The following is a 259,029-nucleotide window of genomic DNA, read 5'->3' as shown; positions in this document are numbered from 1 at the left end:
GTGAAGCATCCTTCCTTAAGAGGTTTACAACCATATGGGCCACTGTTCTCCAGGGATCTATGGGAGAAACTGGAGGGATTTAGGCCTTCAGCGGCTGTCCTTAAGTCTTTTACAATCCTCACCCTCACCCAAGGGGAAGTTCTAAAAACTGAAAGAAGAGCATTTTCCTCAAGTTGATGCTGCTTTAAAATTGCAGTATATGAATCAATTGCATATAAAAAGACTTCCAATTGGACAGTGGCCCCCAAGCTCCGTCCACCCAGAACCCACAATACACCACTGCCCAATGACACTGTGCGGAAAGGAAAACCCACATGCAAAGCTGGCTGCAGCCCAGTGGTTGAGCACACAGCGAACTCATGCAAGGCGCTGGGTTTGAGGTCTAGCACCACAGAGGGGGAAGGGCATGATCATGCCACCGTTCCCCAAATGGAAGCACAACACCGCTAAAAACAAACCAACAGAATACATAAATTAAAAAAAAATCAAATAAAAAGCAATGGCACTAAACTATTATAATTGTGCAAGCTAATCTGTATATTTCATGCTCATACTAAAAGTTTACCCTGAATTTAGAAATTCAGGGTAAGAGATTTAGCCACCAGCCTTGAGAATATAGGGTACCATGTGGGGTCAGGCACGTTGCTAAAACATCTGGCCTGGGGAATGCACAGCTCCCAGCCTCCGGAAATAGGTCTTCTGGCATGACAAAGGGCCTGAGCTTAAGTCCAGAGCCTCCACTGTCCCCACAGCCAAGGCTCTGCTCCCCACCCCAGCCGTACTTAAGCAGCACTTCTTGGTGACATTTTCCCCACACCAAAGATGTGCAAGGCTGAGTCTCACAGCTGTTGCATCTGAGAGGAGCCTTGTTTGGTTCTTTGTTGCTTGCATACCACAAAACTACCCCCCGTGCTATATAATAAGTTGGAGACTTGCTGCAGTATTTCGTTGGTGTTTCTCCTTCAACAGCCTGCAGGATTTAAGCCGTAGAAGGTGGACACCAGGAGCTAGGCACCAGGCCTCCTTGGCATTCCAAATAGTCTTTTTCCTTCCTTGCCTCACAGATGTGTTCACTTGGGCCTTCCTCAGCAAGGTTGTCCCATGCCGTACACCCCTTGTAGGATGTAGGCTAGTGTCATGTCATAGCCCTGCAAGGGTGTTCCATGCTGTACGCCCTTGTAGGACCTAGGCCAGTGTCATGTCATGTTTTGTGAACAAAGACTCGGAAGCCCCTTATCTGTCACAACATGGAAACGGTGGCTATAAAGCAGGGGCCGAGGCACTGAGCTCCTTGACCGTGTCTGACATAAGGACTGTGGAGTTTTAGAGACTCGTCCACCACAGTCTAAGGCTGAGTAGCTGCTCTCTCATTTGTTTGACTTATGCAAAAAGACTGAAGATGAAAATCTTAAAAGGAATCTTCCAAATGGCATCAGAATGAAAGCCCACTGTGTCCACAAACAATTCCTAGTAGTGTCCTCTGTCCCCGTGTCTGCATTTTAAAAGCTGGAGAGAGATGGAGTGAGAGAGAGGGGTTGAATATGATTTTTCCTTTTCTCTGTAGGGCAGCCACAGTGAAGGAAGCCAACACATGTAGAACTAATGTCACGTGGCAGCTTATATGTTGATAACTACAAAAGAAATGGGGGTAGATGAGGCCAGGAAACTACCTGTCTCTGATGTCTACTGCCCAATGGATGAAAGTGGCCAAGGCTCCCAAGACTCCATGTGTCCCATCCCACAGTACTTACAGATGTCCTTGTCATTATAAGAGCAAAAGTACGTTCTTACTTACAAATCAACCCCAGGCTGACTCTCTGGGGTTGACACACCTCACGCTTAGGTGCAAACCATCGTCTGAAACAGCATATTAGAGATTCTTCGTTCTGGAACCACTCCACGAGGGGGATCCTGGTGACTAGCACTTCGGTCTGAGACACCTGCTGCACTCACTCAGGAAGCAGCAGGTCGTGTCTGCAGGGTTAGCAACCGCTGGCCTGTGGGCAGGGTATGCTGTTTTCTGCTACTGTGACCCTATAAGACTGGTAATAGGTAGTGTGCACTATGTATCCTTTCTATTAAAAAAGCATATTACATTTTGTCTCTTCTGCCCTGGAGCATCGGTTGTACTTCCAACACACATTGCTGTACTGTCTAATTTAAGGTATCGCATTGCTGATTTTGCTAACTTACCTCAAAACTGAACTCATCAAAGGGACGACTTAAAGAGTATGCAAATAGGCTTCTTCTTCTTAGAAAATGGCTAGGCTAAAAATGCTTTGTTGACACTCGAGAACAGAGAAGTACACGCTCTTCCTTAGAAACTTATGGAACTTGCTGCAAGGTGACAGTCATTTAAGATGTATAATTAGAACGAGCTGGGTGTGTGAAAGAGCATTTTGAATGTGCTATGTACGGCGTATCCTGTGCCCTGCTCCGAGGTCAAAGGTTTGATATTTTTGTATAATTCCATCTTATCTTGTGCTTCAGTTGTGTCATTTACGTCAAGGTAAACGAGCATCCTGTTTTATGTCTTAAATTAAAAAAAAAAATGACTCAGAGAAGAATAGGATTGCTGTGATTTTAAATACATATTTTCTCCAAAGTGAATGTGACTTCTTCCAAAATACCAATTATTTTTTTAACGTTTCAGAGCAGCCTTTACTTTGGTACTCTACAAGGAAGACACAAAAAAGCAAATTAGGCTTGTCTGCGGTGTTTCCTGTACGAGATGCAATGTGCTTGTCTTGCAAACTTGAGACGAAAGCCACAGAATCTATACGACTGCATGATTTCTTCTCATGGGATGTTTTAATAGTGAATTGTTCGCTGTGTAATAGCTTAGACCACTGAGGATATAGAGTGATACACACCGCGTCCGTGACCTTGAAACGTAGGGATGTATCTTCACCAAGAGGCAGGCAATTCTGGGGTGGACACCAACAGCCACTGGGCATCTTCTGATTCAATGCAGGGACATCCATGATCGACCCGGAGGTAATGTCAGGTCACTAATCCAAGGCTGTCCCTGTGTTAGCTGCTGGTCACACCACCAGAGTTTTTAACCTTTGTTTCTAACCAACAAGCTTTGAGTCAGGACTCCCACAGTCCTCTCCTTGAATTCAGTATTGTATATAACATGGAGAGGCATTTATATTCGCTGGCTTGTTATGACGGGTATTACTAAAGACATAGCTGAAGACATGTCCAGGGTGGCAGAAGATATACACAGCTTCTGAGCCTCTCTGGGCACCACATCCTCCAGGGACCTCCATTGGTCTAGCAGTGTGGAGCGCTCTGGACCTTGTCCTTTGGGAAATTACAGACACCTCTCTGCATAGCACAATTACCGAGAGGGTAGACTGGGAAACACAAGAGGCCTGTCCAGACGTGTTAGCATTCTTTCCTCCTCGTTGTGAAGTATGAATTCTCTGGAGAGAGGCTGATGGAAATGACTTCTAGAAATATATTTAAATATTTAAGAATAGGCATACGGTTTTAACTTTAATTCATTCTCTCTCTCTCTCTCTCTCTCTCTCTCTCTCTCTCTCTCTCTCTCTCTCTCGTGTGTGTGTGTGTCTGAATTTATGGGTGTAGGTATGTATATGCACAGACATATGTGTGAGACCAGACATCATATGGGTTATCTTTTATCACTCCCCACTATATAATTTTTTAACTTTTTCCCACAATATTTTTTTTGAGACATAGTCTCTTTGTAACCTAGAGCTGACCAATTTGTCAACACTAGCTGGCCAGCGAGCTCCAAGAATCTTCCTGTCTTTGCCGGCACAGGCAGAGTCTAACAAGCTCAAGGCCACCATTACCCACTCTATCTGTGGGTACTGGGACCCAACATCAGCGTTTCATGTTTACACCACAGGGACTTTACCAAGTGGGCACTCTTCCCAGCAAAGTGGAAAAACCACTTAGGGTAGAAATTTTTAAAGCACAATAAATAGTTTATAAACAACCACATGGAACCATCAGAGTCGCGTACTTCAAGTCTTTATTTTTAAAGTATAAATATGTTAAAATTTTCTTTAGTATAAATACATAATAGTCAAGCACTTTCCCTAGATATGGAGATGGCAGTAATGTAATTGGCCCCCTCTGTGTGGGCCAGTAACTACTCTACACGTACACGCATGCGATTCTAGAGCTCTCCACAACCAACATCGTGGATACTTACTCATTCGCCTACTTCCTCAAGAAGTGGAGCAAGGCAGAGAGCAAACAGTGAGAGACAAAACACAGCCCCGCTTATTATCCAAAATCAACTGTTGTCTTACTGGCAATCATAATGAAAGATTTTTTTTTTTGCCATAAAGCAAAGGTTGGAATCATTGTACTGTAAGCAAGAAAAAGAAGGCAATGGAAAAAAAAAGAAAGAAAGAAAAAAGAAAGGAAACAGGAGACACATGGTGAACAGCCAGTAACATGACAAATGTACTTCTGACCATATTAATAGTTATAAAATGACGACGAGTGGTCTAAACACCCAGTACAAAATGGCAGACATTTTCAGAATGATGAAACAAGAGTTCAGGAACACACTTTCTACAGGAGTTGGAGTTCAGACACACAGACTCACGTAATCTGAATGGAGAAGGTGGGCAAAGAACCAGGCGCAGAAACCGTGAGAATTGGAGTGGACCTATTGATACCAAATAAAGTAAATTTTTAAAATGTGTTCGGCGCCACAGGGACTTCTGGATAAATCCTAATCTCATAAAAATCTTAGATACTTGCTTGTGTTGACATTGATGTCCTACTGGCCCGATTAGTACTAGGAAATGAAACTTGCGTTAGGGCAGAGTCCATGGGACTAAACAATTCTGAACCGTGTGTAGACGGACATGGAATCTTCACACAGGTTGCACTTAGAATGGTCCAGGTATTTTCCTAATTACAAAAAAATAAAAAATATAAAAATAAAAATGGGGCTAGTAGGCAGGACAGACTGTAGGTCGAAGGTTTTGCGGCCGGGTTGGTGTCCAATCCCTCTATTTGAAGTTTTGTCCGGTTACAGAAGATAGTCAGGTCAGGCTCCATAGCCCCCATTGCTAGGCGTCTCAGCTATAAGATTGCCCTCCTAGATTCTGGAAGTTTCCATTGCCCTACGTTTCTAGCTCAACAGAGTTGCTCCCCACTCACCCCAACCTCTGACTCCACTGGTTCCATCCTAGGCTGATAGGTACTCACAGAGACTGAACCAACAACCAGGGAGCCTGCATGGGACTGAGCTAAGCGCTCCACACATATGTTACAGTTGTGCCGCTTGGTCTTCATGTGGGACTGCTAACAGTGGGGGCAGGGCTGTCTCTGGCTGCCTTTGGAGCTCTTTTCCATTACTGGGTGACTTTGTCCAGCCTCAAATGGAGAGGATGCACCGAGTCTTACTGTGACTCAGTTGATAGCCATGGGAGCCTCTTCCCCTTTTCTGAGAGAAATGAAAGAGGAGTGGAGGAGGGGACGGGAGGGGAGCGAAGGCTGGGAGGAGAGGAGTGAGAAAAAAACCTGCAGTTGGGATGTAAAATTAATTAATTTTTTCAAAAACGGGTCTAGTGTTGACTAGAAAGCACTGGCTTGAATTAGTAAGACTAGTCAAGGAGCCAAAGGTTTGATTTTGTGTTTACACTTTGACCTACTACCTTTTCTTCTTTGTGGCAGTATCTTTCGGCCGAGTATGTATGAAATCATTTACGTGCCATAGCCTAGAATCACATTCTTAAGAGTAGAAATGCCTCAATGTCATAGACAAAGAATAACATCTGAATTGACCATCATACTGTTAAAAACAGAGCCAAGGCTGCCGTGCCAGGGGCTTCAACCATCCCAGGCAAAAGCCACAATGCTCGTTGTCAGTGTTACTTACTGAGTCTCTCCAGACATGTGACTGTGTCTCTCTGACCACGTGACTGTGTCTCTCTGGCCATGTGACTGTGTCTCTCTGGCCATGTGACTGTGTCTCTCTGACCACGTGACTGTGTCTCTCTGACCACGTGACTGTGTCTTGCCTTGAAGCCAAGGGCAGGATACACTGCAGCTCTGCCTCGTGCTCACTCGGCCTTTGTGAAGTAGTCACAGCAAGCGTCCACAGATACGCTGTAGTCACAGCAAGCGTCCACAGATACGCTGTAGTCACAGCAAGCGTCCACAGATACGCTGTAGTCACAGCAAGCGTCCACAGATACGCTGTAGTCACAGCAAGGGTCCACAGATACGCTGTAGTCACAGCAAGCGTCCACAGATACACTGTAGTCACAGCAAGCGTCCACAGATACGCTGTAGTCACAGCAAGCGTCCACAGATACGCTGTAGTCACAGCAAGCGTCCACAGATACGCTGTAGGTTGGATGCAGTGGGAAGTGTGAACGTAAAGGGCTCTTTCTCGCTGCACAGAGTCCTCCTGGCTCTCTCTGTCCTGAAGTTGCCATTATCAAAAACGAGAGCGAATGCCAGATCTACCCAGGAAATATTGATTGACTTGCCTTTGACGGTACCGTCGTGCAGGCATCTTTGGACAGAAATAATGCAGGAAGCGGGTGTGGCTTCAGCCCTCCAGAGGTTACTTTAGCTCTCCAGACAAGCATTTGTTTTATGCTTCAATATTGTTTCCAGTGTATAAAAAAAAAAAAAGAGCATCCATTCTCTTTTATCAGTTTCTACTCAAAGCAGGAAAATATGCTTAGATTGAAAATGCCTTTTAAGTCAGTGATTAAATATGAAGTGAGTCTCTCTTTCTTCTCTTCCTAGACACTGTGGCATTAAAATATTGGCATTTTGTTTCCTTAAATGGCTCCTAACATCCACCACAGCTCCCTACCCAGATGGCTTTGATGCAACCCAGACTTGACTCCACTTACCTTCTTTTCCGTACATTTGTATTTTCACCTTAAATTGAATTTTTCAAATTTGGAAACTGTGAATACATACTAAAATTTGTTCTTTTCAGTTCCAAAGTGCTACGTGTTTAGAAAATGTGCATAGCTGTGATGATTAAAGGTTTTCAGTTGCTTAACCCCTCAGCCTTAGCCTGCTTAATTAGTATGAGTTCTGTGTCTTCAACTTTGTTCCCTAAAATATGCCATGCCAATGAGTTCGTGATGTTTGTAACTTTTGGTGACTGCCATTTTCATTTGGCCCAGTGTTTGCAATTCATCCCATGCCTATAATTATCAGTTCCTCATTTATTTTTGTTGCTAAGCAGTATTTCATTTTACAGATATATTTTGTTTATTTTCTTATCTTCCATACTTGTGGGTGAAAAGAGACTTGTTATAGGTTAGAAACATTGTGGACTTCCCATTTTGTATTTCCTATGATACAATACATTTCCTGGAGAGAGTCGAGCCTGGGACTGAACATCTTTGCAGGCTTTTAGCTTCCCAGGCACATATTCCCTCAAATGTTTTATTCTACATAATAGCTTGCTGCGTCAACATGGGTCTTTTCAGAATGACGAAGTTTTGAGAAGTATAGTAGGGATTTTGTATCTCAAAATATAATTTAGCCCCATAATGTAATGGAAGGTGAGTGGGACTTGGGGACTTGGCCCGGAGTCTTAGCTCCTCCCACTTATTGTTCGCTCTTGCTTGGGCCTATTGGTGGATTCCCCTAGACTGAGCTTTCTCATTCATGCAACGAAAATCATAATGCTTGGCATTATAAATAAGTTGACTTTAAAAATAGTAACAGACAGATACGTCAGTCTCCAAGTCAAGTAGGTCTCTCACTTACCTATCCTCAACTCCCTACAGATTGGATTGTTCAGTGTATATAGATTTTTTTAAAGTTTTATTTATTTTGTACATGGGGGACATACACATTCCTTATGTAAATGTCACAGGACAACTAATTGGAGTTGCTTCTCTCCTTCATTATGTGGGCCCCAGGGATCAATCTTGGATTATCAGCACTGGCAACAGACATTTTTATCTCTTGAACCATCTTGCTTGGCCAGTACGTGCAGTTCTCTTTTAATCCTACGATAATTTCAGGCAAATCAACAGTTATTTTTCTGTTGGATTTTCATAATTTATGTCATAGAAACCAAATTTAACCAGCTTGGTATCGCTATCACTGTATTAAGAATTAATAAGTATTAACAGTTTTTGTCAAAAAATAGGTACATTTTTCACAATTTCTGGTAAACACACCTATATTCATAACTGCATAGAAGTGTCAAGCTATCGTTTTTGGTTCAAACTAAATTGCACATCAGCACATAGATAGAATTAGATGGTATGACTCTTCTAATTGCCATTGTACTAGTCACCTGCCTTTACTTTCAGCAACATGTTCTTGTCTCCAACTCGCAACTGAATATGGTGTATTACACAATCTGCAACCATCCACAAGAGAGCCAGTGGACTCGGGGAAGCCCTGGAGTCTCAGCTGCAGGCATGCTGTAGGTGCAGGGTAGTACTAGAACAAGACTTCTGTGGCTCAGCTGCTATCCAAGACCTGGGCAAACTTTGCCTCGTGAGCCTCTGCTGCCTGTTACCGTGTGTGCATCACACCTATACACTGGCTGCAACGCTGTCCTCCCTTTATATCTCTCAATACCGTGACGGTCTAAATGGCCAAGCAAGACTGAGTGCAATGGGGCTCGTGTCACGGCTTTCTCCTCCTGCTCTTTTCACTGACCATTTGAACATGCTTGTGATTTGTCACCGACAGTTGGACCTTCCTCTGATTCATGACCTGGTAGTGTATGTGAGTCAGCGAGGTGGAAGGCACCTACCAGCCAACATATGTCATATCCTGGCCAACCTGGAGCTTACTGTCAGTCACTGGATGATTCCACCACTGCTACCAAATTCCTTCCCCCCCCCCACCCCAACCCCCAGTATTTACTCTGTGATGTGGCTCTTTTTCTCTCTTATGACTTAGAGCTTATATTTTGTTTACTCAAATTAGTCCTGCTCCTTGGGAATTTCTTGTTCCTGGAATCATTATTTCATACCTTAGCCCTTCCCTGGGTGATTCATAACTCAGACACATGGTATCCTAGGCTCACCCCATAGACATGCAGACTGTCTGAACCCTCTAAATGCCTTGCTTCCTGTGTGTGCCTCTGCTATTACACATGCTAATACACATGGACACACATGCCACCCACCCCAATACTGTCCAGTTATGTGTGCTTCATAAAATATTTAATACTTTTTACTTTATTCAAATAATGTAATACCAAAATACACAATACCAAAATGATGGTGTGCAACTTAAGCATGAACAATTTATTATGTGTTTATTATAGCTCAATGCATGCTAAATTAAAAAATATATATTAAGTTACTTATTCAAAACAAGAGTCTGTGTTAGTCCCAGAGCTGGCATTTAGTCATATGAATCATGTGGAACTAGGCAGTAAGAAAAAGGAAGATTACGAGTGGAAAAGAACAGGGGGCAAATTGCAAATAAACACAGGAAAAACTTCTGAGCTAGAAAAACAGGCAAGGGTCAAGAGAACATTGTGCTTCCATTCATAATTTGCTAACAGTTTGTAAGTGTTCTCTTAGGTGTATGTAGATGCCTGCATACGTGCATGAACCTGGGGTAGGGAACGGCAAGAGGCAGATCTCACTGGGCAGTGTGCACACATCCAGGTAGGGCAAGCCTTCTGCGAACTTCCTTAAGAGGTCAGTCTAAAGGGAAGCTTCACTGTAAGGCAGATTTGCAAGTAGACCTAGCGTTATGAAGTCTGGCGCCATCACAGGCCATGGGCATGGATAGAGAGCTTCACCTTCTAATGACGGAGACCTCTGGGCCTCAAGCAGCAAAACCCAACAGCAGAGGCATGAGGACTCGTGTTCAGACCTCCAAACCCCACATAAAAAGCAAGCACAACGGCATGTGCAGTTGTGGTGATGGTGAGAGGAGAGGTGGGAGGCAAAGATAGCTGGATCCCTGGAAACTCATGCATCAGCTCTCTCCATCTACATAGAAAAGGTCCAGGTCAACGAGAGGCCCTGTCTCAAACAAAAGTTGCAAGGTGCCTGAGGACTACAAGCAAGGTTGTCTTCTGACCTCCCCCTCACACACAGAATGCACACACACATGTACCCACACACAAATTCACACACACATATACACACACAAAAGTAAATGAGAAAAAAAATACCAAAAGTAGAAACAAATCAACATATAGGAGCCTTGTATGCAGAAGTGAAAATATTCCTAAGAAGACACTTGGGCATTTTTATGAATGGGACCTCATTTACTCTCGGAGATAGGTTTGTCAACTGTGACGGTCATTATTTCCAGGGTACTTCATACGCCATCAGAAGAAATCTACAACCCATGTGAAGACTTATGCCTTTAAGGGCCATAATACTGCCAGTTTTTCCCCCGTCATGTAAACTTCAAATAAAAGCAACTCAGCTTCTAAACGTTGGGGTAATACAGTCATCTATAAAGTTCCTACTTGATAAGCATGCAATCAAGTGACAAAAAAGGACGGAGACAGAATCTCATAAAAAAAAAAAAAAGTTTACAGTTTCTAGCCGGGCCACATGCATTGCTCTCCTGACTGAAGTATGTGCCTTCTTTACCTACAGCTCTAGAGCATTGACGTCACATACGGCAGGCTAAGACACTGAGTCAGTAGGTAAACCACTTGCTACCAAGGCATGAGGTGCTGAAGTCGGGTCCCCAGAGCCCACATAAAGCCAGACACGGACGGCTACATCTGCAACCTCAGTGCCTCTCAGGCAAACTGGGAGGCAGAGATTCCTCGGACCTTGTAGGTCTGAGAACCGGGCGTGCACATCGGAGGGGCAGTAACACAAACCGCCCTGCCTCAAGAGAAGTAGAAGACACCCAAGGCTGCTCTGAGACCTCCACGTGTCATACACACACTCACAAAATCGTACAAGATGCCTTCCACACAATTGTTTTCTTATAAAGATCCCAAACGAGTCTAAAGAAACTGTGTCTGGATGCCATTCAACTCATTGAGTATCACAAAGAGAGCATTCCTATATTCTTTCTCATATGCAGTGTCGTTTCAGCTGCAACCATCCCGCAGAGGTAGGATTTGGCGAGGAGATCCTAAGGGCATTGCCCATGGCTCTTGGGGGTAGCCAATATGGGTTCTGACTACAGTGCTTAGCCCGTTAGTTAGCACGTGGTGGATACTAATAAATACACTTATGAACAAGTAAACTGAGCATTCATTACTCCTCCCTTCCTGAATCCAAGTGAGTCACCGTAGAAAGAAGTGCAGGAAATAATAGCCTAGAAGCAAATTATGAAGGAAACCTGGAGAAAAGTGTGCGTCAGGCAGAGGAGCAGCTGCCTTGAGGCCCAGAAGCAGAAAAGACTCTGAAGGTGGTTAAGACTGAGGTTCTGACTCCAGCATCTCAAATTCCTTTTCATGCATAAACAAATCTCACTAGTCTGTCAATCAAATAAATGCTAACGCAATTATTGGCTCTGTTTGTTTTTTTAATATTAAACATTTAAAATGTGATTCCATCAGAAAGGACAGACTCGGATCTGAAAGGTAAAATCACAATTACTTCAAACAAAATAGGAGTCAATGTCACTCATGAAATGTACTTAAAGTTAAATGCCTAAGATGGCTGAGAAAGGGTTCTTGGCCTCAGAGGGGGTGGATTAAAGCTCCCTAGGCAGATAAAAGATTATTTATTCTCCACACAAGCCTTAAAAGACACACACACACACACACACACACACACACACACACACACACACACACACACAAAGTCTTGAGTGTTTTTGGGAGGGTGCTAAACCAAAAAGGATACTTTATGAATGAAAATAGATCTTACTGAATTTAGAGCAGAGAGAAGCCCTGAAGAGCTTTTTTTTTTTTTTAACAAATTAAAGTTAGAAGACAGAGAGAATGATTGAAAAAGAAGACGCCATTCTACAGAACACGGAACAGATCACAATTCTTAGAAGTTGCACAGGGTAAGTTACGTCCGTGTCTTTCTATCTCAAGCAGGGCTGCCGTTGACACCTTTGGTTCTGAAATCTCTTTATATACTTTCACTTAACTATACTTTGGCCAACAGTAATTTTAAGTTTGACAAACTTTCCCCCCTCTTGAATAGCAACTGACCTCTCATTGTGATCAAATTTTCCAGAAAGAGCAAAACAGCAGATAGGCATAAGCTGCCTTGATCATATAGCAAATGTTCTGGGGGGGGAAAAAACAAATACTATAAAGTGTGTATGAGCAATGCTTCTATTTTCTTGGGCCTTTTCATCCTTTGAGACATCAGCTTCTTTTTCTTTGTTTTTGTTTTTGTTTTCTTAAGTAAGCAAAGTCATTAGTCATTAGTTGAGCAGGTGTATTTATTCATTAACTAAAGCAGTGTTTATTGAGCATCAGTTCAGTGTCAGGCCCTGTCTTCAGGACTGTGAAGGAAAGAAGTTAAGGACACATGTTCAGCATCTCTGGGGACCTCCCCTGGGAGGGAGACATTTGTTCCTGATAGTCCAACATGATGAATAGCTCATCGCTGCTCAAACCAGTTCCTGAGGAAGCTTGAGAGGGCACAGATGCATTTCATGAACCGAAAGGCACGAAGGGCAATTAGATCTCCCAAGTGGCCGAGAAAGGGAAATAGAAGACACATAGAGGCCAGATTCATTCGTTACCTTTCTGTCAGAAGAGCCTAGGAGAGCCAAGAGTCAGGAAAAAACTGGGGGAGGGAAAGTGCAGTGGGGGTGGGGTGGCTGACGTAATATAGTATACATTTGTAAAATTTTAAATAAACTTAATTTTTTAAAAGCTTCTATGATGAAGGTTGAGAGATGCAGTAATCTATAGGTATAAAGTAAAGAACTCAGGGGGCAGCTGATTTCTATGTCTGTTTAACAAATGTTGGTTGATAGGTTCTTCCCCAGAGCCTAAGATCAATCCAGCTCCGGGTTTTTTTTTTTCTCCAGTTAACAGTACCAGATATGGGTTGCGTCTTGTGGTAGATGTAGTTCTAACTTTCTAAGGAGCTTCCACACTGATTTTCACTGTGGATATACCAGGTTCTAGTCCCACCATCAGTATAAGTAGTATTCTTTTTTCCATGCCAGAATTTGTTGTCATTGGTGGGTTTTTGTTTTGTTTTGTTTTGCTTTGCTTTGTTTTGTTTTGTTTTATCTTTGCTATTTTGACTTGAGTAAGATGAAATCTCAAAGTAGTTTTAATTTTAATTTTCCTGATGACTAAGGATGTTTAATATATATATAATTTCTCAGCCAGGCACACTGGTGCACACCTGTAATCCCAGCACTCGGGTAGTCAGAGGTAGGAGGAGCTATGTGAGTTCAAGACCAGCCTGGTCTATAAAGAGTGTCCAGGACAGCCAAGGCTACACAGAGAAACCCTGTCTCAAAAAAACAAAACAAAAGACCAACAAAAACAGAACAAAATATTTCTCAACCATTTGTGCTTGTCCTGATGTTTAGGGTCCCTCTGTTTAGGGTCCATGCCCCAGTTTTTATTTTATTTTTAGGCTGTTAATTTTCTTGGTGTTTATTTCCTGATTTCTTTATCTATTCTACACACCAACTATCCACCAGCTTTAGAGCTAGTGAAGATTTTTTTCCAGTTATGCAGATTCTCTACTCACATGTTGCTGTCCTTTGCTATACTGAAGGCATTTTGTTTTTAATTCTACAAGGTCCCATCTGTCACATCTTAGCGCCTGTGCTACCCAAGTCTTGTTCAGAAATTTCTTTCCTGTGCTTAAAAGTTGAAACCAATTTTCTAGTCTGTCCTCTATCAGACTCAGTCCTTGATCCGTTTGGAGTCAAGCTTTGTGCAGGATGATAGGTAGAATCTTGTTTCATTCTTCTGCATGTATCTATCCAGTGTGCACAGCAACACGTGTTTAAAATCCTGTATTTTACTGACACTAAAGGCTTTTTAAAAAGCCATATGGAAACCTACTATGGTAGAGGTTTCGTAGAATATATACACATACGAAATAAATCTCATTGGGTTCACCATATAAAGGGAGGGACAATGCCCCAACTAAACATCTTATGCTACCAAGTAAAACTTCAAGTGCCATGAATGGGATTCACCTGGCTGAATCATTAGTCAAAGGGCCATATACCCTACCAAGCATGACGAACTACAGCCAAGGCTAATAGTTCCTCTCCACAACCTGAAATGACAAAGATACCCCTTCCTCACATCATTGACGGTGAAGAGATGGAGTTGGTGCACAACTGGAAGCTTCACGCCTACTGACTAGAGTTCATGGTGCTAGAAGATATTTCTCGCAATGCCAGAAGAGTAAACACTGATATCACCCATCTACAAACCCTACAATCTACAACAGCAACCGGCGTGGAAGATACACTGGTTTGACCATGGCGTAGATACTAAGGGAATAACCAACTGCTTTTTTTTTTTTTGGACTTAATGCCTATTCTATGAGATGTAACACATATCAGACATTCTAAAGTGGCCAAGAACTCAAGACAAGACAAGTCATGGACCCTAGAGGGAAACCTACTATTACTATTCTGCTAAAAGAACATAGAAATAAAATAACTCCTAATGATACCAATAGATCAGCACATCTTTCAACCCTCCTTAGGGAAGCTTCTTCTTGCAGTACATGGTAATTAACACAGAGACTCCTAACTGAAAGAGGTGCAGAGGGTGAGAGACTTTGGAGCACTCGCCTCTAAGTATTATATGTCTCTGTTATGAGCTCCCTTCAAAAGTCGGAGTTCTATGCAAAAGAGTAGGTAGAACGGTTGTAAGAGCCTGCAGTGGTGGATGATTGTAATAAACAGTGTCTTCCTGTAGGCAGAAGGTTATGGTGTAATTCAAATGCTGATTTCTTTACCCCCTCCCAATCTGATTGCAATCCGTGTTCTGAGAATTTCCTGGCTCAGTGTTGTATAAACACTGCTCCCCAATTGTCCCCTGATGTGCCAATAAAGTGGCTCAGTTAGTCATTGAGCAGGAGAAAGAATGGGGCTGGACTTCCTGCCAGCCAGGGGAGGAGGGGCTAGAGGAGGAAGTAGGAGGTTCTTTATGGGAGAGGTCCAAGAGACATCAGGAGAAGGAGCTGGATCAGGAAATCTACAAAGCACAACTGTCTCTGGCATGTACACTGAGAGGAAATCACATCGTCCTTGGCGGGCAGTGGTGGCGCACACCTTTAATACCAGCATTCAGGAGGCAGAGGCAAATGGATCACTGTGAGTTTCAGGCCAGCCTTGTCTACAAAGCTAGTCCAGGACAGTCTAGGCTACACAGAGAGACCCTGTCTCAATAATCCACAAAACAAAACAAAACAAAACAAAACAAAAAACAGAATAGAGTAATAACTGCTCAGTTCTTGTGCTGTGAAGCTTGTTATAATAATATTCTAGAGTCTCAGTTATTTGTGTGATAGCCAGGTTAAGAGAGAAACAGAGAAATAAGCCCAGTTTTATAAAAAAAAAAAAACCAATATTAACATCTTCCCAACACAGCAGGGCTGATAGACACATGAGTTTATGGAGAGTGGCAGCATGCACAAACCAGACAAACGCCAGAACACAGAAATGGAAGTATACACAAAGTCCCACTCCTAACCAAGATGTTATTTGCAATTGGTAACTGCATGGAAATGGAAAAATTCTTTTCTCCACCTAAATATCTCTAGCAATCATGCTCTAGGAAAAGCCCCAAGGCCACAAGTAATCAACCCAGAGGAACTCCACGGTGTGTGTGTGTGTGTGTGTGTGTGTGTGTGTGTGTGTGTGTGTGTGTGATTTGTTGTTTTGCTTTAGTTTTTTTTTTTTTTTTGGTCTCATTGAATTTTGGTTGCGTTTGTTTGTTGAGAGATGGGAGGGATGGAAAAGAGAGAGAATGAAGGTGGGCGGGGAGTGAGGGAGACAGAATATGAGAAAAGATGGGGGAGTGGGAAGAATATTATTAGAATATATGTGTGTAGGGAAAAGTAAGATAAATTCTGTGCAAACACCATAAACAACAGAATTTGATCCAAGTGAGGACAGAAGGAAATCCAGTTCAACATGACACAGTAAGGAGCAACGACTGGTTCAAACTTCTACAGTCTGACCCCAGGCAGTTTATGTCAGGCATTTTTAAGCACAGCACAATTTTGGGAAAAAAAGTTTCCTGATGACAATCAACCCAATTCTGCATGTACAACAAAACTTATGATTCAACTCTTTTCAAAGTACATATAACCATTTCCATAAAGAAGGGTTCTATTGACTGAAAAACAATGCTCAAAGTAAGGGTCTAGGGAAAATGATTGAGATACACGTGAAGTCTAAGGCGAGCCAGGTTTGACCCGGACATACAGAGAGAGCAGAGGTCACCGGGTTGTCAACCACCTCTGCTCCATTTTTAAAGTACATGTGACATCTACCATAAGGATGGGCCCCATTGGCTGAGAAACAATGTTCAAAATAAAGGTGTAGGGAGAAAGAGTTTGGAGGGAACCATGCATGGCCTGGCCCTACAGATTGCACAGGTCACCAAGCTATTAACCACATATACATTGCTAGACTTCTGGGTGGAAAGCAGGTTATACACATCTTTCTTTAAGGAGACAACCCTGCATGTTTCACATTCCACTTCTCCCGATGCTTGTCTCTGAGCACCAGGACCTTGTGCCATCTACAGTTAGCTTTTCTGTAAATTAGTGGTTGAAGACTCTCTTTCAGTAACATGACTTCGTTAGCGCTAAGTAATTGCCTGCATTTACAGTACTAGGAATGCTATTTCTCTTCTTGAGTAGGTCTTAAGTCCAATTAGAAAGCTATTGCTTAGTGCCGAGGTATGCCACTACCACAACCTTGTCATTGTTGTGCCATGTGGCTCATTGAGGAAGTTCATAGGTGTCCTAGCTGGGGATGACAGTGGTTGCCTCCTTCTTGTAGGAGCTTGCATGGCAAGTTAGTCCTTAGGGAAGGGGCTTTCAAGTCAGTTCCAGCTAGTATATCTCCCAAACAACCTATGAATGATTGCCCTGAAACCTACACATAACTACAGTCCTCACCTCTCAGCAAGGAAACATCATCTTTGTCACAGACGGAGACCATTACAGAGAAGCACAGCAACCAGATTGCACAGCTGTGGAGCCCAGTCCCAAGGGACACGTCTACAAAACACTCCGGGAACCTAAGGCTCAGAGAAGACTGTAGAAGAAAAAGACTGTAAAGGCCCGAGGCAGGGGGTGGGGGTGGGGGTAGGTTGCTGTGAGACTGTGTCGGCTAGAGACACATCTAAAGCAGTAGCCATGATATCTCACCAGTGTGACTGCTGAAACATGCGCTAAACGAGGACAACAATGACAAACATGACAAAGTGGATGGCAAAAGCCCACAGGCCTCCACCCCGCAGAAGGAACTGTGAGCAGCTGAGGAAAGCTGGGCACAGGGGAGGTGGCCTTCCCCAAGGAAGATCACACCAACTGCTTGTCCAGTGCCAGAAGGTCACTCCTGAAAACATACATTTAGGCAGCATTATACAGACTTAATAAGTTACATTTATCTATATCTATCTATCTATCTATATGCATGTGTGTGTGTGTGTGTGTGTGTGTGTGTGTGTGTGTGTGTGTGTGTGTGTGTGCATGCATGCCAAAGCAGTTAGTGAAGAAAGAACCTATGAATTTAAGGAGAGCAGGGAGGGGCATATGGGAGGGTTTGGAAGGAGGAAAGGGGAGGAAGAAATGTAATTAAATTATACTTTCAAAAATAAAATAGAAAAATGCTATCTTTTCTCCAATGTGTGTTTTTGGCCACTTTGTCAAAACTCAGGTGGCTGTAAGACTCTGGGCTTATGTGTGGACCCTCAGTTCCATCCCAAGTTGGTCTCATGTTGTTTTACTACTATAATATAGTAATAAACTTGCAATCAAGAAGAAGGAAACCTTAAGCAGTGTTCTTATTGTTCAGGATAGTTCTGGGTCTCTTGTATTTTCACATGAATTTTGAGGTTATTTTCTCAATTTCTGTGAATAATTTCTTTGGAATTCTGGTCAGAGTTGCATTGAATCTATATATTTCTTTTGGTAAGATGGTCAATTTTACAATATTACTACTACCAATCCATGAGTATAGTAGGACTTTCTGTCTTCTGGTGTCATTTTCAGTCTCTTTCTTCAGTGTCTTGAAGTTTTCACTGTACAAGTCTTTCATTTTCTCGGTTAAATTTATTGCAAGACTCTTTCCTCCTGAGACCATTTGAACGGAGTTGCTTCCCTGACTTATTTCTCGGTATGTGTGTCGTTTGTGTACAGGAAAGCTACTAATTTTGTTTCCTGCTACTTTGCTGAATATGTTTGTCAGTGTGTATGAGACTTCCAGTTGATTCCGTAGGGTCTTTCATCATGTCATCTATTAAATAATGATATTTTGGCTTCTTCCTCTCCCATTTATACCCCTTTTACCTCCTTCTGTTCCTTGATTGCTTTAGGTAATAATTCAAGCAATGATTGAACAGGAGTAGCGAGAATGTTCCTGATTTGGGTGGAAACGTTTTGAGGTTTGGTTTTGTTTTTTCACTTTGCATGATTTTTGCTGTGGAGTTTTGTATATTGCCTTCCCTACGTTGAGATATGTCCACTGTGCCCCTAGATTCTCCTGGACTTTTATCATTTAGGCATTTTGTATTTTTGTCTAAGGTACTTTCTGACGCTAATAAGATGACCCTGTGGTTTCTGTACTTGAGTCTGTTTATGTCCCACTTTAATTTTTGAGAAAGGAACCCTCGATAATTTTGAAGCTCAGCATTTTGACTAGAATGGCTGCCCACCAAGCCATGGCGATCTGCCTGGCTCTACCTTCCAACACTGGACTTACAGATTCGTGGTGCCACTCTCCATCTGTGTGTGGGTGCTGAAGATCCGGTTTCGTGTCCTTGAGTTTGCCTGCTGAGCTATATCCCCAGTTCAGTATCCAAGGATTTATAGCACTCAACCTCACATCTCAGAAAGAAGATTGTGATGGGAAATATAAAGTGCACACAGAAGACGGGGGAGGAAGAAGCTCAGAGAGACTCTGAGGAAGACTGTTGTCTTAGGTACTGCCCTGTTGCTGTGAGCAGACACTGTGACCAAGGCAAAATTTAAAAGAAAACATTGAGTTGTGGACCTACTTATAGCTCAGAGGCATTGTTGTCATGGTGGGGAGCATGGCGCCAGGCAGGCAGGCATGGCACCAGAGAAGGATCTGAGAGGGGCATCCTGAGAACCTAAGTCGGCTCTAGCTCTGAGAGAAAGAAAAAAATATATATAGGAAAGCCCCTCCCATCTCAGGATAGCACAAAGACTGTCAAGTGCTCAGTGACGCCAGAACTACTTCCACAGAGATACTGAGGCATCAGCTGCCTTTGCCACAAATTCTAGTGCTGTAGAGTAGGGAGAGTTCCTGATAGGTTTTTCAGAATTCTTAACTCGTTTGTAAGAGGCAGGTTTCCCTTTTTCCTGATCTTCCATCTGCCTGGATCCTCTCTGCCAAGATGAGAGTTTCCATAAAGACCTTCACTCTGTGGCATTATGGAATACGGAAGGCCAAGATGCAGGACGAGGGAGGAATCTCCCCACCCCCCACCCCCCGCCCTATCAGCAAAGGCTAGTCTTTGCTGACAAGCTGCTGGAGGGTGGGTAGACTTCTGACTACAGGCAAGAGGAACCCACCTTCCCCATTGCGCTGAGACTTCCTGAGTCATACGCCGCTCCCGTGAAGATGAGGCAGAGGTTAAAGAAGGAATGTCCTGAAATGCTGTGGACTGGGTGGAAATGACAGACCTAGTTACCTTCATCAGGAGCATCCTTCGATGAATGCCATGCTGGGGTTTTTATAGCCATTCAAGTTGACAGACTTTATGGAAGCCAAGTGCTCTCTGGCTAACTGCTCCAACCAACCAGGAAGCAAGCGATAGTGTATGAGTTAATAAAAAAAGACAAGAACCAAGATGGGAGGAGGGGGCCAGAAAATACTGTCTATTGAATTTTTTTACAATATTATAGTATTATCTAAAATTTTTACAGGCTTGGAGACTACAGGTCAGCGTGACAATGCATTAATCCCCATGATTTAACTCAAAGGACATGAAACATCAGGCTCGCATGCTGAGTCGGGTATGAGAACTGACATGCCTATTTTTAAAGCCAGATATTAGAATAATTAACAAAAATATAGAGCAATGGAACTCTTGTCGCATTATTTTCTTAAGCATATGACATTTGTGTAAACATGTAATAATTACTGGCATCAAAAATCAATATACAAATACCTAAAAATGCTCTGCTTTAATCTTTGATATGGTAAGTGTAATTTTAAAAGAGGTCTTTAATAGTTTGGATGGCATAAAAAAGATCCTGAGGCTACAGTGGGAAAACCCAGTTTTCCCTATTGCCCTATTGCCCTATTTCCTGATGGGAATATGGTTTCCAAACTAACCCAGACAAGGTATATGTGAGGTAAGACTACCAAAATTATTTTGTCTCAGCCTTTCATGCTTGTTGAATGTTGTAATCCACAAATTTCCTCTCACTTTTCTTTTTTTTTTGGCCTGCTCTGAAAAACATATACAGCCCCTCGCCTGTTCTGCCTCTGTTAGCAGTGTAGGGCTAATTTGTCCTATTCTAAGAGCAACAATGCCTCCCCCGAAAAGATGCACTTTCCTCTCCCCCAACTCAGACAAAGCACCATTAAAAGAGTCATCCTGCCTCCCAAACAAGCATCTGCCCCAAACAGAACTCACATTTGAGTGAGTCAGAAGGGAGCAGGCCGATAGTCATCTTCCTGAAACCTGGCAGGCTTCCCACCAGGAGGCTGTGAGCTGCCCAGCTGTGTGTCAGGGCTAGGTAGCAGCCACCTCAGTGTTCCTGGGGGCTTACTAAGCAGTCAGAGCACCACACCGAAGGAAGGTCAGAACTGCCTGTTACGTGAGTGAAGTAGAAAAAGTGGCGAGTGGGAGGGCAGGAAGCTGCCTGGGCTATGAGGTTCAAGGGTGCTGAGTGTATGGTATTAATCATAAGCTCCAGCGAGTGTCAACTTGGTACTGTCTAGCTGGTCAGCCAGTCTAGCCTATTGGGCAAGATCCAGGCCAATGGGAGATTCTTTCTCAACGCGAAAGGTGCATGGCTCCCGAGGAGCAACAGTTAGGCTTCTCCCCTGGCCTCCATACCTATGGACTCAAACATGCATCTGTACACAGAAACCTGTACACACACACACACACACACACACACACACATACACACACACACGGATTCAAAGTTTCAGCTCTACCCACCACTTTATAAACAGACTTGAAGCTTTTACCAAGTGGTTACATCGGCCCCACCTGCAAGTGTCTTGCTCACTCGGCACACTCGGGAACTCCTTTCCTACTCAAAGGCTTGCTCCCCAGAGGTTTTGAGCGGAGCGAGTAACAGCAGTTAGGCAAACAATCCTCTCGCTTATGAGACCTTTTCATTGCTTCATAGGAAGCAGTCACTGGAACGAGTCTCAGGAAATCTGTGGCTGAGTTTTTGGAGGGACCTTGGTTTTAGATACGATTAAAAGCGGATATTCTATTTCCTGGATGTATAAATGATAGAAAGACTCAGACAAATGCTATCTTTCCAGAATCTGAAAGACTGGAAAATGTTGATGCACGAGGCCTAGGCCAGGCCAGTGCTTCTCAACTTGTGGGTCGCGACTCCCTTGTGGGGCGGTTCTAAGGGACCTTTTCACAGGGCCGCCTAAGACCATTGGAAAACATGGACATTTACATTATGATTCAAACAGTTGGCAAATTACAGTTATAAGGTAGCAACCAAATGATTTTATAGTTGTGGGTCACCACAACCTGCAGAACTGTCTCAGCGTTAGGAAGGTTGAGAACCGTTGCTCTGTAGGAAGCGGTTTTTCTTTGTCTGTCTGTTTGTTTGTTCTTTGCTTTATTTTATTTTATTTTTATTTTTATTTTTATTTTTAGTCTTTATTGGATTCTTCCCTCTTCTCACCTGTCCTGAAATAAATCAAGTAAACTCGGTGGGTGATCCAACTCCTCATCACCTGGGATATAGACAGTCTCCTCCCCTCTCACAGGCACCCCTGTGCTGTAAAAATAGTGCCTCAGGAGTAATCATAGCTTGAGGGCAGCTCTTTCTGATGACTTAGAGTTGAACCTGGTCATTCTGAGCTTATTTCTGTCCCTTTCTCCACCCACTCAGGAAAAGCAGAGAGAAAGAAGGGCCAGCATTTCCAGTCTAGGAGCTACAATTCAGGTGTCATGGCTCCCCTGTTGAGCTCTTCAGGGTTAAGGCTGATACCACCGCACTGGGTGTTGGCTAGGAGTTTCCTGTGGACAGCGGAGGAATTGGTCAAAGGGGCAGTCCTGTGGGTGTGCTAGGGCAGTTTGGTATAGAGTTAGAAAGGCCACAGGGCCGGTGTCCCATCTGCACTGTCTCCAGGATGCAGGGCTGGGTGGGCGTCGCGGGGCTCATGGCTCTTGTGTGATGCTCTCAGGAGGAGCTGCAGCCACTGGGCGGGGGCTGGGTTCCGTGGGGCGTGGCACGGCAGATCCGGAGTTTACCGAGGCTGGAGGGGCGGGCAGAGGCGGGTCCTAGCTCAGGAGCTGCAAGCAACTTTTCCTTGCTCTCTCTCATTCAGGCCGGAGAGAAGTCCACTGTCTGGTCAGCTTCTGGAAAGCCTAACTTCTGGAAGCCTCGGCGGCAGCGACTAGGTTTCTGTGCGCACCCACAGAGCAGCGCCTTAGATTCTCCAGCGCAGACCCAGGATGGGACCAGGACAAGCAGGGGGCGCGCTTTTGCCGCAGCTGCTGGTGTTCACTCAAGGTAAGTCTGAACTCCACAGTGCGTCTAGGCTGGGGGGACCCGCAGTGGTCCCGGGACAGCAAGGAGGGATGGAGTTGGGGAGCCGGCGGCGGAACCTGCTCTGCTGAGATCTCGACTGCTTGGAGCAGAGTCAGGACAGATAGAGTCTTGACTGACAGGACAGACGGAAAGACGGACACACACACACACACACACACACACACACACACACACACACACACACACATTCCGCGCTCGCATCAAGACGCGGTTCACTCAATCAAGCGCCCTTTAAAGTCTTCTTTCAAAGCACTTTGGCTTTCGATACTCTCATACCCTCAAGTTTGGAGCGTTTGTGGGTGGTCCCTGCGACCTGCCGCCATCCGACTCCCCCACAGATCTGGCAGGTGCTGTGCTAGCCCTGAAGCAGGAATCCCTGATGTAGCTAGCGCAAGGTTGCAACTTGCAGCTCCCAATAAGTGGCTTTGCAGGAAACTTCGATGTGTATTTTTTTTTCACGCCACAGTGCCCCCTATTCTTAAGTCAGGAAGGAGCGCTAGTGTTTCTTTCCATAAGAGGCAGAAAAGCCAACTACCTACCTCTTAAATACTAGGCAGAGGGGAGCTCTTGCTTCCCTCCAGCCTTCCTCTTATTGTTGTAATGCCTTCCTTCAGGGAAAGTAAACTCAGGCCAGTTTTCCCGCTTTCTTGATCTTAGACATGGATCAGTGGAGGCCTGAGCTAGGCTGCTTGGCTTGGCTTCCTTTGCCTAACTGAGGAAGCAAGGTGGGGAGCTGGGCTGCTGGTAGACTCAGGAGAACTTTCCACCTTTATTTTATCCACGGCCTGGCCACGCCTAAAATGTAAGATATTAAGGTACTCAGGTGAGATCCGGCCACTTGTATCTGGACTCTAAACAGCTAACGAAACAACATTGTGGCCATTGGTTCCAATTGGGTTTACAAAGAAAAAAAAGCATTCCCTAAACTTCGCTTCTCTGAGCCTGATCTTTCTGTAAGATGGAGAAAATCTAGTCCAGGTTAGCCTTGTGGAATTTTCTGTATGTTGGAGAGAAGTGAGAAGCACGCCGCTGTCCCAACTCTCTAGCAGATGTAGGGCACGGTCAAGTGTTGGGATGCTAACCTGTTCTGTCCTAGGGACTCATGGTTGATTTGAGGGGCCATCAGCTCTAAGCTAGGGGTTTAAGAGCGTTGGATCGGATTCTGAAATTCAGACTCTGGAACTCTCCTAAGAGGCACTAGAAACACAAACCCAGGCTTTCCGTCTCTTTTTAATTGCTGGTATTATTAAAAGGAGCCATGGAAGCACAACGTAATTTTCCAGTCTTTGAAATGTTGAGGCTTGTTCTGGGAGGAAACCTAAGAAGAGCCTCGGAGGAATGTGTTGCCAGAAGGCATAGAGTCAGGTACCCAGGTTTTCTTATGTAGTTAATAAGGATGACTCAACATCAGCAAGTAGACAGGATTCATATGGCATCTGTAAAGATTACTCCGGGTTATTTATTTCTCTGCTCCTGGTTTAATTATCTGTATGTTCAAGGAGCACATTTTCTCTTGCTTTTTTTAATCATCTAACTAAATAAAATAATACAGTAAAGTTTTGCCATTTGAGAGAGCGATGAAGATTCTTAGGCACGTAGCATAATTGCCAATGCCTTGAGTGGCTGAGGTTGACATTCAGCTGAAAGCCCTTGGTCAATAGAACTTTGAATTTTTATTTTACCCTACCTGTATGAAGCTTTTGAACTTAGCACTAAACAGACAAATATATTATTCTTTAAATCACAGGCATGCACAACTGTAATGCAAATACATATGAATGTTAAGAACATAAAAGCATGCATGGACGCGTGTTTCTACCTCCTACATTCTCTGCAGCACACAGGCCGACTGCATCAGAAGCAAATTCACCCTGGATCTCATTTTATCACTTAGATTCAAATTTGTTTTCCGCAACCCTCCTCACAAGTGGATAAAAGGATCAAGTACTCAATTTTGTTCCATATTTACCGCTTTGCATTATTCATGGGCAGGATGAGGGTGGAAAAGAGACACCAGGAGACACCTACATAACCTGTAAAGTAAGTGTGCATGCAGAGAAGAGACCAACAGCAACCGTAACATGAATGAAGTCACACGTTCTCTAGTGGCCTCATGGGCCAAGGAAGTCCCTGTGCGGATTCCAAATCACATCACTTCTTAACTGCTCTCTGAGGTGTCAGCCTTCTCCCTCGTATTACTGTCCTGCAGCTGAAATTTTTTCAGTGGATTCCTCTCATGGTAAGACGTCTTCTTTTCAATCTTTGATTGCCTCCTAAAACACCCTCTACCCCTGGTTTTTGTTTTCTCATTTTCCTCTCTTCTCCTTCCCCTCCCTTCCCCGCCCCTCCCCTCCCCTCCCTTCCCCTCCCCTCCCCTCTCCTCTCCTTTACTCTCTTTTCCTTCCTCTCCCTTCCTCTTCCCTCCCCTCTCCTCTCCTCTCTCCCCCTTCCCCTCCCCTCCCTTCCTCTCCCCTCCCCTCCCCTCCCCTTCCCTCTCCTCTCCTTTACTCTCCTCTCCTTTACTCTACTCTCTTTTCCTTTCTCTCCCTTCCCCTCCCCTCCCCTCCCCTCCCCTCCCCTCCCCTCCCCTCCTGTCTCCTCTCTTCTTCTACTTTATCTCTCCCTCAGAGCTTCATCTTCTACTTATTGCTACATGGTGTTTGCGGAACTCTGTCCTGGCCTGCCTCTTCACTCTAAACTCTGGAATGGAAAGGTTCTCCTGGGCCCCGCCCCTTCTCCACGGCAGGATGTCTAGGCCTGCTTACCTCTTGAGTCCCAATGACCAAATCCCCAGCCCTATGTGTCCTATTAATATGCCACAGCCAACATTTTTCTAAGCTGAATTCACCACCTGCCTTCCAGGATTTCCCCTTTACAGTCCACTGTGCCTTGAAGGCAGTGTGCTGCGCAAGCAGGGAGGCTGGGGATGTGTCCTCCACCTGTCCAGTTTCACAACCACACTCTAAGGCTCTGCTGGGTGTTTTATTTCCCCCTACCAATCTATGCAACTTCCACCACCACTCAGTTCAAGCCCTCGTGTTCTTGCGCCCAAGCACCTGTGACTTTTGAAACTGCCTTTCCCCGTTTTGTTTCTTGTCCTTGCAGTTTTACTGTTCTCATCGATACCTTTATGAAACACTTATCTGTGCCCATCAGTGCACACCCTGACTTCAAACACTCGGCGTTTCCCGCCACATCCAACATAGGGTAAAGTCCAAATTTCTTGGCGTTCATAAAGATCCTCTACCATCTGACTGCAATTTCCCTACCCAACCATTTTTTCTTTACTTTCTAATTCTATATATAAGTACACAGAGACACTCTACCCAATGTACACATCTCAGACCTTACAAATACACCTTCATGTGCCATTCTATGTGCGAATACAACGGGCCATACCAAACACGTATTGCCCAGACTATCTATATTCCCTTGACCTTCACTACACTGTCGCTTTTCTCCTTTCCCTCTCCTCTGTTTGCATCCAACCCTTCTCCGACCTTGGAAGAGACAACCCCAAACACAATTATAAAGTAGGGTAGTTTTCTTCTGTAACACACACACACACACACACACACACACACACACACACACACCAAAAAAAAAAAAAGAAAAGAAAAGAAAAGAAAAAAAAGGAAAGAAAAAGAAAAAGAAAAGAAAGGAAGGAAGAAAGCACGGGGTAATCTCTAATCCAGACTGCTCTCTACTTCAATCTCTCGATGGCTCTGAGTCGCCCTTCCCCTCAATTTCTTTAAAAATATTTTTTTAAATAAAAATGTTAAACTGAGTTAGGCTTTATATAGCTGAGAATTGTAGTGTGCTCCAGGGGCATAATAAACGTCACATTTGCATCCAGTTAGCAAGCAGTACTAAACAAAATGCTGATCTTAAAGAAGGAAATACCACCATGATGCTAAAAGTCCCCAGAGAAAAAAGGAGTCATCAGCGTTCTGAGCCTCCATGGAGGACTGTGGAGGCCACTGGGGTCCAGTCCGTCAGTGTCCCTGGATGGATGCAGCATTGCGGCAAGATAAGACAGACAGAAAGTGTCCTAAAAGGAGGACCTGAGTTTATTTCCTAAGTCAGAGAGGAACGCACACAAAAATAAATGTGAGTCACCACACAGAGAAGAGAAGCTCATGGTGTTAACAGAGACTGAAAGGTCAGTGGTCACCCAGCCTGAAGGCTTCCAACTTGGGCAGATCCAGAGTGTTATCCGGAGGATGAAGGAAGGCTCAGAGGTACTGAGCAAGGAAGTGATATGCTCTGAATGTCTCACTGCCATGTCACTGTAGTGGCCAGGAAGACAGAGGGATAGAGAGCAGGGAGAAGGTACCAAACACATCTGGGGGAGAACCAGTGTCAGTGTTCATTTTCCACACTGGGAGAGAGATAATGGTAAAAACTTAAGAGAGTAGCAACAGGGGAAAAAAAGTAAAGTAAAAATTAAATGCCATGAAGAAGACGAGATAGAATTTGGCAATAAACTTAACTTTGCCACGGGGCGGGGGGGGGGAGTTAAAGATGATGTTTAGATTTATGATATATGAGACACAATGTATAGCAATTCCTTGAGGCAAGGGGTGCTAGAAGAGGTGATCATTTTGGAGAGGTTGACTTAGAGGCTCCGGGGTACCCTCTGGTTAAGCAGACAGTGTGGTACAGCGGCCTGAGGGTCAGCCAAGTGTCTGACATATGGAGAGAGACGGGAGGAATCCTATCTGGGGACACCTGAACACATGGCGTTGATGAGTCTGTCAAAGCGACAGGAGGACATCTCGAGTCACAAGTTGGGCGCTACCTTAGAGGGTCAGAACAGGAGCCCGCGTGGTGTGGGGAGACGGAGAGGATGACAGTTGGGAATGTCGCAAGAAGTCTGGAGGAAGTGAGGCGTTGTAGAAGCACTTGGAGACGGCGAAGGAAAAACCGTGCAGAAGTCAAGTGAGGGTGCTGCGTGGTTAGCGGAAGTCCCCGTGGAGTGAGCAAGTGAAGCGGGGCCACGCAGACAGCGAGGGGCTCGTGGTAGGAAAAGTGGGGAGAGAGCACAGAGAGGCGATGACCAGAGAAGTTGCTTTAAGCATCTAAACCAGAGGTTCCCAACCTTCCTAATGCTGTGGCCCTTTAATACAGTGCCTCATAAAATGATCTTCATTGCAAACTTACTAGGGCCTCTCTGTGTAGCCTTGGCTGTCCTTTGTACACCAGGCTGGCCTCGAATTCACATCAATCCACCTGTCTCTGCCTCCCGAGGGCTGGGATTACAGGCCTGCGTCACAACCGCCCCCCCCCCCCCCCCCGGGCCATTGCTACTTCTTAACTGTAACTTTGCTACAGTAGTGAGCAGTGATGTAAATACTTTTGTGAATAGGAGTTTGCCAAAAGGGCTGAGAACTACTCATCTAAACAAAGATGAAACATTTCCATGTAACTTATGATAGTTAGTTCTCTAAACTTTCTATTGATAATCCTGTATGGTGCATATATAATTTTTTTTCCAAAATTGTGCTGTGGCATCTGTGGGTATCAGACACCCATAACCCAAGAGAGAAATGGGAAAACAGCTTTAGTATCTGTGTAAAGGATCCTGGGGGGGGGGGAGCAATATTCTTCTTAATTGTGTGTGTGTTGTGTGTGTGTACATGCACAAGTGTGTGTATGCTTGCTTATGTGGCTATGTGTGGAGGCAGGATGTCTATGTTGAGCGACTTCTGCTGTTGAGCTCCACCTTATTTATTTATTTTGAAACAAGGTGTTTTCCTGAATCTGGAGCTTGCTCTTACATCTAGACTGGCTAGCCAGCAACCTTCCAGAAGCCACCTGTCTCTGTTCCCCCCATCCACCCAAGGGCTAGCCTTATAGATGCTCAACTTTCTTTACTCAGGCCTTGGGTTCCCAAAGTTAGGTCGTCGAGCTTATGAAACAGGCTGAGCCCCATTTACCCTGCCCTGGTCTTCATATTGTGAGAGTTACAGCTACTGCAAATTGCATATATTTAAGGTTTTTCTGCAGTCTGTGCCTGCTGACTCATGTACAGAAAAGTTGTATTTACTCTGCTGGACGCACTTAAACTGCAGATATGGCCAACCTTTTCAGCTCACAAGCTACTGTGGCAGACAATCACTTAAAATGTATTTGTAGTGTCTCCTGGACATTGGCCTGGTTTCATTGTCCAAAGAGTTAAAAGAAGACTGTAGCGTTGTGGGCAAAGGCTCCTGCCTCACCACTCTGTGCTCTCAACCTACAACTGAACTTTTTGCTTTTATTAGTTAAAAATGAACAGAGGCAGGTTTTTTTGTTTTTTGGTTTTGTTTTTTTAACTACAGATTTCTGTATAAAACTGAGGCTGGTTTTGAAACACAGCAAGGCGAATAAGAGCACGTTAGGCCTGAACTGCCAGAGGCTGAGATGATTTCATTGTTTGTTAGAAAGCAAGAGGAAAGCCACTGCCCCAATGGCCACTGTGGACACTGGCAGCTGTCAGTCATGGAAAGGTGGCCTTTGTCTGTCTTTGTGTGGGGCCTGAGCTCATTTCCGTGGGTACCATGTCGCTGTGCAGACGGAACACAGGCTAGAGTCTGGCCAGGGAGGCCACACAGCTCTGCTCTGATGGTTTTCGAGTCACATTCAGTTCCTTTAGCCCATAATTTCTTGGAAATTTGGTGGAGTGATGTTTTGAATTTTTATAGCCCTTTCTAAATCTCATTGTGAAGGCCGGGTGCATGAAGCAGACAAGCACTGATTTGGTTTTCTAGGTATTAATTAATGTAGTTCCCTGGCAGAGAGGGAGGCAAAAGAAAAGCTTCAGAAGTTATAAGCAATTAGTAACAATTCCATAATAATGAAAATTATAAGACTTATGTGATTTTTTCCTTTCTGTTTTTAAGTTTATTTTATTTTTATTGGTTGTTTTTTTCCCGGTATGTCTGTGTGAGGGTGTTGGATTCTGGAGTTACCGACAGCTGTGAGCTGCCGTGTGGGTGCTGGGAACTGAACTCGGGTCCACTGAACAAGCAGTTAGTACTCTTAACCATCTGTCCAGCCCCAATATTCTTTTCTATTGGAATAAAAATGTAATATATAGTCCTAATGAAAATGTAACACAGGATTGAAAACTATCTATGAAAATACCATAGTAAGTAAGAAATCCCTTCATTGCTACAATGCTTAATATTTGCCCCCAAATAATCAGGTTGTAATAGTATCATTGTAATATTATTATTTCTGGTTATTATTTGAAAGAGGGTTGAGGATTTGTCATGCTATTAGTGTGATAAAGTCTCAATGCAAAACCCTATAATTTGGTTGTTGTTGTTGTTGTTGGTTTGTGGCCTTGTGTTCAGATGTCCTCACGCTCTAAAATCCTGTTTTGCAAATCATTATATTGTGTTTCGCTGAAGTACCTGCTTCTCAGGAAGCAAACCCATCCCTTGTGCAATCTAGTGTCACTTCTCACTTGGACCCTCTAGAGGCTGTCACCTACTGTTTCCCTGTTTGCTCTGATAGACCTCTACTCCTTCCTCATCTGCATCAAGGATGCTTTGTTAATATCTTTAAAATTGCATTTACATTTATTCATTTACTGGAGGTGGGTGCCATGGCACACAGGGCGGACACCCACACACCATGTGGGTTCTGAATGTGGAACTCAGGTGGCCAGGCTTGGCACCCAGTGTCTTAACCTGCTGAGTACTCCCGCAGGAGTATTGAAGACTGTCTTCTACTCAGTGGATTTCTGTCTCTTAATGATGTGTACTGATGACAATCTTAATGTGAAGTGTAGTGGAACTTAGATTTCTGTGCTTGGCTGCTTGTGCTCACTTTAAATATAACGTCAAGGAAGGTTTCCTAATTCAATGTGGTAGAGATATCATCCTACATTCCCTAAAGCACCATTCATCTGGTGTTCTCACCTAGGCCTACATTTTCCTGTAGCGGATATTTGTGTGGATGGTGAGTTGGAAGTTAAAAACCATAGGAACAGCCAGTGATCTTGCAGCCTTTGTTCATCCTACAGTCCCTCCTTTATCTCAGGTCCTGTGGATACCTTCTTCTAGCCCTGGCTTCTCCACGGTGTTCCAAGAGCACTCTGTCTTAGTTAGAGCAGAGCCTTAACTCCAACAGGACACGGTCCCTATCTGATGCTTCTTCAGGAGTCTTGGACTGTTACAATAAATTGTATTTGTTCCGCCTAGAGATCAATAACTGACACAAAGAGACTGAAATGTAATTCGAAGCTGCAAGCTCTATGCCGGGCAGAATCTAAACTGCTACTTTGTAAACATCCACTCAAGACACTCCTCCACATTGGACTTGGCCTTTTAGTATATACTTTGGAATTAGTTGGTTAATACCAGTGCGGGTTTTTTTTTTAATTTTAAGATGTCTTGAATATGTAACTGCATTGAGTCCATAAATTAATTTTGGGATAACTGACGTAAACCCAATAATGAGTTCTCCAGCCCACCATTCTGGCAAATTCCTCACTCACTTGGATCTGTCACTCTTTCAGTAAGGGTTTCTAGTTTTATGTACAGACTACTCATGTAGCATATGTTAGACTTTTATGAAGAATGTGATTCTTGTCATGTTATTATAAGCAGTAATTTATTAAAATAGTTTTATACGTGAAATCAGGGTTTTGATATACTAAAATGCAATTTCTGTATCATTATTTCATGGGTCTGAAAAAACGGGTTCTATCCCAAGGTTTGACTGGTTTGGAGGAGAACTTACTCCTGAGAGAGTTGTTTCCTAACCTCCAAACATATGCCATGATGTGTGAGACACACAGACACACAGACACACACACACACACACACATACACACACACACACACACACACACCACGGTTATTAGTTATTTTATTCCTTAGTTCTAATGTCTCTTAATCCTCTTTAGTTTTAGTTGTTAATTATCATATCTGATATGCATTATTTCTTTCCCAAAGGTTTTGGTTGGTTGATTGCTTGATTTGATATTTTGGGGTTTTTGCCTTGTTTTATTTTTTATCCTTTATAATCCTCTCTTACCATACTGAGCTAAACAGGACCGCTAGTATAGTAATAAATACTGTATTGAATATTGAAAAGAAAAGCCAAGAGGAGACTCCTTCTCATGAACAGATTTCAGCATCAGTGTTCAGTGTGATGTTTACTGTGGGCCACTCAAAAACATTCTCTCATCATATGATTTTCCTTCCCTGTTACTTTTCCAAGACAGTTTTTAATATTGAAAACTGATTTAACTTTTATAAGTATTTTTCTGCATCTTGATGATAATGTAAATTTTCTTCTATAATCCATTAATATGGCAAATTACCTTGATTGCTTTTCAAATATGATGAAAGCATTGTATGAGTGGACTATCCCCAGCCTGATTAACATTTGTAATGCGTTGCTGGATTATTTGATTTTTATGCACTCTTCCTTTGGATTTTGATGTCAAGACTGAGCTATTGCCATAAAATGGAAACCATTTCCTCGTTTTTGAATCTCTCAAAAAATTCTGTTAGGGCTGGAGATAACTCAGAGGTTAAGAGCACTGGCTGCACTTCAAGAGGCCCCGAGTTCAATTCCCAGCAACCACACAGTGACTCCTAACCATCTATAATGAGGTCTAGTGTCCTTTTCTGGAGTTCAGGCATAACATTGTATATGTAATAACTAAATACATCTTTTTTAAAAAAAAAATCTGATCTCACAAGCTGACTCACATACACGCTACACAAGTTCCATCCCCAGCACACATGGGAAACCAGATATAGCGGCTTGCATCTGTAATTTCAGCACTCCTATTGAGAAACTGTAGGTAGAAATAAGAGAACTTCCTCGAAGCTTTCAAGCCAGCTAGCCTGAAGTACCGAGAGCAACAGAAGCAGCAAGGTAAATCTTGCCTGGGCGGGGGTGGGGGGGGTGCAGAGAAAACCAACTCGTAAATATTGTCCTCTAACTATGATGCTCTCACCCTCACATGTGCATGCAGACACACATGGGCATGTGCACATGCTCAACAGTTTTTTAAAGCTTGTGTAAAATTAGCTCTCATTTTATCATACTGTTTTACAAGTATTTCTCTGTTTCTGTCTCTGTGTCTCTGTGACTCTGTGTCTCTGTGTGTCTATGTGTCTATGTGTCTGTCTGTCTGTCTGTCTGTCTGTCTGTCTCTCTATGTGTGTATGTGTGTATATGTGTATGTGTGTATGTGTATGTGTGCATATGTGTGTATATGTATATATGTGTATGTGTGTTTGTGTGTGTATGTATATGTATATGTGTGTATATGTATGCGTATGTGTGTGTATGTGTGTGTTTGTGTGTGTTTGTGTGTGTGTGTGTGTGTGTGTGTGTGTGTGTGTGTGTGTGTACTGAGGCCAGAGAGTGTTGTATCCCCTTGGGCTAGGGCTGTGATCCACCCTATATGCTGGGAACTGAGCTCAGGTCCTCTGGAAGAGCCTCGATGTTCCTTACTGCTGAGCCATGCCGCAAGCTTCTGTTAAATATTCTTGATAGAAAGCTCTGGGGAAAGTAGTTTCTCTTTACATTTTTTTACTATGAAAGTTTCAATAATAGCTGAGATATCTGAATTAGTTCTAGAATGTTTAATATTTATCTTTTTGTCCTATAATATTTTTGTCTTTCCATTATGTCAGACTTTATTAAGTAACAAATTCACAAATTGTGTCAGTTTTGTTGGCTGTAGTTTGCCAAATAGTCTGTCTGGATAGTCAGATATTGCCAGAGAGGATTTTTAAAAAATTACTATTCCAATCTTAATTATTGGCTTGAATGCGCAAATAAATCTATTAGTTACTTTTCTTTTGCTGCGACAAACACCATGACCCAAGCATCTTACAGAAGAAAGTTTGTTGCAGGATTACAGTTTCAGACAGCAAGTCTATGACCATCACAGCAGCAGGCAGGCAGGCATGGTAAGACAGCAGTAGCTGAGAGCCTACACCTTCTTCCACAAACACAAAGTGGAGAGAGAGAGAGAGAGAGAGAGAGAGAGAGAGAGAGAGAGAGAGAGAGGGAGAGGGAGAGGGAGAGGGAGAGGGAGAGGGAGAGGGAGAGGGAGGAGGGAGGGAGGGAGAGAGAGAGAGAGAGAGAGAGAGAGAGAGAGAGAGAGAGAGAGAGAGAGAGAATTGGGAATGACATGGGCGTTTGAAACTTTGAAGCCCACCACCAGTGACACACCGCCTTCAACAAGAGCACACCTGTGATCCTTCCCAAACAGTGCCACCAACTGGGGGCCAATCACTCAAATATATGAGCCTATGGGGGCCATTTGCATTCAAACCACCACAACATCTCATACTACACAGTGAGTGTGTGTGTGTGTGTGTGTGTGTGTGTGTGTGTGTGTGTGTGTAAGTTACAGGGTTTAGATAAGATGCTTCATCAGAATTCAAGGCTGCCTTACAGGAGTCAGAGACAAAACACTGGTGGGCATGCCAACAGGATCTTCGCGGGAGGCTGGGTAGTGAACCCTTTGGAGAGATGCTGGCAGTGCTGCTGCAGACCCAACATGCAGGGTCACAGGGCTGAGTCAAGCGTTAGGACTGAGCTGAGCTGCAGAAGCAAGGCACAGGTCACAAAGTGAGTTGTAGGGCCAAATCCAAACAGCTCGGCATCTTGTCTTAAATTTATAAGTTGTCCTTGTCTATAAACTTGTTCATTTAAAATTTCAATGGACTTGAAATGATTTTCATAAATAACCTCAGCTTTCATTCATGTAAGATCCATAGTGACAACTTATTGTCACTCCTGTTCTGGATGATTCTCACTGTAAGGCTATGAGATTCATAAATGCTGTTGAGGAAGAAACTTTCAGTTTCACCTATTATTTACCTGTCACATTTATGTCCATTTAAGTAACTTGGGGGTCTTATTTTCATAGTTTTCCTTATTTTCCTCATGAAATTTCTCAACCAGCATGCCTTACCATTTTTCATTTCTCATTTTCTTTTCTTTCAGTCACATGTAAAATTGATGTTCCATTTCTCACAATTTTTATTTACAAATTTACCTAGTCACTAGGGTGTGTTTAAAGTGACCTCTGTCATCCTCAGGGGGTTACATGTCAATACTCCCAAGGGATGCCTGAAACTATAGATATTATAACATTTTTGTGTACTGTTCTCACCTATACATACATGTATATGGTAGTTTTTATTTATAAATTAAACACAATTATGGTAGTATACACCTGCAGTCCCCAACACAGAAAGATAGAGAATTCTTAGTCACCCTAGTCTACATGATGTATTGAGACCATAATATCTTCTTTCAAGCAAAGAAGAAAATAGGCACAGAAAAATACTAATAATTTACGAACAGTATCTAATAATAATAATAATAATAATAATAATAATAATAATAATAACAATTATAAAAGTTCTATAACAAAGTTGTGCGAATACGGTCTCCCTCAAAAGCATACAGCATCCCTATACCTTTTCCTTTGCCATGATGCAATGCCCATGTGCTAAGTTGATGTGAGGTAGCTAACACAGACACTGTGATGTGGCATCAGCCTGCTGCATAAGGAAGACCTGAGCACAATCTCTGTAAGACCGTGATAGACACAAGATGGCCAGTGAGTGGCTAACAGGCAAGTAGCTTGGATGTGGTTGAGAGAGGCGTAGTTAATACTCCTGGAGCATGGAGGAGGAGAGCTCACCATCGGGCTGCTTAGGCTGGCATGCAAACTAGGAATTATAAGTTGTTTCTAAAAATCCCCATTTTACTATTTGGATCATGGCTCATTGTGAGAATCTGAAACTGTGAAAGAGAAACTACAGAAGAGGGTGAGCTGCTATATTTAGAACCCCAAAATCAATGGTGGAGGTGCGTCTGTGGTAGGACAGGAACACGGCAGCAGAACACGGGGTTTTCCCAATGCACATTTCCTCAACTGAGGTCAGCAGGGAAGTGAGCTGCTGCCTTGGTGTCTCAGCTTTGCTGGCCTAACCAAGTGTACATATTCTAGTCACTGTTTCATGTGTGTGTGTGTGTGTGTGTGTGTGTGTGTGTGTTTAGTTGTTGACTTTGTTGTTTTAGAGCTGCTCTCAGACACAGTGGTGAAGATTTAGTGAATACTTCTAAATCTGAAAGAGTCAATGCTATGACTGAGGAGGAAAATCTGTGCATTAAGCACTCTTCCTTCAGGCATGAGTCAATGTATCCTGCCTTCTCCTGGCCAGCTATTGTCCCATTGTTGGATATTTAGGTTACTTCCTGTGGGGTTTCCCTCACTCCTGCTGTATATAATATAGCTATAAAGTCATGGCACAAGAATCTTTTCTCCTGTTTCCTTTTGGATGATTTCTTAAAGCACCATTGCAATAACAGACATGGTGTGCGTGTGTGCGTGCGCGCGCGCGTGCGTGTGTGTGTGTGTGTGTGTGTGTGTGTGTGTGTGTGCGTGCACGCACATGTATGTGTCTATGTGGTGTGCGTGCATGTACGTGTGTCTATGTGTATGTATGTGGTATATGTGTGGTGGGTTGTGGTTGTGTGCATGCTGTGTCTATATGTGTCTATGTGGTGTGTGTGTATAGCTATGGGGGTGTGTCTGTGGTGTGTCTATGGTGGGGGGTGGAGGGGACGGGGTGTATCTGTGGGTGTGCTTGACTGTCTATATGGTAGTTTGTGTCAAAATTTTCATTGACTTTTTGGAATTATTCACAAGGAATCGCTGCTTCCAAGTTATACTTTTGGAAGTATATTTTGTGAAAAGTATATGCAGACTCAGGTTAAAGAATTTAGGGCTAGGGCCATCTGATGTAGGCCCAAAAGAAATCTCAAAAGGTCACAGGGTTCACTCCCCACCCCCTGTTTTTACACCTGGAATTTGAAGTGACTAAAAGCCCAGGAGTCTAACGCACAGTGTTCTGAATGTGTTTTCAAGATGTCTTCTGAAAATTTCCTGGACAAAACCTCCTTTTTGTCTTTTTTTTTTCTTTTGTCACATACAGTCCCAACAGCTGTCACTTGAACAGGATGCTCAGCACTTTAATACGTTAGAACCCTTACGCAGGGAGGGAAGACATTCTGTTTGTCACAGCAGTTCACTATGGCCGAGTCTGCAGGCTGCACTGTTTACTTATCACCATGCAAAGAGTCACCCAAAGCCAGTGTCTTAACAGGTCAACCACCAATTACTATGTCTCATAGTTTATTAGGTTGGGACTTTAAGGGGCTGGGGACACTGCCATTTGCTTCTGTCAGAAAGCAGCCGGCTATCTCTTTCTGTGGGGCGTCCTTTACTGCCCATAGCGCTGCACCTACTGGGTAACCTGACTTCATGTGTGGTGACTTGTCTCAAAAAGGTTCTGTGAAAGAAGCTGGGAGGCACGGCTTGGCGGGGCAGCGCACATTCTGCCCATGGAGAGGGCCTGAGGTTCAGCTCCCAGCCACCACGGAGGGTGGCTCGCTGGCTCACAGCCACATCGGTCTCCAGATCCAAGGAGACCCAACGCCTCTGACCTCCAAGGACACCTGCATTAATTTGCTTATACCTACACAGAGACACATTTATACACATGATTAAAAATAATGGAAAGTTTAAAGAGATGCTGCAGGCAATCCGGGACCTTCTGTCTTTGGCTTGGTAATCACATCACTGCACCTATTCATCCAAGCAACGAGCAAACTCCATTTCCCATCAGGGGAGGAGAATGAGACGTGTGTCCCAGTGGAAGAGTATCAGAATAGTCCACCACGGAAACTTAAACAACTTAACGCTGCTTATGAACCCCCGCTCACTGTTTAGACTACAGTTCAGACACCAGCAAAACCGACATCTGAGGCTTGGTAACTCTTCTAAGAGAGGGGGTGGACTGGGAGGTACAGGATGCGTGCCTGGCCTCCACCCACCAGATAGAGCAGCCCCGGGGTGACAATCAAAAGTATGTCAGACATTCCCAAATGTCCCTTGAAGGGGAGCCACTGGGGAAAACAAGCCCGCACCGAGAGCATTTCCTGCTGGTGGCTACATAGAAGAGTAATTGTGAAGAGCAGGTTACATGCCATCGCTTTTCTAGATGCCTTTATGTAAATCGCGAGCAAATTGTTTTCTATTTTGTTGGTTCCCAGGGAGGATCAAGTGTAATTGTTACAAACGGGAGGGAGTCTCGCGTATTGTAAATCCATAGGCTGGTATTCATTCATTTTTCCTATCGATCAGTTACTTATGGCATCACGTTCCACATGAGAGTGAAATACTGGGGAGCTGGAAGAGCCTGGGCAGGAGCTCCCTCTCGGATGCTAAGACTACGCATGCGACACTCTCCCAGTGCATTGTTTCTTCTCCATGAAAGCCAAGCTCAGGCTTTGCCGCTACAGTCACAAGAAGTTGAAGGAGTCCTTTTCCGCATTTGGCTTGCATGCTTTTTAGTGTGCATCGTGCGTGCAAGCCAAGCATTACAGAGCTTCTCTGTACGTGGCATTGACCTCATCCCCAGAGGCCTGCAGCTCAGCCTAGCAGCTTCTGGAGGAAGAAGGCACCTTCTATCTGCATCTGTAATCCTTTTCATCCTGAAGACAATGCTACTGAAAACCGGATTTCCTGTGGCTGTGTGTGTGTGTGTGTGTGTGTGTGTGTGTGTGTGTGTGTGTGTGTGTAGCAGATTCTATGTGACCTGTGACCATTTCCCGTAGCCATGTGTATTCTGGGTAATGATTTGCTGCAGTTAGAGTTGATACCTGTTTGCTTCATTTCATAGCAGGGTCTGCATGACCCACTTCCTGTCACTGTGGCTTCCTGGGAGGGCCCATGGGCTGATTCTATTTTCTTGGGTTTTATGGTATGCTTTTTCTGTGTGTCAGCAAAATGCAGCCACACTGTCATCCAGCTACTCATGATGCAGCAGATTTGGAAAAGTAAACGGGAATTTGTTGTGGATATGCTGTTCTGTGGTCAGAGTGGCTGTGTTCTATTAAGTGGTATGCTTTATGAAATTCCCCCCAAGAAGTGTGTGCTACCCTCAGTCGTGCGCAATGATCCTAAGAGCAAACACAGAGAGAAACTAGCTTTTCCTATGTGTCCATCACACGTCAGGCACTTGGTTGAGAGTTTCCCTCATGCGTTGTGTGATGTTCGGGAAGCGCATGTATTGACCCATTTCAGGGTGAGAAGGCAGCAGCTGCCATAGACTGAGAAGCTTGACCATAAGCGCGCTCAAACCCCACAGGCCAAGCTTTTGGACACCATGGCATAATATTTCCTTTGCTCTATTACTGGATAATTTTTTTCACATGAAAAAAATAAATAACTTTTATCTTTGGCATAATTCTGCCATCCTACTTTCAAATGTGAACAATCTTCTTTTTAGGGTTCTCCTGCAACTACATAAGAAGAAAAGTTAGCTGTTCCATAGCAAGGGTTTTCTCTCTTTCTTCTTTATTTTTCTTAAATTTTAATTTATTCACTTTACATCCCAATTGTACCCCACCCTGGTCCCACCCACCATCCTTCATCCCCCCTCCCCCTAATCCTCAGAAAAGGGGAGCCCTCCTTCCCTATTATCTTCCCAAGCCTATAAAAATCTCATCAGCACTGCCTGCATCCTCTTCCTCTGTGGCCTGGCAAGGCCACCCCACCAGGGGGAAGTGATCCACGAGTGGACCCCAGAGTCCATGTCAGAAGCAGCCCCTACTCCCCATATTACGGGACCCACAAGGAGACTGCGCTGCCTACCAATAACATCTGAGTAGGGGATCCAGATCCTCACCATGCACAGTCCTTGGTTGGTGCATCGGGCCAAGATCTGTTGGCTCCGTAGGCCTCCTTGTGGAGCTCCTGTCCCCTCCAGGTCCTTCTATCCCCCAACTCTTCCATACGACTCCCTGCACTCCACCCCATAGTTTGGCTGTGAGTTTCAGCATGTTTAGCAGTGGTTTTCAACCTGTGGGTTGCTACCCCTTTGGGGGGGGGTCACAGATCAGGCATTTACATTAGGACTCATAGCAGTAGCAAGATTACAGTTATGAAGAAGCAACAATATAATTTTATGGTTGAGGGTCAGCGCAGCATGAGGAACTGTATTAAAGAGTCACAGCATTAGGAAGGTTGAGGACCACTGTTCTATAGATATCTAAATAGGAAATAAATATACTATGTATGTGCAGTATATACTTTTAATGCATGCTTTTATGAATTGAATTTATACAGAATAATGCATAACGCGTAGCCATTCATGTGTCTGCTAATCTGCCTCTATAAGCCACCCTGCGTACCAGCCCTGGCTTTGAACCAGACAGAACACTGAGTCATTTCTTGGTTAAACATGTCTTTGTTGCTCACCCACTATTACATAAGCAACTTATTGATCAGAGAAAAGGCAAAGTAATTGGTTTTTGTTCATTCAACAGTTACTGCTGATAGCCACTGCTCTAAGTACGGGACTGTATGGCAGCTAGTAATTAAGCATGGTCCTTACTCTTAGAGACACGGAAGGCTAAGTGTGAATGAAGCTCGTGATCTTGTTTTAGGGACAGGCCCTGTCCCACACACTCACACAGGCTAATATTTTTATTAAATATGGAAATGTTAAACTACTGTCTCTCTTCAAACATATTTCAACAGCAAAAACATCAAACACAAGCTAATGATTAAGTTTTGGAATGCAGAATTCTGGAGTAATTCCTATAAAAGAAAACTTAAGATGCTTTGAAATGCCCTAACTACTATACAGTTGGGAAACAATTCCAGACCTTTACATGACATTAAAAACAAAATTTGCTGAGGAATGGGGCATACTTGAATGGTATAATTTTACCATGCTAAAAAAAAAAAAGAAATGAATCATGATGTTGCCTTTAGAAAATTATTTTATAAAACTGTCATTTGAAGAGGTGATAAAAAATGTACAGCCACAAACTGCAGGGAAAAGATTACTGTAGACCTGTTTGGGAAATTATGATTTTATTGACGGTTTTTAAAAGAGATTCCTAGGGTTGCTTTTGTCATTCCAAATAAATATTTTATCTATGCATTTTCTAGAAAAATTATATTGTTTCACTGAAGAACTTTCCTAAAATTTTAGAAGCTTTAACCCCTGCAAAACATTGTGTCTCCCCTTACACCTTCTAATGGATTAGGCAGACGCTAAAGGCATATGGCACAGACATTCTACTAGATTATGAATAAAAATAAATAAACCATAAAGAGGAAGATGGAGAATGCTGGGTGAGGATGGGGCATTATGTTGTGGATATTTTACGGCATGAGCATTGCCATCCGCTGTACCGACGTGAAAGCGTGTGCACTTTTCTGAGTTTCTGAGGCACCAGAGTCTGGACATGGCTCCACTAGGGCCTTTTCAGACTCTTGTAGAAGGCTGTGATTGTGCTGTTGGGTAGGCAGGTTTGACTGCCCACCTGACGAAATCCTTTCAGTTCCTCACATGACATCTGCGTCTGTTTTCTTTATTAATCTTCACACGTATAAAGCTGAGGGTCCTACCTTCACTTAAAGGCATGTGTGTCAGGAGGTGGGGACACTATAGTTTGTCCACCATGGTGCTAGGGGAAGAGTCTTTGAGAGGCTGATGTGTGAGAGTAGCCGAGGGGCAGTGCAAGTGAATACATGGCTTTTTTGGGGGAGGGGGTAGTGAAGCTTACAGAAAACAAAGGGACAGATTAGATCGGATGTGTGGTGGGGGAGGGAGTGTCAGGCTGTCAGCTGTGTGAGCTATAGGTGGGGGGGGGGGAGAGAGGTCCTAGAGCAGTGGTCCTCAACCCGTGGGCTGCAATGCCCTTGCAATCAAATGACCCTTTCACAGTGGCCACCTAAAACCATTGGAAAGTACAGATATTTACAATTCTATTCATAACAGCAGCAAAATTAGTTATGAAGTATCAACAAAAATAAAATGTTATGGTTTGGGGCTCATCACAACCAGCATGAGGAATTGTTTAAAGTGCCGTGGCCTTAGGAACGCTGAGGACCACCGTCCTAGTGGTGGAGTATGTCTGAACATGAAGCTGAGGACCGAACCCCTTCCCGAGATGCGGCTGGAGAGGACTGGGGGCTTATCAGGGACACACTAAAAAGACGTGTGAAGGTCGGCTCAGGTGACCAGGGAAGACTGCATGCAAAGTGTGATCTCAACAAGGATCACACCAACAGGCATGTGAGGGTGGATTGAGAGAGTGGACCGAGAGATCTATAAGCAGCAGAAACTGGGAGAGGAAGAGCTGGCCTCCCAGGGAAGAGCGCACCAACCAATGCCCAGTGCCAGAGTCACGCCTGAGAGCATATACACGAGTAACATTATACAGACTGAAAGGATATAATTAGGAACAAGTATGCACACACACACACACACACACACACACACATACATACACACATACGCACACACACATACACACACACATATACACACACACACACACACACATACACACATATACACACATACGCACATACACATACACACACATATACACACATACACACACACACACACACACACACACACGTGTGTGTCTCTCTCTTTCTCTCTCTGAAAACACCACCATAACAATTAGTGGAAAACAGAGGCCATGAATTTGGGAGGGATATATAGGAGGGCTTGCAGGAAAGAGGGGAGATGCAATTCTAGTATAATCGTAAAAACAAAATTAAAGATTGTGGAGAAAGAAAGTGTGTGGAGTTGGATAGGAGGGGAAGTGGGGAGCATCCAGGAAGAGGTGTGATAAGAATGTATTATATAACTAAGGCACCAGCCAAGGACAATACAGGCGGTAAACCTTAAACCCCTACCCAGATCTAGCCAATGGTCAGAACACTCTACACAGTAGAGTGGAGAGTGGGATATGACTTTCTCACGTATTCTGGTGCATCACATTTGACCATGTCCCCTGGAGGGGGAGACCTGGTGGCACTCAGAGGAAGGACTGCAGGTTACCAAGAAGAGACTTGATACCCTATGAGCATATACAGGGGGAGGTAATCCCCCTCAGGAACAGTCATAGGGGAGGGGAATAAGGGGAAAATGGGAGGGAGGGAGGAATGGGAGGATACAAGGGATGGGATAACCATTGAGATGTAACAAGAATAAATTAATAAAAAATAAAAATTAAAAAAAGAATGTATTATATAACAAAATCATTTTTTAAAAGGCTTTAGAGAAGTTCCCTATGGTCAGAGACGGAACAAGCAATGCTCACTTTCATTATGATGGTTTCCACCACACACTATCTGAAGATGTGTGAAACTCACTTGGTAGTGAGCAAGGTAGAGAACAGGCCCTGGCTTGCCAACTACAGAAAGAGGTAGCGGGAGGCCAGACAGGAAATGGGTTTCTTTTTCCCACAGAAGACATTTAGGGAGAAGTCAAAGACAGGCTTCAATGGAGGAGTTTTGAGGAGTTCTCCCAGCAGCCTCTGGGCCAGCAAGCTTATTTCACTGTCTCCAGTTCAGTTGTCAGGAGACAGAGCGTCTGCCAAACGCAGTTCGCCCTCCTGCACCCCTTTTGAAAATGAAGAAAATCTATTCCTAGGAGTTCCTAGGATGGCACCAAGTCACAGTAAATGGATGCAAGAAACAATTACAGTAGGACTTTTGCAATGTTTCTTGCCTTCAAGATTGAACTGCTGAAATGTGAAAAGGCTTTGAAATGCCCTGGGCATATGCAGCCCTTCCCCAGGACTTGATACAGTTTCTCTTCTCTTTCTTCCTCCTCCTTCCTGGCTACCCCTCTAACCCCTGTAAACACACACACACACACACACACACACACACACACACACACACACGCACGCACACACGCACGCACACACACACGCACACATGCACGCACGCGTGTGCACACACACACATCTTTAAAATTTTCACAAGAATATGAACATTATGTGAAACATCTGGAACATATTTATATCTTTCTTCATATTTATATGTGTGCCAATATGGACAGGATCTTCAAAACCTAGAGCAATAAATTGAAATTTTCTGAGCGAACTAGACTTCACCCTCATTAGTCTCCTAGCACTGCATCACAAGTACTGCAGACAAAGTGGCTTAACTAACAGAAATTTGTTTTCTAATAGTTACAGAGGCCAGCAGTCTAAATGCTCTGGGGACAGCTACTGCAATGGGTGGGGCTCTTGCAGATGGCTATCCTCTCATTTTGTCTATGCATGATCCTGTGTGTGTGTGTGTGTGTGTGTGTGTGTGTGTGTGTGTTATGTGCAGTATGTATGTATGGGGTGTGAGTGATGTGGTGTTTATGTGTGTGCAGTGTGTGTGTGCTGTGTGTAGAGTGTGTGATATGGATGTGTTTGTATGGTGTGTGTAGTTTGTATATATGGTGTGTTCATAGTGTGGTGTGGTCTGTGTGGTGTACGTTTGTGTGCGTGGTATGTGCAATATGTATGTATGGTATGTGTGGTGTGGTGTGTGTGTGTGGTATATATGTATGTATAGTGTGTGCATGGTGTGTTACAGGTGTGTGTATGGTATGTGCATGGTGTGGTATGGGTGTGTTTTATGGTGTGTGTGGGGTGTGTGTGTGTGTGTGTGTGTGTGTGTGTGTGTGTGTTTATGTGTGCTGCGAGAGATAGCCCTGGTGTCTCTCCTCATCTTGGAAGGAAATTGGTCATGTTGGACTAGAGTTCCACTGTAATGGCTTCATTTAATTTGAGTCGCTCCCTGTCAGTCTCTAATTGCACGCTCGGGAGAAACTAGGGCTTCTTTGCAGGACTTTTGAGTGGAGCCCATGGCATTCTCTCAGCCTGGGTAATGTATTTAGATGTTTATTTCTGACCAGGCAAGTGATGATATTTCCCTGATGTAAACATAGATTAATTGGCTAATACATGATGTATGCACTCACTGTAAAGATATTTGCGAACAAGAGAAAAAAAGATATTACCACTCACAGCTTAGCAAGCAGGATGAGCTGGCCGACACCAGCTCCCTTTGATTCACTGTGGCTAGTTTCACAGCCGCTGTGTGGAAAGGCTAAGTGAACATCTATGTGTATAATACATTGTCCACAGAAAGAGGCAATGAAGTTGAGAAGTTGCTTTTTACTGCAAGGGGTTTGCAAGCCCATTCTTTGTCCTGCATAGATGTATTTATTTACCAGTGTCATTCAATGTAAGCCAAACCCTGGGGAGGGGGGGTAATGTTATTCTCCATCCTTACCTTACCAACTTTATTGTGTTGAATGATATCCCCTCAAAAATAAGTCACCACTTAGTCCCTAAAACCTATGGCTGTTGCTGTTCTGGCTAGTTTTATATCAATCTGGCACATGCTGGAGTCACTTGAAAGGAGGAAAGGTCAGTTGTGAAAATGGCTGCATGAGACTGGGTGTAGGCAGGCCCGTGGGGCTCAGCCCAGTGCGCCTGGTGTAACCCCTGAGCTGATGGTCTTGGATGCCATAAGAACACAGACTGAGCAAGTCCTAACAGAGGAGCGAGAGGTAAGCTACATTCCTTCATGGCCTCTGCATCAAGTCCAGCTTCCAGATTCCTGCCCTGTTTGACTTCCCTTTGAATATGAACTGTGATATGAAATATATGCAAAATGAACCCTTTCCTCCCCAAGTTGCTTTTGGCCATCACAGCATTAAAAACCCTAAGACAGTCGCTTTATTTGTCAAGAACCTTTTTATATGGTACCTTGAGGAAAATGTGGAATGCCTTTTCCTTGGTAACCATAGCAACTGTGGAAAGAAGAGGTATGTTGAAGAAGAACCACCATCCCTGATAATCCAGAGAACCCTCAGCCTATCCAGACTTCAAAGCGAAACACAGTACAGAACATTCAGGCTGGTTGTGCCCATCCACATTTTGTGTATTGAAATCCCCAGTGATAGAATTTAAAGGTGAGCCTATGGGTGATAATTAGGTTATCATATGGGAGGCCTCATGCAAGGAACTGGTGTCCTGTCTGTCTGCCTAGTGAAGGAGAAATAACAAGAACTCACCCATCTACAAGCTGGAAGAGGGCTCTTACTGCAGCCCAGCCATGCCAGCACCCTGATGCACACCTATGAGCAATAAGCTCCCAGGCTAATCCCAGTGCAAGCAAAGCAGCAGTGTGACTTTCACCATTACAAAGGCATGCCTGGCAGGGAGGCCAATGCTTGGCTAGACAAAGTCTTGCGAAGCTGACTAGGATGTAATTCACGAGCCTTCAGCCGTCTTGGCACAGCCAGGTTACCCAGCACAGAGGATGTTACCCAGGAAAGATCCCTTAATGGCTGTTTATCTGTTGGCACAGGTCTCTCTGACATGTACTACAAGGTTGTTAAGGACACGGTGCCGGTAGAAATGCTACCATTTTAAACGGGATGAGCAAGACCTCAAAGTCCATGGCTGTGGGTAGCCAGGCCTGTAATGCCTATAGTTCATGGGACAGAGTCATGAATAGCAGTTACTCGCGGGGCTGAGATCTAAGAAAACCCCCCTTCTAAGATCAAACTTCTTTGAGACTGGCGACTCCTTCATTCTGCCTTTTGGGAAGGAATCGAATTTCCCTGTGTCTACCCCATTTATTATATGTTGGAAATAGATAACTTATTTGGAAGCAGAGAGATGAAAAGAAATCTTGTTCTAGGATACAATACTGACGCATCACTCATATGTGATTTAGGTGGTGAATTGGGCTGCGGGGTGGTGGTCGAGGAGACTGGGGGCCTACAGTTGGTATAGAATGGGTTAAACTTTTGCAGAAACATTAGGTATTTTGCATGAAGCACGGATGCAACCCGGTAGGGAGGCAGATAACAGACCATCATAGACTTTAGTGGTCATTTCTGGGGGGGAAAAAGTGTGTGAATGTCCTAACCACTAGAACCAGTGACTGCTACTTTATTTGGTAAAAGACTTCTGCATATGCAGGTAGGTTATGGCTCTTGACATAAAGCATCCTTTTTTTTTTTTAACCTAGAAGGCACTAAGTCCAACAACAGGTGACCATATAAAGTGATGCAGAGGCAGATACAATACAAAGAAGGAGCTGACGTGACAGCGTGACAGATTAGAGCAATGCGGGTAAAGGTTGACACGCTCCGGGAGTCCCCAGAAGCTAGGAGAGTCTTTCCTGGACTTTCAGGAAGGCTCACAGACTACTGACTACGCTGACTGTCAGCATCTCACAGAAGAAGTTTCTGTTGTGTTAAGCCATTGGCTTTCTAGTCATCCTCTGCAGTGGCCACAGGAAGCTCACACACTGCACTTAGGACAAGAGAGCCAGAGAGACTGTCTCCTTCAACACCAACACTCTTCTAGTTGCTCGACCTTGACTAAAACCTTGAGTCACTTCATCTCCACCACAGAGTCCCTCATCCAGATTTTTGTGTGTAGCTAGAAGGCAGGCCGGTGGCCCCGCCCCAGACTAAGCTGCAGTGTGTGACTCCGCTCTTCCTATAAAATTCCACCCGTATCACCCTCTTGTTGCCGGTTGTTGCCTTTTCTTTGCTTTTCTTTTACATCCTTCTCACCAGCTCCACAGTCCGTGTGTCTGTCTCTTCACACTCACCCTGCTGCTACTGTCACCGTCCTACAACTTGTGTCTTCTCAGCAGTTAATCAAGAAGTTTCTTAAGCAAGGGTAGCTCTTCCGTAAGGTATATAAGCATTCTTCCATTAAATAGCAATTGGATATAGCGTTGATATGTTACACAATTTTTATTTGTGTATATGTGTTTGTCCACGTGATCCTGTGTACACTGCATGCAATGCAGGCATCCCCAGATTCCTGGGAACTGTACATGCAGTTATTTGTGCGCTGTTATCATGGATTCTGGGAACTAAACTTGTGTCCCTGTGCAAGAATATCTCTTTATCAGAGATAAATCTCTTTAATTCCCCAGCATTGACATTTCAAAACCTATAAGACATCTGACACCATTTAAAATCGCTTCAGAACTGAACACAGTGATGGTGCACTCATTCGGGGGAGATGAGCAAGGGATGGCAATGGAGAAGGAGAAGCTGAGACCGAGAAAGGCAGGAGATGGAAGGGTCCTGGAAGAAGACTGACTCAGATCTAGAAGGCAGGGTGCCCCACGGGGATTCCTGCTCAGTGCGCGGCCCCACCCCCACACTCGAGATGAGACTCCCACGTTAACTAATCCACTCCCCATATTAACCTAGTCATGGCAGCCCCTCACAGGCAGGCCCAGAGAGTAAATAACCCTTCACCTTTCTCCTAGGTGACTCCAGACCCTGTCATGCAAACAACACTAACCACCTAGATATCCAAAGTTCTGTAAAGGCTTTCAAAAAATTGCCTCAAAAATTTTAGCTTTGAAATAAATTGAATCATTTAAATAAGGAGACACTTATCGAAGAGTCGCAAAACATAAACGAGAAATTCATATATAATCGGCATCTCCAATTACGTTGTATTATGAGAAAGTATATTAATTAGTAGATTCTCTATACATAGAAGAAGCCTTAGAGGAAGTCTCCGTTTTCAGAGACTAACAATGAGAGTCTTTCAGAAGGATCCCGCCCCTGCGCAGCACGGCAGGTGTTAAGTCTCTGTCTTCCTTACTCCCAGCGCTGTCTTTTTTCATGTGATTTGTCTACGGTTCTCACAGTTAGGAATGTCACTCAGATGAGCCAGCTGGGATGACGACTGTTACTCAGATTCACTCTAGTCCATTCTCGCAGAGGTATGCTGGAACGTGAGGAGGAGGGGAAAAGTCTCTTTTAAAGAAGGACCAACAAGATGCAGGCAGCAAGACCAGGACCTTGACCTTCAGATCTCTGGGTGCAGAGTACCACTGTTTTAGGGTGGTGGAGCCCAGCTCTGCACTCCTGGGAGCCCTGGCTGGTAGAAGCTGCAGATGCTTTCCAGGTGCAGAGAGAGAAGTCACTTGTGCATTGGGACATTCTGTCCAGGCCACACCCCGCTCTACGAGTTAACTTAGAAAAGAGGTCGTAATGTCACTATCCCCATCTGTGGCTGTCTAAGTGAGAACAGCCTAGTCGGTGGAACTGCTCGGGGAGGGATTAAGAGGTGTGGACTTGACGGATCAGATGTAAAGCTCTTAGCTACTGCTCCAGGACCACGCGTGCCCGTCTGCCATCATGTGCCCACGATGATGGTCATGGACTCGACCCCTTGAGACGGTGCGCAAACCCACAACCAAATGCTTCCTGTTAGAAGCTGCTTTAGTCACACTGAACCGTCACAGGAACAGAGAAGTAGCTAAGACACCACCTTATCCTAAGAGTCGTACGGACCTGTGTAGTAAACACTTGGTAAGTGTTTGCTGACTAAATAAAAAGTTTATTCTGTAGGCTCAATTTTCTTCGCAAATAAATGTTATTATGAACTTATCAACTGAGAGTACCCCACTTACAATCCTACTAACCTAAACAATAGGAGAAGAGGATTAACAAACACAGTAACAAAACGGTAAGGATATCGGTTCCAAGGAGCGAGTCTCCTGGCGTAGTCAGCAGGATTTCTTCTGCTGGAACCTGGAGTAACCAGAATCCGCAACCTCAGCTGGATCCCAGAGCCCCGAAGCCTTTCCTAGAGCGGTTCTCTCTAGGAATGTCTGGAAGTGGAGCAATGAACTGTCTCCCAAGTCTCCCGAGGCCCCGCCTCCAGTTCTGGGCTCATTTATATATCTCCTCCCAGGGGCTGTTCATGAGATCTTTTCAGCAGGCAACAATCAAGCTCCCACACGAGGTGGTTTGCCTTCTAGTGGATTAACCTCACCTGATCTCGCACAAGACCATTCCCCATCCCACACTTGCAATCTAAACAAAAAACATGTTTATCTCTTCTCATTATTCAAATGAGATAATGAAGTCTGCCTATTAAGTACAGGTGTGAGTAAATCCATCAGTTTTCTGTTGTGGACAGCTGTGACTAGAGTAAACTGCAGGTCTTATGGATAAGACTAAGTTTTCACAGAACAATATTCCATAGGCTCCCTAAGAACAGAAGAGTTGTCATCTAGGCCTTTAAGATATGAAAAGCAGGCTGGAGAGATGGCTCAGAGGTTAAGAATGCTGACTGCTCTTCCAAAGGTCATGAGTTCAATTCCCAGCAACCACATGTTGGCTCACAACCATCTATAATGAGATGTGTATACATAATAAATAAATAAATATTTTTGAAAAAGATATGAAAAGCACTTGCAACTGTTGTCTTTTAATATGAAGACATTTATTTAAAGAAATCTGAACCTTAGATCATACCTAGGATTAAGAATTAAAGTCACTCTAGTGGGGTAGAATTGGCCTTTACCTTTTATCCATGGTGTGTACAAAGGTGAGAAGATCAGACGAGACACCAGAGGTTGAAGAGAACTGTCCGTGTATGCCATTCTGTTAGTGTACAGCAGGAAGGAAGGAAGTGTCTTGTCTTAACCTTTTATTTAATTATTTCAAGAACATTATAATGTACTGCAGGAAACATAGAAGACAGGCAACTTCATTCACAGTTCTATTTCCTGCTCTGTTAATATTTTGTAGACTTTTACAACATTTTTCTTCTATACTGAAAATCATTTTACTATATTTTTCATTGAGCATTTCCATTCTGTTTTATAGCATTCATGATTACTGTTTTTAAATAGCAGTGTCAAATTCCATCTAGTTAATGTACTACAATTTGCATTCGCAAACTTTTATTTTGGAAATTTTAGTTTTTATGATCTCTAAAAAATTTTTAATAGTGTGCACATGTCTAAGCATGTGCATATGTGTGTACGTTGTGCATGAGTGTATGTTGTATGAGAGTGTATTTGTGTGTGTGTGTGCATGTGTGCGTGTGTGTGTGTGTGTGTGTGTGTGTGTGTGTGTGTGTGTGTGTGTGTGTGCAGAGGACAGAGGATGCCAGATCCCCTGGAACTGGAGTTACAGATGGTTGTGAACCATTATGGAAGTGTTGGAAACTTAACCCAGGTCCTCTCTCTCTCTCTCTCTCTCTCTCTCTCTCTCTCTCTCTCTCTCTCTCTCTCTAGGCAGAAACTGGGTGTTCTCAGTGCTACAACAAGACCTTTGGGTGTTTTAAACAGGAACATGAAATGTTTTCTTCCATTTTAGAAAATGTTGTCCATAAATGTTAATATACATACATGTATAATACAATTAGACTGCTAAGGTGAACCCCAGATTCCTTATTTGTAAATAAATCATGATTTAAGTCTATATGCATATAAAATAATACACATATGCTGTATGTGTATATACTGTATACATATGCTATATGTACAACAGCATTTTAGTAAAAACAATGGATGACATAGAGTAGGATGAATTTTTAAGAGAGAGAGGAAAACAAATAAAGTCAGATGGGTGAGGAGACAGGAAGGAGTTGAGGAGGGGAAAGAATATAACTAAAATATATAAAAAATGTTAATAACTTTTAAAAAACATTATGTTTCCCAAGAGTGGAATAGTGATCTTGCATGTCTTTTTGCATTTTGTGATTGCAATAGGAGCAAAGGCGCATAAGGCACGTAACAAAGCCTTCCTTAAAGCATATACTTGTCATGAAGAGAAATAACCCCGAGTATACACACCATGTGTCATAAAAGTTAACACTAGGTAATAAACTGATCTCCATCCTCCTCATTTCCTATTGCATGCTTTTTTAACAGTGGGACAGAGTTGCATCATTGTATGTCCAGCTGCATACTCTTCCCCAGTGTCAGACATGTTTAAAGTGATGGTGTTTGACAACAATTCCTCAGGCTCTAACTAATCTATTCAAAGTCTGATCGATATTTAAGTAGTATTGGCTAGGCTGTGCACAGTGGGGCAAGGATGGAGCATTGACTGGAAACACCAGCATTTTGAGTGCCAATCTTGTTGCTTCCTCAGGAAAAAGGAACAGTGGTCCCTATGAAGAGATAGAAATTTGCAAACTTGCAATTGTTGGGCTGTGCAGATTATGTCACAGAGTATTTCAGAATTAGTATTTGCCCTTTTCTTCTTGGCAAGCTTATATTTCTAAGAAAAAAATGAGCTGGGCTTTTTTTTTCTTTTTTTTGAGTGAGCAAACGCCCAGTAGAGTATTTTTGGCACTTAAAAAGGCACATTGACAACTTCAAGTCCCCAAAGCTTCATGGCTGACCTCACTTTTCCTTTGGAGCTGTCTATAGAATCTCCTCCCATAAGTTCAGAAGCACAGTGGTAAAACAAAACAAAACAAGGAACAAAACCAAACCACTTCATGCAGGCTTCCTGTGCATGGAATAACATGCTTCTAATGCAGCATGCGGCCTCAGGCTGCCCCCAAAGTAAAAATCTTCCTTTCTGGAGACACAGGGTACAGGAGCTGTGAGGTACACTTAATGAGACCAGTCTTTTTTTTTTTTTTTTTTTTTTTTTTTTTTTTTTTTTTTTTGGCTCTGCAAAGATAAATGCTGATGCTCACAGAATCCACACAGCTCCCTTCTATGGAGAGGAAGACTCCCGGCATTGACGCTTTCAGTGCCAGATGGATTTAACCCTGCTCTTCTCTCCCTTGCCATCAGAAAGAAAAAAAAAGTCTATCACATGTTTTCTTCTTTGGTCTTTGTTCTATTTTTCATGATTGTCATTGATTGATTGATCATTGAGAAAGAAAAATCAATTGACAACAGTGCTTTTGGCAGTTTCCACTGGAACAAAACATAGTGTACCATTGCCTTAACCTTTATCCTACAAAGCATCATTTTTTTTTCTGAAAGAAAAGTTATACTGATTTCCTGGGCTAAGACTTTCCTCCCTCCCCAGCACTGTTTTAACACACATTTCATATGGAAACCATGTCTAAGAACAGGGCACCCTTCAGACCCTGTGTGTGAGTAGCTTAGAGCCTTGCTCTGTAAGAAAGACAAATAGGATTTAAATCATGTCATAAGTCTAAGAAATAGTAGCGCAGTTTAAGAGTCCAGTGTTTTGATCAAATCCTGACCTCCTCTTACCACACGAGAGACACACCTGGAACCTTAAAAATCTCTGTGGAGTCAAGGTGACTGTCTCCTGAGCTGCTTCGAGGATCTCGAAGGCAAGGGATTCTGTAAACAACTGTGTAGTCTGGTGCTGGGGCCCATGTAAGGACTTTAGATTAAGGAGTTGTTATTTCTTATCAGCACCGATAAGGAGCCTAATTATCATGGCATGTAGGGGTGGGTTTTATTTTTTTAACATGCTCTTTGAGAAATATATTATATGTTTACATTAGAAATTGTAAATATGGACTATGTTTTCAATTTTAAATAGGTATTTTAAGTTGTCTGGCATACAATGTTGGCCTCCCAGGAGCAAAAATATTCTCCGGCCCTTCAAGTGAACAGTTCGGCTATGCCCTGCAGCAGCTTACAAACCCACAAGGCAACTGGTAAGACTACTCTCTTCCTTATTGTTTCACTAAAACCATTGTACAGATGTAATATTTGAGTCAATTTGTTTATATAAACAGATGAGTGGATTTACTGTTAGTGGAAAGTGCTTTAAAAGTGTTCTTAGGCAGTCTCATTGTGTAACTCAGGATGGCTCAGAACCCACAGAAATATGTTTCTCTCTCTCTCTCTCCAAGCTCTGTTGGTTGGAGTTAAAGGAATACTCAGTTCTTTCGTTTGCCTTTTTTTTTTTTAAATAAAATATTTTTAAGTGAGGGGTTTTTCTTTGAGAGTTGATTACTGATAATTAATGGAATACTATAATGGTAGTTTTTAGTGGGGAGAAAGCCCAAATAAAAATGTATCTAAAAATTCTATTGATAAGACCAATGTTAATGATTAGTGTGATAAATAAATAATAGACTCATGGATATTGCCTTCAGTCTTTAACCTTTGAACCAATCTTCCTTTAAAAGTAACCCTTTAGCTATTATTATTTTGCTGAATATAATAATATTATATATCATTGCTAATATTTCCTGTGAAAGTAATAAAAACTTATATATGAAATATATACATGTGCATATATCCTCGTGTGTGTATATATATAAATATATATATATATATAATCCATTGCTAATTTAAAGGTTCTTGTGAATGTAAGTTTTAAAAAATTCAAGGACATCAAATGATGCTGAAAATTATGTTGAAGAAAGCAAGTTTCTCTCCCGTTCAGTTTGATGCCTACTTGTGGACAGGTCTTAGGAACCGGCCTCTCGTTGTGACACAAGGACTTAAGCTTTGCAAATGCAGCCTGGAGCTTTAGAGCCAGTTCTTCACCTTCTAGATGCTTTCAAACAACACCGTGGACTCCAGGTGACGTTCACAGGAGAACTGTTTTAAGTTCATGTTCTTTGTGCATTGGAGTATGCTTATCTGTGTGATGAGAAAGGAAAACGCAGCTACCATGGTTCACCTTAGAAGAAGCAACTATTGAGCTGGGATGAAAGTGACAGAGACAGGTGGCCTGGAGAAGAGCCTGGGCCACTTTCTGTGAGGCTATCCAGGAAGCCATGACTGCTGGAAATGAATAGCTTGTGAGTCTGAGAGAGAAAACAGTCAGGCCTAGCACTCCCTGCAGTCGCTTGGAGTACAGGTGGGAGCCCAGGCCTGCTGATGATCTTTTTCTTTGATTATTGTAGAGAAGAAAGCAAGCTACCATGGTGACACAAGCCAGTTTCTGACCTTAGAATACAGTCATTACATTGCTAATGAACACCAAGATTGGATCTGCCCCCAATGGGATGCATATCTATTTTGGGGGGGATGGAGAGATGCCTCCAAAGTTAAGAATGCATCCCGCTCTTGCAGAAGACCCTGGTTTTGTTTCCAGCACCCATGTAGGGTGACTATCAACAACATATGATTCCAACTCCAGGTGTATCTGACACTTCCACTCGCATGCACACATTTGCACACATAATTAATAGAACAAACACATTATTAAAATACATCTTTAAAAATTTTTTAAATGACTTAAGAAAAGGCCTACTTCCAAATGATTGACCACAGATAGCCTATGAGGTGAACTATTTGAGACCACCTTAAGATGTATGGGGTGAAAAAGAAAAGCTCACGTGAACTCCACGGGGCGACTGGAAAGGCACAGCCTAGCTAAGGACAACCTGACACTGACTTTGAGGTGGCTTTTTTTTTTTCCTCCCCAGTTTTCTGGGGCTGGATAAGTCTAAGAGAGAAAAAAGCCACCGTCTGTAGTCGATGTCCTTAGAGATGTTATGTCTGTTTGCCTGGAGAGAACTCAACCGCTGGCTCCGTGACAGTTGGCACATGAATGACACTAAAACGACAAAGAGCTGTGACAGGTAGAGTCCTGGGGAAGCGAGACTCACCGCCGTGGTTTCTCTTTCTGTAAGAACTCAAGACGTTGTTTAAAAAGGCGTGAGCAGATAAAAGGCCCTAGCAGATCATACTGAAATTCCAGCACTGCTGATGCACTAATGTCAAAACCAGGGACATCAGATAAATCTAAATCCTGCCTTAGCCTTCCCAGAACTTTCCTTGTAATGGCTATGGGTAAACAAGGCTCTGCTCTGTGATTGGCTGGGTCAGTGCCTTGAATACCTGTATGGAGCTCTCCGATAAGGCGAAACTTTTAGCGAAGGCTCACCACCTTCTTTCCCTTTAACCAGTATCTAACCATGAGCCTGCACAGACATACTGCACCACACAGAGGAGAAGGGAGAATCCGTGTCAGTCTAAAGGACTGAATCCTATGAAGGTACAAAGCAGAAAGGAAGAGAGCAGAGCTGGCAGGCCAGCCTGTCTGCCCTCCTCTCACTGTCTTCAGTCCTTCCAAGAAAAGAAATAAACCAAGCCAAGCCGTGGACAAAATGATTTAATCCACTGTGGACTGGACACTGGACCTATGAGGGGCTGAAAAAAAATATAGACCATGGGGCTGGCCCTCCGGAGTGTGGCACAGTCTAGGAGGAAGATTTATATGCAGACTAGGAATGTGTGAACAAGAGAGAAGGGATAATCGGGTGCCTTGCAATTGCTGGTGGCTCTCTTGCTTTTGTGCCTTCACTTCCACTAACTCAACAGCAAGGGAGCATTTTTTCCTTTCCAGTGATAAAAGATTTGATCAAGGCCTGTGTCATTAGCCTGGCCCAGTCCATGGGCCTTCCCAGGGAACAACGCGCCAATGCTATGTAGTCCTCAGTCAGGTCAGGAGGACTTCAGAGCGAGGAGGAAAAGTAATGCGAAGCCTGGGCTCCAGAATCGCCTGTGTGTTTTGACAATTGGCCTTGCGCCCGCCCTTCCCCACTCCTAATTTATGACAATTGCCCAGACCTTATGGAAGTAGCAGAGGTAGGGAAAACTTTCTGATACTAATGAAGTTAACTTTTGCTAGGAATTCTTTCAACAAACTGCCTTTGCTCTTAAGTCAATACATCACACACACACACACACACACACACACACACACACACACACACACACACACGTGCTTTTAGCTCATTGCTCTTTTACTGCTTGTTCTGAAGCAGGTTTTTCCACCTTTCCCCTCCAATCCCTTTAACTTCCTTATGATGTTTTATCCTTGATGAGCTCTCTCAGCCCTTTTCGCCTAACACACTCAAGGCTCTAGTTGGAGTGTTCCTAAATCACACTGTTATTTTAGAGTACAGCTTGGGCTGTCCTACATGTCCTGTGTCTCCCAGAATATAGGCATGTTTTCCTTCAAGATCTACCAGATTTCAAGGAAGCTAATGTGGCTATCTTAGTAGTTTTATTATTATTAGGTTTTTATTACACGCTAGGCTACTTGAATAATATTGGTGACAGCTCTTTATTACTTCTTGAGCGTTTTCTGCCATTTCCTGTGAACTGCATAGTTTCCGAAGCCAGGTGACCTCCAAGCAGAGCTGCTAGGCAAGCCTCCGGCTCACAGTAAAGCCTCTTCCTTCAGCGTAGGCAGAGGAGGAGGGCGGGCATGCCTCCAGCCTGAATCTCTCACACCGGATGTTCAACGTGGATGATGCAATCCTTATCACAAACAAATCTTCAAGGGCCTGAGACATATTTAAGATCATTTCCTGGAACTGGTTGTGATGTGCACTGTTTCTTTGTGTAGTCTGAAGGGTTCGTCCAAAGAATAAGCTGACTTCATTCCGTGACTCAAAATCATTGTAACTGAAATCACTTGTGAGACGGAGAGTGAGTGAGTAAGAAGGAGGGGCATTTCCACTCATGGAAATGTATTTTCTTGTTGGGTCAAGGACCGGTGCATTCTACTTCCTTATAAAGAGAGAACTATGAATGAATATAGCAGCAAAAAGAGAGCCACTGCGTCTGTATACGGGCACATATTACTGTTCTAGTTCTTTGGTTAAGAGAAATTTTAGTATACTTCTATATTTACTATAAGTGTGTTAGCCACCCCTCCCCCCAACAAATGTCTCTGTAGTAGAATTTTAAATGAATAAAAAGTTTGATTGAAATGAAAAATATTCAGTTTTGTAGCAGACATCAAAGGATCAAAAGGTGCGTGTGTTAAATATTCCTTGCTCTAACTTGCTTCTCCCATCATCCATTCTAGACATGAGTTTGTGGTGTGCGCACACACGTGCACACACACACACACACACACACACACACACACACACACACACCCCACATATCTGTGACGCCCACTTGGAAGATGCCTGCTGTTCTAGGATGCTTGGGGCATACCAATGACCTATGGGAAAATCCTCCATGCTCTCAAGACATCATGTCAGACAGTCCACCACGATAATATTGAGTGTTAGGCCCAGAACAAAGTCTATTTACAAGAGTAAAGAGCTTCGACACACGTACCTTTCTAGCACTCAGCCATCCCTAGCATTTCCCTCTCTCAGAACATGGATGTGGGAAATGGCAAGTGGCACAGAGAGGAGGTAGTTGATAATGTTTTCAGGGTCTCTATGATGAGCAGGTACTGAGTTCTTGTCTAGAAGAGATCAAAATAGACCCAGTATGATAGAACTGGGGACTTGGGAGGGAAGAAAGTGCCACTGAGACACTGTAGTGGCTATTTTTCAGTTACTGTGGTAAAAATGCCATGACCAAGGCAACCTAACGAAAAGAGAGTTGGCCTGGGCTATAGTTTGAAGATGTGGTGGCAAGCAACAGGAACAGAAATCTAAGAGGTCATATCAATCAAAATCAGAGAGAAGAGAGAGCAAACTGGAGGTTTACACCCAGTGGCATACTTTGTCCAGCAAAGCCACACTTCCCAAACTTCCCACAGAGAGTACCACTAACCGGGGTCCAAGTGTTCAAACGCCTGTGTGTGTGGGGAGTGTGTGCATCTCAGTCAAACCAGCACAGACACTAGGAACCAGGGCCCTTACACAAAAGCAGAAATGGGCAAAACGCCTCATGATGATAGCAACCAAAGAGGTAATGCACGCCAAGTCCTTTATAAAGCATAATGCCATTTCATAATGCTGTTACTATTCCCATGTGTGTCTCAAGTACCCAGCAGAGAGCTGGGCTTTGACGTCTGAAACACGGCAGTCCTAAAAAAACCATACTTGTTTCCAGATGATGGGTGAAACGGAGGAGGAGTTGCAACAACAATCAGAGTCTATTGGCTCCTTTACTTCCAGTGAGAAAGCCAATTTCTAGGGATTTCATGAAACAGGACTTAAGATTCTTCAGCCCTAACGGGGTTGGTGGACTCCATTGTGACACTGAAAGACCTTGAGGGTTTTGCCATCTCACTGCTTCAGGAAACCGTCAGGAAGCTGGAGAGTCTGTGGTCACATAATGAGGCTGACATGCTAAGTAAGGTTGCCTTTAATTTATGCCAAAGCGATTGACTATTGAGCCCCGAATAGCAATGTTACCACCTAAAAGATGAAGTCTGCCTGCCGCGCCTTCCCCTGAGGGGCGACATTTCACGGGTGACTTCCTTCACTCACAGATGTCTATTCCATTCACTCACAAGAAGCAAGGGTCTATTTAGAAATTTCCAGGTGCCCTGTATTGTCAATAACCTAGAATGTTAGAAAGATGACATTCTTATCCACACACTGTGGGCTTTGAAATTCCTAATGTTAATATAAATGCTACATAGAGCAGATGTCTAGTCACAAGTAAGCTGTCCCCTTCCGGGTTACTGGGCTTTTTCATCTCAAAACCTTCCTCTGTTGACAGAAGCCTTCTTGATGGCAGTGCTTATTCTGCTTAACTTCTCAGCTCTTAGGGATTTTTCTTGACCTTAGGGGTCACCCCTTGACCCCCTCCTTCCTCCTGTCCCCCTGTTCCTCTTTCTTCCTTTTTCTGTTTAATTTTCTTTGAGAGAGAATCTAAAGAAGTCCTGTTGGCCCTACTTTGACAAACTAGTTTAAATAAGACAAGTGCTCACTCAGCACTTGCAGTTTTCTGAGCCTTTCTGAGACTCCACCACCTTTTAGCCAAGAAGACTGCAAGGACCTTCCAAACACTCAATCTGCTTCCATAAGGCCCCAAGGCAATTGTTTCTTTTTTATTATTTAATTATTTTTTAAATTTATTCAGATTACAACTCAATTGTTATCCTATCACTTGTATCCTCCCATTCCTCCCTCCCTCCTGCTTTCACCCTATTCCCCTCCCCTAGGTCTATGACTGAGGGGGATCTCCTCCCCCACTATATGGTCATAGGCTATCAAGTCTCTTCTTGGTAGCCTGCTTGTTCTTTCTCTGAGTGCTACCAGGCCTCCCCAGCAAGGGGAGGTGGTCAAATATGGGGCACCAGAGTTCATGTCCAATGCAATTGTCTCAATGAAACATCTGTCACAGCTCCCAAAATATATCATGTTATGATTACTCTACTTAACCCCCTGAAGGCTTTCTTACTGAGAAAAAACAAAACAAAACAAGAAACACACACACACACACACACACACACACACACACACACACACCCCAAAACAAAAAACAGGAACTTTCTAATTACACATAATTCTGTATATGATCTGGCCCCTGGAGAGTTAATTCCACTCCCTGCCATTTTCCCCAGACACTGGACTTTTACACTTGCTTCATCCTTAGGCACTTTTTCCACCAAAGTCTCATGACTTTTTTTATTCTCTAAACATTCAAATAAAGACTGCCCCGCTCTCTGCCTCTCACTCCTGACTCTGTTCCACTTATCTTCCTTCTGAAGCACCGACTCCTGCCCCCATATGGCTCTCTTCCTAGATTGATTATCTTTCTCCCCAGAATGTAAAGTATGAGGCCAGAGTCTCTTTAGGAACTTATAACCTAATGTATCCTTAGTATCCACGATTGAATATGGTCCGTAGTAGGCCTTCACCTTTTATGCCAACTTGACACACGTTTAAGTCATCAGTGGAGGAAGCCTCAATTAAGAAAATGCCTTTATAGATCAGGTTGTAGGCAAGCCTGTAGCATGTTTTCTTAGTTATTGATGGGATGGGGGAGGACCCGGCCCATTGAGGATGGTGCCATTCCTTGACTGATGGTCCTGAGTTCTATAAGAAAGCAGGCTGAGCAGGCCATACGGACCAAAGCAGTAAGCAGCACCCCTCCATGGCCTCTGCAGCACTTCCTGTCCCCAGGTTTCTGCCCTGTTTGAGTTCCTTTCCTGACTTCCTCCAGTGAGGAACAGCAAAGTGAAAGTGTCAGCCAAATAAACCCTTCCCTCCTCAGTTTGCGTTTGGTCTCCTCACCATACACAGCCTCACAGGGGGTCTACCATACAAGGCTAGCCCGCAAGTTTACATAAGAAAGGAGCCTCCTGGGTTGGGTAGCACGTCCCTGCCATAGGCACCCATTAAACACTTCTCAATGACGCTGTATTGGTCTAACTGCACGTCCAGCAGCAATCTCTCTCTAAGTCCTTACTGTTGAAGAAAGCCTGGACAGCTTAGAGACTTAGAAACCAACGGAAGGTATTTTTAGCAGCTTCTGGATTGTGGGTCTAAAATTGTCCGACCTACACCACCGTAAACATTGTTTACTACCTAAACAAAGCACTTTGAATTCCACTGGAGGTGGGCAAATTGGCTACGTTTTGGAAGTCTACATAATCACTATTTTCCCACAAGATAATTGAACAGTGAGTGTTAGTTAAGACAGTCTTGGAAGAATTCCCAGTTTCACTGTAGGGCAGGAGAAGTTTGTATCTTAGGCTTTTGTTTAATTTGGGGAATCACCGCTCACGGTTATCCCCACAGCTCTGGTTTTGCTTTGTTTTGTTTTGTTTTTCTGGCTGAGAGTCAATGAAATCTATAACTACAAAGAACTCCTGTCGTGTTTTCCCACTGTGGGTGCCATACCTCCCTTTATAACGTTTGTCCTGGTGTACCTCTCCCTGTTACAGCCACAGGTCCGTGAAATTTTATGGTTGCCAGTAGCGGCCCCCTTAACTTCCTGTCTGGTTAATATAAGAATGTCTTGATTCCCTGGGAGTGGCCTGTGGTGATGTCATAGCCTCCTCTCATGAGGGTGAGCTGTCAGGAACAGGATCCCATGTAAACCCGTGGGTTTCCGGAGATGTCTGCTGCAGAGTCGGGAAACATCAGCAGTAAAGGCTGTGGCAGTGGTCTAGAACTTTCCATGGAATTGTTGGCCTGAAGGTTACCCAATATGCTATAATATGAACAGAATGGGTCACGTGCAAACTAGGGACCAGGACTCCCTTGTTTCTCAGGTGCCCCTCAAAAGGCATACTTAGCATTGTTTTCTCCCGTCTTACGTTAAGAATCTGAGTGAGAAGGTGAAGAAAATAAGCCAGTGCTTTTTAACAGAGCAGAGGTATACCTCTCCCTCATCTTCATGTCTGCTTGCCTCAGGAGAGCCACAACATCCCCAGCAGCAGTGGTGATGGTGACATCATAAGCCTTCTCTGTTTCAAGGGAAATAGCCCAGAGTTCTTAGAAGATGTGAAAGGAGGTGCTCCATGGGACAGGAAGCAGCAAGCATCTCCTGCTTCTTCTCAGGGAGACTAGCAAAGATCTGGTGCTGTGACTTTGCTGCTGGAGACTCTGGGAAACAGGACATTTTAGTTCAGAAACATTTAACTTTAATTTGGGAAGGAGATGTGGAAATGAACATAACAAAAATCACCCATATGATCAAATCTGGTATGTATTGACCATACCCTGTCCTTGACAATCATTGTAAAGAGCATGGCCTGTGCCTTGTGTGTGCCTGTGCTCTCCCAAGGATGACCATGTCAGGTGTCTGAATTGAGGCTCCCTTTAATGCAACACAGCCGTACACCTGTTCCTAGTAAGTGTGACCTGGCCCTCTGCTTCCAATTTCTATTCCATACCATAATTTCTGGAGCTTATCTCATCTGTTCAGATAGTTTTCTGAGGCTTATGCTAAGGTGTCGTGCATTGCAGAAGAAAGAGAGCTGCCTGGAAATTAAAAACTGGACCGTCAAAAAGGGGCACAGTTGCCCCTGACCAACCACTCGATAAGGAACAAGTTACTCGTGTCTCTGTCTCAGTGCTTCCATTGCAAAGTGCTGAGAATATATTCTCAGATTTTTCCTTGCATATTAAAGAAGATAATTTTTGAACTTACACCTACTCCCAAACATTGTAAGATTTACTAGAATCAACTAACAGGAGTTCCCGGAACGCCAAAGTCCAGAGCCACACTCTCTGTAACTTCCGGTCTTAAGGTACTTCCATTAGCTACTTTTCTTAGTGCTGTGACAAAAAATAAAAAAATAAAAAAATAAAAAAAAATCTGGCAATGTATCTTACAGAACAATAGGTCATTTCAGCTCACAGTTTGAGGGGACGGGGTGGGGGTGGGGGGGACAGGCAACACGGTGAGAAAGGTGCGAGGCCAGGAGCATGAGGCAGCTGGTCACAGTTCATGTCTGGTCAAGAAGCAGGGAGTAGAGACTTCCAGAGCTCACGTAAATGTCTCCTTTCTACTGGTTCAGTGCCCCTAGCCATGGGTCAGTGCTGCCCACATTTAGGTCGGTCTTCCCTTCTCAGTCTAGCCTTCTGGGAAATCACCTGCACAGACAGACACAGCCAGAGCTGTGGTTTCCGTGGCGACGCTACACCCAATCAAGTCTGACTATGAAGATTAACTATCACGGCATTGTTTCCTTCCTAAACAGACTATGCAGGCTACTTCCCTTTATGCTTTAAACCCTGACCAGAGAAGCTTCTTCTTGCACTGAGACTCATAGCTGGTCGAGGTGCCAACTGTCAATAACACCAAGTGCCGAGTTTTGCCCGGGTCACATCTCCATCAACTTCTCACCTTCTAAGGCTCAAGAAACTACGCAGACTAGGGAGGAGGAGAAGGAACGTAGCTGCCAGCAGACGGGGAGTTAGGCTGGGAAATGACAACTCCTAAGTTTGCGTATTGAACAAATCAACCCCCACCCCACCCCCCGCCCACCCCCACCCCCGCCCAGCAGCTGCGTTCCATCTCCACATGATCTGCACAAGATCAAGCCAATCAACACCCATCACGGTGGGGACGGACACATAGGGACCCACTCCTAGCTGAGGAGCTATTGGTAATTGATGGCTGCTGGGAAGGAAAAGCCCATTTTTTTCAGGGGTGTGGGCTCCACACCCATGTGCTTATGGGTAGCACTCACTGGACTCAGTGGGTTGGTTTGAAAAGGACATTGGGAGGATTTACTGGGGCATAAGGGAGTTGGCTTGGGAGTGGAAGGTGGTTAAGATCAAGACACGTTATAAAAAACACATTGTACACATGTGTGAAGTCTCCAAAGACTATAAAAACATTATTTATATACTTTAGAAGGGTAACTTTGATGCATAATAAGATGTAGATGCTGAGTCTAAAATGGGTGACAGAGTAGTCATAGTGTATTGCTTTCTCTTGGTTCTGTGTATTATGTATATATAATATGTATTTATTAGATCTTTAATTTCGCCTTTACTTGGACAGGAAAAAAATACGTCCTTTGGCTAAAAGATAATTATAGATTATTACTTAACTTTCCCACTACCAAGACAGTTCTTTCTACCAATAATTGAAATGCTTATTTTTAAAATTCATTTGTTCAACAAATAGTTCGACCTACGGGCACAGAATCTTCGGCCCTCAACGGCCTTCATGTCCACTAGAGGATCTAGTCCTCGGAGTTTGGAAAGCCCAGTGGCTTTCTGGAGGGAGGGTTATGTGACAGGAGACGGAGCTGATGGGTAGGACGTGGCGGGGGTGGAACGGCGTCGCATGAATGAGTGGCGGGAAGAAGTCGAGACCCTGGTGTGGAGAATGGAGTTCCACAAGACTGGACTCTTCAATCCAAGGAGAACATAAGGATAGGACAGGGCTGGACAGGAAATTAGGAACTGTAGTCCCTGCTTCTTTAAGATGTGTCTGTGCACAGAAATAGAGAAAACGCTATGGTCTTACCCTGTAAGTACCTGAATACCAGAGACTACTAAAGATGGAGATGCCTGAGCCACTGTGAGACACTTATCAGAGGACAAAGGAGCCCCCTGTTTCCTCTGAGTGCTCGTGAGGGACACCAGATCTGCTCAGGCACACATGCCAAACCCTCCCGGCAGCGCCCCGCCGTTGAGGTGGACATGGTAACAATGTTATACCCGTCCCCCAGATTTCTGGCTGTTCAGGAATCTATGTGCCTAAATGGGACTGAGAGAATGAGTACAGGTGACGTTTAAGGAGGTGATGCTTAATTATCTGCTTCTAAGGGGGCAAAGCCTTTCAGTGGGGACAGTAATAAAACGTAACGTAGTTAAAATATCTCAGAACGCTAAGAGTAATTTTATACAATGAAAAAGGTAATTTGATAGTTGGACTGTAAGCTGTCTTTTGGTCTTCATGACTGTTTTTGCATCCTTTGACCATTTTCACATTTGTCTCACGGAAGACCTTACTTCATGCCCTTCGCCTCTCTTGCGCGACTGCTTTATTGGTTATGTACACCAAACAGTTTGGATCTGGCAGACAGGGGTGTGTCTTAGATTTCTACATGTCTGCTGTGCAACATTCAGCATGGAGCACAGGTGTGACTGACGGTGGCAAACCATGAGCAGAGAAGGCACGGGGGAAAATTTCCACACATCATCTTCTCAACTAACTGTAAAGTGAACGTGCTGCTTCTTTAGCAACTGCGTGGAACAAAATAAACAGCCTGCTATGGCCTCCAAAGATCTAGCTGAGGTGGGCTGACTGGGCGGCAGCTCGGTTGGCGAAGCGTTTGTCTCTGAGAATAACCTTGAGCCCCAGACCCCATGTAAAACTGCTGGGCGTGGTGGCCGTTTGTGTTACCAGTGCTGGGAAGGGGTGGGGAGCCAATGTAGCCTAACTGAGCATCTTCTAGCCAATGAGAGAGCCTGTTTCAAAGCAGATCAATAGTGTTTCAGGCTACCCTCCGGCCTCCATATGCACACATGTGCACAGTCACTTGCACAAGTGCACCCGTCTTCACATATATGAACACACATGCGTAAGAGAAAAAATGATTAAAATTTACATTGTCTCTTTTTACTTCATACCCTATGGGCATACAAATCCGGTGTGTATTTTTATGGGGAGGAGAAGTCTCTAGAAGGAAATGAAAGTTACTATAGGAAGGATATCAACCCCAGACTCACCCTGTACTGGAGATATGCAGCCAGCATTGCACTCAGGAAGGGGGTCTCCAAATGCCTATAGTCATTATTTCTGCTAAGTATCCTCTTTATAAAGGCAGCAACCGTAAAGCCAGTAGATAAATCACCTGCTGCCTAAGTGTCATATAGCCTATTACAGCACTAACGGCATAGGAAGAACTCTAAAAATGTCAGTTGTCATTCTTGGGTAGGAACGAATATGACGTGGCTCTTCAGCACTATGCCAACACACGTAGCAGTCTCCAGCCACATGTCGCCTTTACTTAACACGTTGCTTGCATATAGATATATGTTCCCAGATAAAGTATGCACTGGATTGTAGGGGAAATTAAAAGTAGTTTATTGAAATTTTTTTATGTTCACTGCACACTAGTTTGTATCATGTAAAGTTAAAAATACATTACTAGAATTAATTTTCCTGTCACTTTTATTGTATTGATGCGACTGACTAGTAGAAAACTTGAAATTTCTTGTGTGGCTCATACTGTGACATGCCATGTGCTTCTCCAGCCGCCGTGGAGAAACATCTTGGGTGGTTTGTAAAGTAGCCATGCTACAGACATTCGTTAAGTGTCCTTATCAGCTATGAGGACAGGAAACAAGTCAAATTACAAACGCATGCATATTAACTGTGAATTTATATAAGACTGAAATTAAAGTTGCTGATTCTGCCAACCTACAGTCAGTTTCCCCTTTAATAAATTGTCCATATGCTATGACTAACAAGAACATCCTCTTTCTAGGCTACTGGTTGGTTCACCATGGAGTGGATTTCCTGAGAACCGCATGGGCGACGTGTACAAGTGCCCTGTGGACCTACCCACTGCCACATGTGAAAAGCTGAATCTGCAAAGTGAGTTGTACTTACTGTGGCACTGTTTATATAGCCAAGGGGGGGGGGACAGTGTTGATGTGTAACTGGATATTAAGCAAAACAATCATCGAATATTTTGAGTAAAACGTGGGAAGTTAAGAAAATGCATACACATATTTGATTTTAAGCTGACACATGTCCTGGAACATTGCCTTATTAATGATGTGTTTACATAAAAATAAATTTAAAAATAAGAACATATACATAGGAGTTCCATTATTTTCTTTCTGTACTCTTTCAAATCATATGTAACTGACATAGTTATAAGTCCAATGGGCTATGAGGGAGGAAAAGAGGGAGGAGGACAAGGAGGAGGAGGGGGAGGAAGAGGAAGAGGAGGAAGAGGAGGAGGAGAAAGAAGAAGAGGAGGAAAAGGAGGAAGAGGAGGAGAAGTGGAAGAGGAGGATGAGGAAGAGGACAAGGAGGAGGAGGAGGAGAAGGAGAAGAAGAAGAATGAAAAGAAGAAGAAGAAGAAGAAGAAGAAGAAGAAGAAGAAGAAGAAGAAGAAGAAGAAGAAGAAAATTGAAGAATTTAGGGAGGAAAGTACAGGGATTGATAGCCAGCCTCCATTTCTAGAAGTTAGGTAATACAGGACAGGTGGAAGACCGCTATACTGGGCAGCAAGATTACGAACTCTTTCCAGAAAAAGAGTGCCAAGGGTGACAAGAAGGAGATGGGTATTGGCCAATGACAGTGCAGCATTAATCTAACAGAAGGAGTGTCAGTGGTGCCTGGGGGAATCTGGGGAGAATGTCTCCTCTGCTAAGACAGACAGGAAGGAGGAAGGGTGAGTTCAGTGCTGGGGAGCCAAGGTGTCTGGAGAGTGTGATCCATCCCCACAGCACGTGACTTCTCACTAAGACTGACAGAGAGAGCAGAACTGAAGTCTTGAGGCACTTCCCTGGGAAATGAGGGGAGCAACCCTGCTAGGGATTAGTGAAGGTGGGGGTGATGGCGTGCTTGAACCTACAGAACATGGGTGAAACATGTTTCCAAGGAGAAATGTGGGGTTTAATGCCTCAGGAGAGGAAATAGTCAGGCAGTGGGTGGTGTCTTGGCTTGGAGGGACAGATTCATGTATTATTTTTACCTGGCTAGTCCTGCCCCTTTCTTTTAATTTCTTATAATTCTTCTATTGCTTTGAGTCAGAGACTATCAAATGGTGTTTATTAAGAATATTTTAAATAATCATGATTTTAAAAAAAAAAGCGTGAGGCAAGGTGACAAAGAGAAAGACATAGTGTTCCACATGTGTTTTGTTTGACCAGAACATTGTTCTTTTAAAAATACATATTTAAATGGCCTGGCAGGGCAGCCACCTAGCAATCTCATGCACAGGCTCATTCTTCATTATATAATGATTGTTCTGGGATATGTTATGCTATAGTCCAACCTACGTAAAAAAAATGAGTCTGCCTGTTTGCTTTATTATGACCTTGAGTAAATGGTAAGTATTTAATACTTTAAACATCCCTCTCTCTCTCTCTCTCTCTCTCTCTCTCTCTCTCTCTCTCTCTCTCTCTCTCTCTCTCTCCAAAAGATTCAGCAAGCATCTCAAACGTTACTGAGATAAAAACCAACATGAGCCTGGGTTTGACCCTCAGCAGGAACTCGGAGACTGGCGGCTTTCTAGTGAGTGTTGTCCCCTCAGACCCTCACTCCTCTGGAGAAAGATTGTGGTCCAGTGCTTTCCTCACATTCCCTCTAGTCAAGTACACTCTAGAGATGTAATCACTGAAGTTTGTTTTTGGACCAACAATGCCGTTTGGACATCCAAGGGAAAACTAGAGCCCTCTTGAGTGCTCATCAAAACAGTAATATGGGCGGGCATGGTGGCACATGGCTTTAATCTCAGCAGTTGGGAAGCAGAGGCAGATGACCCGCTGTGAGATCGAGGCCAGCCTGGTCTACAAAGCGAGTCCAGGATAGTCAAGATAACATAGAGAAACCTTGTCTCAAAAAACAAAAAACAAACAACAAAAACAAAAACAACACCACACACACACACACACACACACACACACACACACACACACACACACCAGTAGAATGTTTTGAATGAAGTGGGAGAAGGCAGAAGAAGCCTTTTGCCCCCGGAAGGCCTTCTGAGTGGCTGTGTAAAGCATCAAAGTCCCCAGTCCTGCTTAAGTTTCTTCAAGGAGCATGTGCAAGGACCTTCCATTCACCGGGCGGGCAGGGTTCAAAGCCAAGGTCTGGCTAAAAGGAACCTGTGTAAAGTGAGAAACTGTCACTTGTGCCATATATCTGCTTGTCCTCTAATTTATTTCCTAATGTGTCACGAAAGGAAAATTCCTGAAGGAAAGAATAATTTCTGGGCTTAGGTTTAATATAGGAAATTGTTGGAAATATTTGACTACATGAACAGTGAAAAAAAAATCACACAACCCTCCTCCTCCCAAAAGTCAGAAGACAAGTAAAAACGAAATTGTATTTTAAATTTCCTATGGCTCATATAAGAATAGTCTAGTTCAGAGGTTCTCAACCTGTGGGTCACGACCCCTTTAAAGGTTGAAAGACCTTTTGTAGGGGTCACATCAGATCTCTTGCATATCAGCTGCTGTGTTACAATTCATAACAGTAGCAAAAATTATAGTTATGAAGTAGCAACAAAAATAATTTATGGTTGGGAGGGGAGGGTCACCACAACACCAGGAACTGTGTTAATGTTGCAACAGTAGGAAGGCTGAGAACCATTAGTCTGGTTAGACAGCTCTGCAAAAAATTTGTCTTCCTAATGACATACTTACCTAAAATCTTGCTTTAAAATAAACTGGATTTTTAAAAGTAGCCAATATTATCATTTTACTTAGAATATCAGATATTTATATTCAAACAGCCTTATTACCAATAAATATATTAAATATTGATTATCATATGTGTCATATAACTATATAAATTACTATTGCGAGGTGTCTTGCACTTTTTATATTCTGCAGTCTTTATAATAGGGCTGATTTCGTGTTTTTTTATTTATTTTTGCAGCTGGCTAAGTCAGAAAAATATCTTGAGATTCATGCATTGTAGGTGTACTTTAAAAATTGTAATCCTTGATTCTAGATTTAAAAAAACACACAAGAAAATTAGTAGTCACTGTAAAGGAGCTGAGGGAGAGACCAAACTTTCTTTATAAATTTCAAAGGTCAGTGTCTTGAGCTCCTCTTAAGAATTCTGTGGAAAACACTGACAATCAACACATATTTCTGAACCTTCTTAAGTTCTGGGCTTAAAGCAAGAATGTTTTGGCATTGACTCTTGGCATACGGTAACGTCAGCTTCTTCATGATCTTTTCCATTGCTTATGAAAAAAAAAATAACTTCTAGTCTTACATACTTGATGAGCTATTTTCCAAGGTGATAAAACAACTGCGGATGCAGACATGGACGTCACTGATTGTCATCATCGTGTGTGTGTGTGTGTGTGTGTGTGTGTGTGTGTGTGTGTGTGTGTGTGTGTGGTGTGATTGCACATACTAGCCAGAAGCAACAATGACTTTTTCCTGGTTGGCAAAATGTTCCGTTTTTATGGGAGGAAAAGCAGTGCTCGCTCACTGAGCATGAAACAGGAGCACAGCTGCTGGGATTAAGCCACTAACAGTTAAAATGGGTCAAATGAATTTCAATTGCTTGCTATAAGTTCACACTTTATTCAGTTTTAATAACTGATCTGTCCATAAGTCCAACGCTCTGTGCATGGATCACAGCTTTACACAATGTGAAATTTTGTTTTGTTTTGTTTTTTGGGGGTTTTGGTTTTTTGAGACAGGGTCTCTCTGTGTAGCCTTAGCTGTCCGGGACTCACTCTGTAGACCAGGCTGGCCTCGAACTCACTGAGATCCACCTGCCTCTGCCTCCCAAGTGCTGGGATTAAAGGCATGCGCCACCATGCCCCACAATGTGAAATTTTAAAGACTTGACCTCTCTTTCCCACTCTCCCTCTTTTCGTCTAGAAAATTGAGTATTATGGTCTAGTGCCTCCTGCGTGTTTTAATCATAACTGTATGAGCAGGTCTCAGCACTCCTCAAAGGGCTGAGGAGGAGAGAGTTGGTACTGCATATACGGAGATGTTAAAAGTTAGACTATATGTATGCTTTGAGCAAGGGACTAAATGCCAGCCAGCCTCTCTGGCTTAATAACTAGAAAGTGGAAATAAGGGACCTTGAGAGCAGTTTATAGCAAGGTCAGGAGGCAGAAGTTCACTTCGCTTGTGTTGTTTGGTGTGTTAATGGCTTTACAGCAGTCTGGCCCGGGATGTAAGAAGTGTGTTCTTTGTTTACTGTGGTGAGTATGCACAACTCAGGAGCTCCTGAGGATGCCTGCCTGCTTGCCCTTAGAGGTAGCTGGGATTTTAGTTCCTGTTAAAGAGCCCTGCAGAGGAGGAACAAGAGGAGACCTGATGCTCAAACACCCACAATGACATGCGGGTGCAGCACTGGCTCTTCCCCTGACTTCCCTGTTTATGTCTGTGGGTCGTCGAACCCTCACAGCACTCTTACAAGCAAAAAGCCATGGCTGCCTTCATTTTACAGATGAGCCGTGTGAAACTCACACATCTGACAGACACAAAGCCAACTTTGCATTCAGTTTTTTTGGGGGGGGGGCATTTTCTAGAACACATTATTGTCTTTCCTTGTCCTCTCAGCCTTCCCATAGGACGGTCACTCAAAAGCATTTGAAGAAAATTTTTGATGGTTTATTCTTATTTCAACCACATAAATGTATGTCTGCACAGCAGGTGCCTATGGAAACCAAAAGAAGGGCCAGACGTCCCGGACAGGAGTTATAGAAGGTTGTTGGCTGCCATGCGGGGACGAGGCCGGGAAGTAAACCCAGGTCCTCTGGAAAAGCAGCCAGTGCTCTTAACCACTGAGCGCCCTCTCCAGTCCTTCCGATGCAGTTTTGACTTGCTGGTTTTGAAAGCTGGCAGAGATGGCTCAGCGATAGAGATCACTAACTGCTCTCCCAGAGGACCTGAGTTCAATTCTCAGCAACCAACATCTCTTTTGGCCTCCAAGGGCACTGGGCACAAAAGCAGTACACAAACATGCATAAAGGTCAAACACACACACACACACACACACACACACACACACACACACAACTCACTCACTCACTCACTCATATTTGGTGACTCTTGGGTAAGAGTGGATATGGTGTTTTAATTCCATAAAAGGCAAGGTAGAAAGTTGCGTTTTCTATGTGTGTGTATGTATGTGTATATATATATATATATATATATATATATATATATATGTATTATTTTTCCTTTCTTTGAAGACCTGTGGTCCTCTGTGGGCACATCAGTGTGGAAATCAGTACTACGCAACTGGAATTTGTTCTGATGTTAGTCCAGACTTTCGGACGCTGACCAGCTTTTCACCGGCAGTTCAGGGTAAGTCACCAATGTAAAGGAAGTCTGAGCACAGCCTTACCACTAAACGGGGCAGGGCATCAAGGTCTACCCAACCTCTCTGCAGCTATCAAGTTTCACTTATCCTTGAAAAATGTGTTCTTTTTTTCATCTCTTCCCATGCAGCTTGCCCTTCCCTCATAGATGTTGTAGTTGTGTGTGATGAATCAAACAGTATTTATCCCTGGGAAGCAGTAAAGAATTTTTTGGAAAAGTTTGTACAAGGCCTGGACATAGGACCCAAAAAGACACAGGTGAGCTCACCAATAATAAATAAATAAATAAATAAATAAATAAGCAAGCCAATGGCTCACTTTTGGGGAAAATAATGTTAGATATGAAGTTTAAAATTTTTCATTTGTCAAATATTTATTTTAAGTGAATTTAATGGTAGCCTGGGAAATTAATTGAAATGTATAGTTCTAAGGTCATTATTCTGCCTGTGACTGTTTTCAGTGTTGTTAATTTTATAGTTTTATTTTTGACATGGGCATCAAAAAATGGTGTCTAGCATTGAAGTCTCCTTTAAAAGTTGCTTATTTTAATTCTTTTACCTGTAAGTTTGTTAATGATATATTTTAAGGAACTAGAGTGATGGCTTGGTGGTTAAGAACACTTACTGCTTTTGCAGAGGACCCAGTTCAGTTCCCAGTCTATAATCCAATTCCAGGACATCCAAAGTGCTCTGGCCTCCACAGGAACCCTTACACACATAAAGTGCACATAAACTCACACAGGCATGTACATATACACCCAAATAAAATAATAAATTTTAAAATTGGACACATGTTTTTTTTATATCTATTTTGGCTAATAATGCATTCTTGTTTACATCTTTCTGGTAAAATAATTACCTAAATTCTGTGAAATCTAAAAATAACCCAGTAAGCATAATTCTAACATTAGTTTATAGCCTTTGGTTTATAATCTAGCCCAATCTGCCTTGTATTTTTGCATAGGAGCAAGAATTTTCAAAACCTTGAAATCATTTCCTATGTTTTCAGAAGTCTCTAATTAGATGCTATTCTATCTTCTCTGTGTAGACACCTAAAACTCGGGCACAAAAGCTTCATAACTCCCCAAAACTAAGTAGCATGTACTTTAAAACATAACTGCTGTTTGCTAAGCAAAGGCAGGAGCATTTCTGGACCCCAGGACTCTGAGACTGGCCTGGACCATACTGCAAAAACCTGGAAGGAAGGAGAGAGTAGGGGAGCGAGGGAAAGGGTAGAAATTCCAAATATTTTGAGTTGCTTTTTTTTTTTTAAATCATCATAACCCTCTTTTCTTTTTCCAATTTCTGATTGGATCTTATATGCTGGCCTCAGAGAGTCTGTGTATTTCAGAGAGCCTCTTCTCACCCAACCCCTTACTTCCTACTCACACAGTGCCAGCTCCTGGGCTGGCAGAGTTCTTCTCTCAAGGCTTGGGAGCAGACCTACTGATAGAAAGATGTAAGCTCCCTAATCTAAAGGATTAGAAAATGTCGCCCCATGTACCTTGTTCATAAGTTTATCTTTCTGTTAGCTCTCTCAAGAAAGTTCCTTTCAGATGGTGTGCCATCTGGAGGTCAGGAGCTCCCTGCTCCACGTGGACATCCAGCTCCCTTCTCCAGCAATGCTTAGGCCCACCGCAGGGGAAATCCAACAGCCCCTCACGCTGGGTCCATAGCTCAGAAGGGTGTGAGGGTTTCCTCAGTTCAGCTCTGACTATGATCACTTATAGCTGTTTTCAAGCTAGTATCCACTGACAACTAGAAAGCTGGTTTATTTTTATCTGTTTTAGTCTCTGTGTTGGAAGCCTGAACCTAATGCCCACTTGCATTAAACACACTAAGGAAGTGCTTCAAAAATCTATAGTTATCTCTGAACTGAGAGTGTAAGCTGTAACAGGTTGTCCTGCTTGGGAGTCATGCCCCTGTCACACTCTGATGGCCACGAACAGAGATCATTCCGCAGAAGGAGTAACTGTCAAGCACAGAATCGAAATTAGTCCCTTTAAGCTATCAGCCCACATCTAAACGTACCTCGAATTCTTGTTATATTGGTTAAATACAAGTTGTTCATGAGCTAACGATGCATAGCTAATAAACTTCTGCTCTTCTGAAGGTGGCGTTAATTCAATACGCCAATAACCCAAGAGTTGTGTTTAACTTGAACACTTTCAAAACCAAGGAGGAGATGGTTACCGCCACGTCTCAGACCTACCAATATGGTGGGGACCTCACGAACACCTTCAAAGCAATTCAGTTTGCAAGGTAAGTTTTGACGATATCGGTCAAAAACCTGACAGTATGGGAGTGCAAAACGTTTTTTTTTTTTAAGTGAAACAAAATGAATAAGGGCAGAGACGATAAGACGATAATTCCCGTGGCTTGTGCACCTTGACAAGGCACAGAGGAGATGGAGTTACACCCAGTGGTTCTGGGACTATCAGACATATGAAATGGGTTTACGTGCCTTTTCATAAATTATATACAATGCAAAGACCTCGGGTTAAAATACTACGAAATGAAACAACCTGTCACTGTTAATATTAGCTCTGGACAAATTAAGCTAGTAGGGTATTGTGTACATATTAGTGAAGATTGCGGACCATTGCACACAAGAACCCGGATGTTGAGGCTACTGTGTCTGCCGCAGCCCATGGGGAGTGTGGATTTTGCAGGTGCATAGCACCCACCCCCTTCTTATCTCAGTGTCTATTTTTCAACTCCATAAGCTTTACCAGAAAAAAAAAAAAAGAAAGAAAAAAAGAAAGAACAAATGTCCCTGCCCGTACACCTCTCCTGGCCTTTTCCATCTTCTGGTGTTATTCTCTCAAAAGCCATTAAAGCACGCTGTCTGCACGTTCTCACTTCTTCCCTGAAGCCTGTAGCTCTGCCACTAGGTGACCATGGCCCCTGTGTCAGCTAGCCTAATGCTCCTGCCTCAAGCCTCACTGTCCTTAGCACCTCTTGGCGGCGGATAAGGACACACACACACACACACACACACACACACACACACACACACACACACACACACACACTGCTATGAATTCAGTCTTTACTAAGCACCAGAAACTCTTCATCAATGTTTGGTCAGCAACTCTGGCTTCTTCCCTGGTTTCTTCTCCTGGTTTGTCTTCACTGACCAAAGCCCTCTCTCCTCTCCTCCACAGTCCTCTCTGTTAGGGATACTGTTGCTACCCTTGCTGTGAGCGCCATGCCTGTGTGGGCTGCTCACGGCTCTTGTATCATCTCTTAACTCTCTGCCAGATGTCATGAGGCATCCCACTGGAGCTGAGCATCTTTACTGGGAGAGTACCATCTCACTTAGCAAACTCCTACACCAGCCCCGTTCCTTTCCCACGCTGCTCAAGATGCTGCCGTCTCTTCACCCAGTTGTCAGACAAAAGCCTCAGTGTTATCTCTCCTCTTCCCCCTCACATACATATCCGGCCACCGTCACACTGGCCACTTCTAGATTTCCATTCCCTGTTTTATCTGTCCCTCCATTTTCTCTCTCTGTATACTGGAGTCACTGCTTTCATCAACCAGTGAGATTTTTTAAAAAATCTGTATCAAAAGAGAAGATATGGTTGGCTTCATCTTTCCTGTCTCTAGCTCTTTGGGGGTTTGACCATCTCATAAACTGCAGGCCATAAAAAATGAGTCACCTGTCATTAAGTAGAGAGACATTTCCAGTCGAGCAACTCAGACTAAAGAAAAGAATGTTATCAAGATAACCTTGGAAAGCTCCTGCCTTCAGTAGAGAATGTGGTTGGGGCTTATCCCCAAGGAAGGAACCTGGGCTCCTGGCAAGCTTTCCTCTCCAAAAAAGGGCATGATCAGTTTGGTTTAGGTGTGGCTGGTCTGGTTTTTACCATCTTTTTAAGGCCTTGGAATTTCCCCTACCATCATAATTTCCCACAGAATAGGAATCAGGACTCACCCAAATTCTAATCACCTCCCAGAGCATGCAGACAAACAGACACACAGACACACGCACACACAGAGAGAGAGAGAGGAATGAAATTATTGAAATTACTGCTAAACATGAATTATATTTTATATTTGTATGAAGAAGCCACAAATGGAGTAAAGCTCTTAACTACAGCCCTGGCATTGACACAGAAGGAAACTGACATGGGAAGTACACCATAGCTCACGATTGATGTGCTTAAAGATGCTCATTTCCTGTTTCTGTTTCAGAGCAGGGGTCTACACGTTGGCGTCTGTTACTAACGAGTAATTGTGTCTGCCACAGAGACGTAGCTTTTCTGCCAGCTTCTGGTGGGCGCCCAGGTGCTACTAAAGTCATGGTAGTCGTGACCGACGGCGAATCCCACGATGGGGCGAAGCTGAAAGCTGTGATCCAGCAGTGCAATGACGATGAGATCCTGAGGTTCGGCATAGCAGTGAGTGGCCTCTGTTTGGCTTTGCCTGGGTTGGCGGGGCGCATGTCCCTGTGATGCGGTCGCTTTCCAGGGCTACAGTTTCGACCGTCTCCCCGCTTCCTGCTGATGTTCAGTCCTGCCCACTAGATAAATGGCTGCGGAAATGTCCGCAAGAAGGTTTATGGCGATCAGAAAGGTGCTGAAATGAACAGACGGGGAAATAGAAACAGAAGAGAAATGACTCTCCGCCCCTCCCCACGTCTCTCTTTTTCTCCCCCCAGGTTCTTGGGTATTTAAACAGAAACGCCCTTGATACTAAAAATCTAATCAAAGAAATTAAAGCAATTGCTAGTACTCCGACAGAGAGATACTTTTTCAACGTGGCCGACGAAGCGGCACTTCTGGAGAAGGCTGGGACGCTCGGGGAACACATCTTCAGCATTGAAGGTAAAAAGGCCTTTCTAGAACTGTCTTTCAAACACTGTTTTTATTTTTGTAGAATTTGCTATTCATATAATATACTTGCTATACGGATATTAACTCATAGACCAGCTGAAAAACTAACTCAGATATGTCAGCAAGAAATAATAAAAAAAAAATGAGAGTGATTAGCAAACAGAAGAAAAATGTGAATCCAAGTACTTTTGTGTTTTGCCTAAATTATGACACATCAATATTGTTTAATTTTCCAGAAATTTCTGAGGTGCAAAGAATCTCACACATGGTTGATAAGATTTATTTTTCAGTTTTTGAGAGAACGATCTAGCAATACCTCTCATAATGATAGTTTTCATATTGCATAATATCAGAAAGTCTTGAATCTGTTTATAATTACCACATGTGCCTTTAAAATAATGAAAACGCAGTGATGACCTCCAGCACTTTCTTAGTTGGGGGAAAGGCTTTCCTTATTGCAGTTTCTACAGGCTTGGAACGCCCTCAAGGAGCACAGTCACCCAGGCAGACTCTCAGACCTGGAGAACTAAAACACTCTTTACAGTTGGTTGACGAAAGAAAGAAAGAAAGAAAGAAAGAAAGAAAGAAAGAAAGAAAGCTAACCCAATAACTCTCAACAGTAAAGCTGGTGTCGAGTTGTGCACCTACATATGAGGTACAGCCTTAGAAACTGGGTTCAAAGGTACTGCATAGGCATCTGACGCTGTAGTCTGACCTCGATCTTCTGACAATGCACTAGAAATTTCTATCCCACCACAAATTTAATTGTGGAAGTGTATTGTTTCTGAGTTATTTGAATCACCACTGAAAACTAAGGCCTCCTGCAATAATTTGAAACTACTAAGGCATCTGTACCAGCACATTTGCTAGAAGTTCATGAGTAAGAATAATTACAAACTAGGCATAGTGGCACATGCCTGCAATCCCAGCCCTTGGGAGGCAGAGACAGGCAAGTCTCTGTGAGTTCGAGGCCAGCCTGGTCTACAAAGAGAGTCCAGGACAGTCAAGGCTACACAGAGAACCCCTTTCCCGAAAAACAAAAAAACAATAAACAAAGGAGGAGGAGGAAGACAAGGAGGAGGAGGAGGAGGAAGAGGAGGAGGAGGGAGAAGAGGAGGAGGAGGAGGAAGAAGAAGAAGAAAATTTAAGGATAACTTGAAATGATTTTGGACATTTTCTGATGTTGAAGACATTCAAGCAGCATAACCACGTTTCTCCCCAAAATTATCTCTCTGCAATCTATGTAAAGTATGAGATCTCCCAGGGAAGAGTGCATCTCACAGCAGCACAGTTTGCTATTCTACTGAAGGGTCTATGCAGGCATTTGCCTTGCGTCTTAGGAACATCACTGAAACACAGCCATTCTGACCAAACTGAAAAGAACCTGCCTCGCAACTGCGCCCTGTGGTGTTAGACAGGGACAGATACTTTAGCAGGGTTAAAGCAAACTCCCAGGCAGTCACTCTAGTCTTGGGTCCTGGTTTCCACTGGCTAACACAGCTTCCTCTGTCCAGCCTGTGTGCAGAGCTGTCACCCACTGCTCTAATGCATCTGAACCATTTGTTTACTAGGAACCCCAGTATTTAAAAGTAAAACCCAAGTTGTTTTTTTTTTGCTAGTAATGATAAATTTGGAAGAATATCCTGATCTCAATTTTCACCTTAACTAATGCTTTTCCTTTGCTGGGGCTAATTTGGTATTAGGCACAGCATAAATATTACATTAAATTAATTAACGCTTAATGGAGATCAAAGCCAACTTTGAACACGACTTTGCAAACTGTCTTCCTGATTTGTTCTTTCTGAAATTATCCAGGCTATAGTTGTGCATTGACATTAAAAACGTGTGTGTGTGTGTGTGTGTGTGTGTGTGTGTGTGTGTGTGTGTGTGTGTGATCTGTATGTATGTTTGTGTACTACTTTTGTGCCCAGCGCCCTTGGACACCACAAAAGGATGTTGAATGCTAAGAATTGAACTGAGGTCCTCTGCGTGTGTGAATGCACACACAAGCATGTGTGTGTCTGTGTCTGAAATTTTGATTTTTAAATTGATGACAATAAGGTGATTTTTGAAAATGATATTTTACAGGCACTGTTCAAGGAGGGGACAACTTCCAGATGGAAATGGCACAAGTAGGATTCAGCGCAGATTACTCTCCTCAAAATGTGTGTACATCAGATAAGTTTAAGCCAATGCTGTCACTTTCCAGAACACCCACATACACAATCACTTAGACATAAAGTAGGAAAAATGGCCATCTTGTGAGCAATGATTCAGATTCCTGAGCCTAGTCACTAAGCTGTAAAAAAAAAAAAAAAAAAAAAAAGCAATGAAATTGTCCCTTCCCTATATCAAAGAAAAATATAAAAACATCAATTACAGCAAAGGCTTTGAGTTCCCTAAGGCAATGACAATATACTAATTCCAGGCATCAGCCTTATAAAAATTTGTGGCCATCAATTAACTACCTGAAAAATTTGTCAGAGAAACAAGCCCTTTCTACTCTTGACACAGTCACAGTGTACATTAACATAGTATTGGTTTTTTTTCAAAGAGCCTTTTTTTTTTTCAAAGACACTGAATTTTTGAAAACAGGGGATTTGTGAAATCTGAGGGGGTGCCAGAATCCAGTCTTTGTAACTTTGGAAGTCAGTCCATTGCGGGGTCCTCAGAAACAACCTCTAGGTCTGAACCCTGACTTTGCCCAGAACATGGGAGGACAAAGGACAAAACAATACCAGATTCTGAGACATACTTAGGAACTGATTTGAAATCAGAGGGTCTATGATAAACAGATCAAAGGGTCAAGAGCAGCTCACATTCTATCTAGAGCAGTGGTTCTCAACCTCCCTAACACTGTGGCCTTTTAACACGGCTCCTCTTGACGCTATGACCACCACCATAAAACCATTCCTGCTGCTACTTCATAACTGTAATGTTGCTACTGTTACGAATCGTAACATAAACGTCTGATATGCAGGGTATCTGATAAGCCATCCCTGGGCAAGAGTCGTTCTACCAACAAGGGGCTTGCGACCCACAGGTTGAGAAGCACTGGTCTAGAATGAAGCCTCTGTGTTTACTGATTCGACAACCCTTAGAGCTGTTGACAAGGTAGAAACCCTTCCCATAGGAAAAAGGTAAATAAGCACAATATTACTGAAATATTCTCGCACAGTTCCATGAGTCTACTGTCCATTCCCTGGAATCCATTCATATCCCCAGCTTAGAATCTGTGCTTGTATTATGCTTAAATTCTCAAATGTTTTGTTTTGTTTTTGTTTTCTCATCAGAGTGGACTGTTTTTTCCTTATTTGTATTTTTAACCCCATATCATACCCTTGTTTCCTTATCCCTGAGGGAAAAAAAAACTTTAAATGGTATCTCTCATTCTGCCCAAGCCTGTGTTTCTAAGGACTTGCAGCCTTTGATACTTAGATTGAGTTTGAACAATGCTGAAAGCCCTGCACTGCTTGGCCCTCCCCTCCCCCACTGAGGCTTATGCCAGAAGGTTTGAAAGGGACCAAAGAAAACAATGAGGGGCTGTGGGGCTAGAACAGTAACCCAGTGGGTAAGAGAGCTTGCTGCACAGGCATAAGAGCCGGAGTTCAGATCCCAGCACCCATAGTGCGCAAAGGGGCCCATGGTTACCCATGTACCTTTGTCCCAGCACTGCGGGGAATGGAGACAGGAGGGCCACTGGAGTTTGCAGATTCCCACCTCTGCTTCAGTGAGAGACTCCCGTGTCAAGGAACTAAGGCGGAGAAGCGTGACAGAGCAGTGCACCTGATGTCTTCCTTTAGCTCCTGTGTGCACACGCATGCACATCCAAACATACAACACATATACAAACATACAAAGAAGAGAGGTGAACACGCCCCTGGTCAGAAGAAGGTCTCCCATGACAGGCTAGGGAACAGCAGCACCCCTCCCTCCTGAGGCCAGAACTTTCTATTGACTCAGTGTATCTTGTATTCATCGCGAGCCTTTCCTAGAAGTAGCTGGGAGGAGAAGCTCTCACTGGATTCCTCTATAAGCTCTGAGAGGCGCAGCACCTGCAAAGGCGTGCCTTTGAGCTAAAGATGACTACACACCAACCCTGCACTATTGCTAAGGGTTCTACATGACACATTAGAATAAGTTCTTCAAAGACAGCACGGCTCAGTGGCTCTCAACCTTGCCAGTGCTGCGGCCCTTTCTTTAAATACAGTTCCTCATGTTGTGGTGACTCCCCACCCATAAAACTGCTTATGTTGCTACTTCATAGCTGTAATTATGCTATTGATATGGATCGTAATGCAAATATCTGATTTGCAGGGTGGTCTTAGATGACCCCTGTGGAAGGGATGTTAGACCCCACAAGGAGTCATGACCTACAGGACGTGTGTGTGTGTGTGTGTGTGTGTGTGTGTGTGTGTGTGTGTGTGTCTGTGTGTCTGTGTGTCTGTGTGTACTTAGTTTACTATGGAAATTTCCTTATTTTTTGATACTTTATTTCAATGTTTTGACTGATCCAATTTCGTTTGCATTAAAGGTGACTTGTCTTAATCTTCACTTTTTTCAATTGTTTCAGGGTATTCTGATGCTAGGTGCAGTGGGAGCTTTTGACTGGAGCGGAACTGTTGTCCAGGAGACGGCTCATGAGCAGCACGTGATATTTCCCAAACAAGCCTTTGACCAGGTTCTGCAGGATAGAAATCACAGTTCGTTTTTAGGTGAGGCACAGCAAAGGTTGGCACAGACCACTAGGGTTCTTTTCCTTTAATCTCTCAGGTCAGCTCAGCTTGTAAACTGCCCTCTAGTTAACGTGTTTGTAAGGCACAGCTGTTACCTCTGCCAGTCAGGCCTCAGCCCATAAGTGAGGAAAGCTGGGTTCTACACACAGATCACTGTAGGTGTCTGTTAAGCTCATGTGGTCTAAAAGGCAATTCAATGAGTAGTGGACTTCTATTGTTTTAAAGTCCTTAGGGGTTTCTGTTTGTATGGTAAGTACCTGCTATGGGGTGCTTGTATTCTAGCTATGCTCCTTCCAAATTCCGTTGAGAGCCAGTTCCCTTAGTAATGTTTATCAACTTCAACAACTTAGCAAGCAGCAAAACCAGAACTCTCATGTAGACCTCCGTAACTCCAGGGCCCATGTCCTTTCCATGAGACAGAATTCCTATTTCATTTCATTTGTTCACTCATTAAACAATTGCTGAGGGTCAGCCAGTGTCTTTGTTCTGTTTCCTGTCACTGCGATAAGTTACACTGACAAAGGCAACCTAAAGGAGAAAGGGTTTATTGGGCTCACAATTCTGGATCACGGTCCATCACTGTGAGGAAATCACACAGGGACTCAGAGGAACTTGACACAGCTGTTCACATTATATGCACACAGCCAGGAGCAGAGAGAAATGATTTCATGGATGCATGCTTCCTCCAGGCTCACTCTCTCTACACTTATATAGTTTAGGACCCCCTGACTAAGGAATGGTGCCACCCACAGTGGGAAAGGCTTCTCACTTTAATTACTAAATTAATATAATCAACCTAATTCCTCACAGGTATATGTCAGGGGGAATACTTAATCTAGACAACTCCTCACTGAGACTCTGTTCCCAAGTAATGATATGTTGTATCAAGTTGACAATTAAAATTAACAAATAGCAAGGCTTGTAAGTAGCCAAAAAGAACAACCCAGAACCAAGAGATAGCTTTGGTTTTTGTTTGTTTGTTTGTTTTAGTTTTTAGAATTTTATATTTTAATCCAGATCCCACACTTAGCTTTTCCTCCATTGAGAAGGTTAATAACCACATCAGTTGATTTCAATAACTGCAATAAGTCATAAGTAATTACTCTCACTAGGCACCTATAGGGCCTCCTACTTCCAGCCCTGTTTAACTAAAGAAAGAAAACCGAGCAACAAAACCCCTCCACCACTGGTAGACACATAACACTGGCTGAAAAGTAGCCCAATGGTGAGACAGATCTCTACATAAAGGTCAAACACAAGAGGGCAGGTACTGAGCGATCCACTGTGAGGACCAGGATGTTCTTCATTGGCTTTCGGGGGCAGCTTCTTGTTCACTGTTTCCCATAGCACCTGATCTGTCTCTGAGGTGTCAAGAGACGGCTTTGTAAGCTGAAGTCCTGTCTATGCTACCTAGAGCTACAAAGGACAGTTCATCTCAGGAGCACGAGGAGTCATGGCGGCTAACACCAAGACTTCTGAGCGTCTCTGCTCCCTCCGAACGCCCTCTCTGGCTGAGAGAGTTAGTGATGTCTAATGTAGTGATGCTCAAAGTGCTTCTCTCCTAGGTTATTCTGTGGCTACAATTTCTACGGAAAGGGGTGTCCACTTTGTTGCTGGTGCGCCTCGGGCAAATTATACTGGCCAGATAGTGCTGTTCAGTGTTAACAAGGATGGCGAAGTGACAGTGATTCAGTCTCACAGAGGGGACCAGGTAAATATCATTACTAAGCAATCAGTTCGATTTTATGGATAACTTAATTAATTTTATGGGTAACTGGGTTAAGGGGAGAGCGCAGTGGGTAAAGTGGAGACTGGTATTTACTGAGTGACTCCTCAGTGTTTGAGCCTGTCATCTGAATTTCCTCATGTCTGTTTTAAACCCTAACAACAGAAGTTTCTTTGGACTTAAGTCTGATCCTGCTACTGGCATTGGTTTTCTAAGAGAAAGGAGACCACACACTAGCTGCAATCTAGCTATCAAATCACACTTTTGCCTCATTTTTTTGGTAGTTTAAAAGAATAGTATTTCTATTTTGAGAGAAAAACGAGTGTTGTGGAGGAAATCACTTATTAAATTTTAAATCCTTAAGAGATGTTCACACAGGCACTCACTGAGCATTGCTGGATGGGATGCCATTCAGGTGCCAGCCCTTACAATTTTGCTTTATTATCTACCTAATGCTCTCATCTTTCTTACCTGGAACATCACCTGTGCTGGACCATGACTCTGGTATTACAGCACTCATGTCTCTCTTCGCCTAGAAATCTCCTTTTGTCCTCCATAAGATGCTATTCGGCTGATGCTTTTCTCTAGGCCCTCCCTACATGCTAATGAGGTGCCTTTATTATTACATTTTGTTTTGTTTTGGTTTAGTTTTCATGGTAACGTGACTATTTGCTTTCCTTGGCCGGCCCTATTCCCTTCTGTCTTCCTCTAAGTCACAGCTCACATAGCTATGAAGGGTTCTTCTTCTGAATGTGGCCTTTGGCTCACTGGCATCAGAAATACCTAGAGCCGTACGTGCTAGGATATGCATGTGATTATATAACTCCTAAGATGACTTTGCTTTGATACTCCAGCTTGGCTCCTATTTTGGGAGCGTGCTGTGCGCAGTTGATGTGGATAAAGACACCATTACAGACGTGCTCTTGGTAGGTGCTCCCACATACATGAATGACCTCAAGAAAGAAGAGGGAAAAGTCTACCTGTTCACAATCACAAAGGTAAAACTACACATTAAGCAAGCAGCTTAAGTGACTCTGGCACTGATAAAGAAGTTAATATGAGATTTGAAGGACACTTATTTTTTCTGGAGTAATAGCCAATTTTCGCGCATAGTGTGTCATATGTTTAATCAAATTCAAGGTGTCACCATCATTATATTTTTTTAAAAGTACATTAAAAGGCATGGAGCTTAATATATAGAGTGTTCTGTTTTCCACAAGAGGTCTTTGGATATCGGTCCCTATGCAAATGAAGCCATTATAAGCACAAATGATTTTTTGGCATACACGTACAGACAAATATTAGTTCATTTGTGACATTTCTGTGAAGTGATAATAGTCACTGGGCGGTCTGACCTCTTCACTTCGCAGTGAAAACAGTTGTCGCAGCAACTGCAACAACCCCCAGATGACCCACAGTGCTTTCTCCACCGGTTTGCCAGAAAATTCCAGTGTTTAGTGTCACACGGAGGTGCCCATCCAACTCTTGGAATTTCAGACGCTTCCCATAAAACTGAGCTGACTCAAAGAGAGACAGCACAGCCTTTCCAACTTGTAGCCAGTCAGAACCCTAAATCCATTTCAGCAGGAATCTGGCGCTCAGTGAGGACAGGAAGAAAAGCAAATGAAAGACAGCGGTTGTCAGGGAAAAGCAGACAGGTGTAGGGTGAAGAGAAGTCAAGGCAGGGAAAGTTCCATTTAGTTCTTAGGACAGTTTGTGTTTGGTGCTTACTATATATTAATGTAAAAACTGACACACGCAGTTAAAATATTTTTAATTCTATGTGAACAATGTAAAATCATAGGCAAAGAAAGGGAATAGCCCTTTCTTGAATGATTTTTTTAAAATCTCCTCTTTCTTTAGTATTTCTTGTTTGCAAAATAGTCTGAAATATCATTAATTATTGATTATGAAAATGGCTTTTTACATTTTGTTCTGGTTGACTTGTTTTTTGCATGTATGACTGCTTTGCCTGCATGCATGTTTATTTACCACATGATCAAAGAGACCAGAAGAGGGTGTTGGATCCCCTGTAACTGGAGGTGGCAATGCTTGTAAGCCACCATGTGAGCGCTGGGAAGTGAACCCAAGTCCACTGCTAGAGTGAAAGTGCTCTTAACCTCTGGGCCAACTCTCCAGGCCCAGCAACCTTCTTAATGCTTTCTCTAACTCACTAAAAAGTAATCTTCATGCAATTACAATGAACTAGAAAGAAGAATCAACACTGACTCGTTTCCTGCTTGAGGCACTTTGCTTTCTTGCAGAGTCGTTAAATATTTCCATACTTGAGCACAAAACCTGAAGGAAAACTGTGTTTTATGAGAAAACGTCTTTTCTCTTGCACAGAGTCATTTAGTGTTGCTTGTTATGAGAATGCTAGCGACTTCGTTTTCTGCCTCTTACCCAGTTATTGTTTACGTCATCACTCCTCAGCAATTTTTAAGGAAGTTCTAGATTATCGTGTTACATTGTATTTTGTTATCTATCTTCACTTCAGTCATGATATTAGATTCCCACCAAAAAGTTTTTAATTTACAGGTTTGGAAAGAGGTGACGATCCTAATAGTGAGGAAAGTGGAGAGAGAGAGAGAGAGAGAGAGAGAGAGAGAGAGAGAGAGAGAGAGAGAGAGAGGTTGGCCATTTCATGTAGGTTTTTCAGGTACAGCAAAGAGAATTATGGACTCATTTACTCTTGCCTTAGGAGCAGATATCGTGTGACTTTGCTTTATGAAATTCTAACTTATACCTCTCAACACACAGAGAGAGTCAATGATTCTAAGATTAAAACCCTATCTACTTTTTCCACTTTGAAATCCTGTCTGGACATAGATGGTTTGTATATCAATGGCACACATCACATTGAGACTCCTTTCCCATTTGCAAGGGCATCCTGGATCAGCACCAGTTTCTTGAAGGACCCAAAGGCACTGGAAATGCTCGCTTTGGCTCAGCAATTGCGAGCCTTTCCGACGTCAACATGGATGGCTTTAATGACGTCATCGTTGGCTCACCTGTGGAGAACGAGAACTCTGGAGCTGTGTACATCTACAACGGCCACCAGAGTACCATTCGCACCAAGTATTCCCAGGTAACCCATGAACAGTGTGATGGTGTGCTGTGCACATGAATGCCAGAGCTAGACAGCATCATCCCTATCCATGCCATGTTCTTTCCATCAGAAAGCATTGAGCGAAGCTTGACTACATGTCAAACACTCCTCTAGCTCTGGGAATGCTGCACAAAACATTCTGTACGGAACAGGCAAAGCTCTGCTTTTTGTTGACTTTATATTCCAATAGAGAGAGAGTATGAAAAGAGAAAAGTTGCAGTGTTACAGATTATCATCTATACAAATGCCAAGGGTCAAACATAAGAACATAAAACTCAACTAAGAGGGTATCGGATGACTGGAGGATGGTTAAGGATGGTTGAAGGATGGTGAAAGATTTCTCACTAATAGGCAACTTTACGTCAGTCCTGAGGAAAGCTGACTATAAGAATCAAGATCTGAACTTGTCCCAGCTCAGTCTCTGCCCACAGATTTCTCAGCACTTTGTCATGGTTTGTGATACAGAGGCATGTAATAAAAAAAAAAATACCCACATAGATAGATGTGCTGGCAGAAAACAGTACACAATTCCTGAACCAGACAACCTGAAAAAAAGACCACATAGAGAATACAGGGCAAGATAAAGACTGTCATTCTGCGACTCTGCTGGGTGGACTACAACTTTATTTTAAATCTGCTCTTTCAGAAAATCCTTGGCTCCGATGGGGCCTTCAGGAGCCATCTCCAGTTCTTTGGCCGGTCCCTGGATGGCCATGGAGACTTAAATGGGGATTCCATCACTGATGTGTCCATTGGTGCTTTGGGGCAAGTGGTTCAACTCTGGTGAGTCAGTAAGTACAGGACTCAGACTAGCAACTTAAAATGGCTTTATTGTGTAATACGTGTCATGCCAATGTATTATATAAGACCTTAGGAAATGTATTTATCATCATTTGCACAAAGGAAGAACTATTCACGGTTTTCCTGACATGTATATGGGAGGGGGATTTCCTTGTCATTAGAGTCATGGGTTCTTTTTTTTCTCCTTATGTGAAAAGATTCAGTGTGAAGAAAAGACAAAGAGCTTGGAATGACACCTCACACATTTCTGACTGTTATCTTCTTATATCTTCATTTCATCTTCCAGTCAGGAAACCTTACAAGAACACACACTCATAGGACATAAAGTGAAACTTCTTATGTGCATAAAACACATATTTTAAAATCGTTAAGTCATGAACAAAAAAAACCCCATTATTCTGGCTTCTCTGACCTCTTCACTCCCCTGCACAGATGTAAAAGAGGAGGGAACTAGAAAGAATTCAAAGGCAATGTGGTTCAAGCATTTAAAAACGAGGAATGTAAAGGGCCTGGAAAGATAGATCAGTTGGGTAATGAGTCTGGTGTGCAAGCGTGAGGACCTGGGTTCAATCCCCAGAGCCCATGTTCAAAGCCAGACATAGGCAAGTGAGGTAGCTCCTGCTTTCAATCCCAGCACTTGGGAAGCCAACAGAGGTGGGTCTCTGAGATAGAGGCCAGGCTGATTTACACAGAGTGCTTCAGGTCAGCCATAGCTGTATAGTGAGGCCACTTAAATAAACAAACAAGCAAACAAAAAGCCAGGCATGGTGGCATGGGCAAAGAACCCCAGTGGTGGTGAGGCAGAGAGAACGCCTGTAGCTTCCTAGCCAGCCAGCCTGTACTAGGTATCAAGTTCCAGTAGAGGAAGGACCATGTCTCAATCAACAGGGAATCTGAAGAATACCACGCAAGGTTGACCACTGGCATCAGGATGCAGGGGAACACATAAATGTGCAGCTACACACACACACACACACACACACACACACACACACGCACACGCACACGCACACGCACACACACACACTCACAGGTGTATGATCTAGTGAGATCCTGGAGTTGAAAAGAACTTGATTGTTCCCTCAGGAATACTGATGCATTCAGTGTTCTCTGTTGAAAATATACATCTTAACTGTCCAGACATAGCAGGAACAGAAACAGAGTCCACCGACGTCTCGTGACTTCTAAGTTTGATGCTACTCTGTACACATCTGAATCATGTGGGAAACTAGCAAATACATTTACTGAGTAAAGTTAGTTAAAACAATTCAAGAAAGGCAAGCTTGGAGTGTTTTCATAGTTAGATGGCTTCATCTAAAATAAAGTATGAAAACAGAGACCTGGCAGTAAGCTGCACTGAGTGAGCCTCGCCACAGGTTTCCCATGCTGTGCGTCTGCTCTTACAACACTATGACATCTTTAGTCAGTGATGTGACCAAGCTTCTGTTTTAAAAAGGAGGATTTGATTCTTTAGAAAACTCAGCACATATGGGATCAAGTAAATGTGCTGAGCTGAACACTCAAGCTAAGCTAATATTCCGTGCGCATTCCTACAAAGTGCTGAACTGTCCTTTCTGGATAAATCTGAGAATAATGTGTAATAAATTTACAAAACATGCAAGTCAGTGTCACCTACATTAGAACGGATGCTCAATCTCTCAAATAGTTGTCCTAAAATTCACATAGCATATTAGGTTATAAACCTGGAAGTGCATTACATTTCTTATTAGGCGTGTCATGGTTGCCTATTAAGAGAAACCACAGATCCATAGTAACTGTTGAGGTAGTCTTCCTAGTGATGCCTGAGGAAAAAAAGAAATGGTTTCTGAACATATTTGTGTTACTTTTCAAAATGGTGGAACCAGTTATCAATCATAGCTTGCTGCCTTATAAATAGAGGGTGGTTACACAGGAGTCGCTGTGGAGAAGTTCAAATCCTACTAAAGGAAGAACTGATAGTGCAGGTTCCAGTTCCTCACTGACAAGCTCCCAGGGAAGTGGTAAGCCTCCAAGTATCTGGGTCTCAGGTATTTTCATTAATAAAATGGAACTAGTATCTGTTCTATTTACAACAGTGTTTGAGGGAACAAATAAGACTGTGGCTCAGGTATACAAAGGGCCGCACCAGAATAGAAAATGCTGGTACCCTATGATGGACTCCTCAGCCATATTCTGCCATCATGCTAGTTGCCACCATCATGGGCAATTGATGCCAATCATGGAGGGGTCTCCTCTCTCTCTCTCTCTCTCTCTCTCTCTCTCTCTCTCTCTCTCTCTCTCTCTCTCTCTCTCTCTCTCTCTCCCTCCCTCCATTTCAAGAAGTGAAAGTAAGACTGAACCCAGTTGGGAAGACATGACTTAACATTGGGGACACGACTTAACATTTCATTTGCAAAGAGGTTTCAGGCTTCTAGTCTATGTCAGTTAAAGTGCTATTAAAGTGGGGATAGAGATAGATAGATAGATAGATAGATAGATAGATAGATAGATGATAGACAGACAGATGATAGACAGATTAAATGGATGGACAGATAGACAGACAGACAGACAGGATCATTCTGTGGGCTACACAGTTACCAACCAAAATCTATTGACCCCTGCTGCCATCTTTTGCTTTCAAATAGGAAATACTGCTCTCAAGATCTAAGACAATGGAGAGGAAAATTCAACAACACCGTCCCTGGGTCATCAATGTAAAGTTCGTATGTATGCTGAACAATAACGTGCATATGTTTCCACTTATGTTTTTTCAGGTCACAAAGTATTGCTGATGTGGCCATAGAAGCTTCATTCACTCCGGAAAAAATCACTTTGCTCAACAAGGATGCTAAGATAATCCTCAAACTCTGCTTCAGAGCAAAGTTTAGACCCACGGGACAAAACAATCAAGTGGGTAGGTAGAGCTGAAATAGCCTGGGCAGCGTTGGGTTTGCCTCCATAGCTTTAGCTAGGGGGTTTGGTCTGCAGACCGGAAGAAGTGAGGACCTTTACTGGAGACACATTCAGTACCTAGGAGTAGCCCATTGGGCGTGAGAGGTGTGTTTAGAGCATCCTTGCTCAGGTCTAGGTGGTGGCGTTTGCTAGAGAACATTATACTCACTGGGCTATGATCATGGGCTCTGCCTTTGAGCCTCTCTTACCCACAGGGACCTTCTGTAGATCCTCAGCACACAGAGAGTAAGAGCTGTGGAGAGTTCTTAAGTGAGTGTGTCGCCTACTGTCCATGCCATTGCCTACATGGGTGTGCTCAGCGAAAGCACCAAGGATTATTCCTGTTCTAAAGGAAGAAGAAAAATAGAAAGGAATACACAGTTTGTACCCATTGTTTTACCATTTCTATAGTACAAGCCTGAGTGTGTTCCATCAGATGGGAGAGAGCACAGGTGCCTAGGACCTAGCGTTACTTAATTGCAAGCAAATTAACTTAAAGGCTGAAAACAGTCAGTTCAGTGTTTGTCATGATTCATACCAAGAAAGGCAGAGGCATGGAGACAAAACTACAGTGAGGTTCACAGCTGACACAGTTTCCAGGTTTTCCTACCTTCAGGTGTTCAAATATAGACCCACCTTTGAATGTCATGCCTCAAAGGCCTGGCTTGGTGCACACCTCCACCCCACCGCCATATAAACATTTTTAGTCTGCTTAAAAGATTAAAATGGAAAATGTGTTCTCTAGCAGACGTGGCTGGCTGCACAGCTATCTTGGCCCTAAAGCATGAATATGCCTTGCGCATCTTTCACATTTTGAATGTCCATATAGTCTGTTGGCACACACGGGAAACCCTGTACTTGCAGAGAATCCTCTTCACACTGATTGGATGGTGAGGATTTGGGGCCTTTCTTGCCATCTGGAATATTTCCCTTTGACTCTCTCCCACCGTGCTCAGGTCTATGCTGATGAGCTGGCTGGTCATAATTTTTCACTTCTTTGCTTGACAATGACAGCACTTAAGCAATAGATCCCAGGGGAAGAAGTCCCCCTCAGTCATGGTCATAGGGGAAGGGAGTAAGGGGAAAAATGGGAGGGAGGGAGGAATGGGAGGATACAAGGGATGGGATAACAACTGAGATGTAATATGAATAAATTAATAAAATATATTTAAAAAAAGAAATAGACCCCATCTTTAAAAGTGTACAATCTATGAAACTTTCTATTTCACCAAGCTACTTGAAAAAAAAAAACCCATGAGATGTGCACTAACTTCATCCAGCTCACGGCTACCGAGGCCCTGCTATTCATCGTCTCTTTGTGTGTTTCTATCATTTATTTTTAGTCTGGCTATTCAATTTTTTCATGCTTTCGACATGTTTATTGGTCTCATTAAGTCGCTGAGGCACGGAAATTCTAGTTTCTTTAATAGATACATTAAAGATTCCAATATATTGTCCTCAGAAGTATACTCAACTTTGTAATACTGAATAAATCTGACAAAGTAATTGCCAATAAGGCAGCTGCTGCAAACAGCAGGGAGTACTCTGACGTTCTGTGTGGCCAGTGGACTTTTGTAAAGGCAGCCAGTCTGATTAGTTAGACTTTAGTTGCTGTCATCATTTTTAATCACATGGTAGTTTTTCATCCACTCCCGAGTTGATAGTAATAACTTCTGCCTGCTAAAAAGAACATAGGTTCAAAGAAGGCAGGTAAAGTGCTCCAAGTCAAGGGGGACACAAACTGTGGGATTACTGCTCAGCCTACTGATGTCTGACTCAAATGCTGGTGCTGCAATGTTGCCTGTCCTTCCCCACGTACACATCCAGCGTATGTCAGGCACAGGACGTGCTATCTTAGATGATCACACGCAATCGTTATAATAACAGTTAGTCCTTGTAATAGAGTCGGGGGTAGAAAGAACATAACCTCTCATTTCAAAATGACTCAGATTTTATTTCCGACCTTGTCCCAGCTGGGTGAGCTCATGCCAAGTATGCGGTCTCATGTAATCTAGTTTTGTTATCTCAAAAATAGCATCCGAGTGTCCAGTGGTCCAGGCTTATGGTAGAGTTGGTAGCATATGAGGGTGTGTTCACCTGGAAGTATTCCATACGACAACTCTTCCCTGTGTGCTCCCCAAGTATGTGCCCACCATTATAGAGGGGCTAACATGCAGGAATGGATCCGTTTGTCCAAGTTTATCTAGTAGATTTCTGGGGGCAAGCCCAATAGCTGTTGTTTTTCACAGCTACAAGCCATGTTCCTCTGTCTGTCTGTCTGTCTGTCTGTCTGTCTGTCTGTCTGTCTCTCTCTCACCCCCTCCTTCTCCTTCCCTCCTCCTTCTTTTTTCTTTGTATTCACAGTTACTTAGACCAAATACCATGAAACTACAAACACCACACCCTTCTCCTCTGCACATAAACCACCAATGTAAAGATAGTTTCTGTGTCTCTTTGATATCAGGTGCTTTGTCCAGTAAGACACAGTGGAGCCAGGCTGCTTTCTTCCGTCAGAGCTCACCTGACATATTTCTCTGCGATTTTTATCACAGCCATCCTGTTTAACATGACACTTGATGCAGATGGATATTCGTCTAGAGTAACCTCCAGGGGGACATTTAGAGAAAACGGTGAACGGTTCCTGCAGAAGACTATGGTTGTAAACAAAGTGCAGAAGTGTTCTGAGCACCACATCAACATACAGGTGAGGCCTCGCGGTCTCCACCCCCTTTCTTTTAAAAGACTAAAGAGGGCAGGACGAAGTCTAAGATCAAAGTCATGTTAGAAAATGTTTGTCTTTCTTTCTTTCCTATGTTTTTTTTTCCTTCTTTTTGGTTTTTCAAGACAGGGTTTCTCTCTGTTAGCCTTAGCTGTCTTGGACTCACTTTGTAGACCAGGCTGGTCTTGAATGCACAGAGATCCACCTGCCTCTGCCTCCTGAGTACTGGGATTAAAGGTGTGCACCACCACACCTGGCTTAGAAAATGTTTGTCTTTTTAATGACTGCATTTCTTGTCTAGCTGTGAAAAAGAAGCTCATTTCTTCTATGCTAACACTTACAGTCCCATTCTGATTCTATATGTGTTAGTGACACTACATTTTACCAAGAGGCTAAAAGGTTGTTAAAGAAGACAAAGACTAGGGGCTAGAGGGATGGCTGAGCAGGCGAGAGCACCTGCTGTGTAAGCATTAGGGCCTGAGTTCAAATCTCCAGCATCTATAGGAGTGAACCAAGTGTGGCTGTGTGTGTGCCTGTAACCCAGCGCTGTGAACATAGGGAACAAGGTGGTGTCTGGGCATTGCTGGCTGCCAGCCTAACTCCAGGATCATCTAGAGACTCTGCCTCAAGGGGGAAAAATATATATATATATTAATATACATATTAATATATAATATGATACATATAATATGATGAAGCAGAAAACCTGATTTTCTCCTCTGGCCTCCACACACATGTGCACACACATGCATGTGCATGGACAAATATTACACACACACACACACACACACACACACACACACACACACACACGGGGTGGGGAGTGGATGCAGGCAAAGGATTGAGAAATTGGAGAGGAGACAGGAAGGGAGGGAAAGCAGGAGAAGACAGGGAAGAAACTTGGCTTCCATCTCTCCTGACTGTAGTCAGGGATCCGATTACCCACGGAATTACCGATTTCCATGGGATGGAGGGGGGCACGATACTAGGACTGAGGAGCCAGGCCACCCAAGAGCTGGGCAATGACATGGGACTCTGTTGAGTATGAGAATTGGACATATCGTCTAAATATTTATAATTATGTGCATGTAAACAATGAGATTATTCACCGTCCCAGTAGGAATTGCTGCTTCAGATCTCTACTGTAGTTGAGTCACCTTACGTTTCTGAACTTTGGGGCTAACAGCAGAACTGGGACAAGAGTCTCTGTGACTGATGGCCCTAGTGATCACAAGCACATGTGTGGGCTTTGTTTTCAAGTTACTATGGCTAAGTAATAGCAATCACCCCACCCTGCGCCTCCTCCCATATTTAGAAGCCCTCTGACGTTGTCAACCCTCTGGATCTGCGTGTGGACATCAGCTTGGAGAACCCTGGCACTAGCCCTGCCCTCGAAGCCTACTCCGACACTGTCAGAGTCTTCAGCGTGAGTGTGGCTTGCCCTTCCCAAATGGGGCCTGGCTAAGAGCTTGTGCCATTGCTGTGGCATTAAAGGTGTTAAGGAAGCAGCACCTCAGTGCAATGACGCTCACAGCACACTGGCAGATTAATCCCACAAAGCAGAGAAGTCTTTGTCACCACTCAGTTTCTGGCCCCAAGAGTGGTACCAAGCCACCACAGGTGTCCAACAAATGCGTCTGAAGACATAAACAACAAAAAGAAAACCTGCCAAATTGCTTGTGCTCACTACCCACTTTAAAAAAAAAAATCAAGTGCTTCAGAAGTTGTCTCTCTTCATTATGTCTAATTTATGTTTAATTTAGCTCCCCATAAACAAACTGTTACCTTGAGTTTTGTATTTTTCAGTATTTTTTTATGATTATATTAAGCATGGACAAGCTTTGGACACTTGGCTTGGCTTCCCATAGCTTCGGCCTTTATGTAGAGGGGATAATACTGTATGTAAAGTCTCACCCTTTGTTTTCACCTAAGAGCGCCCAGGATGATGATGGTGCTTTGTCCTCTGTTGTAGGTCCCTTTCCACAAGGAGTGTGGCAGCGATGGAATTTGCATCTCTGACCTGACCCTTGATGTCCAACAGCTGCCGGAAACTCGGTATGTTCAACTTTACATTTCTGTGTAAACTGTAGAGACAGAGGGCACATGGCAGCTCTCCATTGGAAACAGCAATTTAACTTTCTTTTCTAAAGAGGAGGTATCCAGAATATAGTTTAAGACGTTTTAAAACTGAATTTCAACTTCTGCCATTCACCTAAGCCAAGCAGCGAGGACGACAAAGCTGCTGGAGGCGGGGCGTTTTCCCCCTGCAGTGCCAGTAGAAGCTACAAGGGATAAGATCCAACAGCAGCTGCTTCCTTGCCAGCATCATTTTACTGTGAAGAAAGTCTTTTGTTATTAAGTCATCTTCGAGCAAAGGCAAAGAATTTCTTGAATCAATGAAGTCTTTGAATAGTGGGGTAGCTTTAACATCAGTGAGTTTATCTTTCTCTCTTTTCTTGTCTTTTTTTTTTTTTTTTTTAACAGAAACCAACCTTTTATTGTCAGCAACCAAAACAAAAGGTTAACATTCTCAGTTATGCTGAAAAACAAAGGGGAAAGTGCATACAACACTGCTATCCAGGCTGAGTTTTCTGAGAACCTGTTTTTTGCTTCTTTCTCCATGCCGGTATGTAAGGACATGCCCCCCCAACACACACACACACACACACACACACACACACACACACACACACACACACCCCAACCCCTCTCACACATCCCCTCATCCTCAGCCCCCGCCGACCCACCACCCACCCTTGACAATTGCTTTCTCTGGTACTCAGGCGTCCGTGTCCTCCAAGTTGTCTGAAAAACCGGAGTTGACCCCAGGCATGCTCAGTCCTACCCCGAGGCTTCCAGTTAGTTAAGCCTCCTGAGAACACAGCCTGGCTCCAAATCTAGGGCGGCTGTGCTTGCAGCAAGGGTCACTTTTTCCTTTACTCCAGGCCTTGGCTGAGGCAGCTCATAACTTTTCCAGGCATCTGTGTGAGGAGGCCGCCTGTCCTGGTGCTAGACAGATGTGGTGCACTTGCTCAGTGGCATTCTGGGCCCCAGATCTGCAGATGCTATTGCTGCCACAGCCAGGATGATACATTCCTGCAAAGCCTTTCTATCAAGTGGATCTGATCACTAAACCAGAGATCACTAAACACTTTAACCGAGAGCCCTAATTCCTCTCCTCTCAAGGTATGAAGAGAAAGGGAAAAAAAAAGAAAGAAAAAGAAAATCAGGAAAAGCTATTTTCCAAGTAGACTGCTTCATTAAAACACATAAAAATTTTCTTCCTATTTCAAATTAATATGAACTTTATAGATTTAGAATTCCAAACTTATACTGACCTCATGTTTAAATGGCTCAAGCCACAAAACACCTCCCACATTAAAGACAAAATGAACTGAGAAGAACTGGCAAAATCTGTTAGATATTTTAAATACAAATGCTGCTGTGCAGTGGTGGCACTCACCTTTAATGCTAGCACTTGGGAGACAGAGGCAGGCAGATCTCTGAGTTCTAGGCCAGCCTGGTTTTCAGAGTGAGTTCCAGGATAGCCAGGGCTACATAGGGAAACCCTGTCTCAGATAGATAGATGACAGATGATAGATGATAGATAGATAGATAGATAGATAGATAGATAGGTGATAGATGATTGATTGATAGATAGATATAAATATTGCAAACACCAACATGTATCTTTCTTCTTTTGAAAATATGCATTTCAAAAATATTAAGGAGAATGTATTATTAAGATGAGGCTTCTGAATATTACGTTAAAGAGATTTGTGCTTTTGAAATATGAAAGTTGATTTCCATCTTAGTGCACATTTCCAATCCTTTGGCTTCTGGAGTGTGTCTTTAGGGTTGGCAGTAAGAACAGTGTGCTAACCATTTGGATACTACTACAAACTACTCAAGTCTTTGAGAGCAATAAAATATTTAAATCAAAAGCAATATCACTGTTAAGATGTCCCTGTACACCTTTCAGTGTGGGTACACACACACACAGACACACACAGACACAGACACACACACACACACACACACACACACACACACCCCTAATTGCTGTTTCTTTGGTTTGGCCTGTTCAGGTCGATGGAACTGAAGTGACATGCCAGCTTGGTTCATCGCAGAAATCTGTTACCTGCGACGTGGGATACCCTGCCTTAAAGAGTGAGCAGCAGGTACAGTGTGCATCCTCCTGCCCAAACCCTTCATACGTGGTGAAAGCACTGTTCTCCCTGGACATCGTTTTTTTAACAGACATCTCAAACAACCAGCCACATAGTGGGCTGGGTTACCTCACTGGGCGGGGTCGCCTCACTGGGCGGGACTACCTCACTGGGCGGAGTTGCCTCACTGGGTGGGGTTACACACTGGGCGGAGTTGCCTCACTGGGTGGGGTTACACACTGGGCGGGGCTACCTCACTGGGCGGGGTTACCTCACTGGGTAGGACTAGCTCACTGGGTGGGGTTACTTCACTGAGGTTACTTGCTTTAAATTGTTGGCAGAGGTGGGATTCCCTCCAAGTTCACTTTTCCAAGTGCACATACAATCTGGTACGTGTGTGAGTAGGTTGACTGATAATGGTCAAAGTGCCGTAAGTAATTTCACATCAGCTCAAAGCTTGACAATTCTGACAACTCTAGCTGGATGGCATTATGCGTCCAGCAGAAGTTAAACTCTGGCTCTCAGTCAAGCCAGCCAAAGCGAGGTGGACAGATATAGTCTGCAAACAAAATTTAGAGACGTACAATTCAGAATTACATGAGAACGGGTCACCTTGCTGGGGAACATTTTTTTTTCCTGGTACAGTGCATCACGTATTGATGGATTTTTAATGTTGTGTGTAGGTGACATTTACCATTAGCTTCGACTTTAATCTTCAAAACCTCCAGAATCAGGCATCCATCAACTTCCAAGCCTTCAGGTAAAATGCATTGAAATCATAAGCTGGTGGCCGGTAGCGTTTTATGAGAGTCCTCTTTAAGTAATGCGTAATATTTGTTTCAATAGTGAGAGCCAAGAAACAAACAAAGCAGACAATTCAGTCAGTCTCAAGGTCCCTCTCCTGTACGATGCTGAGCTGCACCTAACCAGGTAGGTGAAGCCTGCTACGTGGCTGGGTAGCTTTTTTACCACTGACAGCACCCTAGTACATACACCACTTAGCTCATGACTACAGTGTTCTATCTGCTCAGTCTTAGCATATGGATTTATTTCCCACTAGTCAACTAGACAAGTTGATGCCGAGCAACACTTTGACCCAGAATGGCAGAGGGAAAAAGTGTTTTTGTCACATGTCATAGGTTAGCTCCCCTGAAGCTGGTAAGGGGCTTGTGATCTATCAAATAAAATAAAATAAAATCTATCCTAAGTCATTGAAACTTACCCTTGGGGGCCTTGAGAGCTGCCAGCACTTCTCATGGCTCCCTTATAGTATGAATCGTGGATGCCAAGCAATATACCTGTGCTTGGAATGGAAGTCCCTAGCACTGTGTCTTGGACATAGAAGGGGCACAGATACAAAATGGAGGCATGGGCAGAATACACTGACACGGAAACTAGACTAAGTCTAACTCCTTAACGGAAAACCCCAGAAATGACCGGTGATAATTTTCTTCCGACCAGGAGGAAATGAGGGATTTTCCAAAGGAAGCCATCCATGAAAAAAGGCTTTACTCCTTTTTCTTGCCTTCCAAACACAGGTCAACCAGAGGACAGTGGTTAAAATGTTACTAGTAAACACCAATTAGCTTGAATTCTTCCAAAGAGCAGGTTTCTTGGGCAGCGAGTAGCATACAAATCCTACAGGTGCTGTAGGCAGATGCCCCCTAAGCTCACTCTCAGAACTGAGCCAGAGACCCCTACAACACCATAGGTCATGCAGCTCATGCAATAAATCATAAAACAAAAATGCAAAGGGACGCATGCCATCCTGTTTGAAGCTTGAGACACATGAACGAACATAAAAACAGCATGTCTGCATCAAGTGAGTCAGAAAGGCACAAGTAGAAACAAAGCATAGCCCACGTTGTCCAGCTCTGAGAAGTGTATCAGTAACTGCAGTTTCCAAAAATACTGCCTGGCTAAACTAAGTCATTGATGACAAAGCTACTGTGATGTGTAGAGCCACATTACCTAATCCTTTTCCTTCCAATATATACAACCCGGTGTTCTCTTAAACACATTTGATGAAAGTCTATGTGTTTTTAAATATGTTAACATGGAATACATTGAGGATTAAAATGCGACTTTACTTTTCCTGACATCTTATCTATGTATTTTTGTGATTGTAATTTTATTCTAATGCATTCTAGTATTCAAGTCTACAGTATGCATTTAAAGTGTTAAGCCATTTAATCAAAGCTTCATTATGGAGAGTTTTTAAAGTAGTGACATCTGAACCTACACCCAGATAGTTTCCCACAGGCTTAAAAAAACAAAAGCATTAGCTGTATGTATTTGGGGAATACAAACATTACAGTAAGACATGAAATGAAAAGTGAGGTTAGCATTTTCTACTACCTTGGTGACAGCCCCAACAGATGACTAACAAGACTATTTTAAGATATCTTCTGTACAACCAGTTCACATTCATTTATCCACAAGGTTATAGACACACACACACACACACACACACACACACACACACAGACACACACACACACACACACACACACACACACACACGCTCACACAGTTTCCTTGCTCCAAGGGAATGCTAAAACACTCTTTCCTACAGTTATGTGGTTTTCATATCAGCATATACTTGTCATTCTATCTCTGGATAACTGATAACTCACGCAGACCCTCCAGTATTAATTAGATATTTGGTTCTGTTTCACATCTTGTTTGTGTAACCATCAAACACAATACTCGAAAAAGCTTGGCCTTTTGTAAACCTTTGAGGAAAGTACTACCTAACCAGCATGTCCTTAGCAACCACTGTAATACTGGATAAATGCGCAGCTATGCTCTCTGCATATAATAAATACAGAATTATGTTAACTGGATCTTCCTAAATTTACATGGCTATTACTGTAACTTTTAAGAAATGTATGGAAAACTAATGTAAAAAGTGGAAAAGTGTCACATCTCCTTAAGATACAAAAAGCAGACTGTATCAACCAGTTTAGGAGTTGGCTGTGTGTAGGGGCTTATATAAACATCTGGAAAGCAAAGAGAATATCTCCTGCGCACATAGCTGGGTTCTATATTTTAAACCTTAGTCAGTTTTCCCATTTTCCACACAAGGCTGACACATCACTGCTTCCTCGCGTACACATAAAACCTTGACAAATACCACTTATACTCAGCTCTCCTTGTGACAGATTTCCCTCTTGAAAAGTTGGAAGAGCGTTCTATAAAAATGGGAGAAAGGTAAGGGCAGAAAGAGAGAGATGGAGAGGGGCTGCCTAGAAGATAGAAACGATTGTCTCACTAAATTGTCTAGTCCATTCCTTAGGAAATGAACCAAACATCCTATAATTTAGACAAATTGCCCCCTGGGAATATATGGCGTGGGGGGGGGAAGAATGCATAATGCTTTTCAGAACCCTGCTCTGGTTATCAGTGCCTGAGTACTCCACACAGCGCAACGGTCCCCTGAGGACTCCTCTGGTCTGGGTGTTACTATGCTTGCAGGCATTGATCAGGAATCCTAAATCATGTGGTCAGGATCTCACAATAAAATCTGTGGATGTTGAAAGTGGTTCTGCAATGGTGGTAACAACTCGGATCAAATCTCAACTCACTGCCAACTGTTAGAATGGGTCTAAAGCAGAGAAAGATTAATGCAATGAATCCACGCCCTGTTTCCTAGGCATTTAGTAATGAACACTGTAGGAGCTGGGGCAGCTGGGACCCTTCACTGGATGACAGTGACAGCAACAGAAACACCTTGGCTTACAGAGCCAATCCAGCCACCAAAGCTGGGGCGTGTCTACCTGTTCACCACACTTGTCAATATAGCCATGGACTGGAGCCTAGTGCAACCGTTAGTCCTAAGATAATACTGTTACACCTATGCTAGACACTTGACAACTGATCAACACACAGACTTTCCTCAGAAAGACAGTGGAGGGGTGTGATTTGGAAGAAAGTTATTCAAGTAATTTTCATGCTTTTAAAAACTTTTGTATTATGATTATTTATATAGTATTTAATATTTTTAGCTTTCAGTATTTTTACTTTTTATATTATGATAACAATTAATAATTCAATATTTTATGGGCTCAAGGTGTATCTATACTGCATGCATACCACTAACGCCAGGGCTAAGTGGCGTTGCCATGTCTACCCTCCCCAGATACCAGTCAGGCAGAAAGACAGCTTCTCATATTCACTCAGATAGAATCTTAAAACGCTGATGTGGAGGTAGAATAACCATTTGGTGTTTTCATATGTTAAAAAAGAGCTGTTCTGATGGTAACCCAAGCTATAAGACACGTAAGTGAAATAAATATGATGCTTCAAGAAAAACATCAAAACCAAATAATTGGCCTCACTGATATCACCCAACAGATCCACTAACATCAATTTCTATGAAATCTCTTCGGATGAGAATGCTCCTTCTGTCGTAAACAGTGTTGAAGATGTTGGTCCTAAATTCATCTTCTCCCTCAAGGTTGGTAAGCTTGTCATAAGCATGGCAAACCCGGAAGAGGGGAAAAGCCATAAAGGAGTCCAGGATGAGAAGAAAGTCAACCACACCTGCAGTGCCCCAGTGGTTGTCAGCCTTGAGTGTGCAGTCCCTTGGGGAGGGCGTATTAACACACACACTCCGCTGAGCCTCAAGCCCCAGTTTCTTACTCAGCAGCTCTGTGGTGAGCCTGAAGTGTGCACCTCTGACAAGCACACAAGGCAGCGCTGCAGATGGTGCTCGCTTCGGTGCCTCACTTTGAGAAGTCTGAGGTAGATGGCAGATAAGTAGAGGGGTTTATCTTTAGCTGTGTGTCCTAGGTAACAGGGAAATGATACATTTTTCAAAGCAAATACAAGTAACCAACAAGGTGTCACCACAAAGCCATTCCTGTGGGTGGGTGTCCATTTCACTACCATATGCTTGGAGACCAGTCCTGTTTGAAAAGCTCACTAACATGCTACAAATAGGGCTTTTGTGCCCTTATACTAAGCAGTATCTAAAAATGCTTTGAGTCAGTTCAATACAGCATGGCTGTATCTATAAGTAAGTCACTATTAATCTAAAGATTGGAATCAGTTATTCAGAGAAATTCACAGAGAGACACCTGTAATCCAGGAGCTTGGGAAGCTGGGGGTGAGATTGCTATAAATTTAGAGCCAGTCTGGGCCATAGAGTATAACTAAGGGAGTGGGCGGGTTAGGTGATGAAAGAGCAGCTAATTTAGAAAAGAATGACTTTGCAAAGAAAATAGGAATTCCCCTGCCTCCTGGGCATTGTCTGAGCATTTCCACTCATCTACAGACAGGGTCAGCTCTGCAGTTTAGTTTCATGTCTTTAATGACAAAACCAAACCAAACCAAACCAAAAAAAACAAAAACAAAAACAAAAACAAAAAACAAAAAAAAACCCCACACACTTTATGGGACTTTTAATCAATTCACAATAAAAGAAAAGTAACACTGTTGACAGTGTAAGTATCAACCATGGTAACAAGTGTTTTCCACACTGTTAACTTAATTCCCACCAGTGGGAACAGATAGCATGGAAGGGCACGGCCACTCAGTGTTTGACGACCTTTAATCTTTAGGTGAAAAGCTGATCTTTAGTGAAGTTCGGCTCCTCCCCGAAGGCACAAGGATACCCTTGATTCCTCGCATCACCGATGGCATCACCAATGGCATTTTTGGTGGCAGCATTGGTGTCACGTGTTATTCTCTACACAGGTAACAACCGGAAGTGCTCCAGTGAGCATGGCACTGGTAACCATCCACATTCCTCAGTACACCAAGGCAAAGAACCCGCTCCTGTATCTGACCGGGATACAGACAGACCAGGTAAGGTCAGTGCAGCTGGCTGCACAGATGGAAACGACGAAGGACTTAAGGGTGATGGTGCCTGCACCTGGAAGTTGAGAAATAAGAGAGCAAGCAGCACATCTACATCCCAGATCCCAGCACACGAGCATCAAACCTCCTATGGCCTAAGAAAACCACCAACCCGGCTAGGGTAGTCAAAGGTGGCTGAAGTTATTCTACAGTCTCTGTCTGGAGGAGGAGGAGGGCATTTGACTTGGTCAGATCCCTGCTAGGAGAGGAAAACCAAGAAGCGAGAGGTTCAGTCTACTATGGCCACACAGTAGGTCTAGAGAGCTGCAATTAGTAGGTGGTCTTCAAATGGCTGGCTCGGACTTTCAGTCCATAGTTCTCATCCCAAGTCAGTCATTTTAATCACCCCCAGTTGCTTTTAAAGGCGAGACATGAAGGCAGTGAAGTTAGTCTGAAGAGAAGGGCAGAATGCTGGCATTTTCTTATGAAAGCTACAGGGCTTCGTCCATGCAGCCTGGACCAAGAGGCAGTGCCTGTCACAGCCGACCCTCTTAACACTAGCTCTCCTTTAATTGAGCGCCTAGCTGCTCTTATAGTAATCTTATTTCTTCTACATGCACAGTAGACTGAAAGAAATTAAAGCCCTAAGGTGCTTCAGAGAAAAGAACACTAAACTGAACCATTCACGGTTTCTTGTTTCACTTATTTATGTATGTTTGTTTTTATAAAAATTTATCTCATGTCATGCGGGCAAAGTATTAGCTCAGTGTGCAGTGCTACAATAAAATGCCTGAGGTTAGATTGACTTTACAAGTAAAAAGATTTCTTTAACTCCTCCACCTCTTGAGGTTCAGCAATATGATGCCAGCATCATTTTAGCTCTGGTGAGGGTCTCGTGGTAGCTGGTTTTAGAGAGGAAGGGGAAAAGGGAAGTCCATTGCCAAGTAGGAAGCTGGAGAGGGCATCAAATCCTGCTCCCCCCCTTAGGACATCCCTTTAATTAATTAGATGTTCTACTGGGACCCAACCCTTAAAGGTCCTATTCTCTCTCTCCACACTGCTACCTCAGGGACCACGCCTCCTCCTCCTTCTCCTCCTCTTCCTCCTCTTCCTCCTTGTCCTCCCTCTCACCTTCTCCTCCTACTCCTTCTTCATCTTTATTCCTTTCTCATATATTACACCACAGCTGCAGTTTCCCCTCCCTTCTCTCCCCCTCCAGTCTCCCCCCCCCAGTCTCTCACCTCCCATAGGTCCACACACCCCCACCTCCCCTCAGAAAAGAGCAATTCTCCCAGGAACACCAAACAAACATGGCATGCCAAGCTACAATAAGACCAGGCACGAACCATCACATCAGGTCTGGACAAGTAGGAGCAAAATGGCCCCACCATAGGCCAAAGGGTCAGGGACAGTGCCCACCCCCACTGTTAGGATTCTCACGAGGACACCAAGCCACTCAGCCATAACATACACCACGCAGAGGACCGAGGCCAGCCACCTACAGCTTCCCTGATCTCTACAAGAGTCCCTGTCAGTTGAGTGTGTCGGCCATGTTCTTACAGTGTCCGTGAGACTCCTCCCCCTCTCCAGCAGGACTCCCAGAGCTCCTTAATGTTGGGTTGTGGTACCCAGCCTGCATCTGCTCCCATCCGTTGCTGGAGGAAGTCTCTCTGGTCTCTTTGATGATGATTCTGCTAGGCTCCGGGGAGACCACTCTTCTAATGTGTGAGCCACGAGGAACAAACCATATTGCAAGCATGACAAGCTGTGAGAAGCTGGCCGGCCTCACCAGGTCACGCCAGCTCACTGCAGCACTTCAGGCTTTACTGCAGAACAAAAGATTTGGCCACTGAGCCCCTGAGAAAAGAGCCTAAGGGCCCCTCCTGTACCCCACAGGACAATAGGATTTTTCTGGCAGGCTGAAAGGAATGATGCATATCATTTTGGCTTCCAAGTCTGATGTGGTGTTCTTCTCTGTAGGCTGGTGACATCAGCTGCACAGCAGAAGTAAATCCACTGAAGCTAGGACACGCGCCCTTTCCTGTATCTTTCAAGAGCGAAAACTTCCGGCACACAAAAGAATTGGTGAGGAGAGGTCAATGTTACCTTTGCCTGCTGTTTGTTGCATCTGGATTCGGGGTTCTTGTTTTATCCCAACAACCTAGAGCAGGGGTTCTCAACAGGTGGGTTGCGACTCATTTGAGGGTCAAATGACCCTTTCACGGGGGTCAACCTAAGACCATCAGAAATATCAGATATTTGCATTGTGATTCATAACAGTAGCAAAATTACAGTTATGACGTAGCAACACAATTTTAGGGTGGGGGCCACCACATCACAAGGAGCTGTACTAAAGGGCCACAATGTTAGGAAGGTTGAGAACCACTGCCCTTTTGCCTTTGATGGTGTGTGCAAACTACGATACAGCGATCATGTTTTCAAGCTTAGGTCAACAGCTCACAGCATCAACAGGACACGTGTGATGTGACATGGAAGTGAAATGGAGGCCGCTGGAAGTGGAGGGGGCAGACAAGTCAGGGGAGGGTGAGTGGAGGGGGCAGACAGGTCAGGGAAGGGTGAGTGGAGGGGGCAGACAAGTCAGGGGAGGGTGAGTGGAGGGGGCAGACAGGTCAGGGGAGGGTGAGTGGAGGGGGCAGACAGGTCAGGGGAGGGTGAGTGGAGGGGGCAGACAGGTCAGGGGAGGGTGAGTGGAGGGGGCAGACAGGTCAGGGGAGGGTGAGTGGAGGGGGCAGACAGGTCAGGGGAGGGTGAGTGGAGGGACAGAGACAATCAACAGAGCCAGTGCTTCCCCTACTAAGTTTGAAAAGGAACTCCATGCTCACTTTCCTCCTTCCCAGCTCTTCCCTGTTCTCTGGGGAGAGAGCAGTGTAACAGCGAGCAAAGGTTCTTGGCACAGACTCAGTCACTGAGTAAGCACACAGTAAACTCCAAGCAAGCTACGGCTCGTCCCCATCCGCGGTGCTCAAGTTCTCCTGGCTTGCTTTCTTTATTTGCAGTTGTCTTATTTTGCGATGGATGGAATAAGTAGGGGGAAAAGGATGAAAACTCTTTTTTATTTGTGTTAATATGCATGTAGGTAGATATGTATGTTGTTACATGTTATTTTTTATTGGGGCCATTTATAAGCCAATGTCATAGATTAATTTTGGTTTTTCAGGGTTTTTGTATGTGTATATATATATATATAATGTGTGTGTCCCTGAGTGTGGTGTGGAGTGTGTGTGCATATGTATATGCATCTGAGTGGTGTGTGTGCCTGTGTGCCTGTGTGCATGTGTGTACATGTGTGTGTGTGTGACTGTGTGTGTGTTTGAATATGTATATGTATGTGAGTGGTGTATATGTGTGTGCCTGTGTACCTGTGTGTACATGTGTGTGTGTTGGCTGTGTGACTCTGTATGTGTGTGTGTGTGTGTGTGTGTGAGAGAGAGAGAGAGAGAGAGAGAGAGAGAGAGAGAGAGAGAGAGAGAGAGAGGGAGAATGCATGCTGTATGGTACATGCACAGGAGTATGAAGGCGTGTTCTCATGTGAGTGTTACACAGGCTGGGGCACTCTCTATTACTCCCCAACATATTGCCTTGAGACAGGGTCTCTCACTGCACTGGATGTTCATCGTTTTAACAAGGCTAGATTGCCTGAGAACTTTCAGGATCCACTTCTCCCCGAACACTGGGGCCACAGGCACACACAGCCAGGCACTGGGGCGACAGGCACACACAGCCAGGCACTGGGGCCACAGGCACACACAGCCAGGCACTGGGGCGACAGGCACACACAGCCAGGCACTGGGGCCACAGGCACACACAGCCAGGCACTGGGGCCACAGGCACACACAGCCAGGCACTGGGGCGACAGGCACACACAGCCAGGCACTGGGGCGACAGGCACACACAGCCAGGCACTGGGGCGACAGGCACACACAGCCAGGCACTGGGGTGAGAGGCACACACAGCCAGGCACTGGGGCCACAGGCACACACAGCCAGGCACTGGGGCGACAGGCTCACACAGCCAGGCACTGGGGCCACAGGCACACACAGCCAGGCACTGGGGCCACAGGCACACACAGCCAGGCTCTGGGGCCACAGGCACACACAGCCAGGCACTGGGGCCACAGGCACACACAGCCAGGCACTGGGGCCACAGGCACACACAGCCAGGCACTGGGGCCACAGGCTCACACAGCCAGGAGAAGCTTTCTGCAGGGATGCTAGGGACTTGAACTCTAGTCCTAATGCTCTTATCCTCTGCGGTATCTTCCTGGCCCTCACAGACTCTTTCTAAAGAGTCTTTATTTTTAAAAGCAACTCATAACAAAGTCATGTGAAATGTAGAAGAATTTCCCATCTACCTCCTGTTCACACATAGCCATGGCTTCACCCACCATCAAAACCCCACAGTACAGTGGTACAGATGTACCCCAATGACAGACCCACACTAACATATCACCTCCTAAAACCATAGTTTACCTTGAGGCTCATGTTTGAAATTTCAAATACTCACGCTATGGAGCTTGAGCATGTATAACAACCTGTGTCCTTGAACCTGGCAGCATAGAGAGTGGCCGAATGACCCTAAAACTCCACTGCGCTCCGTGGACTCACACCTCCCTCTTTCCCCTAGCCCCTGACAGCTACTGACGCTTTTACTCACATATTTTAATCTAAGAAACTCATTATTATCACTAAGTTTAATGACTAAATTATACTACGTGTTGTTTCTATTCAATAATTTACTCGCCTAGCACATTGCTGATAGCATGAGTTAGTTACTGTGCTTTGCTTTAACGGCCATAGACAGTATAATAAACAGGTTGGGCCCTTCTTTTCATGTATTTCCGTTATCTCTGAGGCGATCCATAGGAACAAGAAATGGCTGGGGCAAGCTGTCAACCCTTTATACTCTGAGGCATGATACCAAAATCCCTCAAAGGAAAGTTATAGGCACTTGTACAACAGCGGCTCCCAACCTGTGCGTCCCGATCTCTTTGGGGCCGAATGACCCTTTTCACGGAGGTTGTGTATCAGATATCCTACATATCAGATATCCTACATATCAGACATCCTACATATCAGACATCCTACATATCAGACATCCTACATATCAGACATCCTACATATCAGACATCCTACATATCAGATATCCTACATATCAGATATCCTACATATCAGACATCCTACATATCAGATATCCTACATATCAGATATCCTACATATCAGATATCCTACATATCAGACATCCTACATATCAGACATCCTACATATCAGACATCCTACATATCAGACATCCTACATATCAGATATCCTACATATCAGATATCCTACATATCAGATATCCTACATATCAGACATCCTACATATCAGACATCCTACATATCAGATATCCTACATATCAGACATCCTACATATCAGACATCCTACATATCAGACATCCTACATATCAGGTATCCTACATATCAGATATCCTACATATCAGACATCCTACATATCAGACATCCTACATATCAGACATCCTACATATCAGATATCCTACATATCAGACATCCTACATATCAGACATCCTACATATCAGACATCCTACATATCAGATATCCTACATATCAGATATCCTACATATCAGACATCCTACATATCAGACATCCTACATATCAGATATCCTACATATCAGATATCCTACATATCAGACATCCTACATATCAGACATCCTACATATCAGACATCCTACATATCAGATATCCTACATATCAGACATCCTACATATCAGGCATTTACATTACAATTCACAACAGCAACGAAATTACAGTCACAAATAGCAACAGAAATAATTTTGTGGCCGGGGTCATAGGGTCGCAGCACCAGGAAGGTTGAGAGCCACTGTAATAGGTTCTTCCCAGCGCTGAGTTTTACCTGATCTACTTCTAAAATTTTGGCATTTGTAACACCCATTCTCTTTCCTGTGCCTCTCCCCCTCTCTGCCTTCGCCCCCCCTCCCTCCCTCCTTCCCTCTTTCTCTCCTGTTGACTCTAATCTGAAAGGACTGCAGAACCGCCTCCTGCAGCAGTAATATCACCTGCTGGCTGAAAGATCTTCACATGAAAGCAGAGTACTTTATCAATGTCACCACCCGACTTTGGAACAGGACCTTTGCTGCTGTAAGTATCAGCTGTACCCACCGGGTTCATCAAGGGAAGGAACAGGCGGCTTCATTGCCGAAATTATTCTTCCTGCTTGAGGAGGTGGCACCCTACCTGCAGTCAACAGTGCCCAAACAAACCAGAGCCATCATACTGGAGGCTTACCTTTAATTTGACGAGTAAGCCCAAAAAGCACACACCTCTTAGGCTACTTCAGTCTCCATGAGAAAGAAAGCACCCAAAGTAATGGTCAGTGTTGCTTCTCTGCACAGCAGGCATCGGTCTACCTCAGTACCACTTGAGCAGGGATTGAGAAGCCAGGCCGCAGCATCCTTCATCCCGACCGTCCAAATGACTGACTGACTAGTCCTTCTTCCAATGCTGGCTCTGACTGTTGACAAAATATCTTAGACTGAATCTTCGTATATGTGCATGGCAGGGTATGGCTCTCGATGGGGCATTTTTAATACTCTGGTCCTTCGGTTTTCACCATTCCACAATCAGCAATAATCCACATTCTCTGGAGTTCTGTGTTAGATTAGAGAGCGCCCTCCTAACTTGGCTCTGGAGTCTAAACATAAGCAGTAAGACTGAGTAGAGACAGAATATAAAAATGGTGGTGAAAGTTTAGGGAAAGCTTACAGAGCCGGGGAAGTGGGAAGACTGAGGGCTTGGGATTCCCTTTGGAAACACTGTCTTCTTTTGTCTGTTTGTCATTCTTATTGGCTTGAAAGCACCTAGGACAATTCCGAGGCCTAAGATGTGACACCATGGTGCTGTCGGAGGCACCACCATCCTCCCCAGCTGCTGCAGTGTGGTACTCAGTCTTACCAACTGCTTCCTGGCTCCTTAGAACTGAAGAACAAATATTTTCATAACAAACTTTTCCAAGCGGGAAGAAAAACTGACTTTTGCACATCAAAACATTTTGTCGCTCTGGCTTTGTGAAAAGAATCTGGGGGTTTTCTGGAGTTGGATTGTAGCTATGTCATTTTAACCGGCAGGCTTTATGGGAGCGCCTCTTAACAGGCTCAGAGGCAGCCTTTCTTTTCTGGGAGCCAAGTTCTTTTGTTTTTGTTTGTTTGTTTACACTTTATTTATTTTCTTCTTGGGGAGGGGAATGGACAGACGTGCACAGCATGGGTTTGGAGCCATTTTGCCAAGTAGTTTGAGAGTAGTCTTATGCATTTTGAGATTTGTTTTAGTCTTAATTATGTGTATTGGCTGGGGTTGTGCACGAGCCGTGAGTACAGGCACCTACCTAGGGCAGAGGGAAAGGGCCCTGTGGAACTGGATTTCCAGGTGTCTGTGAGCTGCTTCACATGGAGCTGGGACTCTAACTCTGCCTCAGTAAAAGCGCTACAACTCTTTCGGTTTTTTCAAGACAGGATTTCTCTGTATAGTCCTGGCTGTCCTGAAACTCACTTTGTAGACCAGGCTGGCCTTGAACTCACAGAGATTCAATTGCCTCTGCTTCCCAAGTGCTGGAACTGAAGGCATGTACCACCACACCTGGCTGGGGAGCCAAATTCTTAAGCTGTAGAGAATTCATCCTTTTTTACAATAGTTACAGTTGTTAAGCTGAGAAAACACCCTTCAGAGTTATTGGGTGTCAAGCCCAGCATGTCTTTCTCCTCCTGGAGAGGGCAACTGTTTACTTCTGCCTTACTTTTTTAACAGCCAAGTGGACGCACACTAGTCTCCTTTCCAGCATGGGGCTCACTATGAGGTGCCTTCTCCTACCCACTTTGCTGATGCGGTGCACATCAGCTTAATGTCTCAAGTATCCTATCACATACTGACCGCTCAAGTTTCCCAGTAGCACTGGCTGCCTTCTGTAAGGAAAGCCTTGGTGAATGCTAACGTGTGTTACTCAGCTCTCCTGGGTACGTGACGTATGCCTTCCGCTACTAGTTAATATTGTGGGACATTGGGCAAGCTCTGTGGGCAGCTATATTAGCATTGTGAGAACAATTATTTCATCACACAATGTACAGGGCCTACAGCCTCATATTCACGTGACTGCCACCTTTTCTTTAAATTTTTACCATTATTAAAACATTTCTTTAAAAAAAAGAGATGTATTAATTTGTGTGTGCGCCTGTGTAAGTTTTTGTGTATGTAATACATGCACGCAGGTGCCCTTGGAGTTCAGAAAAGAGAACTGGATTTTCTGTAATTGGAGGTGCAGGTGAGAACTGAGCTGGTGTCCTTTACAAGAGCCAAGCCTTCTACACATACACACACGTGCGCGCACACGTGCGCGCACACACCCACACCCACACAGTGTAAATACTCTTAATATTTCACCTATGTGTTTAAAAGATCAGCGTTTAGGGTTAACATTTGATGCAATCTGCCATCTTGAGGACATTAAGAATAACCAGAGGCTGGTGTGGCAGAAAGGAAACAAATTGCTCACTTTTTGGAAATACATTCTCTCTAGCTGGCTCCCGGATAGAGTCTGCAAATTACTTCATGGAGAGGCTGTACCCTAGTAACCAGAACAACAGGGTCCTAACAGCCAGGGCCCATGAAGACGGCTCTGAAGTCTTCACGTCAGCTTCCATCTCACGTAACTATGAAGCCCACAGTTTGTCTGCATTGTACATGAAATGCTAGTGGCAAGACATTTGCATCAATCATGTTGTCACTGAGCAGACTCTTTCCATAGACACATTGATGACGGCATGTAAACCTACTTTATATCCTTACCCATAGCATCGGCATACAGATGTGTCCTTACCCATAGCATCGGCATACAGATGTGTCCTTACCCAGCATCAGCATACAGATGTGCCCTTACCCATAGCACTGGCATACAGATGTGTCCTTACCCATAGCATCGGCATACAGATGTGTCCTTACCCAGCATCAGCATACAGATGTGCCCTTACCCATAGCACCGGCATACAGATGTGCCCTTACCCATAGCACTGGCATACAGATGTGTCCTTACCCATAGCATCGGCATACAGATGTGTCCTTACCCAGCATCAGCATACAGATGTGCCCTTACCCATAGCACCGGCATACAGATGTGCCCTTACCCATAGCACTGGCATACAGATGTGTCCTTATGCATCCACCCCACAGTCAGTATCACCTGATAGAGACACTTACATTAGGACGTGAGAAATCATTCCTAATGTGGTACAACAAGTCAGAAGGCTCAAGGTTTCTGCAACCAACGTGTATTGTCAAGTTCAAGTGCATCTTTAGGTAGTGATATTTTATGCATGTGCACCCAAGAGGAAACTCAAATGCCTCTTTCTACTTCATTATGTGCCTTGACCAGGTATGGGTAAAAGTATTATGTGCAATTTTCTTTTATGTATCAAGGTTCATTAAATTTAAGGGAAAAAACCCACAAAATCTTGGTGACAAGCTTTTCCATTTAGAAACAGCTCTTGTAAGTCTTCTGGTTGAATCACTTTCAAATTTAAATAATGTAAGGATGTGCTTCCAGGGCTCCTGTCTGGGTGCCACCCTAAGACTTGGTTTAATTTGCAGAGGCAGGTGGTCAATCATCGCGCATTTCAAAGGCTGCTCAGAAACTTCTGACAGGCCCATGTAGCAAGTTCAAGCTTGCAAAGGGCTGAATCTTCAGGCCTGGCTTTTCTCCTTGTGACTTTCCGCCAGGAACTGGGTAATCTTGAGCGTGCCAGGTTTTCTGTGCTGACTGCTGTAAGGGTAAAATTTTTTTTCACTCTGTATTCCAGTCGACATTCCAGACTGTGCAGCTGACAGCGGTGGCAGAAATCGACACGCATAACCCTCAGCTGTACGTGGTTGAGGAAAACACTGTCACGGTGAGTGAGATGTGTCCTTCCCTGTCTCCCTGACAGATGTCCTATTGTATGAAGCACCAACAGTCATCGTCTCGTCTGTGTGCATGTAGAAGGTTCTGGCCAAAATGCTGGAGGCTGCCCTGAGCGTCCTTAGGTTGAGATGTGGCAAGGTGTCTTCTCTGTGACTCAGAAAGCCCAGACACTTGCCTTCCTCCTAGCTTCCCATGTTGTAAAGCTGGCTTCCTAGAAATGATGATCGTCCCGCACGCCCCCGCCCCCAAAAGGTACAAACAGAGGGGGTCTATCGTATTTGGACACCATGCCTAAAGTGGCATTACCACTGCTTCTGTGCTGTGAGAAAACACCAGCAATTGAGGAATAAGACCTAAGTTATCCTGACTAAAGACCTGAATTGGATCTAGAGCACTGCAAAAGAATATGTAAATAAGGCATTTATTAAGCTTTTTAAAAAGTACTTCTTCTAGCCAGACAGTGACATGTCCATTCATTGCCTTGCATTCTGGAGAACTACAAATGTAACCCTTCATTTAAAGGCATGGGGGGGGGGGATACCATGGAGAAGTGTCCTTTCATAGAAGACAAAGGCTGTCTGTTCTTCAGCCTGGCACAGGCAACCTTCCTCAGTAGTGAGATTCTGGTTAGCATGTGCCATTTTTAGATACAACAGGATTTCCATGCCCGGCTAGTCTGTTGGCAGAACTCCAAGCATTTTCCTCCTGAAGCTTTTGTTTAAGAACCGGGAGCCAGTTCACGACTCTGCCCCCAAGTCCAGCTGGACAGTTGGCCCCTGTCCAGTGCCTGCAGCCTACAGATTGGTTAGAAAGCCAAGGGCATCATGAACTCTGGGCCTCTCTCAATGCCTGTGTTGAGTTCATAGGACTGCTGTCCCCGCTCTTGTCCCAGGAAAAATGATCCACACAATAGAGGGCACTTTTCTGCCACTGGTTCGGGAACCTTGATGAAAGCCCACGCCCGTCTCTGCAGAGGTTGGTCATGGAAAGCCAGAAAGGGAGCCAGAGGGCGCAGTGAACTCAGTGCTGGGAGCAGAGCAATGCCGACTGTTTTAAAGGCTCCTTGTAGGAAAACGCGGCATCTGAGGGATATGTGGGCTCCACTAACATCTTTCCTTCATGAAAGCATCCCTGGGTCATGTTCACTGAAAATTCAAAGTTTTGTTTTCATGAATCCCTCAGGTTTTTCTTTGTGCAACAGTAATTAATAGCAGAGGCTGACTTCTATTGTGTGTCTGTGAAATTATTCTTCAGTCCAAACAATTTAGATAGGCTTTTTAGGAATACTTGGGATCCATGTCATATACCGGCACACCCCTACATGAAGAGACCCAGGCCCACATGTGGTATTGTGCTCAAGGGTACAGGGAGGTCCAAGCGCCAGATCGGTGACCTCTGGAATACAGCCTTGGTGCTGCACTACTGCACAGTAGTGATCTGCATGGGTTTATATCATTTCCTTCAGGACGTTTTAGCTTCTCAATACAATCAAGGAGAAACAGTCACTGAGGGTGGCTTCCTGTTTATCTCACCTCATTAAAAGCAGGTCCTCTGTCACTGCAGTTTAACGTACTATCAAGTAAATAAATTAACTATTGTCACCTTCTGCTCTGTAACCCCTGAAGAGTATTTTGGTAAAGAGCCTTTTCTCAACTAAGAAAAAGAATACGAGTGGCTGTTCAAGCCCCTGGGGCTGCCTTTGCACTCCACGGCCACAAAGACCACCATGGGACATGGACATAAAAGTCATGAATATGCTCAAGGGCTGTGTGACCTCACCCCTGAGATACCCGGTTCGACTTCCCCAGTGTTTTATATCAAACTTGACTGAGACTGCAGCCAGTATTTTAAAAGCCAGGACGAAATTAATGAATGAGGGGTTGGCGGCGGCTGTGCTCCCCCACCCCCACCGCTTCCTAGGATGTTTTGGTCTCCTTCGATCACAAAAAATGTACACCCGGAACTGAAGTGCCTAATTTAAACAAAGCATCTGATGCCTTCAGCCCAGCATAGCCACAAGACACTGATAACAGCCGAGGACGAGAGAGGAGAAAGACTGCGCATGTGTGAGTTTTCAGGTTGCGTCTACCACGTGCTCTGCATGGCGCTTGCGGAACGGCACCCCCTCTAGAACTGGGGGTCTTATTTGTAAAGTACTGGATTGCACTAGGCAGGTTCACTCTTCTGCTAAGCAGATAAACTCAGTGTGGAGCATGTGTTCCCTCACAGATTCCCCTTATGATAACGAAGCCCGGTGAGAAGGCGGAAGTGCCAACAGGGGTTATAATTGGAAGCGTAATTGCTGGGATCCTTCTGCTGTCGGCTGTGGTTGCAGGTCTGTGGAAGGTAAGAAAATGTCGTGGCTAACGTGTGGCACTGCTGAAGGTCCCCGTTTCGAATCCCCTTACAAAACAGCAACTTGAATAAGGCATGCTACCTCTTGCCGTGGAGAAAAACAAAACACAAAACAAAACAAAAAACCAAGCAAGATTCTGCTTCCTTATTCAAGTCTTTGAAAACCAGTAAGTACTTTGTTTTTGTTTTAACTTCCCTATCACCCAGCACCCTGAACATTTTGTTCCGTTTCAAATAAACAGAATGGCAGACAATAAATTTCACACAAGGAAACCTGACCCTCTAGACATAAAGTTCCTCAACACATGGGTGCTAAGGTATCAGTCAGGGCCTGTTCATGTCCCCCAAAACCCCTAGGCAGTCCAGAGGGGCTGTGGGTACGCGGGCAGCAAAGCAGGTCAAAGGCGCCTGCTGAATAAGGCAAGGGTAGGAACGTCATTCTTTCAGTTGTTGGTATTTTCTGGGCACTGTGTGATGCGGATGTGGGTGTCTGTTGGGTAATGATCAAATCAAGATAACTGTAGTCTTGGGAGGTAACTGGTTATGTCGTCATCTTACAGCTTGGCTTCTTCAAAAGACAGTATAAAAAAATGGGCCAAAATCCAGACGAGATGGATGAGACCACAGAACTCAACAGTTAAACGACGGTGGACACTACTGCACGGGGCTAGCGCCGGCCCAGCTAGGGTTTGCTAGTATGGTGGATGGATTTCTTTTAAAGTCCACTTTTAAATAGTTTAATAGGCAAACTAGCCTGATAATTTTAGCGTAACTGCTGGACAGTTGGTAATGAAAGAAACTTTGGGTGGTGGCTAGGGGTAGATCTAAAGACCAAAGATATGGTATAGAAAGTAACAAAGTAATCTTTAGCCTGGCTAGTCCAGCCTTGACACTCTACCAGGAAGGTGGGATGCTTCTAGGTGTGACAAACCTTCAAGAAAATTGTAACATTTTAAGACTTGGGGGGGGGGGAGAAGTGCATGGGGAATGCTTTTTTTAATTTGATTAACAGTAACAAAAAAGTGGAAGCACCTGCTATGTATATTATACATTATATATGTTATATATTATAATATAGCATATGAGTATGTATTACACACATATATATAACTTTGATATGTCATATTGTAGGTTATATATATGTATTTATATATGTGTGTGTGTACTAAGTACTTTCCACATACATATAACTAACGATATTATTATTTTAAAGAATATGAATGTTTGCTGACAAAAGAAAAAAAACAGCATAGATTGTTTTTCAATTTCTGCTGTGCATCCAAGGTTGATCCAAAGTAGATAACCTTTAAGTGGTAATCTTATTTATAAACCAAGTTTTAAAAAATCCTGCTGTTGCAGGGCAGTAATCTCAGCTACGCAGGAGGCTGAGTCAGGAGTTGGAGTCCGACGTTTCCCTGAGCTGTGTAGTGAGTTCAAGGCTATCCTGGAGAACCTAAGGAGACCCTGTCTAAAAGCAAAAGATAAAATGACGGCTAGGGCTTAAAGTGTTTGCTTAGCAGGATTAAAAAAAAATAGATAAAACATGTGCTTTCTTTCAGCCCCTGACTGCCTCTTCTAAGTCCATTTTACTATAAACATTCTAGAATAATCAAGAGAAATATACATATGTATTATATATAAGCACACATATATACAAGTATATATAAAATATTTGCAGATAAGTATACCATCCACTAAAGAAACTTCCACAAACATTAAGCTGTAAGATGTTTAAAAGCCAAGGCACTAAAATTTACTTGTAATCTAAATATAACAAACTTACAGTGTGATCATCTGCTGGGGCCATCCTTGCCAAATGAAAGGGAGGGGCTATCTTTCCTTTTGGGAATCACAGGAGTGCTCCTCTAATTGATCAGCTGTCGGGGAATGATCTAGTGCATTTGTCAGAGACAAACAATTTCTTTTGTAAACTGCCACCCACATCTCCTACACCATGAACACCAACTCACCTGACCCTACGCACAACCCCCAAGTGTTGAGCTCACACACCTGTGTGGATTACTCGACACACTCCTTAACTTTAGGGAGCTATTTTCATTTGCTGCTAAACAAGTAAGAAATCTAAACCTGAATTTGTAGCTGATGCAGCGATAAAAAATAAAATAATAAATTAAAAAAGGTAAATGGGACAGCTCAGGGAGTTGTTACGTCGGAGCAGTAGCACAGGCCACTAGCTTAGAAGGGGGCCCTCTCTCTGTGCTGCATGCAGGCAGGCAACACTGTTCGGGCCTGACTCTTGAAACTCTTACAGGCTATGCAAGTCCAGCAGCCTGCATCTGGCAAGCACCCAGGCCCTGTGATGTAAACAGATGGCACTCCAGGGAGGACTGGGTCCTTTCCAGCCCTTTGCACCTCATCTCTGAGCCTAGACATTCTCTAGAAGAGAGCTGTAAGAAAAAGGCTAGGAGGACAACAGGGGAACCACCTTGTTGTCCACTACGGGCAAAGAGCTTTAGCCCAGCCCTCAACCTTTTAGGAACTTCATTGTTCTCCTAATGAAAGGGGAAGTCGGCCTTAGGACTCGGCACTGACTCCATCTTAAAAGCCAACCATAAGGACTTCCTGCTATACAACCTCCAAGACTGTGACCTAGAGATGTCAGGGGTGAAGAAACAACTGTCTAGTGTGTGTGGATGGATGGTGCTCACTGCCCTCATGGCCAGGCCCCTGGGTGGCAGTCCAAAGCTACTTGGGCCAGTTACTCACTCACTTCATCCTTGATAAAGCTAAACAAACAAGGGGAGAAGAATATTAGCTGTAAATGTCAGGGAGGAAGAGCAAAAACAGCCTGGTGCTCTCCTAGTTGTGTCATCCTGAGTCCAGTTGTTTTAACAGCTGTGTGGAGTCGCTGTGTCACTCTAACCAAAATCTGGAAGAGTACAGAAACCAGGCGCTGGGCTGATAGAGAATACTACAGCATGTTACTAAACCTACTGCACGCGCGCACACACACACACACACACACACACACACACACACACACACACGGTTTTCTAGTGTGCTTTACAAGTACCTCCAGTACACCGTCTCTTTATTTTACTGCCTCCCTCTCCTTCTACAGGCAGCAAACCAGGGCTACCTACCAGACACAGAACATGACACTGTTAGCTAGCCTTGGCTTATGTCATCAGCTTTGACAAGTTCCTAAGGGGTAAGCCTGGGTTACAACTAAGACTTAGACACAGATGGTAAGCCATTTCTCACATTCCTCCAGGGTTTGTGCACTTAGCAGTATTGTCATTTTGGAGAAGTTTTAGGAGGGAGGGCTGTCTTGTGCCTTACAGGGTTTTAAGCAGCCATCCCCTCAAGGATAGTCTGCATCTCCCCCCCCACCCCACCCCCCCCCCCCCCCCGTGATCCTGACAATAACAAATGTCCCCAGTCTTAACCAAAGGGCTCCTGTAGTTTTCAAGAAATTTTAAGCAAAGATGAATGTTCTCACGAAATCATTGTGGGGCAGTAGGCGGCGTTTGCAAGCAACTTATGGTTGCCCATCCAGTCATACCTTTGCTTTAAAAGAAGTCTAGGACTCAACAGACGTCGGGTTAAAATCTCCATTTCATAGATGGCACATCACAAAATGTGATCTTAAAAACCTGACATGCTTCTTGCATGGTCACCACAGAACTCTACAAACAGCAGCAAGGTGAGATAGTGTAATAAGGAAACTGGACTCATTTAAAATTATGCACCATTCATTTGAGCAGCCACCTATGAATGCCTGACTGACAGACTTTTTTTCTAGCTAGCAGTGTTATTTTATACAACAGTGAAACTTGCCTTTTTAACTGTGAAGAATTAAAAAAAAAAAAAAACTAAAGCCAATTTTGGATAGTCACATAAATGATTATTATAAATTATTATGTTATACTGTGTCTATCCTGATACATAGCTGGACCCAACATGTGAAAATTCCAGTAAGATTTCATTACACAGAAGGTGGATGCTCAGCTGAGCCCCTCATCAGTCTCCTTGCACACACAAAGAGCAATCTCCTACACAGTCTCCTAGGACTACGGCCTTTGTGTGTTTTCAGGAAGCTCCTTTCAACACGAGAGAGTAAACATCCAGAGGTAAAAGATAAACATGGGGGTAAAGCTGGAAGTAAAATATTTACCAATCTGAATTTTAAAGTATAAAGATGTTGTCACTGTGTAAATATAGATTGTATTGTTTGTACTTGATTTTGGCAAATGAAGCTAAAATGTAAATGTATATATTGCACAACTGTATTTGGATTGTCTTTTTTTTTTTTAAGGGAGGAAGTTGTCTTACTTCCTTTACATGTGCTGAGTAATCTTAGTAAGATGTGATCTTTGCTGGTTTTAATTAAATGTGTTTTGTCATTTTTCTTTCCACCAAAAGTATATAAGATGAATGTATTTGCTTGTACTCCAACTTGGTGAGTGGATTTGAATTCTTAGAAGCAATCCAACGGTAGTGACTGGCATGAATAAAAGCTTTTTCTGATACCAGAGCACGAGAAACAGGAAAGTTTTATTTAATTGTCAATCATTCTTTTCATGCCCTGTTGTTAAAATATTATTAAAGTTGTTTTGAAAGTAAGCTACTGTTCTTGGGTGTTTATTGCAAAGTTACACACTTCAGTTTGTCTTGGGGACTCCTTTTTCCTCAGAACACATTCACGGTTCAGTTTCAGAAGGCACAGGCTGCAGCATGCGCTTCTGGTCTGGTAGAAAACCAAGCGGCTGATGTGGTGCGACATGCAAAGCACAATCAAAGCATTTGGATATTAAATATTTGGGGGAGACTTAAATGTTAAAAAAAAAAAGAAAGAAGCCCAGCACACTGACATGAGCACCCTGAAGAATTAAAGCTAGACGCCCTGGCGTTTACAGACATGGCAGACTGCGGCGGGGCTGAAGGAGAGTGTGAGAGTTTCCATCTGTATCAGTGTTAAAATAGCCCCACCCGGGCATCGGGCATTCCTCCACGTGGGTCCCCACCCCCAAAACGTACATAAATAAAACAAAAACAACTGGAACGTATGTTTAAAATACAACGCTGGAGACAAAGAACATTTTGTTGTTGTTGCCGTTTTGTTTTTAGTTTTCCGGTTTTTAAATGTTTTTCTTTACAGAAAGACCTATATTATTTCCTTGTTGAAGAATGTCTCTACAATATATTTTGAGCATATTCTTTCCCCTCACCCAACATTCCCAGATCCTCCCCACCTCTCTACACATCCAACTTTATGGTTTTGTTTCGCTGTCTGCAAAAGAAAATAAAAGGTAACATGGAACCCATCTGTGTAGCCAACATGGCATCTGCCCCCATGTTGTGTGTCTGGGATACAGGGAGTGGGGTTGATACACTGAATGACACTTTATTAACTTTCCATTTCCTAGCGGGTATCAATTACGAGCAGCCAATTGGTCAGGGTGGGACCTTATGTCCACCTCCCTCTTCTTGGTCAGTGCTGGCATTTTAGAACCTGCATTAAAGCCATCATCTTGTCCCGTACAAGTAACTGCACAATCATCCTATAGTTACTCATTTTCAACAGTAACTGATTCCTTTCACTGATTCTACATTACTATTAAAAACTACAAAGGTCCTCTAACAGTCTGCCCCCTCGCCCTATTTAACCCTTAATTTTTCAATAAGATGCCAATTAAAGATCAAACATTAGATCTCACTTAAGGGCCACTCCAGCTTTATAGGCTGGCTACACTAAACTAAACTTTTTGGTTCTAGTCAATATAAAACTACGATTTCAGTCAGTGACAGTTATAGCCCTGGATCTACTACCCTCTGCTGGGTGATTCAGGTAATTACAACACACAGTAGACTTGCTGTGCTTGCCCACTTATGTCTGTCTAACCAGATGCTTTTTCACATCTGTTCGTGGTACAGCTTACTTGTCAGGTGTGTTTAATTTGAGACACAGCATGTGACACCCACAACACAAGTATTCGTTCAACAAGTATTTGAGTGCACACTATAATAAGCTCATGCACTGCTTCGGCGCTTTAGTGACAGTCCTTGCTGTCATGAAGTTGAGACTGAAGACCGTGATAAACCACACTGGATGTAGTACTTGGGGTAGCGCTGGGCACCGAAACAAAATATGAGGCAGAGGAAATAGACAGGATTCTGTTTTTAGGCAAGGTAGCCTGTGAAGGCTCTCTGTGGAAATAACACTCAGAGACTGGAACAAAGAGGAGAAGCAGGGCACATAACTCTCAAAAGAACAATCTAGAAAAGGCAGGAATAGCCTGCCCACACCAGCCACAGCAAAGCAGCAAGCCTGGAGCGGGACGTGAGGCGGGGAGGAGGGCTCACACCCTCTGTTGGGTCGCAGAGGTGAGAGCTATGTACGGACCATGGGATCCAGCACCTGTGAGAAGGCTCTTGCTAGACACATGAAGAGTCAGGCTAGAAGTGGTGGAGGCAACATGACACTTAGGTGCAAACTGTGGTCCACAAGGCCTGGGCCATGAAGGGGAAGTAAAGAAACTGGATTCAAGACTCACCCAGGTACCCTATTAGCCAAGAAATTCACACTCACAAAGTCAAAGCCAAGACCCAAAGGACTCAATCACCGTCTCTCAAAAAACATCCTGCAGACATCTCCCGACTCTACAGACCACACCCAGAAGATACAAATCTAGAGGCTGCATCAATGGCTCAACATCTTTCATGGGCAGATAAGACTTTTCCATTCTCTACCCATACAAAGGCACTTGAAGGGTGAACACCAGCTCACAACGATCGATGTCCTTGAGGGAACTCAGCTCCTGACTGAAGCCACAGTCCAAAGCAAGCAACCCGTTAAAGGCTGCTGTTGCTTGAACTGCCAGTGGCTAGAAGTCAGAGTGACATCAGCCACTTATTCTCTCAACAACCAGTGAGCTCTGCCACCCCTGAGACAGGGGATTAACGGAGCTCCTGGTGAATGCCAGTGATGTGCACTATAAACTTTCAAGGGCGTTCCATTTCGTTTCTTCCAACAGGTCCCACATCACACTGGAGACTTGAAACCACAGTAGTCTAGGTCCCACACAGCATAAAGCCTATGTAATGAAGGCATGATTCTTTAAAACCATTTTTAACCACCGCTCTATGATCTTTAAAAACATAATTACCTTCAATAAAAGCCTGTATTCTTTCTTTCTTTCTTTCTTTCTTTCTTTCTTTTTTAAAGAATATTTGAATAGAAAATCTTTTTGTTGTTTTGTTTCTGTTTTTTTGGGAAGGAGTTTTTCTGTGTAGCCCTGGCATGTTGGGACTTCACTATGTAGACTAGGCTGGCTTCAAACTCAGAGATCCACTCTAATGCTGAGATTAAAGGCATGCACCACCACTCTCAGCTCTGGTACAGATATCTTAAAACTTGAAAGTATCTAAATTGACCTTAAATACAAAATATTAACATCATGGGTGCAAAAACCATTTTAAAAAATAGACATTGGCCTACTAACTTATTGTGTTTTCAGGTCTAGGACAACTGACTCCGACACGCAGCTCCTGGTCCCCAGAGACACAGACTAAAGCCTGGTGGAAGGGCAGAGAGGTTCTAAGGTGAGAGAAGGTTGAGACACGCAGATGACCCCAGAGCACGAGGGGATCGAGATTTTTCTCTCTTCCCAGTGGTCTTCTTACCTAACCATTAGGGGAGGACTGAGTAACCAAGTAACCGAGCGATTCCTGAAGATGCAAGAGTGTCCTGTCGCTCCCAGCCACTCAGGCTAGATGATCCTCCTGTGATAGGAAAGGCAAGGGGTTCGTCATAGGACGGGCATTCAGGAAACACTTGTTGAATATAGGAGCTAATTAGGTAAAATGTGTCTCCCTGGATATAATAGGAATACTAGGCGACTTGCCAAAAAGAAAAGAAAAAGCCTTTTTTTTTTTTTAAACGGGACATATCCTTCTTTTTATTTATTTATTTATTTTAAGAAAAAGCCTTTCAATCTAAGTGTTTCAAAGTAGTTTTAATTCTTATTATGAGCAATGCTAACTCCAAGATGATGATAATTGCCCAACTATGCATGTGTATGTATGTATGTATGTATATATATATATTATATTATATATATACACATAGATAGATAGATAGATAGATAGATAGATAGATAGATAGATAGATAGATAGGTTTCTTTGTATAAGCCCTGGCTGTCCTAGAACTCACTTTGTAGACCAGGTTATCCTTGAACTCACAAAGATCCTCCTGTCTCTGCCTCCTGAGTGCTGGGGCTAACGGCGTACATTATCAATGCCCAACTTTATGTGTAAGTGTCTGTGTGTGTGTGTGTGTGTGTGTGTGTGCATATATATTATTTATTTTCATTTTATGTTCACTGGTGTTTTGTCTGTGTGTGTGTGTGTGTGTGTGTGTGTGTGAGAACTGGAGTTATAGACAGGTGTGAGCTGCCATGTGGTTGCTGGGTATTGAGCCCAGGTCCTGTGGAAGAGCAGCCAGTGCTCCTAACCACTGAGCCACCTCTCCAGTTCTGCTGATGTTTCAACTCTTTATGAGCTCAAGTGCATCTAAGTTTCCCCAGTGAAGCCACATGAGGTGAGTGATGTGTCCGTCATCCGGGTTGTGACAGTCAGTGTACAGCACAAGCACCACAATACCACAGTATGGAACTTAAGTACACTTTACTTGTCAAATATATGTCAATAAAGCTGAGAACATTTTCAAAACATATTGTATGGGACTTGTATACTCAAACTTGCCATGATGGATTGATCAATCAAAATCTAATGTTTGGCATAAAAATCCTGCAGAAAATTTGTTTAGTAATAATTTCACACGAGCTATAAATATTACATAAACATTATGAAAACTATCCAAACTACTTTAATAAATAATTACACAATCTCCTTAAATACTTGAGGGCCAATTTCTAAACATCATACACCATTTAAACGCAAACCACGTTGCTTCTAGTTAGCTCTGTAACAATTCTATGATCATTCGTACAGTCATAAGAATATTGACAACTAGTGAAATATAAAAAGCTTTATTGTGTAATTATAGATTCTGAAGTCATAGTGGTCTCTGTAATATAAAATTCCTTAGGTGCTATCGCTGGATTACACACAGATAGGATCTGCTTTTAAGTTGTTTAGGTTTACTTTTAAGTGATGTAAAATATATAGTATCAAAACTGACAGTGCCTGTATGATTCTGCCAATTATTTGTGCTAGGTGCCTGACTGCGATGCTCCCAGCACACTGTGAGATGGGGGCGGTCTTCCTGAGACAGCTAAGAGTAAAAGGAAGGGCACAGCTCACTGTTGGGCTGGCTCCCGTCAGGACTCAATCACAGGAGGATGGGTCTACCACAGGCGCCTTGCCTCATGTTCGAATCAAGCCATTTCTCCCCATTTTTAGTTCCCAGGTAGCTCCTCGTCTTGCACACTCATGCATTTTGCTACTTCTCCATTTGTGTAACCTAAGAGATTGTTTACCTAATTTAAAGATTTAGTGCACCAAAAACTGACTAGTCACCAGCTGCCCAGAAGCATTCTTTGTTTCTTTTCCAAGATGAAGCTGATTCTTCGTATATTTCCTAAAAAAAACAGAACCACAGGAGGTATTCAAAATGCACCGCGTTAACAAGGGAGAATAAAATACTTTGACTAAGCCTGACAAGTGACTAGCACATCTCCTACTAACGGTCTGTGGACACTTTTGTGAATCCCTGAGAGCACAAACATAAATAAATACACGTTGCTTACGCACGAGCATTCTAACTCAGGCCAGAAAAGGACAGGCCGGAAGCTGTCACAAGACAAGACGAAACCACAGAAAAGGGTAAACAATTCCATTTGGGCAACCCACCCCCTTTCATCTCTTTTGAGAAAACTTACTCTTGTTGAGGGCTAAATTATGTACAAGAAAGTGGAAAGTCTTTAGCTTTGAGCCGTTCTTCTTTCCAAACTCACCTAAGGGGACATTACTAAAAAGGAATTTCCACCGGCTGTGAAGTTACATGAGGCCAGGGAAGTGTTTGAACAGGCCTGTTCTTTAGTTGGGTGTGACCTCAGTGCAGTACCCTACCCTGCCTGCCTGCTGCCACTTTTCCTGTGTCGCAGAGGATCTGCAAGTGAAGGCAAAGAACCAGCCTGGAACTCAAGCAGCTGTGAACAGGAAGAAGAGGAGCATCGCCGCTTCCCGCCCTGGCCAGATTTCATTTCCACAGTGAGAGAAATCCAAGCTCAACCGCCCTTAAGTCCATCCCTGTAGCTTCACCTCTAAGACTCATCTCTTCCCCTTTCCCGTCTTCTCTTCCTCTCCCTCCCTCCCCTGCTCTCGCTCCCTCCCCTCCCCCACCTCAGCTCTCTCTACCTAAAGGGCTGATTCCTTTGTCTAGGTTTTCTCAGTTCCCTCAAAACAGCCATTTTAAACGCTGCGTCTGCACCTAATGGGCCACATCACGTGTCTTGTCTGTTCCTGGATGAGGTCTGGGTTCCCTTCTCCTACCTGACCGCCTCTGAGCACCTGCACTTCCCCACCTCTCTACAAAGAAAAGCAACCAGAAAGTTCGCTAATCGCTGAAGCATAAAGTCAGAGTGTGGGTCTACTCCTGCCTCTTGCTCTCAGCTGCCTCGTCCGCTGTCTGGCCTGCCTGCCCTCTCCTCTCCGGTAGAGAGAGCTATCTTTGCATCTGGCTAGAACCTCATTTGGAATAATCTCAGCTCCCATCCCTTGTCCAGGCTTGCCTCACATTCTCTCAGGATCGCCAGCTCCTTACACACAGTGTATCCTGCAACCCCGAAGTAGTTCGTAAAGTCTTTAGCCCACAGAGAGGATCAGGTTTTACTCGGAGAGTATGTCCACTGAATCTCCCTGACCCTAGTTCACTGCCCCACTTGCTCATCTTTCCCACCGACTGGGGCCAGCCACCCCTTTGAGGGCAGCCCTGGCCCAGTGTGAGGCTCTTCCGGTCTTCTGAGCTATCGTTAGTTCTTCAGCTTTGGCAAAAGCCGCACTGCTGACGGCAACGCAGGGATTCTGGGCTCAGGTGCATAATTACACACTTCCAAGTGTAGCACTCTAAGCCCAACGCTGCTACACTGGGGGGCAGGGGCTGGGGGGGGGGAGCTGTCCCTTCTAAAGGCCCCATTAGCCAGAGAATCACTTGCTCTTACTTGACTTGACTTAATGGCAGAAAACACGCCATAATGTGCTATCAGTGTTTATATTTTTATATGTATTTTTGAGGTGGGGTTTACGTAGCCCACGACACACACTAGAAGGTGTGACTCTCCCACAGTGCTGGGAATGTGGATGTACAACAACACGCCTGCTGTCTATTTCTTTCCTAATCCACCTACTAAGCTTTTTCTCAGACACAAGTCTCCACCCTGGGGTGGTGGTGGCGGGGGGCGAAGAACACTGGGCAAGTGCTCTTTTGCCTTGAGGAATTTCTATTTCAGCCAGAGACTAAAGAGCCAACATTATTCTAACTTTCCAAAGAAAGACCTGGAGTTGAACAGACTCCTACCTGAAGCGGGATTACCTTATGAACCACAGAAACAGTGTGGATTAGAAACTCCACCTGCCAGCACTGTGGAGGTCTAGTCTACAGCATGCATTCCTTGGGCTAGAGATACACATAGAGATAAAGATAGAGATTGTGTGTGTGTGTGTGTGTGTGTGTGTGTGTGTGTGTGTGTGTATGTGTGTGTGTGTGTGTGTGTGTATATATATGTGTGTGTGTGTGTATATATGTGTGTGTGTGTGTGTGTGTATGTGTGTGTGTGTATATGTGTGTGTGTGTATACATATATATATGTGTGTGTGTATATATGTGTGTGTGTGTGTGTGTATATATATATATGTATATATATACATACATACATACATATGGTTAAACTCAGAAAACAGCCACTACACAAACGCACTATTTCACAGATAAGGAAAACAAGATTCTACGGTAAGCAAGGCACATGAAGCCAAATCCTGAATGTACTCCTAACTCCCATCCTTTATCTGAGAATGAAATCACGCCCATGTGGCGAGAGGTATTTCCCTCACTGACCTTCTTCCATATAGGCACCTTGGCTTTTAGAGAGTCAATGGCGTAGCTCACAGCTTCAAGGGATGCGGCTCTGTGAGGCGAGGACACAGCGATAATCGTGCTTGCCTCTGACACTGGAACCAAACTTGAACAAGATGACGGGAAAAAAAATTACCATTGCCACCCAATTCACATTTTAAAGAAACCACTAAAACAGTGAAAAAAAAATATCAATTCTAGTTTACTTAAATATCTGGGTTAACTAGAAAATGACAGCTCGTCTCAGTTACAGTCAGAGGAAGTTGCCATCTATCCATAAAAGTTCTTTGAGGGGGATGAAGAGGAAAAGCTCTCCTTCTCTAATGCAACAAAGACCTGATGCAACACGGCACAGTGTGAGATGGTGCCTCAGGACCACAGAGTGACCACGCACACTGAGCGCAGGATTAAAAAAATAATAATAAATATCAATTACACTTAAGCAACAGGAGCGGCCACACCCAGTAGCATTACCGGTTAGCAATAAAATTATAGCTAATAACAAAATGACAGATGTCTTAATTGACGGCTTCTTTTAAAATCCTGGAACGCCACTCTTTTGGGTTGTGTGAGAAACAAATTATTTCTAATGGTTTCAGATCTGTAGCCAACTTTCAACACACACTAAGCCCAGAGCCCAGAACAACTGTCTAGAAGCCTTGAAGAGTTAGTCAGATGTTCCCACGGGCACTGAGGGCCGGGACCTGAAGGTCTTGGTGGTTATATCTCATGATAGCAAAAGACGCTGTGAGGGCGTCCAAGGCCACAGGCCAAGAAGCAGCAAAGATAAAGGCCGGACGCCCTCTCCATGTGCTCTGGAGAGAAAGCACAAGCCTTCCTTTCTTTGTAGGAAAAGCCTCCGAGTCAGTACCAATACACAGAGGGAAGGCAAGCACACTCAACATTCAGAAGCTAAAGACCCTACCCGAGCCGATGGAACACCGCTATGTGTTTGATTGGCCATTTCTGTCTAATGTCACTACAAATTTTTCTGACTTCATTTTCCGCCATTGGTACATATGCTTCATATTCTAAACTGATGACTTTTTTGCCTTCAAAATTGTTTCTTGTAGTCCCTAAAAAACAAAATATTCAAACAGAAATCAGGCAATAGAAATAAGATTTTTTCCTACAGCAGAAATACTTCACTTACAGAATTGTAAAAAAAAAAAAAAAAAGGATTATTTCTAATTTCCAAAGAAGTAGTGTACATTTGTCTAAAACCTACTTTAAATTTTTTTTACAAGCAAAGTTTGATTAGGAGAACCAAAGATAATTATCTCCAAGGTGACCAAGAATGATAATAATTGTGCAAGCTCCATGTAAGTCTCAGAATGACAATCTAGCTTATTCCTCTTCTTACCAGCGGCAGTGTTTCAAACTTAAAAGGAAAATATTTGTTCCCAGTATTAGCAACAAATATATATTTCATCCCAACATTAGAGAGTACAAAATTGCAAAAAAAAAAGTACAAAAGTCAAAATTGACTTCTATCATGCCTTTATTTTCCCTGCTTGTCAATCAAAAAGCAACTAAGGTAAAACTAAAACTGGAAAGTGTCCATCCCCTTCCATGGGCAGTGTTGGTTTGCTCCTCAGTCCTGCACGTCCTTAGACTGTGACATCAACACGGGTTTCTGCTCTGCAGAAGCAGAGAAAAAAATCCCAAACTCACCTACAAAGAGGGACACTGCACCACACAGCGGGGAGATGACCAACTGTGACACTTGGTCCACTGAAAGTTTCTGGGCAGTGAACTGTATTATGTCTTTCGGTTTCTCTTCAACCTCATCCACGTCGTTCCTGGAAGTAAAGATGTCAACAACCCTTAGCGAGAAGGATGCCGGAAGTAGAGCTTTCAAATTACATGCTGTTTCTGTGTCCACATTTTCTATATTGGGTGGGAAGAAGCAAGGGGATGGGTTTGATTTAAATGATTAAAAAAAAAAAACTATGTCCAAAGTTTTAACAAATTAATACAACTATTACCACCCGCCACGAATCTACAGGAGTTCTACATGAGCGTGAGCACTGACACGTGTCCACGTCATGTGCCAATATACCCCAAGAATGCAACTGCTGTGCATCTCTCTCATCAGGACACAGCTGAGGTCTCACCACTTTCATCCGTATGTCAACCACTACATGATCCAGACCCACACCCAGAACACCACTAACCACTGCGCCACCCAGCCGCACATCTAGAATGGCCTTCCCTTTTACTCAAGCAGGAGACAGGAAGAGAGAAAAAGATGCTTCCATAGGAACGTGGAGCCTTCATAACCTGGCTGAAGCCCAGCAGGTCATGGAGGAGAGAGGGTAAAAACTGCACACCCATGCTCCAGGCATCGCTACTGAGGAAAGTCTTGTAGTAGTTTCTCATTTATTCGCTAAACAGTACTATGCAACTGGGTAGCTTTATATCAGTTGACTTCTATCGTACCTTTATTTTCCCTGCCAGTTAATATGGCTTGTTAATCGAAAAGCAACTAAGGTAAAACTAAAACTGGAAAGTGTCCGTCCCCTTCCATGGGCAGTGTTGCCATCAGATTGGCCTGTAGGTAACCCTGTAGGGGATTTTCTTTCTTTATGATTGATGTGGAAGGACGCAGGCCACTGTGGGCAGCGCCACCCCTAGGCTCGTGGTCTTGAGTGCTACAAGGAAGCGGGTGAAGGGAACCATGATGAGCAAGGCAGGAAGAACAAGCCAGGAAGCTGCATCCCTCCCCCCCCCCCCATGGTTTCTGCTTCATTCCTGCCTTGAGTTCCTACCTTGATTTCTGTCAGTGATGGACTCTATGACCCACAGTTGTAAGCAAACAGGAAGTCCTTTGTTCCCAACTTGCTTTTGGTCATGGTGTTTCCTCATGGGAATAGACATCCTAACTAAGGCAAACGACTAGCAGCCAGAGTGGACCCTAGGCACTGGTCTGCAGGGAACCAAAAGCGCAGGCTCCTGCCCTCAGATCCTTGCATTTGAACAGGAAGAGCAAACCAACAAAGAAGCACAGGCGCAGGAAGACGGCTCAGCAGGCAAAGGTACGCGTCGCCAAGCCAAACTACCAAGTTTCATGCCCAGGACGTACATGGTAGAAGAAAGAATTGACCCCTACAAGCTGCCCTCTGATTTCTACCCTGTGGCATGTGCATATTTACACACAAATGCACACAAACAATAAAAAATGCAAAAGAAAAAATTAAGAGCAATCACAAACCTACCACATTGGGATAACAGAATGAAAACAAACTTGTGAGACAGGTCTCGAGGACTTCTGCACATAAAGGGATCCGAGAGGTCTCTCTAAAGAGGTAACGCTCAAAGTTGACACCTGAACGGTGAGAAGCAACATGAAGAGGTGGGGAGAGGGCGTAGGTGATGAAAGAGAGTGGCAAATGCCAGGGTTCTCGAACAGTAAAGAATACAATATGCTTAGAAGCACAGGAGTAGGGGAGAGGCTGGCCAGGAGAAAGGGCCTTACACTGTATGCCATGAGAAGGACAACTGAAAACCCTGTGAGCGTTCATCTGAATAGAAAAATGAAGGGCGGCTCGAGAGAAGTTATTAAAGCTCTGTTCACAGTGCCGAGAACCCAAGAAGTCTTAATCCAGTATTTGTTTCCCTGTCTCCAACATAAAAAAAACCAACACCTGGCTCCCAGAATGCCTTCCCTTCTCTGTGCCACCTGGGGTCCTTACACCCTCTCCACCAGTGGCTCTCAACCTTCCTAACCCTTTCATACAGTTCCTCATGTTGTGGGGACCCCCAAGCATAAAATTATTTCTTTGCTACTTTACAACTGTAATTTTGCTACTGCTATAAATCATGTTGTAAATATCTGATATGCAGGGCACATGCTATGCGGCCCCTGTGAAAGGGTCGTTTGGCCGCCAAAGGGGTCGCAACCCACCAACTGCTTTGCCGGGCGTGGTGGCGCACACCTTTAATCCCGGCACTCGGGAGACAGAGGCAGGTAGATCGTTGTGAGTTCAAGGCCAGCCTGGTCTACAAAGCAAGTCCAGGACAGCCAGGTCTACACAGAGAGACCTTGTCTCGAAAAAAACAAAACAAACAACAACAACAAAAAAAAAAGAACCACCACTCTATGGCACTTTTCTTTTTCTGATCACACTGAACCCAAACAGTGCTTCCAGCCATACTGAGTTCCCATAGCTCTGATTGAATGAGACTATTCACATTTAGCTTGCAGGTTCTAAAACTAGCTAAGAGAAACCGGGCCTAGCTCACTCAAATGCTGGGCAGTGCTACTAGCAATCTTGCTCACCTTTCTGAGTAGCTGTAGCCACGCAGGTGGGCTTTTAAAACCGGAGTGCTGTTCTCTGAATAAATTCTGAAAGACAGCATTTTAGAACTCCCTGAGATCATCACGGTGATATGCTGGCCAGAATGTCCACATGAAACTGAAATAATCTTTCACAGGGAATCCTGCCATGTTCAGATAGCAGGCCTGAGAAAGACCCGAGCGTGAACATCATCTGCTCCATTGCTTTCCAGGAAAGTGAGGCAGAGAAAACAGACACCTTTGGCTTGTGTTTACTGGGCCCAAACCTTTAAATCTGTGCAGGATATTTACTGTTGCTTTGGGGGAAATTTTTGCTATCTTTTTTTAATCTATAGCCTAGAGAGATTTTAACCAAAAATAATTCAGTTTTCAGTTTATTTATTCTTCAGTTGAGGATACAACAAGCTGTTTTGGCTCACTCCTTAACACGGATGTTCCCAGACTACCCTAAAGCCTGCTTATGCGCATTCACTCCAGAGTGACCTCACTGGCCTGTGGAGCCCCACTGCAACACAGCTGAGAACAATGTTCCTCTGTGTCAGACACGGTGGACTGTCTTCTCAGGGACCCTGACCAAAATGTAACTCCCAACTTGTGCAATTTTTGTCCAAGAAAGCTATTATCAGGTATAAGTAACTGCATTTGTTAAAAAGTAGACAGGATCATATATTACAATGAATTCAAATTTTCTTTCTGCCACTGTGACCAAAGCTGTGTGTGTGTGTGTGTGTATTCATAAAACCCGAACTGTTTTTAATAGCTGAGTAGTATTCCATAGTGTATATGTACCACAGTTTCTTTATCCATTCTTCTACTGAGGGACACTTAGGCTGTTTCCATGTTCTGGCTATTATGAATAAGGCCGCTATGAACATGGTTGAGCATATGTCCCTGTTGTGTGGTGGAGCACTCAAAGAAATGCTCAACATCTTTAGTCATCAGAGAAATGCAAATCAAAACGACTGCTTCAGTGAAGGTCTGGTGCACATAGACTCATAAAGAATGTATAGCAACAGCAAACCGTACACACGTTAGCACGTGTATGATCCTTCACCACAAGACCAGCCTAAAAGAAGAGATGCCACATACCTAGATGGCTCAGGTGCATTATCCTCCACTAATTGGGGGGATGATGGCAACTTCGTCTCCAGGCTGAAGCAGGAGCTGCTGATCTCCGAGCTCGACATACTCTTGACGAACAGCAAATATCACCTGGTTCCTAACATCAGCCAGTCTAGAGGAGAAACAGTCCTGTTGGAGGTTTCGAGGTGAACCACATGTCCTCAGCTGCATTAGGTACCACGTCAGTCACAAAAGTATGAGGCTAACTCAGTCCGTAGAAGGGCATCCCTTGAAGAACATACTTAATTACAAAAATGTTAGGCTATCTTCCCCTGGGGGGAAAGAAACTAATACCAGCAAACCAGGCAGGGGCCAATGTCCAAAACGTCAGGGGAAAAATATAACTTCCTAATTAGTGCATGGCCCTTTCACAGACCTACCTACTAAGTGTGGACACATAGTAGGTAAGTCTAGCTGAGAGGTCCCCTGGGAGACCAGGTGTGTCCCTGCAGGTAGGTAAAACAGTACAGAGGGCTTGCCAACTTTCCACTGAAAGTGAAAGTGATCTGAAAGATCCCTGGTCAGGGAGGAGTCCTTCCTTCTCTGTCCACAGTGCAGCGTCTTCTGCACCAAGCACTGAGCTCTGGGACAACCCTGTCCATAGGCTGAAGCAGCATTACTGATATTCCTGGGACAGTTTCAAGTAAGACCCGTGTATATTTCACAACAAAGGCTGGAGGTAAAAAAAAAAAATGATAGCAGTTCAATTTCAGATTTGCAAGGGCCAGGGGGAAATTTTCAAGTGTCATAAAAACTCAAGCTCAGCCAGGGGCAGAGTTTGCTAGGCTCCGTTTTCTTTTAATCTCAGAAACTTCCGAGTATTCCAAAGAAGAGAAAAAAGACAGACAAAGTTTACAGTGCACATTTTAAACGTTTCATCTTAGGCTATAAAAGGCAGAACTCACATTTTCTGCTTAGAAAGTATAAAAATGATTGTAAGTTATATAAACATGTCTAGGAGTACCCACTTAACTGTGTTCTTTTGGTAAATTATCTGTAACATTCCTTGTACTTGGACATTTCTGGTACTCTTGTGTTACACACACACACACACACACACACACACACGCACGCACACACATGCACACACACACACACACACGCGCGCGCGCACGCACACACACACACACGCGCGCGCGCGCGCGCGTACACACACAATCCTAAAGACGTTTACATGCTCATCGTACGCATTCTATAGCTTTAACTACCCAGGGTGCCGAGCCTCCAGCTCCTGCCACAGCTGCAATGCTTGGATTTCCCGCGGCACAGAAATGGTCTCTGAGCGAACTCCAGTTATTTCAGCACTTTTTGCAAAATACAACACTTCAATCTAAAAAGAGAGAGGGGGCTTTAAATACCTCACACAGAGACGTTTCTTCACTTCCCAAAGGAAATGGCTCATAAAGCTCCAACATAGCCCTGCGGTGGTGGCGCGCGCCTTTAATCCCAGCACGCAGGAGGCAGAGGCAGGTGGGTCTCTGTGAGTTCGAGGCCCAGCCTGGTCTACAGAGCAAGTTCCAGAACATCCAGGGCTACAGAGACAAACCCTGGATGTCAGGAAACTAACAAACAAGCAAAAACTCTTCACTATAACTACAGGTTCACATTTGGGACAAAAGTTTTAAACTCAGCTCTGCCTTCTGCATACTTTCTAGACCTGTCGCAAACTTGTGTGGCACCATTAAAATCCTAGTGCATGTCCTTGGGAAACATAGTAGGCCTGACTTCAGTTGACTTAGAATTGATTCATCCATAAACCGGGAAGCGGTGAACAGAGCTCTGAGTCAAGAGGTGAATTGCACAAGCGAAATAAATGACCCAGCCAGCAAAGGCCTAAGCTTCCATTTCACGTTGGTCAAACGACCTTTGGTTCCAGTCCACGTTACGCTAAGTTACACAACACAGAGAGCCGTGCCGCAAAGCAACTGGCCTTGAATTACAGGATAAGCTGGTACTTTCTAGGCCACACCTGTGCAACCAGCCTGGGAACTCAGGGTGCTGACCACGCAGGCCGGCGCACCTGTCGCTCAGCACAGCTTGCATCTCTCCACCACAGTCACGGCTTCTGCAAATTACCCAGGGCTTGTCAAATCAAGGGGGTGACGCCCATTTCCTCACAACAACTCTTAGTTAGTTGCGTTTTAGTTTTTTAAAAGTAATCTATCTAAACGAATTATCAGGAATGACGGGGAGGAGGGAGCGGGGGGGGGGGGGGGGTTCTAGGAGCCTCCAGGGAAGGAGGAGTCTGTCGTGAAGACCACGACCTGGACGGACACCCAGGACACCCAGCGTTCGGAGACAGAACATGACTTTTCAGTGAGCAGCAGGAGCAAGGCCCGGAACCAGGGAGGAAACGGGGAAGAAGGGCCTCCCGAGAAGGTCCTGGCCTGTGGTGGAGCCCAGTGGCCCGGCTAGCTCGCCCGCGGGTAGCACCTCTTACCTGGCACCGTGGGACCATCCCGCTACACACCGCGGAGCAGGTTCACCACCTCAGAGGAGCCAGGTGACGCGAGGCGCATGCGCAGACAAGAGCACCACCTCCCCGGGCGGTGCCCAAGCCCGGGCGTGTAGACATTGCGCATGTGCACACCTCGCCCCTCCCCCGCCCCGCCCCCGGGACTTGCAAAAGTTCATTGCTGCAGGTGCCTTTGCTTTTTTGGGTGTCGGTGCTGCGGGCCCAGCTGGACCTGGTAAGGGTGACTTTCCCCAGTCTCGTCTCTACGGTTCCTCCATCCAGTGCGGAATTCGGGTTCTTTATATGACTGACGCTTCAGCGTTCTAGGCGCTCAGTGGTTTCCGAGCTGGCGACTTCATCCAGACTTCCTAGCTGCAAGTCTCTGAATGTGATTTTAAGTGGCCCTCGCTAGCGCTAACGCTTCGGTTCTGAGCAGCAGGGCTCATAAAGGTTAACGGTAACTGTGTTCCCAGAGTGATCCTAGTAAAAAAAAACATACATTTTTATGAGCATATAAGGAGGCGTGGCTGGCTCACCAGCTATCCGAAGTCTCACCAAGAAGATTCTTGTGCCAAGTAAATTTGCCAAAATAGTAACAAGTATGGGAGGGGAGGTCATTTTATGTTTCTGGGTCAAGCCATAGGAGTGTAAAGTCGGGTAATAAATTCCCAGAAGGAAAATAGTTGACAAGGTGGGCGTTCCCTGTTCAAGGAAGGAAGGAAAAAAAAAATACCGGTGAACGGGGTTGATTTCATAATAAGCCTGATTTATGTTTACATCAAAAAATAGTTTGATAAGGTTGCTAAGCATTAAGGTTGAAGGTTCATGTCCACATCCAGTTAGGAAAACAAGGAATCTGTAACAATAACCCTAGGCTTCTCGGCAACAATCAGTGACAGCAATGAGCAATGTTTACAAAAGGCTAAGAAACAATGCATGGCTCGCTGAGGTTATGCAGCCCAACTGACATAAAGGACAGAGCGAATTGTTCACGATTGTTTGGGGGGAGGGGCGGAAGGGGGACTGGGGTAACCACAAAAGTTATTCAAGAACCCTTCCAAAAAACTTTCTTTGGTGGGCTCAGAAGTTAAGAGCACTGGCTGCTCTTCCAGAGGATGCAGGTTCAATTTCCAGCAAAATTAATAGCAAAAACAGAGTTTAATAAAGTTTTAATTCACTCAAATATTAAAAAGCCAATTATGAGACCACATTTATAGTCTAAAGTGTTAATGACATCAGAATGTCATTTATTTTGAAAATAATGAAAATTGCCCGGAATTGAAGTATGTAATTACAACATGTCAAGTTTCTTTATAGTTTTCATAATGATGCCTCTTTACAGGATTCTTAGGGCTGCTTTACACTAAGCTACACCCCACAGCACTGAAAAGTAAGAGTATAAAAATCTTTTAGGAGCTGGAATAATGTCTTCAGTGGCCACATATTTCCCTTCAGTTTTTCCATTAATGAGTTTAAGTTAATGACTTAGCTAAAAAAGAACATGTCAGTCTTAGCTGGTTATGTTGGGAACCTTCCTGTTTCACTTCTGAGTTATAAGTGGGTAATTAGGATGGAATATAATAAATTATACTAGGAACAGCCTAACCTCTTTAGTAGTAAAGTTATTATTTTTTGATTAAGTTACAATTTATTATAAAAAAAATCTAGAGTCACTATTTTATCAGTCTGTACTATATGAAATGCCACTTAGTTGAAAATAGTGTTAGTTCAGATAAAGACATTTCCACTTTATTTTCATATTTTAAAAAGACTTAAACTCTGTGATATTAGAAATGTAGGAACATTTTGGTTCCTCACAAAAGGATCCATTAAGATCTCATAAAGGTAACCATCTTAGGAATGGATTTCAAAAAAAAATGTTTGTTTCCTTTCCAAAAAACATTGTATTTCCCAGAAATGTCTGGCAGGATGTGCTCATTAGGTTTTCTAACAAATATTGAAGACACAGTAGCTTTATTCAGGGCCCAATTACTATTGCGTAAATACCTTCCACCATCATTACAGCACATTCCCGCTGTGCTGGTTGGTTTAAACGTCCACCTGCCACAGCCTTGAGTGACCTGGGACAGAGAGTTCCAATCTAGAAATTCTGTGGATCGAGTAGGCTGTGAGTTCGAGGCCAGCCTGGTCTATAAAGTGAGTCCAGGGCAGCTAAGGCTACAAAGAGAGACCCTGTCTCGAAAAACAAAAGAAAAAAGAAAAAAAGAAAAAAGAAAAAAATCATATGATATGGTTAAAAGCATGGGGACTAGATCTTGAAGTCTCAGCCTGTAATAAACATGTCAGGGCTTGTTTCAAAGCCCAGTGTAGGAAGCAGCTACATGTCAGGGCTTGTTTCAAAGCCCAGCGTAGAAAATAGCTGACAGTCCAAGAAGCTGACGTGTGACCAGATGTGTGAGTGATAGATAAAACCTTAGTAGTAAGTTCTGACCTAGGAGCAGCCAGGACTGCAAGTTGGTGATAAGAGTGCCACAGAAAGCTAGATGTGTGAACTAGAGAGGATAAGGTTAAGTTAGTATAAAAACCCTGAGAAGAAGCAGCCAGCGCTCTCTCTCTCTCTCTCTCTCTCTCTCTCTCTCTCTCTCTCTCTCTCTCTCTCTCTCTCTCTCTCTCTGTCACCATGATCACTTGAAATGCTGCCAGCCAACGGGGCCCGGACGGAGCAGACAGACATGCTGTCAATAACAACCCGAGAACTGATTCAAGTCGCAGCAGCGAACCTGTTCGGCAGAACTTCGCGATATCAGGTCGTATACCCTAATGGCATAAGCTCCCAGAACATTGATATTATAAGATGCTAAATGCTACTCCTATTAGAATTAAGATAGTTTTAAGAGTGTAATGAAATGGTATTGGTGGCTTGGCCTTGGAGCCTTAGCCACTGCCTTTTGTTGTAGTTGCCTTTGTATTGCTAATAAACCTCTCTTGCTAAATCGCACCACTTGCTCTTGGCCTGACTCTTTTCTTCCGGATTCTGAGTGTAAACTCTCTGCTCGCGACACAGCCTCAATGTAACTCTGAGTTTAAGAGACATCCTGATCGGTTGGTGGAAGTAAATATTTCTGAAGATGTTTAGGGGCTGGTGTGAGATGAGGAAACACACTGGACTAGTGTGTCTTTCAAGTGTTTCAGATGCCACTGAAAAACTGACAGCGTGGCAGTTATTTTTTGTTTGAAATGCTAGCTTCATAAAAACCCACCTGAAATTATGCATCTTAATGGGTGACCCAAAATTTCAAACACCAGTCCACACAAATGACTTATGAAGACGGATTTATTATTGAGACATATTATAAAAGCATGCCTAGTACAAAGGCATGTACAAAGTACAAAGGCTATTATTGAAAACACACACATGCAATTATTGACTGCCTTACACAGCACACCTGCTAGGTATATAAATATTATTGAGTTAGTTTTGAGATCAAATGAGAGTATTTGAAAATATGATACACTTCTTGTATAATTTTATTGATTAATAGTCTGTAAAGAGCAAGCCCCATATAAATGCCATATACTTGTTAGTTGAAATAAGGTCAAAGAAGCACACACTCCTCTTGTACCTACTATTACAAATCTTTTACCTCAAAAAGTAGGTATCCAGTTATTAAACACATTTTGATCACTTTTGAAAGGCAGTATGCACTCTTCTGGCTGACAGTGGGAATGGAAAGCCAGGTCTGAGTTTTCCGTGTTGGCAGAATCTAAGATCTGCACAGACAGATGTGCAAAATGCATAAATTGGGAAAGTGAGAGGGGGGAGGGGAGCTGGTCAAAGAGTCGCTAGCCGATGCAAACCAAATCTCCTTTAAGAACCATAATATATATTCTAGAAAGTTCCTAATGCAGACTTCTCTGAAGCATTAGGAAGGAGATTTGCAGAAAAAAAAAAAAAAAAAAAAAAGGAAAATGCTAAAAGCAACGAAGCAGAAACAGAAGACCGACCCTTTTAGAAGATAAAGAATAGGAGATCGGAAGCCATTTCTGAGCAGAGTACAGGCTGTGTCTGGTCTCAGTGACCGGCCCATGTAAAGTGCTAGTCTTAGAGAAGCTCCCTAAGGAGACCAAACCCACCTTCTCACACCTCACGGCCTTTGGCAGTAGCAGTGGCTGATACTGGAATAAAAAACAGGAACACAAGCAGCAAGTCTGTCCTCAAATGTATTACAGGCCTCCAGAGAGTGAAACAGGGCGAGAGTTTGGGTATGACTTGAAGCGCAGCTTTCTTTCAGGGCTCAAGGAGCAAATGCCCAGCACTGTGACCTGCATGTCTGCATCCTCCTGAGATCCATTAGCTTGAACCCCTGCCCCTCAGCAAGCTGATGGCATTTGGTGGTAGATGTATTAAAACCAAAACCAAAACCAAAACCAAAACCAAATGCATTATGTAAGAGTAGAGCCCTGTTAAAGGGACTGCTGCCCTTGTAGGCAGGAACCTACCAACCAGATGGTTCCTCCTGTAAAGTGAAGATATAGCATGAATAGCCCCCTTAACAGAACCCAAACATTGTGGCCCCCAGACCTCAGACTTCTGGCCCCTAGAACTGTGAGCAGTGGATTTCTCTCCTTACAAGTCAGTCATACTATAATACAGTCAAGCCTTATAAATAGGATGGTATAAATCATATATGCAAATAGTAAGGATTTACTTACTATTATTATATATTATTATATACATGTGTATATATTATATGTTACATATAATATATGCATATTTATATGTTATAATCATACGGGAATTATCACCTGAAGCTTTGGGCAGCCTCGGAGGAACCTGGGACCAACTCCTTACCCCCATGAATATTTAGGGCACATTGTATGGCAGCTGATCTAAGACAGGATGCAGAGTTAACCCTTTAAAAGCTGTGAAGAACAGAAATAGGCCAATATGCCTGAAGCGGGTTCTCCAATCGTATCCTCATTCTGCCTTGTGCTCTCAGACTACAAGGAGGTTGCTGTCCCTTCCCTGAACTTTAGGGGTCAGCAGACTTTTCTGTAAAGCATACATAAGACCAGTAAGATTTAACCTTCCCAGGCCATGTGAATGGTCCTCCTCAATGCCCGTTCTGCTATTACAGTTTGAAAACAGCCAGTGGCAGTAAGAACAGTGGAAGAGCAAAGCCTTTTCTGTACATTTAACAAGTAGACGATGAGCTCATTTATCCCACAGACTATCTTTGATAACAAGTTCTGTATAGTTCATAAAACTGAAGAAAAAAAACAAGGAGCTACAGGGCAGAACTGAGACACATTGCAATTATCATGGATGGGTTAGGATGAATTTTTCAGTAAGTTTGCATAAAATGAAAGACAAAAATATAGCCTAACAATGGAGAAATATATTACAGGCCCAAATAAGTGAATAAAACTCATTTTCAAAGTTTCATCATGCAAATAGTAGGTAGTGGGGGAATGGTAGAAAACAAGCCTAAAGCCCTCAGTGCGTTTACATTGAAAGAGGTTACCATAGTTACCTTTATTGTAATGTCACTGTAAATATCTGTGTTTCCTAAAGGTCTTAGAATACCCTGGTGAAGACTCACAGAGATCCTCTTCCTCTGCCTTTTGTTTTTTAAACAGGAGGAATAACAGTATTTGTTTTATTTTATCTCCAAAAAGCCACCATTAAATGGTAAGTAGTTATCAACTTTATGCCTGAAATATTTTCAAAACACAATGAGAAAATGATCACTTATTCACAGTTGTCAAGAATTACCCATCTAAAAGCTGTGCTACTTTTCACTGGTTTTAGATACATTTAGTGACAAGTTCACTAAAAATACAGCTCCTCACCTCCACATTTATTATGGTAATTAAAAAGAATCAATCTGTTATATTTCAAGATTGAAAGGGAATTTCATATCTCACAGAAAATTGGAAGGCAGTGTCATATGGCACAATCACAACGAGTTACATCCTTGATCTTCATTCCTTCAGAATATGTTACATTTCAAAATATATTATAGTTGTCACTAAGATTTTTAAAAAATAGACTAATCAGTATAGAAGGAAGAGTAATGGTCTCAAACACACGGGAAGACAAGTTACTGTAATGGGAAGTCTCGGTGTATTAACAAATACCCAGCCAGCTCACTGCTCATATGAGAGCTCTGAAAAACTATTGACCCCTCATTATATTTTATAGAACAAAGAGAGTGTGAGGATGGAAGAAAAATAGAATCGCATTGCGTTGAGATTTTTGTAGGCTCAATTTCCTTAACAATTACACTTTATTATGAACTCATTAAACGAGCCTACCTCCCTTACAACCTGACTAGCCTAAATAAGAGGAAAAGGAGATTAAGGGAAACAAGAATGAAACCTGGGTGTCACTTCCCAGGAATAATTCTCCTGGCGTAGTTAGCAGGATTTCAGTAGATCAGCAATTCCACCAAAGTTGCTGCTGGAACCTGGAGCCTCAGCCAGAGCCCAGAGCCTCGAACCCTTCCCCGGAGCAGTTCTCTCTAGGAGCGCCTTGAAGTGCAGTGATGAACGGCCAAACAATACCAAGTCTCAACCAAAAGTCGCTCCCTCTGTTCAAGGATGTTTTTCAGCTGGCAACAACCAAGCTCCCCAACGCAGAGGTTGGATTTCTAAGTGGATAAAAACCTGCTCTCTTCTGTATCCCACACTTGGGATCAAAACAAAAACATGTTAATCTCCCCTTCAACATTTATACTTGATGATCAATAGAAAAAAACCTGAAAGAAGAAGTCCGTTCTTATACTTCTGTGTGCTGTTGGGTAACTATGAACCACACTTCTTGAATTTAAACAAAATCCACTGAGAAATGGTTTTAATCTAAACCCTGCTCTACCTGCATTTGTTTCAAAGAAAGGTTAATTAACCTGGGGAGATTGGTAATGATATTCCTTCCGTACCAATTTATGAAGGCGCTTAGTCCTCTGACTTTTCCTCTTAGCACTGCTTTCATTGTGTCCCATGAGTTTGGGGTATGTTTTGCCTTCATTTTCACTGAATTCTAGAAAGCCTTTAATTTCTTTATTTCCCCTTTGTCCCAGTGGTCATTGAATAGAGAGTTGTTCAGTTTCCATGAATTTGTAGGCTTTCCGTTGTTTCTGTTATTTTTGAAGTCCAGCCTTCATCCACGATGCTCTCACAAGATACAAGGGATTATTTCAGTTTCATTGTATCTGTTAAGCCCTGCTTTGTGACCGACTATACGGTCATTACGGAGAAGATTCTGTGAGGTGCTGATAAGAAGGAATAGTATTTTGTGTTTGGGTGAAATGCTCTGTAGATATGTTAGGTCCATTGTATTCATAACATCTGTTGGTCTCTGGCAGCCACCGTACAGGGGGAGCATCACTAGGCAGCTGAGTTTCCTGGAGGCGGCACACTGTTTGGTCAGCTGTGATAGGTGTACCTTGGAGAGGCACAGCCCCAGGGGCTTTGTCTCCAGATTGCTTCTTGCTGCTGCTATGTCTTCTCATGTTTGTCATTGCTATGTCCCTCACATATGTGGTGTGCTGCGATTGGGCACAGGGAGACCCTCACTGCCTGCTGTGGTTGTTCCCTTGGTGACTGCCCACTCATTTGGGCAATTCTCCTCCAGATCAACACAAAGATGAACTTTCATAAAATAATATTGTTTAGATAGATTAATGATTTTACAGAATTCCTCATTTGATTTAAATACATTTTAGGAAGTTAGGCTAAGATGTTTTTGTCAGAGGCTCTGATGTAGGAAATCTTGAGGAACAATTTGAAGATCAGAAAACTACACTCTTAATAGTTGAGCTGGGGACTTCTTGGGGTTAGGGAGGAAGAACAGTAGCCCAGTTAGCCATGGCTGGCATGACTCTCTTGCTGAAGCTGGCTTGGTGGGTAGGTGATGATTAATTCCTTGGACTCATGTTTGCCCTCAGATTCCTGATATGCATTAATAAAAATTGTTAATGAGTAGATGTGCTCCTTGAGGATTTAAAATAGAAATGGCTGGTTGTTTTTAGATGAAAGTTTAAATTTGTGATTCTTTTAAGATTTTTATGAGATTACTTTTTAAGGTAACTGATTCTTTCTCTGTAACCACACAAGAGTGACTAAGATAAAAAACTCAAGTGACAGCACATCTTTCCTGCCACAGTGGACTGCAATCCACTGAATCACAAGCCGAAACGCATCTTCCCTCCCTCAAGTAGTTTCTATGAAGCATTTCAGTCACTCCAATGTAAAAAGCACTAATGTATCTGGCAATTACTATTGGATGTCAGACAGTAAATTTAAAATTTTGGGGATGAGGATGCTTTTGTATTTCTGCAAATAGTCTAATTTTTTCCCCTGGGACAGGATAAGATTCTGGAAAAGTTGTTTACTTTGGGGAAGCTCACTTTAAAGCATTAAGAAAAATTACACTAGCCAGGCATGGTGATGCACACCTGCAATCCCAACATGTGCATGAGGAGGCAGAGACGGGCAGATGTCTGAGTTTGAGGCCAGCCTGGTCTACAAAGCTAGTCCAGAACAGCCAGGGCTACACAGGGAAATTCTGTCTCAAAAAAGAAAGAAACAAAGAAACCAAGAAAGAAGGAAAGAAGGAAAGGAAAAGGAAAGAAGGAAAGGAAAGAGAAAAGAAAGACTATGCCAACATTTTGTTTGGGTTTCTCTGTCCAATTAACTTTTAAGTTTCCAAGTTGCCTGGGGATAATAGACACTTACCCTGGATCTGTGAACCCTGAGGGTCTTTTCTTTTAATCTTGTATGGTGATTCTCTGTATGGTTAGAGAAACACACACACACACACACACACACACACACACACACACATCTCTCTCTCTCTCTCTCTCTCTCTCTCTCTCTCTCTCTCTCTCTCTCTCTCTCTCACACACACACACACACACACACACACACACACACACACTCTGAGCCATACACAGCTGAATGCTTTGCATACACACACACCACACACACACACACACACACACACACACACACACACACACACACACACAGACACACTGATCCATACCCAGCTGAATGCTTTACAGTGAGCATCAGCAGATCTCCAGGGCTGTCAGCCCTTTCTCCTCACATTTAGATGAAAAGAGGCACGCTCTAGCTTGTTTCTTAAGGCATGAAACTGTGTGGAACTCTGTATATAAAAAGATGTGATTAGCTGAGACTTTTTTTTTTTTCACGTATTCACTGCTGATGAGAGTGAAACTAGTGCAGCTACTTTGGAAATCAGTATAGATGTGCTTCTTAAAAGAGAGAAATAGATCTGCCACATAATCAGGTGCATTGATTTTAGGTAAATACCCTGTCTTAGAGTTTTACTGCTGTAAAGAGACACCATGACCAAAGCAACTCTTATAAGGAAAAACATTTAAATGGGGCTGGCTAACAGTTTCGGAGGTTTAGTCCACTATCACCGTGGCGGGAAGGACGGCAGCGTGCAGGCAGCCATGATGCTGGAGGAGCCAAGACCTCTACATCGTGATCAGAAGGCAGCCAGGAAGAGACTGTGTGAGTGTTTTACATTGGGGCCCAGCTTGTACTCTTAAGTCTGTAAAGCACAGCCCCCCACGGAGACACACTTCCTCCAAGGCCACACCTCCTAGTAGTGCCACTCCCTATGGCCAAGCAGTCAAACCACCCCACCCCACTCTCTGGCCTCCGTAGGTGCTGTAGCCACATCATAATGCAAAAATGCAGTCAGTCCAACTTCAAAAGCCCCCCCCCATAGTCTATTACAGTCTCAGCAATGTTTAAAAGTCCAAGTTCAAAGTCTTTTTCTGAGATTCATGCACTCTCTTAGCTGTAATCCCCTCTTACCTGTAATATCAAAATAAAAAATGGGTGACATTCTTCTAATATACAGTGGCATGGGATATACATCATCATTCCAAACCTAGGGAAGGGATCATAGTGAGGAAATATAGAACCAAAGCAAGACCAAAAACCAACTGGGCAAACTCCAAACTCTGTGTCTCCATGTCTGATGTCAAAACAATCTTCAGATCTCCAGTTCCTTTCAGCTTTGTTGACTTCAACACACTTCTCTCTCTCGGGCTGGTTCCACTCCCAGTTGGCAGCTTTCCTTGGCAGGGGGCCCAGAACTCTGCCATCCTGGGGTCTCCAAAGCAATCCAGATCTCCCTTTCACAGCTTCTGGAACACAACTACTGTTGCTGCCGTTCTTTATTGCCATCCTATGGTACTGGCATCTTCCAGTCACTGTTAGGGATGGCAGCTGGTGTCCACTTCCCCTTCTTCGTGCTAGAAATCATACGGCTTGAACCTGTGCAGGCCTTGTGCCTCCTGCCAGTCCCTGTGAGTTAGCACGTGCATCAGTCCTGTTGGTCTGGAAGATACTGTTTCCTTAGATTTAACCCATCATCTCTGGTCTTACAGTCGTTCAGCCTCCTCCTTCATGTGTATCCTTGAGCCTTAAGCTGACAGTTTTGAGGAAGATGTCCTTAAGACTAGATGCTCCAAAGTCTCTCACTCTCTGTCCCTTTGTGGGTCTCTGTATTAGTCCCATCTACTACAAGAAGAAGCTTCTCTGACAGCTGAGCAAAGCACTGATCTATGAGATAATATGTATTTAGGAGTCTTTTTTTTTTTTTTTTTTTTTGCTGTGGGCTTTTTTTAAAAAAGCAGAATTACAGTATTAAATTTTCCCTAGGCCTATAACCTATCTAGTGCCGAGTTCTTGGCCACTTTAGCAATGTCAAGTATGGGTTCCATCTCATGGAGTGGGCCTGCAGTCCAACACAAAGGTGAGTGGTTACTCCTATGACAGTAGTGCCACTGTTACACCAGCATGTACAGGCAGCTCAGAGTGTGTAGCTGGGAGATATGGTTGCCTTTTCCCTCTGTTAGCATGTTGAGTACCTTCCAGTACCATGAGCACTAGTTGGTAATCGTAAAAACTTCTAGTTAGGCCCCAGCTAGACTTCTCCATTCTTGATGGCAACACCTTCTTAGCTCCACACAGCAGTACTTTATCTGTAGCTTCAGGTTTCGGGGCCTAATTAAAAACCTCATCATTTGTGTCTGTCTCTTTAAATACTCAAGACTATGCCACGGCCCACTATATACTAATCTTACAGTGTCCCATGTTCCAACCTGTTTTTTTCCAATTAATAGGCTGTCTCTCTCTCTCTCCCCCCCCTCCTTCCCTCTCTCTCTCTCTCTCTCTCCCTCCTTCCTTCTCTCTCTCTCTCCCTCTCTCTCTCCGTCTCTCTCTCTCCCCTCAGTCCATCCCTCCCTTTCTTCCTCCCCTCTCCTTTTATATGTGCACTGTTTAAATTTCATTACCATTTAAGTTAGAATATGGGCAATCTACCCTGTAAACCATAGAACACCATATTTATATGTTTGGTCTTACTGTATTATTTCAAGGCTAATCACTTGGCCTTGGATAACCAATTAGGAGGGCTCATCCCTGAGGAGGACTAATTCTTCATCTTTCAACAGTCCTTAGTTAGCCCTAGTTCTTTGTATATGGGGATAGGTCACTTGAGATGTCCCACTTCCATGTCAGCATGTCTATTAGTGTCAGCGCTGTTTCCATCTTATTTAACCAGCCATCCTGTGGCAGTATTATGGGTGTGACTTCCGTACCATTTCTAGGAGATACAATTTCACAGCAGACTTTCTGGTCCTCCGGCTCTTACAACCTTTCCACCCCGTCTTCAGTGATGCTCCCTTAGCTTTAGGTACAGGAGTTGTGTAGTAGATGCGTAATGAACCCCATGATCAGTTCTCTGTGACTTGACTGTTGTGGTTTTCTGTGTTGGGCCTCTCTGTGTCATGCAACACTACACAGTCTAGGAGGTTGTATTTACATATTTATGCATATATACATATAGCAACAATAAACAAAGGGAAAAAAAGGGTCTTAATTTGAAAAGGGAATTGAGGGCCAATGGAAAGGATTTGAGGGAAAAAAGAGAGATGTCTAACAATGTAATTATCATTTGATGAAAAGTTTAAAACTAATAAAGAAAAACCAAATAAAGACAAAAGAAGAAATCAAATTAGTAGACACATCAAAGCAATATAATGTTTTTTAAACATTGTCGAGGATTCATGACATTTCATGAATTCATTTTGTTATTTTTTGTCCATATGAAATTATGGTTCAAAAAGCTAATTATAGATATATCGCCTTTTATACACAGCTGAATTACTATGTACTCATTTGAAGTTTCCCAGTATTAACACACATTTTGTTTAATATTTGAAACAATTGAAGTTGGAGTTAAGTGAGTTATGAATGAGTCAAATTATCAAAAATAATATATTAAAAACTAAAAGGAAATTGCTACTTGCAGTACTGGCTCACTAAATGCATGCTGTTTCTGCTCACACCACATGATGGCACCATTTCAATTAACAATGGCAAATACTGGCCTCCAAAATTTGATTTTAATTATGCATCTTTTGAATACCTCTGGATCTTCATAAATAAAACTTCAGCATACACTGCAAGCACATGGTTTGTAGGCCCAACCAACTCTGCATAACGGACTTTGAACTATTTAATAGTTAAGCCTTAACTATGAATATGTTTTAAGATTCCCTGACTCATGAAGACTGAAAGCTGGTGTTTTCTGAAAGATTTTGCTACCATGTTTTGATGCTGCCCTCAGAGCAAAGGAAAGTGAGTACAAAGCATAACATTTAAATTTCAGGGCAGTTAAGAATCTCCCACTGTGCCAATCCACGTCTGAGAAATCAAAGTGTCCCAAATAGTAAACCCGGATCAGAATATTACAAAACAGTATATGAGAGATTGAGAAATTTTCCTTTATTCACAAGGTGAAACTATGAGGGAAAATGTGGGTATAATGTAATCATACACAAGAAAAATTTATTTAGTCTGTCATCTACCATCCTTGCTTATTAACATCTTAAACAGCAAGGTCTTACTGCCATGACCCCTTTTTTTATATTGTTGCTTCCCTTCTCTAAGAGAAGAAAGCTCCACACTCTGTCCAGCCAATTCTTATTAGTATTTAATTTTCACAAAAGCCTGATGATATAATCATTTTTGCTTTATAAGTGAAAGAGAACCCAGACACTCAAGGCCTCCCATCTAGCAAGAAACAGCAAAGTTCTATATGTAGTTCAAGTACAACATACACCCTTAACCCCGGCATGCTACCGTGTGGCCCTAGGGTGAGTGTGCCTCTGCCTTCTGTATTGTCCATTTGTTATGTGCGTTAAAACATCACCCTTAGTTGTACCTGTGCACTTGCTGCAAGAAATAGCCAATGTAGTCCCAACTAAATACAACCACTTAAAAATACTGGTGAAAGAGTCTTGGGTCACTATCATGGTCCACTGGCTGTCAGTGTACACTGGGGATGTCCCTCTTAAGATTCCAGAGTTTGGGGCTGGAGAGATGGCTCAGTGGTTAAGAGCACTGCCTACTCTTCCAAAGGTCTGAGGTCAATCCCCAGCAGCCACATAGTGGCTCCCAGCCATCTGTAATGCAGTCTGGTGCCCTCTTCTGGCACGCAGGTGTCACATGCAGGCAAAGCACTGTGTACATAATATATAATTAAATCTTTAAAAACAACAACAACTACAAAAAGATTCCAGGGTTGTTGTTGTTTTTTTGAAGAATTATAATTTCAGAGAAAAGTGAAGATCTTTGCGGTACTATTTGAAACATCTTAACCATGTTAGGACTGAAAAAACAGCAACAGGTAACAAATGTTAGGTATCGGGTTAAATGGGTAAGCTTTGGAATCGTCTAAAACAGGAAAGATTATAAAGTTCAAATAACTGACTGAACTTGAACATATTCTCCCAAGTGTTTAATGGGCATCTGACCGCCCCTTCCTCAAGTGTCTAGAATGCCTGACAATCCTACAGCCCAAGAATTGCTTTCAGTTTTGAGCAGCTGGGGCTGTTCTTTAGATACCAAGCTGGAGGTATGTTGGGCTAATATCCACTTATAAATGAGTATATATCATGCAGGTCTTTCTGGGTCTGGGTTACCTCAGGATGACTGTCTCTAGTTCCATCCATTTGCCTGAAAATTTCAAGACTTCCCTGTTTTTGATTGCTCAATAGTATTCCATTGTGTAAATGTACCACAGTCCCTTTATCCATTCTTCGACCGAGAGACATCAGAGGAAGGGGATGCAGGCTATCTAGATGAGACCTGCTAGGCAGTGGACAGATACTGGGGGAGGAGGACACTGGTCAGAGGTCTAAGGGAGGGGAATAGGCAGAAGAGGCAGGGGCGTGGGAACAGGAAGATAAGAGCAAGAGGATTACAATCAAGATGTAATGAAAATAAATTATAATTTTAAAGAGAGAAGAAGAAAGAAAAAAGAGAAGGTGGCGGTGGTTGTGGCTGCTGACATCTTGGAAGATTGCTGACTTGGGTGGGAGCCATTCTCAGTCAGGAAGGGGCATCAGGAGAGTCGTTGAGAGGTCACATGTGATAGAAGAGCAGTGTAGATGGGAACACGTCGGATCTGTCCCACAGGATCCATAAAGCATTCCACTTACATTGTAAGGAACTTAATCTAGCTCAACTTTGAAATGAAACATAAGTGTGCTTAATTAAACAATCTCTAATTTGAATTAGGACAGTCTAATAATGCCAGCTGAAAATAAGAAAAAGCCTTAGAATTTAAGTCTATACAGACATTCTTTCTTCTGTGTTAACTCCTTTTCTAGATTTGTGCATTAAAAAAACAACCTATAAAATTAATTTGGAGGCATCGAAAGTGTCTAGAAAAAGATAGCCTTGGTGCTGTTTAATACATTTTTCTTCTCCAACAGCTTAAATGACCAGCTCCACAAGAGGGAGCCAGTTAATATCTTATCTTCAGAATGCTAAAGTGAAACAATGAGTTGTTACTGTATTTATGTAGTTATCCAAATCGTTCAGTGCACACTCACAGTTTCTTAGGAAGATTAACTTTGTTACTACTGCCTTCTCCAAAGTAACATTTCAGATTGCCAAAGTTGAAGTGAAGTGTGGTATTATCTCATTTAAAAAGTAAATGTTAAGCAGACCATGATGGTGCATACCTGTAATACCAACGCTTGGGTGGCTGAGGCAGGAAGATTATAAATTTTAAATCAGTTTTGGCTGTATAGTTCATTTCAGGCTGACTGGCCTCTGCTGTGAGACATAGAAAATGAAAATTGTTAAAAATACATTTTTTAAAAATGTAAATTAACATTACAAAAATTGTAATTTGCTTAAATAAAAAAATTGGACAAATACTGTATTGCTTTAAACACAAAAGCAAAACGAAAAGTGCACTAAGTGGCTCCTTTTATGTGTGGAAATGCTGTTAAATGCATAGGTATCCTGAATTTGTAGTCACCGAAGTATCTAGTGATGTTACTGGAAATTATTACTATCTACTTATTTGGTCCTGAGTGTCCTAGTGACCAACATAAACTCATAAAGCCATACTTTCATATATGAATATACACATATATGATAGTCATATCTATATATACACACATGCATTGCTATTACTTAAGACAACTCATACCCAAAGAGTAACAGAAGAAATGTCAAGAAAGCCAGCTTATTCTATGGGATAACACTATCAAACTACCTGTTCTAAGAAGCGGAGAAGCACCCTTCATACTTTAGTCTTTATCCATAGTATTTCTTTCCAAGGAGATGGATGTGCCTATTAATAAAAATGTTAATTATTTAGTGCCCAGCTATGCTAGATATTACATAAGAATAACTGTTCCAGGCACATTTTATTTTATCCTCTTAACAATTTGAGAACTTAGACATTATCAATGACACCTGGTTTTTACAGCTGGGAAAACTGAGTCTCTGAGAAACTAAGTTCTAACCAAGGGTTCCTTGGGCTAAGCAAGGATTTGGATCCAAGTCAGTCTTATCCCAAGCTCCTGGAAGTTTGCCATCCATTGCCAGCAGCAGTTTGAGGATATTGCCAAGTGCACAACTTAGATTTGCATTGTCTAGTACATTATGTTTGGACATAGTTGGATGTGGAAAAGGTGTGACTTTCTTTGATGGATATCATGGGGAGAAGGATGGAGGAAAGCTATTCCCAAATTTCAAATCACTCTTGGAGTCACATGTTTTATCAGTGAGCATTGCAGTGTGGTCAGGGACATGTAGAAAAACCCAAGCCACACTTCAGGGACTTATATGAACAATGGGATAGCTTGTCTTTGATGGGGTGAGTCTCCGGCCTCCGCGGAAACCCCGTGGCTCTTTGTCTTTGGTGGGGTGAGTCTCGGGCCTCCGCGGAAACCCCGTGGCTCTTTGTCTTTGGTGGGGTGAGCCTCGGGCCTCCGCGGAAACCCCGTGGCTCTTTGTCTTTGGTGGGGTGAGCCTCGGGCCTCCGCGGAAACCCCGTGGCTCTTTGTCTTTGGTGGGGTGAGCCTCGGGCCTCCGCGGAACCCCCGTGGCTCTTTGACTTTGGTGGGGTGAGCCTCGGGCCTCCGCGGAACCCCCGTGGCTCTTTGTCTTTGGTGGGGTGAGCCTCGGGCCTCCGCGGAAACCCCGTGGCTCTTTGACTTTGGTGGGGTGAGCCTCGGGCCTCCGCGGAAACCCCGTGGCTCTTTGTCTTTGGTGGGGTGAGCCTCGGGCCTCCGCGGAACCCCCGTGGCTCTTTGACTTTGGTGGGGTGAGCCTCGGGCCTCCGCGGAACCCCCGTGGCTCTTTGTCTTTGGTGGGGTGAGCCTCGGGCCTCCGCGGAAACCCCGTGGCTCTTTGACTTTGGTGGGGTGAGCCTCGGGCCTCCGCGGAAACCCCGTGGCTCTTTGTCTTTGGTGGGGTGAGCCTCGGGCCTCCGCGGAACCCCCTTGGCTCTTTGTCTTTGGTGGGGTGAGCCTCGGGCCTCCGCGGAACCCCCGTGGCTCTTTGTCTTTGGTGGGGTGAGCCTCGGGCCTCCGCGGAACCCCCGTGGCTCTTTGACTTTGGTGGGGTGAGTCTCGGGCCTCCACAGAAACCCTGTGGCTCTTTGATCAACTTATTTCTTTGTCTAGAGAAAGAGTGGAATTGGGATCTCGGGAGCCAGGAGCCAAATGTGGCGTGAAGTACATCTTTCTGGTTAGACTTGTATGGTAGGTAAGGTGACATACTTCCTCACCAGTGGAGCCATGTTTTGTCAGATTCTCTGTCCCTCTTACTGAAAAGTCCCCTAGCTGATTCTCCAGGCTCAAATGGAGCAATTTATGAGGCTATGAGCAGTGCTTTCTCAGACTCAGCACTTGGAAGAGAATGGCCAACAATCAATCAGATGGCTCTCGGGATATAAATAAAGGCTGAATAACTGAGTCAAGCTCATGTCTAGTTGTTATGAACCAAGACTAGTGAGGAGAGGAAAGGGTGGGCCTCAATGGGCTCCTCATCTTTGAGGAAATCTTTGGGTTTAGGATCAGAAGTCATTTCTCTCTTCTATCCGGAGAGAGCAAGAAGTATTCCTCCACCACTGCAAACAACATGAAGGCTCAAAAGACTCAGAGCTTGGGCCACAGATTCTTACTCTTGAGGAAGGTGGATTCCCTGCCCTCCTATCTGACTTGCACATGTTCCTGTCTGGGTTCGGAAGAAACCAGCCAAAGAGAGAGAATCGGGCTAGATCTGTGATGCACGCCTGGAATCCAAGCTTCACAGGAGGCTGAGGCAGGAAGTTCATAAGTTCAATGTCTGCCCAGGGTCCAGAGTGAGTTTAGAACTAACCCCGGCAGCTTAGGCAGAGCCATCTCAAGATAAAAAGCAAAAAGCAGGCTGAGAATATATGTCAGTGGTAGGGCACTTACACATAGGTATGTGAAGTATACTTTGTTCAACTCCCAGTACCACAAAAGAGAGACAGGGATAGGAGAAGGGAGGGGCCAAGGAGAGACAAAGACAGAGGCCGTTAAGACAACTGAGCTAACTGTAGGCCAAGTAGGTGTTGCAGAAAGCAGCCAGCTGTCAGATCTATCGTCCTGCCCAAACAGAAAATTCTGATGAGAAGAAGCTGTAAGTTTGTGGCAACAGATAATGATGGGAGAAAGAAATAGAAGGTGTATGGGTAAGAGCTACATCTCCTGGACAGCCAGGCAGCAGTAGAAGGGTCCTATAGAATCCACTGGGAGTCTTGACTTTTATGTAGACCACACAAGAAAGATCCCAAAGGGAGGGAAAGGATTAAAATCAAAATCGAGATTGATACTTTAAGTGTAATGAGCTGTAGTGGCTCAGAGTGGCTGGAAATTCATGGGATCTATTCCAGATGGTATTTAAGTGACAAGAAATGAAGACAGGATTAGGCACGGTTGAAGGCGGCAACTGGAAGAAATAAATCCTTTATGCATTTATGCCACACTGACTGGACGGTTCATCAGCTCTCATGGGGTCCTGCAGAATGTCTCCTCGTCCATGGAGGCAGCTGATAATGGTTCGACGATCAACGGAAATGATGGCATCCGATTAGAAGTGGCCATGGTGAGTGTCCATTCGCAGCCACACTGCCTTGTCTGCCTTCCTCCACATCCAGTTGAGAGTGGGCCACAGAGAGATGACAGGGCACACCTAACATTTGCTCAGGTGGTACTAAAGCAGACAGCCTGAGAATCCATTCAGACCTTCATCTTGAGAACACATGAGAAAGCAATCCACTTTTCCTCTGTGTAATTTATATCTCTTGTTCTTTTCTGTATGTTAGTAGACATTTTTTATTGTAAGGTCTAATTCTAAAAAGAAAAAAGTATTATGTTCATTATCCCCAATGATTCTGGAAAGGATGAGATAACTCTGGAAAGGATGATGTGATAAGGAGCAATAGAGGAGAAGCTGTAGTTGTTCCATTGACATATACAGGGAGTTGTTAGCTGGTTGGGATCTTAACAGGATGCGGAAGATGTGGGTGGGCTTCGGAGAACTGCAGAGTGCCTGTCAAAGGACACAGCCGCTACTCTATTCCTGCTGGCTGTTGCAGTATGAACATCACACCTGGCTTAGTCCAGTCTTCCAATGTCTGAAGATAAATGAAGATTTTACTTTTTCATATAAATTTTATTATTTTTTAAGCATTGGCAACTACTCAAGACATTTTAAGCACTATCAGGGCCAAACAAAGCACATCTGCGGGCTGATACGGCTGGTGGGTTGCCAGCAACCTCTGGCACAGGTAATGGGAGAAGGGTAGTCAGAGCTGAAATAGGGGCTGAAGGCTCCAGGACGGTTGATCGTTATTGCTGCTAAGTGGGCTGTGGGTGACTCCAGGGCTGGGAATGAGAACACTGTAGGAGGTCTGAAAACTAGAAGAAGCAAATCAAATTGTGCTGATGCTGAAGAATGAGGTACTGGTACCTCTAGGATGATGTCAGCCGCAGGAAGGCTTCTTTCAGGCATCCCTGAGACAGGCAGGGAGAGCAAGTGCCAGCTGAAGCACCAGCCTGCTTTGGTGACATGTAGCTGGCTGTACTGCCGTTGAGACCAAGAAGACGCAAAGTGAAAAGATAAATCCAGGCACAAGACAGAATTTGCATGAAAGCCTGGAGTATCAAGGATACCTTGGAAGAGGAAAGACATTACAAATACAACTTTTCTAAAGCACAGAGAAACATTGTTTCGAGCCAAAAGAGGCCAAATGTCTCCCTCTCCTTGGATGGTGTTTTGGGTGGAGGTGGCCTACAAGTGCTGGCCCGTGTACAGAAATGAGATCAGAGTAGACTCCGTGTGGCTCTAAGAAAATGCTACGCTGAAAAACTGGCCATGAGGTGAGCACTGTGTTTTAACACTGAACTCAAGCTGGGTTGGATATATACATTTCTTTTATTTTAATATTTATTTTTTCAGAGTTTTTTTTTTAAAAATGTGAGTACTGTGTTTACATCCTTTCTCCCCCTCCTTCACCTCTCTCCAACTCTTTCCATGTCACCCCTGCTCAAATTTGTGGCCTCTTTATCTTTATTATATATATATATATATATATATATATATATATATATATATATATATATTAATTTAACCTGGTGAGTCTATATGGTGTTGCTTATATATTATTTTAAGCTGAGCACTGAGTAGCCAGTTAGGAGGCTGGTTCCTGGGAAGACTGAGTCTCCCTCGCCCAGCAGCCATTGGTTCCCTGTAGCATTTCACCTAGGGAGCCATGTATTTCCAGGAGAGCACTCAACTAGTATTTGCACTGCCCCGTTGCCCCCTAGTTATTTTCCCTCCTTTTGAACTTGACCTCTACAGTTAGGTCCGAACACAAGGCCATCCATTAGAGACTTAAATCTGATCATATCACTGTCTCTGCTAAAAACACCCAGGCATCTCTTTTCATCTGAAACCAGTTCCAGAACCTTAAAAAGGACCCTGATCTTGTCCTCAATTTCCTTGTTTGGTGTCATTTGCTTCAACCCTGACCATCTTTCCATCTTTTATACATTTGCTACAGCCAGCCATGATCAGCCTCCCCTGACCTCTCAGTGACCATCAGCAGTCTGTGCCTCTCTCCTCTCTCTCTTCTTCTATTTCTTCTCTTCTTCTTCTTCTTCTTCTTCTTCTTCTTCTTCTTCTTCTCTCTCTCTCTCTCTCTCTCTCCTCTTTCTCTCTTCTTCTCTCTCTCTCTCTCTCTCTCTCTCTCTCTCTCTCTCTCCCTCCCTCTCTCTCTCCCTCTCTCTCTCTCCCTCTCTCTCTCCTTTCTCTCTTCTTCTTCTTCTTCTTCTTCTTCTCTCTCCCTCTCTCTCTCTTTCACTCTCTCTCCCTCTCTCTCTTTCCCTCCCTCTCTCTCCCTCTCTCCCTCTCTCTCTCCCTGCATTACTCTGATCGTTCTTACAGCATTTCCCACTATCTGGCTTTCTTTGCACTTACCTATTATTATAGCCATTTACCTCCCAGAGAACTCATACTTCTCTCAGGGTTTTATCTGCTGATCTATCCCACAGTCCTAGAGCAGTGCCCGGCACATAGTAGGTGCTTGATAAATGTGTGTTGAGTGAAGAAGTGAATGGAAGAACAAATTAAGGAAATGTTTAATGACATCTGAGCAAATTGACAAAGGCTGGGTAAGCACTTAGACAATTTTTCAGAGAGATTTAGAACATTGGTGTGTTTCCAGTGCTTAAAAACATCTAATTGTCATTGCCTATTCCTGTCCTGTGATGAGTAATGTCAGTGACACAAAGTTGAAAGGGTGGGTGGCTGCTTTCCGGAAACAAGGAAGGGTGACTCCTTGAAACTGTTGAAAGATCAGAAAGGAGCAGATAGGATTCCAGGCTTGTGTGGAAAATTTGGCTGAAGGAGGGCCCATATGTGGGTTTACAACAGAGGGGACACGATGTCTACAAGCTGGATGAGACTGTGCCAGAATATGCCGTCAGAACCTATGACTTTTCTGTATTTCTTAACTTTCAAAAGAAAAAAAAACCCACGATTTAGATATATTTCTTCAGAATGCCAGCTGTCATCAGGGTCTAGTAGTGACAGCAGTCTTTGGGGATTCCTAGTGGGCTTGCCTAATTTGCTGAGAACTCTTTTCTTCTGTAATACATATTTATAAAACATAATAGGGAGAGAGAAAGAAACATTTGAAATATTTTCTCCCAAAGCTATTTTTTCCTCTCTTCCTCTTCAAGGTAAGCAACATGCTGTAGTACACATCTATAGTATAATATTTATATCGCCTCTTGGAACTATTTATCCTCTGTTACCCTTTGCTGCAAGAACCTGGTGGAAGAGGCTGAGCGTAGGATGAGTAACTTAATTTACTACCTTATATTATCCATTTAACATCACATTAATCAAACTGCCCGGGCCAGAAAAGGCTGGGAGACAATAGTGGCTCCCATGTTACCACAATGAGTGTCTATATTTGTGATGGGCAAGACCTTACCATTTTTAACACTTAAATTATGTTTTGAATTTTAACTTTATTTAGTTTCAGAGGTTTTTCAAGTGCCAGTGCAAAAAAGAAAAAAAAAGTCAACCCTCAGCTTTGTTTTTTAGAATAATTTATTTTAATTCAAATTTAATAAACTCAAGATGGGGAAATGACTCAAAAACAATGAAATGTGTTTTCCTAAGCAAGCATATTAGGTTATAACACAAAGAAAACATGTGAATTAAACCACGAAGAGCACAATTTTTAATTAGAATATTTTATGGTCCAGTTTTCCTTGTACAATATATAGAATTATGTACCCAATTCCTATTAAATATAATGAGAACAATACACAAAAACTCACCACACTCAGCAGTTAAAATGTGACTTGAGACCAAAGAGCTACTTCACCCCCTTCCATTGGCCGTAGTGTCACTTAGGTTGCCCTGTACCTCTGTGGAACTTTCCCTGACCTCTCTACGGTCATTGAATGCTCTGCTATTCCATGTCTATGGAATCCTGTGGACTTTTACCACTTCTTGACTCTGTTGCTTCTAACCTAACTCTGTATTTTAGACACTTAGTGTCTTTCTCCTTTATGCGTTCATTGGCTCATCGGGGAGAAAAGGGGGATGTTTAGATGTGGCATTTCAATCCCTCCCTAAGGGAAAATGCTGATATAAATTTGTTACATGAGATTGCATAGATAGATTGTCCTTTGCTTTGATATTATCTTTATCACATAAAGTCAAACTCTTCTAAGAATTCACCTCTGTAAATTGTTTTTTAAGCTGTCACCCCTGGAAAGATCTGAAAGGTCCTCAGGAAGAAGTGAGATCGATCTGTTGGCCATTGAGGACTTGACAGCAAGCTATAGACACAGGACACAGGTGGCATTGCTGGAATGCGGGAGAATTCCTCGAGGAAGCAGTGGCCCGGGCTATAGTGAGGAAGGGCCCAGGAAGCGCTGTCGAAGTGGAAGCCAGTGAAGACGCTGAACACGGGCCAGGCCAAAGGCAGGTGTGTGTGGAAAGAAAGCTTTCAAAAAGGTAGCGGAGGTATCTGAGTAGCAGGCTGACTTAATTAGGAGTAATGTCATCTTTAATAAACGGAAAACCAGATTAAAGCACAAAAAAATGTTTGTTGTTTTCTTAATCTAAAAAGAAAATCCAGAATTAGGCAATGTCAGGGTTGTGTCGGGAAGTAAACAGAATTCTCATGGACCGAAGCTTTCTACTTTCTCCTGTGCCATTTTTAAGAACTTTCTATTCTGTCTGCCTCCTTGTGGTTGCAGGATAGAGGAAGTTCCAGGCAGCATGTCTACATTTAGGACAGGGGAAAGAAAGGCGATGGCACCCATTCCTTGAAGAGAAAAGCAAAGGCTTTCTTACAACCTCCCAGCGGTCTTATATTGCACTGTCCAAAGCTGAGTCAATGGGCTTCTGCGGCTGAAATAGGGAGCAAGAAAACTGTGCTCTTCCAGCCTTTGCAGTCAAAGGGGGAAAATCGGAAATGCTGTTGGCTTATACTAGCCACCTGCCCAAGTGAGTGGGGGAGCAAATGGGTCTTGCTGGAAAGCAGCGGTTATTGCATATTTTTCAGAAGAGAAATGGCACGAAAGCAAGGCCCTAATATGATTAATCAAATGGTTTACACAACGCATTTGGGGAACTGAGAGACTGGAGGCAAGAAAAGTAGGAAGGAAGGAAGGAAGGAAGGAAGGAAGGAAGGAAGGAAGGAAGGAAGACAATTAAGTTCCAGACATGTCAAACTTGAGTTCCTGTTGGAAATTCACTGTCAAACGACCAGAAGAGCTGCCTGCTTGAAACCAGACTAGGTTTCCAGTCCACATAATTATGAGCTAAAGCGTGGTTCTTGCTTTCAGCAGCTGAAATTCGAGACGGCTTGTTTGTTACTCAGCAAATCTGGTGGATACAACTTCCTGACACATTCCCTCTCTCTCTCTCTCTCTCTCTCTCTCTCTCTCTCTCTCTCTCTCTCTCTCTCTCTCTCTCTCTCTCTCTCTCTCTCTCCAGTCCAGGACACAAGGGTAACTTTCTGAAAAACACAGCGACAATCACATCGATGCCCTCCACCGTGTGGACCCACACACAGCGACCTCAAAAGTGGTGCTGTCACGTGACTGCTGTGCCCACAATCCCAGGCGCTCGAGCCACTGAGCTTCCGTGGCAGCCGCTCCAGCTCTCCTGCGGCTTCCTGAGCACAGGAGGCACACTCTCGCCTCCCCTAGCGGCACCGCCTGAGATGCTCAGTATCTTTCCCAATTTCTTCCGACCGCCCCTCGAATCTCACGTTCTCCCGTGACTTTTCCTTCTTAAGTAGAACAAACCCAGTCTCTGATTTTTACCTGCTCTGTACGTGTTCTTCCTCACCTATCACTTTCTCACACCTATCACTTGTACCTGGTTGTTACACTCACATATGGCCCTCTGCGCGGTCAGGCTTCCTCAGAGAAGCAAAACCGAGTAACGATAGGATGCAGATGCTGAGCGGGCTCGTGTTTAGATGCATCAAGAAATAACATTCATTGGTTGGTTTGTTGTTGTTGTTTCTGTTGTTGTTGTTGTTGTTTTGGAGCTTGCCTCATACTATTCGGGGACCACCAAGTTCAAATTCTTCAAGGCACACTGGAGACAAGGGCGATCTGAGAATGCAGGGCAAGGCTGGTATTAGTGCTCAGTTCTGAAATCCCTGCGACTCAAGGACCCCAGTCTTTGAATAGGACCGCATTTTGTTACTGCAGCTGTCTTGGAGCTCACTGTGAAAGCTAGGCTGGCCTTGAACTCATAGAGATCCGCCTGCCTCTGCTTCTCAGTTGTTGGGATTAAAGATGTGCATCACCTCCTGGCACTGCCGCAGCTTTTTCCTCATACCTTTTAAATTAGTTGGATGGGCCTGCCCACATCACAATAAGCACTTTGCCAAACTCTAAATCTATGAACTTAAATAGTAATTTGTTTTTTTTTAAATAGCACACTCATAGCCACATCTAAGTTGGTATTTGACCAGTTACTGTATACTATGGCCTTGCTAAACTTGAAATTTGTCACACTGCTTTTCTCAAAATATTTCCCTTTGAGGGAAAAAATTTTACTTTGTTCTATTATATATGCTAACTGCCTAAGCCTATGATTGACCCATATATTAAATAAATCAATGATTCTTACAAAATAAAAAGAAAACCAAACAGGGACATTGTGAGTGCCTAGGAGGTTATGGGGTCAGTTCAGAGAGCCCTGAAGGATGTGCACTTCAAAAGTAGCTTTGGACGGATACTGGGATGGAATTTGACAAAGGAAGGAGGAAACATCTTCAGGAAAGCAGAGTGTTGTGTGTATTGGCTCTGAGTAGGGAGAAAGCAAACAAAATGTGCCTTCTACAATAACCATATCTCGTATACATAGAAAGGACACTTTGCAATTATCTCTGAAAAACTAAACACTTCCCTATTATTTACCAAAGACCCAAAGCATCATTTGTCTGTATGTACCAGTGGGGGGGAAAAAGTCTCTTGAACATTGGAATGTTTTCCAAGTGAAATAAAACATTTATACAAAGCAGATACATGCCACATAACCTCCAACCACAATTTCCTTATATCTACAATAAGATCACTACAAACAGAAGGAACCATTCCTTGACTTGAATCAGCAGTTGGAAGCCAGGCTCAGTCTGAGGGCTGTGGGTACCAACCATGCCTGGCCAGTTTTCTGCAGAGACAACCAGTGTCTCTAGGGCGGAGCTGCTGCCAATTTCACTGAGCCATGAAATCCTCCCAGCATCTGCCCCTGATGAGGCCCCAAAAGTGTCCTGGATATCTATACTTTTTGTAGAGACAGAGAAACTAGAGCTTAAGTGGAAAAGAAGTGTATGAAAATAGCTATTTCTCATTAGGGTCAATGTATTCGATATCACAATTTCTGGTAAGCTCAGTGTAGCCACGATTCTCCACTTGCTGGTTTGCACTGTTACATTTCAGTGTTTTCACCCATGATCTGATACACACGCGTTTTGCCACGCTGCTCTCAGGGCTGAAGGATATGCCTGCCAATAGCCCATCAGCCCTGACTGCACTTCAGCCTGGGTGGTTGCAAATAGCTTGGTGACCACAGTTTGCATAGTGCCCTTTGCTTTGTTTGTTTTTGAGAGACTTCAATGGTCTTACCGTTCTCGAGAACTAGACTGCCAGAATTGTATATAACCTTTGAGAACAAAATTCTCCAAAAATCAGCCTGTTAATGAGACGCTCATCAAAACCACTTGTAGTTTTCCCCCTTAAAATATAAGTATTAAATGTAAGTATTAAAAAATAAGCAAGTGCTTATGTTTTGATTTCAAATTTGAGCTCTCACATTTGTGAATGGAAGGGAGGACCAGCACAAAGCACATTGGCTCCCTTTTAAATGCTGATTTCTGGGCTGGAGAGATGGCTCAGAGGTTAAGAGCACTGACTGCTCCTTTAGAGGTCTTGAGTTCAATTCCCAGCAACCACATGGTGGCTCACAGCCATCTATAATGTGAAAAGATGCTCTCTTCTAGCCTGCAGGTGTACATGCAGTCAGAGCACTGTATACATAATGATAAATCTTTAAAAAATATTGATTTCTATAAAAGACACACATACTCTGGTACCCGCGATTTGATCGCTGCCCCTTGGTGGAGAGGCCCTGTGGGAACACAGAGGAAGGGGATATAGGCTATCTAGATGAGACCTGATAATCTGTGGTCAGACAGTGGGGGTGGAGCACCCCACTTCCCCCCCCCCACCCTGTCAGAGGTCTAAGGGAGGAGGATAGGGTGGAAGAGGAGGGAGGGTGGGAACAGGAAGATAAGAGTGAAGGGATTACAATCAAGATGTAATGTAAATAAATTAAGGTGTTTAAAAGGTGGAAAAAAACCCACAGATATATTTAAAGTGTATTTTCTAGAATTGATTAGCATCATTGACCACTGACCAACAAATATTTTACTGCCAACTGACAGATGAAACAAATACCATTCCTGTGCAACTGGCTAGCTCGGTAGCTACCTAGAAAGTTTTCTGTTAAGTCAGTAAAGTTGGTGTGTGTATTAGTGTGGTGTATGAAAAATGCTGAAACTAGGTGTCACCAGAAGGCCACTCCTAGTTTGCTGTAAAATCACAGGAAACCTGAAATATATTTTCTGGTCCCCTAGGTAATATAAGCTGTTCAGTCTTGCCTGGCTTTTATAATCTGCTTTTACGTCTGGAACAAATGCGTGAGTGATCATATACCACTATTGTAAGGAGAGGGACGACTTAGAGGAGAGGAAAAGGGATCTTACATTGTTCACCTGAGAAGGAAGGGTGTGCAGAATGAGGATTGTATTGTGCGCTCATAAGTTAATGTTCCCGTGCACCCCCAGTACACATGCTTGATGCTGGGTCTCCATTCCAATCACTGTCCCTCCGTAAGTTTGCGCTCTTTATAATAGCAGGATGTTATCAACAATCTCTTAGAAATGGTTTTCACACCTGTGAACTCTGATATTACAATTGGCAGCCACACAGCCGACTGTCCTATACCATTCCAAAAAACAACAGCTGGTGGTGAAGAATGTTCACCAATGTTCACCGGGAAGGGAACTCAAGAGAGATGTGAGTTCTTTGGGTTAGCTTGTGCGTGGACGAGGGCACGCATCCAGATGAGCTCTGCTTGGTGCTGGGTAGTTTTTCCTTTTTAACAGCTTTCGGGGGCTTTGAAAAAAGTATTTTAAATACTATGGATGAGCAGTGATTTTTTCTGAAACTCTTCATCTCTTTAGTGAAATCATACACCAAAAAAAGAACTTGTTCTCCAACCTCCCTCCCAACTTACCCTAAATACCTGCAGGGTGAAGAGTATTTAAAATAGTGCATATAAGTCTTACTCTAATGTACCCTGAGTTGAGCCTCTGGTTAAGAAAACCAAGACGTAAGGTTGGTGAAGATCTTTTCCCAGTCTGTAGGCTGTCGCTTTGTTCTGTTGACAGTGTCTTCTGCCTTACAGAAGCTTCTCAGCCTCATGAGGTTCCATTTATTGATTGTTGACCTTAAGGCCTGGGCTGTTGGAGTTCTGTTCAGGAAGTTGTCTCCTGTGCCAATGTGTCCTAGGCTCTTCCCCACTTTTTCCTCTAACAGATTTAGTGTCTCTGGTTTTATGTTGAGGTCTTTAATCCACTTGGACTTGAGTTTTGTGCATGGTGATAAATATGGGTCTACTTGCATTTTTCAAAGGTCTCATATCCAAAATATATAAGGAATTCAAGAAATTAAACACCACCAAACCAAATAACCCAATTAAGAATTGGGGCTCAGAATTAAATAGAGAATTCTCAACAGAGGAATATCGAATGGCTGAGAAACACTTAAAGAAATGTTCAACGTCTTTAGTCATCAGAGAAATGCAAATCAAAATGACTCTGAGATTCCATCTTACACCCATCAGAATGGCTAAGATCAAAAAACTCAAGTGACACCACATGCTGGCAAGGATGTGAAGAAAGGGGAACACTCCTTCATTGCTGGTGGGAGTACAAACTTGTACAACCACTTTGGAAATCTATCTGTCGCTTTCTTGGAAAACTGAGAATAGAGCTTCCTCAAGACCCAGCTATTCCACTCCTTGGAATATGCTCAGAAAATGCTCCACCACACAACAAGGACAAACGCTCAACCATGTTCAAAGCAGCCCTATTCGTAATATCTAGAACCTGGAAACAACCTAAATGTCCCTCAGTCAAAGAATGGATAAAGAAACTGTGGTACATTTACACTATGGAATACTACTCATCTATTAAAAACAAGGAAATCCTGAAATTTGAAGGCAAATGGATGGAACTAGAGATGATGATACTGAGCGAGTTAACCTAAATCCAGAAAGACCCACATGGTATATACTTACTTATAATTGGACAGTAGCCCAAAAGGCATGTCCCATGAAAATCTTCACTTACCAGGAGATTGGGATAGATGTGGGGACTTCCTATTGGGACTCTTGGTGAGAGAAGTATGGGAGAATGGGGAAATACAAGGATCCAGAGGGTTCTAGAAACATACAAGAAGAACATCATGACATGCGGATCTGGACCCAGGAGGTTCTGCTCAAACCACTGCACCAACCAAGGACAATACATGCCATATACATTGAACCTCTACCCAGATCTAGCCAATGGACAGGACATTCTCCACAGTTGTGTGGAGGGCGGGGACTGACTCAGACATGAACTCTGGTGCCCCATATTTGACCACTTGTCCTTGGTGGGGAGGCCTGGTGGCACTCAGAGAACGGAAAAGCAGGCTACCAAGAAGAGACTTGATAGGCTGTGACCATGTGGTGGGGGAGGAGGTCCCCTTCTGTCACAGACCTAGGGGAGGGGAATAGGGTGAAAGAGGGTGGGAGGGATGAATGGGAGGATACAAGTGAAGGGATAACAATTGAGGTGTAATCTGAATAAATTAATTAAATAAAAAAAGAAAAAGTTCAAAGCCAGAAAACGCAAGCATAGTAGGCAATGAATTAGACATCTTACCCTAACTACAGAAATGGTTTTCACTCGTTTTCTTTTTTGCTTGACAACAGTACTCAGGTCCTGAGCTTCTGTGTATTTTTACTAGGTTTTAATGCACCTTTAAACAATATAAATTATTTTGTATATCCTCAATTTCTCATAAATGATCACAAATTATAGCCTTTAAAAGTTTACTATATTAAATACAAAATGATCAACCCTGTAAGCATATACATGTAATTGTCATAAAGTTCAAGCAAGTTATAATTATGTATTTAGGAAAAATACACACACACACACACACACACACACACACACACACACACATTTGTATTCAGCAAAAATTTTAAAAATGACATAAATTTGAAAGAGAACAAGGCTGGGTATGGGAGGCTTTGGAGGGCGGAAAGGGAAGGTAGAAATAATGTAATTATATTGTAATCTCAAAAAGTAAAAAAAAAATTAATAAAAGAATAATTACCCCCCCAAAAGTTTACTATATGCTTTTGACACTTCCAATGGTTCATTTGTTTATATCTCTTTTCATTGCTCTACTTTAATTGTATAAAATGGTATTCCCCATGTATTCTCTTGTTGATGGCCATTAAAATATCTTAATTCATTTTTCTTAATACAAGTACTGCTATAATGAAGATAAATAAGCATCTTCGTGTGTTCTTGATGTGAAGTAAAGGCCTGGCCCTACCCCTCCCTAGGCTTTGTACTGCCAGGTTCCTCCTCTGCTGGTCCACTCTTCCACCTCCTGATGTACATCCTTTCTTTCCTCCATTTCTCCTTCTTCCCAACGCCTTCCAACAGCCATAAATGAGAGCCACAAACACTTCCCAATAGTCGCTTAGGACTAACATTTCTTTTTTGCTGACTCTCTTTCTTATTTTCCTATCGCTGCGAAGACCCCATGGCCAAAGAACTTAAACCCTTTATCGGGGGACTTAACACTTTCAGGGTGTGAGTCCTTGCCGATCACGGTGGGGAGCATGGCAGTAAGCAGGCAGGCATGGTGCCAGAACAGGAGCTGAGAGCTTCCCTTTCTGTCCTCAGCATGAGGCAGAGAGAGCACCTCATGGGTCTGGCATGGGCTTTTGGAACCTCACAGCCTACTTCCCAGTGACAGACCTCTTCCAACAAGGTCACAGCACCAACCCGTCTCAAACTCCAAATAGGGGCCGAATATTCAAGTGCATCAGCTCTCTCTCGGGTACATTTCCATTCCAACTGCCATGCTGACTTGAGAGAAGCCTCCATCTTTCTGAGTCCACAATAATGCCTCTAAATGTTAGTTACTAGAGTAGGAGTGTCACCCATCCTTGTTTATTTTAAATTCCCTTTGGCCTTTGTTTATTCTTCTTGGATCTAAAGACATTGGTCCTGCAGCTTTGCTGCATCTCAAAAAGACTAAGAACACTGCCATACTGTTTCACACTTTTCCTGTCATGGTTTTACTCTTTTTTTTTTTAATTTATTTTGTTTTTTCAAGACATGGTTTCTCTGTGTAGACCTAGCTGTCCTGTACTCTTTCTGTAGACCAGGCTGGCTTTGAACTCACAGAGATCCACCTGCTTCTGCCTCCCAGAGTGCTGGGGTTACAGGCGTGAGCTACCACTCCTGGCTGGTTTTACTCTTTTTAAAAGAAAAAGGGGGAAAAAAACCACATTAAGGAAATATGAAATGAATCCATGTTGGATTTGACTCCACAGGCTCATGAGCTGCTGCATGGATGGGATGCCAGTCTCCATAGAGTAGAGGTGTGAACGGGTGGTCTCAAACCTCTGTCTTTCTCATGGCTTGTACTGTCAACTTTGGAACAGACAAGATTCACTTCAGGAAGGAAACACTAGACTTAAATTCTTCCCTATTCTGAACTTCCATTATATGGGTTTTTTTTTTTTTGCTTTTGTTTTTATTTGTTTTGTTTTGTTTTGTCATCTCGTTGTTCTATATGTCCTTAAATGTGCAAACACGAAGACTCTTTTGTTTTCTTATCAGCTGAAGGAGACAATGTGAGTGAGTTAGGATGGCAAGGTTTGTTTAGATGAGAACTAAGGGACATGGTCAAAGATGAAATTGTTTAATTCTTTCTCCCTGAGTAACTGCAGAATTACAGATGTCTCTTGAATGCAATCAATTAATTTCTGCCACGTCTGTTTATTTGTTCACATGTTGCCAAAGTTAAAGGCCGAACCCAAAGATTAATGATTTGGGAATCTGTTGGGTATTCGTCAGGACTCGGTCCAAGTATTTTTCACAAGAACACCCAGATGAGCTCTCCTGCAGCACAGTGTGAAGCTAGGACGTGAGTGAGCAGCATATCACGGCACAGCCACACTCAGTCTAGCAAAGGCACGCTTCAGCGGCTTAGCGCCAGTCTTCTTTGAATATAATTAAGTATAGCGGGCTCCAGTTAGGTGGAGCCAGAAACTGGGAAAGTTGGGTTATTCAATGGAAATAACAACTGGTTATAATCCACAGTCCCCCCCCCCCCAAAAAAAGTAATGAAAGTATTCAAAGGAAGAAACTTTTTGTTAAAAAGAATCAGATGTTGTATTATTGGCTTTTTGAAAAGTATAACAAACTGTTTCATAATTTGCCAAAATAGTATTCATCTACGTAAACTAATAAAGGCACCGCTGATTAGTTTAGGAGGAATCTGATTATTGGGGCAGAAGTTGAAATATGCACTTGCTTAATAGATAGGTTTTCTCTTTACACACTTCCGCATAGGTGACAGGACACGTGACTCCACTAGGCAAACTCTCAATCACAGGAGCAACATGCAGTCCCTGTAACCATGCCCTCTAATAGAACTAGAAGAACGAGATGTGACAATTTTCTTTGTCTCTCTCACAGTTCTTCAATAGGATATAGTTTATAATTTACATGAAGTCCTTTTGATCCTGTAACAGTGCTGCAGAATGCCAACACTTGGTACTGTCAGTCCAGCCAAATAGGAGAATAGTGAATGACTGGCCTGAAAATTATTCTCTCCCTAAGAAAATTATATATAGATGTGAAAAAGAATATTGTACTTGTTGGTTTGTCAACAAAATTCCACTTACTACTATTGGGTTTTTACACACATTCTTACAATTGAAAAGAATATAAGAAATATTAATCAACTTTGACCTCATTATGTCTGTGTAGATGTCTTTTGGTCAGTCAAGTACACCTGTACTGAGACCACGGCCTACATCTCCTGGACAGACATTATGCAGACTATTGATTTTTCCATCTACCCACCTGTAAGTATTAACTCCACAAAAACAATGATTAACTTGATTTGTCTCACCAGGTCATTTAACAGTGAAAAGGTGAGGAACCAAGTTTCGGGCTGGTGAGATGGCTTGATGGTTAAGAGTGCTGAACTGCACAGGTCGTGAGTTCAATTCCCAGCAACCACATGGTGGGTCTAAACCATCTATAAAGGGATATGGTGCCCTCTTCTGGCCTGCGTGTGCATATACAGCTGTACAGAGCACTCATACGTTAAAAAAAAATTTTTTTTTGAAGAGCTAAGTTTCACTCCAGAATTAAAATAGTGTAGGTCATGGTGGCGTGTAAGAACTCAGAGGAAGATTAGGAAGCAAAAGCTACTTTGGGAGTTAGCAGTCACTTCTGGGAAGGTTTGTGTTTCTCATAGTCTGTGGAAATTGGAAGAATAAAGCAGAAGTGAGGCTCCGAGTCACCTGAGCCGTGCTAGTTGACATGAAACGAATACATGGCTGCTAGAAAGCCTTATTTTTTTTTTTATGTTAGTTCTTAACCAATCCAAGAACTCCTGCCCCCTAAAAGCCAAACACATATGAATTTCACTGGCTGCTGCCAGTGCGAATGTGTGGAGTTCAGCCTTGGCTTGCTGTGTCACTGTGGGATGAACCATTAATGTGAATGGCTGCCCTTTCCCACTCAAACTAGCTCCATAGCTACTTCCCTCTTCACAAACCATGCATCCTTCCCCACAATGCATGTTATCGCAGTTGATGCTCAGTGCATTCCTTGCTTCAATTCCAACTCACACTTCAGTTCTCTTGTGCTTTAGTGGCCTTCGAAACGGCTCCAGATAAGATTACCGTGTCCTTTGCCGTGAATACAAACAAAGAATATTTTCTAATTCCCGGATGACTGCTTTTTCACGGGCCTTTAATGAAGCATTCCTTTTTAAAAAAAAGATTTATTTATTACACATACAGTGTTCTCCCTACATATATGCCTGCACACCAGAAGCAGGCACCAGATCTCGTTACAGATGATTCTGAACCACATCAAATGTTCCACTGGCTTCCACAGAGACCTCTTAAAATTGTCAAGCGGCTTTCCTCGCCAGCTCTGTATCTAATGATAGAAGATCCTAAGATCGTACCGTGAGATCAATAGATCTGCTAGGACTGAGACTTAGAACTGATAGAAAGGCGTTTCTTATTCTAGAACTATCTCAAATCTATCAGTCTCTGATGTCACCTACTATATTAATTGGAGGAACATAATAGGGTGGCGTTGAAGAGTTACTGAATCCCAAAGTGTAGGTTTTTCTGTGTGAAATGAATGAACAAGCTTATTCCCTCATTGGCAATGTGAAAATTGATTTTTTGATTAGTAAAGATATTTTGAGGCAAGTTATAATGATATAAGTCTAAAACTGCAGCCTATTACCTACGTTTCTTAGTATCTTTTTCTTCCGTGTTGAAAATGATACTTTTGATATTTCTGTCCTACTTCGTGTGGACGGTTGCTCTCCGGGTGCTCTTGGTCATCACCCCTCTGAGCAACGTGCATGGCATCCAGGGTCAAATTACATACATGCAGCATGAGCCCAAAGGGTAGACCCCCCTTTTCCCGTCCTATGTTCCTCTTTCCTTAAAGTGCACTGTCAGAACCCAACCCGGTACATAACCTCCCCAGATCCTAGGAATATGAAGTTTCCCAATCCTGGAAGGCTCCAACATCATATCCGAACATCCACTTTCTCAGAGCACTCCTGACACCAACTATTGAGGCTTTGTTCTTTGGGGGACAAACCATGAGACTAAAGTGTGCTGTGTCTGAGGCCAAGATGTTTGGAAAGGAAAAAGAAAAAGCAGAGTAAAGGCAGAGGAAGGAGTTAAAGGTCATTATGGCCTCAACAGAAGCCCCAGCCAACCTTATGGTTGATTTTGACGATGTACTGTTCCCTTCAAAACGTCTAAAACTGGGGAGGAGTGAGAAGCTTATGCTCCCCTGTATTCAGTGTTGGCTGTTAAATGAAGAGGGGCTGAGGGCTGACACCCGAGGGCTGTTTGCAGTAGCATGTTCACTTACCTGCGCAGTTAGTCCTATGCTGGAAAGGGACTCTCAGCTGCACATCGCAGCCTCTCACGGCAGTGTGGAAAAGTACACTGGCTCTAAGCTAGGCAGGTCTTCACAAACCACCCATTTATTACTTTCTCAAAACTCAATGCTGTCGAAGTTTTGTGGATAGCACCCCATAAATGGATCCAAGGACTTTGAGGAATTGTTATCAGTTCAGTGGGTATGGCCAGGCTGGAGAGGTGGCTTAGTGGAGAGGCTTGCTGCAGAGCTTGATGGCATGGTAGAAGGAGAGAGCACATTTCCCCCTAAGCTATCCCCTGACCTACACACAGGGGCTGTGGTATATCATGCCCTTGGATGTCCATGCCCATAGCCACACAAATAAACACGTAAATATAATTTAAAATATTTTAAGATGGAATATCTGTGTTTAGGTCTGTTCTAGAAGCAAGCTGCTGCAAGCACCTTCTTCACACAGAAACTGAGTTCTGTGCAATCATGGTTAGGAATCCAGTGATTAGGCCCTCTCCCCCTTACGTTTGAATGGGTGCCTTTGTAAAAGCGAGGAGAAACAGGCTCAAAGAGATCATGCATCTGTCTTGAAGAAGCCACACAGTTTTATTCACCATGAGGGGGGAAAAATACCATCTTTGGGCACCAGACATGCACATGGCACACATAAGAAAAAGGCACACATATAAAATAAAATAAGTAGAACTAAAAAGAAAAAAAAAGGTAGAATAAGAATAGCATTGAATTGAAGAATCTGCTTCCTCGTGGTATAGGAATTACATGGCCCTTCAACGGGGAACCTGGTCAATGAAAGCAGAAGACACTTCAGTAACTACCGACTATGCAGTTCACCAGAAGTCACCGGCGCCAGGTCAAAGGGTGAGAACTGCAGTATAACCCGGAAGCACATTGTCAGTGGCATTAGAATCTCAGTCTGTTACTTACACTTCTCACAATGGTTTGCCGGACGTTCGGCTAACAAGGTGTGAAGTTATTCTGGTACTTTCCAAAAGCTAGAGCTTTGGAGTACATTGTTAAGTCGGACGCGTCAATCAGTGATGAGTCCAAGGCAACAAATCTTTCACAGACACAAGCTAGAAATAAAACCTTAGCTCCTGGAAAGGCTTTCGGACTTTTAAGTCCCCTCCGGGGACGAGGCAGCAGGCTTGGCTTTCACCTGGAGCACCAGGAGAGGACATGGGCTGGTACCACCAGTGTTAGGGCATTCAGGGAGGTAAACGGAATGTGATCCTTCTGCCAATGATGCGGGTGACATGAAGACAATAGACGTCTACCAGTCTGTAGAAGTGGGTAGCTAACATCACTGACATTGGTTACATGGAACATTTATAAAACTTCCCTAGGGCAGTAATTACAGAGCTAGGCTTGTGCAATATGCTTAACTGTATAATGTACTTGGTGATTGGTATCTTCAGGAATCTCAGACACATAGTGTTTTCTACTGCTTTACTACTGAGGAAGTTACAAACAATAAAAGATTATTCGGCTAACAGGGATGGTCGCTCAATATCAGATACAAGGTCATTTCTAAAATAAGAACCCCTGTGCTGTGCTCTAACATGACAGAAGGGCAGGAAAACGTGCATGAGACAGATCTTATATCATACTGACCGACTCCTGAAGGCTCAGCCGTGACCCGATCACCACTGACATGACCATCTTTTAGTGTTGTGCAATGAAAATTAAACTTTAACAATTTGCTAGTGTGTGTGTGGGTGCTCCAAACTATAGCAACATCAGTGATAAACTGTTAATCATGTCATTTATTGAGGATAAAGGAGCTCCTGATCACTTTGGGTTATTTTGTTGTTTTCTGGGATTTTGTTTTTGTTTTCATTTTGTTTTGTTTTGTTTTTCAAGACAGGGTTTCTCTGTGTAACCCTGGATGTCCTAGAACACACACACAGTCTTCTCTCTCCTCTCTTTCTATATCTTCTCTCTCCCTCTCTCTCTCTCCCTCCCTCCCTCCCTCCCTCCCTCCCTCTCTCCTCTCCTCTTCTCTTCTCTCTCTCTCTCTCTCTCTCTCTCTCTCTCTCTCTCTCTCTCTCTCTCTCTCCCCCTTCCTCTCTCCCTCTCTCCCTTTCTTCCTCTCTCCCCTCTTTCTCTCTCGCCCCTCCCCTCTCCCCTCCCTCCTCTCCCCTGCCTCCCCCTCCCTTTGGTCCTGCACTTTGAAAGTTGCCTGCCGCTGCCTCCAGAGTGCTGGGATAAAGGCACACACCTGGACACTTTGTTATTCTTTAAAAGTGTGAGACTAGAGGCTTACATGCATTATCCTAAAGAATGGTGTGACATGAAATAATTGCAACCTCAGAAGAAGGTGCCTGGGATGGTGCTGGGGAGTGTTTTGACTTAGTTGTTTCAAACTGAATTCAAGTATGATTACCTTGCCCTGGGCTTGGAAAATGCGAGCATCAGTCAAATACAATGCCTTAATTTCAGTGACTTTCAATCTAAGAGTTGAAAAGAGGACTGGAGAGATGGCTTATCCATTAAAGGCTAAGCTCACAACCAAAAAATATGAGTTAAAAAGATAAGCATGTTTAACCTACCATATTTATTTCATTGAGACATCTAGCTCCCTTGGGGCACTTACTCAATAAATGTCAACAGGGTTAATGAGCTGCAGGAAGACAGAAATGGGAACTTGTTGATGTCCTAACCCACAGAGAAAGGACATGTTATAGGTGCCAAGTAAATATAAAGAAATCACTACATTGACATTGCCATGCGGCCAGCAGTAGTGGTTGTCAATTCTCTACTTTCATTTTTAAAATTAAATTTATTTAAATTTCAAAAATTAAAGAAATACTTTGCAATCTTCTTTTTATTGATAAAATTCACAAGCAAGTACAATCTTCACATGAAAAAAAAAAACAAAGGTAGAATTTATCTAGTGATAAGATGAAAGAGAAACGAGAAGAAAGTAGTATATAAAAACATAGATTCCATCATCAAATGCATGAAATAGTATCCAGATGCTCACAGCTGTATGATGAATCTGATAGTTACATATGCTGACTAACACTGGCATACATACTGATGACAAAAACATCAGTTTTTGTGGCAGCAAGATTTCCTGAAATTGTGAATAATATTTAGACATCAAAAATTACTTTTTCGCAGATGCTATAATTTTATGTTGAAAAGCTTCACAACTACACACACACACACACACACACACACACACACACACACACACTAGAATAAGCAAAGTTACCAGGATTCAAAGTCAAAATACAATAATTCAGCTCTTTTTCTGTATGTTAACAGTGATCAATCTTTAACAAGAAATGAAACTTGTATTTAAAATACCATCAGAAGAGTAACATACTCAGAAGTTAAGCAATGAAGCAAAAGACTTACATGATGAAAACTACAAAATGCTACTGAAAACAGTGGAAGAAGACAAATGGTCATAAACAGTTCGCATGTTCATGGATGAGAAGGCTTAATATTGCTTAGGTGTTGGTACTACTCAAATCAATGTATAGAGTTTTTATAGGGGTGCAGGTAATAGAAGAACCCCAGCAGACTCCCAGGAGCCAAAACAGTTGTGAAAAATAACAAAACTAGAGAACTCATACTAACTTCAAAACCAAATACAAAGTGATCAAAATTGTATGTTGCTGGCATAAGGGCAAGTCTATCAAATAATGAATAGAATATAAAGTCTAGACCTAAAGTCATATGTTCAAGTAGTTTAAAACTGAATATCCAATTGGGAAGGAATAAAGCTGGGTTCCTAACGCTTTGTACAAAAAAAAAAAAAAGAACTAGAATATATTGAGCTGCCAAAGTTAGGCCCCTAACATTATGAATAAAAATTAACTAAATTTTGATCAAAATCCATAAAACTATAAAAGCCTTTGAGGAAAACAAAAGAAAACTTCACAGAATTTGACTTGATAATGATATTGGGATATGACAGAAAGGCACAGGTAACAACTAAAAAAATGTGCCGACTGTACTTCATAAAAAGTAAAATTTTGTATTTACCAGAAGACAGTCAATAACAGCAGACAAAAAGCAACTCATTAGAATAACAGCAAATATTTGCAAGCCATGTACTTGATAATGTATAACATATTATTTACTATATTAATATATTAAATCCCAAAACTCAACAACATAAACACTTGGCTAAAAATGGGAAGACTTGAAGAGACATTTTTCCAAGTAAATACAAATGATCAACAAGTCAACAGTTATATAAATGGTACTTAACATTACTACTGTGGAAATGCTAACCAAAACCACACAGTGCAATGTTACACTCATTAGGAAGGGTACTATTAATAAAGCCAACAAATCAAGGATGTGCATAAATAGGAGCCCTTTGCATTGTTAATGAGATGGTAAAAATGTATAGCTACTGTAGAAAACAGTATAGTGGTCCTTCAACAACAACAACAACAACAACAACAACAACAACAACAACAACAACAAAAACTAGCCAAAGAAACCAAATAAAAAGCAGAATTCCTGTGTAATTCATAGTAGGCAATTCTTTCCCTTCATACTCAGAAGAATAGAAAGCAGAGTGTGAGGAGGGTATTTGAACACTGTTGGTTCCTTCTTCTAACAAAAGCATGTGGAGAGAGAGCGTGCCTTTACTCTGCCTCACAGGTCAAGGACTCAGCAGTCCATCATGGTGAGGCTGGACTTCAAGCAGGAGCCTGAAGCATCTGAGCATGTCACAGACAGAGAGCAGAGGCCGAATGAATGCCTCTGTTCAGGTAGCTTCCTCCTCATCACACCTCCAGGACCCAAACCCAGTGACTGGGGCTGCCACCTTCCAGCGAGGGGCCTCCCCCCTCAATTATTCTAATCAATATAACCCCTCACAGGCTCGCCCAGAGGTGAAAGGTCCGTCCCCTCACAGTTCTCCCTCATGGTTTGCCTTCCGAGTGATCCTACATTTCTGCGAAGTTAATCACACTAATCATTACATACACCTATAATCATAACATCACTGCCCACAGAGAGCCAATCCAACTGTTCATCCACAAGTAAATGGAAAACCAAATACAGAATTCATGTGTCATAAGATACTACTGTCTTAATAGAAGAAAGGAAATTCTGAATCTGCCACAATATGGGTGAACATTGTGTTGAGTGAAAAAAGAAAAGAGAAATGTTATATGATTGCACGATGTGAAGCAGAGCAGTGAGAGACATAAAGGTAGCAGATAAAATAGTGGGACAGCGGGTAGTGGTTGTTGTTTAGTGGTATATTGTCACTGTCATAAGGTGAAAATCATTTCAGAGTAAGTATGTATGTATGATGCCTGCCTCAACTTGACTATTTAAAACTGCTGATTTTCAAAGTGGTCAAGATGGTACATGATTTATACTGTGTGTATTTTGCCACAATTAAAACTACTGAAAAGGGGCCAATGAGATGGCTGAATAGGTAAAGGTGTTTGTGGCCAAGACTGGCCACTTCAGGTTCATCTGAGAACCACATAGTCGCAGGAGAGACCCAAGTTGTTCTCTGACTCCCACATCTGTGCCTGGTGTATGTGCGTGCACACAGTGCACACAATATTACACAAAAATGTTTTAAGAACTACATATTAATCTTATAGAAGACAGTCTACATTTTTCCTTCAAATAGATTCTCCTACTAAAGTAAGATTCAAATTACATCTTTTCTCTCAGTTTACCCAGTTGTAACATTTCTGAAAACTTGAGTTATTAAATTACATTATATTAAATTACATAAAAACGCTTTACATTTGTAAGTGAAGTCAAGTTTTCCTTTCTAAACCCAGAGAGTGACAATTAGGTGTTTTACCTAGATAAGTACCTGGCAGGTCTGCCATTTTCTTCACTGCATTTGACCCTTAATGTAGGGAAAGGCACCCTGCTTCCTTTGACCCAACCCAGTAAACCCAGCACTGCCTTCCGTGATAGGCAATATTTCTGCCATGAGTTATCAGTTCTTCCCTCTGGAGATTTCCCAGTCTGCAGTACCAAGCTTCTACTATTAGCTTGGGTGGCTTCACAAAATAGCACAGAAATAGCTCGTAAACAGTGGTGGGTTCTGCTAAGGGCTCTGCCCTTGGCTTTCCGTAACGGCTTCCTGTATACCTGTGTGTGGATAGAGGAAGAGGAGGAGGAGGAGAGGGAGAGCTCATGTGTCGTCCTATAAAACCAGCCCTGAAGCACCAAGACCCCATTCTTATGACCTCATTGGCTTTCATTTCTTAAAGGCTCTGCTTCCAAACGAGTCACATGGGAGATGAGGACTGTGTGAATTTGTCAAGGCCAAGATTCAGGCCACACCCTTGGCAGATCAGAGAAGCGCAACGGCCTCTCATCTGTCCCAGCTTACCAGTGGACAGCACCAGGCCACCAGCAGGTCCCTGTGCACAGTGTGCCCTCTGTCCTGTGCATTTGTACCGCTGTTCACCCTACACTCTATGTCTGAAATGACTGGTCCCCTCATTCAAGGGACACTCGGCTCTGCCAGACTCCGTCTTTATTCACCTTCAGCACGTGGAGTTCTCTGAGGACACAGCCCCATATATGTGACATTTTCGGGCACCTAATGCATCCTCGATTTCCACGTGGACAGAACAGTGGAACCGGCAAGCTCCTAGGGACCCAGAGGAAAGAAAAGAATACAGTGATACACTCAGAGTAGAGTGTACATGTAAGGCAGAGAAAATTTTCAGAGTTTTTGACGATTAGAAGATGCACCAAAGAAGACGCCTTCAATATGCCTCGGGGCTGTAGAACTGAGACGGAATGAAGGAACATGAGGTTGTCTAAAAGAGAGTTCTGACAGACCACGGCTGAAAGGAACCAGAGAATGCAAGTCCAAGAAACGGGGTGGATAGGCAGTGGGGGTTGCCCGTGATAACCTGCAAGCCCGAGGGTTTCATGGCTCCCTGGAGAGTAGCTCTCCAAGAACATTGTTCCACACGAGGTTGCCTTTGCCGTTTTAGGTTCCAAGGATATGCTTTAAGGAAAGAGGCTATGGGAGGCAATAGGCAGGGAGGGTAAGGAGGAAGGAAAGCTATCCAAACGATTTTAGGCAGTAGGTGAGCACTGGGCTGCAGTGAGTATCTCCCACTCCTATGCCCATAACATATACATCCTTATTAGTGCAGTTGATTATTTTCGGAACCACTCTTAGAATCTGGTGATTGCAGGGAGTTTATGTAATTTTTGGCAAATATTTGATGTCTTATTACTACTTTGTGAGTTTCAGATGTCTTAATTAAAAGACAGAGAATTTTATTGGTAATGGAAATGGATGTAATTTACCCCGGGAAGCAATTTTCAAGTGGCATGCCTTTTGGTTGAATAGTATGCGTACTTTTCTTTGGTGCTTGTGTGAATAAACAACTCTCCAACTCTTTTGTGCTTTGGGGGCAGGCATGATCTCTTAGTTTTCCATATTGCATCCCTCTCGGCTTTCACTGAACTCTAGGTCAAAGAAAAGTACCAAGATGGGAGGCCATGGGCATTTGTCTTACTACTGAATTGTGAAAACCCTAGGACAAAAGACCAAGACAGGGGACAAATTGCCCTGCTGTGGTTTGGAGGGAGAAGCAGAAAAAAGGAGACTTGGCCTTGCCATTTTCCCCTACTCCCTCAAGGGGTAGAGGGTCTCTGAAGATCCCTTTGTGCTCCCCAGTCCCCACTGTGTGCAAAGCTCCAAGTCAAGAATCTCTTCTCTGCTATGAACTCCTGTCCTCATCTCTCTGCCCTACAGAAGACGGGAGCTAAGGGAGGTCTTATACATCGGGAGCCTTAGTGAACTGGCCTTCACCTGGCCTCCCGTGTCCCTGAGTCTCAAAAACAGGAGGAGTCTTCCAGAGGCAAGGAAGCTTCTCGTTTACTCTCAGGAACCCTGAGTTATTAGGGTTTGGGATCAAGCCAAAGGGTGAACTCTGCACTTCAGACTTAGAGACACGACTCTCTTCCTCACACAATGTGTGGTTTGATACAGGAATAAAATATCCTCGGTACAAAGGAAGCCCGAATCCCCTAATCTGTGGCTTCAGAGGAGACACCAAGCCAGATAAAGCACATGAGTTTATTGAGTCGATCTCAAAACATTGTTCACACATTAAAAAAAAAAAAAAGATTAAAGTAAAAATATTTCAACCAGACGCTAGATGATGCATTTTAGAAATACTCCTGAGCCATCTAGTGCTTCATATACAAGACTCTACAAGTCTGGATGTTTTAAATCGGGTCAACAGCTATATCAATAGGGAGTCTCACACTGGATGAGACGCCCATCTCCAGACATGCTGTTTTGGGCCTCCTGGCCGATCCTTAATTCAGCTTGACACCTCACTATGTTTCTGACATAGCACAAATATGAGCACATATTGCATATGACATTTTTCTCAATAATGGATCACACACGTGCTAGTCCAGTAAGATAATATCGCCAAGAGACACTGAAGCCATCTTAGTTACTAGTGGTATACAGCACAATGTTCCTACCAAGGCCAAATTTCCTAAGGACATGTTTCTTAGAATGTATCCTTGTATTTAAGTGACATAGCACTGTGTGCATACAAAACCATGTGTTTTACAGTCATCTGCCAGTTCTAGAATTTATGAACATAAACGGGGTGCCTGGGAATATTTTATTTTCCTCCTGGAAAATGCCCACAGCTGCTTATCCTGAACATCTGGGGTAATGGAACTCTAAACAGAATAGAGCGTGTGTGTAATGCCAGGCACACTTAATCCCTCTTTTGAATGAATTACCAAAATTAGTGTGAAGGAAAGAATTCAGTAGGCCTAAAAGGACCGACCTTTAATATCACAGCTAATACATTGCAACACAGAAACCTCCCTTGAAGTAGATTTATTCTTACAGAGCCCTGTCACATAGGCTGAAAGCAAGCCAAGCTACGACATCCAAAAGCAGTGATAAATGGCCATCTCTGGAGCAGGGAAGGTATCCAGTGAGGTCTCCATGGTACTGGACTGAGACCAGGTTAATTTAATATCTTTATTCCTGTTTCTGGTAAGGGGTGAGGGGTAAGCAGTATCCCCTGCTGGTCTGATGAATGCTTCAAATTGGCAACTGTTTTTTTTTTAATTACAACAATAGTAAATATGATGCACCATGGAAAAGCAAGGCTAGAAATATGGCATAAAAACCTAAAATGAGGTTCAACTTGGAAATACAAATGCCGATACAATTGGGAATTATAATATGAGACATGGAGATTGTCCAAAAATCTGGCCTGAAGGGAGAGGGGATGGGGAAGCAAGGAACCAAAAAATAAAGTAAAATAAAATAAAATAAAATAAAATAAAATAAAATAAAAATCACAGAACTTTTCATTCCCAAGCAGGATGTGGTATTTTTGAGAGTAGAGATCAGACAACCTACAGACAAAGAGTGTGCAAGCTGGAGAGTAGAGATGAGGTCTGAACAAGGCAACGGAGTCCAGCTAGCATGGCAGGTGATGCACGCTCCTCAGCACACAGGCTGCAGGAGGAGCCTGTGGCGCTTCCAGGAGAGCCAGCGGAGCTCCACCATCCAGATTTACCACATAGCCTGAGGTTACTGGAAACCAGCTACAGTAGAATCATTTTTCGTACTCCAGGAAGATGGAGTAGGTGGCTGCTGACAGACATTTTAATGGTCTGTCTATGACAGTCAACTTGTGTGCAAAATTAAAATGCAAAGCATTAAAATGGCTTTCTTAATCCTTCAAAGAGAAGGTAGGAAATACAGGCTAATGCCATAAATACCCAACTATGGCCAACAGTCGGAACCCAGTCCAACAATCTTTCTTCTAATGATTCAAATGCTGAAGAAGTTATGTGGAGAGTCGAGAGAACCCCAAGATGAATGGGCTTGCCAAATGAATGGGAAGTTTTTCTTTTTGTTTGTTTGTTTGTTTCTTCGTTTTGACTTTTATTAATACCATCTCTGGTCATCCTGAAAAGTTATTTGCGGGCATTTTTAAAAATTTCATCAGCTTTAAAAATAATTGAGAATATTCTTCCTCCCAAATCTGATAGGCAAGCTTAGTGAATAGTGTACAAATAATTTCTTCCACAATGCAAACTTTAGAGTGCACCAACAGTAAAAAGAGTCATCTAAAACCAAAGTGCAATGGGTGTGAGGCACTTCACTTCCACGGTTTCTCTCAGATCGCTGAATCTGAGTAGATTGCCTAACAATGCTGTGTCTCTGCCATTATTTTTTATATCATCATCATCATCATTATCATTATCATCATCATAATAATAATACCTATGCTTATACATCATATATGTGAGATAAAGTACATAGTCCAATGCCTGGCATTATAGCTATTAAAAACATACTAGCTACAATGGGGTTAAAAGGCAATTCGTTTACTTATGCTAGGTAACACACAGCTGATTAGTCATTTGGATTTCACTTCATTTGTCTTCTACTGTGTAAGCACTGGATGTCTACAATGCAATGCCCTGCCAAGATCAAAGAGCAGGATTCTAAGAGCCAGGCACACCTGGATTCCAACCCTGCCTCTGAGTCTCGCTGGCTGTATCCTTGTGGGTGTGTGATTTGACTTCCTGGCACTTTGTTTCCCTTCTCCGTAAAAAGGATTATGTACTTCATGTGATTGTAAGTGATGAAGATTCATGGGCCTGAAATGTGGTATTGGATGTTGACTCCTCCTGCTGCTTCACACAGGTCCAAAGAGTTAGAAAAATCTGGAGAAGTATTTCTCTCAGTCCTCCTGGATTGTGGGTCAACTTATCCCAACTATTTCCTAAAACTGGGAATGGTTCCAGGGACAAGCTGCAGCTGAGGACACAGAACAGAAGAGAACAGAAATCAAGGACAGTTGGGAGACATAGCTGTGGGCAAACTCAGATCCTTGTGGATGGAAGTTGGCTGGCCCTGGTGTCATTGGGCAACGACCATGGGAAAGAACAGACAAACAAGAAACATTGCATGGTCTTAAAGATACAGAAAAGGCTTCAAAATCAGAAAAAAAAAAGGAAGGGGATTTCTAGGAGTGGATGGTGGGGGAGTGAAAGATGAGGGGAGGCCTGGAGAAATCTCAGATGCTTAAAATGTTTGCTTGCTTTGTGTTCTTAAAGTATGGCTTAAATACCACATGCTTTTTGGACCACTGCCACCCCTTCCTTAACTACTTGTGGGATTTGTTTTTTCCCCCATTCATAAAGCATTGATTTATCACAAAATCATTATTCTAAGCAGCATTTTTTATCAGCCCAAACAATCAAGACTTTTATTGTATACTATTCAAATTAAAGGGTCCGGATGAGGTCACAGAACAGACTCTGCACAGTAAATACCTCTCTCCCCCACAGAACACTTTGTTTTCTCACTCCACTGGAGAAGAGAAGAGCAGAAATAAATTTTGACAAAAGAAAACAAAATATCTCCCTTAAAAGGGTTTAGAAAACTAGAAAGATGACAGAGGGCTCTACAAATAATGTGCAACTGTGGTTATTAATGAGGGATAACAAAGTTATAGATAACAGAATAAAATTAGGCAAATTGAACTTGACCTTACTATCCCAGTGGATAAATATACAAAATATGAATAGTCTATGAAGATATTTATTATTAGTCCACTCACCTTATGGTCTATAAAGTGAGCCCCTCAGAGATTAAAATCAGTGACTTTCTAGTCACAAATTACTCCCTGGATGATGGTTGGGCCTTTTTGGAGGTTTGTCAACCCCCAAGTTGTTTGAGAGCTTTTTACTGCAGGGGTGGAATTGATAACTGATACCCCTGGGGAGCTCGTAAGAATTAAGAACAGAATGACTCAAGAAAGAGTTACTTGGAGAAATTGGTCAAGTGTAAGGCAAACAGGGGACGAGAGAGATCCTTCTGTGATTTGGGCAAGAATAAGGTGTCCACACCCTTCTCCGCTTACCCCAGCCCCTGTGAGTTCCAAGTGAGGCTTGGAAGAGCTTTGTCCTGATTACCATCCAGAGGCCCCTGTAGTGCTCTAGCAAATTTCTTAGAGACAAATTTATTAATGAGGATCCAGCAGAGAAATTGCGTTCCCATGCGTTTAATTTGTTAGCAGAGTTCGCCATGTATCTTCCATGTGCACAACTTTTATGACTTTTTAGTAGAGTTCTTTATTGCTACTAATCTAGTCTGGCCAACTGAACCTCTTTCCATCAAAAAAGACGCCATCCTTGTCACCATTTGTTGTTGTTGTTGTTAACATTTTAAAAGTTCTTTTTCGGCAGCACAGGAGGCTGGTTGCTCATTGTAACGACAATGTATGAAGTCACTTGGTGATCAGACAACGTAATGGCATATTCCTCTTTCATCTAACAAGATGGAATTCATATTTTGAAGTAACTTCTGTCTTAGACCTTTAGGCAGCATGTGCTGGTTGGAGCCATAGTAGTGTTTCTCGAGTTCGTGGACATTCTGGTTTTTTTGACTCACCTTTTTATGCGCACTCTACAATGAATTACCAACTCAGAACACCAGAGATGCTTGTTACACGAATTATCATCACATTTTTATTATATCAATTTAATCTTGTTTGTCATGCCCTATAACTGGAATTAGCATGTGATGTATTATTAGGTAATTACTCCCTTCATAGAACTGTGTGTTAAGATGATAAAATATAAAATACAGAAAAATAGTTGCTATTTGGAAGATTTTTAAAAAGCATTCCCTGTAGGGTCTTGCTAACCTATGCCTTCTTGACAACTCTCATTTTTTTTTTGAAGATCTCTGGTTTCTGGTGGGAGGCGTCCCACCCAGTGCTTGGAACTCTCTGTTACTTCATGAATATGAAGTGATGCTTTGAAGAAAAGAAGCCTTCTATAACAGGATTTCACCAAATTAACAATTCATCTTTTGTTTTTCTGAATGATGAATTTTCTACACAGAGCAAGCCTCTGACAGCAGGGCCTTAAACAAATAAAATAAAATAAAATAAAATAAAATAAACAAAAAAGCCCCTAAAAGCCCAATGGTGGTGGCCCATGCCTTTAATCCCAGCACTTGGGAAGCAGAGGCAGGTGGATCTCTGTGAGTTCAAGGCCAGCCTGGTCTACAGTGTGAGGTTCAGGACAGCCATGGCTACACACAGAAACCCTGTCTCAAAAACCCAAAAACAAAATACAAAGCAAACTAAAAATTACAGAACAAAAGTCTAATGGTCTCAATCTCTAAATAAACACGCAAAAAGCATGATCCCACCCTACCCACCCCCAAATCTTGAAGAATAGTCCTCTCTCATGAGGAATTTTCAGGGTAGTTATCTTTTTCCCTTTTTAAAATACTTATGCGTCATTGTAAACTTAAACAGTGGTTTTGATACTATCACAGGACTAAAGAGATACCTTATGGAACATTCTAGCCAATTATCCTTTCAAGCAACCTTGACTTTCCCAGGTCAAGTAGGGCTGAAAATTTGAGAGTGTTGTTTGTTTGTCTGTCTGTTTCCACTATAAGCTGGAAAGGTCAGAGCTAGCTTGTCCTGAAGCGCTTCTGGGATGTGATTATTGCTACTTGACATGGCTTCAGTTATTCACAGGCGATTCGACTGCAGCCACGTTGGACCACGTTTTGAATGAAGCCGTTGGTTAGGATTTATAGAAGTGTGTTTTAGGTAAAGATACCTCTCCTATAGCATGGCAGCCAAACCAGACCATAGTCACCACACTGATTGACACTTTGTTGGAAGAGCTAACTACTGGGGAGGGATGTGTAGTGTTTGGACCTAAATGCTGGTGTCATTTGGCCACCTCTCCATTGGGTGGCAGCACATGTTCAGAACAACCTACCAGGACCAGCTAACAATATTTCCAAAAGGAACTGGTAGTTCTTTTCATAAATTCTAATAATAGTCTCTTTTAGAAAAACAATTCATTGGCTATGTAATTGGCAAGAGATTAATAAGAACTAATACATACTTGCATCGATGGACTCTTTAATAAGTAATTAAAATACACAAACATCTGGAAGCTAGTTTAGGAGGTATATATATATCATATATATGTGTGTGTGTATATATATATATATATAGTGTCACTATTATATTACCAAAATTTCCTTCCATCTCTGGAATTCAAGTTTTTAAAACCCAGTTTTATAACAACAGGAGATCTAAGAGAAAACTCTGAATTAGGAAATATGAACTCACCAGTCTTTTCCATCGAGTGTCATCTGGGGCTCATAATCCTGTACTTGGTGTCTAAGCTCATTTGAAGGCTGTGGCCATTTCTGTCTGGCAGGGTTTTGAGCTATATACACGATCTTGTTTTCAACATGGTATAGGTGGAAGCTGCTAAGTTAGCATTCCCACAGAATCACGTGTAGAGCCATTTGGTCAGTTTTCAAACTCTTACATGAGTGTCTTTTAGATTTGGTGTTTAGCCATTAACCTACTCACATCTGTGCGCTGGGCCAAGGCCAGGGGTCATACACTTCAAGGACTAGCTTTTTGTGAATCTCTGCTGTGACTATTTACATTGAAGATGCGTTTCAGAACCAGTGAATTGAGTGAGGGTGCATCTTAGAAAGAGTTTTGGGGCATAGACAAATATCATCTCTACTAAAGTAAACTTGGAATTATTTGCAAGGGAGAAAAAAGATTATTAACACAAACTGAAAATAAAGGGATCCCAAGTTGCTCCAAGTTGGAGCAAATGATGGAGAATTCACAGGTTTTGTTGAAAACAGTTACAACAAACAGTTTACCCACGTAATTGTCGTTGACAGCCCACTAAATTCTGCCATAACCATTCTTAATGATTTAGGTAGTCAGAAATCACAGCTCACTAAAAGGAAACTGGGTGGGAATAACAGCATATGTGCTTATAACATAGATGCTCAAATTGTAATAGTTCTTTTTTCATGTGTATCTACAGACATTTTTACATGGCATATGATGGGAAATGTACAATTCTTTTCTTTCGCCATGGTAGTTACAATAATAGATTTTTCATAGGGATTTTTTTTAAAGCTTTTGCAATTTCACCCATTTGAGGAAAATTATCCTGTGTGTACAAGTTGAACTACAGAAATGCAGGTTAAGTCTCACTTTTGGTTAGTCCTGTGCTTGGTTTCATCTGTAGATCGGCCGTCAGCACAGAACGCCACGTAGATGCAACGTCAGGTTCCCTTGGCCATTACGTCAGAAAGCCTCCCAGCAACGCTGTACGCCGGAGAAGTGTGTCAGAGAAGACCCAGCCGACAAGAGCACATGTGCCTTGGCAGCAGAATGTACAGTGGGTATTTTCTTCCCCATGGTTGTTGTTGTTTTTTTTTAAACAGATGTGCTTTGGTAAGATTTAAGGTTCTTCAAAATAGATTTCTTGATCAGGTGAAGGCTGAGATGGAGGTTCCCGTGGACACCGTGCGGTGGCACGGAGCAAACGAGACAGCCAACAATCCCTGAAGACCGTGGCGAGAGGAAAAAGACGGTTGGACCTGAACCGGGCTCCACGCTGTTGGCTGCCTATGATGATGAGTGTCTGAGGTGGCAAAGAATGGAGCAAGAACAAGCCATGCCTATTGTATTTAGTTGTCCTCTCTGCTCTCCTCCCTGCTTGCAGATAATGGTAGTGAGGCGTGGCTTGCGCGTGTGACAGGATTTCAGCCTTTTGCACTCCTCGTTCCTGCCTCGGAGCACGTCTCGACTATAACCTGCCTTGTGTTGTTCCTTGGGTAAACAGCGGAAAGCTACAGCAGAAAGCTTCACCTGGCAGCCCGTATGGAGAGTCGGCCTACACGTGATTTCGATTCGTTTTTTCCCATTGACTAAGACTGAGATTAAGAATCCCCTTGCATTCTGAGGATGTCTTTTTCTTCAGAGTAGCTTGGGAAGATGTTTTTAAGCCACCGTTCTTGGCGCGGACATACAGCCACTTACTAAGACATCCCAAGAACGTCTCCTTCACGGAGCAAGGGAACCAGTTTCTGCGAGGTGGTTAGCTTTGGACTAACTAGAAGCAAGACTTCAGTTCCGATCAGCTTCCTTGTCAAGTTCCCAGCGTGGCCTAAATGCTAGTTCGACTACAAACACCTGAAGATGATAGATCTGATTGCAAACCAAGCTCTTACCATCAATAAGGAAAGAGCCAGCTGTGTTCATTTGTTTGCCTTTCTAATGATGACCTGCAAGTCCAACAGGTGAAAGAACCTCACACCTTTTCCCCATGCTTCATCAACCTGCTACTTTACTCAGGGCCCAGATCTGCAGATGCTAAAAGCTTTCCCAACTTCCTTGTTACAGGTAGACGCACACCCTCCCTCAAATTCACATGCCAAGGTCCTAACCCAAATGTATCTATATTTAGAGGTAAGTAAGGTCTTTAGGGAAGCATTTACAGTTAAGTGAAGTCATAATTGGTAGGGTCTTAATGGGAGAAGATGTCCTTACAAGAAGAGGAAGTGACACAAATTGATTTTTCTCTCCTCTCCTGTCCCCCTCTCTCCTCCCCTCTTCTCTCCCTTTCCTTTCCATGAAAGATGTAAGGTCATGAGGAAACACAGCAAGGAGTTAGCCATCTAGAAGGCCTAAACAGGGCCTCACCCGTAACCAACTCTGACGACTTCTGGATTTTGAAGTGATAACCTCCAGAGCTATGAGGAAGCAACCATTGCTTAAGCCATGAAGTGTTTTTTTTTTTTTTTTTTTTTGACTTTGCTGAGGTGCCCTCATCAGAGCAAGATAGTTTTCCTTTACAGGAGGCGTATGGCCGCCTTCCCATCGGTCACTTCATGGTGCTGGTTTCCTTTGTCACATGTATCACAGTTAGTGATGATTATTTTAATTTATTTACTTTGTCTTGACCATCAAGGTAAAAATCTCTAAGATCACTGCAGGTGTTTTATAAATTGTATGGGACAGAGAAAAGCCAAGGGACCATGACTCCACCACAAGAGAGGTTCAGAGGAACGGAAACAGCAGCTCAGAGTAGAATAGGGATGAGAAGAGCACCACTGGGGACTGACATCTGGCTGGAAAATATGAGCCAACCAGACTTGCTGGTAGACATGATTTTGAAGGAGACCGAGCTGGAAGGAAGCATCAAGGATAACACTGGGGCTTGGACCACAAAAGAACGAGAAAATCGTGATGGCATTTTAAGAGGTGTGAATTAACGTGCAGCCGGTTCTATTGCAGAAGACGCCTAGTATGGATGCTTTTTTTTTTTTTAAAGATTTATTTATTATGCATACAGTGCTCTGCCTGCATGTACACCTGCAGGCCAGAAGAGGGCATCAGATCACATCATAGATGGTTGTGAGCCACCATGTGGTTGCTGGGAACTGAACTCATGACCTCTGGAAGAGCAGACAGTGCTCTTAACTGCTGAGCCATCTCTCTAGCCCCAGTATGGTTGCTTCTTATTCTAGCTCATTGCTTCTCAAAATTCAAATGTACACACGGGGGCTATCTGGGAATCGTTTACAAATTTGGGTTCTGGCTTAAGATCTGCAGTCTATTCTTCATCCAATGTTACATGATTTGATTACTATAGATATGTAACGTATATTAAAATCACACGGTGGTGTGACCTCTTTTATCTTTGGCCCGTCTCTTTCAAATTAGTGTCCCGACTATATTAACTTGGCTCATTAGTAACAGGCAACATTTCCAGAGATTAACGGGAGCCAACACGTTACAAACTCAACAATCGCAGAGAAACCTTTGAAGGAAGTACATGAAGAAAAGTCTAATATATAATGGGCAGACATTAGGCAAACTGCTGTAAACCACAGACAGAGGGACGACTTTAAAGGCAGCCAGAAGGAAAACGTATTCACCGTGTCAAAGCAGTGAGACAGGAATCACAGCTAACTCCTTTTCAACACCCATACAAGAGGGCAAGAGAGCATTATCTTTAAAATACAGCAAGGAGGCGAGACAGGAGTGATGAGCTACAAATATCAGGGGTGAGGAATTCTTTGCTGTAGATGCTGGAGACATCACAACAGTAAAGAGCGGCTACTTTCCACCTGTTTCACAAGCAGAAGTTCGATATGGTGGGTAGAGTGGGTGAGCTCATGGAAGGGCAAAAAAAAAAAAAAATCTTCCAAGTCTCTCAACAAAAATATAAACTAAGTAGCTCTATACATAATATGTAAGTTAATAATTTAAAACTTTCTCCCTCATTCATAAATTTTACTAAACATTTAAGAAGGAAATGATATTTATTTTACAAAGTGTTCCGGAACATAAAAAGGGAAACGTTTCCATATTTTGTGAGACCAGTGTTACTCTGATAACAAAACCTCAACATGCTAATGCACATATAAACAAAAATTAGCAAACAGAACATTATATATATATATAGTATGATGTTTATTTCAGGAATATAAGATTGGTTCAGTTTCATAAAAATCAATGAGATTCACCATATCTATGTTCATTTTTAAAATATAATTTATTTGTGTGTATGTGGAATCCAGAAGAGAGTATCAGATCCCCTGGAGCTGGAGTTACAGGAAGCTGTGAGCCGCCATATGTGAATCCTGAACTTTGATCCTCTGAAAGAGCAGCAAGTGTCTTAGCTGCTGAGTCGTTTTCTGCACCTCCTATGTTCATGTTCTGATAAGAAGAAAAATGGAAACTCATCTCCATGGGTGCAGGAAACATTTGACTGTGTCAGATAGTCATTAACTGAGTCAGATAGTCTCTCAAAACTAGGGGGTGGGGGGGGGGAGGAAGAAATGGGCTTAGGAGTGCAGTAGCTTTAAAGTCGTACCTTTATTATTCATGATGAGAATGTTTGAAGAAAGAAAACGTGGGTGTGGGACCACGTGAGGTACTAATGTTCTGGTCTTGATTAGTGACTTTCCCAATCGGGACACTAGGCAAGCGTCACTTGGCTTCCCCCTCAGATGAGGCCCCCAATGATGCCAGTGTTGATCGTCAGCTTGACAGGCTATAGAATCACCTGGGAGACAGGCCTCTAGCCGTACTATGGGGGAATTATTTTGATTGTTTTAATCAGTGTTGGAAGGCCCATCTTAATTATGGGCGTTACCATCCCCTGGCCTGAACTGTGTAAGTGGACAGGGGAAGTGACTGTAGCTTACGTTAGCTCGTTGCTCCCTGACAGCAGATGCCTCATCTCCAGCTCCTGTGAGCTCCTCCTACTGAGACTTCTCTCCCAGGATAGGCTGTACCTTGACCCAGTACCCTGAACTATGGACCCAAATAAACCTTTTTCTCTTATGTTGCTTTGGTCAAGGTGTTCAAACAGAGCAACAGGAAAACAAACTAAAACAGTCTCTAAGATCTCAGGACACATCACGAAACATGTTCCCAATAGGCAGATTCCAAATAGAAGAAGACACTTTATTTCTTTCAAATCCATGTATTAGATTTCATCCTTATTGCCTGGGCTAGGAATCCCATCTCCTCTGCCTTTCATTCACTCATCTAGTGGTTGATATTGATGGACAGCTTAGCAAGCTCTAGAGCCACCTAGGAGACACACCTGTGTGAGATTATCTTGACTAGGTTTACTGAGGGAGGATGGCTACCTTAAGATGGCTACCCTTAGGCTGATGTGCCTAAGGAATTAAAGAGAGAAATGTGGATGAGCACTAGCACACAGCGTGCTTTGCTTCCAGGCTGTAGATACAAGGTAACTCACAGCATCAAGTGCTTGCCACCATGACTTCCTCCCATACTGGACTGTACTCTTCCATTGTAAGCAATAAGCCCTTACCTTAAGTCATTTCTAGTCACAGCAAGGATAAAGGTAACCAACACAACTAGTCTAAGCACATCACTTGACAAAAATACGCACTAATCGCCTCAATTGACTTCCTACTGTACTGGCAAGCCAACATAGTCCCTAGCCTTAAGTTCATAACTTTCTGAGAAACCAACGTATAAAAGTAAAATAAAGATTTTCAACATCTCACACTTATTTCTAGGAACTGTACTCTATTTTTTTTAAATCCCGTTATGGTTGTGGAGGGTTCTGGGAGTAGAACATAGATTTATACCATCATACTTTCTTGTGGGGGAAGAAACATTTTTAATTGCACTCTGTAGATGTCAACTTTCCCCACAAAATTAGCTTACTTCACGATTAAGATGCTTTGTCATCCCAGCTACCTTAAAATAGACCTACTTGAGGTTTAGAGGTCCAGGTGTGGCCGTTCATTTGCTTCTCCTGCCCCACAGAAGGCAAAGCCCTGGGCATTAATAACTGAGATGAGAGTTTGATGACAGAGAGGGCAAAATCCAGGTCAATTTCCTAGCAGCATGGAGTGCAAGGCTGACAGTAGTGCAACTTGTGTTTGGGGCCAAGATGTCCTGTGAGAACACACACACACACACACACAGCCCTCACTGAGGTTGCATGTGAGTGATTGAGGACATTGGTTGGACCTCTGTCAGTGCACAGATGTGAGCCAGAAACAAACGGGGAGCCGCAGCTATGGTTCAGTAGGAAGGTGACGTCGTCTACAGAGGCTCTCTCCCGGCACTAATCATGCACTCAGGTTGATGTGGCCAAGCACAGAGCTTAGGAGTTTAGCACAATCAAGCCTCTCTCAGATGTTGTGAAATCTCCCATCAGAGGGGATTAAAGTAATTCACTGAGCAATTTTAAATACCCAAATAATTTTCAAAATGATTCCCTATGTTAACATAGTGTGTCTGAGGACCTAAATAATCTAAATCATTGTGTTTAAGCAAGCCACCTCCTGGTTAGTTTGGAGAAACAGCTAGAGGGAGATTTACTATTTGATGTCCTGACCTACTTCCAGGCTAAGTGTTGGGCCACATTCTTTTTTTTTTTTTTTTTTTTTAAGTTTTTGGAAGTTACTTTCAACTTTCTTATTTTTGGAATAACTGAATTATATTGAAGTATCTGTAAACTGGGATAAAGAATTAAGGAATAAATATGCTTTCTCTAAACTATCTTTTTTTTTCATCTAATTTTAAAACAAGATAGGAATAAAGTGTTGAAGGTGTTTGGACACAATGTCAATTTCTACCACCCCCGAAAGCAAGCTCAATCACACCATTTATCGACCTGAAAAGCATGTAATGAGTGCTGAGTATTGGCAAAGACCTGAGACAAGGAAGGAAATGCTGGACAGGAAGTGATTTACACAGCTGTTTCTAGACCAGGTGTTCTAAGGCTGTGGACCAAAGGCCCTAGTCCATCCTTCCAGCTCAGCTCAACTCTCTAAACAAACGTAATGTTTTTAGGTTTACGTGATTTCAGGCAAAGGCAACGCCCACCCAGTAAGCAAACTTTTAAAATATGTGATCAGCACAAACGGCTGTCTGTGTGGTTTTGAACACCCATGGTATGTGGAGAGTGAAGGCCACTGCTGAGGAGAAAGGCCAAGACTGTATGGACCATCCCATAACTTCTATGAAGCTTTGACAGCTCTGAGGATAAGAACAGAGGATAAGAAGCAGCAGAGTGTTGGGTTCACGCTCGGAATCTGAAGTGAGAGTAAGCTGAGATTAGTGAGGTGGCCTTCCACTCAGCTGCCCCAGCTAACCTGCTATCACCAGCAGCTGCCCCAGCTAACCTGCTATCACCAGGGTCCCTCCGGGGGCCTTGGGCTCGGCTCAGCTTTATCTGAAACGATGTTTACTTCCCTGATGTTATCGATCCCACAGGTCACGTGGTGGCTAATTTGTCAGGACTGTCATCTGGAAGGCTCTAGAATCACCTGGGAGACGATCCTGTGAGGGTGCCTGACCAGCACTGACACTCTGGGTGTTAACCCTTCCTTGTCGTGCCCTCCCTGTATCACTTCCCCTCACACTGTCAGATAAAACAATCTTTCCTCCATTAAGTTGTTTGGCTCAGCATTTTGTCACATCGCATCAATGAAGAAAGGAACTAATACTGACCATGCAACATATAACAATGTAAGGCACGGCCATATTTTCATACACAACTATGTCCAGAAGGCCGTAAGTGATAGGCACACCCAAGACTATCAAAGGCAGGCAACAGCCTTATTGGCTTGGTGCTTTCCCAGAATGCAGTTCTTTCTGCACACTCAGATTCCCTCTTCTTGCGTCCTACTTGGGAAGGTAGATCGCTCACAGACACCTGGGTTAGGTCAATGTTTCTGCCTTCATCCTTTGTATATAAGATCAGGTACCTGTAAGAACAAGTGTGGCGATGACAAGGAAGTGCTGTGCAGTCTGTGAGCCATTCAGCTACGTGGTAATGCTAGAGAAAGCATAGCGATGACACCCACGCATCTACCAGCTGCAGCCCAACAGGCAATTTCCTCCAAGCTGCAGCCTTATTGCTCTATTTTTTTTAAAAAAAATTTATTTCACACATCTCTACAATATAATTTGGCCGTACTTGCTCCCTTCCCACATGTCCCCTTACATCCCTCTCCCAACTTTATATCCTTTTTTCCCCCTTTATGCCCGACTTCTCCTAGAGCCCGGGTGTGGGCTATTGCCCTATTCTGTTTTGAGTCTTGATGCTTATCTAATAGTCATTCTTCTCTATTTATTCTCCAGTGGAAAAAGAGCTAAGAAATCAAATACTGAGATCATTAAAAATAGACTAAGGAAAACAGAATAAATTAGAGAACCAAAAGAGAGAAAAAAAAATACCCGAAGGTTACCTACGTTATAAACCGTGTTGCCGTTTTTGTCATGGAGGTCACTGAGAACCCACCCCATATTGGCATAAACACAGAAAAGACATTACTGTCTTGTGTATTTGACGAGTGCATGCTAGCTCCTAAAACTGACTGATGTAGAGATTCAGAGTTCTCTGAGTCTTAGTTTCTCTGTTTCCATTTTTCAACTTCACGTCCTTGGGCAACATCAGACTCAGGAGGAGCAGTGAGGCTTCTGCAAAGCTATGTTTTCCATGCTCTTTGCTGTACACTCAAACATAAGGGAAACTCTCTTTTCCAGACATTTTGACCAAAGTTTCATCTCATTACGGCAATTCTTCTTCAGTCAGAGTGTCAGTGAGGCAGGAGCATCATGCTCAGCTTGCCGAGGTGAAGATCACAAGCTTGTGAAAGCCATAGCATATAGGCCAAGAGGATAGAAGCCATGGCTTAGAGGGAATTCTGACCTTACCCAAAAGGCAGAGAGATACCAAGTAGCAAACATGCCTTCTATCAATTATGTTGCTTCTGCCCCAAGTCTAGATTAAACCTACCTTTTCCACTTCATTTTTTTCTGAACATCTACTTTTGAAGCACTCCACACTTAATTTTCAAATATGTTCACTGTTTCTTTGAGTCTTTTGGCAACCAATTCAACAAAACAACATAGATAAATCTTGAGAAATTATTAGATACTGTTTAGATATCCCTCCCCTCAAAAACTGAATTCCCCGTATATATTAAAAAAATGTTGAGTACCATTAGCCACCAAGGAAATGCAAATAAAAATTACATTAGGATTCAATATCTCCCTAACTGAATGGTTATCATCAAGAAAACAAATGACAAGAGCTGGTGACCATGTGAGGAATGATAAATCCTTATTTACTAATCATGAGAGCATAAACATATGTAGCCACTATGGAAACCAGTATGGAGGTTCTCAAAACCAAGAAATAGGTGACACAATACGGCACAGTTACTCTATTCCTCAGCACATAATTGAATGCATCTACATATTGGTCTAATTTCTGTTGCTATGTTAAAATGCCTGGACAAATAGCAACCGAGGAAGAAAGGGATTATTTTAGTTCCTACTTCCAGGCAACAGCCCATCACTGGAAGGAAGTCACAGCAGCAGGAGTTTGACTGCTACCACATCCCACCCACAGTCAAGAGCAGAGAAAGTGAATGCATGAAGTCGGCCTGCTTGTACTCAGCTCAAAATGCTCAGCCCTACATAGTTTCCAACACCCTGTCTTAGGAGTGGTGCTGCCTGCAGCGAGCTTCGCCTTCCTATGTCAATTAAGATGGTTCCTGTCCACATGCCCACAGGCCAAGCTCATCTAGACAATCCCTCACTGAGACCTCTTTCGGGGTGATCCTTGGCATGCCACATTGACAGAGTTAACCTTGGCAGAATCTAAGTCAGCGTAGCACTGAGGCACAAGCACATCCATGTCTGCGGCTGCATTTCTCGCATCCTAAGTACCCATCAACAAATGAAGAAAGAAAATGTGGTACATACACACAATGAAGTTTCACTTTGCCATAAAGAGGAATGAAACCTTATCAACTTCAGGAAAATGGATGAAACTGGAGATCATGCCAAGCAAAATAAAGCTGGATAAAGAAAGGCAAATATATATATATAGGCAATTATTGCATGTTTTTCTCTTATATAGAGAGTATGTCTATATTTATACATATATGAAAATAGAAAGTGAATTAAGGGAAAGAAGGATAACCAGTGAGGGGGAGAAACACAGGATGATAGGGAGAAAAGAAAGACATGTACTGCATATTCACTGAGAATTTATAGCCTTGCCTTATTTCCAGTTTGCTCTCTGGTCTTAGTGTTTGCTGCTGAAGATGTGATCTCTCGGGTTCCTGCTCCAGGCAACTGCTGTCATGCCATTCCTGCTGTTGTAGAATTTAAACTCTGGAATCATTAGCCCAAATAAATCACTTTTGGCTCAGGATTTTATCTCAGTAACAGAAAGGAACTAATACACTGGATCTCCCATGTAAGCTCACCTTCTCGTGGACTATCTTTTCAATTCAGACTGAAGTATAGCAACTAGGCGTGCATAGGAGGAAGCTACCTACCCCATGCACACTAACTTCCTTTCTACCCTGGTGCCCCTCTGCCAACATCACTTGCAGTGTGAGGCAGCCAGAAGCTTGGGCAATCCTGAAGGTACGAGAGGTTTCTGGCCAGTGGAGCTCAAAGGCCAGTAGATAAACAGTCCCCTGCCCTGGCTCCTGAGCTGGAGCCCCAGGCTCTTCTCTGTAAGTTCTCAATGAGTCTTCACAGAAATGGTGTTCAAGTTGCCTGTAGCTTAGTCACCACCTTTGTATTGGCTTTTCTTCAGTTCCTGTTTCAATTTCTCAACTTCCTACCCTGGATCTTTGGAATCGATTGCCCAAACATACTATTGCTGTGAAGTCTTTTGCCTCAGCTTCTACGATCTGGGGGATATTCAGTTCAGGTTTCCCAAGAGTTGGATGTTAGTAAGTTTACTCTTTCTTGAACAGTGAGGGTACCAAGGCTGTATTTATGGATTTAATTTGATTAAAAGGAAATGGGAGCACTAAAAATGCAAATCAAAGTGTGTTATATTTGATAGACATGTTTAGTAGATACCAGCACTTGAAGGAGACAAGTGATTATCAAAATATAAATGTGTCAAATTTAGTCCAGTGACCAAAGAGACATACAAGTCAGCCAATCATTGGAACCTGGAGTTTGTCACATCTTTAGCCTTTTATATTCCTTTAGTCATTACTTATTCTGGAAATATGATTGCTCATTAGTCCAATGAACAGGAATTTTAAAAGTGAATACCAGTTTTTACTTTTTCTGAGCAATAAACATTTCATGTCAAATCCTGGGATTTGCCCTATTGACTTAGGATCAGCGAGTTACGAAAACATTTGTCTCTGTCAAAACAAATGTAAGGGTTGATGAGTCTGTGTAGAGTTAAGCAATAATGACTTGCAGCCTGGGGCTTTGAATCTTAAATTGCTGCTAAGTGCTACTTGACCTCAGCAATTATGATTCTTCCCATATGCTGATGGGCAGAAGAGAATTAGTAACCCTTAGCGGGGAAGAAAAGAGATCAATACAAAACTACTTTAAACTGTGCACAGAGCCCGATGCCATGTCTGCCAGATGAGTGGTGAGAAAGAAATCCTCAATGAACTGTTCCACAGGGTCCTCAACACAACCACCTTAATGGGCTAGGCTGCATTAGCAAAACAAACAAAAATTATTTCCTGCATTAACACAAAGCTATTTATCTTTGTGGGGTTTTTAAAAAGTTTTTTTCATAGCGACATGCTTGTCTGAAAGACCAAAGTTGTTTAACTCTTGCTTAGAAATAAACAAAGAAAAAAGAAAGAATGAATATTTTTTTTAAAAAAATCTGGCTCTTGAGGTGAAAGCACAATACAGGAATGGTGACGATTAGCATGTACTGAGGACCTCTGACGTAACAAGACTCTACACATTGCACTAGGCTGAAGGCCGCCGCCTCTGCCTGTCCACCACCCCACATAGATTTCACTTCCTGGACTCTGCATCACCCTGACCTGGGAAAGGATCTCTGCTGACTTGTGAGAAGGGGAAGCAATCCTTTCTTGTTCAGGTGGCTTCTAACAGCAGTCTCGAGTGACCTTGTAGGAGAGAAGCAGAGGAAAGTGGGGCAAGGCCGACGCAGATTCACGCTACAAACAAGAGGATGTTGGCCAGCCCCGAGCACTGGAAGAGACAAGGGACAGAGTGGCTTCTTTCCCAAAGGCTCCTGAAGGGAGGAGTGGCAGTCCTTAGCACACCTTTATCTCAGAGATGCTGATTTCAGACTTTTCTTCTTGAACATCTATGCTCCAAATACAAGGGCACCCACATTTGTAAAGGAAACATTAACAATGCTTAAACCCCACATGATCCCCACACGTTAATTGCAGGAGGTGTCAATTCCCCACTGTCACCAAAAGATAGGTCAGCAAAACAGACGCTAAACTGATATAAAAATGGACCTAATAGATATCTACAGACTTCTGTTCTCCTGAACTGTTTTTAACAAAAATTGATTTCGGCTGTGACAGGACAGCAGCCACAGGAACCTAATATGGATGCATCGTCTCACTCAATTCTCTTGAGGACTGTCTGAGGGAGCTAGCACTTCCATTTTATGGGTAAGGAAATTAAGGCTCACACAAAGTGTCTGGCAAATAAGGGATGAACACAAAAGCCATTTTCGCAGATGAATTCCAAAACTCTAGCTCTTTTTCACAGCACTGTGTGCTACTTCCACACAGGCCTCTTCCCGCCACTTCTGTCTGTCCACTCCTATGTTCTGCGACATTCCCTTTTCTACCTGCCCTCAAGCGCAGGGGACCTGCATCCTTCTGCCTGGACCTCCTCCCCTCTCTCTCTGCCCTGGTCTGTCTCTCTCTTTGCTGTAGCACGAGCTCTTCTGCAACCAGAAGAGTTTTCTAGACATACATGGCTCATTACATAATCTCTTTGTGTGTGTGTGTGTGTGTGTGTGTGTGTGTGTGTGTGTGTGTGTGTGCATGTGTGTGTTTGTGTATGTGTGTGTGTGTGCTTGTACTTGTGTGACGATGGGTGGGCATGCATGTTGGTGCATGTGTAGGTCAGGGAAGATTGTAGGTCACTTCCACTCCAGCTCTCCACCTTATTTCTTGAGAAGGTCGTACCCTCATTGGATGGCTGACCATCCACTCCACTGGTCTTCTCCCGCTCTCCCCTCTACACAGCCGTAAGGCTAGAAAAACAGTGCCATATTCAGTCTTGTGTGCTGGGAACCCAAACTCAGGTACTGAGCCATCTCCCTAAGCACCCCCAAATAGTTGTTGGATGAATAAATTATTCTCTATGAAGCCTTGAAAGATAGAAGGTTGAAGAGGTGAGTACAAAGAAACCCGAGCACCTTTGGAGTTTTATATTTGAGCCAAGTGTGCACAAGGAAACGTTCTTTCCACTTTTTCACTGCCCTTGTTACTTCCTGTGTACAATGGTATCCACTTGTAGATTTCCTGTTTCTATTAAATGTTCCTAGCACAATGTAAAATTTATGCAAATATTCCCTATTTTCAATTTTTGTCATGTGACTAGCTTATCGGAGGGGGTAGATTTGAAAGTAAACAAGTAAATGGTCAAAGAACTTTTAAAGCCTTAGTGACTTTTTATAATCTTGTCATTTTGTTGAGAACAGAACTGTTCTTAAGCAGACAGATTTAACCTCACCATGGTTATGCAACCATGGCCATTTCAAAACTGAAAAGGTCAGTGCCTGTACATTCATACATTCAGACCCCAAGAAGGAAATATTAACATGTCAGAAATGCTGACAGGCACCACTAGTTGGACTCATACTTGAGCCTTTCCATGTTGGTATATTTTAGCATTTGGCAAGTAAATAGGAGCTACAGCCTTTCTGTCTTAATGTTGTATTAATCTTTCAATCCTTTGATAGTTTTTAGATTAGGCCCTGCCAGGAATTCAGTTGACTGCTTTGTTTTCCACTAATGAACAAACTGGAATAATTTAAAACACTTGGAAAAGAAAGTCCTCCTCTTGCCTCTGTGAGACCTAATATTGTTTTTAATTGGTTCACAGGTTTTTATGTATGCAGGAAGATGCTCAGATAAAAACAGTAACACACTTGAGTTCTGTAGCTACCTCCAGTGTTATCTTCTGCTGTTTCTGTTCCTAAAAAAAGCAAATACAAGATTGTTTCTCAACATCACATGCTTTGGGGTACACAGATGGGCAGCTTGAGACCTAGGGTGTCATGCTAGTTGCCTGACCCTCAGTGGACAAAATTGCCATGGCAACTTAGTAAGGCTTTGTAGCTTTATAGCCACTGCAGATGAAATGTTGATTGCAGTGGCAGGAATATATCAGCCCAATCTTCCTGTCAAATATGCACCAAACCCCTGGACCAAGAATCAAAAAAAAAAATGGCCTGTATTTTATCCAGGAAGGGTTGTTGTTCTTGCTCCCCCAAACGGTGAAGTATGTGGACTTGTCAGAGAGCAGAGAACTACATCGTCTGTCTTGTTTACGCAGACTGTCTTCTGAGACCGTGGCAAAGACAAAGTCCCGAGGACATGACTGATCTTTTCTCCTGCTGAGCCAGGACTGGTTCAGAGCTAAGATGCTCATGATGGAGTCAAAGAAGAAAACAGAGAAGGATCAGAACGAGACAGAAGAGCGCCAGGCTGAAGGCAATGGCCGGTGTGGCGAGGAGGCAGTTTGGAGAGAAGAAGCAGATGTGAAAACTGCCTGGGCTAATGTAATGATCAACTAGATGGATGACACTGTGGTCCCCCAGGGGGGAAAGCACATGGATAGTAGTGTCACACACTAACAGAGGACACGCGCAGGAGGCACAGGGTGGGGAGGTCAACATCATAGGGAAAGAGAGGTAGACTTTCTTGCTGAGAATACTGAACGGATGTGCTTGAAGGGGGACATTCAGGACTGATACCCAAGGTGCACAGGCGGGGTGACGGCCTTAGGCTTGTCCTTCTGTCACTATTTAATTTTTCATAGCGTTGTACAGTAAATTGTTTCCTTATCTTTCTTTCTTTTCTTTTTGCTTTTTTAACCTCGCTGTAAGATCAACCAAGGGAAAATTCCATGACTTCTATTTGAAATGAAAGGAAAACAAAGATGAGAGAGGTTAAGTTATCCCATGACCCCATCAGACGATAAAGCCAAAGCCAGAACCAGACTCGTGTCTTATGAGATTTATGCCAGTGCTTTCTAGATCGTGCAGAAGGGGAAACTGGGATCTTTCCTTTTCTGCTTACAGATGTGTGTGTGTGTGTGTGTGTGTGTGTGTATACTAGATGTGTATATAGAGGCAGTGCACGAAGTCATCCAGGTTGGTTAGATTTCAAGGCTAGAGAGGTCAGAATAGAAACAGGAGCGCAGAAGGAAGTGGGAGAACAGATGAGAAGCTCCAAGAAGCAGAGGGCTGTGAACAGTACTGAAACTAATGTTCCCCTCGATTCCTTTACAGCACCACTCACAGGCCATCACAGATGATCTCCCATCAGTCTGAGGAACAGGATCCTCCCATGGGAGAAACCTGTCCTCATGCACGGTGTGAATCTGTGTTCTCCTTCTTCCAGAAATGAGGGCTTTGCAGACATATTCCCCCCCACCGGCCCCCACCCCCGGGATAGAGCCACCAGTAAGTCTCACAAGATTTCACATGCAACCTTCAGGGTGGACCAATACGTAAGAACACGCTTTTAAGTAGAGATCACATTGAAGATGCCGGGGCCAACACAACAGCAAACAGATGTTCTGGCAAAAGGAAGAACCTCCATATGTTGATTAGTGGCAGACTTCACGGCGAGAGTCAGCTACGATGCTTGCCTCTACTTTGTTTTCAGCCTTGTTTTAAGACATTAGTTTCTGGTACATGGAAGTTCAGTTGTTCAGACAAAAACGGGGCACTCGAAAAGCCAGGTTCCCCTTGAAGCAGGCCAAGGGTATGCTCAATGAAAGCAAAACAACTGGATCAAAATGCTCAGCAAATTCAACAGGATGTGTGCTAACTGAGAATGTCTATGTACCAACCACAATGCCCTTTGCTGATAGAAACACATTTTAAAAAATCTCAGAAATGTTTTGCCTGGACAAATGTAACAGGGCCCACCAAACCGTTTGTTCCCCTGACTCTCCCATCCCTCTCCAGAGTAAGACAAGGTCGTGTAGCTCACTCAGCCAATAACAGTGGGAGAATGATGGAAGCCTAGAACTTGTGCCTTTACCTCTTTGCTCATCTCCAAGTTCTTGACAGTCAAGAAGGTGTTCTAGATGGTTCTATGCCACAAAGATCCAACATGTATCAGTTGGGAGGCCCAGAGGTACTATTAGGACCCTCGGGAGGTGAATCCTAGTAGAAGGAAATTAGGTTACTGAATGAAACACTTGAAATAAACACTGAGATCTTAGGTCTGCCTCTCTCCACTCTGGCTCTCTCCCTGCCCTCCCTTCCCCCCTCCCTCTGCCTCTGCTTCTCCCTGTTCCTCTTCCTCTCTCTGACTTGAGAAAGTGGACAGGCTTTCCTCCACCATGTGTTCCCACCATTATACAATGTACCACCATAGCCCCAAAGCAACAAAGCCAAGAGACTGTAGACTAAACTACACATACAAGCTAACCTGAAGCTGTGAGTTCATCCCCCAAAGCCTCAACCTCAGGCTGGTCAAACTCCTTCCATCTAGACTGAGCATCACCTCTCACTCAGTCTTGTAGGTTTCCCAGATCACAGAATTGATACCCAATTTCTGCCTACCCATCCCCATATCTATGCCTCAGCAAAAGAGCACTGATGGAAAGAAAATACATATTTTTAAGAGACATAAGCTAGATGCTAATGTAAAAAGCCATCAAGGAGCAAAGAGGGTCATGGAAGTTGAAGAGCATTCAAAAGCGTGAGTTGCTCTTATGAATGCCACTATTTGCTTGTTTTGGAAAAAAAAACCCTTCTGAGAGCATTGCATGAAGTTATATCTCTTGCTTAACAAGACACAGCTACATGTAATTTAGGATGTTTGGCAGGAGTAAATGCATGGTTGTTTATGTTTCTATTTTTGCCTTATTCCTAATAGCAATATTTTAACCTTAATCCTTCCATTCTTTTTCCTTCAGGAACCGCTTAGCTTAATGATCTAATCGGCATTCTGTGAAGTGGAAGAAGTGAAGGATCAGATCTAGAAGGCAGTGCGGCCGGGAGGAAATGGCTGCGGTCCCTGCCTCACTTTGAATGTAGATGCTGCCATTTGCTACACGATGGTCTTTAGCCAACTCTGGGGCTCCCCTGAAGCCTAGCCACCTCATATGCAAAATGATGATGTGAAAAGTATTTTTCCTAGAGATCACTTGAGCCGATGTTCACTAAGTATTTAGCATAATGTCCAAAACATCTTTTGACTCTTCTGATTTAATTAGGCCAAAATTGAGCCTACACTTGCTAAACATGGTATAAAATCTATCCCTGGGCATAAGTCATCTCCTTCTTGCTTAGACACAACACAAGCCATATATCTTAGACGGAGTGTTAGTTTCATAGACTGAGCTATATGGTTCTCTGTCTCTCCAGTGGGCAGACAGCCACTGTTGAACTACCTACTCCTATTGCACAGGCCAGTTTGTGTGTGTGTGTACACATGTGCACATTCATGTACATACATATATATTTTATTCATTGTGTTTCTCTATATTAGACTAATAAATACAGACTTTAGCACCAAGAGTGGCTCTATGGAAACAAAATTATAAGGATAAATTTATATAATGAGTTTGGTGATTTCTGGAGCTGTCCACTAACTAGTCCCAAAGAGTGTTGAGAGAGAATCTTTTCTCCAGTGACCATAGGCCTAAAGCTGCCCAAAAGCAAACTTACTCACTCATTATGTGATCAGCTGGCTTATAGTACATGTTCATTTGTTTGTCTGAAGTGCATCTTCATTTAAATTGAGGACATTGATTGGGAAAGAGTGGGATACTGTAACCAGAGATGGGGGTTTGGGGGAGGACCCTGTTCAAGTCTACAGTATCAAACTCCCAGGTTTTGGGGCACTTGCTTTTGCCTTAGGAAGCAGCATCTCCATCTTTAGTAGCAGATGGATCCCCATGTTCACTCTCAACCCCTGCAGCACTGGCCTTTCCACCCTTGACTAAAGTAATTAATATCTGTGGTAAAGCAGTAACTTTCCCCCCAAAGGAAATGCTCAGTAAGACATCATTTGTCAGATTACTGAGTAGGGCGATAATGGTTTAAAGGCCAAATAGAAGTCATTAGCACTGTGTCTACCTGATAAAACAATGGATCAAAACAAAATTGCACCCACGCGGGGGTTGCATAAACAATGCACCACCAAGGACTAAAAGAATGCATTGGTGGTAGTTCACACAACATGTCTACTGCACTTTCTTATTTGGCCTTTGCAGAAGGTATGTTGGTCTTGGAGAATGGCAGGTGATTACCATAAACTTAGTCAACTGAAGACCTCAATTGCAGTTGTTGTACTAGATATAGTTTCCTACCCTGACAGTTTAACCCATCTGGTACTCATGTATTCAGCTTTTGATTTAGCAAATGCTCTTTCATTCATACCTGCCCACAAGGCCTGCCAGAAGCCATTTCTTTAAGCTAGCAAGGCCAACAATAACCACCTTTTTTATCCTACCCCAAGGATAATGAATTATAAACCCCATACCATAATTTCCTTTTCTGGGAACTTGATTACCTACCTGTCTCTTCTACAAGGCATGCAGTACTTTGATGCCATTACAGTAAATGAGCCCACTGAATAGTAGGACATTTCTACTCTGGTCTTGCTGGTTAAGCATTTGTGCATTGGAGCATAGCAAATAAATCTAACTAAAAACTCAACAGCTCTTCACATCAGTAAGATCTCTAGGGGTGGAGAATAATAAATAATAATAAAATATGCAGGTATTCCACTAGTATGGAGTGTGCAGAATAACTGTACCCCTGTACCACCAATGAAGAGCAAAGAACCGCTGGCACACACACTGGGAAGCAGCACACATCTCACTTGAATATGTCACTCTGTCCCATATACCAAGTGACCCAGAAAGCTACTGGTTCTAATTGACGCCTAAAAAAGAAAGCTCTGAAACAGATGCAGGCTGCTGCACAGGTGGCTCTGCCACTTGGACCTATGACATAGCCAAGTCATAAGGTCCAGGTAAGTAGGATTGTTATTTGCAAGCTTTTTGCAAGTTCTGATAAGTGAACTATGTTGGAAACTTTGAGAAGGGACACTTAGGTTCTGTTCTCATTGGCTGATAATTATTCTCCCTGTGAGATACAGCTCTTGGCTTTTCCTTGGTCATTTCAGTCTCCTTAGGCCCAATGAGTCGTCATGCTAAGAAAACAATTACAGTGCTAACAGTGGGTAATTGTACTTCTACACCACAGTAGTGTAAGAGGACGTCTCTTACTTTGACTACGCCATGCTTCAGGTTAATAGGAAACTATAACAAACCAATCTAGGCAAGATTTTGGGGGGCCCTTCAGAAATCAAGGAGTAGGTCACCCCTCCAGATAGAGAATCCAAGGGTAGACCAGTGCACATCTACCTGTAGGTCACCCTTCCAGACAGAGAATCCAAGGGTAGACCAGTGCACATCTACCTGATTTCCATTTTTTTCTAGAAGGCACATCATCCATTGCTGCTCACTTCCTCTGCTGATGCCACACTCCAATGTCTGCAGCCCTCCAGTGTGGTCTCCATGCCAACACTATCCAGGGAGCTCTAGGTCTTCAGCACTGAGCCTAGGAAGTTTCCATCCCCTACCCAGAACTCACTGTGCCTTTCCCATGGCCTCTTACTTCTCTGTGATGTACACTGTGACTGAAAGCCATCTGCCCTCTGCATCTTACGCTCTTCCTTATATCACCAAAGTAGCCTACGGGTCAACAGTGAAGGCGCTAAGCTCACACCCAAATCGCAGTTGGTGTCACCCCCAACACTAGTGACATCACAGGAGATGCCATGGTGCTCCAGGATACGATAGAATGTTGCAGAAAAGGACCTGCTGATGTCACATAGTACAGCCCTCACCTCTCTGCTAACTACCCCACCCTAACTTGACTTGAATCTTGTGTGTCCTTTCAAGGAGACTCTCCAGGGTCCCAGTTTTCTAGTGGAGATGAGAAATAAAGAATGCTGAGAAATTAGATCAGAGTGATGGATAGGAAGCTGAGTCCCCTGAAGTGAACAAGCACCTGGAGAAACTCCTTGGATTCTTACTGTTTGGGGAAGGGGCAAAACCATCCAGCTTTATGGACTTTGCAGCTACTGAATTCATTTCGGAACACCTGGTCCCTACAGTGCAGGTCAATCCAATAAATGTCCTTTTTTATGTACATGGTATTGATTATGTTTCTCGAAGGAACTATTCCTAATACATGGAAGTATGTGGTGTATATTTACAAGGTACTTAACCTAATAGCAGTCCAAACTTATTGCCTGAGATACATTTGAAGAGTAGAAGTGCGACAATGACATCACATACGTACAATAAGAAACCTATAACAAAGTACAGGGGAAGCAGTGGGTTTTTAAAAATCCATTTCTAATGTATAGAAGACAGAAAAGGCACTGAGGTTTGTGGGGGAGGGAAAACAAATTCCAAGTGTTACGTAACAGCATAAAAATCATTTGTGTGTGTGTGTGTCTCACATCTGCTAAGTGTGAGCTGACCACTGGGACTGCTGATTACAAAGAGCCATTAGAAAAGCTGCCGCCTAACGTGCCATCGTCACATGACTCACTACTAGGAAAGGCATTTGTAGGCTTCCTCGTCCAACCTGACTCATCGGCCATTTATTAGCTTGCTTTCTCTTTGTGTCAGTGTTCCTGGAAATGAAATATTTTCTCAGTGATTTGGTAGAGGAAATTATGGTCATCAATAAATCTTCTCTTTCTATTGCCTCCAAGAACAGCGATTATGGGAGATAGCATCTCCTCTCTCTTAATTTGCCTGGAATTACCCTGAGCATGAAATGAGGAAAGACTCAAATCCGGCACTGCAATGTGTAATGGGGAAGTGAGTTGTTCTAGCTTAGCAGATGTAATAAAATGAACATGTTTTAAAATGTTACCTTTTGATCATGACAAAGCTTAACAAATGAACAATTTCTATTTGTCATTTGTTTCCTCTGTTCCCAAACTATTTTCTAACAGCCTTTCCACTCCCCTTACACAGCATGTTCCCATAGCAGCTCAGCCCACTCATCAACCTCAGGCAAAAAATTTAAATCAAAACTGTCTTCAAATACCCTATAGCATGCTAACTGCCATTAACATTTTTATCTGTACCTAATTAATACTGCCTTTTCTCCTGTTAATTCATAAGTGACCTACATTATGAATTGTAGCCATATGAATGAAAGGATGTTTATAGTGAACAAAGCTGTTTTCAGTTATGCTCTGTCAATATTTTAAATGTTTTGAGAACAAAGGTGAATGCATAGCCCAAACTGACTCACTATTTTTTATTTTTGAAATATTTTAACAAGGAACAGACTATAGATGAATGAAAAATCCTTAAGTGCTGTGGATTGCCGAGGTAACAAATATTTAAAGGACTCTGTGGGCAAGGACTATACGTTATACTCCAAATTCTTTTGGAGAGTAATAGAACTTGTCATCTTAAAGAGATTCTTTTCAAAACTATCAGAAGCACTTGAGTTAGAAAGGAAACCCCATGAAATCTATGCTCAGCCATGTAGGAGGAGAATAGGATTCTGGGAGACCTGCCACACAGAGGACATGAAAGTACACTATGCAGCTAAAATGTGTAGTCTAAGGTTTGAATGTGCTTTGAGTTTTTAATTTTATTATAAATCTATGTTGGGGGCTAGTTCAAATGAGTATATACATTTTAAATGTACTAACTTCCAGAATATGTTTGAAATAAATGTTTAAAAAGCTTAATAATGCTTCACACTATAAAGTAATTTTGATTCATGGGTATACATATTTATAAAACAGGAGATAGCTTTATGTAAAAGGCATTTGCAAAGGCAGTATGTGCACTGAGAAACAATTCTGAAATAAAATTACTTATTACTTAATAAAACTATGTCATACATTTCCAAATGAAGGATAAAATGGGAATGTTGTTTATGCTCCTATTTTCTAAGGAAATAAAAATATAAACACTAAAAATTATACAAGTCAAAAATTTTGAGTTATTGAATCTTTCAAATGCAGCCAAAAGGAAATAGCAGAATATATTAATGGAGAAAAATCCTGGTGACTGACAATAGAGAGAAAGAAGGATTAAGAGGAGCAAAGGAATCAGTGGTCCTCACACAACCAAGACACCGAGGCTCTGCTTCAGTGGGCCCAGGCCACAAGGAGAAACGCTGTCCTGTTGCTCAACATCACCCAGATGGGTGAGGGCCCGGTTCCTGGAGGCCTAAAGCAGATGTCTCAGGACTCAGACATCCCGAGAAGCGCGTGTTTCTCCAGACCAGGGATAGTCCCAGGGAAGCTTTTATTGGCTTCCTTTTGTTTTCCTGCCCAGCCTTAATAAGGGAGTTGGTATTTGGGTGAGAGGATTCCTGGACTGGCTAATTATGCTTTCCTAAGAGTTGACGTGTATGTTGTTGGTTGGCATTCCAATCTGCATTGGTTTTACTTTCCATCCCCAGCTTAAAAGAGATAAAGCCAAAGAGAGGCTCATTGGGGAGGGGGAGGTCACGGACACACACACACACACACACACACACACACACACACACACACACACACACAGAAAGAGAGAGAGAGAGAGAGAGAGAGAGAGAGAGAGAGAGAGAGAGAGAGAAAGAGAGTGTGTTTCAATCAAGTAATTGACAACAAAGACCTCTCCACCCAAACACCTACTTTGTGTATAGACCACCTGTCAATTACGGTTTGAGAATGGAATGAGAGCCTTCACTGTGGGATTGCAGTGGGCACTGTGCTGGACCACACACTCGCCTCTTCCAAGAAGGATGAGCAGGTAACAACATCTGCCATTCCCCTCAGGCTCGGCATCACCTGCAGAAGGTCTTCTCGAGCAGTCCCATCTTTCCCTGAGGTGACTGAGAGCTAATGACTTATTACAGCAGGAGTGTGAAGTGCTCTGGACATCTTGACCATACTATGAACAACTCTGAAAGACAGCCGAGGCTCTGGAGCTATGGTAGGGCCAGCCACAGCTGCCTTTATGTCCCCCATAAAGGGGGTGCTGAACTCGGTCAACATCCTACACATTCAACTCAGTCCCAAAGTCTCCTTTCCTAGAAGGCGACTACACGCCCCTGTTAGACTGATGTTTTTGGTGTCCTTTTGCCTTAACAAGGTAGACAGTGTCAGGCTCATAGGTCTTAAGCACAAGGCCAACCCTCTAACTATGAACGCTATCTGTAGTGCTTAAAGTCATTGGTCATTCCAAGCTCTTAGTGTCTCCGCCTTGCACTTCTACCTGGATGACGTGACAGGGGGCGATGACAGTGATTGATGCACTTCAGGTGGGAGAGGAGATGGAGGTGCTATCATAGGATCATTAAAATGCAAGACATAAGTAGTTGATACTAAAAAGAAAAGGGAGGAAGGTCCCAGCTTGCATGGAGAACTGTTCTGGATGCTTTCTGTGTGGCTAGCTTTTCCAGATAGACTACACTGACTGGGAAATAAAGGCATTGGTGAGCCTAAATCAATGGTTCTCAGATTAAGCTAGTAAGGTAGTAACAATTTACACACTAGGGGAAAGGGGAAAGAGGGGAAAGGCCCACCCCGACCAAGTACAGCAGATGCATCTGACCCAGACCCACTTGTTTTCTGGGAATAAAAGAGATTTTGTACTGTCAGATCCCGTTTGAATTGTTTAAGAGAAGCTATAAATTCAGAATTTTTGTCTTTCTTTCCTTTTCTTTCTTTCTTTCTTTTTTTTTTGTGATTTACAAAATAGTCTGATAACCAAGTCAAATGCCTTTACGGGTTGTAAAGCCTTTCAGAGCCATGGTGTAATAGTAAACTTTTTATCAAATGATTCTAAAGTTATCACACAAATCAAATCAGGTTTTGTGATTATCATATTTTATGTACCAAGAGTTTTTTTTAATTTAATGGAAACCCTTAAAGAATGACCTATTTTATAAGAATTTAAAAAAAAATTTAAAAATTAGAACACCAATCTGAAAAAAGTGATCACATTATATATATATGTGATAAAATGTAACACAAAATATGTTTGGTGTGTTATATATGTATGTGGGGGTGGTGGTATGTGTGTGTGTGTGTGTGTGTGTGTGTGTGTGTGGTATGTATGTGTGTGTGTGTGTGTGTGTGGTATGTGTGTGTGTGTGTGTGTGTGTGTGTGTGTGTGTGTGTGGTATGTATGTGTGTGGTATGATATGGTGTGTGTGTGTGTGTGTGTGTGTGTGTGTGTGTGTTTGGTTCAGATGGTTTGTGTTTAAGTGTGCATAGTATGTGTGTGGGGGGCTGGTGTGTGGTACGGAATGTAATATGTGGTGTGTGTGTGGTTTGTAGTAGCGCTAGGCATAGACAAACAGGCAACTAACCAAAGTTTCCCCTACGTGCAACATATCACCTTCTTATTCAGGGTGTAAAATTTAATTAACAGCAATTTATCAATGTTAAGCTAAAATTAATTGTCCAATGTCTTTTAAGTAGCATTAAGTTTTTTAAAAATTGTGATATAGTTAACAGAGCTGTTAATTCATTTTTAAATCATATTATCTAGTGCTTTTTAGTATATATGTAGCAGTGCAGCTACCATTTCTCCCTAATTCCAGACCATTCTTATTACCCTACTATTAGCCCAGGTCTTTAAGAAGTTACTCTCATTTTCCCCTTTCCTAGATCCTGAGAGTAAGTAATCTACTTTCTGTCTATAAACTTGTTTGTTTGTTCCGGATATGTGGGTATTTTATATAACTGAAATTATACCCCATTTGTCTTTCCAGATCTTTCAGTTAGGGACTTTTCAAGATTTACTTATATGGTAGTAATGGTTTGTTTGTACGTTGTTTTTTTTTTTTCTTTTGTCAGATTGACATACTGCTGTACGGACATGCCACACTGTATTTACGGATTCATTCATTGCTTGGCATTTGGATTGCTTTCCCTTTGAGCCTGTGAATGGTTGGATGCATGCTTTTGAGTAGACATGGCACTCACTTTTCTCCCTCATATAACTAGTTACAGAATTTCTGGGTTACATGTTGACACTATGTTCAACTTTTTTGTGTGTGTGAGAAACCACCAAGCTGTTTTCTAAACTGATTGCGACATTTAGAATATTTTGTGGCACCAATACTATAAGAGAGTTCCACTTTCTTCACATCCTCCCTGGCACATGCTCCTGTCTGTCTATTTTATTGTTGTATCCTGATGGGTGTGAGTGTTGCCATACTGTGGTTTTGATTTGAATTTCCTAATGACTACTAACACAGGGAATTTTCTCATGTGCCTACTGGTAATTTACGTATCATCTTTAGAGAAATGTTTATCCAAATTCATTGCCAATTTTTTAATTGAGTTGTCTTTTTATTGTTAAGCAACATATTGTTTTCAAATGAGTGCTCTCTGAAAAGTCACATGGGACTCCATTAGGATAGTTACAGCTTATGAGAGAGATGACGTAAGAATGTAGGAAGCAGCTGGGAGTAGTGGCGCACACCTCTCAGGGAGGCAGGCGGATCTCTGTGAGTTCGATGCCAGCCTAGTCTACAAAGCTAGTCCAGAAGAGCTGAGGCTACACAAAGAAACCCTGTCTCAAAAAAACCAATATATATGAACTTAATCATCTAGAAGATGGTGGATCCATCTCCACACTGAGCCCAGGAGTCCAAGACTGCATCCTCCAAACCTGGTTCCTGAGGTACCACGGAGGTTGTTCCTAATGACAAGAATTATTAAGAATTAGAGTAGTAATGAAACAATACCATGTATGAATAGTTTGTGGTGGAGACAGGTTAAGGAACTGTTCAACCAACCATAGTTTACGGTGCAATAATGTGTCTCTCTTCCTTTTATTCTAGATGTATCAGTACCTTGAAGTTGAAGGCAGAATCTATGCATATGATTCTAGTCAAACCATATGTCTTAGTTACTTTTCTATTGCTGTGATAAGACATCATGTCCTAGGCAACCAGTAGAGGTTGTTAATGGTTTCAGAGGGCTAGAATACATGGTGTCTGAATGGTGGCAGCCGGTGTCGGAAGCAGCACTTGAGAGCTCACATCATAAAGAGCAAGCAGGTAACAGAGAGTGCATTGGGAACGCTGTGAGTCTTTTGAAGTCTTGAAGCCCACCCTGGTAACATGCCTTCTCCAACAAGGCCACGCCCAATCCTTCCCCAAACAATTCTGCCACCCAGGGATCTAGTGTCCAAAGAGACGAGCCTCTGAAGGACATTCTGTCACCCATGTCACATATCTAATGACTGGCAGGTAAGTGTTGCTTGACTTGAGGGCAATAGTATAGTTGCATGTTCCTTTTCCTATCTCTGGCCAGGCACCAAATTTATTTTTTACTTTTTGTTTATATATATGTATATATATATATATATATATATATATAAAATTAATTTATTCATATTACATCTCAGTTGTTATCCCATCCCTTGTATCCTCCCATTCCTCCCTTCCTCCTGTTTCTCCCCTACTCCCATCCCCTATGACTGTGACTGAGGGGTACCTCCTTCCCCTGTGTATGCTCATAGCATATCAGGTCTCTTCTTGGTAACCTGCTATCCTTCCTCTGAGTGCCACCAGGCCTCCCCATCCATGGGACGTGGTCAAATATAGGGCACCAGTATTTGTGTGAAAGTCAGTCCCTGCTCTCCACTCAACTCTGGAGAATGTCCTGTCCATTGGCTAGATCTGGGTAGGGGTTTGAAGTTTACTGCAAGTATTGTCATTGGTTAGTGCCATAGTTTGAGCAGGATCCCTGGGCCCAGAACTGCTCGTCATAATGCTCTTCTTGTAGGAATCTAGGACCCTCTGGATCCTTCTATTCCCCCATTCTCCCATGCTTCTCTCATCTAGAGTCCCAAAAAGATGTCCTCCCTTCTGTCCCACTTTCCTGGCAAGTGACGACTTTCACGGGACATGCCCCTTGGGCTAGTGCCCAGATATAAGTGAGTATATACCATTTGACTCGTTCTGCTTCTAGGTTAACTCACTCATTATGATCATTTCTAGTTCTATCCATTTGTCCACAAATTTCAGAAATCCCTTGTTTTTAATAGCTGAGTAGTATTCCATAGTGTAAATGTACCACAGTTTCTTTATCCATTTTTTGCCTGAGGGACATTTAGGTTGTTTCCAGGTTCTGGCTATTATCAGTAAGGTTGCTATGAACATGGCTGAGCATATGTCCTTGTTGTGTGGTGGAACATCTTCTGGGTATATTCCAAGGAGTGGAATAGCTGGGTCTTGAGGAAGCACTATTCCCAGTTTTCTGAGATAGCACCAGATAGATTTCCAAAGTGGTTGTACTAGTTTGCATTCCCACCAGCAATGAAGGAGTGTTCCTCTCTCCCCACATCCTTGCCAGCATGTAGTGTCGCTTGAATTTTTGATCTTAGCCATTCTGATGGGTGTAAGATGGAATCTCAGAGTCATTTTGATTTGCATTTCTCTGATGACTAAGGACATTGAGCACCAACTTTAAAAAAGAAAGAAAGGAAGGAGGAGGTGGGTGAATAGAGGAGAAAGGAGGGAAAAGAGAGAGGTAGGAGAGAGAAAAGGAGGAGAGGAGGGGAGAGTGAACAGAAAAGGTGAGGAAAAGGGCAAGGAAGGGGAAGGGTAAAGGAGTAGAAGGTTAAATGAGGCTAAGTGAGTGATATGAAGCATTTAGAAATTTCATAAAATCCAGAAACTTTAGCCCTGTGCTACTTCTAGACCTCAACTTATCGATAAACCACACTCAGATATTTGAATAGCAGTCATTTTTCTGAACCCATGTATATTCTGACCATTTCTGTGTTCCTGGGTATTTTAATCATTAATGAATGCATAGTAACCAGAACAGTCTCAAATAAGTAGTATAATTCAGAATGGAAAATTTTAGAGGGGAAAATGCATAACCCTAGTTTCTACTATTGTCTTTCACCAGAATAATGATGTCGCCAGGTGTGCATATGCAATCCTGGGATATCAGCTACTTAGGAGGGCAATGAGAGACATCTCAGGGCAGTGGGCAATCTAGGCAACTTTGTGATACCTGATTTCACAACTCAAAAAGAAAACGCTGGGGATGTAGCTTAGTAATGGAGTAAAATTGACTGTGGTTTGTCCTATCACACAGAGTCTTGGGAATTAACTTCCTCCTTATAGATTTTATTTAATTACTTTATTTGTTTATTCACTTTACATCTTGATCATAGGCCCCTCCCTTCTTCCCATCTGGCCCCACCCTCCCTCCCTCTTCCTCTTCCCCTTCCCCTCCTCCTCAGAAATAGGGAGCCCCCACACCCACCACACTCCACTAACCTGTCTCTACCCATTAAATTCCATCAGGACAGAGCACACCCTCTTCCAAGGTGGCCTGGCAAAGCAGCCCCGCCAGGGGTAAGTGATAGAAAAGCAGGCAACAGGGTTCATGTCTGAGACACCTTCTGCTTCCCTTTCTAGGGGATCCACATGTAGACCAGGCTGCCTATCAGCTACATTGGTGTAGGGAGCCTAGGCCCAATCCATGCATGGTTTGTGCTTGATTAGTGATTCAGTCTCCCCAAGCTCCCCTGGGCCCAAGTTAGTTGGCTCTGTTGGTCTTCTTGTGGCACTACTGGCCCCTCCATGTCCTTCTATGCTTCCCTTCACTCTTCCACAAGACTTCCTGAGCTCTGTCCTGTGTTTGGCTATGAGTCTCAGCATCTGTTTTCATCAATTTCTGGGTGAAACCTCTCCGAGGACAGCAATGCTAAGCTCCTGTCTGCAAGCACAGCAGTATCATTAACAGTGTCAGGGGTTGGCTCTCTCCCGTGGGATGGATCTCAGGTTGGGCCAGGCATTGGTTGGATGTTCTCTCAATCTCTGCTCTATGCTCATCCCTGCACATTTTGTAGGCAGGGCAAATTTTTAGTCAAGGTTTTTGTGGGTCAGTTGGAATTACCCTCCCTGTCCTAGGAGTCCTGTGTAGTTAGAGGGGATCCTCGTTAGTCTCCATTACCCCTGCTACTGGGATCTCAGCTAGAGTCACTCCCATCTCCTCCCAGGAGTCTACTTTGTCATACGTCTCCAGCTTGGCTCAGAGATGTCCTCACCCATGGTTTCTCTTCTCTCTACAAGCCCTCTGTCCTCCCATCCTTGCTTTCCCCGTATCTTATCCCCACCTTTATATCCTTCTTCACTTCCTCTCCTCTCCTGTTCCTTTTTCAAAATTTATTTTTAATGTATATATTCACTTTACATCCTGATCGTATCCCCCTCTCTCCTCTCTTTCTGGTCCTTCCTTCCCACCCTCTTCCCCTATGCACCCTCCCCTTGTTCTCAGAAAGGGGAGGCTTCCTCACTAACCCACCCCAGATCATCAAGGTGCAACAGGACTGAGCTCATCCTCATCCACTGAAGCCAGGCAAGGCAGTCCAGTTAGGGCAACGTGACTGAAAGCAGCAAGAGTCCATGTACCAGATAGCACCGGCTCAACCCACTATGGGACCCACATGAAGATCAAATTGCCCATAAGTTGTATATGTGTAAGGGGCCTAGGTTCAGTCCATGCACTCTCTTTGGTTGGTGTTTCCATCTTCTGTAAGCCCCATGGGTCTAGATTAGTTAATCTGTTGGTCTTCTTGCAGAGTTCTTCTCTCCTTCAGGTCCTTCTGTCCTTCCCTCCTACATTTCCACTGGACTCTCTGAGCTCTGCCTAATGTTTGACTGTGAGTCTCAGCATCTGACTCATCAGCTGCTGGTGGGTGGGTGGGGCCTCTCAGAGGATGGTTAAGTTAGGCTCCTGTCTGTAAGCATAGCATAATATCGTTAATGGTGTCAAGGGGGTTGGCTCCCTCCCATGGGGTGGGCCTCAGGTTGGGCCAGGCATTGGTTGGTCATTCTCTCACTCTCTACTCATCTTTATCTCTGCACATCTTTTAGGTAAGGCAAATTTTGGTCAACCAGTCTGTTTCTATGCCAGTCCTATGCAGTTTTTATTACTATTGCTCTGTAGTGTAGCTTGAAACCAGGGGTGGAGATATATCAAGAAGTTCTTTTATTGTTTAGCTATTCTGGGTTTTTTGTTTTTGTTTTTGTTTTTCCATATGAAGTTAATAATGGTTCTTTCAAGTTCTATAAAGAATTCTGTTTGTGTTTTGATGGGAATTGTATTGAATCTGTAGGTTGCTTTTGGTAAGATGGCCATTTTATTATGTTAATTCTCCCAATCCATGAGCATGGGAGATCTTTTCATCATCTGATATCTTCTTCATTTTCTCTCTTCAGGGAAATGGAGCACGATGGGAACTAGAGCATGGAGCACACCAGGGAAATGGAGCACAATGGGAGCTAGAGCATAGAGCACACCAGGGAAATGGAGCACGATGGGAACTAGAGCATGGAGCACACCAGGGAAATGGAGCACGATGGGAGCTAGAGCATAGAGCACACCAGGGAAATGGAGCACGATGGGAGCTGGAGCATGGAGCACACCAGGGAAATGGAGCATGATGGGAGCTAGAGCATGGAGCACACCAGGGAAATGGAGCATGATGGGAGCTAGAGCGTGGAGCACACCAGGGAAATGGAGCACGATGGGAACTAGAGCATGGAGCACACCAGGGAAATTGAGCATGATGGGAGCTAGAGCATAGAGCACACCAGGGAAATGGAGCACGATGGGAGCTAGAGCATGGAGCACACCAGGGAAATGGAGCACGATGGGAGCTAGAGCGTGGAGCACACCAGGGAAATGGAGCACGATGGGAACTAGAGTATGGAGCACACCAGGGAAATGGAGCATGATGGGAGCTAGAGCGTAGCGCACACCAGGGAAATGGAGCACGATGGGAGCTAGAGCGTGGAGCACACCAGGGAAATGGAGCACGATGGGAGCTGGAGCATGGAGCACACCAGAGAAATGGAGCATGGAGTGCCCAGGCACAGATTTTCAAAATTCATTTTACTATTAACTTCAAAAATGTTCTCAAATCTGGGGCCATAAAGACTAAGACAAAGTCTGACACAGTTCCAAGCTCTCTTGCCCACCCTTATGCAATTCTATTGTGACCTTTTAGTTTTGACTTGTAGTCCTTTTAGCTGGTGAGTCGTGGCCAATTCTACAGCAAATTACAGTTAACAGATAGTCTTCAAATTACAAGCTTTGGTGAAGCTTTGAAGGATACTTAGTGTGAAAAACATTTCCATCATGCCTGGGCTCTCTAGCAGGTTTCAAGTAGGAACAAGAGCTCTATTAAGGAAAGAAAAGAACAAGTTATATTCTTCTAAATGTGGGGTATCTCTGTTACATTTATCCCCTTGGGCAGGCAAAACACACTGTATTGTCATTGGTTCTATGTGCTAAGCAGTATTTGGGCCTGGGCATTAAGGAAAAGACCATTAGCAGCCGTTGTCATAGCTGATCACTGCAGTAGCAACCCCACAACATGAGAGTGTGAGCCATGTCTTTTACTTTTTTTTTCTTGTCCTCTTGGCTCCTTCTCCACTCCACTTTCTCATTCCTAAGCTCTTTTTGAAAATCTATTAAAGGAGAGAAAAAAATTAACAATACACTGTGTTCTAGGATTATATTTCTTTCAAGTTGGCTGACATCCTAACACCTCAAGCCATGGGCTGTTAGGAATGCATCAACTGTGAAAGGTCAATCCAGCCACGGGATTCATCCAACAACAACTAAAGAGTGGTCAAATGCTGTCTGGGGAACTGAGAGCTTCTCTGGGTTTATTCCATCCAGCAGTGTTTGGGGCACTGTGTCATGAAAGGCACTTCCTCCAGAGAGAGAGAGAGAGAGAGAGAGAGAGAGAGAGAGAGAGAGAGAGAGAGAGAGAGGGATAGAGAGAGAGTCCAAGTCTCTGGAAGGGTTTAAAAATAGAAAACATCATTCTTCAAATGGAGACAAGCCCTAGACATTTATGAGTGATGCAACCTCACTTTTGGACCACATAATATTTCTAATTCATCTTCCTTTAGCAGCAGACTGGGTTTGTTCCTATTGTTTTAAGGGGTTCTGGCTTATTTATAAAAGTTTAAGAATGGTGCCTGGTGGTTTTGTTAAGAACGAGTCTCCTTGTGGGTCTCATAATCTGGGGTGTAGGGACTACTGACATGGACTCTGGTCCCCACATGTTGATCACTCTCTCTGGAAGGGCGGCCTTGCCAGGCCACAGAGGAAAAGGATACAGGCAGTCCAGATGAGACTTGATAGTCTGAAGTCAGATGTTAGAGGAGGAGGGGTCCCCCTTTCTGAGGACTAGGGGAGGGAGGGGGCATGAGGAAAAGAGGGTGGGACAAGAAGGTAACAAGGGAGGGGGCCACAATTGGGATATAAAGTGAACAAAATATAAATAAAAAATATTCTGAAAAGAAATGCAGTAAATATATATATGTTTATATATATAATATAAATAATATATATGTAGTATGTATGTGTGTGTGTGTGTGTTAATCCCTGGCATGTGTGTCCACTAGAGTCCTGGGTAAACTTTTTTCTAGGTATTTGGGGGTGATAGAAAGGAATGGGGATGGGCTAGAAGAGGGGGGGCCTGAAGAGGTCCACAAGAAGGGGGAAAAGTGCATCTCTCACGAGTTCGACAGAGTCCCTAGGATGTGAGTTAGACAGGGATAAGGGGTCCCTTCGAGCAGTCTGCTACAGGGCTGAGATTGAGACTGGGAAACTTAAAGTGGAGGACAAGGAAGGAAAGTGAGGATTACCTACCTGACCCCCAGGCCAGCGTGGCCAGCAGGTTCCCAGATGGAGACTGCCTCTGGGTATTGGAGGCGATTGACCCAAAGGGATGGATGAAAGAGTGAGGCTGGTTCTCGCCCATAACTTTTTATTTTGAACCCAGGTCAGATGTGTAGTGGTCAAACCTGACCTATTGAGAGTCTGGCTTTCCATATGACTTCCAGCTGTAGATGATGAGGGGAACGGCATCTCCCCAAAGAAGGCATAAAATGTGGACCAGTGAGAATGAGGAAATAGGAACAAAGCAAGCTGTGTGGACGTGCAGTTTCAGAATAGTGTATTAAACGAGATACTTCAGAAATATGTTGTGTGTGCGCGCGCCGGTGTGTATTTTAAGCTGTGACCAGCTCAGTAATTTTCAGTCCGGCCAACCTCAGAGGGTTTGGCTCCAGAACGCGACAGATGGGAGAGTCTGAAGATGAGCTCAAGTTCCTACGCAAAGTAACATAGTATATGTACATAACCTACACAATCCTCTCATTGCCTTAAATTATCCCTAGATTATATGTAATAACTAATATACCAAAAATGCTGCATTGATTATGTACTGTATTGCTTAGGGAATAATGACAAGAAAAATATTTTCTCATATTTAGCACAGAGAGTTGTTTTTTTTTTTTTATGTTTTCCATTGGTTCCACAGTGAGATATATCAATGGATGAATTACCTGACCAGACAGAGGGCCAGCTTCCCAAACCTGCTTTGTTTCCCCTCTCCGTTTTTCTTGCTGTCATGGATCTCTACCTTAAAAGGAAGCCCAAGCTCTTTCATCTCTGTGACAAGTTCTAATGCTTAGAAAACCCAAACTAGAACAAGACTTTATAAGACAGCAACTATATTTTACATTTACTCATCCTGAAAAATTACATATGCTGGTCAAGTAATCAAATTTTATTATTCTTTATAAAAAGCTAATACTAATATGACAATGAGTCACAATGTCATTAATCTTTGAGTATTAACAATGAAAATGGCAGTATTACATGGTTCAACTAAATAATATCTATGGTAGAAATAATAAAGTTTGGGGGTGTAGTGGTTTGAATATTTATGGTCCCCATACACTCATGGGTTTGAATGCTTGGCCCATAGGGAGTGGCACTATTAGGAAGTGTGTCTTTGCTGGAATAAGTGTGGCTCTGTTGAAGGAAGTGTGTCACTGTGGGACTGACCGCTGAAGTCTCCTATGCTCAAGCTACGCCCAGTGTGGCACACAGTCTCCATTTGCTGCCTGCACGCTGCCGTGCTTCTCACCATGATGACATATAGACTAAACCTCTGAACGGTAAGCCAGACCTATAAAATGCCGTTCTTTATAAGAGTTGCTATGGTCATGGTGTCTCTTCACAGCAATAAAGCCCAAACTAAGAGGGAGGGGGAGGCTTGGGACTCACAATTGGAAGTACAAGTCAGGTGTGCTACTAAGCAGTTATGTGACACTGCACATGTTATGAATTCAGATAATTATTTACAACAAGCATTTGTCTAGAGGATAGTTGTAAAATGAAAATGTTTATCTTCCATCTTACAGAAAATATTTATTGAATCTATAGATAATTGTAAGCTCCGACCATTCAAACCTACGTTATCTGGAATTCTTTAAATGCCTCTACCTCCCTTCCAACCCACCTACCCTAGAGAGGAGAGAAAGGAGATTTATGGGAACAGGAGAAGTAGATCTTGTTGAATTCAGTTCCTGGGAGCGAGCAGATCAGCATTTCCAACAAAGTTTGATGCCGGAACCCAGAACCTCAGCCAGAGCACAAAGCTTCGAAGCTTTTGCTAGAGCTGTTCTCTCTTGGAGCGTCTCAAACTGGAGCAATGAACAGCCAAACAATACAAAGACCCAAAAAGCCCCCGCCTACTGGCAAAAACCAAGCCCCGTCCCCCCATAAAGTGGTTTGACTTCTCAGTGGATAAACATCACCTGTTCTCTCGCAAATCTGTTCTCCATCCCACACTTGAGACCAAACCAAAATATATGTTTACATCCACTACAGATAATGCCTCATGTAAGTATGTATTTAAGGAGGTTTTTTTTTTTTTATAATTTCAATACACTCTGCCCTGTCATGACATTAGGCTAAGCATTCTTGACATGACGTCACTGACATGAAACACGGACAAACAAAATAATTTAAAAGAAAATCTGTCAGTTACAATGCTGTTCCTGTATCTTTAAGTTTTTAAAATTTATTGTAATTTATTCAGATTACATCCCAATTGTTATTCCCTTGCTTGCATCTTCCTGTTGTTCCCACCCTTCCTCCCTCTCCTGCCCTATTCCCCTCCCCTAGACCTCTGATGCTGTTCCTGTATCTTAATAACTGGTTTAAGTTCTATTAGTCAGTTTGCCTTAATATATGAAGAATTGGGAGCTTTGCTAAGTTTTTCAGCTTATTCTGCTTTGGAATTTTTATAAATATTTTAGAGATATTTAGATAACATGAAATACTTGGCTTTAAAATGTTGAGTTAGATGTTAACATCTTAACATTCCCCAAATTTTTATTACTTTGTCCCGTGTTAGGACAAATTTATTCCTATTCTTCATCCACTCACCAGACTAAACCAAAATGAACTATTGTGGGCAGAGTGCACAATGATATGACCTTAACCAAGGATGCTAGTGCCCCTCAGGACCTACAGTACTATAATAGCTGGTATTCTCCTTCTTAGACTAACCACTTTCTGACAGTCACCATAGGTGGTATGTACATTATTCTGGTTTGAGCCTCACAACACACCAATAGTGGCTTAGTCACAAGTCTTGGTTACAAATAACAGAAGTCAAACACCAAGAGATCATCTGATCATCATCACCACCCTCTCATGAAAGCTAGCCTCCCACAGCCAGGTCCTGGGGGCACCATAGAAGAGTAGCTCATCTCCCACAGATAGGGCTTGGGGGCCCAAGGAAGACTAGGCAGCCTCCCATAGCCACATTCCAGAGGCCTGTGGAACTCAGAGTAACACTTTCCACCTCTCATTTTGGTTTTGTTCTCTGAACAGCTTTGTTTGCCTCCAACTTGCGCATCCAAGTCCCCCGATTTATTTCTCTTCTGATTAAATAAGTGGCTAGCCCAACTGAATGACAACTACTTGTTCTCAATTCCAATTTCCCACAAGAATGTGAACATTCTGAGAGTTTGGAGGCTGGAGCAGAAAGAAATCGCCTAGTGAAATTTCATGAAAGATGGACACAAAAGCGAAAGGGCAGCTGTTTGTGGGGTTTAGAGGTGTACACGTCATCATGCCTTTAGCATTTCCTGGAGCCTAATTCTAGAAAACTCTACCGTCTATAGGTAACAGTATCGGCTTGATTATAATCCACAGGTGAAACCCACTGTTTTAGAAATGAGTGTCTCCTTTACATCTCCAGGGCATGGTGCCTGATGCCCGTTAAGCATGTTGCCTGTTTCCTTTGACCCCACACTGACCACATGGAAACCCTAGGCAAATCCTAGTCGCATGCTTACTTTCATAGTTGACACAGACCATTGCCACCTGACTTCAAACAGTAGGATGAAGAGCTTCCTGAAAACAAAACAAAAAACAAACAAAAAAAAGCCACCCAGGCATTTTAGCTATATAATGCCAAACATCTGGGTTTGAGGAAATATTCTACTTATTATTTTAAATTTTTGGTTTTCAAATTCTAGAAAGTCTTATTAATTCAGCCTCTAAGGGAGTGCCCTAATTTGTTTTTTAAAATATGGAATATTGTCTGAAACACGTGAGCAACAGCCTAAGACTTGGTAAACAGGATTTTGGCTGTCACTGCTTAGCAATTTTGTCCAAGCAGTATTGGACTAAATTGTACCTCAGGGATTTGTATGCTCATGGAGGAAATATTAATACTTAAAAATTAACATTTCCTTTACAATCAACATGCTATGTAAATCTCAATTGCTCCTTAAGGATACAAACACACACATAAGGTATGTGTCTGGATATACACATACATATGCATACTTAAGCTAACCAAACTCCCTTGGGTAGTTAAAGACGGAATAAGGCATGAATGCCACATTCTTGATAATTATTTCTCATCTTAATCATGAGTTTGGGCTGCCATCACACTCGAGGAAAGGTCATTGTACTGGAAACGGGAAAGAGTGCTGAGTGAGCCTTCTGCTCTTGGTTAAGAAAAGTGGCTGGTGATCTCTGTGCATAGAGAGACTGAAGGGAAGATGCCTCAAGCAGCTGGACTGAAGGACTGTAGAAAACAGACTGAGCTGCTTTTGGTGGCTGGTATCCCAGGACTTACTGAGAGAACCTAGCCCTCTGTGAAAAAGTAAATGCTTTTACTAACAAGATGTTTCCAGGTGCAATTGCATCTGCCTAAAACCGCCATGTAAGTTTTAGTGAGGAAATTTTAAAGACAGTATTATTTTGATAATATAAAATTTTTCACTTATAAAGTTAGACTTTTTTTTGTTTTAAAAGGCAGAGCCAACGATGTATAATTAAAGTGGCATAATTATCTCTGTCCGTTTAACATGTAAAATGAGCAGGTAACAAATAGCTTTTGGCCTGTCAACACAAGAGCCATGCTTTGATAAACTAATTATTTCCTTGCAATATAACAAAGGATCTGGAGGCCAGTGCTTTCCAACTATTAGCGATTTTAAGTTCAATCTTTGCTTTTAGACTTTTCCCAACTATATATGACAGCTCTTGTTGCAGACAAAGACTACACAACGTGGGTTGCAAGGGGGGGGAAAGCCCACAATACAAAAAGAATGTTTTTCATTTGAGTTGTTTTGCTTTCAGACAGCTTGACTTACTCAAAAGCAATAGAAGACCCTTGACTTCATTTCTAAATCAAAGAGCGACCACCACTTAACATCTGTTTTTTTCTGGGCAGTTGAAACTCTCTTGCTGACTGCATGGCTTTGTATGAATGGTTAGAAGACCGTCCAGTAATGCGCAGTTTCATGTGAGGCAGGTACTAGCATGCCAATTTGAAGCAACTGTGAACAGTCCTCCCTACATATTTCTAATGCCATTTGATAGGTGTCGGTGAGTTTTATGAAAACCGCCGAGCCACTTCCTATTTCTGGCCATGTTTGGAATTATTGTACACATCTCCTTCCTGGCCTCTGGCAGGGGACTGTGATCTAAATGGGTTCATATGGCTGTCTGGAGAGGAAGGAGGTGTGTGTTACTAGGGCCAGCACATCAAAGAGTGTGCGTGGCTTCAAGCAAAATTAAGAACAGGAGTACCTTTGAGAGACGCTCCGAGATGTTTCTGCAGATCGCAGCCTGCCGTGAGGAATGCCTTCTCCCGGATTTGGGCTCCTCCTCCTCCTCCTCCTCCTCCTCGCCTCTGTCTCCTCTCAACCTCATTCCAAGAATGTAGGGAAACCAGAGTTTGCTATGTCAATAGTCAAGAAAACGCTTAAAGAAGGGGAATATTTCAACAAATGTGTTTGCCCACACTGCAAACCAAACGCTGACAGACGTTGATCTATAGATGCCTCCACGTGCCAGCGTTTTGTGAACGTGTCTCACATACACCTCTACGCCTCCCAACTGTGCCTTGTGCTTCCCTTGACTATGAGACGAAAGGTTTTAAACCCCTTTAATCAGTTCCGTCAGAGCTCACAGGATGTGTGGTCTGATCCGGGTCTCTGCATCTAAGTTACTTTTTATTTAGGCAAAAAAGATATATTCACTTTTTAAAAATCTATTTTTACAGAAAGTTAGACATAGAAGATGAAATTTTCCTCACCTTTATCTTTATAGAGAACTCTCAGCATTCACTACAGGTTACTATGGCCCCCAACACATACAAAATTTTCTTTCTACACATATGTACCTATGTAGTATCATAGTTTTTTTTTCTACAAATAAGAATTTTGATGAAAATTTTTAACAAGAAAATCAGAAGCAAGGTAATATTTTTTACCCTTTCTCATTCAATTTTCAAAGACAGACAGACAAACAAACAAGTTTCACTATAAGGCCACAGCTGCTGACATCTGTTCTGAACTCAGGAGCTGCCTAGCATTGTACTTAATTAACTATTACAGCACTTCGCTGGGAAGGAAAATTTTTCTTCCAATTTTTTTCTCTTTGTGGTCTTTCTTGGTGCCTTTGTTTGAAGGCACTGACACTTCAACAATAGAGTTTGCAAAATTTTTTCCAAACATGCTATTCATCTTTAAATTATAACATTCATAATTGAGATTTGTTTTCATTTGGAAGTGTTTAATAAACAAAACATTAAAATTTCATGAAACTTTTAAAATTCCATTTAAAAGAAAAAGATTAGCTGGTTGGTAGTAGCACATGCCTTTTAATCCCAATACTTAGGAAGTAGAGAGAGGAGGATATCTGCATTTGAGGCCAGCTTTGTCTACAGAGAGAGTTCCAGGATAGCCAAGGCTATACAGAGAGGACCCTACCTTGAAAAAAGAAAGAAGAAAGAAAGACAGAGAGGACCCTACCTTGAAAAAAGAAAGAAGAAAGAAAGAAGAAGAAAAAAAAAAGATTAGCTTTATGATTGACAAAAACAAGGTAATATAAAAACTATATATTGATTAGGTTAATACTATTAGAAATTTTAAGTAAAGATTATTATTGACATTTTCTATTTAGTAACATTTCTGAAAATTTGCAGATATAAATATTTATAGTGGAATGTTCTTTTAAATTAATCACTAACAGAAGAGAACTAAGCCAGAAGACACAGCCCTTAGCGTCTATTTGCATGTGTGCATGAAAGTAATTTTTTTTTTTTTTGGTTTTTCAAGACAGGGTCTCTCTGTGTAGCCTTGGCTGTCCTGGACTCGCTTTGTAGACCAGGCTGGCCTCGAACTCACAGGGATCCACCTGCCTCTGCCTCCCGAGTGCTGGGATTAAAGGCGTGCGCCACCACGCCCGGCTACATGAAAGTAATTTTACTTATAGGACCTCAACTTCTTTGGCTATAAAATTAGATATATTTTAAAAACTAAGAATATTTAAAAGGCTTTAATCAGTCCACTTACTGATCATTATGAAAGCTCTTATCTATTTCTCATAAGCATAACATCTCCAACATTAGAAATATTAGAGATTAACATAAGAATTTACCGTGCATGAAGTAGTGGTTGAAGAGAAGGAACAAGGTAGGAGAGGAATTGCAGAGAGAAGTAAGATCAGATCTGGGGAGAGCAGGGGCTGGAAGACAGAAGGCCTGAAGAGAAAAAGAGATAAAGTGGGTGGGGCATCTCTGTGACAAGCTGGAGACCTAAGTCAGAATAGGCCTCTGGGAGGACATGAGGTGGACTCTAGCTGAGACTTCTAGTAGCCGAGGCCATTTGAGACTGAAGAGGACACCCTCTAACTAGACAAGATGCCTAGTGGAGGGAGGGGAACACAAACCCACTACTCAAAATTTATCCCGCCTACAAGATGTGCAGGGATAAAGATGGAGCAGAGATTGAGGGAATGCCCAACCAATGTCTGGCCCAACACAAGACCCACCTCAAGGAAGAAAGCCAACCAGTTCAAAACCGATACTGAGATTCACAGCCAAACACTGGGCAAAGTATAGGGAGTCTGTTGGAAAAGCGGGGGGAAGGTTAAAAAGAGGTGACACAAGCTCTGCAGAGCCAACCAACCAGGGCCCAGAGGGGCCTGTGCAGTCTGAAGCACCAAGCAAAGACCATGCATGAACTGGACCTAGGTCCTCTACATAGATGTAGCCAATGGGCATCTCAGGCTTCATGTGGGGCCACTAGTAAGGGGAGAAGAGGCTGTCTCTGACATGGACTCTGAGCCTGCTTTTCGATCAGGCTCTCCTGATGGGACTACCTTGCCAAGCCACCGGGAAAGAAGACAAACTCAGTCCTGATGCGACTTGACGCGCTGGGACTGGTGGGTAGGGGGGCTCCCCTTTTCTGAGGAATATGCGAGGGGAGATGGAAGAGGGAGCGTGGGACCAGGAGAAGAAGAGGGAGGAGCCTACGCCTGGGATGTAAAGTGAATAAATAAATAAAATTTAAAAATAAATAAAGTTGAAATTTGCTTTTTTTAATGTTAACCAATGCAAGGAAAAGATTAAAATTTTAAGTTAGTAACACAAATTTTAATATCTATCTGCACATTTATTTTTTAGTGATAATTTTAAATGCCAATAGATTGCTTAGCTTGGCAGGGGCGCTGGGGGGGAGGGGGGAGAAATACTGGAATTTCCCAGTTAATACTGAGTGGTTTATCCTTGAAGATCCCCTGAGCTAACCAGAAAGGAGAGAAACAAGTTAGACTCTGGAAAGTATGAAGGAGGAGCGGGTGCCCACAAACACAAGTGGACAGGGAAGCAACCCAAGCCACAGACTCTGCCTTCTCTTCCCAGCTTCCAGGCTCTGGAAACCTGGGCCTTGCAGCATGGAAGGTGTTGTGCACTCCCACAGGTTCGCTTGGCTGTCTTCCTATCTCACCGGTTCCTGTGAAATCATTCCCCAAGCGCCTCTCCTGTGACTTGCCTAACTCAGAGCAGATGGGCACCCACACACCAGTAACCACTCAGTGCCTGCACCCAGGAGCGGCAGGATGTCCTTCCCTGCAATACTGCTCACTACTGCCCCTCTGTCATGTCCTGCCTCCAATCATCCAATTACCATCTGTCTCCAACCCATGCTCTTCTTTGTCCAACCCAAGACCTCAAAAATATACTCCCTTGATCTACGGATTTAAAAAAAAAAAACATAAATTCACAGATATAATTCCCAAGAATTTTACCGCAGATCTGGAACACATGGTATGTTTCTGATCTTATGGTTCTCTCCGCCGCTGTGCGGGCCACACACTCAGGAGTCCAGTACTCACATGTCTTGATATGACTCAGTCTAAAGAAACAATATATCTTTCCTCTCGCCTGGGATCAAATAAACCACAGAACTCCAGGGTCGCAGCCTGTCCAAGAGGTTTCACTCAAAGAAACAGTCCAGTAACATAACCAGAAATTACTACAAACTATACTGATCTTACCTTGTGTGATGCATTACCCACTGCAACCCAATTCCTGGTCATCCTTCTGATCCTGTTTCCTCACGCCTACTCTAGAATCTCTCCTTGTTTACTCCTGACTTACCAATTTGTAGCCAAGTTCTCCCTTATACAAAATCCATCACTACCCTTCTCTCTCTCTCTCTCTCTCTCTCTCTCTCTCTCTCTCTCTCTCTCTCTCTCTCTCTCTTCTCCCTCTCCCTCTCTCTCTCTCTCTCTCTCTCTCTCTCTCTCTCTCTCTCTCTCCTCTCTCTCCCTCTCTCTCTCTCTCTCAGCTCTTGGGTAAATTAACTAGGTTAACTAATCAACTAACTAGCTAACTAATCATCTAACTCCTAGAGGTCTTTCACTTTCTTCTGCTTTGCCCATTAATAAAAGTCTCTGCCTCGAAGGGGGCAGAGATTAAGGAAAAGGCAAGGGCCTGCTCTTCCCCTATCCCAGCAGGAGCACAGAACAAACTAAAACACTTACGCAGCAGTGATGTGAATCTGATTTCATCCATCTTATTAAACACCGCCCTTCTCACGCACACTGATTCCACTCACCCCTCAGAACACCTCTCGAATAGCATCAAAGCTGCTGTGGAAGCAACAACTAGTAAAAGCTGGTAGAAGCCCAAGCCAACACTGGGACACCGAATCACGTGACCAGAGCCTGCTATCTCCTCTTTGTTATATACAAACCATGATTAGTTATATATCAATCATGACTATTAATTGAACTTATAAAATTGTGCGTCAAAGGAAAGAGAAAGGCCTGAACTGAAAAATACTTTTTCATAAGGGACACTGGGAGAGTGAAAGTTCGTCAGAATTTCTTGAATAGAGGAAAATGTCTCCCAAAAAAATTACACCCTACAGTTTGCTATTACATATTTCTAAATAAATTTTTGGCTCTCAAACTTTTTGATGACTAATTTGACCCTCAATTTTCTAGATTCCGGGATGATGAACATAATTTCCAACTACCAAGTATGCAGATGTTATGACCATTGGGAATAGGAATAGATCCTATGATAAATTAAATGTCAGCATTCTTGATTGTATATATATATATATAATTGAAATACATATATACAATTCAATTTGAACTTTTATATTTATAGATTCTTGTGTTTATGCAATCAGCACACAATTGTTTCCATTGTACCATTAAGACTATAAGATCATGTTTGTACCCCCAGAAGAAAGAATGCTGTCCAACAAGCTAACCAGGAAGAGCACTTCTTATCTAAATCACCAATCATGTCTAATGCCATGTGTAAATTTTCACTTAATTTTTTTTAATGAAATTTCTAAACTCCTACTGTTGTTCGGTTAGTGTTTTTTTTTTTTAATTTTTGTCCTGGCACATTATTTTCACAGAGATAAGTCTTACACTGATGGTAGACTACCTTTTAGACAAACAGAGACAGCTCCGTCAAACATTTGCATTGTAAAGTAACAGGAGAAATATTTTATATTAAAACATTGTCTATGGTATGACTAGCTAAAAGCAGGAGGCAAGGTGTTAAGTTATACTATACTAAGAAGTGAATGGGTTCAGGCCACTAGAGGCCGGTAGAGTGGAACCAGGGACAAGACAAAGGCCTGGCCAAAGGGAAGGAAGACATAGAGCCATCAAACAGTATGGGCAGACAGAGGTGAAAGCAGCTATGACTGATGTTCTCTTTATTGGTTTGGCTTTTCATTGGTGCTGTGTAATCACAGCCTTAGTTTGAGGAGAGAGTGGGCAGTTTAAACAACAACAACAACAACAAAAAAATTCCTGTATGTCGCTCTGGAGGCTGAAGACCTACATCAGAGTTTCACATGGTCGGAAGGTTTGATGAGTGCTCTCTTCTCTCCCTGATTATGTCAACACGCGGCCTCTTTGAAAAGAAGAAATCTATCCTGTGTCTCTACCTTTAAGGTCATAATTCTATCCTGAAGGCTCTAGCGCCTGATGTAATCATCTTCTCAAAGCCCCATCTCCCCAAACCATCATGTAAGGGCGTAGGTTTCCAACATTTGAAAGAAACAATCAGGGCAAGTGAAAAACAGAGCGGGAGCAGGTGGACAAGTGGTACGAAGAGTGGAGAGAAGGATGGTCTCACCTGAGGAAACCCAGGGCAGAGACGGAGCAAAGGAAAGAAAAATTCCATAGAGAGGCTGGAGATAATGAATGTGGCATAGAGCCCAAGCTTCGGACAGAGCATTGGAGCTGGACAGTGGCTTCACTAGTTGGGAAGATTTAGAAGCCTCTTAGAAGCTGGGATTTATAGCACATCATGGGGCTCAGATCCCTGGCTGTATGTTGGTAGTGGTTGCCATAATGGTGAAAGTAATGGAGTGACTATTCCACGTGTTCCTCTCTCCAGGCCCTTTGGCCCGAACACCACAAATGTACACAAAGTGACCTGTGGAACCAGGGCTAACACTTCTGATATACTCAAAGAAACACTCTCTAATGCATCATTATCCTGATGTACAAAAGTTGATAAGAAAAAAACTATTCTTGTCACTTTTTTTTCCCCAGAGAACTTACCAAAGAGGCATACTTTTGCATTACACATCAATGCAGTATAGAATCTCTCTATATTGAACATTAGGAACCATATTACAGTGCTTCCCTTGCCTCAAAGATCTTGGGAAAACATCTCAGTTCTTCATTTATGCCTGAAATGTGACATTAGCATGGCGTGGTGCTATTATAACGAATGTCACCCAAGCTGAACAATGTGCCTGGCATCTTCTGTCCTCCTGCCTCCTTTCCTAGCTTTTAGATATCTTCTCTGTCACTCATATTTTCCAAATGATATTTAATGATTTTCCAGAGTTCTGCATTTCTTTCCTGGTAAGCTGGTTTTTATTTATTTTTATTTAATTAATTTATTCAGTTATCCCATCACTTGTATCCCCCCGTTCCTCCCTCCCTCCCTCCCTCCCCTAGGACTGTGACTGAGGGGGAGCTCTTCCCCCACTTTATGGTCATAGGCTATCAAGTCTCATCTTGGTAGCCTGGTAAGCTGTTCTTTCAAACTCCAATCTTTTTTTTTCTACTTTTTAATGATTCTGCGTGGGTTTCGAATCATGCACCCCAATCGTAAACTCTTCACCAGACACAGTTCTCAATATGTACAGTACAGCTTGGTGCAAATAGTTTTGCAAATGTAGCCCTGCAAGCCTGACAGATCAGCAGATAACAAAATAACCTGTCCAAGCACTGTGTGTGTGTGTGTGTGTGTGTGTGTGTGTGTGTGTGTGTGTATCCTCCTCTTTCTCCTTTCCATTTCCTTTCCCCTCTCCCTCACCCTCCCTGACCCCTCTAAATTATAACCGCTGGGTTTTTTGTGCTTGGTTACAGTAACCAGCACAAATTAACACAATTCTTCAGTGTCTAAGCAAAGTGATAACAGTTATAAGGTGCAAATTTCTGTGAAATTATCACTAAAAGAGCAGATCTTACATGAAAGCACTTGGCTTCTAGCAAGTGCATGTAGACACATGTCCCTCCGGGATGCATTTCATTTCTTTCTCTTGTATTATCACAATATATGAACTAGTCTTTTGTTTAGTTGCTTTAGCTACTTAGGCTTCTTTATTCCTCCAAAAAGCTTTGTTAACAGGGCCAGCTGCGTGAGGCCCAGTACAAGTGAAAACACAAGGCTCTTGCTCAAATAGTTTAAGGATTTTAAGACAATGGCACCTGAGAATTAAGTCAGTGGTGTCGCCTGGCGTTTTAAATGGAACATTTTGTGGGACTGGGGTATCCATGTGCAGGAATCCTGCACTCATTGGAGGGCATCGGTCAACTTCCTATTTATATTTGTGATTCCAGGGAATCACAGTACCTGAGACTAAACCATTATCAAACCAACTCTAAAAGACTGAATGAAAAACTAGGCCCTCTGCCTAATCATTCTTACTGTATTGTATGGGGAGAAAAGGTAGACCTTGGGTAGTGCAAATGAAGAGTGTGCCCTCATTAGAAAGCTATTTTACATGATGCACGTTAGATAAAATGAAGGATGTAGTGGTTTGAATGAGAAATGTCCCCTATTGGTTCACATATTTGCACACTTGTGACCAACACCACCACCACTACCACCACCACCACCATTGCTTGGGGGAGGTTTAGGAGATAAAGTCTTATACAGGAAGTACATGACTCGGGTGGGATTTGAGAGTTCCTGGTCTCACCCCACTTCCAGTTCACTCTGCTTCATGGTCACAGGAGAGGGTGTAATCACTCAGCTTCCTGCTATTTTTATGTATAATTTATTCATATTACATCCCGATTGTTATCCCTTAGCTTTCCCTTTCCCTCTCTCCCTCCCTCTTTCACCCTATGCCCCTCCACCATCTGACCACAGCCTATCAGGTCTCATCAGGATAGCCTGCATCCCCTTCCTCTGTGTGCCCACATGGTCTCCCCACCAAGGGGAGGTGATCTAATCAGGAGCCCCAGAGTTCATGTCAGAGGCAGACCCTGCTTCCCCGACAACTGTGGAGCATGCGCTGTCCATTGCTGCCATGCCTACCTCTGGTTGCCATGCCTCCCCCCAGTGTGATGGACCCGTAGCCCTCAGGAACTGTGAGCCAAAATAAACTTTTTCTTCCAGAAGTCATTTTCAGCTGTGGTGTTTTGTCACAGTAACAGAAAAGTAAACAATAAAAAGGCTGAATTCAATTAAAGGATATTTTCTCCGAAATTCTCATTCTTTCCTTTAGACATTTGTTTCTTTAGAGACTCTTAGGAAAGTCAAAGTGGTAAAGGAGCCCCCAGCAGGTGTTAGTCTCTAAGTAACGGATTCTGCTATCTTTCTAGGAGTCCAGGGGCTGGTGATCATTGCAGATGTCTCTCTCTCTCTCTCCATACACGGATACCCTCACCACCAGCCTGGGTTCTCCGTCCCCACACATATCTCCCTGACCCAACTCAGCAAAGCGTTCTACTACGTTGCCTTGGTTTTTTGTTTGTTTGGTTGGTTGGTTGGATGGTTGGTTGGTTTGGTTTGGTTTTTGGATGGCTGGTTGGTTTTGTTTTTACTACTGCCAAGTTCCACTCTGCAGACTTAGTGATTCCTCTGAAAGACAATGGCATCTCCAGAGATGGCTTCATATTAATCAAAGGATGTGCAAGTGTAGCCTTGATCAGTTGAGATTCCGCTGTCAAGTTCTTAACCTTCTCTATGGAAACAGTTGCTCCTCCAGAGATGGGCAATTTTAGTAGAGGCTGTCATCCAGATGCTCAGTAGAACCATCACCTCAACTGCTAGAGGAACTAGAGACCTCTATGTGGGAACCCCCTCAGATTCCCCTGCGTCAGAACCTCCCCTGGGCTCCTCTTACATAGTCAACTACCTTTGTAGGATCAATTTTCTTAACCAATATATTTTATTACAACTTATTAACCGAGCATACGTCACTTATAACCCGACTAACCAAGACAAAATGAAATGAGGATTAAGGAACACAATGGCAAAACCGTAAGGATATCAGTTCCGAGGGGCAATTCTCCTGGCTTAATTAGGCAGGATTTCTTCTGCTGGAACCTGGAGCAACCAGAACCCAGAACCTCAGCAGGAGTTGGAGCCCCAAAGCCTTCCCTTGAGCTATTCTCTCTAGGAGCGTCTCAAAGTGGAACGATGAACAGTCAAAACTTTCCGAAGTCTCCAAAAGGCTCCGCCTCCAGTTCGGGGCTCATTTATATATCTCCTTCCAGAGTCTGTTCACGGGATCTTTTCAGCTGGCAACAATCAAGCTCCCGCATGAGGTGGTTGGTCTTCCAGTGGATTAACCTCACCTGTTCTCTCACAAGACCATTCCAATCCCACACTTGGGATCCTAAAAAACAGGTTTATCTCTCCTTCATAACTTCTCTTCTGCCAGTGATTTGTCTTTCTGAGTTTTTATCTTTGGGACAAGATCGTAACTAGAATTAGTAATATAAAATATGGTGTTTTTTTTCTCTTTTGAAATGTGTTGTCATGGCATTTATGACCCAGTAGGAAACAAAGTACAGTACCAAACACGTCATGGGAAATCATCTCACTGTAAGATTTCCAGTTCAGATTTCCTGGCACTGGAGAGCACGTGGGGTTTGGGGAAGTATCTGTCCTCATAGGTGCTTCCAGAGATCTGAGTGCCAAATCTTTTGATGTCTTATTGCTTGCCTGGGTCACTCGATGGCCAGGTCCCAAACATCCGGCTCATGATGCATGACTCAGGGGACTGGACCTGTGTGAAGCAAATAGCCCTGTGAGCCGAATGGAGGAGAGCCTGCAGCAACCGTGTTCCAAAATGACATTTTCTTGGTCAGGTCAGAGAGTAGCCCTCAAGCAGGAAGAAGCTGCAGGACAATTACATAAAGCTGAACTTGGTAGGGTTGAGGCTGCTGCTAGACACAAGGCCCCAAACGCCTGACAGAGGTTCCACAGGGTGCCAAGGAGGGAGAATCTGTAAAAATACGACCCACAACTCCTTATTTGTACTTTAATTTTCACCTGTCTGGAACAAAAAGCCAGTTATCAGTGTAGCCCTTTCTTCCTGTGAAGTCTTATCTATGTTCCAAATCAGCCCTTATAAGAAATTCACATTATCCGTCCTCACCCAAAGTCACTTGATGGGTAATCCCTCCAAGGGATTTAAAATACCTCATGAAAAAAAAACAGCCTGAGCAACTTTTATTTATTATTAGATAATATCAATTTTCTAACTTTTCTTTTGATATTTTTAGCATATGAAAGATCACTGACAAGGTCACCTTCAAAATTAAATTGTTAATAAAACTAAACCAAGTGTACTAAAATGTTGGGCCAGAGTCACTCTGACATTTATCAAATATTTCAATAACCACATATGTGGCTCCAGGAAAGCTTCTAGCAGACAAATAAAGAGGGTTTTTAAATTTTTATTTGGGGGTGTTCTGAGGTGCAGATCTTCTGATCTGGATGTTTATTCCTGCTGTAATGGTGCTTTGTGCAAGTCATTGAGCGTATTTTCTCATCATCATGACCTCCAAAGTGTACACACATCTCTCTCTACAGGGAAGATGATCTTATCTCTCCTTTTTATTTTTCAGCTATTTATAAGTTATCTTCCCAATATAATATTTCTAATTGTAAAAAAAAAATTCCACTCATAGTCAAGTCCAAGGAATTAGATCCAAGCCTAACGTAAAGGTCCTGCTTGTCACCTAGGATAAAAGTCTTCATAAAGTACATTTATAATGCAAAATTGCTTCACCTGTCTCCCACATAATAGCTTGAATGGCTACTTCTTCTTTTCCAAGACATGTGACTGAGTCATGCGTTCATCCCAGGCACTCCCATGCTACATGCCTGTCCAAGAGGATGCGTGTACCCACAAGCCACTGAAGCAGGCACATCCGCCATGCAGCAATTGAAGCTTCACTCTCTCTGGTTACTGAAAGGATTCCCAGACCATTAGCAAAGAGGGATGGTAGAAGTCGGCTTACTCATGGAAGCATGCAATCTAGGTGTGGGTAAGTCTCTTCTTCTACTAAGAAATCCACTGGACTATAAAGAGTTGTGTTTGGGATCCACAGCTCTCAGGATTCCTGGAAATCTGCTTCATGCCTCATCCTGCTCCAAGCTCACTAGAAACAGAAACTGTGATGACTTGTGCAAAGACTTTTTGAGAAAAATGGTATCGGGGAGGAAAGTAAGGATTATATACAGCAGATGATTCTGTTTCTCTTTTTTGTTTCAGCTTTTGACAATTTGTTAGAGCGTATACTATCTTTAATTGCAAAGGGCAAGGGTAGAGGGGGGGGAAGGTAAACAAAGATGCTATTGAGATTGGATATGGGTTTCTCCCTGGTCCCATGGGAAGTGTGATAGCAAACACTGTGCCGCAGTTTTTCCCATCTCCAGGCAAGCAAGCCACGGTTCTATGCCCTGTGTCAGCTTCCAGAAAGAAAGAACCACGTCCAGGAAAGAAGGCCTCTTTACCCCTGCTCTTTCAGTGTTGCTGAACCATGTTTCTAGCCAACCAACTACACCATTCGCTGCCGTTGGCTTGTGTTCCAATCACCAACTCATCACTGTACACAGGCCTCCAGCTATCTACTTCCACCTACTCCCCCTTCCCCCCCCCCCAAAAAATGACTAAATCAGATCACTGTCTGAAAAACAACAAGGCCCACCTGTCATTCAGTTCCCTTTTTTTTTTTTAATTAATTTATTCATATTACATCTTGATTGTTAGCCCTTCCCCTGTTTCCTCCCATTCCTCCCTCCCTCCCACTTCCCCCCTTCTCCCCTCCCCTATGTCTGTGATTGAGGGAGACTTCTTCCCCCTATGTATGCTCTAAGATTATTGAGTCTCTTCTTGGTAACTTGCTATCCTTCTTCTGAGTGCCACCAGGCCTCCCCATCCAGGGGACATGGTCAGAAAAGGGGCACCAGAGTTCACGTGAGAATCAGATCTCACTCTCCACTCAACAGTGGAGAATATCGTGTTCGTCGGCTAGGTCTTGGTAGGGGTTCGAAGTTTACTGCCTATTTCTCCTTGGCTGGTGCCTTAGTTTGAGGAGGACCCCAGGACCCAGATCTGCCTGTCATAAAGTTCTTCTTGTAGGTTTCCAGGACCCTGTGGGTCCTGTTATTTCCCCATTCTTCCATGCTACTCTCGCCTAAAGTCTCAATAGGATGTCCTCTCCTCTGACCCACTTTCTTGGTAAGTAAGGTTTTTTATGCGACTCAAACAGCAAGCAGTCCTTGCCCAGCTTGCACGTAAGTACCAGACTGAGTAATAATGAAGCAAGCTCAGGCTTTTGTCTCTTTCATTGTTAGTGGCAAGCTACTCCCAAGATCCCTTATCTGGGAGCCAAGGGAGGGGCACTAGTGAAACACTGGCATGTGAAACAGGGACAGGTGGTACTTGCCTGACACTTGCTCCAGACCCATGCTGGATCTACTATTCTCGCTTTGTAATAGATTCAGTGCTAGGCCCAAACTTACTCGTAGCAGCATCCAGCTCAGAATGGGAAGGTATGAGTGACTGGTCCCTTGGTATTAAGCAAATAGATGTTCAAATGCTACCATGGCCTAGCGGAATGTGCCTGTGCTATAAAATGGTATCTGATGCTCTGTACCAGTTGGCATGGCCTTATTCCAGGGCCTTTGGCTGCAATTCCTTTACTGAAGCTCCCCAGAAGGAGTCCAAGGAGGGTCCTCTTCGAGAGCTATCTCCAGCACTGTTGGTTCTGCAGGCTCCATAGCCCAAATGGTGGTGATGCTTGTTACACGGCCTGAGCTTGCCACAACATCCTTTCTGTTCATGGATCCACTAAATTATCGATAAATGGAAGATATGCTTCCTTCTAACATTAGGGAGAGTAAAGTTGGGTGAAGGTGCTGCAGCATGCCTTCCAAAGCGTGAGGTCTATCTCTTAAAAAATCATGACTGCAACAGGGTCCTGAATCTTTTCATTATTTGCCTTGTTTCATCTGGGATGTCCATGTCTTACAGAGATAGGCATTGACGGCCTGTGGTTTTGTTTGGTTTTGTTTCATCGTATCTAATGAATAATATTTTGATACAGAAGGAATGCTCACAGACCAGGGCTGACTGTGCTGTGGATACTATTGTCTGCCCAGTGGCAGTGTGAACTGCTGATGCTCATGTCTGCTGGCTACTGAAAAGAATGAGTTCGTCGGTTTGGCAGCATCGTGCCAGCTCAGGGCAGGGATGCCCTGCACAGATGAAGAGGCCACATTTGGCTAAACAGCTGGGCCTAGTCACAGTTTCATTAGCCGACTGCCATTTGGTCATGCACCATAAGCTTTTGCAGGAACAAGACTGGTGCATTAACTGGGGGATGGAATGAAAATTACCCTCCCCACATCACTACCTTTTTAATCTTCCACCATCTTCAAAAGTGGCATTGTTACCTGTTCCTTTTTGTCAAAATGGAGATAGTCTCTGGGGATTCTCTGGCTCTGTAACTTTTACATAAAAGGTAAATGAAATAAGAGCTAAATACCCTGATCTTGAATGTGCATTCATGGATAGAGGTGGTGGACAGTGGGTGAGTCTTTAACCTCAAGAAACAGAAATAGACAAAAGCCAAGATTCATTTTCTTACCTGACACCAAATATCTCTGTTCTAACAGGGGCTGAGTGAGAAACCTTGAGCTCTCAGTATTGGGATCAGTAACGACAGAACCAGCAGCCCTTGGAATGTTAGGGCTTTTCCTTCTGCGAAGAGTTAAGTTAGCCTAGGAGTTAGTAGTGGGTGTCTAAGGGGAGGACTCAGCATTACTCAGTGGTAATTATGAGTCTTTTCCTATGGGTTTCTGGCCATTTCTTCAACTGCTGAGTTCTATGTTCAATCATGGCAACCAAATGAAAAAAAAAGAACAAGGAAGCGTGGCTTTCCACCAGAGCATCTGCTCACATACCTGTAGTTCATTTTGATCGTGAAGTATAAAATAATATAAGCAATGCAGAGTAAAATACATGACTGTACAAGATTTCTTATTGATTGCTTTGGAATTTTGACAACTGGGGTGTCATATCAGTTCCTTTTCAAAATCATAAAATACATTTAAAATACACTGAAGTGCAAATTCTGTTCCTTCTCATGAAAGCAAAAGCTGTTCAGTAGGCATTTCTGTAATTATGCAAATGTCTTCTGCCTTCGTGGTACCACAGGAAAGCCACTAGTCACATGGCTACTGGGTAATGTAGCTAGTGTGACTGGTGAAATAAAGTGGTACTTACTTTTGAAACACTGCGTGTGCGCATGTTCTTTCATGTGCATGTGCATACATAAGTGTGTGAAGTGTGTACATGTGGATACTGGTGGCCAATCTTGGATGTCACTCCTTAGGTACCGTCCACCTTGGTGTTTAGGGGTGTTTGTGTGTGTGTGTGTGTGTGTGTGTGTGTGTGTGTGTGTGTGTGTGTGTGTGTGTGCCTTGTTTTTTAGACAGAGTCTTTCATTAGCCCAAAGCTCACCAAGTAGGCTAGGCCATCTGGCCAGCCAGCATCTGTCTCTGATTGTGCTATATAGGGAGAAAAAGCACCTACCACCAAACCCAACTTTTTTTTTTACATGGGTTATGGGGATTAAGTTAAAGTTGTTATGCTCACATAGCAACCACTTTACTGGCTGGGCTGTACAAACAAACCCCGTTATTTTATTTCAGAATTAGTAAGCCATACAGTACAACTGGTTGTTATTGCCCTGTAAGGTACAGGTGCCTGGTTGGTTTATATTTTGAAAACTTCAGTAGAAGCACACACACAAAAAAAACTATTTTCCCACTGTAAGTTCTTAATAAGGATCTGCATCATTATGTACTCAGGGAGGACATAAAACACAGGATGAGCCCAATTTAAAGCTGTGTAGGACAAACAAGACAAACATGTTAGAAAGATAAAAGCTAGACAACATTCACGAAGTCATCACGAATGTTACTAGGAAGAAAACAACAACAAAAACTCTGCTATTTCAACTGAGCAGGCCACTAAATAAGGAGAAAACTGAACTAAGAGAAGAACTTGGTGTTTGTTGACAAAAATTTCAGGCTAATCCTTAGGACAGAAGCTGCTGTCTTCCCTTTGGTCTCTTGAGGAGTATCAAGAGTTGGTATAACTTCTGGAATTAACACAAAGGAATTCAGATGTTGCCTTTGCATTCTTGACTTTCAAGTTCAAGATGGGCACATGAGCTGGCCTTTCATAAATTTGTAGGATTCCAACTTCTCCAGGTCCCGCTGCATCCAGAGAAAGACAACAAACTATTTTTCATGTGTTAAATGAGAAAATTGGGACAATGCCTTTGTGGGCAGCAAGAACACTAGATCATGTTGTGATCAGCTAAGAGTCATGACCTTGGAACACAGACAGTAAGCAATAGTGTCACACTCCAGCAAATGGGTGCCTGGAAACATTCCTCTCTTCAGTCTCCTGCACATTTGCCTCCTCACACATGAATGAACTGAGCTGTACGGTCGTCACCTCCATAGCTCACACATGATATAACATGAACAAAGAGTTCTTAAAGGTTTCTCTTTCCCCTTTTGCTTTTCTTCCAACAAAAACTACCCATGACCACAAAAATCTCCCTAAATTGTCTATTCCTTAACCAAGAGGGGATCTGAGCTTCTTTGGCAGGCAAGTGTTGTAAGTTTGGCTGAGGATAGTACAATGGATTGATAAGTCTAAATTAAGATGCCACAATTTCTACATTCGCAAAAAAAAAAAAAAATACCAATCTTTTTCTACTGGAAAAAGATTCCCATGGTTGGTGTTTAAAGTGATGTTCCTATTAGTTTTAATGAACTCTCAACCAAGCAGCTAAGTCATTATTCAACTGCATGTTAATCTGTGTCTATCTGAACACCAGGAAGTACTTTCTCTCTGAAATTCAGTTCCTTCTACTTAGCTTGTAACCAGTCCCAACTCAGGCTAACAAACTTTGAGAGTAAAATTATTCAACTCCAAGAGAAGCCTATTTCCATACGTTAGTCACTTGGTGCTTGTTTTGGGGGCTTGTTCAATTATATCAGTTCAGCTTCAACGATTTTGTCATATGCGGTCTCGGTTTGTGTTCCTATGGTTAAGATTGGATTCTGTTTCTCACTGGAGCCCACCTAAGTCAATCTTCTGAAAGCCCTGACACCACGGGGATTGCCTAGCCACATTCCTGAGACATCACAGATTATGTTCCCAGTCCTGACCCGTGTTTGAAGACAATGCTTTATCAACTAGAATGATCGGGTCGCAGAACAGCTCCCAAAGAGCTGGTGACTTGTCTCAAAACGCTTTTGACCCATTTCTAAAGCTTTAATAAAAAGTAAAATCTGTGGTCCAGGTCAGGAGACTAGCAGGAATGCAGAAGGAATTCAAGGGAGTGTGGAAAGGAATGACAGAGAATGCAACTCCGGGTCTCTGTGTCGGGGAACGGGCCTAGATGGAACCCTTTGGCCAGAGGTACACGGCAATGGAAGCCAAAGTTATTAGTGAATTCCAAAGGTAGGGGAAATGTCTCTGTTTTATATTGAATGTTGCTTGAAACAAATGGGCCCTCAGCCAAGGGTGTGGACATCCTTTTCACTATGAACCTTTCCCCTTTAATGACATATTTTGTAATGGGATTTGACGTGTAATACAAACATAGTTCCCAAATGCATGTATTATCCATCTCAGTTGCTAACAATACTAAAATTAGTTTCTCTGTTTTTCCCATTTTAAATCTGTACTGTCTTACCAATAGCCACCCACTGATTTTTCAAATGTTAATGGTATGTGTTGGCTGACTGTATAATACCAATTTTCATTTTTAGTACCTAGGGACATTTTCATTGGAGTATAGATTGCTCAAAAATACTTGATGGACAATAAAACTAGATGTCTACACATAAGATTTGGCAGGCTTTTCTTGAACACATAAAACAATGCAGATGGAAAATTTTAAGTTCTACTTGATTCATTTAAGAAAATGTGCAGTAGAATAGTTTACACATAAATTTAGGATGTTCATAGTCTTTCGTCGGTTTGTTTACTTTGGATTTTTGGTCTAGCTCTATAGACCAGGTTGGACCATCATGCTTGGTCAAAAACTTGCAAATTCAAACTCAAGTTTTGAATGATTGCTTTGCATAGGCACAACCCTTATTGACACATTACTAAGTTAATGTTCTGATGATTTTATTCAAGAACACAAGTTGGTTAGCATATGTTAATTATTCATAACCAGAGTGTAATTTATTAGAATACTCCCCTGTGTGTGTACAGTGTGTCTTGACAGAGTTCTCCTGACATTCCCCTGCTGTCCCCCTCCCTCTTTCACTGATCCCTTTTCCCTTCCCACTTTCATGTCTAATTCTGTGTATGAGGCACAGTGAGCCTCATTAGAATTGCTGACAGGAGCCCGGAAATGTAACCCACGGACACACCATGGGAGAAAATGTCTTCCTCTTTCCCAGAAACCACTGATTTCCAATAGCTCCTTAGAGAGAAGTGGAGATTTCTGTGTCTCTCCCCATCTTATGAAAGCATACAGTTGGACACAATCTTATGCAGATAATCATGGCTGATATAAAAGAACATGGTTTATGAACATGCTGGCATCGTATTACACATACTTCTTACACGAAGGTCATAGTTTTGTAAGAAAATAAAGTAAATCTTTCAAGACAAGGTACTACTAGGTAGCCCTGGCTGGTCTGGAATTTACAGAAAGTCACCAGTCTCTGCCTCCTGAATGCTGGAATTGATCATGTACACCATCACACTGGCCCTCAGAAAAATTTTAAGGGAACAAGCATATAGCTTCACTTTTCCTGTAATTTCAATGTTATGTGAAAAATGAGATGTGTAGTGGATGTAAACATGTTCTTGTGTTGCTCCCAAGTGTGGGATGGGGAACAGACTTGTGAGAGAACAGGTGATGTTTATCCATTTAGAAGTCAAACCACTTTATGAGGGGGCTTGGTTTTTGCCAGCTGAATAAAACATCCTTGTACAGACTCTGAGAGGATATATATATATCCCCACCCACGGGGCTTTTTGTGTCTTGGTATTGTTTGGCTGTTCATCACTCTACTTCGAGACTTTCCTAGAAAGGACCACTCCAGAGAAGACTTCGAGGCCCCTGGCTCCAGCTGCTGTTCCAGGTTCCAGCGGCAACTTTGGTGGAATTGCTGGTCTGCTGAAATCCTGCTGACTACACCAGGGGAATCACTCCCAGGAACTGAATTCAACAAGGTCTACCTCTCCTGTTCCCATAAACCTCCTTTCTCTCCTTTCTAGGGTAGGTGGGTTGGAAGAGAGAGGGTTATAAGCATTTAAAGAACTCCAAATAGAGTAGGTTTTGGGAAAGGTGAAGCCTACAGCTGTGAGTAACCATGCAGACACTGTGAGAATCAAATATTAGGTATAAAGCCTTTACTTTTTTTCTAGGCATAAACATCTATGCTAGAATCGTGCAATAGAAGTGATGATGTTCAATTACCAGTATCCACATCCAACAGTTACTAAAAATAAAATTCAGGGCTCAAAGCTATTCATGTGGAATATTCACCTTCAACAGATATTCAACCAAGAAGATCTACAGGGCTGTGAGGCTCACTTCTACAGATCCTACATATGGACTAGTCTATGTACTGTTTAGATTTAAAGAGATAAGCTCTCAGCTTGACATAGGTACCCAAAAGCCAACTAACAGAATCAGGGTTGATGCAGAGGAAAAGCAACACGTAAGCTTTGCTTCTGTTGAGGCTTACGCTGGAGAACGTGCCTTCCCTGTGCCATGACGTCGGCTTCTAAATCTCAACTCCAGAATCAGACAGACTGGAAACCTTCATGTCTGACCATCAGATAAATGGCATCTACAGCAAACGGACGAGGGACAGACTAGATGAAAGCGTATTCTCTTGAAACAAGGGGACAGCTACTTTATACAAATACACCAGTCAGAGCGTTTCTCCATCCTTTGGGAACCAATGAAATGTTCCCTTTAGAAAGGCAAAAAAAAAAAAAGGGGGGGGGGGCTGACATTATTCTAATAGAGGATTCTTTCATATGAAAGAAAATAGCAGGAATTAGAAAAATCATCCCTAATGCAGACTCCCCAGTCTCCCTCACTGAGGGATTGCGTATAATATCAGTGAATAAACTACTCAAAAAAGGAGGTTGAGGGACAAAGACGACATAACACAAATAAAGTAAGATTGCTAAAACTGAATTCATACACCATTCACATATGGCTTTCATGGTGAGAGTGGAGTTTGGGGGTTGGAGAGATGACTCAGCAGTGAAGAGCACTCACTGCTCTGTCAGACGACCTGAGTTCAGGCCTCAGTACTGATGTAAACCCAGCTGGGGGGACTGGACCATCTTCTATCATCTCCAGGCACCAGCACACACGGCATACACTCACATCACACAGGCACGTAATTAAAAATTAAGTGAATAAAAATTTTAATAGAATCTTGGGCCGACAGTAGAGTTATATAGGCCAGCATACATGAGGTCTTAGGCTCAGCTCCCAGACTCAGCAAAGTGACGATAGTGGTGACATGAAGTTGGACAGGAAGTTATGGCCTGATGAAGGTGAACTCACCCAGCACACCCAGGACCTGGGTTTCATGCTTAGCACAAGTAAAACTAAATATAAGAAAGTCAGATTGTAACATTTTTCCACGGCTCTCTTTTCCTTTGCTAATGCTTGTGTTAAATGGTTAACGGTGCTGGTTACACAATAATGCGGATGTTCTTATCTTCAAAGAAATATGCACTTTAAATTGTAAAACTGATAAATAAATTTTGCTTTGTATTCACTACTTCAGTAAGAATAACTTTGAAAATAAATGAAATGAAAAATGATTAATAAACAAACAGAACTGCCTTGAATCTAGTGGCTAAATATTTAGCAAATACCCCACCTTCAAAACACAGATGACTCCAAAAAAGCATTAAAAGGTAAAAGTGATATTCTAATGATAATTTTGCGTATACCTTGGCTTGTGCCTCAGTATTTGTTAAAACACTATTCTGGAAGTTTCTACAAGATCATTTCTGGATAAAGCCGGCATTTATTTAAATTGGTGAAATTTGAGCAAGGCAGAATGCCTGCCAATGTGGTGAGTGGCCTTGTCCAATTGGTCAGAAGTAAGCAGAACAAGAGGTTGTCCCATTCCCACCTCTTATGGGGGAGCTCTCCAGCAGAGCCACTTTCACCTCGCTACGACCTCTATTCTGCATGCTTCCACCCCAGACTGCCTCTGAAAGATATCGGCAGTTCTCCTGGGCTTGGAGCCTGTTCGCCTCCCCCAGCACATGTGGGACTCACAAAGTCTCCATCATCACTTAAATCGATTTCCTAAATGTGAGTGAAGAAAATATAGAAGCTACTATCTATCCCATTGGCTATGTTTCTCCAAAGAACACCAACAAATACTTGAATACATATGTGTAGATAGACACAGATCAAAACACACTTTACAAGTTATGCACAGATCCACTCATAACTCAAGGAAGGAAGGCTTTGTTTGAACTCACAGTCTGAGGTCACAGTGTGTCACAGGGGCGGTCATGGCAACAGGAACTCGAGCCAGCTTGTCATATTGCACCTGCAATCAGGAAGCAGACAATGATGAATTTTCATGCTCAGACTGCTTCCTCCTTTTCATGCAATCCAGGACCCAAGCCCAGGAAATGGTGCCAGCCTCCTTAAGGTTGCATCCTTCTACTTCAACAAACCCAATCAAACAGGTGTGCTCAGAGGCCAGGTCAGTCTACATAATTCCTCCCAGTGTGCCTAGGGGTGTGTCTCCTAGGTGACCTCGGGTCCCATCAAGTTGAGAATTACACTAATCATCATATGAATATACGTTAAACATGCTTTGCAAAGAATGTGGAGACCATAGCAATAAACACCTTTTGGTATTTTTAGAAAAGATTTACTTAATTATTACATATACAATATTCTGCCTACACACTGTCTGCTCTTCCAGAGGTCAATTCCCAGAAACCTTTTGGTATTATTTAAAGCTCTTGTCCAGGATAAATTCTGAGAGATAGAATTTATTTCAAAGGCTACTCATATTTAATTACTTTAATCAAATTTATAGATCTATCATTTATAAAGACATACTTTAACAGATACACTCATAACTGTCACTACAATCAGGATACAAAATGCATTAAATACAAAGTTTTCCTATGATAATTCGCAGTCAACCTCACATTGTCACTGGTCCATCTGGATTAAACTCATTTCCTTTTCTAGAATTGCATAGAAATGGACTCTTCTTCTGCATGTGCTTTTTAAATCTAACTTCTTTCACTCAGTATGTTTTGCCATTTGATACATTATTGTATTTGTCAGTAGTTCATTTCTTTTCCCCACTTATTCCTGGTCCATAAAGTTAATACACACAATGTTGATGCGTCCCTTTACCTTGTCACGGAAATCTGGGTCACTTCTAGATTGGGCAATTACTCACAAATGTGTTTGCTCGTACATAAGTCTTTGTATAGTGTCTCCGTTAAGTTTCTATGGCTGCGATAAAACACCACAGCCAAAGGCAACTTGATCTAACAGGCCCCCAGGCCAGGACACAACTAACATCATGTTGGAGGTACCATTCTGACCTTAAAACCCAGCTCTTAAGCGCCAACACCTGCCAAAACATGGGCAAATACCTGATCCATCAAAGGACTAGTCCTTAGTTCAAGGATCAAGGAATGTACCAAGCTTGCTTTTTCAGGCAGCATTCTGTCTGTGGCAGAAATGAGGACATTTTGCCCAGTAGCTTGTTTGCCACATTTGAAGGCATCTCCATAAGGAGGTTCTTTGATGCTCATCATCCTCTTTGAGGTAGGCTGGGTGTTGTCAGGAGTTAACCTGTCTTTTTATCAAGACAGGTTAAACATTAAAACAATATAAACATCTTTAAATGCAATATTCTGTAGGAATCTGAGGGTTTTGAGGACCTTAACTAAGTATTTTACCTTACATGTCTATAGAATCATATCTATTATCTGTTATATCTGTTACATCTAGGATGAATATTCTTGTGGTATAAATAGACCAGTAGTTGAAATGACACAGAACCACGGAAACATACATGTACAAACACACATATACACACACAAAGAACCCAAGAGTAAATGGAAATAGGCAATTAAATTATTTGGAAATAAACTAGATTTCCTTGAAGGGTTGGGATTTAGATGTGCTAAAATATAGTCAAAATGGTTTTTCTATAAGTCCCATTTGATTGTTCTAAGGTACAAATATTTAGATATTCAATGATGATTCTTTTTTTTTTTCCTGTTCCAATTGGTCTCCTTGTAAATACCTTCTTCCCTCTGTGAGTCGTGCACTGTCTATCCTTATCACTCACCAGTAGCTTTGTGTTCATGCCCGTGCAATTTTGTCATATGCATGAATGCCTCAATGTTCATCAGTGAGATCATTCAAGAAATGCCTCTGCAAGTCTGGAGCTTTTCTCCTCCTGTCCTCTGTGCCACAAATTCCTACTGCTTAAGCTACCATGAGCTTTTTTGCCAGTGAAGGGAATGCTGGGGATTAACCCAAGGGCCTTGTGCATACTAGCCCTGTGCTCCACCACAGCTAGGTCATCAGCCCTCTTTTCATTCTTCGTTTTGAGGCATGGTCTCAGTAAGTTGCCCAAGCTGGCCTTGAACTCATTCTGGAGCCCACATAGACTTCTGTTCTTGCCTTCCTGAGTAGCTACAATTACAGACCTATGCCATCAGGTGCTCAGCTTGCTGTGAATTCCTATCTGGTTTCTCAGTTCAGGCAATGGCATATATTTCGGGCTCTTCTCCATGGGAAATTATCTACAAAGTCTTACCAGATAAAAACCACAAAAATCATTCTCTTCTTCTTCTTCTTCTTCTTCTTCTTCTTCTTCTTCTTCTTCTTCTTTTCTCTCTCTCTCTCTCTCTCTCTCTCTCTCTCTCTCTCTCTCTCTCTCTCTCTCTCTCTCTCTCTCTCCCCCCATCCCCCAGTAACTCCTTACATTTCACATAATAAACATATCCTTTCCCTTATCCTAGTTCCAGTCTTGATAAATACAACTTAGAAACAAAGGAAAACTCTAGAAATATTTGTAATCTATGATAAATTGAAGAGTGTGTGTGTGTGTATGTGTGTGTGTGTGTGTGTACTTTATTATGAGGTAGTGTACTCATACCACACAAGTGGAATATAAAGTTTACCTCCAATACTTTGAAAATGCTTCTGCAGGCTGTTTAGGATAAGTAAGTTAGACAAGTTAATTGTCAATTGATCAAAACACAGTCATTTCAACTACTGGTCTATTTATACCACAAGAAAATTCATCCTAGATGTAACAGATATAACAGATAATAGATATGATTCTATAGACATGTAAGGTAAAATACTTAGTTAAGGTCCTCAAAACCCTCAGATTCCTACAGAATATTGCATTTAAAGATGTTTATATTGTTTTAATGTTTAACCTGTCTTGATAAAAAGACAGGTTAACTCCTGGCAACACCCAGCCTACCTCAAAGAGGATGATGAGCATCAAAGAATCTCTTTATGGAGATGGCTTCAAATGTGGCAAACAAGCTACTGGGCAAAATGTCCTCATTTCTGCCACAGACAGAATGCTGCCTGAAAAAGCTCAAGCTTGGATGCAGGCAGAGTTGATGGTCAAACTCTGCCAAGATAGGGTAAGCAAGTCCTCAATGGTTCCTGTCTCACAAATATGTCTGTCAGACATATACTGGGCCAGATAGCTGAAAATGATGTTCCAACATTTTAGAGAGCTATGGGTGACTGTTCAGGCAGCAAAACTGTCTCTGTCATTTTTTCCTTTTATTATTAAATTAGGAAGCTGCTAACCCACATTTCCTGTTTACTCAGGTAATTAATTTTACTCCTTCTCAAATGTCTGACGGGGTTGAAGACCAAATAGTTGAGTGTCACAATTGAGCCCAGTTGTTTGGGGATTGAGATGTCTTTAGGTCTAGATATATGTTTTAAGTTGACAGAGATGAGATATGACAGATATTGACTCACATTCAGAATTTTAGACTCGCCGAGATAGGAAAATGTTTTCTTCAAGGTTGCCAAATACAAACAGACAAAACACTATGAATGTAACATGAATGTAATTCCTGAATGTTCTGTGGTTCTTTTGCTGTACTTAGTTTGTTTTATGTAGGGGTAATAATATAGATGTATATGTAAAAAATTAATAATAATAATAAAAATGTAAAAAAAAAAAGAAACCTCAAAAAAGGATAATCAGTTGGCTGTGGGGGGTTCTGCACAAACAGGCTGCTCAACAAAGGTTAAGATGAGTCAGTAAGACAGCATGAGCTTTGGTTTCTAGAATAGAGTTGCATAGTTTGCCATGCGATGCTCCATCAAGTAGATCAGAATACATTGTATCTGATATTCTTGCTGAGTCCTAGAATGGCCTCAGCAAAAATACAAGATGGAGGAACCTCTGCACTGTCCTGCCCTGTCACAATGTAACATTTTGATAATGTACACCACTACTCCTCTCAAGAACCGCCATAGCCTTTTGAAATCTTATTAGTTTTTATTTTAATGGAAGCACCTAATTTCCAACATTCTCTTTTATCATTTTCCTCAGTCTTTTAAATCTTTGTTCACTGGACAGGAGGAGTCAGCCTATTGTTTTAAGGCATACAACTTTAGTTAATATATGAAGAGCAGTTTCTAATATTTGTAAACTAACTCTAATGACTAGAGTTGCCTTCTTGTGCACCGTTGCCCTCCTCTCATAGGCCAGTGCCCTGTGCTAACAAAGGTAAGCATTTTAGGACACGATGGTTTAGTGAGAAAGTGAGTAAACAGATGTGTGGCGGTGGGCACACAGGACTGGCTGTTGGCATTCTTGCCAGTGTTAAGTGCTCTCTCATCGCATTGCATGCTCCACTTTGCACGTCCTCAGTGCTTGCCATCGTCTTTCATATATGTTTCAGTCTCTTTAGCATAACAATGCCCTTACTTTATCAGACCAGCAGGTTCCAGTCTGGCTGTGCAGATATTTGGTTCCTGTTGCAAGACACCAGTTGCCCAACAGGGAGTTTTATCTAGGCCCAACTCATGCAAGAACCTGGCTCACTTCAGGCCTTGGAACAAGAGGACACATCCCTAGTTTCTAATGGGAATGACAGGCTGACTCTAGAAAACTTTCTATTTCTGGGACTGTGGTTCTAAACTGCATACGCTTGGATTTTACTGTCCCAAATCTCAGGGTCACCTGCCTTCTCCATTCATTCCCTGAGCTTGATACAGAACATCTGCTGAAAGTAATTCTACCTTCGTCAAGCCTTCCTGCTTGAATGATTAACCCAGCCTGCTCTTTGGTTCTGTCCTCTGACTCCAGTACATTTAAAGGTTTCCCGGAATGCTCACAGGGGTGGGGGGGCAGGGGGGAGGACAGTCTAGCTTTTATCTTTCCACTTGACTTAGTGAACAGTATCTCCACACCGGCCACCATCTATTTAATAATTTAACAGTGCTCAAAAGAGCCAATCAATTCCATAGTTCCTATCCTCAGCATTCCCTTCACACTCTGGAAACGCCTAAAGTGTGTTCCATTATCGGTGCGTCCCCTCCCACCTTATGCTCTGTTGGTTCATTCCTGGTAAAAGTTCTAATGGTTGCATTTCCTTCGCATGCCACGGATTACCGTCATTCCACCCACCACCGGTATCGGTGTCCTCGGAGCCAAGTATCTGTGAGTGAGCTGTCCGTGAAATTCACTCCAGGAACCACTTCCCAGGCTTAGTCCTGGTCCACCAGCTGCCATTCAGGCTCTGGAAACCCAGAAGGAGGGTTGTGTGAAAGTCAGTGGGGATTGTAGGAGACTACTCATGTCAGATGCAATGGAAAGGACGTGAGGACCAATGGTGGGAAGGCAGGAGGGTAGCTGACATTCAAGATGCTTTCACAGTCTTAAGGGTATCAGGATGGCTCGCCAGAGTTGTCTTAAAGCGAAGGAAGGGTTTGGAGCTTTTAGATGCCAGACATTGACTCTGAGCTACCCACGGTAGAGTAACCTTGGGGAAAGCAGTGTCCTCTGCTCAAGGACAATTTCTGGGCCCGTGAAGTTGTGAGCCTTCAAAAGCTGAGGTACTGTGCAGCTGGGGGATGGCCTCCAAGAAGAAATCTAAGTGGAAAACAATAGTGTGATAAACTGTTTTCCTGAACTCACAACTATCTACAGCTCACTTAGTCAATAAAGCTTTGTCTGAAAATTTGTTGTTTTTGAGAGAACAGTGATCGATTGTCCCAGCTACCAAGCGATTGCCTTTTCAAGTGATGCTCTTTACCCTGTGCCCTTAACGTAATGGCGCTAGAGGTCTGCAAACACGTGTCCCCGACTTCTTTGTCAGCTTCTTGGGGCCTTTCCCTCAGTCTCATTGGAACCTTCAAAAATCTGGCAGCAATCTCTCCACAGGGGCCTGAGCTCTGCAGTTCTCCCGTCACCAAGCTTCATCAATACCCCCAACTTTTCTTTTGATTTCCCTAGGTTTAAGAGAGTAAATATGGGCATAGTGGTGCACACCTTTAATCTCAGCACTTGGGAGGCAGAGGCAAGCGGATCGCCATGAGTTCAAGGCCAGCCTGGTCTACAAAGCGAATCCAAAACAAAGAGAGAGAGAGAGAGAGAGAGAGAGAGAGAGAGAGAGAGAGAGAGAGAGAGAGAGAGAGAGAGAAATATTTCTTGCAGTCACTTTCATGGGTTATCCTCAACTTCCCCATTCTGCTTGGGGGCTTTTGGTCTTTTTGTTTTTACACTTTTATGTAATCGGTTTTTTACACTCGCTATCCTTGGACCAACACCAACTGTGGCCTCTGTTTTCTTGCCAGGTTCAGCCTGAAGCAGCAGTTTGATAAGAGGAAAGAAGGCAGCAGGCGACAGGCCTTGTGCTTGTGAAGGATGAAGACCACGTGGAGCAAGAACTGATCCGAGACATAAGGACAGAGCTGGCTGCTGGGGTTCTGCACGTTTTCAGGAGAATCATTCCTGGTATCAGTTATGGTGACCAAGCTGGAGGAGGATTGTTGGCAAACACACGAGATGACTAAAGATTCGGTAGTAGGTGGGTGTTAGAAGGGAAATACACATGGTCCTCAAGGACACTGGGAAAGAATTTTAGGTCAAATTTCCCTGAATAAAGTTCATAGCACATTAAAGGTTCTGTTCCCAGAGAAATATAATTGCTTCAGCATATAAATAGAACCAGATAAAAAAGATGTTTTATCCTAGGGCCTAAGCACCACGCCCCGCTACTCTTTCGAATTTGTCTCAAGTTTCAATGATGTAATGATAAGGGTTATCATATGAGCAACGATTTCATCAAATGTTTGCTAAGCAAAACTAGATATTGGCTCTTTGAGTCATCATTTGGAGTCCGTTTAGGTTACATGTAGTTAATAAAAAAAATAATAATAATAAATTGCTGAACTCTGTTTTGCCTTTTATATCTCAGTATATTTGCCAAGTGCTCCAGGCTTTCGGGAGGGTCAGTTCAGCACAAACTGCTGCAGATTTCCAGAGCCAGGGCAGGTTCTGTAATGAGTCCTGTAACAAGGTTCTGGAGAGCCACCTCGTCAAAGTAAAGACTCTCCCCTAGAGAGACAGAGATGTGCCCTTTGCTATTACAAAATATACCAAAGACAACTCAAACTCTGAGGGTGGGTGGTTAGATAATTTTTTTTTCATGTTCCTCCTCAAAAGGTGATAGGCTCACCTGCCCTAGCATCCTTTAAAGACATCAAGTTATTTACATACATAGAAAGTAGTCTCTTTAAGATGTAGCCCAATTGTTCCTACCCTAACACAAATACTGGTCCCTCTGAGAGGTCTCCCTCTACCCAAGCCACCCCGGGCTCTTCCTTTTACACCCTTTGTTATTTCTAAGTATTGAGAGGAGTTTCTAAAGCTTGTTCGCTCATGCAAACCAAGTTTCAGTAAGGAAGGAATTTTGTCGTTGTTGTTATTGGTTTTTATTTTCCCAGAGAACTGCTTTGCTGGCATCAATACAGTACTTTAATCATTCAGAGACAGTTCTATTTGGCTATGGCAATTCTGGTTGGAATGAAGCAAGCTATATTCAAATAAAACCAAATGGAAACTTTCCTTTTGGGATTGGGCTCTGTCTTGAGTATCTCTCCCTGCCTCAGAGTGTTTCAGGCCAGCAAGTATCTGTTGAAACTTGGAGGATATGGAAAAGGACTGCTGGAGAGCAGCAAAAGCCTCTCGTCTCCATACCTGGGGCAGCGTGAACACATTCCGTAAAACAGATTTTTCTAGAGGAACGCTACTGGGAACTTGGTTTGTAAAGGGTCTTGTGCTTGGATAAATAATTAACTCACGTATTTGTCTTACTTGTTGCTGTATAACAAATTGCCCTGAAAAATAACGCTGAAATAACTGTCACCTATCAGTTCCTGGCCCTACAATATGAGGCTTTTCACCAGGGTAGTGTTTAGCAGGTTCCCGCTATAGCTTTGCTTCGCTTGTGTGTCTACTGTAGATATGCAGGGAACAGACTGAGACTGGAAAACCCAGGATAGACTTATTTGTGTCTCTAGGGCTTCTGTTTTCAGTTAATCTCCATAGACTGTAACTGCTCAAGCTTCCTGTAACTCACTCTTTTCTCTACTGTCATTAGGGAAGCTATTTTACCTGGGGTGTTTTTCTCTGCTTCTTGCTCTTACAGGCCATGGGTACTGTCCCTAGCCTCCCACATTATAGCTGAATTGTTTGCCCTCTGCGCCTTCACCTCCCTACGTGACTTCAGCTTCTGCCATGACCCTGACAAACACAAAGTAGATGCCAATAGCTTGAGAACCAAGTCTTCTTGTTTGTGGTTTTACCCGTACTATCTGGCATTGCGCCTGCAACTCAATAAGAGATCAATATTACCTATTGGGGAAGTGTGACTTAATAGACAAATTGTGAATTTCAAAAAAAATTAATTAATTCCACCGCTGTGGCATTTCCACAAATAAATAACAGAGATTGGGTAAGTGGAAGTGAAGTCCAGGAGTTCAAGTGATGAGTCATAACAATGAAATAATGGCAGTATTTGATGAAACCTGCCATTTCATGTGCACGTTTGACCGAGGTAGGTTTTTCTCAAGAAGAGTCAAAATCAGCTGATACAGAGCTAGGAAACAGTGATATTAGATAGTGCTTTCACCATTTATAAATCTTGAAACACCTAACAAAATCATTTTAAGCCAAAGAAATTTTTCTCATCTCTGTTTATCTGAATGACTTGTGTGGTTTCAAGCAATTCTCTAATTCTTATCTCCTGAATATCTGGAGGTATACACAGCACGGAGTAGGAAAATGCACCCAGATAGAAGTTATGTGGGGAAAAACCAGGGAGAGAGTACTGGAGAACAGCGCTCAACAAGTGGGTGAAGGGCAGCTGAGAGGGGAAAGAAGAATTCAAATAGGAGGTCATGGCAGTAAGCACCTTTTATGGCACCCCGAAGCCAATATAACCAATTAGAGGTGCCCCAAATGTCACAAAGGGCCAGGCCTTTGGCTCTACTGACAAGTCACTAGATATGTACTCATCCCAGAAAGGAAGCACGTGACTGGACACACTTGGAGTGTCATTTCTGAGTGTCTGGAGAAGGGCTTCACGCTAATCAGTCTGTGCAGAAAGCAGCTGGACACGAGTGCATGGGACGGCAAGAGTTCCCTGCCTTAGCTAAATGTCATCCACTAAACTGCTTCTCTAGGAACAGAGCAAGTTTGGACTCCTGTTTGGCAATTCAAGGGCAGGGAGATACATAAAAGATACATTTAAAAAAAACACTTTTTGAGGTAGGAGTAGCTTTCCAAGATGACTCATAATCATTTCATCGCAATTCTACTAAAGCGCACTATTACAGGAACCACAAAATGGCGCAAACTTTCTTTTAGAAAGCACAGAGTTTGTATAGATGAGCACATGTACCGTGACCACCTGCACCAAGTATGGGGGATTTTGCTTCCTGGAAGGCCACCTTATGGATGGTGCCACTACAAATTCCATAAAATAAGAGAAAATAAATGACTGTTGTCCAATCTTCCTATTCCCCAAGTCTATGAAAGTGTCAACAAACTCAATATTTTGAGATTAAGTCTTTTTTCTGTCTCTCTGAATAACTTTATTTTTTCAAATTCAGCTAATTTGGCATCAGTTCCAAGAAGGCTTCCAGAAATCAACGACTGCACCAGGTGGAGTCCTCCTTACTGTCCCACTATCATAATGATGCCTCATCAAGACTAAACGAATGTTCACCCACTGCGCTACAACCCCTCTGCTTGCAAGGAGACACCCAACACATGCCTGGATGAGAAACTGGCAATTGCGTACTCCATGAGGAAATTGTTGGTCTGCGAACCAACATGGATGGTTCCCTACCCACGTTGTCCTTAATATACTTCCACATTGTCCCATCCAAGCAAGGCCTAGGAATCTCTGTCCTTAAGAGGTAAACTTACTGAGCAAAGAAAGAAAATCAGAGGAAAGAGAGAAGTTGGGAAAAGCGCATATGCTTCTGTGTGAAGAGTGGTTCCAAATCTTAGCAATAATAACAAATTACCATTTATTTACTGAAGACTTCTACACCAGGCCCTGTGCTATTTTGCATTTTATCATCCCCCAAGCATGTCTATGTGCTGGACATATATGAGGAAAAGCATATCAGTCCTACACACTAAGGAAAGAGCAAAAGCCTTGAGTGAGCTAAATTCTAGCTGACTCCATAGGTAACATTCCACATTAACCACCGTGTTAATTTGGTTCCAATATACCTAAACCATAGCGGCAACGCATTTCTTCTCATCTCCCTACCAAAATCTGCTTTCTGCATCTGGTAGTTAAATGTAAAAGTCCCTTTTAAAGACCAGGGTAGCTACAGTGTTGTTTCCTAAGAATAAACAAATGCATTCTCGGCCTCTAAGGTCTGTTTGAGAAACAGAAAATCAAGTTCTCTACTGAAATTTTACTCTATTTCTATTTCGGAAAGCAGCAACAGAGTCAGATGGTCATCCAACTGTCATTTTGTTATTGGTACAGCTAGATTGAAGAATGTGGCATAGAATCAAGAATCTCCTCCTCTGAGCTGGCACTGAGTTAGCGCTCAGTCACTGGAAAAAAGATCACAACCAGGCAGCTCAGAGCACTCTCCTAGTTAACCCTCACATTTTGCCTCATCCTGCTCCCCAAAATGGAGAGTTGTGTGCTTACTATTGGACAGTTTCTGAAAGAAAGAGAAGGGGGTTGTCGACTACACAATTACCAAAGGGATGGTGTGAAGGCAACATAAAGAAAAGAGAGTCCAAGGTGGTGGAGCAGAGGTGCCCAGGCACAACTTTCTCTACAGAAAAGTAAAAATGGTGAGTCCTGACTTTGAAGATGATGGTTGGGGGTGTGGTGAATGTGCTGGAACTCAGCAATGGAGAATTAGGAACCCTATGAGGAACAGAGTTGGCATGGCAGGTAGAACCCTGATTCCCCAGCCTCGGGTGGGGGGGGGGGGCTGGGGACTCTAGATTTCAGATAAACAGCAAATGGAAGAGGCCTCAAACCGCATTGCTATAGATGGCAGAAATCCTAGACACAGGGGAGTTTCACAATAGAGACAGGCCTGGAGCCAATTGGAAAGAGTTGCCTAGAGTCCTCCAAGTAGCTCTGCTTCAGAGTAGTTCAGAAGGGGTCAGCTCTTTCTAAGACCCAGAACATGCTACCTTTAAAAGTAAGGCCCCTATTTGAGTCTAGACTACTCTAAGGAGCAGAAGCCCTCCCTCCCTCCCCCTCCCCTCTCTCTCTGTCTCTCTCTCTCTCTCTCTCTCTCTCTCTCTCTCTCTCTCTCTCTCTCTCCCCCCTTCCCCCTCTCTATGTGTGTCTTGTATACTTGCACAAAGAGCTGCAACCTTGTGACCACAACTGGACTCAGCTGCTTTCCTGTTAAAGCCAGCACCCAAGCCCATTCAGTGGCTTGAACTACGGAATGCAGACACTCCCACACACATAAAGAGAAGCTGGCTCAAATCCTTAAGAAACTAAGGCTCACATCCCTGGAACCTGTTCTTGGAGTCATTCACTTCTGGAAGTCTCCATCCAATGCAAAAGTCACATACCACATTCATAACACCCAAAGTATAAACCACTGAGACACTTGATTCCTGGTGTCATCAACTACCTCTGGAGAATTTTCACATGTTACTCCTTTGTGCCTCCTTATAAGCGAGGCCAGTGTACCCCAGCCAACTGACATCCTATGACTTATCTACTGGAAAACATCTCTCCTTATGAAAGCGCCTCTATAAAAACATATGTAAGCATATGTAAAAACAGGTAAGTGTGTACATGATATACATCATTGTAAAGACATACAAGAAGTATTAAAAATAAATTAACATAACTCTTGAAAATAATAATTTCTCTAAACTAAATCAAATCTGTGAGACTCCTGAAAGGCAATTCAGAATACTGATCTTAAGGAAACTCAGCAAGATGCAAGTGAATACAAATAGGTGATTCATTGAAATTGGTGGGAAAATCATTATTTGAATGATAAACTCAACAAATGCATAGAGATCATGAAAAATAATCAATTAAAATCTTGGAGCTGAAAAAAATCAATGGGGGAGAAAAATTATGCCTGAGAGCTTCAACAACAGACTAGATTGAGCAGGAGAAATAATTTCTGAATATTACGTGTCTTTTGAAATAATAGTCAAAAGAGGAGAAGAAATGAATAAAGGAAGAGCGATGGGAAAGGAAAAGAAAAGAAAAAATAATTAGCAAAGCCCGTGAAAATTATAGAACAATCAAGGAAATAACTATGAATATTCCAGAAGGATAATAGAAGATAAAAGACAAAAATAAAAATATTCAGCAAACTAAATGCAGAAAACCAAACTATTAGAATAAGCTGATGACGAGGTAGATCTAAGGGGGCTCAAAGTGCTTGTTATAGTCCAAATATAATAACAAGCTCACGCATTGAAATATTCTGACCCTCGTTGGTATTGTCGTCCAAGATTGTGCAGCTTCCTGCTCCTGCGATGACCTCCTGACTGCTAGCACATCTTCTCCACCATGCTCACCATCACTCGACTTCTTAGCTGTGGATGTAACCATGACTAGCTGCCATAGTTTCTGCCTCTATTACCTCCTAAAATGATAAGAGAGGAAGCCTGGCTTAGCACAGGGCATTGACACTCAGGAAACAGAGTGAACAGGAAATGAGGTCAGGCTATAATGCCTCAAGGCATGTCCCCAGTGCCCTACTAGCTCCAGCAAGGCTTTGCTCATAAAGCTTCTACAACTTTCCCAAGCAGTGCCACCAGCTGAGGATCAGGTGTTTAAACAAATGTGCCTATGGGGGACATTTCACATTCAGGATAATCCCTCACAGGCATGCCCAGAGGCCCACGTCCTAATTGATTCTAAATGCTGCCAAGTGAAATTTAATACCAATCACCACATATGCTATAGCTAATTTGTGAAAAGCCCTCTTTAAAAAGAAAATGCAGAAAATAACAAATGTTCCAGTTCCTTGAAAAGAATCACTTTTAAACTAATAAAATATTTCTCAGCAGTAAATTTACTGATTATGAAGAAATAGGACGACATTTAAATTTGTGAAAGAATGTGTCTGTTAAGGGTAACATGCCCCCAAAAGAGAAAATTATATCCAAACAAATTTCAGAAGTGAAGGATAATTACTTACTAAGATATGCAAAATAGAAAAAACTTACCAAGGTGAACATACAGAAAAATGTTTAAAGAAGTCCTATGTCTGGAAAAAACATATAATAGCTACCATCACAACAACACACAAAGGAAAAATTCGCTGGTAAAGCAAATACACACAAAAAAAATTATTTTGAGTAATTTAATCTTGTTGCTGCAGAAAATACCAAAATATAAAAGTAAATAGTAAGAATCAGAGAACATACAAAATAATTTTAAAACAATGAAGAAAATTACAGTAATAAATTCACAGTAATTCTACTTCTTATTAACCCTGTATGTAAAAAATTTCATTTCTTAATTAAAGTAAATATGGTAACTTGATGGGGTTTTTTAAATGCAATCCAGCTATATACTGCCTGTAAGAAACTCACTTAACATATAGACTGCAAATGAAGAGGGGAAAAACTGTATTCCACAAAAATGGAAACACAAACTGGCTTGACTAGATACACTTAAATCAAGTAAATAGGCCTTTTTGTTAAAATTGATTAAAGAGATAAGGAAGGTTGTAACGAGTGGATCAATTTAAACAAGAGGAGATAAGAAGATAACTATTATAAATGCACTCCCAACTCTGAAAACTCAATTATACAAAAGAAACAACCAAATAACACTGTAAGGCCTAAAGGGATAGAAAGATATCAATTCAGTAGTCTTTGGGGATTTGAATACCTACTTTCACTGGTGGACAAACCACAGAGACCAAATAAAGTCAGTGAGGAAACAGCAAAGTTAAACTATACTATAAACCAAATGGGCAAACATTTATAGAACATCTTATACAATAGCAAAATAATTAATATTATTTTCACAAGCACACAGAGTACTAGTCAAAAGAAATCAGGCATTATCCAACAAAACAAACATTGAACAATTTTTAAACATTGAAATCGTATCCTCTTCTCTGGTCATAAAGAAATGAAACAACCAAGAAGAGACTTGATACCCTATGAGCATATACACGGGGAGGAAATCCCCCTCAGGAACAGTCATAGGGGAGGGGAATAAGGGGAAAATGGGAGGGAGGGAGGAATGGGAGGATACAAGGGATGGGATAACCATTGAGATGTAACAAGAATAAATTAATAAAAAATAAAAATTTAAAAAAAGAAAGAAAATAAATACACTTAAAAATGAAACAAAAGATAAGAATCAGAAATAACATAGGAAATTATAAAAAATACATTAAAACAAAACAATAGCTCTTAAATTAGTAATGAGTCAATGAAGAAATACAAAGGACAATTGTATTTTTGTCTTGAAATAAACAAAAAAGAAAATACAACTTATAAATGCTTGTGGTATATAAAGAAAGCAATCTTATTAGAAAGCTGTTAATCAAGGAGAGAGAGAGAGAGAGAGAGAGAGAGAGAGAGAGAGAGAGAGAGAGAATAAATAAACTCTGTTTCCTTCACTCTTGTCAAGACAAAAGTACTCTAACAAAAGCAACTTAATGGGAAAAGGTCTTACTTTCACTATCAGTTCAAGGCTCACATTGGGAAACAACCACAAGCACAGAGCAATAAATGCATCTATGCTAATACCCAGTTCACTTTCTCCATCTCATTCAGTCCAGGATTCCTTGGCCTGGAAGTACCCACATTGCCCCAACACACACACACACACACACACACACACACACACACACACACACACGGACACACACACACGGACACACACACAGTGTAGATAGACTTCTCAACATCAATTAATGTAATCAAGGCAATCCCCTACAGATGTACTGAGAATTCCATCTCCTGGCTGGTTCTGGACTCTGCAAGCTGACAGTTACACCACCAACTATGATATATAAATAAAAGCCGAAACAGGACAAATGCAACGTTAGGTAGAAGGAATAAAACGACAAAGATCAGAGCAGAAATGAACAAAGTAGACAAATTCAAAAGAACAGTGGAATAAGGTTGCCCTTGGGGTGCAAAAGTGAAGTTAGTAAACATACAGATAAAGCCAAACAAACGGAAAAGTAAAGACGCCCCCCCAAAAATAAAATGACTTGAAAAGGAGTCATTACAATTAATATATTAAGCTACACCAAATATTTAAGATTTAGCCTCTCTGACATAAAAGGATTATTAAAAATTATTTAAAAACAACTACATACCAACCAACTAAAAAGTCTGTAAGAAATGGATAAACATCAGAATACATAAAAAAAAACTATAACTATTGAACCACAAGGAAACAGAAAAGTCATAAGAAGACAAAACATAGTGAAGACCAGGACCTGATGGCTTCAGTGGTTAACTCTACAAAACATGTAAAGAAGAACGCAGTGGACGCAAACATGGTTTTGTTTTGATCCCAAGTGTCAGATGTGAAACAGACTTGTGTAAGGGTGTGCGGTGTTTTTCTGCTGAAAACAGACCTGTGAAAGAACAGGCGATGTTTGTCTACTGGAAACATCTTGTGGGAGCATAGTCTTTACCAACTAATAAACATCCTAGTATGGAATCAGAGAGGATATATATATATACATTTGCCCAAAACAAGAGGCGGGGCTTTTTGGTCTTGGCTGTTCATCACTTCACTTTTAGATGCTCCTAGAGAGAACTGCTCTAGTGAACACTTCTAGGTTCTGGGTTCCATCTGCTGCGGTTCAGTCACTTTTGTTGAATTTCTGGTTTGCTGTTCAACAGGTCTGCTGGAATCCTGGTGACTATGCCAGTGGAATCACTCCAAGGACCCGAGTCTAAGAAGGTCTACTCCTGTTTCCAGTAACCTCTCTTCTCGGCTATCTAGGGTGGGTGGGTTGGAAGGGAGGAATAAGCATTGAAGAATCACAAATAAAGTAGGTTTGAAAAAGTTCAAAGCCCACAGAAGAGTGATGTCAATTCCTTTTAAACTATTTCAATATATTAAAAATGAGGGAACTTTAACACAGTCACCTTCCAAAGAAAGCATTACGATGATACAAAAATCAAAGATGTAACAACAAAAGGAAACCAGAACCCCAACATTTTTGATGACCATAAAAGCAAAAATTATCAACCAAGAACTAGCAAACTGAATCCAACAAGACATCATACATTTTATACACACCACAATCACATGGGAATCCATCCCAGCATGCAAAATTAGCTCAGCATACGCAAAGCAATGAACATAATACATCACTCCAGCAGATTGAATGACAAAACAGCCTATAGTAGATACAGACAGGCATTTGAAAAAATTTAATAGACCTTCATTTTAAAATCCCTCAA

The 259,029-nt window shown here is 42.9% G+C and overlaps 3 protein-coding genes and 3 long non-coding RNA genes across 11 annotated transcripts; 3 read left to right on the top strand and 3 right to left on the bottom strand.

Annotated features, from left to right (window-relative positions):
- The first annotated feature begins 22,472 nt into the window (after positions 1–22,472).
- ITGA2 (integrin subunit alpha 2) lies at positions 22,473–118,139 on the top strand. Of its 2 annotated transcripts, none has more exons than XM_084801676.1 (30): positions 22,473–22,814; positions 53,051–53,168; positions 66,083–66,192; positions 67,754–67,845; positions 71,510–71,624; positions 71,769–71,896; positions 73,751–73,899; positions 75,893–76,043; positions 76,304–76,469; positions 78,567–78,643; positions 81,052–81,193; positions 82,780–82,925; positions 83,795–83,938; positions 85,825–86,028; positions 86,696–86,832; positions 89,604–89,743; positions 92,334–92,485; positions 93,816–93,926; positions 94,473–94,555; positions 95,006–95,126; positions 96,589–96,681; positions 97,353–97,429; positions 97,516–97,599; positions 101,026–101,128; positions 102,370–102,480; positions 104,452–104,556; positions 108,527–108,643; positions 112,348–112,437; positions 114,678–114,794; positions 115,364–118,139. In XM_084801676.1, exons 1-30 carry the CDS (start codon positions 22,757–22,759, stop codon positions 115,442–115,444), a joined length of 3,522 nt encoding a protein of 1,173 aa, XP_084657802.1. In that variant the 5' UTR covers positions 22,473–22,756; the 3' UTR covers positions 115,445–118,139. The 2 variants fall into 2 exon arrangements, with proteins under 2 accessions (XP_084657802.1, XP_084657801.1); XM_084801675.1 differs by having other exon boundaries at positions 22,474–22,814; positions 94,985–95,126.
- Positions 118,140–118,170: 31 nt separating this feature from the next.
- On the top strand, positions 118,171–119,390 carry LOC311608989. Its single transcript, XR_014783214.1, has 2 exons — positions 118,171–118,258; positions 118,302–119,390. It is a non-coding gene; the product is annotated as an uncharacterized lncRNA (long non-coding RNA).
- Positions 119,391–123,802: 4,412 nt separating this feature from the next.
- MOCS2 (molybdenum cofactor synthesis 2) lies at positions 123,803–134,858 on the bottom strand. 2 transcript variants are annotated; one of them, XM_084801687.1, is made up of 6 exons: positions 134,725–134,858; positions 132,252–132,396; positions 128,537–128,664; positions 127,788–127,938; positions 126,845–126,968; positions 123,803–124,369 (listed from the first exon to the last, which is right to left on the bottom strand). In XM_084801687.1, the coding sequence occupies exons 2-6, from the start codon at positions 132,347–132,349 to the stop codon at positions 124,301–124,303; spliced, it is 570 nt and encodes a 189-aa protein (XP_084657813.1). In that variant the 5' UTR covers positions 132,350–132,396; positions 134,725–134,858; the 3' UTR covers positions 123,803–124,300. The 2 variants fall into 2 exon arrangements, with proteins under 2 accessions (XP_084657813.1, XP_084657812.1); XM_084801686.1 differs by lacking the exon at positions 134,725–134,858 and adding an exon at positions 133,493–133,614.
- Positions 134,859–134,899: 41 nt separating this feature from the next.
- On the top strand, positions 134,900–184,904 carry LOC311608988. Of its 2 annotated transcripts, none has more exons than XR_014783212.1 (4): positions 134,900–134,974; positions 140,341–140,392; positions 184,514–184,666; positions 184,762–184,904. It is a non-coding gene; the product is annotated as an uncharacterized lncRNA (long non-coding RNA). The 2 variants fall into 2 exon arrangements; XR_014783213.1 differs by lacking the exon at positions 134,900–134,974 and adding an exon at positions 137,419–137,507.
- On the bottom strand, positions 158,924–252,938 carry LOC311608986 (uncharacterized protein). 3 transcript variants are annotated; one of them, XM_084801688.1, is made up of 4 exons: positions 252,853–252,938; positions 247,717–247,843; positions 242,549–242,619; positions 158,924–159,239 (listed from the first exon to the last, which is right to left on the bottom strand). In XM_084801688.1, exons 2-4 carry the CDS (start codon positions 247,834–247,836, stop codon positions 159,179–159,181), a joined length of 252 nt encoding a protein of 83 aa, XP_084657814.1. In that variant the 5' UTR covers positions 247,837–247,843; positions 252,853–252,938; the 3' UTR covers positions 158,924–159,178. The 3 variants fall into 3 exon arrangements, 1 of the variants encoding a protein (XP_084657814.1); XR_014783210.1 differs by lacking the exons at positions 158,924–159,239; positions 247,717–247,843 and adding an exon at positions 231,109–231,742 and having other exon boundaries at positions 242,545–242,619; positions 252,853–252,933; XR_014783211.1 differs by lacking the exons at positions 158,924–159,239; positions 252,853–252,938 and adding an exon at positions 231,109–231,742 and having other exon boundaries at positions 242,545–242,619; positions 247,732–247,796.
- Positions 187,803–203,511, bottom strand: LOC311608991. The gene is made up of 3 exons (XR_014783216.1): positions 203,236–203,511; positions 199,839–199,963; positions 187,803–187,995 (listed from the first exon to the last, which is right to left on the bottom strand). It is a non-coding gene; the product is annotated as an uncharacterized lncRNA (long non-coding RNA).
- Positions 252,939–259,029: the final 6,091 nt, after the last annotated feature.

This window comes from Acomys minous (assembly GCF_964271855.1).
Source record: "Acomys minous genome assembly, chromosome: 11".
Classification (NCBI taxonomy): domain Eukaryota; kingdom Metazoa; phylum Chordata; class Mammalia; order Rodentia; family Muridae; genus Acomys; species Acomys minous.
The sequence above is the reverse complement of the archived record's forward strand: the minus strand, read 5'-3'. Positions and strand labels throughout refer to the sequence as shown.

Coding starts and splice junctions, on each gene's coding strand:
- MOCS2 (XM_084801687.1), bottom strand. CDS start 132,349: ATGTCGAGCTCGGAGATCAGCAGCTCCTGCTTCAGCCTGGAGACGAAG. Junction 128,665..132,251: donor AATGCACCTGAGCCATCTAG/GTATGTGGCATC, acceptor CTTTACTTCCAG/GAACGACGTGGATGAGGTTG. Junction 124,370..126,844: donor AGGTGCCTATATGGAAGAAG/GTCAGTGAGGGA, acceptor TGTTTTTTTTAG/GAAATATACGAAGAATCAGC.
- LOC311608986 (XM_084801688.1), bottom strand. CDS start 247,836: ATGGCAGCTGGTGGACCAGGACTAAGCCTGGGAAGTGGTTCCTGGAGT. Junction 242,620..247,716: donor CGGTGGTGGGTGGAATGACG/GTAATCCGTGGC, acceptor TCCTGATTGCAG/GTGCAATATGACAAGCTGGC. Junction 159,240..242,548: donor ACACACTGTGACCTCAGACT/GTGAGTTCAAAC, acceptor CTGCATTCTCAG/ATCGCCCTTGTCTCCAGTGT.
- ITGA2 (XM_084801675.1), top strand. CDS start 22,757: ATGGGACCAGGACAAGCAGGGGGCGCGCTTTTGCCGCAGCTGCTGGTG. Junction 78,644..81,051: donor CAGATTACTCTCCTCAAAAT/GTGTGTACATCA, acceptor CAATTGTTTCAG/GGTATTCTGATGCTAGGTGC. Junction 112,438..114,677: donor TTGAGGAAAACACTGTCACG/GTGAGTGAGATG, acceptor GTTCCCTCACAG/ATTCCCCTTATGATAACGAA.